General features: G+C 43.9%; 2 protein-coding genes, 2 long non-coding RNA genes and 1 pseudogene across 4 annotated transcripts; 3 read left to right on the plus strand and 2 right to left on the minus strand.

The window, feature by feature from the left end:
* Positions 1 to 841: 841 nt before the first annotated feature.
* On the minus strand, positions 842 to 163836 carry Vwf (von Willebrand factor). The gene is made up of 52 exons (XM_027951103.3): positions 163664 to 163836; positions 162690 to 162744; positions 161150 to 161314; positions 153908 to 154010; positions 153408 to 153616; positions 146866 to 146990; positions 131619 to 131835; positions 129913 to 130035; positions 128938 to 129049; positions 127976 to 128022; positions 118173 to 118309; positions 117365 to 117503; positions 116060 to 116160; positions 111572 to 111767; positions 110671 to 110886; positions 106717 to 106957; positions 100502 to 100596; positions 97848 to 98008; positions 90643 to 90746; positions 89420 to 89558; positions 86817 to 86951; positions 84652 to 84798; positions 81716 to 81856; positions 81411 to 81524; positions 79724 to 79880; positions 77917 to 78075; positions 76874 to 77009; positions 72988 to 74366; positions 72048 to 72164; positions 71825 to 71965; positions 71430 to 71573; positions 68975 to 69139; positions 68004 to 68047; positions 67532 to 67709; positions 48898 to 49118; positions 47528 to 47720; positions 46786 to 47127; positions 44760 to 44959; positions 38728 to 38830; positions 38232 to 38306; positions 36627 to 36731; positions 36193 to 36398; positions 33674 to 33823; positions 29409 to 29519; positions 26986 to 27166; positions 26135 to 26175; positions 25519 to 25635; positions 13606 to 13704; positions 4245 to 4373; positions 3689 to 3728; positions 1649 to 1746; positions 842 to 1153 (listed from the first exon to the last, which is right to left on the minus strand). The coding sequence occupies exons 2-52, from the start codon at positions 162742 to 162744 to the stop codon at positions 965 to 967; spliced, it is 8442 nt and encodes a 2813-aa protein (XP_027806904.2). The 5' UTR covers positions 163664 to 163836; the 3' UTR covers positions 842 to 964.
* Positions 118645 to 120354, plus strand: LOC139704994 (BRCA2 and CDKN1A-interacting protein pseudogene; annotated as a pseudogene).
* Positions 163837 to 182716: 18880 nt separating the features above from the next.
* LOC139705041 (uncharacterized) lies at positions 182717 to 196227 on the minus strand. Its single transcript, XR_011706935.1, has 3 exons — positions 196146 to 196227; positions 189657 to 189957; positions 182717 to 183398 (listed from the first exon to the last, which is right to left on the minus strand). It is a non-coding gene; the product is annotated as an uncharacterized lncRNA (long non-coding RNA).
* Positions 196228 to 203294: 7067 nt separating this feature from the next.
* Positions 203295 to 212158, plus strand: LOC114104905 (uncharacterized). The gene is made up of 4 exons (XR_003584908.2): positions 203295 to 203578; positions 204820 to 204924; positions 210627 to 210757; positions 211058 to 212158. It is a non-coding gene; the product is annotated as an uncharacterized lncRNA (long non-coding RNA).
* Positions 212159 to 216278: 4120 nt separating this feature from the next.
* Positions 216279 to 247680, plus strand: Cd9 (CD9 molecule). The gene is made up of 8 exons (XM_027951262.2): positions 216279 to 216481; positions 236022 to 236124; positions 242098 to 242195; positions 242947 to 243021; positions 244467 to 244565; positions 244715 to 244804; positions 245869 to 245952; positions 247199 to 247680. Exons 1-8 carry the CDS (start codon positions 216416 to 216418, stop codon positions 247262 to 247264), a joined length of 681 nt encoding a protein of 226 aa, XP_027807063.1. The 5' UTR covers positions 216279 to 216415; the 3' UTR covers positions 247265 to 247680.
* The last annotated feature ends 40678 nt before the right edge of the window (positions 247681 to 288358 follow it).

Consider the following 288358-nt stretch of genomic DNA (forward strand, 5'->3'; position numbering starts at 1 on the left):
GCACATGGGGTGTTGACACCTAGTATAAAGCATTTTCAGCCCTTAGAATGAAGGAAATCCCTAATGTTCTGTTATTAATCTTAGAGTCACTTATTCCCACTTTGGGACTTGATTTCGCTACTTTTATTCTTGTCCCTTCTTACATTAGAACAATGCACAATTATCTAAGGACTTCCAGGCTTTATTTTAGGCAGTTTATTTATCCCCACAAGTCCATGAGTGAGACCACCACTTCAGTTTTCCAAATGAGGAAACCATTAATGAGCACCATTAATGGACCACATAGATGAGCAAGGGCCATTGTGGAGCCCAGATGTGTCCCCAAGTCTGGGACTCATTTGCCATGGCTGAGCATGGTAGGACCATGCTCCCATACCTGTCAGCACCCAGATTTCACGTGGCCTCGGTCCTCAGCAGCTCTCTTCCACAGATCACTAAGGACATGCAGGAATTTTTGTCACACTTGGTCAAACACCTCCACAATGCCAGCCACACTGACAATAGCCCATATCTATCTTGGCAGAATCCTGGTCCCACCCCTCTGCTATACCCAGAAGTCCCTCAACTCATAGAGTTGAGAACTCAATGTTTCTAAGCAAATCCGTTCCACTTCAGGCCACTGGGTTAAGTTTCAAAAGTGGCCTGCCCCACAGTGTGCCCTCCCCAGCCCATGGAGGTAGAGACACCACTCATTCCCAGAGGTTGGCAGTCCCTCCCATGGACACTGGGTCTGCAGTGTTTGAACTTGGGGCCTCTGCTTTCTCCCTCAGAACGAGTCTCAGAACTCAGTCCTAACCTACAGTTGCTATCTCGGGATTGCAAACAGTGCACCACCAGCCTGTGCAAGATGAGAGCTTGACTTTTATTGTGGGAACCAGAGCAGTAGTACAGACGACCGGGCAGCACTTTGGCTGGTCGGGCCAAGGAGGGCAGCAGCAGGCATCCATGGCAGTTGTAGCAAGCCTCACTTGCTGCACTTCCGGGGGGAACACCTGCACTGCCTGGCATTTAGGATGTCATGGTACACAACAGAGCCATTGGTGCAGAGCAGGGGCACATGCATGGGCTCCGTCTGTGTGGGTGAGCAGCAAGAACACTGGTCCTGTACATCCTCTGTGTCGATGGAGTACACAGCCTTGCTGGCACATTTGCCCTGAAATGGAACAGAGAGGCAGGACATTAGGAGGCTGGAGAAGTCTGGGATAGGGACAGCCTATGTCCTCCCCTTATTCCTCCAGGCAAGGCAGGTCATGCCTCACCCAGGCACACCCAGGACAGCTAGGCAATTTTTAAAAGCAGATCTCAGGGAAGTCTGATGTTTCCTCTATCCTATGTGCACACCCAAATCCCTCTAGCTTCAATGTTTATGCACCTTTGAATGTTCTTTAGGAAATGTAGCCCAAATCTTCCATTTAAAATAGCTCTTCATTCTCTTTAAAGAATTTATTGGGCCTTTCTTCTGTGGTCAAAAGTTCCTAGTTATTTAATAAAACATTTACTTAAAAAACACTTAAAGTTCCTTTCCCCTCTCCTTGAGATTCTTCCAGATCCTTCTAGTATGTAACTGAAGAGACATGTCCTGGTCCTGGTTCAAACAAGGAGACTCAGCCCTCACCACCCAGGCCTCTCTAAAGTCAGAGAGCCTTACCTGGCAGTAATGAATGTCCACTTCCTCTTGGGACTTACAGTCTCCCACTTTGACATACTGTACCCTGGCAGTGATCTCTTTGCAATCAGGCTCCTCACCTGTAAAACAGGTGAGAGATAGAGCTTGGGGGCTGGTTGGGGTTTTGAACATTCTTCAGCCCCAGTACCCTCAATGAGCTGGAAATAGGCCCATTTCACAGTCAACAGATAACCAAATCCAGCTGCAGGGAGAAGAATTAAGTTATCCTGATATACTTCTGCTGTTCCTGACCCTTTAAATTCAGAAATACAGTTATTGCTGGATTTAATTCATTTAATTGTAAAATTTAATTGCAGAAGGAGCCTAGATATACTGTAATTTGGTGGTATAGATGGATGAGACTCACTTTAATATAATTGTAGACTTTAAAAAACATAATGGCTGGAGCAGTACTCTCAGGCTATAATTACATTCACATGCTAATGGACAATTAAGTAGCCAATAAATAAAATGATATTAATTAATGGTTTGACATTAAATCCATCCCTGCCTTTGGGTCAGAGGAAAGGCAAATGTCAGGCCACTTAAGGGACTCACTGACTCTGTGGCAGCTAAGAAAATCCCAAGGAGCCTTCATAGAGTCCTCTTTTGGGGTACTGCTATCTTCAGGTTGCCCCCGTGGGTTCTCTTACATGCAAGGTTTAGTGGTATTCAAACTGAAACTCTGCTTGGCCCACTAAGGATTCTAAGAGTTAATGCCAGCTCATTATTACCATTGGGACAATGGGAGGTTTCCATTCCGGGACGGCTCCAAATCTAAGTCAACCCTAACTACATGTTAGCCTACTTCCCAACTTCCCAATAATTTCATTCTAAAGGCTAAGGCTGCCAATAACATGAAGAGGATGAATAAGGAAAACATATCTGGGTAAACATGTAAAATTTTTATGGATATAAATCCCTGAACATGGTTTGTTCAGCCTCCTGATCACATCAACCAACAAGAGCCCCTTGTTACTGGTTTTGTAGATAACCAAATTCCATGTGCAATATAGAGAATTCCTCCTAACCAAATTCCATGTGCAGTATAGAGAATTCATCTCCTCTGATGATTTCCTGACTTCACTTCTTAAACCATTCAGAAGGGAATTGTAGAAAGAAATGCTTTCAGAGTGTCTTATACTCTGAAAATTGGTTACAGCAATTACAGGGGTTATCAGAGTAAGCCATCAAGAAAGGAAGGAATGATTGAATACTGAAGGTATTCACGTTTTTCACTCTGCTTATCTCTGCCTGAAAGTAAGCAGGGTCTATGAATTCAAAACAAAACTAAAAATAAAAATAAAAGAAATTAGTCCAGACAAGTAATTCTAAGCTACTTGTTTTCATGAACACAAGAATGTGTGGGAATTAAACTGTCTGATGTGTATCTCCAAAACTGCTGCTATGCTCTATGAGTGATTAGAGTCAAAGATTGTGACATGACAGGGCCCCTAAATTCAGTTTGCTCCTACTTTACTGCAAGGTCAACAGGAAGCATGAGTGAAGAAAAGGGGGTAATAGACCTAGACCAGCCTCATAAATCTTTGAGAGCAGATGCTATGTTGTCTACAGCCCCTGCAACATGCAGTGGACTATCATTAGTCATCCAGTGGCTTCCCTTTCTCTCCAAGATAGCATCACATGCAATGAATAAGGTGTGTATAAACTATCTTCTCTGTCAAGATCATGGATTAAGAGTGCCTGTCTTCAGGGAGCTTGTTGGAGAGAGAAGATATTCTCTCGTGGTTAGGTCCAGTAGCAAAGGCACCTAAGTGGCTAGAGACAGAAAGGAGTTTGGAGGAAAGGTGAGAAGAGATTACTCCAGGGTATTTTAAAAGAGACTTGAACAAGGGGCAGTCCACTAACACTCAGGGAGATGAGGTTGTTCCCTGCAGAGTTGTACACAATGATTGGCTGGTAACCAAGAAATATCTTTCTGGAATAAAGCTTGCTGCAAAGAACAGTGACTGGACTTGGTATAATGGGTTCCAAAGGACAAACTTCCAGTAATGTACTCACATGTGTCACAGCAGGTGCCTGGAATTTTTATAATTTTCCCCTAAGAAAACAGCAAAGTCATAGATTAGACACAAATAGTTCATAGTGGACAATTTTCCAGTCACTCCAGATCAGTTCCTAGCTCTGAACTCATATCCCTGAGCTTATGTCCCCAGATGTAAACTGTGCTTTCCCATCACAATGTGAGCCCATAGCCACCCTACCTGACCAAAAAGGAACTATTTTGATTATTTTGAATTTTCTTCCAACTGAGTTTTCAGGAAGATCATTCCCAAGGAAACAAAATTGGTTTGATCTCTCACCTTCCTATTCAAGGATCACAGATTCAGCTTTCCTCAAGTGACAGACTTAAAAAAAATAATCTATACTGCAGAGAACTTTTCCTCTCCATCAAGCTTTAATCCTATAATTTCATCAATTCTTAAACTAGGTCAGAGGTCTGCCTTGGATGATGGGAATAAGAACTGGGCTGCATGCTGTTCAAGAGAACACTATTCTTAGAGTCAAAGATTGAGATAGTCAAGACAAAAGCAGGGTCTGAGCTGCAATTACTCACTCCCTCAGCCAGACACTTGTGTTCATCAAAGGGTGGGCAGCCCGTGACCCTCTTCTCCCAGATGTACTCTCCTCTCTCGTTGACCTTGCAGAAGTGACTATCACAGCCATCCTGGAGTGTCTCGTCACGCTGAAAGAAAAGCAGAGGAGAGGGCAAAACAAATTCAAAGTCAGTGTTTTGGGTTAAAAAGTCACTCCAAACCATGGTCTTCACTTGGGGTTGCTGAAGCAATTTGGAGAACTATGGAAGAAGGATAGGACAATGGACATAAAATTCCCACAGTCTGGATACAGAATAGAAATAGAGTTTGGTTTTACAACTTGTTTTCTGTAAACAGGGATGCATAAAGTGGAGGATTCTATTCTGACCATGCAAGTGGTTCAAGAATGGAGACAGAGCAAGAGTAAGCTGGCTAACTGATAAAGGAACAAGAGATGAGCCATGGGCATCAACCCCTCAGCCCCACCAGCTAATTCTAGCTTTCATAGATCAGGGTTGATTAACCTGATTGACTGCCTGATCTCACAGACTCTCCAGGCTATAGAAAATCTTACAGATCCACCAACTCAGACAGAAGGGAGCAGGGGCTGCGGAGAGGGAAAGCAATGGAGAGGTACTGGAGTTTGAATTAGAATAAGATGTATTCCATGCTTATATAATTATGTCAAAATGGATTCTATTGTCATGTATAACTAAAAAGAAGAACCAATAAAAAATCCTAAAAAAATGAAAATCTTAAAGATCCATCAATTTCAAATCATGAGGCTATACACCAACTGTACTCTTGCCAAGCAGAGCAGCAAGATAGTTAAATAAAAGAGAAAATTCTGTGCCTCCTACAGGTCATCTATCTTTTTTTTTTTTTTTGTATAGAATAAGAAATAAGGGCCTGCGACCCACCGGCAGTAGAGGAGCAGCGGCCTGCTGAGAGGCAGAGCCGCCCCCTCCCCCTGCGCCGGCAAGGTAGAGGGAACTGTGACCACCCACAGAGCAGGCCCAGCGGCCTGCTGAGGGGCAGAGCCGCCCCCCACCCCCCGCGCCTGCCAGGTAGGCGGAACCATGACCACCGACAGAAAAGGCCCAGTGGCCCGCGGCGGGACAGAGCTTCCAATCACTCCTGCAAGGTAGGCGGGCCTGCAACCCACCGGAAGAAGAGGAGCACCGGCCTGCTGAGAGGCAGAGCCGCCCCCCACCCCCCGCGCCTGCCAGGTAGGCGGAACTGTTACCACCAACAGAAAAGGCCCAGTGGCCCGCAGCGGGACAGAGCATCCAATCACTCCTGCAAGGTAGGCGGGCCTGCGACCCACCAGCAGAAGAGGAGCAGCGGCCTGCTGAGAGGCAGAGCCGCCTCCTCCCCCTGCACCGGCAAGGTAGACGGAACTGTGACCACCCACAGAGCAGGCCCAGCGGCCTGCTGAGGGGCAGTGCCGCCCCCCACCCCCCGCGCCTGCCAGGTAGGCGGAACTGTGACCACTGACAGAAAAGGCCCAGTGGCCCGCGGCGGGACAGAGCTTCCAATCACTCCTGCAAGGTAGGCGGGCCTGCGACCCACCGGCAGAAGAGGAGCAGCGGCCTGCTGAGAGGCAGTGTCGTCCCCTCCCCCCGCGCCTGCAAGGTAGATGGAACTGTGACCACCATCAGAACAGGCCAGACCTGCAACCGACAGACAGAACAGGCCCAGTGGCCTGAGGAAGGGTAGAGCCGCCCCGCCCCCCGTGCCTGCAAGGTAGGCGGACCTGCGACCCACTGGCAGAACAGCCCCAGAGGCCTGCAGAGGGGCAGTGCCGCTGCCTGCGCCTGCAAAGTAGGCAGAACTGCGACCACCGACAGAACAAGCCTAGCGCCCCGCAGAGGGACAGAGCCGCCGCCCACGCCTGCAAGGTAGGCGGACCTGCTACCGACCGGCAGAGCAGGCCCAGTGGCCTTCCGGCGTGGTAGGCACATTGCCCCAATTGGAGGAGGGGCAGAGCTGCCGCCCGCACCTGCGAGGGAGACTTTGCAACTATACAAGACCAATATAAATATATAGGGGGAAAATTCAATAGCACAACAGTTTCACCAAGTAGAAAGGAACGCGAACAGTATGAAGAGACAAGGAAAGAAAGGACCACAAGCAATGCAGGTCAACTCAACATTAGAAGAGGTAATAGCTGCAGCAGATGGAATGTCAGATAAAGAATTCAGGATATACATGCTTCAGATGATCTGGAGTCTCAAGGAAGACATCAGACAGCAAAATCAGACAATGAAAGATCACTTCAACAATGAGTTACATAAACAAATCCAAGAAGCAAAAGATCAACTATACAGGGAGATAGAGGTTATAAAAAACAAACAAACAGAAATCCTAGAAATGCAGGAAGCAATAAACCAACTTAAAAACTCAATGGAGAATACTACCAGCAGAGTAGAACACTTAGAAGATAGAACATCAGACAATGAAGACAAAGTATTTCAACTTGAAAAGAACATAGACAGCTCAGCAAGACTGTTAAGAAACCATGAGCAGAACATCCAAGAAATATGGGATAACATCAAGAGACCAAATTTAAGAGTCATTGGGATACAGGAAGGGACAGAGTTTCAAACCAAAGGAATGAGCAATCTATTCAATGAAATAATTCGAGAAAACTTCCCAGACTTGAAGAATGAGACAGAATCTCAAATCCTAGAAGCCTACAGGACGCCGAATGTGCAAAATCATAAGAGACCCACACCTAGACACATTATAATGAAGATGCCCAACATACAGAATAAGGAGAGAATTTTAAAAGCTACAAGAGAAAGGAAGCAGCTCACATTTAGGGGTAAGCCAATCAGGATAACAGCTGATCTTTCAACACAGACTCTGAAAGCTAGAAGATCCTGGAATAACATATTTCAAACACTGAAAGAAAATGGGTTCCAACCAAGAATTGTGTTTCCAGCGAAATTAAGCTTCAGGATGGAAGATGAAATTAAAACCTTCGACGATAAACAAAAGTTAAAAGAATTTGCAGCTAGAAAACCATCTCTTCTAAACATCCTTGGCAAAACATTACAGGAAGAGGAAATGGAAAATAACAATGAAAACCAACAGTGGGAGGTAGGACAGTAAAGGGGGGGGGAAATAATCAAAGAGGAAAACAAACCATGTTTAGTAACATAAATAAACAAATATGGCTGGAAGAACAACCCATATCTCAATAATAACCCTAAATGTTAATGGCTTAAACTCACCAATCAAGAGACACAGGCTAGTAGAATGGATCACAAAACAAGACCCAACAATATGCTGCCTACAGGAGACGGATTTGATAGGAAAAGACATACATAGGCTGAAGGTGAAAGGTTGGGAAAAATCATATCACTCATATGGACTTCGGAAACAAGCAGGAGTGTCCATACTCATATCAAATAAAATAGATTTCAAGCCAAAGTTAATCAAAAGGGATAAAGAGGGACACTACATACTGCTTAAGGGAAACATACACCAACAAGACATAACAATCATAAATATATATGCCCCAAACAATGGTGCAGCTATGTTCATCAAACGAACTCTTCTCAAGTTCAAGAGTCTAATAGACCACCATACAATAATCATGGGACCAATTTGCAGTCCCACCAGCAATGTACAAGTGTACCCTTTTCCCCACATCCTCGCCAGCACTTGTTGTTGTTTGACTTCATAATGGCTGCCAATCTAACTGGAGTGAGATGGTATCTTAGGGTGGTTTTGATTTGCATTTCTCTGACTGCTAGAGATGGTGAGCATTTTTTCATGTACTTGTTGATTGATTGTATGTCCTCCTCTGAGAAGTGTCTGTTCAGGTCCTTGGCCCATTTGTTGATTGGGTTGTTTGTTCTCTTATTGTCTAATTTTTTGAGTTCTTTGTATACTCTGGATATTAGGGCTCTATCTGAAGTGTGAGGAGTAAAGATTTGTTCCCAGGATGTAGGCTCTCTATTTACCTCTCTTATTGTTTCTTTTGCCGAGAAAAAACTTTTTAGTTTGAGTAAGTCCCATTTGTTGATTCTAGTTATTAACTTTTGTGCTATGGGTGTCCTATTGAGGAATTTGGAGCCCGACCCCACAGTATGTAGATCGTAGCCAACTTTTTCTTCTATCAGACGGCGTGTCTCTGATTTGATATCAAGCTCCTTGATCCATTTTGAATTAACTTTTGTGCATGGCGAGAGAAAGGGATTCAGTTTCATTTTGTTGCATATGGATTTCCAGTTGGGAATGGAGCCACCATTTGACCCAGCTATTCCCCTTCTCGGTCTATTCCCTAAAGACCTAAAAAGAGCATGCTACAGGGACACTGCTACATCGATGTTCATAGCAGCTCAATTCACAATAGCTAGACTGTGGAAGCAACCTAGATGCCCTTCAATGGATGAATGGATAAAAAAAATGTGGCATTTATACACAATGGAGTATTACTCTGCATTAAAAAAATGACAAAATCATAGAATTTACAGGGAAATGGATGGCATTAGAGCAGATTATGCTAAGTGAAGCTAGCCAATCCCTAAAAAACAAATGCCAAATGTCTTCTTTGATATAAGGAGAGTAACTAAGAACAGAGTAGGGTCGAAGAGCATGAGAAGAAGATTAACATTAAACAGGGATGAGAGGTGGGAGGGAAAGGGAGAGAGAAGGGAAAATGCATGGAAATGGAAGGAGACCCTCAGAGTTATACAAAAGTACATACAAGAGGAAGTGAGGGGAAGGGGAAAAATAATACAAGGGGGACAAACGAATGTCAGTAGAGGGGGCAGAGTGAGAAGAGGGGAGGGGAGGGGAGGGGAGGGGGGATAGTAGAGGATAGGAAAGGCAGCAGAATACAACAGACACTAGTATGGCAATATGTAAATTAATGGATGTGCAACTGATGTGATTCTGCAATCTGTATATGGGGTAAAAATGGGAGCTCATAACCCACTTGAATCAAATTGTGAAATATGATACATCAAGAACTATGTAATGTTTTGAACAGCCAACAATAAAAAATTTAAAAAAAAAAAAAAAAAAGAAGGGAGTGAGAGAGGGGAGGGGCTGTGGGGATGGGAATGACAGTAGAATAAGAAAGACATTATTACCCTATATACATGTGTGATTACACTACTGGAGTGACTCAGCACCATGTACAGCCAGAGGAATGAGAATTTGTGCTTCATTTGTATACAATGTGTCAAAATGCATTCTACTGTCATGTATACCTAATTAGAACAAATTTTAAAAATAAAATCAAAAAGATAATTTAAAAAAAATAAATAAATAAATATTAATAATTTATTTAACTCAATGTATCAATAACATTTGAACATATAATCAATATAAAACTGTTAATGAGAAGAAAAAAAAAACAATAATCATGGGAGACTTCAACACACCTCTCTTGCCACTGGACAGATCTTCCAAACAAAAGTTGAATAAGGAAACTATAGAACTCAATAACACAATTAATAACCTAGACTTAATTGACATATATAGAATATACCACCCAACATCAAGCAGTTACACTTTTTTCTCAGCAGCACATAGATCCTTCTCAAAAATAGATCATATATTATGTCACAGGGAAACTCTTAGACAATACAAAGGAGTAGAGATAATACCATGCATCCTATCTGATCATAATGGAATGGAACTGAAAATCAATGATAAAAGAAGGAAGGAAAAAGAATACATCACTTGGAGAATGAACAATAGGTTACTGAATGATCAATGGGTTATAGAAGACATCAAGGAGGAAATTAAAAAATTCTTAGAGATTAATGAAAACACTGACACAACATATCGGAATCTATGGGACACATTGAAAGCAGTTCTAAGAGGAAAATTCATTGCTTGGAATTCATTCCTTAAAAAAAGAAAAAACCAACAAATAAATGATCTCATACTTCATCTCAAAATCCTAGAAAAAGAAGAGCAAAACAACAGCAAAAGAAGTAGAAGGCAAGAAATAATTAAAATCAGAGCTGAAATTAATGAAATCGAAACAATTGAAAAAATTGACAAAACTAAAAGTTGGTTCTTTGAAAAAATAAACAAAATCGACAGACCCTTAGCCATGCTAGCGAAGAGAAGAAGAGAGAGAACTCAAATTACTAGCATACGGGAAGAAAAAGGCAATATCACAACAGACACCTCAGATATACAGAAGATAATCAAAAATTATTTTGAATCCTTATACTCCAATAAATTTGAAGATAGTGAAGGCATCGATAAATTTCTTAAGTCATATGATCTGCCCAGATTGAGTCAGGAGGATATAGACAACCTAAACAGACCAATATCAATTGAGGAAATAGAAGAAACCATCAAAAGCCTACCAACTAAGAAAAGCCCAGGACTGGATGGGTATACAGCAGAGTTTTACAAAACCTTTAAAGAGGAACTAATACCAATACTTTTCAAGCTACTTCAGGAAATAGAAAAAGAGGGAGAACTTCCAAATTCATTCTACGAGGCCAACATCACCCTGATACCTAAACCAGACAAAGACACTTCAAAGAAAGAAAACTACAGACCAATATCTCTAATGAACCTAGATGCAAAAATCCTCAATAAAATTCTGGCCACTCGGATACAAAAACATATCAAAAAAATTGTGCACCATGATCAAGTAGGATTCATCCCTGGGATGCAAGGCTGGTTCAATATACGGAAATCAATAAATGTTATTCACCACATCAATAGACTTAAAAATAAGAACCATATGATCATCTCGATAGATGCGGAAAAAGCATTCGACAAAGTACAGCATCCCTTTATGTTCAAAACTCTAGAAAAACTAGGGATAACAGGAACATACCTCAATATTGTAAAAGCAATCTATGCTAAGCCTCAGGCTAGCATCATTCTGAATGGAGAAAAACTGAAGGCATTCCCTCTAAAATCTGGAACAAGACAGGGATGCCCTCTCTCTCCACTTCTGTTCAACATAGTTCTCGAAACACTGGCCAGAGCAATTAGACAGACAAAAGAAATTAAAGGCATCAAAATAGGAAAAGAAGAACTTAAATTATCACTATTTGCAGATGACATGATTCTATACCTAGCAGACCCAAAAGGGTCTACAAAGAAACTATTAGAGCTAATAAATGAATTCAGCAAAGTGGCAGGATATAAAATCAACACGCATAAATCAAAGGCATTCCTGTATATCAGCGACAAATCCTCTGAAATGGAAATGAGGACAACCACTCCATTCACAATATCTTCAAAAAAAATAAAATACTTGGGAATCAACCTAACAAAAGAGGTGAAAGACTTATACAATGAAAACTACAGAACCCTAAAGAGAGAAATAGAAGAAGATCTTAGAAGATGGAAAAATATACCCTGTTCATGGATAGGCAGAACTAACATCATCAAAATGGTGATATTACCAAAAGTTCTCTATAGGTTTAATGCAGTGCCAATCAAAATCCCAACGGCATTTCTTGTAGAAATAGAGAAAGCAATCATGAAATTCATATGGAAAAATAAAAGACCCAGAATAGCAAAAACAATGCTAAGCAGGAAGTGTGAATCAGGCGGTATAGCGATACCAGACTTCAAACTATACTACAGAGCAATAGTAACAAAAACAGCATGGTACTGGTACCAAAACAGGCGGGTGGACCAATGGTACAGAATAGAGGACACAGAAACCAATCCACAAAACTACAACTACCTTATATTTGATAAAGGCGCTAAAAGCATGCAATGGAGGAAGGATAGCATCTTCAACAAATGGTGCTGGGAAAACTGGAAATCCATATGCAACAAAATGAAACTGAATCCCTTTCTCTCGCCATGCACAAAAGTTAATTCAAAATGGATCAAGGAGCTTGATATCAAATCAGAGACACGCCGTCTGATAGAAGAAAAAGTTGGCTACGATCTACATACTGTGGGGTCGGGCTCCAAATTCCTCAATAGGACACCCATAGCACAAAAGTTAATAACTAGAATCAACAAATGGGACTTACTCAAACTAAAAAGTTTTTTCTCGGCAAAAGAAACAATAAGAGAGGTAAATAGAGAGCCTACATCCTGGGAACAAATCTTTACTCCTCACACTTCAGATAGAGCCCTAATATCCAGAGTATACAAAGAACTCAAAAAATTAGACAATAAGAGAACAAACAACCCAATCAACAAATGGGCCAAGGACCTGAACAGACACTTCTCAGAGGAGGACATACAATCAATCAACAAGTACATGAAAAAATGCTCACCATCTCTAGCAGTCAGAGAAATGCAAATCAAAACCACCCTAAGATACCATCTCACTCCAGTTAGATTGGCAGCCATTATGAAGTCAAACAACAACAAGTGCTGGCGAGGATGTGGGGAAAAGGGTACACTTGTACATTGCTGGTGGGACTGCAAATTGGTGCAGCCAATTTGGAAAGCAGTATGGAGATTTCTTGGAAAGCTGGGAATGGAGCCACCATTTGACCCAGCTATTCCCCTTCTCGGTCTATTCCCTAAAGACCTAAAAAGAGCATGCTACAGGGACACTGCTACATCGATGTTCATAGCAGCTCAATTCACAATAGCTAGACTGTGGAACCAACCTAGATGCCCTTCAATGCATGAATGGATAAAAAAATGTGGCATTTATACACAATGGAGTATTACTCTGCATTAAAAAATGACAAAATCATAGAATTTACAGGGAAATGGATGGCATTAGAGCAGATTATGCTAAGTGAAGCTAGCCAATCCCTAAGAAACAAATGCCAAATGTCTTCTTTGATATAAGGAGAGTAACTAAGAACAGAGTAGGGTCGAAGAGCATGAGAAGAAGATTAACATTAAACAGGGATGAGAGGTGGGAGGGAAAGGGAGAGAGAAGGGAAATTGCATGGAAATGGAAGGAGACCCTCAGAGTTATACAAAAGTACATACAAGAGGAAGTGAGGGGAAAGGGAAAAATAATACAAGGGGGACAAATGAATGCCAGTAGAGGGGGCAGAGAGAGAAGAGGAGAGGGGAGGGGAGGGGAGGGGAGGGGGGATAGTAGAGGATAGGAAAGGCAGCAGAACACAACAGACACTAGTATGGCAATATGTAAATCAATGGATGTGTAACTGATGTAATTCTGCAATCTGTATATGGGGTAAAAATGGGAGCTCATAACCCACTTGAATCAAAGTGTGAAATATGATATATCAAGAACTATGTAATGTTTTGAACAGCCAACAATAAAAAATTAAAAAAAAAAAAAGAAATAAGTAGAAAAAGAAGCCAATATTAAACCCCAATGAGTCCCTCTTTCTTAAAGAAAAGAGCCCCAAATAGAAAAGAGCCCCAGATGGTGATGAGAGGGGACCAGATGGTGACATGACAGGGCCTCTGAATCCAGTTTGCTCCTACCTTCAGCGTCATGATCTGTCCTCCTCTTAGCTGAATGGTGCAAGCTGTAGGCAAACACCTTCCACAGCATTCTCCTTGAGTCTTCTCTTCCCTGTAACCCTATATCCAGGAAAGAAAGCAGACACAGTTGATCTCCCCAGAACATCCCAATTACAATTAGACTTGCATGGCTGACCCTTCATTTCCTATTCAGCAATTCCACCCGGAGTTCTAAAAGTCAACATCCAACTCTAACTAGCTTTTATCAGTTCTCAGTCCCCCAGACAGCATTTCTTCCCTTTTTTTAAGTATATTTTGCTCAAATTATAGCAGTCTGACCTATTAAATTAGACCTCTCCCCTGAACTTCAGACTTACACATTCAGTTGTTTACTGGATGGTTGTTTATCTTATTATCATCCCAAGACTTATTTCCAAAGTTAAACTTAATTTTCGCTCCATATATCATCCCTTTCCAGCCTTCCTTATCTTGGAAGATAATGTCATGACATAGTTGCTCAAACTGGAAACACAGAAGTCATCCTTCACTCCTCTGTTTTTCTCACCCCTCCCCACTCAGTCATCACCAATTCTTGCCAAAAATTGCATCTTAAACTTATCCACTGCTTGTCATTACCAGTATTTGCTATCGTCTAGTCTAAGCAATCATCATCTTCCCACTGGACTCTGGTAGTAGTCTTATTTTGTCTTCGTACCTCCATTCTTGTCCCCTATTGTAGGTCACTTACACTTGCTAGAATGACATTCTTAAGATAGGTCCGGTCATGTCACTCTCCTGCTTAAAACCCTTTGGATAGAGTTCCGATTCTAGTAGGGACACAGTAGCTTGTATTAGACTTACTCTCCTTCAGATAACAATTATAAACTATTAACAAAATATTTAAAACAATTATTTAAAGGCATTGGAAGATGACCAAAATCAGGAACAAATGGTAGGCTATTTGATCCTTGAAAGAGGGAATCATAATGCACAAGATTCATATTTAAATGGCTTTTCCCTTCAGAGAAGTCTGTATGGCTCTGGGCGGCTGGAACTTAAGAAGGAAACTATACTTGCATTTGTCTGAGGACTCAGAGGAAAGAGTTTGCAGCTGCTAGAAAAGCTGGAAACTGAAGGAGAAAAAATTAAATTAAAAGGTGGGGGAGACTGAAAGCGGGAGGCCCCAAATCTGCATGTAAACTTCCCTCCAATCTCTGCTTGACTTCTTAGTTATATATACAGGGAAGCCTGAAATAATCCAGGGACAAAACAACACCTGGACAACTAACAGACCTGAGTAGAAATGTCAGCTGCCACACACCACAGGGGAGAGACAGTATCTGGAGTCCAAATTCTACCAAGTTGGAGGGGCTAGGTCAACACCTTAGGTTTCTATTGAAATTTCATCAATACCAGGCCTTAAGAGTGAAGACCATTCCTCAGGACCAAGATATTTGCCCTGGGACTAAGAGAATTGCTGAAATAGATCTCCCTACTGTAGTTTTGAAAAAAAAAATTTAGTTGTAAATGGACACAATACCTTTATTTTATTTATTTTTATGTGGTGCTAAGGCTCAAACCCAGTGCCTCACCCATGCTAGGCAAGTGCTCTATCACTGAGCCACAACCCCAGCTCCCCTAACGTAGTTTTTGTTCCAAGTGAACCATCAAAACCTAACCACTTGCTAGTAACAAACTTCACATTCATTGTGGGAGAATTGTAGAATTAAGAGTCTCTTCAATGTATCTTGTACCAAGGTCTAATACATAGTAAAACATTTCATGCAAAGAGGGGTCAAAGATGGCCGATTAGAGGAAGGCTATACCTTGCAGCTTCTCCGTGACTCAGGATTCAAACAGTGGTAGTACTGCTTCTCAGCAAGGTGGGTGACAAGAAGGAATTAACAGAAATGCAAAATTGGACCGTCAGAGACTCAGAGACCCAGAAATTCAGGTGCTTTGAATTGAAGACAAGAAAGAATACACTGGAGTCAACCCAGAAGCACCAGTTTCCCGCAGAGGGGAGAGGAAACAAATAGAAAGAAACATAGTGGACAAATTTGGCCCAGGAAAACCTGTAGAACAGAAAATAAATCTGAGCTATACCAGAGGCTACACAACGAGCTGATGCTTGAAAAGTTCTCCATGTTTCTCAGCAGGCCAGCAGAGAGCTGAGGCAGGAGCCACCTAGAAGATGCCATGCTGCAGATTGCTGCTGTGGTATCCCAGGAGATCACAGTAAATACTACCATACTGTTCCAGCTAGCACCTACCATATGGCTGAGGTACACCTGGTAGAATGTGATCGAAATAGGCATAAAGACTGTATCCTGGGGGATTCAAGTCAGAAACACAAAGGAAAGTGCAGCTTGCTTTCTTTGAGTCTGTGGCTCCTGTGACCAGCTGAAGAGGGTCAGGGAAACTAAATGGGCATGCCTAATTTCACTTGGGAATGAGCCTGGGAAGGCCATATTTGTGGGTGGTAGAGTATGTGGGACTTGTGGAGGGTGGGTCAACCAGCCCTATGAGTAGAATTATTGGGAGGCCCCTGAGACTCAAAACACCCAACAGAGAACAACATCTGCTTAGCCCTAGGGGTACGCTGATCTCATCTCTCCAAAGCAGATACCATCTGACAAAATTCTAAAGAATTTTAGAATTTTAGATTCTAAATGTTAGAAGTCTAGCCACCAGAATTTCCCATTTAGAATTCTGCTTCAGCCCCACCCTGGGAGTAAGTACATCAATACAGTCTGCCAGACAAAATTCCACCTGCATTATATCCCATTCCATCTCTCCTTATGCAGGTGAGATGGAAAGCTGAGAGCTATTTAGCCCATTGCAGTTCCAGACTACTCCAGCTGGTAGCTCAATGAGCAACACAGAAAGAGGAAGGGTTTGACCATCGCCAGCCCTTGGGGTGTGCAGCCCAAGAAGAAATGGAAAGAAGGCAGTCTAGCATAGGAAGTAAATATCCATCCTTACAGACAGTTTTGACCACCTCAGCAGAAATAATTTTTTCCACATTATTTTCATGTTTCATTGAGAGAGAAAGAGAGAGAAAAAAAATTCTTGCTTTATTTGCTGCTTGGATACACACACACACACACACACACACACATTTGTTTCTTCTTTTCATTTTTTCTTTTTAATTATTTATTTGCTATTTTGCTTTGTTTGGCCTTTTGAGGGTTAGGGGGTTTTGTTTTTTGTTTTTATTTCTTTTGTTACTCTTTCTCTTCTTTCTTCTCCCTCTCTTTTAATATATTTTGCTTCTTTTATCTATGTTTTCTCCTCCTTCTTTGTATTTGTTGACCATTTGAATTTCTTCTTTTGAGAAATGTCCCATTTATTGATTCAGTTGTTTTCTGGGATTTCAGATTGCTAAATATTTTTTGAACTAAAAAAAAATTCTTGATATAATCCCCTCTAACAAGAGTAACTGGAAATGAATTTCAAATTTATGTAGGACTATTAAAAAATAGACAGGTTGAAAATAAAAGGGGAAAGATGCAGCATGTAAATTACTAAGAATAAGAAAACTGAGAAAATTACAACTGCAATGTGATATCTTATCTCACACCAGTTAGAATGACTATCATCACAATGATAATAATAGTAATAAAAATGCTAACAATGATGTAGAAAAAAAGGGACTCTTATACACTGTTGGGGAATGTAAATTAGCAAAGCTGTTAGAACACTATGGAGGTTTCTCAAAAAACTAAAAATAGATCTAACAGATATCCCACTTCTGGGTATACAGCCAAAGGAAATGAAATCAGAATACCAAAGAGACTTCCACGTTTTTTGCAGCACAATTCATAGCAGCAAAGATATGGAATCAACCTAGGTGCCCATCAATGGATGAATGGATGAAGAAAATTTGGTAAATATACACAACATTCAGCCATAAATAAGAATGAAATCCTGTCATTTTCCGTAAAATGGATGAAACTGGAGGACATGCTAAGTGAAATAAACCACACAGAAAGATAAATACCACATGCTCTCTCACACATGTTAAAAAAAAAAGTCTATCTGAATGTGAAATAGTGATGACTGTAAGTTGAGAAGGGTGGAGGGAGAAGGTAGATAAAGGAAGGTTGGATAATAAGCACCAAAATACAAGTAGAGAGAAGAAATAGTTCTGTGTTACCCATCAGTATAATGACTACAGTTCATAAGAACCTAGGGAGCATTTTATAAAGATCTGGAAGAAAGGAGCTCAAAGTCTCCAAACATAATATGTTAAGGAGTTGGGGAGTTGGAAATGCTAATAACCCTAATTAGTTGATCAGTGACTGTCTTATGCATGTGTTGAAATATCATGCTGAACCCTACTGATATTATATGAATGATTTTTTTAGATTTTAAAAAGAAGGTTGATACAGATTTATTAATACCAAAAACAGTAGACTTTAAAATGAAGAATGTTACCAAAATTACCATATCATAGTGATAAAAGAGTACATTTATCATAAGGCATAAGAACCCTAAATGTTTATACTTCTAAGAGCAGAGCTTCATAATTTATACAGCAAAAATTAACAGAATTACGGAAAGGAATAGGCTAACTCTTAGTCTTTCATTGGTGATTTTAATGATCTCTCAGTAATTGATAGGACAAGAAGGAAAAAACATCAGTAATGGTTTAGAAGATTTGGAGAACTATGCCAATCATAATGACCTAATAAAAATAATAGACTTCTATACCTCAAACTGAAGAGCACATATTCTCAAAATTCACATTAGAGTTTTTCCCAAGATATATTAAATTCTGGGCCAAATACATGTCAAAAATATGAAATTATATTCTACAACCACATTAAATCAAACTGATATTAGTATCAATAAAGTATTTAGAAATACTCCCTCCCGAATATTTGGAAATCAAATGAATTTTTTTTTTTTGGCACCAAGGATTGAGCCCAGGAGTGCTTAACCACTGAACAACATCCTCAGCCCCTTTATTTTTTACTTTGAGACAGGGTCTCACTAAGTTGCTAAGGCTGGCTTTGAACTCAGAATCCTCCTGCCTCAGCCGCCTGAGTCGTTGGGATTACAGGCATGTGCCACTAAGCTCGGTGAAATAAAATAGTTTTAAATAACCCATTAATTAAAAATAAAGTAAAATAGAAAATATTTTAAACTAGAGATAATTTTAAAAACATAAAAATCTGAGAAGTGCAGTAAAAACATTCCTTGAGAGAAATTTATATTTTTAATTCTTACATTAAAAAATCATGATTTAAGCTTCCATCTTAAGAAACTAGCAAAAGAAGAGCAAATTAACCAAAAGTTATTATAAAATAGGATGTAATAAATATTTAGATCAATAAAATGAAAATAAATATATAAAAGGAAAATAAAAAGGGAAAAGTTAGAACTTCAAAAAGATTGATAAACATGATAAATATTTAGCTACACTATTCAAGAAAATAAAACACAAATTGTCAATATCAGGAACAGTGGAGAAGGCACAACTATAGATCTCACATATATTTAAAGTTCAAAAATGAAATGTTATAAACTTTTTATACCAATAAATTTGAAAACTTATATGATATAGATAAATTCCATGAAAATTTACCAAAGCTTACTCAAGAAGAAACAAAAAACCTGCTTAAATCCTTTTCTGTTTAAAAAGTTGAATTTTTTATATAAACATTCCCACATGAAAAGTCTTCAGGACTGGAAAGCTTCATTGGTGAAATCTATCAAAAATTTTAAGAAGACATGATACCAATCTTATACAAACTCTTTCAAAAATAGAAAAAAAGGAAACACTGCCTACCATATTTTATTGGATTCAGCAAAATCCTGATCAAAAAACCCAACACAAGTATTACAAGAAAATAAAGTTTAAAACTATCACTCTTTGATCATAGACATAAAAAATCTTTAACAAAATATTAGCAAATGAATCTAATAGATGTAGGAAAGGGTAACATATCATAACCAAATGGGATTTATTAAAAGAATGAATGGTTGGCTGATCATTTTAAATCAATCGATTCAATCTCTCATGTTAACGAAAGTTTAAGGGGAAAACCATTTGATCATCCTAATACATACAGTAAAACTATTTGACAAAATTCAAAATAACATTCATGATAAAAACTCTAAGCATGATAGGAATAGAGGGGATTTCTTTAATCTGATAGTGAATTAATTCCCCTTAAGGTCAGAAACAAAATATTCTCACCATTCCTCCTGGATAACATACTAGAGGTATTAGCCAAAATGACACAAGAAAAATAAACAAAAGTCATAAAGACTGCAAAGGAAGAAGTAAAAACTGTCTTTATTTGAAGGTGTCATAACTGTTTATATACAAAATCCTTAGGAATCTGCCCTTATGAAAAAGGAAGGAAGAGAGGGAGGGAAGAAGAAAAGAAGGAAGGAAGAAAGGAAGGCAGACAGGCAGGCAGACAGCCAGCCAACCAGCCAGCCAGCCAGTCAGTTGCCCAGCCAGTCAGATATTAGTTCAATTAATTAGTGAATTTAGCAAAGCTGCATAATACAAGATGAATATGCCAAAAAATATATAAAAGCATTAAACAATAAGAGCACGAATTTTTTTTAATTTTTCATTCATTTATAATATTATCTAAAAACTTAAAATTCTAGGGAATAATTTAATAAAATAAGTGCAAGACATTTATACTAAAAAATCACACACCACTACAGAGAAAAGTTAAAGAAATCTTTTGGGTCCCTACAAAATTCATATGTTAGAACTTAAACTCCAAGGTGATGGAATTAAAAGATAGGGTTTTTTTTTTAAATGATTGAAGGTTCTGTTCTCATGAATAAATAATTGTTCTTCTAAAGAGACTGAGTGGAAGGTGCTAGAACCTTTTGCCCTTCTGCCTTCTGCTATGTGAGAACATCACAAGAAATTTTCACCTATGGGTAACAAGCTATGTACTATACCTGCTAACATCTTAATTTTAGACTTTCCAGACTCCAGAATTGTGAAAGAATAAGTTTCTTTAAGAATTACTTAGTCTCAGGTATTTTATTATAGGTGCACAAACGTACTGAGACAAAAGCCTAAATAAATGGACATAAACTTATGTTTAAGGATTGAAAAACTCAATGTCTTTAAAAGGTCCATTCTGTCTAGATTAGCCTATATATTCAATACAATCCAGCATATTTTTGAATCTTAAAAAAATTGACAAATTGACTAAATTTACTTGAAAACAGAAATGGCATGAGATACCAAAACCATCTTGGAAAAGAACAGTTGAAAGATGTGTATGATCTTACTTCAAGACTTACAATAAAACAACAGTAATCAAGACAGGTGTGATGATAGGAAAGACAAATTAATCAGAGGATCAGAAAAGAGAACAGCAATAGATCCATATGGATAGATACACTTCATTTTTGGCAAAGGTGCCAACATCATTCAGTGAGGGAAAGGATCATCTTTTAAGAAATGGTGCTGTAACGACTGGATATCCATGTGAGGAGGAAAAACAATGCATCTTTATTCCTACTTTACAACATCTACAAAAGCTAATTCCTGATGGATCCTAGACCTAAACATAAAATCTAAGATAATAAAGCATCTAAAAAGAAAACACAAGAGAATATCTTCACAGCCTTGAAACAAAGATTTCCTAAACAGGATATGAAAAACACTCACCATAAAAGGAAACATCGATAAACCAGACTTTATCAAAATTTAAACTTCTGATCTTCAAAAGTTACAATTAAGAAAAATAAAAACTGAACCATTGAGGGAAAAAATATTGTAATAAAGAACTAGTATCTAAAATAATGAAAAAACTCATATAACTCTGTAATAAAAAGTCAAACACCCCAACTTTAAAATGATTTTTTAAAAAAGATTAAACCATCACTTCACAAAATGGAAATAAATACATAAAATGCTTTTACATCATTAGTCAACATAGAAATGCAAATTTAAAACACTCCAAGATATCACTCCACAATGGCTAAAATTTAAAAGCTTGGCAATAGGAGGCTTCTCCCGGAGAAGGATGTTAAGTTTCCACTTATATCTACACTACTCTCTGTTGTCTCCCCAGCAGCTGTTACTAAGTGGGCACCCCTGAGTTCAGCTAGGAACTTATGGATGGTGGCTTATGGGGAAAGCCTTTCATCTGTATCTGCAAGGGAAGAAGTATCAACTTCCAGACACAGCATTTCACTATTTTTGCAAAAATGCTCCCAAAGTGGGAAGACACCATAAGGTTGCCAACTTTTTATTCTGCAGACTAAGAGTATTTTAAACAATTTTAAAAAGGTTAAAAACTGTAAAACTACCATCAGCTGTCTCATTATTTGGTAAAAATTAAAGTTCTTAATTCTTCTTACTCTTCCCCTAAAAAAATGTAATCTCAAAATAAAATTTAAATAATGAATTTAGTTCTGTGAAAAACTAGCTCTATTGTCATTCTTGTTCTCATTTTGCCACACAGAAGAATTGCCACTCGGAGAGCCACACACTGGGGTCTCGAGGTCTTTCCAGTAAGCATCTCTTAACAGGTCAGTTTCAGCACCCAGACAGAAAGATGCATCACGAGATCAAGGACAGGCGTCAGGAAGCTTGCTCGGAAGTGAATTTAAACAATTTGCTCCTCATAAATCAAGCTATGAACTTGATGTGTCTTCAGGGAGTTGGCAGTGGAGGAGACCAGTGAGGCTTGAGCTCAGCACAAAAGCAGGGAGACTGGACCCCAGCCAAAAACACCACTTTGAAAGAATACTGCTGGAGTTTGAAAGCCATGAGGTAGTGTTTCAGTTGTGAGCTTGAAAGTGTTGTGTTTTAAAATGCACAATTCCTGGAAGGTGCATGACTGAGGTAAATGAGAGAAGAAGAAAAGAGATGGAATAAGCATTGAGTGAATGTGAGTGGTTACGAGTCAAATTGAAGAAATAAAATACGGCTTCAATGAGACCAAATTTCATGGGAGCTTGGATTTGGGCAATTTTTAGTGAGTGTTAGAAGAGACTCGGGAATACCCACCCCTCTGTGGGGCCTGAATAAAATAATGGACCAAATCTTTACAAACGAAATGAGGGGCGGCAGAGGCGAAAGGAGGAAGGGGCTACCATGGGAAGGGGCAGGGCAGTGGAGGAAAATCCACACACCCAGGAGGCAGAGGTCAAGTCGAGTCAGTAAGAAAGGGAGAGTGGAGTGATGGGAGAAGAAGGAGAGGGGAAGGGGGTGCAAAATAGGAAGAGGGACAGTGGTTTTTCCAGGTGTGGCAGGGACTTGGGGAAGGGAGGAGAAGGGAAGGGAGATGCAGCAGCACAGAGTGAATGCAGGAAACAGACTCTCCCACCCCTTCTCTGTAGGGCAGAACATGGTGCAGACCGAGGGCTTGTTGGAGCACTGCTGGACTTTCCAGCTGCTGCCAGCAGTGGATATGTGGGGCACATGCCGCCATATGCAGAAAGGGGTGTTTCCACATAGACTTTGACCAGAACATTCAATCATTACAGGAAAGAGCAGCTTCTTCTCCTACTGAGCCAAGCTCCCAGCCAGCCACAAAGTTCTCTTGTTTAGCCTAATTAGCAACTCACTTAATCCTGCTTCTCCTGCCCCATCATGCCCCTTTTCATGTGTTCCTCTGGCTGCTCATGGCCCTTCGGTCTTATCTCCCCCTGCTTCCCTTTTCTGATCTTTGCTTCTGTCTGCCAGTTGTTCACTATTCCCCATCCTGGAAGGTCCTCCTTTCAACATTCAACCTATCACTCAAGGTCAGCTCAGGGTCATTCTCCTCCTTCTGAGTGCTTCATGACAGGGCAGCCTCTCTTCCTCATTTTCTTGAATGTTATCTGCCAAACTTCATCTTTATCACTCAGCACCACAAACCACCTTTGCCTGGTCTCCTTATAGATATAAGCATTTTCTCCCCTGCAAAGCAATAGAGGCCTCACAACTTAGATGATGCTAAGACTTTAATCTGACAAAGGCTGTTCAAGCAGACCTACCTTGACTTAATTCACAACAGCTCCCAAACCCCTTGTGGTCTCACTGAGGCCCTTCATAGCAGAGAAGCATGCTAAGTCCTATTAAGGATGCTGAGCTACAATGGGGTCAACTGAGTCAGGTTTCAGCAAAGTTTGAGAGACACATAGAAGGAAGGTTAATCTAGGGGTTCTCAAGAGGCACAGGGAAAAATCCTACCTGGAAAGATATTGTTGGAGGAAAATAGGAAAAACGTATAAATCCAAAAAAGGCCGCAGGTTTAGATTTAGAAACCTACACCTAGGCTAGATTGTAAAGGTGGATCTCTCCAAAGGCCCAGGAAGGTACTGTGCCACCTTTTGAATACCAGAGGGCACTGTGAGGAAATTAGCAGGCTCCATCTCCAGGTAGAGGGCCACAGACCCCTCTCCTTCAGGATGGCTTTGGTGTGGACAGTATCTTGTTGCTGCCTTGATCCTAGTTCAGTGGACAACCAAGGTGAAAGGAAGGCCATGTAATTCCAGACAGCATTATTTCATTCCATATCAAAGCCCAGATATATTCTAGGGAGTTGTTTTAAACACAAGTGCTAAGTGCTATGGAGAACACAGATGTAGAACCGTTGTCCTTTGTCTTCATAAGAACCACTATCAAAAGATTAAAAAGGGTTAGGGGTATGACTCTGTGGTAAACTGTAAAGCTGTTCTCTAGCATTCGGGAAGCCCTGAGTTCAATCCCTAGCATGGCATGTGGGGAGGGGTTGGGGAGAAGGAGGAAGAGGAAAGAGAAAGAAAGGGACTAAAAGTCACCAAAGTGCATCTCTGAGAAATAATTATAATTTAGTCTAAAAAGGAAGCACCCTCATGACCTCCTGGTTCCTACTCTGCTTCTTGTCCTGTACCCATCCCCTCCAGACATCCCTCTGTGCTGTTCTGCTTATGAAGGCCTTCTCGCGGCCCCTCATACAGCCCCACCTACTGCTTTACACAGCTGAGGGGGAGAAGCTCCACCTCACACTGTCTGAGTTATGACTGTATTCCAGGTATCTAGCTCACAGGAAACGCCTCTCACCACTGTATTTCCTAAAACAGCAGAAACCCCAAACAGAGAGGGGAGCTTGAGGCAGAAGCTAAGGACTCCTCATGAGTTTAGATCCTGCCTACCTACATGGAGCTCATGACATCCCAGCCAGGTGGGACTGAACATCATGATTAAAATGGTTGACATTGATGGTACCCCCACACACAAATATGTACAATCTTATATGTCAATTAGAATTATTTGAAATAAAAATAAATAAAACTAAGATACAATTAATATCATCAATTTTCATCTACCAAACCATTAACCATGATACACTAGAAATCACGTTATGCAAGTATTTAGATTAAGCCTAGTCATGACTTGGGAAACAGGCTGAAATATTTTAAACCATTTAAACACCCTGTAATAAAAGGTTAATTGCACGCTTTGAGAGACATCCATTCAAGGAAATGTTCTGAGGAGGCTTATACAAGTGTCTGATAAGTATTTGTTGACTAATTTTGAATGTTTTCAAGGAAGAGTAATGATGTTTCTTCAATGTGTTTTAAAAGATACAGAACTATAAATACATGTCATAACTCTCACAAATGCTGTTTATTTTAAAAACACAGAAACAAAATGTTTAAAACGTATAAGGCTAAATTATAATTATTTCCCAGAGATGCTATTTAGGTGGGTAACTTTTAGTCTCTCTCCCCCTCGCCTGTTTTTTTCTCTTGGTGGTAGTGCTGAGGACTGAACCCAGGGCCTTGTGCATGCTAGACGAGCACTCTAACACTGAGCCACATCCCCAGTCCTTTTTAGTTTCTTCTTGATAGTTGTCAAAGATTGTCCATAATCAGAAAACAAGGCAAGATTTATTTAAAGACCCCAGTTAGGTCCCATTTCTCAGGTCCCACCGTGTCCATCACTAGGTCCCCCGGATCCTTCCTTACCACGGGGCAGGGCTCACAGGTGGTCTTCCTGCACTCCAGCTTGAATCCAGAGATGGCCCCCACCTGCATGGTGCAGTGGCAGGTTGTGCACACGTCCACCATCACACTTTTCCCAGGCTGGAAGCAGAGACAGCAGGGTCAGCTTCCTCAGTGTCCCAAAGCCCCCTCTGTCCACCTCATCCCCTTAAGCCAGGGTCTGCCCATGTGTCCATGGCTTCCATGAGCCATCACGGCATTGCTCCTCCTGTCCTGGTGGCCCACTCCCTTCCTGACCCTGGAGAAGGTAACTGTGAGGACTTTTATGCCAAAGAGGAAGCCAGAGCAGTGGGTGACGGGACACAGAAATGTGCACAGTGACCTCAGGGTGCTTCTTTGTGGGCACAAGAAATGCCCACCTGCCTGGGGAAAGTGAAAGCAAGACAGCAGTACTGGGCCCCAGAAAGTGGGGAGGACAGTCCAGCTCCAGGTGCCTAGAAATGCACAGGCAGTACAAAATGCAGTGTGGGGTAGTTCTCACAGGTTTCTTTCATTTCCACTTCAGAGTGACTGGGTTGCCCGCCCTGAACTCCCTTCCCTGTCCTCACCAGTTGCTCCAGAGAAGAGGACAGCAGCTTACCCCAATGATGGTGCCATTGAGCATGCAGGCCTCCACAGGCTCTGCAGGAGAGAGAAGCACAGAATGTGAGTGCAAACACACCCTCCCAAAACCAGGCACAGGCCTGTTCCCCTCAGGGACTTCCCTTCCACGGGCCAGCCTCCCTCTGTGATCTGCTGGTCCTTCTCCCTGGTCAACTCCCATGCACTGTGGGTCCCACAGTGGCCTCCTTTCCCACTTCCTGGAAAGGAAGCAAAGGGCTCCCTGGTTCCTCACCACCCGGCCTGCAGTGAGAAGAGCCTCATACATTCTCAAAGGATGGTGCTTGTCTATGTGAATTTATATTTAAGGTATAGATGGGAAGGTGTTTGAGTTTATTAAAGAATAAAATTCTACTCTTGGAATTTTTAGTCCCAAGAGAAACTCTCATAGAGAATTCAGAGCAAAGTGATGGCAAGCATTGGGTTTTGTTGCTGATTCCATTAGTTCGTCTGCTAGCTCGGTTAGGGGTGCCCAGTTGAAATACTTTTCCCTCAGTGAAGCAATGCAGCATGATTGAAAAGATGATCTCCAGAATCAGAGGAGCCGGGGTTCAAATCCCAGTTCTACCACTCAATAACACCATGACAACTGTATGCAGTAATGACAAGGAGCCATCATTGGAGCACAGAGCTGAGCACACAGTGACCTCCAGGAAACTGTTGTTTCTCTCCTTTAATTTACTGTCACAAGTGCATTAGGAACAGATGGGAAGATTTTGGTCCTGCCCATTTCCCTGAGTTGCTAACAAGACAAAGAATTCAGGAGCCAAAAGAGGAAAGAGTTTGAAGGAGGGTCCAGGCCCAGCCCAGGCTCTGGCCAGCATGCCTTACCGCAGCGACAGTTGGGGCAACACTCTGTGGTCTTACAGCTCAGTTGGAAGCCCATGGGACAGGTGGGAACTTCCAGCTGGGGACAGGAAACGTTCCTCTGTTGCACAAAGACCTCCTCCTTCACTCGGACACACTCGTTGATGAGGCAGGGGTTCTCAGGCACAGCCCAGTGAGAGCCAACCTGCAGAGTACCAGAGGTAGTCAAAATGAGCCAGGCAAGTCTTGGGCCCAAGGTCCCAAAGGCAGTGTACTGTTCACAGGGAGCTGGTTGGGCCCAAAAGGTGAGCTCCAGTTCAGGATCCAAGTCGCACTCACAGGGTAAGCCACAGAGGGAATCCACGGGGTTCATCTCAGTGAGTCAAAGTCACCTTAAACAAGATCCTAGAGTCAAGTTTCCCCTACAGCCACCATCATCAACCCCATGAGTTAAGCCAAGGGACGCTCTCTGCCATCCTCATTATTGGCTCTGAGCTAAGATCAGAGACTTAATGGCAAGAAGCAGCAGTGTGGGCTGACAGAGAAGAGAGGCAGAGAGGAAGTCCAACCATTTCCCAGCCTAGTGCTACTTTCCTATTCATGTGGGGAGATGGGGAGATGGCAGGAGGCTGGAGATGCTGGCCCCAGGTCCCTACAGCACTGCAATCTGTTCCTGAAGCTCCTGGGCCTGCAGATGGGGAGCCTGCATCAGAGATTGGCTCCATAGCAAAGAGAACTGAAAAGGCCCCAGACCATGGTCCAGAAAAGTCTCCAGGAGATTCTGCCTACAAAAAGCCTTAGAAGGAGCGTTGTCTGAGTGGGCGGCATCCAGACACATTGCCTCGCTCTGTCCACCTCAGGTCTTGGCCTACTTCCCCCAACCCTTGATCACTTTCTTCTTGTTCCAGATGAGGAGCAGAAGATGCCAGATACTTACAGCATTCTCTCCACTTCCTATTCTGACTCACCATGATTAAACCTTCTTACTTCAGGCCTCTGTTGAGCCTTGGCCATGGGCCCCACTAAGAGAACCCTTTCCTGCTCAACCCACCGGTCCCTGACATGCTCCCAGCAGCAAAACTACTGCCACACCCAAGTCTTATAGGTAAGATGGAGACTCAAGTTGGAGAGAGACACTCAGGTTACCTTGTGTCTTGCAAACACTGATGTGGGACAGGGCTGTGTGAGCCTTGGGATGGGACATTAAAGACAGGGAAGGGGCAGAATACTGAGCTCCAAAGGGATCAGCATACAGCCACCACTAAAATGGACCAGCCTCTGATCTGAGCTGGCCTTGCCTCTGGGTAAGAGGGACAAAGCCTGCCTCAGTCCAGGATGGATGGGAGACAGAAAAACTAATAGGGTGGCAAAGGGGGACACACAGAAGGGAAATCCAAACATAAATTGGATTCTAAGGGGTTAGTAGACACTCAACTGAAAAACTCAATGAGTCATTTGGGTCTCTCTGAGGAGGAGAATGGTGATGGGCTTGGGTTGGAGATGGACCTATCTGGGGCAAGACAATTAACCTTTTGCCTTCCTTTCTACTGAACAAAAAATATTAGTCTTACCAGAAGGAGCCAGAGGGGAAGGCCCATGTGGATCCCTTACATTACCTGTCCCTGAGGCTGCCAGGGCTTAACACTCCCGAGATATTCCTTCTAATCAGAAGAAAAGATTTGTTGTGTCCTGGCATCAAGACTGAAATTCCCCAAGAGCAAATCCTCTGTGATTAGGAAAATGGCTCGATAAGCACCCAAGTCAAAGTGAGCACGGTGGGGCCCAAGGGAGACAGCTAAACTGCTGTACATTAGAGGAAGGAATCTGGCTGAGTTGGGGGCTGGACAAGGGAATAAAAGAGTGGGGAACTGGAGGGTCAACAGCATGGCAAGATACCATACCCATACCTCCAGAAATAGCAGAGGGACTTTGGAAACCGAGATATTGTTTGCTCCCCTGAGTTACAAATTTCTCCACCTCCTTAAAACCATCAGGGAGGTTTCAATGGAAATTAGTGAAAAGGCCTGAGGCCTGGGTTGCTGTGGCATCAAACAGTACTTGTAGCCTGTGGAGTTTTGGGAGGGGTGATGGGCCAACAACACATGCAGGATGGTGGAGCCATCCCTAAACCAACCACCCAGGGGATGCACGGCCTTAGATTCACAGGTGACAGGAGAGTACAAGTCCCCTGGGAGTTCATGGAACTCTCACAGAGGGCATTGGGTTCTTCGAAAAATCCATAAAATGGGAAGCCTGACCTAGCTTTTAAATAATAAGGTAAACCCCGCTGGTACCCAAATAATACCAACAGCTGGGTTAAACAGCCCATGGGGAAAGTGAAAGGCAGGGAGTGAGACGAAACCCAGGTTGACACTGGACCACAGAAAGGACTCCTAGGCTGGTCAGTTGCTGCCCTCCTTCCCACTCTCCCTAGGCTCTAGACCTACATTCTTCCAGTAAGACTGGGAGTCCCCCCGTGGTGATCCGGTCACCACCTCACAGGCAGATGGCAGGCACCTTCCACAGCATTCGCCTTCATGGAGGACATAGGTAGAGCCCTGGAAAAACAGAAAGAGCAGTCACAACAGGCCAGCAGCTAAGACACAGGTGTTCTTACCCCTGTTCATATGTACTGAGCCCTGGGGTTTGCAGAAACATTTGGACTAGAAATGCTCATCTTTGTTGCGCACTAGCCTAAGGACCATGTCAAGAAGTAGTTAGAAGCATCAACCATTGAACCACTAAGCTGGGTCTTACACCAGCTGAAGAGATTGAGCCTGCCCTTGTTAAGGTTTGCTTTTGAGACAAAGACCTAGTCCAACAGCTAACATAGTCTTTGCTGGGACCAAATCTAGGGCCCACATTGACTAGGGAGAATACGCAGGGCTGATCACTTCTACCAGGTGAATGCCCTGATCCCACCATTTCTTACCACTTGTATGGTTTGAACTTAAATGTTGAAGGCTTGATCATCAGCCTGTGACACTACTAGGAGGTGGTAAGACCTTTAGAAGATGTGACCCAGTGGAAGGAAGTTAGCTCATTGGAGGTGTGTCCTTGAAGGGGATATCCGGACCCCTGCCCTTCTGTGTCTCTCTCTCTCCCACTCCTTCCCAGCTGCCATGAGGTGAGCAGCTTTGTTCCACTATGAACTCCTTGACATATGTTCTGCCTCACATTAGGCCTCAAAACAATGAGCTAACTGTTCACGGACTGAATCTCTGAAACTGTGAACCAAAATAAACCTTTCTTCCTTTTAAGTTGTTTTCTCAAGTGTTTTGCCACAGCAACAGAAAGCTAATGTACCACTGTGAGGAGATGGGCTTTCCCTGAAAGTTACTTGACAATTACCTATAGTTAAGGGGTACAGTAAAGAAACAAAGAAAAAGAGTTCAACTTTCTCCAGAAAACCTAACAGGGAACCCAGTATCCTGGCAGTATGTTGGCTCATCTTGCCTCAAGTTCCTCCAAAGCATTAGGAATTTGGATCAAAACCTTCCTCTGAACATCTATGTAACAAACAATAGGCAAGACAATGAACGTGAGGAGCCATGGGCAAAGACCCAGGACAAGGCTTCAATTTGAAGCAATGTCCTTTAAGAGAGAAGCAATAACCTTGGCTGTCCAGGAGGGGTGGGGACGTGAAGCCTGCCTGGCTTCCCAAATGCACGCACAAGCAGAGCCAAATCAGAAGAGGCACACAACGTGGCCTCCCTCAGGACAGCGCAAGCACTCTAGAGACTTGGCTCAAGCCCACACCACGTCCGTGGGACCTGTTGACATCCCTACCCACGTCAGAGCAGTGCGCAGGAAGCTGTCCCCAGTCTTTTTTATCAGCTGAGATTTTAGTCATTTATTGTGCATTGAAGAGGTACTAAGTACCTCAAATTAGGATGATACACCACACATCCTACCATAAGGCTGAACATATGAAATGCCATAAAAGAAACAGACTCCAGGGAACCCTGAAGAGAGTAAGCAATACTCGGAGGGATCTGATGTCATTCCTATGAGCCTCGCTGTAGGAGTGATCTGAGGTGTGCACCCTGTTTGTCTTCTGCTGCATCCCACCGGGGGCAAGCACACTGTCAATGTCACAAATGATTCCCAGACCAAATACCTTGAACCCAAAGACCTTATCCATGTCTCACACTAAGATGCAGCTGACCATGCCACCAAAATTCCCATCTTTCCAAGATTCCCCTCCACACCACCAGCAACACCATTTACTTGCTGCACAACCACAGCTCGTCCTATATTTTCACCATTTTCTTTTCCCTTACTCCTCCAATGAGTATATCATGAGTATATTATCAATGTCCTATCAGACTACACATCTCAGACCCTTCCCCTTACTCTCTTCTCCACCCTGTTCTCTCTGTCAAATTACGCTAGGTGAATGTATGAATATACCACAATGCATTCCAATTTTATATGTTATAATTATAATGCATTGATTAAAAATAAATAAATAGGAGAAATACCAATATAAGAGAGAAAGGGAATTAGGAAGGAGAAAGGAAGAAATGAAAGGGGATAGTACTCAGGATTGAAATGCAGAAAACTATGTTATATGCACTAAAATTTTTAAGCCATTTTTTTAAATAATGGAGCTAAGTTGATCTAATATCCACCCAACCTGAAGATATACATCACCAGAAGATACATTCCTAATTAATGAGGCAGCATGATCCTTGAAGCATGGTTGCCATAACTGATATGGAAGTTGGAAACATGGAGCTTGGGTCCCTTGTCCCTGCTGAGGCCATCTGAGGAGCAGAGTCTGAAGACCTCTTCCCTCTCCCTGGACCACACTGGCCCTTGCAACACTGGAGTTGCCAGTGGCACTAGCCTAACAGAACAAGCCCCAGGCTCCAGTTCCTACTGGCATCAGATGAGCTAAGGAGCAGTAGCCAACTCCATTCCCTATGCTATTTCTTTGTTTCTTCTCTCTGATAAATGGGAAAAATAGCCTTCCCTCTTTTTCCTCCTGAGATACATCATGAGGATGAATAAAATATAATCATGTGCCAGAAAATGACATTTCAGTCAACAACAGCCTGGGTAATGACTGTGATCCCATAAAATTATAATGGACTCTCATCGCCTAGAGCTATCTGAGGCCAAGAGTTCCAGACTCTTTCCTCTTCCACTCATTTCCCTGACCTCTGTACCCATCTTCTTTTTGAGTTGCCTCCAGCACCACAGCGGACCACAGTGGACACCCAGGTTCATACCACATATAACCCTTGACTGGACCAGAGTGGGAACTGGACAGAGCTACCCATCCATGGGCTGAACGGAGCCCATTGAATCTCTTTCTAAAAAGTTAATCCATGGAACCCGGACTGACTAAGTCCGGTTGGACAGGAATGAGCCCGGGGTCTAAAAAGCCATGTGGAGTTGGAACCAGATTCCATAAACCTATACACAAATGAAATTTATAAGAAAGTACAATTTCTTCATAGAGGAAGCTGGTCTGCAGTGAGGAGCAGAAGCAGATGGATGGAGAGGAAAGACAGGGATTCATGGGACCCATGGACAGAAATGTCATGACCATTTGTCTCACCTTTTATTTCTAGGAGATTCCTCTATGTCTCTTCCACAAACTGTCTTTTTATTTTGGTTAGCTCAAGTGGGTTCTAGACTTTGCAATCAAAATTCCCTACTAAAACTAAGTGTATTGGGTGCCAACTTAATAAAAATGACCTCTAAACAGCACTCTCTTTGTTTGACAGCAAGATATTGCCATCACTTCCCATGACCTATGGAAGGGGATGGAGACCAAGGAGTTTCCATAATTTAGTGTTCCCAAAAGTCACACCTGGATTCCACAGTACCATCATCTCTCAAAGATGCCTCACAGTTCCACTCATCCTCGGTATCAGCAATGCAGGGAGAATGGCAGGTGACCTGACTGGCTCTCCCATTTCTGAATTCACTCCTAGACCCTCCCTTCTATCACCAAGCAGCATCAAGAGCAAGGCCTTCACTGCTGTTAGCATTTACAAAAGCATCCACAAGATGTATGTGCTTGCCTGCCCTGGAACTTCTTCCTTTAACATGACTATGATAAAAAGAAAGCAACAATAGCAATATGCCAACAAGCAGAGTTTGACCCACGATTCTCCATGAAGACTGTTGCTCCCTTCCTCTAAGGTCTGATCAGTCTTCAAGGTGCAAAACTAGGGGATCTTAGAGGTAGGCCACCACAAATTGAATTTGGGGAACACTGATCATGTTTCCTGTACCTCAAATTAAAAACACAGTCCCAAAGCCCACCATCCTATGTAGAAATGCTGTGGTGCCTTGAAACTTGAACAATCATAGAAAATTCAGAACATATGTCTACTCTGGGGATAAGCTAAGGTGGCGACTAAAAGTGGAAGAGAGAGAGAAAAATCAGGTCCTCTTCTCTGGGCATTTAATCTCTTCTACATCTGCTCAAACCAATTCTGCCAGTCCTCTGCGCCTAAGACCACACAGCAGGCATGGCCGTTAGCCAAGGATCAAATCATGGAAGGATGACACAGCAATTTTTCTCTCATGCTTCCTTCTTCTAACTCAGACCTATTCTCCTCCTCCTTCTTGCACTTTCTGGCTTTGAACCAGAGGTTACCACAGGGCCTTTCTTGCCCCCTTCTGGGATCCTCTCCCCTACTTTCCTCATCCAGTGGCCCCATGCAGTACGCAGCCTTTGTGTCCCACTCACCGGCAGACAACTGTCTTCACAGGGCTTCTGAGAGCACTGGGCCACGCGCAGCCCCATCACAGCATCTTCCATGTCCGTGCAGGTGCACACGTCACAGCCCTCCTCCCAGAACCGGCCCACAGGATAGATGGTGCCTCGGTGGACGCACACCTGCAGACACGAGGTTTCTGTGAATGAACTCATTGGATGCATTTAAGCAAGCGGTCAGTAACCATCTACTGTGTGGAAGCTGATCTAGGTGCTGAGGAAACAGCAAGAAATAAAGCTAGTCTGGTCTCTGCCTATGTGGAGGGGTGCTTCGGAGGTAGATTTTGTGTTCTTCCCTTCCCCGCCCACCAGCCTTAGAAAAGCCATCCCCAGCCCATCCTTGAGGGTGGTCCCTTGTAAGTCCTTCATGGTCCTCAGGATTGGATATAACAACTGGCTGCCTTGGCCCATTTTCATTACGGAACATTGAACTTCTTGTTAGGTCACACAAAAGCTATACCCAAGTTCTCAGACCCAGGAATGTCCTTGGACTTGAAACCCACCCACATCTGTCCCCTTAGGAGCAGACTGAAGTAAAAGAAGGTGGGGAGGTGCTATGAGTGTGTGAACCTCCCGCTCCCCGCACAGTGACAAGGAACATAAGAAGGAAAGATTCTGGAACACAGTACGGGCTATGTTTGAGAGAATGGATCTTATCTGGAAGAATCATAGGTTGTAGAAGAGACGAGAGATGAAATTACAAAGACTGGATGAAATTGGGACATTTAAAGCCAGGAATGTATGCTCAGGTGTAGTTTGTTGGAATGAGGTGTTAAAGAAGCTGTTTGATCCAGAGACAAGTTTTGAAATTTTGATATTAATCACAAGTATACCCTCAAAAACTATGCAGAACAGGTCTCCACCCTCATTTACTGATCCTACACCTACTCAGTCTTCTAGCTTCTGTGTAATGCACCTGTTCACCGAAATACCTTGTTCTTCTATTAAAATGTCTCCTAGAAAATGATCACCATTTAACCCAGAATCTTACCTCTCAGCTATCTCCAAGATACCTTAGCTCAAGCATTTACCCCCACCCCCTTACCTAAAGTAATTCTATTTCAGGGTAACCAAAAGTAGATGGGGAAATGTTCTATTGGAAGAATTCAAGCCAATAAATACATAATAATGAGTCAAGTAGATAAAAGTCACAAGTTTTCAAGTCCTCATGATATACTGATTCTTGAGCAACACCAATGACTATTAAAACTATCAGAAGGAATGGAGGTGGGATAAACTTCTTGATGTAGAAATAGACTGATATTACCTGAACTCAGTCTTATCATTAACGGTGGGCCAACTGGACATTATGTACTTCACGGTATGATGCCATAGGAGGTACACAGCACCATCTATGAGGAATTTTTGCCCCACCAAAATCAAATGTGCATGAAAATAATACCCTGAGTCTAATTTTTAGTTTAGTAGAAATAAAGTGTTTGGAAGAACATAGTAAACAACACCATGAGGAAGCTGTCAGCCAAATTGAGAGTGCATGACATCTTCTAGGACAAATGACCTGGCTTCTCCAATGAATTGAAGGCATTAAAAATGGGACTGGGGTTGCTATAGGTTAGAAAGACACAAGAAAGAAGGGCAAGGAGGAGGGGGCGAGAAGAGGAGCACCAGAAAGACCCATGAGGAGCAGCAACTGCTGCCTCCTAAACTTGCACCTGCGTCTCTAGAAGATGTGTGCTGGGAGACCTTGAGCTTGAAGAATCCAAAGAGGAACAGAGATCTAGAGCATTCCAGGCAACTGAGTTTTTGGTGTAGCCCTAAGGAGCTCCAGGGAGCTACTCTTTGTCACTCACCCTCAATCCAGCAGCTGTGACTGTGCTCCGGTCTTCCCGCTGAAGGCTCATTTCAAGTCCCACTCCCCAACACTCACTTTCCCTTCCCACTCTCCATCCTCATCCCCACCCCATCAATTCAGTCTTTCCCAACAGCTAATCTTAGTTGATATTTCAAGACTGCTATTTATATTTAGTATCTGTAGCAGCCACTGACACTTTATTTTTCAGTTGAGAGACTATTATCATATATACTAGTGAGATCATAAGTTGGGGACCATATCTTATATTTCTCACACAGCACCTGACACAGTACCAGTTCTGTCAGAACATAGTAGTTGCTCAGTAAACATTGGCTGGTCAATGGACAGAGGGAGGGATAGATGAATTGACAGCGATTAGCACATAAATAAACTACTAACTGATCTCTAAATGATACATGCAATCATATTTTTCCTTAGCTAACCTACAAACAAGCTTTTTAAAGGTAAAAACCATGATTGATTGTAACCATCTAGCCAAATACACAATAGATTCACTGTAAATAGAGTTAACTAAATTTAGGCGAGATGGAATTCTGATTCCACCCACCAACCTATGTAGTATTTGGTTTGAGCAGGAAGGGAGGGTTGAGTAGGTGCAAATCACCACTGAGGAGCAAGCGTTTGGTCATTATCCCTGCCAAAGGTGAGCTGTCCCTACCTTGTCAGGAAGGCAGGTGGTTGTGGTGCAGCCACAGTCGTTGGTGGCAGCTGAGGCCAGGTACCCAAGTGGGCAGCTCACAGTGGAGTTGACACAATTGCAGACACACTCATATTCATCACAGCACTGGGTCTTCCGAAGGGCAGGTGTCCGGTGTGGGGGGCAGGCAGGTGGGGACTCTCTTCTGCACTCCTCCTTTCTGCAGACTGAAGGGCATACAGGGCGACACCCTCAGTCCTGCCACACTGAGGACTGCACTCCGCCACAGTTCATACATATTCAGCTCTAACATGGTGTCCTGGGCAACTCCACACCCAGGTCAGACATTCACTTGCACCCAGCTCAGGGCTGCAGGATATTCAGTTATACCAAAAAGCAGTTAGTCTACAGAGAAATAGCAACACAAATACAAAGGAGAAAAGTGGAGGCCTCACCACAGGTAAAGTTGGGTCTGCACTCGCCAGGGTTGGTCAGTGTTGGCTGGAGCCCTCCTTCACAGGGAGGCACCGGGGGCAGGTCACAGCTCACCAGGTCACACACTGAGGGCCAGGAAAAGAGAGTTTCACACAGAGTTCTGAAGGGTGGTCCTTTTGTTACTGTGATGGGGAGTCTATGTTCCTATTCATGCAGACTCCTACAGTTTTAAGCAGATGATAATAATCAATAAAGATAGATAAGATAGAAATGGTGATAGAGAGCTGGGCACCGTGGCACATGCCTGTAATACTCAGGAGGCTGAGACAGGAGGATTGGGAGTTCAAAACCAGCCTCAGCTAAAACAAGGCACTAAGCAACTGTCTCTAAATAAAATAAAAAATAGGACTGGGGATGTGGCTCAGTATCCCCACCCCCAAAAAAAGAAAACAAATAATGATAAAGAGAGAAAAAGATGGGAGTGATGGATTAGATAGAGAGATGAGAGAGAGAGATTTACATAGGTACATAATCAGGTACAGAGATAGCCCTATGGTAAGCTCTTACTGACTGTTCTTTTCATCTGCTAGTACTTACAGATCTTAGCCCAGTCTGAATTCTCTAGACTCAGTTTCCCCCTCTGTAATATGGGAACTTTATTGGATTAGTCTGAGGATGTCATAAAATAATGAAAGTCAAGTGCCTGCATATTTTGGGCATTTAATAATGTCAATAAAATGAGGAACTCGAGCTAAATAGCCCTTCCAGTTTTCTCTACTCCTAACATCCTAAGATCATATTTTTTAAAAAAATTATTCTCAAGTCAGAGCTCCCTCTTGTATAAGAAGTCTCATTATTTCTGATAAATTTCACCAAAATAAATTTCTCAGATTACTGAAATTCTTTTCTAGACATTCTTTCTCCTTGGTCTATTTGCTCTCCCTTAAAGATTCACACCACTGCAAATTTTATAAGCCTGTGTGTTATGTCCTCCTCCATATAGTTCATAAGCACATTGTGAGGCACAAGAAGACGAGAGCTTTCCTGTCATGTGAACCTTCATTCCATCCACTCTGAGTTCATTGAGTTACACCTTCATTCGTTCCACCATGGACTTCATAGTTTGCAAGCCTATCATGTAACCCTCCATCATCTTGCTGAAGTCAAGGTGCCTGGGGATCTGGCCTTCTCTATATCTAGTGTCCTTAAAATCTTATTGAAAAGGACAATGGGATACTGCAGTATGCCTTTTTCTTCAGGAAATCTCTCTTGCCCCACCCTGCAGTAACCACCCCACCCTTTGATTAATGCTCTTAAATCTTGCATATAATACTGTACTTATGGGGGCTGGGAATGTAGCTCAGTTCTACAGTAGTTGTCCAACATGAGCAAGGCCCTGGGCTCAATCCCCAGTGGTAGTCCCCATGTACACATACTGTACTATAGAATTTTTCTAGGATGAAAATCTGGTTTTTCAAAGGTGTTAATTTTTGAAAATCCAGCCAGGCCTTACCCATGTACCTTCTCACACCCTGTGCCTGACAGCATATTCATGCTTTAGGCACTCAGGACATCATTCACCTGGGGTTTGGGGCCAAGAGGGACATGCAAGGTGGGACACATACCACACTCATACTCTGGGCAGCACTGGTCTGCATTCTGATGGAGACGGGCCACTTCACAAGAACCGCATGTGGGAGCTGGAGGATGAGAACAGTCACAAAAGTCAGAGAAATAAATAATGGCCCAGTCTAGAAAAGGGTTTCAAATGTTCCCATTCACAGAAAACCAGCACAGGCCCTGCACGGGAGTCCCACACAGATTCAGGACATGGCACCAGGACAAAATGAGTCTCCGCAGTATGTCCTGTTGACACCCTCAAAGTTATGCTCCAGGGTCTGATGCCAAGGTGGGGAATAGGACAGTGGGATTAGATCTTGGAGCATCTACTCCAGGTAAAAAACAGGACTCCAAGACCAACAGTGGGGAATGCAGGTTGGTCAAGAAAACCAGCCCTATTTATATATGGTCTGCCATGTCCATGTCTGAGATGGGATGGATGGAGGTGCCCCAAAGACCACTTCTTCCCCCAGGAGCACCTCGCAGAGAGAACTCACTTACCTTTGGTAGTGGGGCAGGGCTGCAACATGCACTTGATCTTGCGCTCACTGAGGCAGGTGCAGATCTGACAGGGCTGATTGTCTGGAACCCAGCTCTCTAGGAACTAAGGAGAAAATGAGATTTAGAAAAAGCACAGAACACGTCAGAGTGCAAAGCCCTGGAGTTTATGGACGTCAGTTCCCTCACCTCTGGCCCACTTTCCTGTCACAAGGGACCATTCCTGACCTATCCCTCTGTCAGAGCCACACAATGAACAAGTGAAAGGAGGCTGTGAGGTTCCGAGAGGCAAGATGCTAGAGAAACTTAGGGGTCGTGAGAAAGGCCCTTACCACACAGCTTTGCAAAGTCAGGGAGAAAGAACAAACTATAGATTTTAGAAAACTCCAGAACTTTCCCTAAAGCTTTCTCTGATAGTAGTACTGAAACCAAGCAAAGTAAGAAAATGAAAGCCCTGTGTCACACTGCTAGGCATTTCCCAAGCTGAAGGAGAAGTTGGGATGTAGCCTGGGAAGGAAATCCATTTACGTCTGGAATCAACTTGAGACAAGTGGGTAGAAAGAGTTGAGGAGAGGAAAAGACTCTTCAAACTGTTGATACTGTTGATGCCAGAACTGATCAGATCTGGGCACAGATCTCTGAGTCTTCAGATGAGGGTCTGCCCAGAGCATGAAGCGAGTTCCTCACAGTTGCACACAGCCCTACCACATAAGGAACCCTGAACTCCAGCATGGGCTTCCTTCCTCCATGGAAGACGAGGGTGCTCAGCCTGCCCCCAGGACTGCTGTGAGGAGTGGACGCTGTGATTAGTTCAGGGCATGCTGCAGAGCGATGAGCTCCACAAATAGGGATGCAGAGTTAGGACTTGGTCTATCTCTGTATTCAGATATCAGATTAAATTTAAACTTAAAATCAAATTCAAGCTAAATTGCCCCTGAAAAAAAACACATTCTTATCCAGCAGCTCAAAAGCCTCTAAAACATCACCAGGTTGAGAAAGTCCCACTTACTCTTTCTGCTTCCACAGTTAGCTAGAAAGAAGGAAGATCAGAGATCTCCAGGTGAATCACCCTCCCCAAGGAGTTCCCTCCTCCTTCAGGGTGAGACCCTCAGAGCTGCTCTGGTCACTTGTCACTCAAACTGCAACAGCTAACATTTCAACGCCATCTTCTGTGTGCCACTGTTTCAAGGGCTTTATCTAAATCACTCACGTCATCCCTACATTTTTTTAATTTGTTCTAATTAGATACACAGGACGCATAATGCATTTTGACACAAATGGAGCACAACTTCTCATTCCTCTGGCTGCACACAATGCAGAGTCACACCAGTCATGCAATCACATATGTATATAGGGTAATAATGTCTGTCTCATTCCACTGTCCTTCTCATCCCCACACCTCCACTTTTTGAATGATAAAGCTAAGGCACTCGCTCAGGATTACGTAGTACAAGCAACAAAGCTACAATTCAGACCCAGAATTCATATTTTTAACCACTGTGTTCTGTACCTCAAATAGTGACTAACATTAAATATATTCAAGATATTTCTCTAAGGGTTTTACATCCATTACTTTATCTTCCTTATAATAACTCTATGGGATAAGTACTATCATTATCTTGTATAAAATGATGGAATTGAGATACTGAGAAATTAAGTAACTTAACCAGGTCGCATATTGAGGATTTGAACCCAGCATTCAGTTTCCAGATGCAACAGATTTAGCTGCTGTACCATAACTACCTCTCATCCAGAGCCACAGCATCTACCCTGGGCAGGTTTGGACACACTTGTCTGGGATCAGTCCCAAAAACTAATAAAAGAGTTGAGGAAATAAAGCTCATCCATGAAAAGTTGAATGAGAGAAATAATTTATGATATGCGCATGCTGTGGAACACTATTTAGCAATGAAAAATAACCATCTAATTAGACACACAACCTGTATGAATCTCAAAAGCATTATGCCAAATGAAAAAAAGCCAGGCACACTGCCTGATTCTACATATATAAAATTCCAAAAACTATAAATGAATCTATAGTGACAGAAAGCAGACCATCAACAAAAAAATTAATAAAAATTAAAAAGAAAGCAGACAGACTAGTGGTTGTCTAGAGTTAGGGGATGGATTTAGAAGAAGACAAAAGGAAACTTTGAGGCTAATGGAAATCCATCACCTTGATTATGATGATGGTTTTATGGATGAACACATGGGTCAAAATCCTTCAAATTGTACATTTTAAATATGCACATTATATCTCAATAAAGCCATTTTCAAAAATGAAAAACACATAAGCATAAAGAAAATTTTCATGAGGGATGGGTGATTAGAGATGTGTCACAAAGACAATGCTTATGAAGCCTGGGAAGGACCTCGCAAAGAGGAAGAGGAAAGAAATTGCAGGTGGGAACTGAATGAAGAAGGGTAAAGAGGAAGGAATGTCCTTGTGGGCAAGCAGGGCTGGGCCTGGTGGTGGCCTGGGCACAGCATGGGGAGGCAGGTGGGATGAGGACCTGATTGCAGCTCTGTGATTATGATCCTACAGAGCTTTACGGAGAATCAAATTAAATGATCCTTTTCCTGGATTACAATGCCAGGCGCAGAATAAGGAGTTTGCACTTAACTCCATAAGCAAGGAGCTGCCCTGAAGGTCTGCAGCAGGACCCTGCCTCAGACGGAAGCATGTTAAAGACAAAGTTGGAGATGGCGAGCAGGCTGCAGAAGAGAAGACTTCAGGGCCCTAAAGACATCCGACAGTGGCCACAGCGCTGGTGTTCCAGGGCTTCTCCAAGGGCTGGGAAGATCCAGGACAGAAATACAGGGTTCTCTATCCTGAAAGTGTGCAATTCTAAAATAGATGTCTAAAAGCAGGTGTTCATCATCCTTCTCCAGGGTTTTTGGTCTTCCCAGGAGGTTTAAAGAAAACCCACCAAAGACAGGGCACAGAATCAATGGCCCCCAACAAAGCTAAGGATGAGTAAGCTTGCTGGAGGCCGCTCTACTAGCCTGGCCAGGCTACACAGCAAACCTGCCAGCAGAGGGCACTCCTGCACAGGCCCATGCCAAAGGTTGCCTGTCCTCTGCCAGGTTGCAGGCAGACGCATGACTACCATCTGAACAGACCAGGTGGAGGAGCCAGCTGCAGGTCATAGTAAATAGAGATGCCACAAGATGCCTACCTGGAGTATGGTTGGGAAAAACCAAAATCTTCAAAGCTCAAAGCCAGAGAAGGGACACACAAGTCATACACCACCCACCACTGTGGAGCCTGAGAATTTGAATGAATGCAAATGAATGAGCCCTATCGCAGCACAGCAGAGACTGAGGGAGAGGTAAGGAGGTTCCTAGCTATGGGCTTCCCGGTGAAGGATGCAGTTCTCCCTGAGTTGACATAGGGCCTGCCAGCATGGTGTCCCACCACCAGCTCCACAGAGAGGGACAACCTGTGGTGGCTTCTAGTCCCTTCTGTGCCCGCTATAAAGGCTTGTATCTTTGGAGCACATTTTGTAAAACAAACAAGAGCTATGGAAACTGATAAATATTTTACCCTTCCAAAGTAACTATAATAGATTTATACCATGGTTTATTTCCCCAAAGGAAGATTTTTCTGAGCTTTTCATTTTTTTCAGTTAAAAAATTCCCTTAATGGAAATGTTCTTCATATTAGAATTTTAGTCTTTCTCTGCTTTGAAAGTAGAAGCTGAAAACACAGGTGGTTGGACAAGATATGTGTTTTCACCCATTTAAGCTATATTTTCTGAACAACTAAAACTGGCTGTGTTCTCTGCAAAGCTTTTGATTAATTTTATGTTACTTGATTTTTAAAATATATTTATAAGGTTGTTTCTATGTCCAAAAGATTGCGCTATTTGGATGGATTCCTTACACAATCCAATGCCTATTCTAATGTTTTGTACTGAAGGTGAGGAGAGGAGAAATAGAGTGAGAGGAGTGGAGAAGGGGGGGGCTGGAGATGCAAGACAGGAGGATAAAATTCACAAGCTCCCTACTTTCAGGGCCCTAAAGACACCTGACATTCATGGAGCCAGAAACACTTAGCAAATGAGTTTACTTCTCATCACAGAATACCAAAGACAAGGGTAGAGACCAGTTCTGCCTCCTTCTGAGAGGAAGCACTAGGCCCCTACCAGAAAAACCAATCAGGAATTACCACTAAGCGCTAGCACCATATGTAAATGCTACACATCATTTGAGCCCTGTGGGAGTCTAAGAGCTGTGCAAATCAAGGAGAGAGATGTAAGGTTTTTGTCAACTCACTTGGGGAATATTATGTACAGCCAATTGCTTAGTTTGGCAAATTAAAAGATGGCGGTAAAATCTGACTGGGCTTCTCTCCTGGCTCTTCTGTTCCACATTGAGAACAAATGGGGTCCACTGTGATGAAGTCCAACAACTAAACTATAACAGATGAGATCCATTCAAGTAGTACCCTAATAAGTAGACCCATTCAAGTAGTACCCTAACTGATCTCAGTGCAACTGATGCCCATGCTTATACAACTGTACTGAGATCAGTGGCTGGGCTGGAACACTACGGGATGACCTTCTGCTATAAGTGGGAGTCCCAGCCTTATAACTTCATGCCATGCGAGCCTCAGCTTTTCCATCTTTCAATAGGACATGTGATAAGGATCCTACAGAGCTTTGGGAAGAATCAAATAAAATGATCCATTTCCTGGCTCACAATGTCAGGGACAGAATAGTGTAGTTATTGTAGTTACTGTTTTCAACATTTCCTATGGTTGGTTGACTAACTTTACCACAAAAGTTCTCCTAGTTGTGACTAAACACAGAGATAAGTCACCAAACCTGGTCCTCTCAGTAATGTTAAAAGTTCTTCTTAGTGATTTTGGAAGTGTTAGATCATGAATGCAGACAGGATCATAGAACACATTCACCTTTCCTAAAAGCCAAATGGGTTCTACCTCTATCTTGCTTGGTAGTATCTCTGTCAAGGGTGAGGGCCAGACCACTGCCCACATTCACATAGGCACAGACACACATAAGCCCCAGATCCTTTAAATACACATGGTATCAGCTTGGAAGAGATATGCTGTCATTTCAGACCAAGAAGGGGGAGTCTGCTAAACTCTGCCAACTGTTCTTTCCAAGTGTTCTAATTAACTCCTGCAGAGCTAAATAAATAAATAAAAACTTATGACTCAATAGCTCCAAGCTAATCAGTCCAAAAAAGATGTACTAAAATGGCAATTCCATATGATAGAAAGAACAAGATCTTTGAGGTCAGATGGAACTTCAAAATCTGAGTCCAACTCCCATTTCTGTCACTTACAAACTGTGCATATGGGCAAGCTACTAAGCTCTTTAAGACTTCTTCATAGGGTTTCATAATTCTTCATAGGGCTTCTGTGAGTATTTATAAGTAATAGAGGATATCCTGATATATTCTATGGAATTCTAGTCTACAGGAATGTTACACACACACACACTCACACACAAACTGCATGATTAAATAAGTTGAAGAAACAAAAATCCTCTTAAATATTTGCAATATACATTAGCACCCCAAAAGTGCTGAAGTATCCTGCAATAAAGAAATGTGATAACTATGTTTAGCTAAGTATTTTTTCAACTCATTTGGCCACAGTAACTGTTAATATCTTGCAAAAAAAAAAAAACCACCTTTGAAAAACAGTGAGAAAATTTATACATGGTGGGTTAGCATAATCAAGGTATATAATATAATCTGAATAACGTCAGGCATCACCATATAAAATATTCATTTTCTTTTCCCTCCTGAATTCCTATATCATTCTATGTACATGAATATGATCATAAAATAATAGTAATAATGTGAGAATAACACTTTGTGTTTGATTGCCCAGCTAATACATGACAGGCCCAGAATTTCAACCAAAATCTATCTGAATCCAAAGCCATTATGTAATACTGCCTCCCTATCCCTCCATGATCCCCTTAGGAGTTGACCTCCTGCAGAAGTTGGCAGGAGCCTGGGAAGCCATCCCACAGCAGGTGAAAGGCCAAGGCTACTACCTGGTGCTGGACTCCATCCTCCCCAACACACTGAGTGCAGGCCTCCTCAGGGACACAGCTGCCTTCCAGCATGACTTGGTGTGGGGGACAGAAGCAGCCTTCCGAGGGATGGTCCCCACAGGAGCTCGTATTGCCATCACAGTGCCGGAGGCAGCCATGCTCACAGTGGTTGTACACGAAGGACTGTGGGCATGACATGGCTGCAGACAGAGAAGGAAGTCACTCTCAATGGCACACACCAGAGGAAAACACAGACGCAGCTGATTCAAGGTGTTCAATCATCTGACAAACTTGCTACAGCAGAGATGACAACTTTTCACCAATGTTCGTTCTCTCCATCTTCCATAGAAATGGAACTTTCAGCTGTATACACAACCACCCAGAATAAAGAGCTCATTTCCCAACATCCTTTGCAGCTAAGTGTGGTAATACGATTAAATTCTGGCCAATGAGCTATAAGAGGAATGTAGTATCCTGTGGCAGCCTCCAAAAATCATTTTTAAAAGACAGCTGTGTGTGCATGCCGTTTGTTCCTTTTCTCTCCTTCCCCATGGAACACACAAATGATAACTAGAGCTGCATCTTAAACCAGGCAGAAAAAGATCACCCTCAGGTGAACCCCAGAATCACTTGATATCACCTTCCTCTGATCATCCATATGACAGAGAATTTTATTTCTCAGCTACTTGCAGCCAAATTGAATCCTAACTAACTAAGTGAACCCATGCATCCTTAGCAAGCTTTGTGGCTTTTTCTTTGGAATGCAGATGTATGTGACGCTTTAAAATTCTCTTAAAATTAAAAAAAAGAATCCATAGCAATGAAGAGTGGCCTTGGGAGAGAGGCTACAAGGTGATTCACTGTCGTTCTCACCCTGTTGGCAACTACCTCACACACCCAGATAGAGAGGATTTCCAAAGATTTTCAAAGAGTTGGAGCACAATGAATAGCCAGGATATGCACAGAGAAATTAGCAAACAAAAAAGGTTCTTCCATGGTGTGACTCTTCATTGTGTATAACCAGAGATATGAGAAACCATGCTATATATATGTAATATGAATTGAAATGCATTCTGCTCTCATATATAACAAATTAGAATATTTTTTTTAAAAAAAAAAAGGTGCTTACAGTAACTTAGATACAAGAACATGCTCCTTGACTTCAGGAGATTAAGAGGAGGAAGTGTCATCCACATGGACTCAAAAAAATCAGAACTCAAAGGAACCTGGGGGCAGTCTTGCCCAACTCTCTCATTCCACTGTGCAGAAACTGAAGCCCAGAAAGACTAAGAAAACAGCCAATCACCAGTGAACTAAGACTAGGATGCCCAAGTCCTCCAGCCCCAGTTACAACTGCTGACAGCTTTATAATAATGAACTCCAGCTTGCTTAATTCCAATTAAAAAAAAAGAAAGAAAGAAAGTCAGCCATTATATTTGATACAGATTGAGGGTGTTTAAATTCAGTGTTCTTTTCACTCCCGCACCTCTTGAGGGTAGGATTCATATCTAATTCATTTGGTATCCCCCACATTTTAAATGACAAATAAATGCCACATTCAAGTAGGAAAGCTGACCTTGAGGGGAAGACAGCTACACTAGCAATCCTGTGGTGTTTGTAATTGAGCATCTTCTTAGTAACCGAATGGCAAAATTCCATTCACACTTCAAAATCCAGCTCAGGCAAAGCCTCCTCTGTGAGCTTTGGCTATGGCTTGGTGAAACTTCAAATTCATTGTGACTGGTTATATAGTACTGCTGATGTGTAGTGTCTAATACGTTGAATTCACATTTGTTTGAATTATAGAATACTAATAGAAAGGATCATCTTTGATTTATATAGAACCCTACATTCAAAGTACTTATATATCTATCATCTTACCTGATTCTTTTTTGAATCCTAAGGAATAAGAAATATAGGGATTTTGATCTTCATTAGGCAGAAAAGAATCTGAGGCCCAGAAAGGTTGAGAGAGACCACAGTTAGTTGCCCTCCAGGACTTGTAAGAGCACATAAGGGAACTCACCACAGAACTCAGGTGTCCTCCAATCCACACAGACCCCATTGGTCCGACAGAGGTGGGCATAAGAGGCAATCACCTCACACACTCGCTCCCGGTGGCAACCGTCCTGCTGGCAGATGGCATAGAACGTGGCTGGGGCAAGGACCTTGTGGCACTCAGCAAACAGGGCTGAGAGGAGGACCTGGCAGTGGGAGCTGTCAGAGACAGGACACTGCTCCTCAGGAACCGACTGGCACATCTGCCCTGGCTGCTGCACTGTCCATTCCTGGACGAGCGTTTTCCAGTCTGTGGTGACTGTGCCATCCCTCAGCATGAAGTCGTTGGCCCCATTCTCATCACAGATCCCTAGAGAAAAAGGAACGAGTTAGCAGTCATACAGGCCACCACGCTGACGCTGGAGACCTGGCCATTCTCCACCCCACCAGCATCTGAACATTGTGATGGGGTACTGGCCACTAGACCCAGAAACCCTCCATCCAAGAACCCTGAAAGTACAATGCATAAGATTTATAAATGTAGGGGGGAACCGAGGTACAGTGGCTTGTGCCCGTAATCCCAGCTGCTCAGGAGGCAGAGTCAGGATGGCAAATTCAAGGCCAACCTGGCAAATTAGCAAGATCCTGTCTCAAGGAATAAAGGGGGCTGGAATTCAACCCCTAGTACCAAAAAAAAAAAAAAAAAACACTTTTTAATTAAAAAAAATAAACGACAGAGAGAGAGAGAAATGTGGAGAAAATTTCCTTACCACAGAGGCCATACATCTTTGAAGCAAACACCTTGGGGCTCAGCTGCAGTTGAAACTCATTGTTTTGTGGAGTGAATGTGATAATGTGGCCAAGACGGTGGAATCTGACCTCATACATGATGGCACCATAGATGCTCACCTCCATGTTCCCACCCATGTAAGGGGCAGGGACCAGTCTCCCATTCACTGCCACCTGCCCAAAGAAGGAAAAGGTCATCAGTAGTCCCAGCAACAAGGAATCCTAGAACTTGAGTCTCGGCTTCCTACTGAAGTCACTGAGATGTCCTACACATTCATCACTCAACAGCAGTGTTGACCACGAGCCCTGATATTTGTCAACAGCTTTTCTAAAATGCAGGCACTTTGCAGAGCTTGCTGAGGAACAGACAGCTATAGTACTGTACAGACAGCCACGCACCTGGAGCTTGAAAGACCAGGGTTAAAGGGAACCTTGAGTCTGTGACTCAACAGGGAAGGGTGACCCCTTCAGGACAGGTTAGAAAAGTTGCTATTTTTCCAGCTCATCAGGGCCCTGTCTCCAGGATTATCTAACAGAAGTACTTCAGGTCCTCTTTGCTTGCACGTGTGTCCCTAGAAGCTCTTTTCTTTGGAGGCACCACCATATCAAACATATTAAAATGTACTCACACCCTGTGATGAATATAATTTTTGCTGTAAAAAAAAATTGGAAGGGTTTTTACCACTTTGATTTTAAAATTATTTGGCTATGAGTTCTCATTTAATATATGATGAGCTATGATTTTTTCAGAAATTATTGTTCATGTTCAGAAATTCTTGCAAAGTGAGAAAAATCTAGCCTACGAGTTATTTTCATGCAATGAAATATTTATGATTTTCAAGTGAACAAGTAAAGAAGTTGGCATAATGTAACCTTTTGTAAACATTTAATCAAACATTTATTTATACCAGTTTGACAGTTTTCAAATTTTGGAGCATTATAGTTTGTTTAGGCCCTAAATATTTCCAAAGGCCCTGATTTAGGCCCTAAATATTTCCCTTTGGAAAGCTCACAAGCCTTAGACACTGGGCTCATGATGCCTAGTGGGTAAACAGTCCTTGTGCCAACCCCAATGCTCTATCAGTGCCAGAAACTGGCACTAAATTCATAATTTAATGCTATCTAAAATTGATTTGCTCTTCCAATTCTGGGCTCAGAAAAATATGAAATCAGGCCAAGAAAAGGGAAGTGGCAAGGAGGCCCTCAGAAGAAGGTGGTGCTCTGCTAGTCTGGCAGAAGGTTGAGTCCCAACCAGCAGCACCAGCTAAAGCCAGCTGCCACCAGCTCCATGTGGCTCCCCTGAAGTTCTGTTGCAGCCTTGCCATGGGGCCCCACAGAAAGCACCTCTCACCTCCATGTCACTGTGGAGCTCAACCGAGAGGCCATCATGCTTCACCTCGATGGATTTCATGCAGGTCTGCCTCTCACCAGGGCTGCAGGCACCATTGTGGAGAATCACCTCCAGGTCTTGCTCCTTGTTTTGAAACAGGACATAGGAACAGCTGCCAGTCAACTTGAAATTCTGCCCATCAAAGGTTACAATGTGCCGAGTGGAACTGCCCATGCACACACCTGGATGCGGGGAGCAGAGGATGGATGAGACACTATTCAAATCCCCATACCTGCAATACACTCTCTGTGTCACCAGGCTGCACACAAATACAGTTTCACAGGCCATTTGAGGTCCTATCGACTGATTTCCTTCTTTTTACAGATTAGGAACCTGACTGAGGTAGAAAGGATTAGGTAACACTTGCCATTAAATATTTTCCTGGAGAAGGATTAGAAGGATAAATATTGCATAAAAACATGATAAATTGTAGAACCCTGCTTCCAAAATATGTAAATGTACAATGTGAATGATCTACTCTAAAGGGATGCCTTGGCCTAGGAAACAAAGCTAAGTTCCAGGGCTGTTATGACTTGTTGAAATCACAAGGAGCTAAGCAAGTTATGAACTCATGATCTCATTGTAAAGAAAATTCACCTAAAGACACATGTGTCCTTTCTGCTGCCAAGTGACTAATGGTATAAGTCTCCATGTTGACTTATTGCACAAGAGAAGTATTTCCAGGGCCAAAAACATGGTTGGGTCTCAGAGCTCCATCATTTGACCCTCATTCATTCACGTAATTAGCAAATTTTCAAGGTTCCTATTAAAACACCAATTTGTGAATACTAATCATTTTATATCTACATGTTTCAGTGAAAATTCCCACTTTAAAGGTACCACTGCCATTAATGATTTGAAAGCTAATCTTAGACCTAAATGAGGTTGAAGATGAGTTTTCCTGACAAATAATGACCACTTCTATTATGGTGGGTAAATAAAAGCTCAAGAACTGAGGGGCAGACTCAATGGAACAGTGAGACCACACTAATGCCCTTCCCTCATAGCCAGTCCTGGGGCACCTCCACCTGCCTGGGTGACTGATAGGGAAACAGAGTCACTGACAAATGACAGGTCTGGATGGACCATTTCTTGGAGCTTAACAGCCTCCATAAAAATTCTTACATTCAAAATCTCCTCATTTTTTCAGCATTTAATCACTTCTAACTACAAGACTGAATGCTACTAGCCTTCTGGGTCCATGCTAAAAGTATCCCTTTTATGATTTGAAGAAGTGTCCCCAAAGATCCTTGTGTTGGAGGCTTGGTTCCCAGGTCACAGTGCTAATAGAAGGTGGTAGAACCTTTAAGAGGTGGGGCCTAGTGGAAGGAAGTCAGGTCACTGGAAGTGTGCCCTCCAATAGGATATTAGAACCCTGGTCCCTTCCTCTCTCTTTTTGCTTCCCAGCTTCCACAAGGTGAGTAGCCTCTTCTGCCAGATGTTCCTGCCATGTTGTGCTGACTTACCGTAGGCCAAAAAGCAACAGGGCCAACTGACCATGGACTTAAATCTCTAAAATTGGAGTCTAAATGAACCTTTCCTCTTTTTAAATTGAGTATTTCAGGTATTTTGTCACAGTAATGGAAATCTGACTAACACAATTCCCAATACTTAAGCTGTTAATATCATCAAGTCAAAGAGTCAGCCCAAACTGCCATAGAATAGAATATATTTCAAAGCAAAGAAATTATTTTAGTTTACACTTGGAAAGCTAATAATAAAGACTCATTCCATGTGACTATGGAATGGATATTTTAGAGCCAAAGCTCAGAATTGAATTCTGTTTTACCCTTTGTTTGCACTATGACCTTAGATTACTTAACTTCTGTGACTTTCTCCTTTCTCTTCTGCATACTGAGGTTATAATAGCTATCTTTTCGAATTATTATGAGTTAGTTGCAATATAGATTAAATGTCTGATTGATAGAGCTTGACATGCATGTATGCAGGAAGCCATCCTTGAAATTCATGAGGATCTTCTCTGGGCATGAAGCCAAGGAGATTTAGGTTTGGCCTTAGGAACTATCTGTGGCTTTCCCACGGCAATAGATTGCCCAATGCACGTGACCTTTATCTCCGTTCTGCTAGGAAGATCCCCCATAGTAGCTCCGGAGATGGGCGTAACCCATTAGGAACTGAACAGTCTACCTTTAACCTTTTTGGTGAAGAACATTCTATAGAAGGCCTTTGATGTTTCCCAACATAAATAAAGCAGACACGGGCTGCATTTTGTTGTAATCTAGAAGCTCTATGTGTCTGATCGGCTTGCCCGTCCTGCCCCCGCTTTTGAAACTACTTTCTGTGTTCTGTGGTTTTTTTGCCACTCTATTTTTCTTAGCTTTTATTTCTCAGCCACCCATTCCACAGAGGGGAACCCCATTTCCACCATCTGTGCAGGGCACAGGTGAGACATACATATTTCATAAGTAAATCTATGAATCTTATGAATAAGCCAATGTTGTAGGTATATTAGAAGTTGAGTTGCCTCCATGTCTGGAATACCAAATTACTTCCCAATAAACCAACACATCATACACCAGTTTATCTGTCAGTTTTAAAGAGCTACATATATTTACACATTCCCATGTTAAATAGCGGGAAAAAGTAAAACTAAACCATTTTTTAAATTAATATATGAGAGGCATATAATAAAATATTATCACAAAGTATACTACTTATAAATATCTCCTGAAATCATTTTATCTCATTTCTCTCCTTTTTTTCAATATCTTTCCTACTCATTCTCTAAGTGACAATAAAAATACCTGTAACAGAATATTATATTAGAACTTTTGTCTGAATATCAAAATGTGATGAATACAGGTATTGAAGTGAATTGATAAACCAACTAAAATGTAAAGATTCAAAAAGACATTCAGGAACTGGAGGTAGAGCATTTGTCCAGCAAGCACAAGGCCCTGGGTTCAATCTCTAGCACCAAAAAATAAATATACCCAGAGTAACCAAAGGCTAGAGCAACAACTTTCTAGGTCCCTAGGTCCACACAGCTCATACACCCTACAAACACAGCACAGAATAATAAGGAGAAAAGTTCAACTATGACATTAAAAAAAATGCCTTCAGCATAACTAAAAAACAGAGAATACCCAACCTTTAAAGTAACTGTTAATAAAATAAGAAGAGAAAGCGGGGAATGGTGGCACACATCTGTAATCCCAGATTACAGATTAGCCTTGAGTTGAGGCAGGAGGATCACAAGTTCAAAGCCAGCCTCAGCAACTTAGCAAAGCCCTAAGAAACTTAGCTGTGTCTATATAAAAAATTAAAAGGGCTGGGAATGTGGCTCAGTGGTTAAGCACCTCTGAGTTCAGTCCCTGATACCAAAACAAAGAAAGAAAGAAAAAAATAAATGGTAAGATGCAATTGAAAAAGAATTTTTTAAAATATACATTATTTATTAATAACTATTTTGAAAACTCTGTGCAATAAATTTGGAAGTCCCTGGGTGAACTGGATAAATTTCCAGGAAAATAGAGATTATCAAAATTAACATCACTAAATGAAAAGGCAAAGAAACATAAGCATTACAATACCCATGAAAAAATTTAGATAAATTTAGCAAGAATTAGAAAAAATTACCCCCACAAAACAAAAATAAGAAAAAAACACCAACCCCAAATGGTTTTACAGGGAAATTTCATTAAACTTTCCAAGACCTGATAGTCCAGTGTTCCATAAACTGTTCCAGATATTGAAAATGGGAGAAATGTTCTCAAAGTTTTTTATGAAATAAGGTTTAGCATTAATTGACATCTAAATTAGATTTTAAAAATAGCACCAGGAAAACACACACACACACACATACACCATACACGTGAGACTCAGAGGGAAGATGGTAGAGTAAGAAGCACCAGGAGTCTGTCCCCCCACCTAGACAATAATGGCACTGGAATCTGTCTGCTATAGTAAATCAACAGAAATTCTCCCTGAGAAAGAACACATAATAGACTTATTAAACAAAGACTTTTAAGTAATGTCTTAAAGATATCAAAAAGTTAAAAGAGAATATGGATAAATTCAAGAAAATAATGTATGAACAAAATAGAAATATCAACAGATAGAAAATATAAAAAAGAACCAGAAAGAAATTTTGGAGCTGATTGGAACTTCAGCTCTAAAACTTTTAACTTCACTTTTTGTCTTCTAATGATTAAAGAGGCAAATACATTTTAAAAACAAAAAATAGCCTCTTTTATTGGACACATGGTACATAGAGATGTAATTTTGTGACATCAATAACTAGAAGAGTGTGGGTACAGAGACAAAGAGCAAGTTTTTGTTACTACAGTTAAACTGGAATCAATGTAAAAGAGAGCGTTAAAATTTAGGATGTAAAATATAATCCTCACAGTAGCCACACCAAAACAATAGACAAATACATACAGAAAATTAAAAGGGAATTAAAATGTTTCACTACAAAAAAATCAACTAAACACAAAAGAAGAAAGATGGATGCACCCTGAATTTATTCCAAATGTTTAAATTTGTTTGTTACTATTATGAATGTTTTCTTCTCTTCGTTATAATTTTGATTACTTTTTGTGTTTATGAATGGTATTGATGTCTATACCTGTTTTATATCTTATGATCTTATTTATTATTTTCTTATTGAATTAATTTTATCATACAAATTAGGGTTATCCAGATATTTAAATGATGTCATATCATTTACAAATAGTATTGTTTTGTTTTTCTTTTATCAACTTTTGTGCCTCCAGCCACAATGGGAAAAAAAAACTGTGTGACTGCTTCCATAAGTACTTAGAGTAGTCAAATTCAAGGAGACAGAAAGTAGAATAATAGTTTCTAGGGGCTGCAAGGAGGGAAAATAGAGAGTGAGTGTTTAATAAATACAGAGTTTCAGTCTACAAGATGATAAAACACTTGGGAGGTGGTTGATGGTAATAGTTGCACAACAATATGAATTTACTTAATGTCACTGGACTGTTCACTTAAAATAGTAAATTTTATGTTATTAATATTTTGCCCTAAGTTTAAAGAAATTAAAGTCTGCAGACCAATATCACTTATGAATATCAAAGTCAATGTACTAAATAAAATATTATCAAAAAGAATCCAACACCATATAAAGAAAATAATGGAACATAGTCAAATGGTATCAATATCAGGAAATCAAAATAATATATAATATTAATGTATCTAAGGAGGGAAAATCTAGTGATTATCTCCATGGATGTCAAAAAAAGCCTTCACCAATACCAAAATTCCACATTCTTGATGAAAACACTCAAAAAATGATAATTGAAAGATACTTTTTAATAGAATAAAACTCACTGCAATATATTTATGTTTCTGTATGCATATGTGTGTGTATGTGTGCGTAAGCATTTAGCCCTGAAATCAGTCTCTTACTTAATGACAAAATATTAGAGGCATTAAAGAACAAGGTAAGGATATCCACAATCTCCTTTACTATTCAAAATTGTACTAAATAATTTTGTGAATGCCATTATGAAAGAGAAATTAATGGAGGCACAAAAGTTGATAAGGGAATAGTAAAACAATACTATTTGTAAATAATATGACATCAAAACTGGATAACCCTAATTTCTATGATAAAACTAATTCAATAAGAAAATAAGAAATAAGATATGCAACAGGTATAGACATCAATACCATTCATAAACACAAAAAGTAATCAGTTAAAAATATAATGAAGAGAAAAAGACATTCATAATAGCAACAAAGAAATTTAAACACTTGGAATAAATTTAGCAAGAAATGTGCAAAACTCCTATAAGGAAACTTTAAAACACTCTTAGAAGACAGAAAGTTCAGCTTGAATAAGTGGACAGAAATCCTTGTCCTTGGATAGGATGTGACCACATCATAATGATGCCAGGTCTTCCAAAGTTGATGTATAAATATAATAAAATCTCAATGAAAATACCACCTAACTTTTTATGCAGCTAAACAAACTCACCCTAAAGTTAAGGGGGAAAAACATAAACAAGAATGAATAGCAGGAAAAACACTGTGGAAGAAAATTATGTGGAGGTTCTACTGGTCCCACTAGATATTAAAACATATTATAAAGTCTCTATAATTAAGATTATAGTACTGATACATGAATAGCTAAAAATAAGTGCAATGAAATAAAAATTCCAGAAATAAACTTATGCACATTTGAAAAGTTAAAATATAATGAAAGTTGTTCTCACATCATTAGGGTAAATTTTGATAAATCAATAAATGATACTGATTAGTTATTTTTAAAAGATAAATTAGATCTATACTTTATACCAGACAAAATAATCATCTCTGAATAGAACAGGTATCTAAATGTAAAGATGAAATTATATATGTAATAGAGGAAAAATACAGTTGAATCCTCTTTAACCTTGCAGTAGAGATAGGTTTTCTATGAATTATTTAAAATCCAGAATCAAAGAAAAAACTGATTAAAGATAAACTACATAAAAATAAAGAAGCCAAAAATTATCAAAACAAAGGCAAAAGGAAAAAAATGAGAGAAAATATTTGGAATTTATATCAGATAATGAGCTAACTACCCCAATATTTTAAAATAGAATATAAAGATTAAAATGCAATGGAAAGAAGAAATAGTGAACAAATCTGGGACAAAAAAAATAGATATTCAGCCTCAACAAGCCTAAAGGGCCCCAACTAATATGAATAAAAGGAGTCCATACCAAGATGCATAATAATCAAATTACCAAAAGTCAAAGATAAAGACATAATTTCTAAAGCAGGAAGATAAGAACAACTTGCTATATACAATGGAGTCACCATAAGACTGTTAGCAGACTCAGAAGTCAGTAGGAAGATATATTTTCAAGTGATGAAAGAACACAACTGCCAACCAAGAATACCATATCTGGAAATACTGCCCTTTGAAAATGAAGGAAAAATTAAAATTTTCTCAGATAAACTCTGATGTTATTTATCAGCACTGGATCTAACTTATGAAATATGCTAAAATGAGTCTTTCAGATTGGCCTGAAAGGATACTAAGCAGCAATACAAAAGTGAATGAAAGTAGAAGGCTCCTGATCAAGTAAGTATATAAATAAATAAATACTGTACTACTATAAGTATGGTGCATAAATTACTTGGATTACTGGTATAAAACTTCAAAGACAAAGCATAAAATTAATTATAATTATAAAATATTTTAATACACAATAAGCAAAATCTAAGACAACAATAACATAAATTGGAGGAAGAAAAAAGAGTAGAATTTTGTATGTAAATGATGTTACATTGTTATCAACATAGAATATATTGTTATAACTACAGTATGTTTTATGCAAGCCTCATACCTACTACAAAGAAAATACTATAGAAGATATAAAAAAAATGAGAACAGAATCAAAACATGTCACTACAGGAAAAAAAATGCGATCAATGAAATAAAAAGAAAGTCAGCAAGAGAGGAAAATACAGTACAGAAAAAGCTACAAGGCAGAAAGCAAATAATTAACAAAATGGCAATAGTAAGTCCTTCCCTGTCAATAACTGATGTAGATGTATATGTAAACTCTTCAATCAAAAGATAGTGACTATCCATTCATCTATTGAAGGGCATCTAAGTTGGTTCCACAGTTTAGCTGTTGTGAATTGTGCTGTTATAAACATTGATGTGGCTGTGTCCCTATAATATGCTGTTTTTAAGTCCTTTGGGTATAGACTGAGGAGAGAGATAGCTGGATCAAATGGTGGTTCCACTTCCAATTTTCCAAGAAATCTCCATACTGCTTTCCATATTGGCTGCACCAATTTGCAGTTCCACCAGCAGTGTATGAGTGTACCTTTTTCCCCGCATCCTTGCCAACACTTATTGTTGTTTGTATGCATAATAGCTGCCATTCTCACTGGAGTGAGATGAAATCTTAGAGTGCTTTTGAGTTGCATTTCTCTAATTGCTAGTGATGATGAACATTTTTTCATGTATTTGTTGATTGATTGTACATCATCTTCTGAGAAGTGTCTCTTCAGTTCCTTGGCCCATTTATCGATGGGATTATTTGTTTTTTGGTGTTTAGCTGTTTGAGTTCTTTATATACCCTAGTGATTAGTGCTCTATCATGTGTGAGGGTTAGATGAACTCTAGATAGGGCAGAGGGGTTGGAGGGAAAGGGATGGGGTAATTAATGATGGTGGAATGTGATGATCATTACTATCCAAAGTACATGTATGAGGACACAAATTGGTGTGAATATACTATGTATATAACCAGAGATATGAAAAATTGTGCTCTATATATGTAATAAGAATTGTAATGCATTCTGCTGTCACTTTTAAATTTAAAAAAAGAAAAAAAACTTAAGAATTATACTGAGTAACTAAATAATAAACCTATTTTTTTAAAAAAAATATGGAAGATAGAATTGAGATAGAGTATTTTTAATCACCCACAATCCACATGGAAAAAATTGCCTATTAACATTTTATTTTGAGGGTGCATGTTTTCCATTTACAAGGATCCTCTATATGTGTGTTTAAATTTACGTACACAGACACTGAACCCATTGTGAAATATTCTACATACAGCTCATCTCCCAATTTATCTGACAACATTAAATCTCTTTTCATTTCATTAAAATTATTAAAAGTAAGGTTTATAAGACTAAATGACATTCTAGTCTGTTCTATGGAAATAGTGTAATTTACTCATTCATTATTTGAAAAATATGGAAACAATAATTGCCCTTTGAAGGTTGTGTGAAGTCAACAATAAAACCTTCTGACTAAAAAAAAAAGAGTAACTAAATACTTTTTTAATAAAATAAAATCAGGCTAGGATGTGGATCTATGTGGCTCTAGCATGCACAAGGCCCTGAGTTCAATCCCCAGCACAACTAAATTTTTTAAATAACTCATTCATAATTAACCAGTGAAATGAACATATTTGAAAAATATGGAAACAATAATTGCCCTTTGAAGGCTGTGTGTTTGTGTCAACAAACATACTTATTTAACTGGGCAAGGTAGCACATGCCTGTAATCCCAGCAGCCCCAGAGGCTGAAACAGGAGGATCACAAGTTCAAAGCCAGTTTCAGCAACTTAGCAAGACCTTGTCTCTATATAAAAAATAAAAAGGATAGCCATGTGGCTCAGTGGTCAAGCTCCCCTGGGTTCAATTCCCAGTACAATAAATAAATAAATAGCAAGGTCCAACTATATGCTGCTCCTAGAGGTTCACTTTATATTTAAGGACACACATAAGCTTAAAGTAAAAGGATGGGGGAAATATTTCATGCCAACAATAAGCGAAACTCCATACTTAAACAGACAAATAGAATTTAATTCAAAATTGATCACAAGAGTACATGTACGAATATGTAACAATAAATTGCACCATTATGTACAACTATAATGCACCAATAAAAAAGTGCCAAAAAATGATCCCAAGAAACAAAGAATATAAAATTGACAATTCATTGGTAAAATGTAATAACTAGAAATATATATGCACCCAATATCAAAGCACCCAAACATGAAACAACCATTGACAGAACTGAAGATAGGATCAGCAGCATAATATGAGTAGAAAATTTCTGTACTTCATGTTCAATAATAGGACATCTAGACAAAAGATCAGTAAGGAAACAGAGGACTCAAGCAACACTGTAGACCAAATGGATGTAACAGATGCATACCTTCTAAACATTCCACCTGACTGCAGCAGGATGCACATTCTTCTCAAGCACACACAGAACAGTCCCCAGAAGAAGTCACATGCTAGTCCATAAAACAAGTCTTAACAAGTTTAAGACAAAATCATTCCAAGCATCTTTTCTGATCATGATAGAACAAAATTGGAAATCAATAATAGAATGATTTTAGAACATTCACAAATATATAGAAATTAAGCTCAGTTGAATTAAAATGGGTCAAAGGAGAAACTAGAAAATGTTTTAAGATAAATGAATATGAAATAGCATAATGAGACTGAGGGGATTCAGAAAAAGCAGTAGCAAGAAAAGGTTTATAGCAGTAAATGCCTACATTAAAAAAGAACAAGGACTCAACCAATTGACCCACACTGACAATCTTGAGGACAAACTGAGGCCAAAGATAGGTGAAGGAAGAAGATAATCAAAGATTGAGGATAAATAAATGAAATATAGAATAGAAAAGCAATAAAAAAATCAATAGAACTAAGAGTTGGGTTTTTTAAAAGATTGACAAAATTGACAAACCTTTGACCAGACTAAGAAAAAAGAGAAGACTCAAAATCACAAAGGAAAGAGGTAATAAAACAAACTATGGCATAAAAATAAAAAGGATTATAGGAGACTACTTGAATAATAATATATCAACAAATTGGAAAACCTCAAGAAATGAGTAAATGAAACATACAACCTACCAACACTGAATGATAAAGAAGAAACAGAAAATCTGAACAGATCTACAACTAGTAAGAAAATTAAGTCAGCAATCAAAATCTCCCAACAAAGAAAATCCCCGAAGGCTTCTCTGGAGAATTCTACCAAATTTTAAAGAAGAAATAATGCCAATTGTTCTCATATTTTTCTCCAAAATAGAAAACAAAAAGAAAGAAAGAAGGCAATATTTCCAAACCTATTTTAAGAGAATGAAATTTCTCTGATACCAAAGCCAGACAGACACTCCATGAAGAAAATAAAACTGCAGGGAATATTCTTGAGTATAAATGCAAATATCCTCAACAAAATACTAGCAAAATTAATTCAACAGCACAAGAAAAGGCTCATACACCATGACCAATGGAGATCTATCCCTGGGAAGCAAGATGGTTCCACATACAAAACCAATCAATATGTTACACCATACTAACAGAATAAAGGATAATCATCTCATAGATGAAGAAAATATTCTTGTCAAAATCTAACACCATTTCATGTTCTATGTGTGTAATATGAATTGTAATGCATTCTGCTGACATATATAAAAAATATCAATTAAAAAAATTTAACACCATTTCAAGATTAAGACATTCAACAGACTAAAATTAGGAGATTACCTAAACAAATAAAGACCATTTATGAGAAGCCCACAACTAACATGATGCTCAATGGTGAAAAACTAAAAACTCCTTCTTTTCCTCAAAGATCAGGAACCAGGCAGAGAAGTCCACTCTCGCTATTTCTATTCAACACAGCACTGGAAGTCCTAGCTAGAGCAATGAGGCAAGAAGAGAGAAAAGTTATCCAAATAAAGAAAAAAAGTAGTAAAATTATATATCACAGATGATATAACCTTACATGTAAAAACCCTAAAGATAACACACACACACACACGCACATGCATTTAAAAGGAAAAAAAAGAGAAAACCCTGATGGATCTAATGAACAAATTCAGTAAATTTGCAGGATATAAAATCAACATACAGTTGTATTTCTATACACTAACCACATGTCAAGAATGAAATGGGACCCTTATAACATACACAAAAATCCACTTCACAATTAAAGACTTAAACATAAGACTTGAAATTAAAACTCCTAAAAGAAAACATAGGTCATAAAATTGGTCTTGGTGATGACTTCTTGGATCTGACACCAAGCATAAAACTAGACAAGTGGGACTACATGAAACTAAGAGGCTTCTACACAGCAAAAGAAACAATTGATGGAATGAAAAGACAACCAGTGGAGTGGAAGAAAATATTTGCAAATCATTTATTTGATAAGGATTAAAGTCCAAAATATACAATGAACTCCTACAACTCAATACCAAGACACACACACACACACACACACACACACACACACAGAGAGAGAGAGAGAGAGAGAGAGAGAGAGAGAGAGCCCAATTTAGAATTTAAAAGTGGGCAAAAAATATCTTGAACAAATATTTTTCCAAAGAAGATATACATTGATGTGGCTGTGTCCCTGTAGTACGCTGTTTTTAAGTCCTTTGGGTATAGTCCAAGGAGAGGGATAGCTGGGTCAAATGTTGGTTCCATTCCTAGATTTCCAAGGAATGTCCTATACGGCTTTCCATATTGGCTGCACCAATTTGCAATCCAACCAGCAACCCAACACTTATTGTTGTTTGTCTTCATAATGGCTGCCATTCTGACTGGAGTGAAATGAAATCTTAGGGTTGTTTTGATTTGCATTTCTCTGATTGCTAGAGATGATGAGCATTTTTTCATATATTTGTTGATTGATTATATATCCTCTTCTGAGAAGTGTCTGTTCAGGTCCTTTGCACATTTGTTGATTGGGTTGTTTTTTTTGGTCTTAGCTTTTTGAGTTCTTTATATACCCTAGAGATTAGTGCTCTATCTGATATATGAGGGATAAAAATTTGCTCCCAAGATGAAGGCTCTCTATTCACCTCACAGATTTTTTTTTTTTTTTTTTTGCTGAGAAAAAACTTTTTAGTTTGAGTCCATCCTGTTTATTGATTCTTGATTTTAATTCTTGCGCTATAGGAGTCTTATTAAGAAAGCTGGAGCCTAATCCCACATGATGGAGATTAGCCTATTTTTTCTTCTATTAGACACAGGGTCTCTGGTTTTAATCCTAGGTCCTTGATCCACTTTGAGTTGAGTTTTGTGCATGGTGAGAGATAGGGGTTTAATTTCATTTTGTTGCATATGGATTTCTAGTTTTCCCAGCACTACGTGCTACATACAGGGACACAGCCAAATCAATGTTTATAGCAGCACAATTCACAATAGCTAAACTGTGGAACCAACCTAGATGCCCTTCAGTAGATGAATAAATAAAAGAAATGTGGCATATATACACAATGGAATATTACTCAGCAATAAAAGAGAATAAAATTATGGCATTTGCAGATAAATGGATGGAGTTAGAAAAGATAATGCTAAGTGAAGTTAGCCAATCCCAAAAACCAAATGTTTTCTCTGATATAAGGAGGCTGATTCATAGTGGGATAGGGAGGGGGAGTACAGGAAGAATAGACAAACTCTAGATAAGGCAGAGGTGTGGGAGGGGAAGGAAGGGGGCAGGGGATTAGAAATGATGGTGGAATGTGATGGACACCATTATCCAAAGTACAGGTATGAAGCCAAGAATTAGTATGAATATACTTTGTATACAACCAGAGATATGAAAAATTTGTGCTCCATATGTGTAATATGAATCATAATGCATTCTGTTGTCATATATAAACAAAAAATTAATTTAAAAAATGACAAATAAATAAAAAAGAAGATATACAAAAAGTCAACTGGCATATGAAAAAATATCCAATATCACTTATCATCAAGGAAATGCAAATAAAAACCACAATGAGATATCACCTCACACATGTTAGGGTGGCCATTATGAAAATAAAAAGGAAGCCAGGCATAGGGGTGCACACGTGTGTTCCCAGCAACTCAGGAGGTTGAAGCAGGAGAATCACAAGTTAAAGGTGAGCCTAGGCAACTTAACAAGACCATGTCTCAAAATAAAAAATATAAAAGGCTGGGGGTGGGGCTGGGATTGTAGCTCAGTGGTAGAGCACTTGCCTAGTGTGTGGGGGGTGGGGGGGCAGGAGGGTACTAGGTTCGATTCTCAGCACCACATACAAATAAATAAAAAAATAAAGGTCCACTGACAACTAAATATTAAAAATAAATAAATAAATGGCTGGGGATGTAGCTCACTTATAGAGCACCCCTCCATTCAACCCCAGGATAAAAGAGAGAGAGAGAGAAGGAATGTGAAAAAAACTAGAATCTTGTGCAATGCTGGTGGGAAAAAAAAATAGTGCAGCCACTATGGGAAATAGGAGGTTCCTCAAAATAGAACAACCATATAATCCAGCAGCCTCACTACATATCCAAAAGCACTGAATTCAGGATCTCAGGTATCTGCACTTCCATGATCATTGCATCATTAATTCACAAGAGCCAAGACGTAGGAACAACCTGACTGTGCATCAGTGGACTCACATAAAGAAAGTGTGACACATACATACAGTGATGTAAAAAGGAGGAAATCCTTTCCTTCTCTACACAAAGATGAATTTTGAGAGCATTATGCAAAGTAAAATAAGTCAGTCACAGAAGGACAAAAGCTATGTGAATCCACCGACATGAGGTATTTGAAATAGTCAAACTGATAGAAGCAAAAAGTAGAATGGTGGTCAGCAGGGCTGGGGAGGGAAATTGGGTGGTTGTGTTTCAATGGGTGTAGAGTTTCAGTCATGAAAGATAAAAATGTTCTGGAGATTTGCTGTACCACAATATGCAAATAACTAACAACACTGTACTGTACACTTGAAAATTTAGTAAGAGGGGAGATGTCATGCTATGCATTTTACTATGATTTTTAAAAATGGAAAATGGAGGGGATGAGCAGATAATTCACAAAAGTAGATTTAAAAAAGTGGTATTAAACATATTAAAAAGTCTAACCTCATTATCATTAGAAAAATATTCCTTACCTGAAAAGTAAAAAATTGGCAATAAATTAAAATATATAAGAACACATTGTACTAGCTAGGCTGAGAGGAAACATAAACTCTTATAGATTGCTAATGAAAATTTCAGTTTTACACAACCAAATCTTAGGAGAATCTGAAATTATCTCACAAAACTGCATATGCACTTCTTTTTTGAACCAAAAATCCCATGCCTAGAAACCTACCCTGCAAGCACCCCCAACTATAGGAAAACCCATATTTTAAGGTTACTTATTACAGCATTATTTGTAATTGCAAAATATTGGAAATAATCTACATGGGCATTTATAAAAGAGTAAACTATGGTACACAATAAAGTAATAAGAAGCTCTCTTTGAACTCCTACGGAGTGGTTTTCAGGATATACTTTATACACACACACACACACACACACCAGGGGCACTTGACCACTGAGCTACATCCCTTTTTATATTTTATTTAGAGACAAGTCCTTGCTAAGTTGCTTAGGGCCTTGCTAAGTTGCTGAGGCTGGCTTTGAACTCAAAATCCTCCTGCCTTAGCTTCCCACACATGGGAATTACAGGCATGTGCCACCGTACCTGGCTCAGGATATACTGTTAAGAAGGGGGAAAAAAAGCAAAGTAAAAACCTGTACGAAATCTTTCTTTGTACAGAAAGAATCACAGGAAGGATGAATAAGAAATGAAGGAGATTCCTTACCCCAGGGAGTGAGTGGAAATAGACAGAGGGGATAGGAAATGTTGGGGTGACACCTCTGACTATACCTTTCTATAGTGTTCTGACATTTAAAACCATGCTAATGTATCATAACTAAATAAAATAAACATATAAAAGAACCAGTAACAAAAACAACAACAAATCAAAACAAATAAATAAAATTTAAAAGGATAGGGATAAAGGGTGACCAAAATGCAATATGCACAAAAATATTAAACTAACAGTAATAAATAACTCCATTGAGGAGCTCCTGATGTGGGGGGAGGTGCACTGGCCTACATGACTTTGGAAAACAAAATTTTACTCCAAGACTGAGACAGGAAGGATTGTACACAAATATTGCATTCTAGTTAGTAGATTTGTTTTTCATAAAGGTCAAGGGTCAGCAGTTCTGAAACTACTTTACGTGTATTCTAGAATCAAGAAAATATATTGTGGGTAATGAGAGCTAAGTTTGCTATTTGAGAAGGGAAAATGTCAAAAGAATACAAGAGCCAAATTAGAAGGACTCCCAATAGTCAAAACTGGGGCCATTGAAGGAAGAACACAATGGGTGCTGGTAATTGATCATACTGCATGGGAAAAAATAAGAATGCACCAGTTCATATTGATACAAATAATTACTTTGATTAAATAATTAATTAGAAGGAAGGGAAAGCTCTTCATTCTAACTAATACAATGTAGATGATGGAAATACAAACTCTATTTGGCAATCTCAATAATAAAATTTTTTTCAGCAGAAAATCAGCAATGGAAGTCAAATTTGGTAGGTAAAGGTTTCCTTATATAGTTTCAGAGTAACTTTATACATGATAATTATTAAATAAAAAGAAGAAAATCATAACTTCCAGTGGAGAAACCTGGAACACCATTCTAAATCAAGTGCCTGTACTTATCAACACCACTAATGGGGCAAGTTAGGATCCTGAACTTCTTCACCCCATACACTGAAGGGGACACAGCAAGTCTTCTGGGGTATCCTTGGCAAAATGTACATACAACCTGAATTCATCCCAAGTTGAAAGACATTCTGCAGAAACTACCAGCTAGTATTCTTCAAAAACCATCATGGTCATAAAAATCAGAGAAAGGTTCCAAATTTAAGGAAATTGAGGAAACATGACAACTAAAGATAATATGTGATCGACTGAATCGACTCAGTGACCCAAAAGCAAAGGGCATTTGTAGGACGATTGGCAAATTTTGAATAAGAAAATGGTATTTTATATATGTTAATTTCCAATTTGGGTCATTATATTGTGATTACGTAAGATATAACAATCTGGGTAAAAGTATAAAGAATTCTTGGTACTATTTATGCACTTTTACAAGTCAGAAATTATTCAAAGTAAAAATATTTCTAAATGTTTTTCATTTCAAACTTTTTTTTTTCAGTGCTGAGGATCAAACCAAACCTGGAGCAGGTGATCTAACACCAAGTTACATTCTTTGCCCCTAAAAATGTTTTTTAAAAATCTAAATTTTTTTTTTTTTTGCAGTGCTAAGGATCAAACCAAGAGTAGTGTCTCACACATACCAAGCAAACACTTTGCCACTGAAGCACATCCCCAGACTCCCAAAATCTAATTTTGTCACTCCTAAAGGCCTTTACTCACTTTAAGGTTATAAAAGAGTCAAGAGGAGCACTGATGTTTGATCTTTAAGAAGAAATTTATTTGAACAGAGCAGCTCTTGTGTTGTGTGTCTCCTAAGAGGGACAAATAAGAGGCCTAAGTCTACTGAGCAGGATTTTTAAGAGGCCACTCCAAGAGATGGATTTACGTTCCTTGAAGTTATGGAGGATGCAGTGCTGACACCTGCCTGAGGACTCTAAAAGACAGAAGCTGTGACTGTGGCCACAGGTGGTCAGGCAGTAGGCAGTAAGAGAGGCACTTGCTGCTGTACTGGGGACAAAACAAAGCAGTTGCCTGCTTTGTTCCAAATCCTGGAGGCCAGATATAGGACCTACAGAAGGAATGGCACCTGAGATTTTATTAAAAGCGACCGTGTCTATAACTTTTGCAAAAGGGTGAGGACTTTGAAAGAGAGCGAGCCTATGAAGGGCCAAGTACAGAAGAACCAGATGCTTTGTGGAGAGAAGCAGCAGCAGCAAAGGGATATAGAAGACTTCTTGTACCCAAAGGAACACAGTGAGGGAGTCCTTGAGAGATCTTCAAGAGAGCTGACAAGAGAAAGAGGTGGCTGACAACACCTGTCGGGCCAGAGAGGGCAGCAAGCTGAGCCGCAAAGAACCTTCTGACCTGCCTCCCCTCTCCATGATCCGGCTGTGAGAGAAGCTGGGCACTCCCCTTCCCAGACTGCAAAGGTGCTTTAACTCTGATCAAGTTTAGAGTTTTAATTATTATATAGTTACATTATATTATATATTATATATTATATGTGTTATATTGTATATTACATTATACATTATATTATATTATATTATAATTATTATATTATATATATTAGTAAGCACCTAGTTACCAAGACCTTATTTGATGACTTAAAGTGACCACAGAATTCTTTATGAATAAGCAGAAGTAACATGATGTCGGCTCGAGTTTTCATCTATGCTAGCAGGGAAATGGATCCCACTAAATCAAAAAAAAAAAAATGGCTGCCCATTAATTATGATAATAGCAAAAACAGTAACCAGGCAAACTTTTCACCTGCAGCCTGGGGATGTCTGGACTAATAGAATCATTAGCCCCTTTCAAACATAGCTCACTGCCAGCAATGGGGCAGGGGTGGGTAGAAGGATAAAGCAATATCAGAAAAACTTGAAAGGGATCTACCTGAAGATTGCTACAGGAAAGGGCAATCACATCCTAAGTGGGGAGTGAGATATAAAATACAGTTTTGATGGCCTCCCACAGTGATATCTGTTCCACATTCTGGTGATGAGCCATCCTCTGCTGAACAGGGAACATCATAAGCAGCCATTTTTACCAACCATGAGGCAGAGGGCTCACCCAACCCCCATGGGTAAACACGCCCACAGCTTTACATGAGAGGGACTTGAATATGTCCTCCTCTTACAACAGGCCACCCTGATGATGAATGCTGCACAGAAACTCCATATAGCTATGAGGGTGATTGGAGTCTTCTCTGGAGGCATCTCCTTGCTATACTTCCACTGACACATCCCAAAGGCAGATTCCTGAGGTTGGCTTGCCAACAGCAAGCTGAACACTAACTGCACAGAAGCAGTTTTTCCTTGGTTCTGCATTATCTCAGAAAGCACCTCCTAAAGACAGAGAACTTTATACCATCACAGAAGAGACTAGACAAAAACACACCCAGAGAACAAAACACCCAGAGAACACGGGAGGGAAGGAACACAGGTAAAGGAAGCACGGTTCCCACAGAGGGGAGCAGAAGGGCACTCGCAGGCTGTCAGCTTTGGCTGTACCTTTCTGCACCCAAGTTAAAAGCACAGCTCCTTTGACACTGTCCATGCTGGGGAAGCAAAGACTCACAGGGGCAGGTCCAGCGGCAGCCACAGGTCTCTTCCACCCGAATAGGGGACTGGCCACTGGGGCATGAAGGCCTGGGTCCCCGATCACAGTTGACCCGATGACTCTTCAACAAGGTCTGACCATCTGGCAGGCAAGTGACTGTGTGGCACTGATCTGGCAAAGTCCAGACATCCCCAGGCTGCATGAGATTAAAAATGGAGTCAGGTAAAGAATGGGCTAAGGCACCACAACTCGAAGTCCATCTGTCATACAACTGACCACATCTGAGGACTCAAGAGATCGGCCTTCATGCCAAGGAGGCTATACATGAGATCAGAAGCAGGATTCAAGGTCTACAGATCCCCAACCCCTTCCCACCAAAAATAACAGGAGAGTAGAAGCAGAATTGGACTTAGACCAAGAAGAATGAATTAACCAAGAAGAGCCCAAAAATACATTTGTGATCTTTCAAAGTCAGAAGAAAAGGACTTACCCTCTTCTCATTCCCATCTTCATCCATGCAAATTCTAACAAACCCTGAAACAGATACAAATAAAGCTTTAGTTCCCACATATCACCCAGAAATTCTAAGCCATTCATGATGTCTGCTTGAGCTACCTGGTCTAGCCTTAAAGACAACTCAACTCTGAAAAGAATCTGAATTGGTTTCATAGTGGGGTCAGAGGACACAAAGTTAAGAAGTGAACATCTGTCGTTCATCAGACATGCTTTGTGGTAATTATTAATTATGATAATAGTAAATAGTAACCAAGGGTGACCTTTACACCATCACAGAATCATTAGCCCCTTTCAAACATAGCTCATTGCCAGGAATGGGGGGCGGGGGAAGGTAAAGCAAGATCCTAAAAACTTGAAAGGGATCTACCTAAAGATTACTCCAAGGAAAGGGCAATAACTCTGTGAGGTTATGGCTTACAGTTAATTACAATAGTAAAATACAAAAAAAAAAGTTCCCCCCCAAAATTATATGTTTGTGTGAGTTTTTCTTCTTTTGAGTTTCTAACCTAAAATCAACTTGATCTATGGTCCTTTGAATTTAGATTCTATGTTTTTGGACTTCTAACGCCCTTTATACTCATGTGAAGAGTGAGTATAGAACTGTGGTCTGCAAGATGTTGGGGTTTCTTGCTTATGTCTTCCAATTTTTTTGTTCAAGATCCCTCTGCACAAATAAGCATGGTTTTCTCAGCTGAAGTTTAGATGGATGGTTCCAGTGGAAAGAGAAGGATGAACAGAATACTTTCTGGTGGGTACTGGAGGTTTGTAGTGTTTGCCTGCCATAAGCAGAAACTTAAAAGGTCCTGGTCTATAACCATCTTCAGTCAAGGGCAGATCTTATGCTCTTTTTCAGAGGCACCTTGGGTCTCTAACAGTAGTTTTGGTTTTGTGGGGGATTTTGTCATTGATTTTGTTTTTGAGATAGATATGAAAGAAAAGACTCACCAGAGCACAGCTTGTGGAGGAAGGAACTGTCCAGGGTGACCATAGTAGGGAGGTCTTCAACTCGCTGGAGCCTTACCACATTGGACCTGGCCTCTGGGCCTGCCAAGATCCTCAGCTGGGGTTCGTCATACCGATCCCCAATGCCAATGGGGAACACTGACACTCCTAGAGTTAGCAAAGGGACAAGAAAGGTTCTGTGGTCAGATGGGCTCAAAACAGACTGGCTTGATGCTATTCCCAACACCAGCATGTAACTGTTTAGTCTGGTCACATACATCAACCCTGTGAAGAAGGCATTCATTCATTCTGAGCTCCTACTCTGTGTCAGGTACTATCCTAAGTAGTGGGGACATAGCAATGAGCCAAGCAGTAACATCCATGTTCCCTGTCTTCATGAAGCTTATGTCAGGAAGGGATAGACAGCAAACACCTACAAAAAACAAACAAACAAACAAAAATCCCTCAATATATAGTATTTTAGATGTGTACACATGCTTGTGGGGAAATGAAATGGGATAAGGAGGATGGGAATGCCCAGGAGGAGGGATGGGGGTTATCATTTTATATATGGTGGTTAGAGAAGTGTTCAGTGAAAAGATGGAAATAAGGATAGAAGGAGGCAAGAGGGCATCTGAGGGGGGAATAACCCAAGCAGAGAGATCAGTGAGTGTGAAGGCCCAGAGCAGAAGTGCATGCTCTGAGTGGCACTGCTCTTGCAAAGCTTCTTAGGTCCTGGTCAGGACGTAATGTGTTCTCTTAAGGAAACAGAAACCAGCCAGGACGATGGGGCAGAGGAGTAACAGGAACTGACTTGGATTGCACAGGATCACCACAGCTGCTGCTCTGAGAATGAACCATGGGAGATAAGAGTGAAAGCCAAGGTTGCAGTTAGAAAGCTACGGGGGTGATCCAAGTGTGAGACACTGGGGGCTGGGGTATGGGTGATGGTGTGATCCTCAACATATTTTGAAGACTTGGCTGTGGTTTGCAGCTGAATTGTATGGGGGCATGAGAGAAAAAGAGGAATCGAGGATGCTGGGATCTATAACCTGAACAATTTGAAAGGACCGAAAAAAATACTACAAGAGGAAATTTGGTTGTGATGTCAGGAAGCTGGTTTACAGGGAATTGTCTGTTAGAACATCAATGCTCAGTTGAGGGGAGAAGTCTGGGCCAAGGACAGGAATATCAAAGTCTGTGGTATATAAACATGTTTAGACTCATGGCACTGTATGAGACCACTGAGCGCTGGATGGAAGAGAACATTTCACAGGGCTAAGCCAAGAGCACTTCCTGCCCAACTCTCGATAAGAAATTGAGACTTTAAATAGTTCAGTGACTTGCCCTGAGTCACCTCTAAACAGTATTTGCTTTTTTTCCTAATAATACTCTTTCTCTAGATTCTTGATACTAAAGGAGAAAAATCTCCAACCTAAAATTCCTTAATTCAGCTTTCCAGAAAGTTCTAGGTATTTGTAATCTGAAATAGAGTGGAGTTGCTAGCAACTTTTTAGCTCCTGTGAGTTCATTTTATCATCCAAATATATACCCTTTACCTTTTAGTATCCTTTTTCCTAAAATTATAGATTTCAACAATATATCATTCATTCAACAAAAATATTAAGTGGTCAGCATTTTGTGAATCGCGCACAGGTGATCCAAAAATATAGCAAGATTTTGCCCTTTACAGAACTCCCAGTTTGTTCCAGAAAGAGCTATGTACCAAACTAATACAATACAATTGGCACATTTTGAGTATTTCAAGTATGGTACAGAGAATCCGGTAAATACCTCTCTCAGGAAGAACATCTGGAAAATGTTAAGAGAAAAGACAAGGCTATGCAGCATTTGAAAAAGGAATAGTTAGTTCTCCAGGTGGTCATGAGATGACTTGGCATCACCCTACTCACTCAGACCTCCCTTGGGCACATGATGCCTCCATCCTGGCTCACTTCTGTTGCTATTTACAGCAAGGGTTCTATGGGGCACCAAGGCCAGGTCATATCTATGCCCTTCCCCACCCAAATGCACCATCGTTTGTGTCTTGTCCCTCCAGCTCATTAGCCTGGTAACAGCAAAGGGTTCTGAAGACCCTAACAATTCTCCAGGACCCACAATGAGTCACTCTGGCCTTGGGGTGTGGCATTCCAGAGAAAGACCAAGGACACCACATTAAAAAGTAAAGGTGTAGAAGTACAGTCATCCCTCGACACAGGAGGAGAATGTGAAGAATTTAAGGCTGTCATCACAGCACACAGACAAGCCCAGTATAAATGCACCCTTACTATTGCTTTGTTTCCTAATAATGCAATGACTGAACTATTTCCTGATGTTTGGTATGCAAGTGGGTATCAAGCAAATTCAAAATCAGCCAGAACATCCAAAAGCAACCTCCATCCACTTTCACTCCTCTGGCTTCTTAGAAGAGTCTCAGGATTGTACACTAGACACTCACGGCTGGATCTGGCCACTTCAGCTGCTGCATCTACTGAATCAGTGGAGATGTCCATGACCAGGACGACCACTGCCTTTGAGGATCCAGGCCTGGCACCATGTACTTCTGAAGTGACATATCGCACAGCAAAAGCCAAAGCATCCCCTGAGAAAGAAGAACAGACCAAGTCAGTACCAACTGCAAGAGCAAGTGTTTCTGAAGCAGGTGCACATCCAGTCTCATGGAGGATCCTTAAATGGTTAGAAGACTGAACAATTTACAGTGGGATCTAGAAGAGACCTTGAAGAGCATCCAAACAAGGCATAAAGTGACAGACCAAGGTCACTCCAGTCACTTATGCCAAGAATTAGGACCAGAATGCATATTTTGCATCCAGGCCAAGGCACCAACATTACCAATTTGGCTGGGGCCTCCCTCCTGCTGCATAAGATCCACTAGATTCAGTAAATGGGCTTTGTCCTGGGCCACATTCCAGGGCACATCGATGGTGGTGATGCTTCCATATTGGAGCACGGATACCTGAGTGAGGTGAGGCCCTAGTGGAAAAGAAAAAATGAGAGTCATTTTGAATCAGAGCCAAAGCCTCTTCTCACCTGCGGCCTCAGGTGTATCACTCACCTATGTTGGCCTTGGAAATGAAAGCCTTGGCAAAACTCTTCATTTCATCAAAGTAAGAAGCTGGAAAACCAGAGGAGCCATCCAGGAGAAGGACGACATCCAGGGGCTGGCTACAGTCTGCAAAGAGGACAGGAAGGTGAGCACACAAGGACTGCCAGGAGACTCCAAGTCAGGAGCCTCTCAGGGGAGTGTCTCGAAGTCCTGGATGAAGATGGGGGCATAGGGCCAGCCGATGCTCTCCAGCTCCTGCACATCAGCCAGACACCACATTCAGTGGGCTATGCACGGCTCTCAGGACCACATGGCTAGGTATTCTGGGATAGTCCTAAACATACGGAAGAGACTGGCTTACAAAAAAGGTTAAGTATTTGCCAAAAATTATCCAGCTAGCAAGTGGCAGAGGTGAGATTCAAACAATGTAAAGTGATCTATTTCCCCAATCTGAGTAGTGATATCACCTGTCACCTGGCTTCCTGGCCTTGACTGGAGGACTGTAAGCTACCTGGAATAATTCCATCCCATACAGTGTGGTCTAAAGGAAGCTGACTGTCACCAAAATTGACAGAAGTTACCTTCAAGGCAGAAAGTGGGATTGAGTGGGGTTGCAGCTGGGTGATAAAGTAAGACTTGCATTTTTCACTCCATGTCCTTGGTATTATTTAAATATTAATAATAGGCTTGTATTATCTTTGAATTTATAGTCACCAACAAAATAAGATTCCCCAACACACACACCCTCACCTTGCAAAAAACAAATAAATAAATCACAATGTAGTTCTCTCCTACCCAGAGGAGGATACACAGGCACTCTAAGGCACAGGTTTGACCAAGTGCACAGAGCAGGGATGATGGGATTAGAACCCAAGGGTCACATGACAACAGCTGCATACAGCACCAAGGCTCCTCAATGCTCCCACTTGCACATGAGGCGTCAACATACCTGGGGCAGTGGGTAGAGTGGGCAACTGCAGCCCCTCTTCAGAGCAGCACCTCTGCAGCACCAAGTCAGGAGCCTCTCGGGGGAGTGTCTCAAAGTCCTGGATGAAGATGGGGGCATAGGGCCAGCCGATTCTCTCCAGCTCCTGCACATCAGCATGCGGGCCCACGCCAATGGGCACCACCTGGATGTCTCCAGGCAACCTCTTGATCTCATCAGAAGCAGGATTTCCGGTGACCATGTAGACCAGGTTAGGTGCCTGGTCCCGGTCTCCCTGGCCAGCAGAGAAGCTGTTCTCAGAGACATACTGCAGGGCCAGTCCCGTGTTGGTCCTGTTTCCACCCCGGTAGCGGATCTCCCGCACCTGCTGCAGCACATCTCCCTTGGACTGTGCCTCGCTGAAGGTATGCTCCACAGTCACCGTGTAAGAGTACTGCAGCACAGAGACGTGGATGCTATCCTGGCCCACATTCATGCGCTGAATCACCTCTTCCATGAACTCCTTGCTCCTGTTGAAGTTGGCCTCCCCAACTTGGTCTGAGCCCTCCAGGACAAACACCACATCCAGAACCATGGAGTTCCTCTTGGGTCCCGATGGTGAAATCGCCAAGAGCCCAGGACCCACAGTGACTTGTGCCACTTGGGGATGCTGCGTGGGTGCAGGGGCCTCGGGGGCAAGGTCACAGGTATAGCTGATAATCTCATCCCTTCGCTGCTCCAGCTCATCCACGCTGCTCAGCACAAAGGCCTTGTTTTCAGGGGCCTGCTTCTCAATGAGGCGGATCTGCTTGAGGTTGGCATGTGGCCCAATGCCCACCGGTATCACAATGACCTTCTTCTTCTTCAGTCCCTGGACATAGCGGACCAAGTTCCGGGTCATCCGTGGGGGCTCCTGGCTGGCAGTCAGGAGCAGCACAATGCGGGAGGCTTCAGGGCGGGTGATTTTGCCAAAGATTTGGAACAGAGTGTACTTCAGGACCTCGCTGGTGGAGGCCACCTGGCTGCCCACGTACTTCACCTGGCTGGTGATGCGCCGCAGCTCTGAGGGCCGCTTCCGAGCCTTGAGCTCAATGTAGGCATGGGAGCCATCGTGGTACTCCACCACAGCCACGCGGATCCGCTTCTGGGAGATTTGTAGTCTCTCCATCATACCCACAACAAAGGCCTTCAGCACTTCAAACTCAGCCTCGGAGAGCTTGGAGGAACCGTCCAGCAGGAAGACCAGATCCAGCAGCTTGCTGCAGTAGAAGTCATGCAGGGGTGGCTCTGGGGTGTCCTCCACATACGGGGTGGTGGCCCCAAGTGGGGCATCTGTAGGGGGCAACACCAGGCCTCCAGGTTCCTGGCAGGCTTCACAGGTAAGGTTGGCACCATCACAGTGACTGTAGCAGAGGGGAAGAAACAAATGATTCACAAAGAGCCAGCCGACACTTGTCAACCCTACAAAGTAGGACACTGCCCATACTCCCAGAGAACTGTCTTCCTGCTCCTTGGGAACATTCCCACCTAAGTGAGCCATCATTGTTAACCTCTGTTTCAAGATACCTGAAAAAGAATCTCTGTTGTTCTCGGCCAGATATTCAGTGATGACTTCTTTCCAACCGACATCTCTAACCACATTAATATTTAATTATAATTTAAACTTTCTTGCAAGTATCCCCAAGGATAAATATTGCTCTAAAATATTGACGCTGACCAGGACTTATAAATGTTCTATGGAAGATAAATTGCTTATAGTGCTGATTATAACAGAATTAAAGCAGTGTGGATTTTGAGTCATGTTTAATATGTTGGATTTTAAGGAAGAAAAGAAACTCTGGAGTAAAAAAAAAAATTGCAAAGATGAATAGACATTTGAAGTCCCAGTTTTATCTAGCAGAGTAGTAGATGGGGGGTCTTCCAGACCTAGGAAAATCAGTAGCAACTTCGTTCATTCCTACTCCTGTTATCTGCCAGGTGCTGACTGGCTAGACCCAGTGCCCAGGCCCAAGCCACCCACAAGTCTGTGTTGGAGCCATTGCCCACCCACAAATTCCTACAATACCAGCAAATGTCAGGCTCTCCTGATCACTTCACTCTTTTGCAAAGTGACAGGGTACACCAGATCATAGGCGAAATCAAGTTGCCCTGTTTGGAACCCATACAGGCTAGGCCTTCTCCTTTTTTGTGCCCTCTGCCTTTGAGCAACCTGCCTTTGGCACTCTGGGTAAAGCTGAGAAAGCAGCAATGCCCTGAGCCCTGGGAAGTGTTCCCTGTGGCGTGGCTGTCAGGCCTGCCATTCACACTGTTCACTTGATGCCTCAGGCTGTCGGCGTGTATGGCATGTACCACGGTAGCTTCCCCTCCCATGAGCTACCAGCAGAGCAGGCAGGGAGAGGCCTCTGAGCAATCCTGCCCTTTCAGCCCAGAGCTCCAAGCCAGCATTGGAATCGGAGTCTCCATTTCGGCTTAGAGAGGGTGGGAGGCAGGGTCTGACTGGAAAGTTACTTGTACTTCCTCATGATCCACACAATTTATTGCTTCAATCCTTAGTTAACGGTGCGTGAGTGACATACTTTCTAGTTTCCTGTGTTTGCTAGAAAACCCACCCCAGGCAGTGTTCACTCTTGTTTGCACAGATGGTGGCGGCAGGATTTGGCTCCCGCAGCTGTGACCACAACCCCTTCCCTAGTGAGTTGAGTTTCTCAAGTTTAAGTTCCCATTAGGTTTGATTGGTGTCAGGGAATCGTGTTGGATACATCAGCATTTTAATAAATGTTCCCTACTTATGGGCAGGACTACAGAAAGTTCAACACTTGCCCCAAGGACTCCCTCTCACCTCCCCAAAGGCCATTTTCCCAGAGGCAGTTCCGGTGAGAGCCCAGGGTGACAGCAATGAATGTCTTCTCTCCAGTTATGAAAGTGCTGTCCTGTGACTTTGACAGCAGCCCCAAGATGTCTATGTTGTACAAAGGGGTCAGGGGTTCATCTCACTTTCCTTGCCTGCATCCCCACCTTTTTTGAAAAATCTAGCTGGACATAGTGGCACACACCTGTAATTCCAGCAACTTGGGAGGCTGAGGCAGGAGGATCAAGAATTCAAAGCTAGCCTCAGGAACAGCGAGGCATTAAGCAACTCAGTGAGACCCTGTCTCTAAATAAAATACAAAATAGGGCAGGGGATGTGGCTCAGTGGTTGAGTGCCCCTGAGTTCAATCCCTGGTACCAAAGAAAGAAAAAAGAAATCTGATTTTCATATATTTGTCCTTGAACTGTCTCTCTTACTACAAGAACAGTAAGAGCCACAAAGAAATGAAAATGTTAATTACTCTGATTTGATCAGTACACACAGTATACATGTATTGAAATATACTGTACCCCACTAAAATATATAAGTATTACATGTTTTAAAGAGAGAGAAAGGAAAAAAAAAAGAAATAGAGAAACCATACCCTGTCTTCCAAAAAAACAAAAAACAAAAAAACAGGCAAAAACCTTTTAGGAAGTAAAAAACTTCAGAAATATTTTTTGGGGTGAAACAGTCTAGACTGCTCTTAAAAAAGAGAGAGAGAGAGATACACAAATTCTAGAAACAAACTAAACAATGAACTAAACTAAGTCATCAATGAATTAGCAATTTTACTAAATAAACTCAATGTCTCAGTTCACATAGCTAGGAAGTTTTATCCAAAGCCCAGCCTCTGAGCAAGCCCCACAGAGGACAGTAAGATTGGCCACTTCATCAGCAACTTAGCAAGGCCCTAAGCAACTTAGTGAGACCCTATCTCAAAATAAAACATAAAAAGAGCTGAGGTGCTGCTCAGTGGTAACGCATCCCTGGGTTCAATCCCTTCCCCTCCCCACCCCTCAAAAGACTGGCCACTTCAGACAACCAGGGAATCCATTTTACCAAGTCTGGCAGTGTGCAGGGTCATCGGGGTTCAAGGTGACTTTCCTTCCAGGGGCTAAGCGCCGGCCAGCCACCTCACACACTGGGCAGTCTTGGGGGTCGATGCAGGTCTGGAGAAGTTCATCCAGGATTTTCCCTGAACAGCACATCTCTCATTAGTAGCTGACCACTCCCCTTTCACATAAGGAAGGCTCTGCTTTCACTAAGGGGCCTGTCCCAGGAGCCATTCTGCCTGCCTCTCCAGAGGCCACCTCACCCCACAGGGAGGAGCATCCTGCCTCCTTCATACTTTCATTCTTCTTCTGCAAACTTGGAAGGAGGCTTCCCTCCCCCTGCCTCACCTCCTCCGAGCCTGGAATCTTATCTCCAAGGCCCTTTTCACTCTTTTGAAGAATGTATTCAATCATTTTAGAACTGCGCTATTCAATATGTCAGCTATTAACCATCTGTGGTTATTTATATTTAAATCAACCAAAATTCAATAGAATGAGAAAGTCAACTCCTCAGACACACTACTCAATAAGGCATCCACCACTGCATTCAATGAGGCATTCCCACCACTTGCCGAAGTTCTATCAGAAAGTGCTACTCTACGTATGACAAACCCCTAAACTGGCACAACAAAGCACTTTGTAGAAAGGACTCACAGTGTAGCTCAGGGGCAGAGCATTGCCAGCAAGGAGCAGGGTGTACCCTCCCTTACACACAGGCCATGCAGCACAAGGGCCCATGTTCAATCTCAAGCAACAAAGAGGGGGAAAAAGCATTTGATAGGACTAGGTGACTGTGTTTTGTGGTGTTGGGAATGGAACTTAAGTCCATGGGCATGATAAGCAAGCACTTGACCACTGAGTCACCTTCCCAGCCCTGGCAGGAGCTCCTCCTAGCAAAAGCCAGAGCTTGCCTGGCTTTGATGAAGGACCCACAGACACACCTGTTGTAGGGTTATGGGGTTGGAGATAAGGCACCACTGGCAGAGCTAAAATGAAGCAGAATGGGGAGGCTCCCATCCTCCTGCCCGGCCCACCCAGGGAGAGTCTCACCTGAAGGGCAGTGTGCGTGGCAGCCCTCCACACACTGCACAGGGCAGGCCAGAGGCTCAGGGTGCTGGCAGGTGACGGGACAGGCAGGCGCGCAGCTGTTATAGCGCCACTCACACTCATATCCATTCTCCCGGAGATTCTTCTCCTCACAGCTCTGGGCTGTGTAGACAGGAAAAACAGAGGCCATGAAATCACCCTACAACACCAGAAGCCAGGACTGCAGCAAAGGTCCCAGACAGACCCAGGGAGACAGACCCATGAGGTAACGACTGTAAGACAGGGAGGTGGGAAGATACCATCTCACTCCAGTTAGATTGGCAGCCATTAGGAAGTCAAACAACAACAAGTGCTGGCGAGGATGTGGGGAAAAGGGTACACTTGTACATTGCTGGTGGGACTGCAAATTGGTGCAGCCAATTTGGAAAGCAGTATGGAGATTTCTTGGAAAGCTGGGAATGGAGCCACCATTTGATCCAGCTATTCCCCTTCTCGGTCTATTCCCTAAAGACCTAAAAAGAGCATGCTACAGGGACACTGCTACATCGATGTTCATAGCAGCACAATTCACAATAGCAAGACTGTGGAATCAACCAAGATGCCCTTCAATAGATGAATGGATAAAAAAAATGTGGCATTTATACACAATGGAGTATTACTCTGCATTAAAAAATGACAAAATCATAGAATTTACAGGGAAATGGATGGCATTAGAGCAGATTATGCTAAGTGAAGCTAGCCAATCCCTAAAAAACAAATGCCAAATGTCTTCTTTGATATAAGGAGAGTAACTAAGAACAGAGTAGGGTCGAAGAGCATGAGAAGAAGATTAACATTAAACAGGGATGAGAGGTGGGAGGGAAAGGGAGAGAGAAGGGAAATTGCATGGATATGGAAGGAGACCCTCAGAGTTATACAAAAGTACATACAAGAGGAAGTGAGGGAAAGGGGAAAAATAATACAAGGGGGACAAATGAATGTCAGTAGAGGGGGCAGAGAGAGAAGAGGGGAGGGGAGGGGAGGGGAGGGGGGATAGTAGAGGATAGGAAAGGCAGCAGAACACAACAGACACTAGTATGGCAATATGTAAATCAATGGATGTGTAACTGATGTGATTCTGCAATCTGTATATGGGGTAAAAATGGGAGCTCATAACCCACTTGAATCAAAGTGTGAAATATGATATATCAAGAACTATGTAATGTTTTGAACAGCCAACAATAAAAAATTAAAAAAAAAAAAAAAGACAGGGAGGTGGGGAAGGCGGTGATCAAACCTGGGAACAACTACCAGAGTTGCCAATTGTGGAGACTCCTGGGATTTTTTTCAAGGACCATATTTATATTTATATTTGTTTTATATTTAAATCAACTTTCACAGCCCTGGCAGAACCGATGGTATGACTTGGTTTCCTACAGAAAAACATTTAGTTGTGTATGCCCAAGGAGGGAAGGCTCCTTATAAATAGGTGAGTTGATTACTAATAGTGGCAAATATGATCAGCTCTAAGTAAATACATATTTTGACTTTCTTCTCTTCACCAGTGTTCCCTCTCGTTCTTCTTTAATTTCTCCAGAAGAAAAGTCTCCATGCATTGACGTCCTGAATCCACCATGATTCTCCCTCATTATGTCAATGGTTTACTCACATGGCTGTCTTAACTCTCCTCAGCCCTGGACCATCTCTTTGCACACTATAGCTCTCCTTCTCTCCCACAAAGTGTCCTCTTGCACCCCACAAGGCCTTCAGATCTAGATACTCATTGGGTGAAGGGAGGGTATCTGAGACCACAAGGGTCATCAGGACTCACGGCACAATGTGGCCGTCCTCCAGGTCACCACCTTGCCATGCTGGGCACACACGTGGGCGTAGGCAGCGATGGTGTCACAGAAGCAGGAACAGTCCCCAATGGACTCACAGGAGCAGGTGTCGTAAATGCAGATGTCCAGGTATGGCTCAGGGTCCACCTGCAAAAGGAGTTCTCGGGTGGCCTGGGCCTAGGGCCAAGATCAAGGACTCTGGCTCTTGGTCTGGGTGAGAATCTTCTGGTGGCAAGTCATAGCATAAGTGTTCTCCAGGGTAGAAAGAGAAATGTAGGCCAATGGTCCCAAAGAGGGAACAGGCAAAAAAGCAAAATTCCTAGTTTCTCATCTTGATCCCAGCAAGAAATGTTAAATGAAACCTTTTGCAGAATACCATGTGCCTAAGAATATTTCAAAAGAACATCCCCTCTGTCCATCTTCCACCTGCCTCTTGCCACCTATCCATCCCATAATCCATGGATGTTTAGTTGTTTTTACATAAAACACACACACAGGGTTGTCACTCTTTCCTTGCCTCAGTGCATCAAAGAGAATGAAGAGATGCATCCGGACCCACTCAAGTTACCTCACTGAAGAGCTAAGTACGCTGGACAGTAGGACCTAACTGACCCCAAGGACACAGGAAGGAGGGGAGGCCCACCCACCACTTACTTTCAATTACACTAACCACCTTTCCTATCCCCCAAAACATGCCAGTACATACACCTGAGTTTTTCAGAATAGTTGTGATAGAAATGAATTCTCGCATGAAGCCGACCATTGTTTCTAAGACATTCCAACAGTCCTGAATTCCCTGGCTCCTCTCCCTGTCTACACTCTTCCAACTCAGATGCCCAGTGTCTCCACCAAAACAGGAATCCGAAGTATCCTTTGGATCTCCATGGACTGAGAGTTTTTGGATGGATAGAAAGAGAACTGAGATACACATATTCAAACAGCCTCGCCTGCATTGGGGGTACCACACAGCAGCAGGCCCGTGGGTGCAGCTCCGCATGGACATATGGACACACATTGCACACACACCCACATGCACGTGTACACTCACACATACAAAGAAAGATGGCGAAGTGCATTTAACTTTGGGGAATTCCTAATTGTCATTCGAGATAAAGACACAAAAAGAGGTAAAAAATGAAGACTCTGTAGGTAAGGCCAGAAAAGAGTCTCTGTGAGAAGAGAACTGGACACTAAATGGGTCGTTTGTTCACAGAGGGATCCTTGGAGGGCTCTGAGGCCTGGAGACAGAACAGTAACAGGAAAAGGAAATCCTTGGTTCTGTTGTTGGAGATAAAATAATGCCAAGGAAATAAACCCTAAGACCAGGCCAAAAAAGAAGCACTGGCATGTGCCAAGTTTCTTCTTGTGTGGAAGGAAGGCGTTGTACCAATCATCACTCCTCAGAAGCCATCAGCTTTCCCTCTGCTTCCAGCCTGTAACAGTGTCTTTTTTTAATTTTATTTTTATTTTTTAGTGCTGTGGGCGATCAAACCCAAGATGTCATGCCAAGAGCTCTACTACTAAGTGACACCCACAGCCCTGCAATGGGGCCTTAATGCAGATCCCTTCAAGACTCCAGGCTACTTAGTGTCCACTAGAAATCCGTGCTCTAGGCGCCCAAGCTACTGGGCCCACCCTTTCAATGACTCGGCCTCCCTCCACCTTTCAAGTACTTACCAGCTTGTGGCAGTCCTGGAAGATGTCACTGGTGAGGATTCTGCAAGAGGAATCCACCATCATCTGCTTCATGATGTTGTTATAGCAGGTGGCAGGGGACACGTCCAGTGGCACCTGGGTACAGAGAGGAGTGCACCGAAAGGCCCACAGTCAGGCAGTCAAACTGGCTCAACTCAACCCAGAAGGAGGCATGAGACCTGCTTTCCACCCCTGCCACCCACTGCCCACCTTCCATCACCAGGGAAAGGGGGACAATTCAGACAGCAGGCCTCTTGGGATCTGCCCACACAGAATCCGGGACGTACTTTTCTGGTGTCGGCACACTGTGAGCTCACTTTCCAGGAGTTCCCAAAGTCCACGGGGTCTTCCTCCACTTTGAGGTTGCTGCTGGTGAAGTCGTTGTTCTGAATGCCATCAAAATTCCCACATAGGCCACAGACTTGCTCCTGGATAGACAAATTGAGAAGATGAGCACTGTAGACCTCAGGGGCATACTCTAAGTCAGGGGAGGAAGAAGGTTCCAGTAACAAAGGATCAGGAGTCATCCGAGGAGGAGGAACAGAAGGAAGAGGAGAGGAAAGTGGGACAGAGACCCAGAGAACCGGAGTGGTCAGCAAAGCCTTGCTTTTGGCAAAGCCTTTTCCGTGGCTTCCTCGCTGATTCCATTTTGAAGTTAAGAAAACAGAGGCAACTTGTACACATCCCATTGTCAAGGGCAGAGGCCTGGAATCCCTGTTTGAACCATCACCTTCCCCAATAAGCCTCTGAGCAGAGAAAGGACCTGGTCAGTTATGACATCAGTGAAGCACAGAGGACCAGGAAGGGAACATTATAGTCCTGCTATACCTAGAGAGCCGCAGCCTGTTCAGGGCAGGCTGGCCAGAATTCTGCCATATGACAGAAATTGCCAGGGAAGACACAACCGATTCATCTATCACATGTGGAATGTGCAACAAGTCCTGAAGGAGTGGAAAGCATCAAGTAAAAACTAGGGAAAGAAATGGCAATATTTGGTCTAGGCAAGAAGAGCTGTCGTACTTTTGCAACATGGTTAGAACCCTGTCCTGGGGCAGAGAAAAGAGTTGCTTATTCTGTTTTGCTTCCGTAAGCAAGATTTGGCATGGTACCCTGGGTGCCATACAAGAATGTTCTCACAGTTGGACAAAAGGCCAAAGGGCTTTCTGAGGCCTAAGAGCTCTCCTGGGTAGCTGCTGCCCTCTCCCTATCCTCGCTAACTGTCATCCATCCCAAGGCCCTCCTTCACAGCCCACTCGCCTCCTGGTTCCAACACTCCAGACAGCTGCCACCTCAGGGTCTTTTCACATGCTCTTCCATCTGCCTAAGTCCTCTTCCCAGATAGTTACAGTACTCACTCCCTGTCTCCCCTGAGGACAATGATCACATGTCACCTCTTCAGACAGTCTCATCAGACCAAGTTATCTAAAGAAATGTCCCACAAAAATTTAATCTCCACCAGGATTTTAGAAGGTCAGATAGTGGCCTCCATCAAAAATGTGGGTATCCTAAACCCTAGAACCATGACTATGTCACCTTACATGGTGCTATAATTTTATGTGGTTTGGGTGTGCCCCCAAATCTTCATGTCCTGGAAGTCTGGTCCCAGTGTGATGATGTAGTAGGAGGTAGGGCTCAGTGGGAGTTAAGTAGGTCATTGGTGGCATCACCCTTGGACAAAATTAATGTAGTTCTCACAACACCCCAGCAGCTAATTCCCACAAGAACAAGTTTTTTGGGTTTTTTTGTTTGTTTGTTTTTTAAAGCCTGGCCTGATTCCCTCTGGCTTCCTTTGTCACCATATGATCCTTTCTGCACGTAGCCATTTCCCCTTCTGCTTTATTACCATGTTGTGATGCAGCCAGGGGATCCTCCCAAAGGCTGATAGGTGGGACCACCCAATCTTGAACTTTCCACTCCCAAACTATGAGCTAAATAAACCTCTTTTATATATAAAGCCTTTGGTATTTTGTTATAGCAACAGAAAATTGACAGCTATACAAGGGAAAGGGACCTGGATGACATGATTAGGTTAAGATCTTGAGATGGGAGATTATCCTAGATTATCTAGGGAGCCCAAGGTAACCACTGAATATGATAAGAGGGATGCAGGAGGGGTCATAGTATGAAAGGTGATGTGCCATAAAGAGACAGAGAGACAAAGAACTTGGAAGATGCTACACTGCTGTCTTTAAACTCAGAAGATGGAGCTACAAGTCAAGAAATGAAGGCAGCCTCCAGAATTTAGAAAAGATGAGGAAATGGATTCTTGCTCATGGAAGAATGGATTCCAGGAGGAATGCAGCCCTGCTGGCTGATTGTAGGTTTTTGATCTTCAGAATCACAACATAATAAATTTGTGTGGTTGTTTTAAGACACTAAGTTTGTGGTAATTTGTTATAGCAACAATAGAAAACAAATAGAAGGGTTAAATACACACAGACACACACATATATCTGATTTTTCCCTGCTATAACCACAGAGCCTTGGACAGTGTTTGACACAAACTAGACATTTAGTATTTGCTGAGTTTAATGGAATGAGTGATTTTCTTTCCAGCAATGGGATGGGTTGCCACGGAGAAGGAAGGACCATGGAGCCTCAATGGTATATATACAAGCTATAAATATATATGGCATTATCAGAGATGCTGCAAAGATCATTCCTGCCGAGACCAAATCAGCCACCATAGTAAACACAGTCACTTGTCACGTACATACCACTTAGAGAAATCAATAAAGTCCTAACAAACTGTTAGACTCTATACAAATATGGTCACCTTTCCCAAAAGTAAGTTATCAGAAAGTTTGCAAACAGCTCTCACAAAGTTTTGGCCTGTGTCTCAATGGTAAGGCAACACCCCAGAATGTTTTGTAGTGCTATAATGATATTTTGCATGATTTGTTTGCCTTTTTTGGGTTAAGAAATCTAAAGAAAAGTTAATATACCTAATCTTTTACTTTGCTCCTTTGTGCAAATAAACTTGCCTAGCAAGGCCAATTAAGACAGTTTGTGTCAGGGACCACCCTAATTTTTGCCATGTTCAACAAGCCTCAGTAAGAGGCAAAGCTAACTGCAACCTTGACTCCATAGCTTTATTTGTATGGGAGGCTGGACTGGAGGACCACCTTCCCCCAAGGTGATGGGAGGTGCCATTTGCTACTCAGAGAGCTGAAGAAGGTCCAAACAAGTCACAGACAAGAAAAAAGCATGAAAGGTTACTGACCTGGTATGTCTGCTTCAGGACCACGGAGATGGCCAGGTGGTGGTCCCAGACCACAGAGAGAGCTTTGCCCAGAAGCAGAATGATGTACCGGCCAGACTCCACCACCTCAAAGTGAGTCTCATCCTTCATGGGCCTCTTCACATTCACCTGAAGGAAGGCAAAACAGGAAAAATGAGAAGTAAAGGAAGGCACAAAAGTCCACATCTCTCTCTTCACATCTACCTCTCTGTCCCCACAGCTGATGAGTGCAGGAGCGGCACCCCTCCAGAACACACAAATGTCCCATTTGGTCAGAGCTCACCCCTGTGGCCAGCACACCTGTGTTCGTCTCACCCACCACCCTGCAAGAATCTGTGACTAAGGGGTGACGATAGAGGTGGCAGAGAATTCATAATTATGAGATTAAAAACACAACAAAACCAACTAACATAAGATCATCATCATTTTACAAAATGTGAATTTCTTTTTTATTCTTGGTCATTAACTACAAGGGTCCTCTAGATATGGTTTTAACCTGTCATAGCAAACACTGAAGCACTTCTGGTTGGTGATTTAAAAATCTATCCCTTTATAACAATAAATACTAGACTCTCCCACCACTTCCCACTCCCCCAGAGTAGCTATTATCAAGAGGCAGGGTCTGTGGAGATCAATGCTAGAGCCAGGTTTAAGTCTTTAGAAGGACTCTAGCCTGAACCCTTGACCTAGCCAAAATCATCAACAGTGCCAAACCCTCAAAGCCACTGTGCACACTGGGCTGCTTCTCAGACTTAGGAAATTAAGGCTGATACTAAGACCTGTCAACACTTTGCACAGGTCTCCTGAATGACATACCATGTGGATTTATCCCTCACGGGTCTGTATACCTCCTCTTCAATGTTACCAATGTCATCTGTCCTAAATAGAGTTCTTCTTTGAAATGGAGTTGACACGGCCCACCCACAGTCAATCACATTTGCTTGGGAGTTTTCTTCCATAATGATGAAGAGTTCACTTTCTATCCCCTGATGTCAATGGAGGCTTTTTATAAGAAAGTAGTGATGCAGGCTGAGACCATGGAAGAAAATGGGGATATCCGAACAGATGGAAGCCCAGATCTTGGATTGCCCTACTACCTATGTGAACCAAAATTGTGGCCTGTGGTGACCTGCCAACCTAAATGTATGTTTCTGGGCCCCACCCAGACCTTCTGCATTAGAATCTCAGGACAGAGTCGTGGTATCAGCATTTTAAACAAGATTTCCAGGGAGATTCCTGGGTAATCTTCCGAGAACCACTTCTTAAGCTTTCAGTATACAGGGGCTCAGTCTGTTTACCTCACTTTTGAGCTCTTTCAAAATATTTATCTTAAGGCTGGGGGCGTGGCTCAGTGGAAGAGCACTTGCCTAGCATATGTGAGGCCCTGAGTTTGATCCCCAGCATCTCACACATACACATCAAATGTATCTGAAGAGATCTTAAAAGTGTAAAAGAAAGTAAAAATCTCTAATAACATTGTGTGTGTGTATGTGTACACATACAGTAGCCCCTGTTTATTCAGTTTTGTTTTCTGCAGTTGCAATTAACTGTAGTCACCTGAGTTCCTAAAATATTAAATGGAAAATTCCAGAAATAATAAGTTTTAAATAATATTTATTATAATATATTGTTATAGTGGTTCTATTTATTATTGTTGTTGTTAATATGTTACTATGCCTAATTTGTAAATTAAACTATTATAATATGTATATATAGGAGAAAACCTCATATACACTAGGTTTAGTGCTGTTTTCAGTTTCAGGCATCAGCTGGGGATCTTGAAATGTGTCCCCACAGAAGAGGGATCATTGCATAGAGAAGGGAAAGTTCTCTTTCCCTCCGTGTTTCATGCCCTCTCCAGCAATAAGCACTGCTTGTTTCTACAGTTATGCAGACACCATTCTGCATCCTTCTCCACACACAAATGCAGACTTCAACCAAATTGAAACCTTGTTATCCATATTGATCTGTAACTTGTGCTGCTCATAGACTATGTCCAGGCCAGATGTGTAGCTGGACCTCGGTCTCTGTAATGGCTGTGTTACTCCATTCCCACAGTTCTGAGTGGATGCTTGATAAATGCTTCAAGCAAGCTGATAGGGGAACAAGGAGGAGCATGAGGTGGAGGAATTGAGGCTGGCTCTTACCTCGTTGTCAAATAGTTCAATCTCTCCTCCTTCCACCAGGATGGTGACTCGCTTCTTGCATTTCACTGAGGGGTAACTGCATCCCTCATTCCCCACAAGGATCCTAAATGTCCCCTGGTTACTGCCACAGTAATCCTAGGGAAAGAGGGGAGACAGAGAAATTTTAACCCTGCTATTTCTCCCAGAACAGAAGATGGACATCTTGTTCTTGTGGGTTTTTACATACGTGTTACAGGATGTTACCACATCCACAGGTGTGTGTTTGTGCCTGTGCATAAGCATGGGGTGGGGGGTAAACTCCCTCAGGTGTGTCATCCTCATTCATACAGGTGAACCTGGTTCCTATGTCAGTGAGGTACAGGTGTAATGATCACCAGGAGGAGAAGGAGGGGGAGAAGGGGAGGAAAAGTGGTACGTTGCATGCTTTGACAGAAGCTCCAGGCTAAAATCCCCTGCCTAGATCCCATTAATTCTTGGCCACATGCAGGTAATTAGGACAGTCTGACCACATGGCATCTTGAGATTCTCTTGTCTGGCTGAACCCTGTAGACTGCTGACCCAGAGGGTGTAATCAAAGAGGGCTCAACATCGCCCACAGCTCCCAAGCTACGTCTCTAGCTGGGTTTAGAGCAAAAGGGAGCACTAAGAGATCATTGATGGTCAATTGCTTAGAAAGTTAAGAAAAAGGAGACACACTCCTGGCAAATAGTTCCCCCATGGTGGCTACTACTGTGGTGGGATGGAATAAAGATAAAATATTCAATTTGGAGAAACAGTCTTGGCCTGTCACATGAGTAAATTTCATACCTCTCTTACACACATATACACACACTCTTATACATAAACATATGTGCACACATACACATGTACATACATACATATACTCATATATCCATATACACATACACATAAGTATGCACAAATATACATGTGCATACACTCACATATATCCATACACACAAATGCACATATATACATAACATATACACATATTTACACATACTCATACACACACACAACATCTGATCTTCCTCTATAAGACTATGAATCAGTCAACTTCCTAGGCTTGTTCAGCTAACTGGGTGTTGAATGAATGAATGGGGAAGTTAAAAGAGGGAACAAGGGTGTCAGTGATTTATTTGTGGTCACCAGCTAAGTCTTTTCTGAAGAAGAAAGGGTTAAGTCTGATAATAGTACCCAAAGGAAGCTACCGCAAGGGCAGGGTGCCCAGGACTAGCATCAAAAGAGGACAACAGGATTAGCTGTGGGAAAGGAAAATAAGTGACATACAACGGGCACAATTTGAAAGGGGATTCCTGAAAATGGGGCCACTTGGGAAAGTTTGCGTGGGCAGGGGAAGAGCTGGGGAGCAGGAGACGCTGACCAGCTGCTTCTTTTTGCACAGAATTTATTGTTTGTTTTTTCTGGATGCTCGGGTTTGAAACTGGCTTGGTAGCTAAATAGCAAAACTGATGTCACCCTGACTTCTGCCACCAAGGTGGGAGGTAGCCCAGTAATCAAAAGACAGGCTTTCATTTCTAACCCATGGAAAAGCTCCAGGGGGCACTCAGCCCAGGTCCATAGGTGTTCCTAAAGTACGCTCCTCCCTGGGCCAGCTGGGGTGTGTGAGGTGGAGGCAGGCTGGCTGCTGGAGCCCCAGTTAGCTCAGTCCCCTCCCAGCATTCTCTGCACATGCGGCCTTTGTCCTGATGCTCCCTGACTCCTAGGGACCTGCAGCTCCATCTCTGGGGCTGAGGCTCCTCCAGGTTTGTGGTCCTCCCTTCAGACCACACCAAACCCCCCAACCCTCCTCCCCTAGAGAATGGAGACAGAGAGACCACATTTGTTTAAAGCATCACAGGGCACAATGTCTCCTCCCTCTGGAGAAAAGCACTCAACCCCCTTGCTTACTCGTTTGGTGTCAACCAGCAAGAGAAATTTACAGGAATTTATGACGTGGAGAAGGGGAGGTAAAGGGGCTAGTGCCCTCAGTAGCTAAGGTTTCCTGACTTCTTTCTCATTCTGCCTTGCAGAGTGACTTTTTTGTGAACCTGTACCCCTCCCCCTCCTCCTCTTCCTCCTCCTTCCCCTCCCAATTTGAAATTGTACATGGTCAGAAATGAAAACAGTGGAGAATGCAATAGAATCAGAGGACAGGCATGTCATGTCAACCATCCCCCTGTCCAAGGCTGCTGCTCACCACGCAAGGGGGCTAGCAAGGCCCGGGTGGAGGGGTTTTGAGGTCCAGTTGGGCTTCACTTCCCAAACTGTGCATCCTGGTGGAGACTGACAGCTTTTTCTAACTCACATTAATGCTAATTTGGACTGAGTGTGACCTTATGCCCACACCAGTCCTACTCAACAAGTGAGCTTTCTAGGCTGTTCTTAGATACCTCCAGATGAACAGAAGGAAAACAAACACCACATTGAGTTTTAAACCGCCTACCTCTTCAGGCACCTCTTTCAAGGACTGGGAAATTACTCCAGTAAAACCAGACCCCAGAGTTTTTTCTACAGACAGGAGGGCAAAATCTGACCTGGAAAAGCCCTACTTGCACCTCCCACCCAGAGACAGCACCTCCCCTCCTCACTCCCATTCTTACCTGTGCCAGAACGTACTGGCATTCCCCAGGGAACATATATTTGAGCCCATCAAAGGTGAGGTAGTGAGCCATGCCAATCGCAGAGCAAGTAGCATCACACACGTAGTCTGTGCAATTCCACTTCCGGTCCCGACAGACACTAGGAACAGTAATGTAACATGACTGGGTGGGCACTTTGAGTGCATCTGGGTCTTAGGGAACCAGGAGGCACTGGAGGTACAATACTCCAAGTGCCACCCAACCCTCCAGGAAGCCTCAAGAAGTTAAGGGTTTGCAGCTAGTGGAACATGAGATTCACAGGCCCAGCACAGGGCCCAGAAGGACAAAGGGAAAAGATGCTGCTTTCTGGTTACAAGGGAGAAACTGAGGCAAAGAAGGGCAGGGGTTGTCCACGGTGGTCCAGGCAGCTGGGGAGGAGGCCCGGATCCTCTCTAGGCCACCCGCATGGATTTGTTCAGCCTTATCCTAGAAGCCACAAGTCGGCCTGATATTGGCCTCAGGGTCTCTGTGAAGCAGACACACTGAGGTTGAAATCCCTCTGAGGCTAATGGGAAGAATAAGACAGAACAGCAGGAAAGTTCTGAGTCTGGAAACTAGTAATGAACCACGAACTCCTGCCAGGAGAGGTTTTGTGTGCATGTAGCTATATGTTTAAATCTATAGTGATTTGCCAATGGCCACATGGCCCATCCCCCGCCATCCGTAACCAGAGCTGACCTTGGGAAGCCCACTCGTGCGTCAGAGGTGGTAAGCTCAGACCTCAGACAGCCCTGCCCGTCTGTCCACAGGGCCCCTTTCTAAGGCGGTGCAAAGGCAGGGTGAGTGAGAAGGGTGAGGGGTTATGTGAAGGATGGCCAGGGAGCAGAAGGAAACCAGCCACCCTTGCCAAGACCCCCCTCAAACTGCACCATTACAGGCACACTCATGGTCCTTGTGAGCAGTTTAAGACCTGTAAGAAAAGGACCCTCCTAACCCCACACTCGTTGGCAACTTGGCTATATGTAGGGCAAGGTGCTTATCTTCCCCCAGGGCCCATCTCCCTGAACTGAAAAGCTAATCAGCAACACAGTGCCTATCTGGGATGAGCACAAGTGATGGTGAATATTCTTCCATTTCACAGATGGAGAAACAGGCACAGAGAAAAGGAACAATGCACGCAGGTCACCATAGGGTGCCAAAGTAGCTGAGTCCCCAGGGAACAACTCCCCCACCCCCAGCCTCACCAAGTGTTGCAGTCAATCTTCACGGTTTCTCCTGGGGCGTACTCTTTGCCCTGGTGGAAGCAGGGACACCTTTCCAGGGCCACACATTTGTTTTCATGCCGGACCTAAAGAAAAAGGATCCAAAAGTCTCAAGTCCACAGGGACGGATCGGACATGTCACCAGAAGCTTGAACCTGCCAGGAGTCCAGCATAGGGATAGGGACTGAGCCATGGACAGCCTCAGCCACAGGCCATGACAGGAAGCCCACACCCAGCTGGGGCTTGGCAAGTGTGGGCACTGCCTACACTGTCACTCCTACCAACTGAGGATACTGACCACTTTCTACCCTGTGGTGTCCTGCTGGGGAAATGTAACCTGGGACACCCACGGCAGAAGCCCTAGAAATGTGCATACCCAGAGATCCAGTCATTCCACACAAAAGGAGTCTCCAAAGGAAACAGAGTTATGGGCAAAGATTAATGGAGAATTATTTATCACTGCAAAAAAAAAAAAAAATGGAAACCATCATGTGTTCAACGGTAGGAAAATGATTACATCCATTAAGGAATCCCAGGTGCTGGTGTCCTGTTGCACTGTTAGAATGACCCCTTGGAAGAATCTTCAATGATGCGGGAAATAGCTATGCTGTTAGTTTTTAAAACAAGGAAGAGAGCTGTACACACATATGGTCCTAATATTATATATTTATATATACATATTTCCAAAAAGAACTAGCAGAAAATAGAGACGTTGCCTCCAGTGGTGGGCTGGGAAGTACAGAGATTTTCTTTTCTGTTTTGTTTCTTTATTTTTTTCCCCAAATGTTCTTCAGTGAATGTGTATTATAATTAAAGAAAATAGATACATTTAATAAAATTAATCTGCATTCAGCACCTTGAAAATGAGAGCTGATTACTTCACATAAGCAGAGATTTACCAAAACCAGCCTCTGGGGCCTGCCCAAGCCACACATGCCCTTCATCTCCAGGCCCCTGACACTCTGACACATTCTCCACAGTGGTGTGCTCTGCCTCCCAGCCCTCCACCCTGGACAAGTTACTCATGTAATCTTATATTCCTCAGGTCCACTGGGACCAGAACCAGGGAAGAACTGAGAACCCCCAACCCCAGCAGACCTGGGGTTCTTAGCTGTTCACCTGGCCCCTGGCCCCAGTGGACTCAGGAAGAGCTAGCCAAACCCACCGGACCCCAGTGTGGAGATCTGCTTCGATCTCAACTCCAGGAACAGCTCTGGACATCTGTTCTGGCATGGCCTGACCTTCAATGCTTAGGTCACCCTGAGGTGAAGGGACCATGCACCCTGGTTCCAGAGCTACCTGAGGGGGTGAGAAGCTCCCTTACAAGATGGTTCAGGCTTGGTGCAAATCCATCACTCCCTGGCAAAATCAGAGTTCCAAGGGCTTGGAACTGGACAAAGCCCTGGGAACAGGGTGGTCTTGGGCTGAACAAAGGGCTTTCATGTGAAGGACCACAGCTCAAAAGTGTATGGGGGGCAGAGTTGAATGGAAAGACTAATATCCTCCACTTAACACCACCTCTATCCACCACAGGAGGTGTTTCTGAGTCCCTCAAAGGATAAGCAATGGGGCAGGACAAGTGGAGAGAGAGAGGAAGATGTAAGTCAGCCACATCCTTGGTGATGTGAATGAGCTCAGGAGCCTGGAAGGGAAGATGGCAGCTTGGCAGGAACACGGAGAGCCTGAAAAATCTCTCTGTTCCTGAACCTTCCAAGGCTCTGTCACACTCAGGGTTTATTCCCACATGCCCCCAAGGTTTGTCAGCTTGAACATAAGTCTGAGGCCTGCCACCTAATGGCCACTATAAGAATGACTGATGCATTCTAAGGCTCCTAGTGAACAGAACCAGATAATAAGCCTCACAATCGGAAACATCACCTGAGACAAAAGTGATGCAGGATGGAGTCCAGGAGGCAGAGCCCTGCTGACCTGCCTCACCTCAGCAGGACATGTGCTACTCGGTCCCCTGCAAGCAGGCTGGGGTGAGGGCTCCTAGGCGTCTTGGTGTGCATACTGGATGCCTTTGTCTCGCTCCAGGATATTCAACTCCCTGTCACGAAGTTCCATGTATCCAAGGCCTAGCTAGGGAATCCCTCCCTTCACCCAGGTGCAGCTTCAACAGACATAAAACCAAAAATCCCAGCCTGGCCATGAGCTAATGCTGCCTCCACTGCACTGATGCTTCCTCTTCCTTCTCAGTCCTCCCTGGCAAACCGCATAGCTCCTCTCTGCCCTAATTTATGATGGGAAAAGGAGATTATTAGCTGATAGATTACAATGCTAAGACAAGACCTCAGTATTAAGTGAGGAATGCCATCAAGGCCACGGTGCTGTGGGGTTAGATCCATAAGTTAAAGCAGGGGTGGAGACAAACATAACCTCAAAGGAGAGGACAGGGTCTCCAGGTCACTATACGAGACTTCCTGACTTTGGAGAGATAATCAAATAACACAACCCAGCTAAAAACACCCCAAGAACTCCAAAATGCTAAAGAAATTCATGGAGATTCAAAGTCGCAGGGATGAAAGCAAACTGCAGGGGTGTTCAGGGTCAGGTGAGAACTGGCCAGGTAAGCAGGCAGGCCAGCAGAGCAGTCCCTATGATGTGAGTGAGCTCAGGAGCCCGGTAGAGAAGATGGCAGATTTCTGCCAGAATTCAGTGACTTCTGTAGCAAGTCACTAAAACCTCAGGTGTACAATAAAGACAAGCATCTCTGGCTAGGGTTTGTTCCTTTGGGATACCAAAGGATACTAAGATAATATTTGTAGATATCCTTGGAAGAATTAAAGAGAAACATGGCAGAAATACTCATCCCATTGTCCACCAATTCATGACATCTAGGGCAAGAGTGGCTCAAGCTAAGAACACAGTACTTGGTCTTGGTCAGTTCCAAGGGGAATTACAAAGTAAAACAAAAGATGATTTTATTACCCTTATCTGGAAAAATCCCCATTATTTCCCACCAAACAGGAACATCATACAAACTCATTCTTCAAAAACAGTTTTTGCCTTCCAACTATCTCTGGCGATTCTCCTACCCTATTGATACTTCCAGCTCAATGCAGCTGTTTTCTACTAGCTTTTTACAATATTTTTGCTAGAAGGAAAGCAATATAATTAAGTAAGTCACACTAAAGTGTAAATGACTCTTCCTATAAGGATTTATGAAGTTGTAAGCTTTTTTAAAAAAGCTGATGCTTGTTAACAAAAATGCATGCATGCCCATTATGTTTTGGAAGCCTGATTTGGTGGCAAACTGTGGTTTAAATATAGAAAATATTTGTAGATAGGAAAGCTTTCTTGGGTCTCCTAGGATTCACAATGTCCACATGTGAGGTCCACTCTGGATGAGCCCCTGAGCCCAAGCTGTGTATTTTTAAAAATCTTTTCAGTCTTCATACTGAGTATCCAGGGACCACGGACAGGAACATATTTCACATCTGCCAGGAATTTCCCTAAATACCAGCAGAACTGGGTGCCAGTTTGGAAAATGTAACCATTAGATTTCAAAAGTAAGTTAGCGTCTCCCAGACAGCAGTCCTACATTTTCCCCAGAGACCTAACTATTTGAGCACCCAGACGCCTAGCCTCCCAAAGGGAGACCAATAAGGCTGAAGGTTGGTCTGGTTGCCAGGAGTTCAAAATTTCCACTATATAATTATACAGCCTTGAACTGCTTCTGTTTCCTTTCTTTCCCAGTCCCCCTACCCCCGTGTGCAGAAAGGATGGATGTGACAGGTCTTCAGGGTTCCACCTAGCTCTGCCACCCTGCACCGGTCCCAGTAAGAGCTACAGCCCAGATGAAGGAAGGAACAGGGTGGTGAGTTGTGCTTTTCTGCCACCTAGTGGTGGAGATAGGTAATATCCTAACTTAAAGGAGTGAATGATTCAGGCAAAATGTTCACTAAGAAATTTTGCAACTAAATACATGACAATTGGGGACATCTTCAAGGGCAACCTCCTCATTTTATCAACCCAGTGAGTCTCATCATGTGAGCCCAGATGTCTGAAAAGTTTCTCCCAATTTGTGATGACTAAGTTCCTGGTTTTCCTCCATAAATTTTTAGATAGTGGCAATTCAGCCACCACTGCCAAAACACCTCCCATGTGCCTGCCACTGCCAGCCTCAGTCTTCCCAAAGCTCTCCTAATCCAGTTTTACTGATGAGAAAATTAATACACAAAGATTTTAAATGGCATGCCACTCAGTCAGGTAAATGTCAGAAACCACAGTTTGAAGATGGAAGTATGGGATTCCAACACAATGCCCTTTCCACGAGGCTTCTCCACCAAGCCTTTCTCATGGTGCTGGCGCCTATCAAAAGCATCCTGCCTCCTTTTCCCCATGCAAGGAGACCTTTGCAGCAGTGGCAGGAGCAGAGAGAACTGCAGCTGGAGAAGCGGGCCAGAAAACCCTCTTCTCCAAGCAGGCGCTTCTGGGCTGACAGTGAACACTGAGACATGCCTGGGAGGAGGAAAGGCACTCTTCAGCCAAGGGCAAGGCTACTCAAAGAGAAGTCCCTGGGCCAGGCCAACCTATGCTGATGCAAGTACAGAAAATGCGTATTTGGAAACTCTTGTGGCCATTTGACAGAGGAATATCGTGTCTTCTGTATCTGATAAAAATTGGAAGGGGCTCATATCTTGTCTGTCATTGCTTTTGGTTTCACTTTTCTGATTATTCGTTTTTGTTGCATGTACAAAAGCACTGGTCCACGACAGACGAGAAACTGAAGAAAACAGACATGGATCCTTCCTGTGGACAGGAGAAGTTGATCCAGACAGCCTCTGAGAGGGAACCTCGGTTATTTATAAAAACAAAGATAATGCTATTCCTATGATTCTATAGTAATTTGGGGTTTACATGTGCTTTCACATGTAGCCCCTTTGGGCCCAGAGCTAAGGCATGATGAATTCAAAATAGGAATTCTGTGCCTGTGTTACAGAGGAGGTAAGTGAGCCTCAGGTAGAAAAATTAAGAAACACCAAGCCAGACAGGAGCGATGCCCAGGGGAGCTCAGCCTATTGCTGCTCAGTGCTCCTCCAGCTCTCAGTAGATCTGCCCCCAAGAAAAAGCAACTGCCCTCCTCCTTCCAAGTCTTCAGAATGCAGATTGTGGCTTGTTACCAAACCGTTGGGAACATACCACAACCCTACCACCTCTCACAAGGGACAGAGAAGGTCCCCCAGGTATAAGGTCTGCACCATCAAATGAGCCCAGACACAATGTTTCCAGCTCCATTTTCTTTGTGTTGTGGCCAGGAACACATGTCCTGTGCTGCAGCCAGCACGCTGTGCTCACTTCATAAATTACACAGACTTTTCTGCTCTGCTAGGTAATGAATGAGTAAGTTGTAAAAATGACCCAATCCTTGTGATACAAGCCTTCAAGTTTGTAATCCCCTGTGGTGGAGGTGAGAGAGCCCCCTTGTTAGGTGACAGATCTGTCCTCAGAACGTATGCCAGAGGCTTCCGGATGCCAAAGGGGCACCTGACATGCTATAGCCAAGGTATCACTCTCCGTGTGGGAATTTGGGGCCTAATGCAATGATTGTGTTTATTAATATTCAAGACTATTTGGATTGTATCCTCCATGAACAAGAAAATTTTCATTTAAAAGAATCCCTGAACCAGACTGGTACAGTGGCACAGGGATGTAGCCCCTGCTACTCAGGAGGCTGAGACCAGAGGATCGCTTGAGTCCAGAGATTGGAGACCAGCCTGGGCAACATAGTGAGAACCTGTCTCAAACACACACACACACACACACACACACACATCTGTGGAGAAGCCCCTTTTTTCTTGCAAGAGCCTTCTTCAATATCAGCAGAACAATGATCTCTGTCCCCCCAAAATTCTGAGACTCAAAATAAGAACCCAAGGATAAAGAGCAACATGGAAGCTGCCTCTGTCCACTCCTATTTCTCACCCCTGCCTGGGTCTGAGTGTCCTTCTCCTTACAGATCATTCATAGATATCCATCTTTTCCTAAGGTACTGAACACACTTTTCACTAGCCAACCTCTCTAGCTCCTCTGTCAGAAAAAAACATTCTAGAACCTTCTAAGGCTAAGACAGAAGGACACCCAGGAAAGAAGAAATAGGAGCTGGCTTCTCTGGGAGAAGAAATGGTTGAAGAAGTAGAAAAGAGCATCTGCCCTGCACATGCTTCAGACATCAACCCTCCTGAGGGCCACTGGTCACAAGTCCAAGTTCCCTCTAGATAACACTGGCCATCCCCATGGTGCAGGACACTGCCCCTCAAGTGAGTCCTGGGTGTCATTAATTCTCCCACCCTCAACACCCCACTGCAGTCATCCCCTCCTCCTGCATTCTGGATTCTAGATCCCCCGTCCCAACTCCTCACCACTCTGGGTGTGGGAAATTGGGGAAGGAAAGAAGATGGAATGCATTTGAAAAAGAAAAATCCTGAAGTAGCATTCTTTAGGGTAACAAAAATAATATATGTATCATGTATTTAATACAAAACTGACCTAAGATCAGTCTTGGAAAGCAGATAAGTAGGCTTAGACATGCTATAACCATTGCCAGCAGCACCAGTTCCCAGAGATGCACATAGGAGCCAGGTACTGCAGACCAGCATGGGCTTGGATCATGCATGGCCTCCAGACACATTTGCAGCCACAGCCCCAGAATCATGAACGTACAGAGCTGGCCAAGACATCACAACTCACTTGACAGACGAGGAAAACAAGCCTCAATGTGGGGAAGACCCATAATTTGCTAGTGGCATAGCAGGGACCTCAATGTCTTCTTTTAAAATAGAAAGTCGTACGCATATATGCTAATCACATGCAAATATGTGTGTCCTTCCATCTTCATACCATGGAATGCAGCCCTTGGAAGAATTCTAGTAGAAATGCCTGTTTTTACTTGTATTTTCTGGAAATGCTTTCTTTGCTTCCTAGGGTGCCCCTGTGAGCCAAGATCTTATATTTTTGTCAGATCCCATCAGGATCAACCCAGACATTTTCCTCCCAACTCCCTCCCTGATTTGGCAGCTGAATGGGCCACCAAGGACTCTGCCTACCACCCCCACCCATCACCACTACTCCCATGGCCATCCTTGTCTGGCTGTTGTTCTTCCTCTCTCTGACTCCATAGCCCATCACTCATTCCCACCTGCAGGAAAACGGAAGGGAAGGTACCCACCCACAGGGAAGCTCACCATGCCTGGGGGGCAGAGGCAGCCAGAGACGCAGCCCATGCTCATGCACTCCAGGTCATAGTTCTGGCACGTCTTAGCACACTCCAGCCCCTCAGCTCGCGGATTGTCAGCAGGACACACCAACTTGACCATGGGTGGCCGACAGGATAGGCTCCTTTTGCCTTAAAGGTAGAGAAATCAGATGTGATTAGTGAAGGAGTAAATAGATCTGCCTTCGGCACTGTCCTTTGATGCCCTAGGTGCTGTCACTCATTTGAGAGACTCAGAGCTGCCTAGTCCCTGGGACAAGATGATGCTCAGTGGGGCTGAACCCTGAGCCAGGTCCCCACATGGGACCAAGGTGACACCTCACCTACTCATTGGAGCTTTAGAGCTTTGGCCTATACTGGTGACAACTCTTATGACCCCAGCATTCATCCGATGGCCCGGCCCCCACTTCTTATCCCCCCTGCCGATCCCACTGTAGCAGGTTGCATTGAATCAGCACATATTGCAGCAATTTCCAGACCCAGGCTTTCAAAGACTTGGGTTTAGAAGTTAAATTGGAGCCTTAGTGGGACCCACAAAACTATTCCTAAGATGGTTACAACTTGTGAAGGAAGAACCCATTCAACCACAAAGACTTCCAAAAGCTGATTGCTCAAATGCCAGCCTCTGCTGGGCCACCCCATTAACATTTACAGTACTCAGACCCCAGGCACTCCAGTCTCCCCACCCTGCTTTGTTTTCCTCCATCTGATCATGTTTTTCTCACCATCTGATCAACTACATATCTCTCTTATTTGTTGATTGTCCACACTACTCCACTCCACTCAGCCCCATAAGATGTGTGCTTCATGAAGGCAGAAATCTTTTATCTATTTTGTTCATTGAGAGATCATATTTCCTGGCAAATCATAGATACCCGTGGCTGATTGGATAATAATAAGAGTAGATGTTTGATACCATGCCTTTCTTTAAAACAAACAAACAAAAAAACTGGTGTACTTAATAGCACTTAGAGCACTTACCATCTCCTGTATGCAACAAAAGCAGAATTCCCGGCCTTATTTTTATATGAAAAATGTGTTGGGAAGCTGAAACTCTGAACAGTTATGTGGCTTTTCCCAATCTGCACAAAATTCTTGGAGTTTCCTGACTGAAAAAGATTCAATGCCTTCCGGTGTCTAGACCAGAAGACTCTGAGCAAGAGGAACCTTCAGGGCAGGTCTAAGAGGCAAGATGCAGGGAAGGTTGGGATCCTGGGGAGCGCCGCCAGAGGGAGGGGAAGAGACAGGTAGAAGGACTCGTGGCCTCGAGTCACACATTCTGATTTCAACCTGTGAGCCATCCCCATATTTGTTACCTTGCCCCAAATCTGGGCCGAGAGAGAGAGGCTCCCACAGTCAATCACACAGGGAGCCAGATGCCTCACCAAGGGAAAGCTGGAAAGCCAAGGATGTGGCACAGATCTGGGTTACCTGGGGGGAAAGAGTCTCATGGAAAGGGAGAGGCAGAGACAGAAGTGGTCAAGCTGGAGGTTGAAATGGTCCATTTATGTCCCTTGCACTGGGAGACTCCTTTCTAAGAAAGAATGAGCCTTCTGGAAGCAAGGAGAGTTCCTGTGATCCAGAAACATGAATGGTCCCACCAGCACACGGTCAGCCCGCTCTGTGTCTTGTCCTTAAACAGGACAGCAACCATCAGGACCTTCAAGCTGAGAGCAACTGTCCCAAACCTGCAGGAATCCACCCATGAAATGTGTGTGGACCAGATTGGCATTGAAGCCACTGAGTGGGAAGATCAGGTATCTGGGAACTCACAGCAGCACTCCGGCTGGTGAGATGGCCCAATACATGTGAACTCCCACCCAGCTCTGCCAAAAGGTCCCACACAACACCGGAGATGGGCCTGAACCACGAAAGGCCAAACAGCCTGCCTACCCCCACCTATATCTGTTTTTCCGTGAAGAAGCAAGCACCCTGAAACCTTCTACCTACCAATCCCCTTTGATCTATAACGCTATAAATAAAGCATGCCCAGGTTCCATCTTTATTAGAAGCTGCACCCTTCTGGTCAGCTTGGCCCGTCGCTGCCCAAGCTCTGAAACTATATTTCTGTCCTGTGGTTATTTTGTAGTACTATTTGCTTTTATTTCTCAGCCAGCCCATCCCTCTGGAGGGGAACCCTTTCCCTCATCCACCCTGGAGGTGTGCAAGACAAACCCCACTCTTTCAAATTCATTTGAGAAGTTTTCAAAGAGGGGACCTGCTCGGCATGTCCATAGGAAGCAAGAGGCCATCAAAGAAGGGTGACTGCCATCACAATCAAAGCAACAGACCCACCCCACTGTTCACCAGGCTAAGGTCAACGCAGGCAAAACGGAGGTCACACAAATCCATCTTGCAGATATTTGGCCTTTCCCTTCCACAGAATAAAATAGTTCTTGACTTGGTAATTTGGATTTACACATGCAAAAAGACAGGCGTAGGCCTGAAAGTCACTCACACAAACCCAGAAATTGTAGCAAAGCTGGACAAAACCAGACATGCACCTGAATACACACACACACACACACACACACATCAGACAGTGCACCGGCTCTCTCCAGACTCCATGCTTCAAGAGTCAGGGCAGAGGAGAAGCGAATAGTGTTCTGGGAGTACAGTACTCACTGCGATGGGACAGGGGATTGCTGAGGACAGTGTCTGGCCACAGGCTTCCCGGGGCTCCACTGGTGGTGCAGTGCATGAAGCCATCCTCACAGTAGCTGCAGAGGGGAAGACACAACCCGACTTTGCAAGAGTCCTCAGCACTTGCTGTCCCGTTTCCTATCTGTCCCTCGCTCTCTGCCCCTTACAGCTGGTCTCCCAGCCCCATCACTCTGTAAAGCCTGCCTTACTAAGGTCACCCATGACTTCCACATCATCATATCCCATAGAACGATTTTCAGTTCTTTTTCTGATTTTATCCCCTTCAACTTTACTTATTGTTAAATAAGTAAGTAAAACAACTGACACTGTTCTTTTAGAGAATTTTTTTTTAAATCTCCCCTAGTTCCTCCTACGTCCCTGGTTGCTCCTTCTCAACCTGGACTGTGGCTCACCTGTGCCTTGGCCTGGTCTTTGAATGTCAGCATTCCCCAGGCTCCATCCTGCACCCTCTCTGCTTCTCACACTCTAGTGCCATCCATGCCACAGCCCCAATTCCAGAGATGACTCGCAACTTTCCAGCAGCCTCTTGAACCTCTCCTTTGAAACCTGGACCCATATCTGCACATGCCTGCAGGATGGCTTTCTCTGGTGTCTCAAGGCCAGGCTGATCCGTTGACCGTTACCACTAGCCATCTGATCTGATCTCACAGCCAGAAAGCCAAGGTCCATCCTGACACTGCCCTCTCCCTCTCCCATCACCAAGCCCTCACATTCTTAACTGTAGCCACTCCACTGGGCTATAAAACACTAGAATGGCTGAGATTCGTAGCCACTTCTCTTATCTTCACTACCAGGAGACGAGGTGTCACCGCCTCCTGCCTGCACGACGCAGAAGTCTCCTAGCCAACATCCCTGTGCCTGTGCTTGCCTCTCCAAAAACACCCCTCTTCACAGCCAAGAATCTTTTCAAAACCTTAATCTGATTATGTCACGTCACTGCTTGACTCCATCAACAGCTTCCCCTCCACAGGCCTTTGGATAAAGACCAAATCCCTGTGTGATGTGACCCCTGCCTTCCTCTCCCGCTCCGGCCGGCTGGCCTTCTGTGAAGCTCGAACCCTTTACACACAGGGTTTTTGCACAGTTTCCTCTGAGCTGATGTCACTTCTGCCCAACACTCACACTCATGTACCACCTTCTTTGCCCCAGACTCATCTCCAGTTCTCATAGATCAGGTATTTCTCTTCCCAGAACACTACACTTGTAACTTTATAAGTACTTGGGCTTTTTTTTTTTTTTTAAATCTGGTTAACATCTGTCTCTCACTAGACTATAAAATCCATGAGGGTCAAAGCTATAACTGGTCTTGCTCACCATTATATCACTAAAATCCAGCATAAGGCTTTACATAAAGTACCCAATGTGTTTTTGTGGTTTTGTTTTGTTTTATTTGGGGGAGTTTTTTATTTGTTTGTTTTTGGTACCAGGGATTGAACCCAAGGGCACTTCACCACTGAGCTACATCCCGAGCCCTTTTTTTTTTTTTTTTTTTTTTTTTTTTTTGAGACAGGGTCTCACTAAGTCCTTAGGGCCTCTCTAAGTTGCTGAGGTTGGCTTTGAACATATAATCCTCCTGCCTCAGCCTCCTGAATCTCTGGGATTATAGGTGTGCACCACCACACCTGGGTGTTTTTATTTTTAATTAACAGGTAATTGTACATTCATGGGGTATGATGTGATATTTTTTCACACATACACAATATGCAATCAGGATAATTGACAGACCCACCACCTTAAAGTTCTATCAGTGCTTGGTGTTGAGGCAAACTTCTTTCTTCCAACTATTTTGAAAAAAAACAATAAATCATTGTTAACTGTCGCTGCTCCACTGGGCTGTAAAACACTAGAATTTCGGTCCATTCCTGGCTGGAGCCTGGCCTGCAGCAGAGGAAGCCCTGCTGGGCTGCCCGTCAGTGTGACCAATGGAAGGATGTGAAGAAGCCCAGGGCAAATGGGTGTGCACCTTCCTTCCACCTGTCCACGGGCATCGCCAGCATTTCCTCCTGCTGTCACCCTCTAGTTTGATGCTTAATGAATAAAAATAAATAGCCAATAAAAATCACAAGCCCTGAGTTCCTTCGGGCGCACATTCTCCATGAAACCCAATTTTCTACATGAAATGGAGAAAGAGAACCATCAATAGCATTGAGCCCTAGAACAGGAAGAAGATACAGTCATGGGATGTCACTGATGTCAAACCCTGAAGAGAGACCGAAGCCAGGGCTATTTCCCAGCCATGTTCACCGGGGGCCGCTGCATGCCACCTCCCACCTTCCCTGCTATGGGAAAATAACTGATGACAGCTGCTGCCCCCAAGTCACCCCAGTTTCTGTAGATTGACTTCTTTCCTCACCACAGTACTGTAGCAGGGGGCCACCCTGACCTTCTGGTCACCAAAATTCAACAGTCTGTTCTCAGTGTAATTTGAAGAATTCAAGAGTCCTTGGGCTCTAATCACTTTCTGGATGATTTGGGAAAGTGAGATGCTCTCTAAGCCTCAAATTCTTTACTAAAAAAGCAAGCATTTTTTAAGTTCCTAGAGGAAAACACCTTGGAAAATATAGCTGGACAACTGTAGGAAAGTGACCACTGAGCTAAAGCCAAAAGATCACACCGGCAGAGGATGACATGACAGTGGCCCTCCATATCTATGGGTGCTGCCTCTGCAGATTCAACAGCTGCAGATCAAAAGTATTCAGGAAAAAAAATTATACCTGCACTAAACATGTACAGACTTTGTTTCTTGTCATTATTCCCAAAACTATACAGTGTGACATCTATTTACCTAGCAGTTATATTGAGTTTGGCATCATAGGTAATCTAGAGATGACTTTCAAGAACATGGCAGGATGTGCATCGGTTATATACAAATACAGGACCTTTCTAGATAAGGGACATAAGCATGGCTGTTCCATGGAGTAAGGTTGTTCATATTACCTTCTTCCCTTATTCCTCGTGCCCTGGCACCATCTTGGTCTGCCCTTCCAGCTAGCCTAGTACCTCTGCCCTCTCTCACAGGATCCCTGGTCCTCCTCTTACCCTCTGACTGAGCTTGGACTCAGTCGTCTTTCCTGCTCTTTGTCCCACTCCTCTTTGTGCCACTCTCACAGCTGCAACTGTTACCTCCAGCTCAATCGCCCCTCAAATGCCAACCCTCTAATTCAAGCTGTTGGTTCCATTTACTCACCAAGATATCCTCTTAGTAACTCAAAGTCATGAAGGCCAAAAGCAAACTCACCATCTGCCCTCTACTCTTGAGAGCCCTCCCACAGCTCCTGCCATCTCCATCCTCTCAGGCATTCAGGTTCAAAGCCCTGGGGCCATCATCAACCCCTGGTGCTCTCAAATACCCCACAGTCTATTCACACCTCCAATGGCTCCAGATTCTGCCCCCAACTCCCCATTCCCACTGCCATTACCTGGTCCAGGGCCTTCCTACCTTTGTTTCATTCTATATTGACACTTGGGTACAACTGGTCTCCTCACCTTCACTCCCATGTGGCCTCCAGAACCCCCTCCCTGATACTCCACTTCATCCTACCTGCTCCCTGTTCAAAACCTTCCAAGGGCCATTTTGCCTACTGCAAAGTGAGCCCCCCACTTCTTTCAAAGACCCCTGATCCTGTTCCCAGCCTGACTCCTGTCTTACAGGCCTACCGTAGTTTGGATCTGGAATGCCCAGCCATGGGTCCATGAGTTAAAGGTTCAGTCCCCAGTTTGGGGCTATTGGGAGAGGTGGTAGAACCGTTAGGAGATGAGGTTTGGGGTCATTGTTGGTGAGCCCCCCCAAGGAAACTGTGGGATCCTGATCTCTTTCTTTCTCCTTTGCACTCAGCCACCATGAAGTGAATGGGCCTCCACCATGGACATGCTCCCACCATGATGTACTGTGATGCATAGGCCCAGAGCAACAGGGCCAATCTGTCATGGACTGAAAGCTTTAAAAATGTGAGCAAAAGACACCTTTCCTCTTTTAAGTTGACTCGTCTCTGGTATTCATTACAGTAATGGAAAGCTGGCTAATACTCCCCTTCATGCAACCCATGTTCCCACTAGAGGAGTTACCTTGGTGATTGTGAACACTCCTTGTGTGCTGTGTCCCTCGTCCTCTGCTTCCTCTAAAGCCACCCTCCACCCATCATCCCACCCCACCCCCACCATGGCAATCCTCCTCCAGGTCAAAAGCTACCTCCTTCCTGGAGTCTTGCCCAATTCCCCCCAAATGGAATTAATATTCCCCTTTCTGAATGAGTAGGGCTTTTTATATCTCTTAGATGACAAGTCTACCAAAAGTTAAGATTACTGCAACTCCAACCAGAACTGTGTTAGGTACTGGGGGATTAGAGCTGAAGGTATGGCCTCTACTCTTGGGGCAGTCATGGTCCAGGGGTGAGGCCCAACACATTTTCCTGAAATACAGGAAATTAGTTCAATACTAATCACTGTTTCAATAGAAGTATAAACAAAAAGCTTTGGGTACATGAAGCTGGGAAGGACTGCAAATTAATATCACTGAACTGATGAGAAAAAGATTCATATGCAATGCAAAGCGCAGGCTTTGAATCTAGATTTGAAAGAACCAGTCATACAAAGTTTGAGATAATTAGGAGAAAGTGAATATGGACTGATTATTAGATGTTGTTAAGAAACTATTGTTAATGTTTGGATTAGTAATGGTACTATGGTTATCTTTATGTTTATAATAAAGTGTTTTTCTGTTAGAAATACCTATTAAATTATTTACAAATAAAATGATATGATATCTGAGGTTTTATTTAAACTATTCTAGCTGTAAGGGAGAGGAGGCAATAAATAAGATAATCATTGAAACTAAGGATGCATATGTTAAAGTTTCTTATATTGTTTTATCTGCTTTAGTGTCTTTCTGAAATTTTCCATAATCGGGGCATTTTAACTGGTCTTCCCTAGTAGACAGTCAGCTTCTTTGGAGACCACACTGAGTCTGGCTCACGTTTAGATCACCAATTCTTAGCCAGAACCTGGGACAAAACAGGTAACAGGTAAATGTTTGCCCTATAAATGTTCTGTGGCAAAATTCTTCTGTGATCTCATCAGCCTTGTTGACACTGACTGTCAGGGCAGACTGGGCAAAGAACTGTGAGAAGCAAGCATGATGACCTCCTCTGCATGTGCATGAAGGATGTACATGATTTCAACCAGGATAGCTATGATATGGCTTGGATGTAGTTTCCCCCTAGCTCTCCCCACCCCCCAAAAAAATGCTTATGCTGGAAGCTTTGTCTCCAGTGTCACAGTGTTGAGGGCTGGTGGGAACGATAAGAAATAAAATCTAGAGGTTGGGAAGAACTGCATGGAGGCACTACCCTCAAAGGGATTAATGCCCATCTTGCAGGAGTTAGTTATATCAAGAGGGACTGGATTAGTTATCAAGAGAATGGCTGGTTAAAAATCAAGCCACACGGGAACTGGGGTTGTGGCTCAGTGATAGAGTGCTTGCCTAGCATGTGTGAGGCACTGGGTTTGATTCTCAGCACCACATATAAATAGATGAACAAAATAAAGGCCCATTAACATCTAAAAAAATTAAGCCACTCCATGTTTGCTGTCTTCTGCGCCCTCTGCTCACCACTCACACACTCTCCTGCCATGTGGTAAATCTGCCATGTTATAATGTAGCATGGGATCTTCATCAGAGGCAGCTGCACAACTTTGGATCTCTTTTTCTTATAAAGTACCCAGTCTCGAGTATTTTGTTATAGCAACGTAAAAATGGATTAAGACAGTGATGCACCATGAGGCAATACTGCTATGGCAGATTTTCTTCTGCATCAAATGCTTCATTCAGCCTGAGAACACTGAAAGGAGGCTGAAGGGGAGAGAAAGAGAAATCTCCCATTTCCTGTTTCAGAAGAGGGAAACAGAGGCCTAGAGCATGGAAATGGGACATGTTATAGTTGGCCATAAAGTTCAAAAATGCTTACTGATATGGTCTGAGTTTCTAGTTTTCTGCATAATAAGAAAATCAGAAGACCTTGGTAAAATCCCAGCTCTGCCTCTGACTTGCTATGTGAGTCTGGACGAGTCACTTCCTTCCTGGGCTTCAGTTACTCAGCCACAAAATACAAGACTTGGAGGTCCATTTTCCTGTCTGGCGCTGTGCAGCACAATCCCCTAGCCCAGCTGCCTGCACTTACCACATGGTGTGGTGGTCTGAGAAGATGTCCGCAGGCTGGAAGATCTCACCATCATAGTAACAGGGGCACTGTGACTTGGGCACACAGTCCCCCCTTTCATCCTGGTAGAGCCCTGGGGGGCAGAAGCAGCCCTCCAGACAGACCTCATCACATTCTTCATCCGGGTAAGAGAGGGAGCGGCAGGTCAGGTTGCAGGGTGTCCCACACTGCAGGAACACCTGGCCCTCGGGGCAGTGCAGCGCTGGAAGGGAAGGGAGAGGGAGGAAGGATGACAAGGACATGAGTACCACCCCTTGCAGCCAGGACCCCCAATGATATCTGCGTAATCACTACCTTCCTTTCCCACGATGAACAAAAGCATACCTTCAGGCACACAAGAAAATCAGAAGGGAAGGGAGATGAAGGAAGGTATTATAGTTATGAATGCACACGTTTCTCCCCATCTTAACCAGAGGGAGCATTGTTTGAGTCACATCTGAGATCTCCAAGCCCAGGACATGGTAGAAATTCTGGTGGATTTGAATATTTAAAAGAACTGGGAGTAACAGGCATGAGCATCACCATGATGGTGATGACATTAATGACTACCATCTGTTGAGCACCTACTGTGTGCCCTGCTCTTCACAGAGGTTTCAGCTAACTCGGTGAGTTAGCTCTTGTCACCCTCTTTCCAGAAGTGAGAAAACTAAGATTTGAGCTAAGGGACTGTTGATGTCATGCCTCCCAGGAAGAAGCAGCAGCAAGATTTGAGGTCTCTACAGCCCTGAAGGTCATGCTCTGAATCATTCTACTCTAAAAAGGAAACAGTCCCTCTGAGAAACATGTAAGTCATAAAGAACAGAGACACTCTTATACCTACTCCAGAAAAGTGGGCATCCCCCACCTTCCCACAGCCCCCCACCGCCTCGGCCAAATACAGAAATGACACAAGAGACAAAAACCAGAAAGAAATAGAGCAGAGTGCTGAAGCAGCTGAGAGCAAGGGCTCTACACCCCCAAATACCCAGGTTCAAGCCCCAGTTCCACCACTAATTAGCTACATGACCTTGAGCATTATCCTCACTGGAATACAATAACAATATCTGCCTGGGTCTTTGTGAAAATTAAATAAACCAACACCTTTAGAGGCATGGTTGGCATACAGTAAGTGTTCAGTGTTATTATTACTAATAACATTGCTGGGGAAACACAGGCCCAGCTCATCAGGCTTGGGATGGGAGGAATATTCCAGAGAAAGATCCAAACCAAAGGCCTGGCACTCCTGCATTGTGGTCAGTGTGTCCTGGTAGTCTAACAAATACTCTGAGGATGCAATTCTTTTCTGGGAGGGTAAGACAGACATGGGAGATGTGGGGTGCCTTTTACCCTTCCAAAATGCCTTCCCTGTGCTCACTAGCTGCTGTACAAGCAATGAAAGCCCCATTCTGGGGACACAATCTTCCTAGGACTGTTAGAATCCTTGCCTCTCATTTCCTCAGCAGAAGCCCACAAGCGGAGCATCTCGCAGAAGCTGTAGAAGTCACCACTGACCACGAACCTCTGGCGAGACCCTGCAGCCTCCCTCCTGCCACCACCTTTGACTTGGTGTTTGAAGGTAGCTGGGAAGACAGGGAGCCCTCTAATCACTGAGACCTTGACTTTTCTCTGACAGAGTGGAGAGTTTGAGCCACTGGATGAATGTGCAGAGGGAGGAGAGGGGAAGATGGGATGTGCTGGCCGACAAAACAGCGATCCCTTTCAAGCCACTGAGTCTGCAGTGACAAGGGTAAGTCTACTCTTCGTCCATCAAAGAGAAGCTGGAGCTGGGAACTCTCCTTTTCTGACAGACCATCTCCAGCCTGGCTTCAAGCCTTATGTAATTTCTTCTTTAGTCTTCTTTCCCAGAATAAGCAATGCATATTTCAGCTTAGAAGACATGTATTGTGCACCCACTGTATGCTGGGGCAGTGTAAGGCTCAGGGATGCAAAGATGGTAAGCCTTGGTCCTTACCTTCAAGGACCCCATCTTCCCAAAGGAAACATGACCATTTTCAAGGGGGAAACTGTGTTGCTCCTGAACCTCTTTACAGCATGGAGTAGCTACATGTTTAAGTGCCTGCTCCATAAATGTTCCCAACTGGTGTGACATCTTCCTTTCTGTGGAGAGACTCAGTGGTTTGGGGAGCTGTGTTCATTTCCCAGGAAGGGAAAATGAGACGTGGGTCCAGGGGACATTAGGTCAACAAAGGATGGAGTCAAGAACCAGGAGTTGAGCCCACCACCTTTGGGCTCAGAGGAACAACCCAAGGTCATTTGTGACATACACCCATCAAGACAGAGACCTCTCGTCCTTGAATGTCTCCAGAGAGAGTTACCTCCTCACAACCCAGCACTTTCTCCAGTATCATAAAGCCTCAAGAGTCAGGAAATTCTATACCCAAGACTGAGTCCCTGCCATGGCTGTGTCAGCCCATTTCCCCTGTTCTCTTCAGTGGAGATAAAGAATAGCGATAGATTTTTAAGATGCTTCCAATGGCCCTTGGCATTCTGGGCGAATATCTTACAACAGGAACGCCATGGGAGGCTGCAGCTAACTGGTGGTGCATAATTTCTAATATTGGTGGGCCCAAGGCATACTCCTTGACTCATTACTTTCCCCGATTTCTAAATTTCTAATCCAGAAACTCGAGTTCAGAGGCTCTAGCAAAGAGTCAAGGTCATGTTGCTGGTAAGTCATAGGTAAGCAGCCAGGAAGGCTTCAGCTGCGCTCTTGCCACTGCCAACCTAAGATTCCCTGTGACATCCCAGGGTTGGAGGGACAGGGCGGGCTCCACTGCATGCATTTGTAGAGTTTTGTTGTTGTTGTTCATCCCTACTTTTGACTCTACTCTTTGTTAGGAGATTCCTTATACTTGAAACATGAGTTGGCTCAGTGGACCCCAAATATTGACACTTCTAGAGAACCCCCACCTAAACATCTCGTCAAATACATGATATTAATCCCTTTATCACTGCTCACAGCTCCTGTTTTCCTGCTTCTGTCAGGACATCCTACATTTTAGACTCCAAACACATCTTCTCCCTAAAAATCAGAATATCCACTCTATCTTACGCTTATGGAAAGCCTGCCTCACTTTCACACCTTAGTACTACTATTCTACCAAATCTTCTCTTTCAAGAGAGCACCTTGTAAAACCATGGTAAAGTACACCTCCTCCTGAAAGCCTTCCTTGGTTGTCTCTGCCCTTTATCTGCTTTGCCTTTTATTCAATGTGATAGGCACCTCCTAGGGAGAACTCAAAAAAGAAGGTTCAAGTTCCTCATCATTGCTATGGCCTGACCACACTGGGCACTTAGCAAATGTCCCCAGAGCAATAACGGCAACAAAAAAGTGTTCCCACTCTAGACGCCCACTAGCATGGAGCAGAGACCAACTTTGGCGCCAGGAATCTACCAGTGCAGAAGGAGATGTAAAAGTCAGCAGGACAATGATGCTATTCAGCTTTGTGTAATTTTATATGGTGCCAAAGATTTTTGCCAGGAGTCCATCAATGGCTTCCAGCAGTTATAAGCAAAGGATTTATGTGAGCGGGCATCGCCTCCATCAGATTCCAGGAATGTTGGGACCCACTGGGACCTGGGACCTATTCACTCCACACCTGATCGTACCAGTAATGAACACTAGGTGGCAGCAGATACAGGCGATCTCTTCCTGGAAGGCTCCAGGTAGGAGCGCCAACTTGCCCTGCTGGAAGAGCTAGCCCCTCCACCACTACATCCTGCCAGGAGGTGGAAGTGAAAAGAACTATCTGCACAGCCCAGGTTTGTCAAAATGCTGCTGGGCCCATTTCCAAGTGAAATGATGCAGAAAAAGTGCTTTGAAAAGACCAATTGGACCAAGACCACAGGTGTCGGTAGAGTTTGGGTTGTGTGCCTGGAGGGGTGCAGCAGGCAGACGGTAGGGTAGAGACCCACCACAGAAGTTGGACTTGCGCCATGCGATGTGCACGCCTCTCCGCGCACAGGCCTCAGCGTAGTTGGCCACAGCATTGCACAGACAATCCCTGCCGTCGGAGCAGGAGCAGACGTCGTAGCGGCAGTTCTGCAGGTAGGGCAGAGGGCTGACTGTGTGGTGGCAGGCCTCGAACGTGGAGGACGTCAGGAGAGAGCAGGCCTCCTCTGCGAACCTGGCTGTGGTGAAGAGAGTGGATCAAGCCCAAGATGAACGGAGCCCTGAGCCACTCCCCTCAGAGTCTCAATCACAGGGACTCTGACACCCCATACCCAAGAGAAGAGCAATGGCTCCAACCCTGAATCCCCCACACCCACTTCTCTGTCAGCAGCAGATTCTGCAAAAACAACTCTTGGCTCTGGAGTTTATTGCAATTTTTCTTCTGCAGCCAATTTACTTTCCTAATTACATTTGGCTCAAATACATATTAAACCGCAGCTCTGGAACACACACCCACTGACAGAAGAAAGTGGTCAGCGATGGCTTGGGTCAGAGGGGGATGTTATTATAGGACTGAACTGCCGCTGCAGACAAATCCGCACGTGGCCACCTTAGTCCATTTATCTTACAATAATTCAAGTCTAATTTCATGTGGCTGTCGCGCCTGTAGACCAGAACATCCAGGGACAGGAAATGTACTATTCTTTTCTTTCTCAGGCTTTGGCTCAAGGAGGGCATTCAATAAAGAAGCTTTGAAGAATAAATGAGCCAGTTGCAGATAATCAAATGCTGATAGTAAAAATAAAGGTGCACCTAACCCTCGCTCCATGCACTGCCGCTCCCCACCCCCCACCCCCACGGTGGGTGCGCTGTCCCATTTAATGCACCCGAATGCCAGAGGGCTGGGCGCTGCAGCTCACGTACTCAGGCGCGGGTTGAGGCTACAGGGATCGCTGTGCTGCTTCCGCAGGTCCTGGCAGTCCCCGTGCAGCTTCCAGGCGTTCCCGAAGTCCACCACCAGGGGCTCCACCAGGCCCGCGGGGGTGAGGAAGTCGTCACCCTTGTTGCCATTGTAATTCCCACACAAGCCACAGGTCTTCCCGGCATAGAGTGGGGACAGCTGTGGGGAGAAGCCAGACTACCTTGAAGCAGCGGCGGCCGACTGAGCAACCGCTTTGTTTCACTTGTAAGATGGTTTTGATCTTCCCCAGATGAAAAATAAATACGAATGGTAACTAAGCCTTAGGCTGTAGGAGAAACAAATAAATAAAACAAACAGCAGTACACATTTACCACTTCCACCCTGGTCCTTCAATCTTAGTCAGAGAAGGACCAAGCCAAAAGGGATTCTAAAGATTATCTAGTCACTTAAAAATGGAGAAAATGAGGCCCAGGGAGGGAAAGGGACTTGCCCAGGGTGACAGGAATAGTGGCAGAGCTGGGATGAGTCAGTAGGTTGAGCCCAGCCCCAGGTGTTTTGTGTCCACACCTGCCAGATGGCCTAGGCCAGTGGCCCCAGCTCCCCTGAGATCAAGTACAAACTCAACATTTGTCCACTGAATGCTTTCATCGGTCACACGTGGGCAAAGCAGGCTGAGTCAGGTGTGGTCTAAGTCCTCTGCAGCTGACACTGTATGACCAGTAGCAACACCTTTCTCAGTGGCATCACTGAGCATCACTAAAAAGAAGAGCCCCCCCCCCGCCTGCCAAAGGGGGCTGTCAGGATGGCAATTGGGGATAGTGAGGTCCAGCAAGGACACTGGGGCAGTGTGCTGTGTGGTGACCAGGAGGGGACCAGGACTCAAACACCCAACCATCGGCACATCACTCATTGTCCAATTAGAGCTGAACAAAGCTCTGAACCCAAAGGGCACATCAAGGGACAATTAGGGAAATGGAACCTGCCTTTTGCCCAGGACAGGTGGGGACACCTGGACCCTGATGTGAAGATAGAGCAGGGGTTGGACCCAAGAGTCCTGACTCCAGCTCTCCCCATAACGAACAAGGCCTGTGACCTCCCTGTGTTCTGAAGCCTCATGAGCTAGGCCTGGGCCCCCCGTGGTCATCTCTTGGAGGCCCTTCCGGCTGCTAGCCCTGACTTGACAAGGTACAAGATGAACAATCCAGTGAAAGATCATACACCCTTATAAAATATGCCCAAGTAAATATCCTTAATAAGAAAGGAAACAGAGGGATGCCCTCCTTGTTTGCTTTAAAAATATCTAGTGTCACATTAGGGCACCAAGGCCTTTCCTGACCTCTCCCCTTAAAATTTAAATCCTCCAACCCTGGCACTTCCTGCTCCCCCTCCTCTGCTTTATTTATCTCCCCAGGATTTATTCTAATAGATGATTTAATTTACTTGTTTGCTTTGTTTATTGTCTGCTTCCCCCAGGAGAATGTGAACTAAAAGAGGGCAGGGTCTGTGCCTGCTCCGTTTCCCCACCGTATGCTCAGCATCCAGAATGCTGTCTGCTGAAACCAAATTGTAAACCAGGTGGCTTAAAACAACACACTTATTTCTGATAGTTTGGATCCTGGGAAGTCCAAGATCAAGGCACCAGCAGATTCGGTGTCTGCTCAGGGCCCCTCTTCCTGGTTCAGAGATGGCCTCTACTGCAGCCTCACATGGTAGAAGCTGGTCTCTGGGGACTCTTTTATCAAGGCATTAATTCCATTCATGAGAGCTCTGCTCGGCAACTTAGAGCCCTCCCACAGCCATGGGTGTTAGAATTTCAGCATATGAATTGGTAGGGGACACAAACATTCAGCGCAGACGTGCTGGTGGACGCTCAATGAATATTTGTTAAATGATTGAATTGGTGAACTAATGAATAACTCAGTGCACAGATGGGTTCTTCTCCCAGCGCCTGCTGAAAGGCAATACCAACAGTCAGTGCTGGCGGGAACTGAGCAGCAAAATGGTGATGAACCGGGAATCCCCTTCCCCTCTTCTCAGCATCTTTCCTCCTGCTTCTTAGACATATAGCTCATGCTCCCCAAAATCCCCTTTGTTCACTTCTGCTGGCCACTGTCACTATTGCCCCGCAACTCTTGAAAATATTCTGCCCCCCATTCTGACTTTGGCTTGTCTCAGAGGTCAGCATGGCCCACAGTTAGAACCATGGATGCATCCAGGGTCTGCAGGCCGTACCTGGCTAAGAGGCCTACAGTGTCCAGGCTAGGACACTTCTGAGAAGACACTTGCTGTTTGAAACAGACTTGTGCTGGTGGCAGTTCTGACGTAGTGAAGACTGTCAGACACCTTTTCCACAGCACTCTGCTGGAGCTGGACTGGACCCTGTAGCCAGGGCCTTGCTGTCTCAACAGAGGATCCAAGGGCCCCTCTCCCCAGGAGGCCTGCCTCCAACTATCTCCTCCACCTAGCAGTCCCTGAACCCAGGTGCTAGCCCTGTGCTCCCACCTCCTGCCCTTCACAAACGCCCCCTTTCCTGCATCATACCAAACCCACAGGACAGTCCACAGGTCATGGGGTCATCTGATCCTGTCCTGAACCTTCACCAATCCTCTTCTTATAAGCTAAACTTATAAGCTCAAACAACACCCCAAAGACCCCATTCCTGTGGAAAGGAATCTAGCTCTCTCGGAGGAAAAACAAAGAACAGAGGAAGCTGAGGAGAAGTGGGTGGACACCCATGACAAGAAGTCCTGGACCAGCTGATGGAGGGAAGAAACTTCGTGGGTGAAGAGCACCCACTGTGACACATGGGAGGGGGCTGGGAAAGTGAACCGGCTCATGTGGAACATCCCCTTGAAGCCCAGGTGCAGGAGGAGTGACTCAACAGTGACCCGGAGACCAAGCTCTGTAGGAAATTGAGCTCTGTAACCAAATGACCTAGAGACTGGGGCAAGTTCCTCTGGCTCCGGAAATGATGAATCTTTATTTCCAGTTGGAAAGTGGGTGTCTGACAAGAGGATCGGCCATCCTTCCTGATCTGTGGTCTGTGGTTGCAAGGTTACTTTTTATAAACAAAAAGAAATAAAAAAGAGTTAAGTATGAAACTCTCTCAAGGGATCTAGGACAAGAGAAAGAACTGATCACCTGAAAAGGGAGAAAACAGGATTCCACCTCCAACGTCCATCACAGAATTATACCAAGGATCCTGGGGAGCAGGGATCCAAGGATACAGGAGGAGTCTCTCCAGAATCCTAGTGTGACAGTTCTCAAAGGGGTGGTCTTGGGACCCACGGGGGGCAGGTCTCTGAGGCCCTTTCAAGGGATCTGCAAGCCTGAAACTACTTTCATGAAAACATGACATCATTATCACCTTTTCCCTTTTCATTCTAAGTGCACAGTGGAATTTTCCAAAGGCTACATGACACACTTTATCACAAAAGATTGATTGCAGAAGTAGATATGAGAATCCAGCTGTCTTCTATTAAACCATTCATTAAAGAGATTTACAGAAATGTATGGCAATGGTATTCTTCTCACTACTTAGCTTTGTATTGGGAAACAGTTATCTCCCCCCTGCAAAAAAAAGGGTATTTATATTAATGTGCAGTAGTTTCAGTATTATATTTTTAAACATGTTAATAAATACATGTTCTAAATGCCTCTAATTTCTAATCTCACCAATAGATACAACCCTCATTGAAGATCTTGGGGTCCTTAAATAATTTTTAAGAGTGAAATAACATTCTGAGACCATAAAGCAAGAACTAGTGGTCTAATGGGAAGACACTGGGCAGAGAGCAAGCCCTTGCTCTGCCATGGAGTGGTGTGGACTGGGGGTAGGCTCTTAATTTCCCTATACCTCATTTGTCCCCCTAATAAAACAGCAGTGGTAATACCAGTGCTGCCCACCTGCCAGGGGCTTTTCAAGAGAAACAACATATCCCCAAACTCCATAAAGTCTGGATAACCGTCCAGGTGATTCCAGGACCCCTAAGAATAAGAGGATGTGGCCCGCAGACTCAGAGGCCCAGTGACTCAGTGAGGAATCTGGCAGACCCCTATGTAGCCTTGCACAGATGGGGTTGGGGGCAGCTTTCTCCCCCCAGGGGTACAGGACATGGGGTCCTGGCTGTGTTCCAACCCAGCTCTTCCCTTGCTGCTACAGTGAGCACCCAGGAAGACACCCCCTCCTCCCAGGCCTCATTGCAGCTAGGAGATTGGTCAGCAAATCCACCACCTCACCAGCCCCACCAGGGCCCAGCACAGGGACATCTGATCCCCAGAAGAGAGAACCTGTCAGGCCAATAGGGGGCGTCCAGAAAACAAACACTAGCTTCTCATAGACAAGAGAGGCCTGTTCCTCACTCTGGGGGTGTAGGGCCTGAGGAGAAAGGAATTCTTCTCCCACCACACAAAGCCATTCTGCCCAGAGCACAAGGGGTACTTTGTTAGGATCAGGCTCCCGGGAGGCAATGGCTCCAGAGGGGACCTACCTTCACCAGCAGCTTCCCACGGCCATCCCACTCCACCTGCAGGTCCTCCCCATAGCTGAGGCGCACAGAGGTCATCACAGTGTGCTGGATGCGGAGGTCACCTGGAGCCCAGCAAGACAGTATTCAGGCTGAGGTGGGGAGGGACAGTGTGGTGGGGTGGCAGGCAGGCAAGTTGGGAGAGATGGGATGTCTCATAAAGACCATAGCAATGACCAGAGAGGAGTTAAAGCAGATGGGATTCCATGAGGCTTAAGGGGGTCTCAGAGGAAGGGTAGACAGAGGCAATTAGGATTCCCCAAAGATCCCCAAGGACCTCCTGTATACCCTGCAATTCCCTGTAATTTCCCTCAATGCCACAAGAGGGCAGAAGAGGCTCCTGCATTCTTAACTATAAGCCGGTTCTTTTGCAGTGGAGATCTGCCACTGAACTCCCACGCTGGGCATGCCTGGGCCTCTCTGCCTGTGCATATGGCTTCCAGACTGGATTACTCAGTCCCTCTGGCTGAGTGATGCTGTGTGCAAAGCTGAACACAGCAGTGATCACTGCTAGGAGAAGGTAGAGACAAGTCAAGAGCTTATACCTTGCCCCAGAGGAACATATATCATCTCATGGAGAGACACACACAGCTGAACACACCTGGACATCAGTGTACTCACTAGCCCAAGTTCATCCACTGCGTGCAATGCTAGGATTGTGGGCAACAGCGTGGCCAGGAGTCATGGAGGACAAAGGGTCTGAGAGCCGCTTTGCGGGTGAAGTTTGGGTGTTAGGCTGTGTGAAAGAAATTTTGCTTTGACAGGCACTGTGCAAACTAGGTGGAGACACTGACCAGCAAGGCTTTTCCCAGGGCAGAGGGTCACATGGCTTTGCCCCCACCTGGCATCTTTGGTCTGACCCCTTCAGCAGCCATCCCCAACCTCTTGGGGTGTGGTCAGCTTCCACTCCTTTCCCACCCCAAAGTACAACCAGAATCACCCTGCCTCAACCGGTTCCTTTGGCTCAAGTCAAGGCAAAAATCCTCTTGGCATCTTTACCCCTCTGTACTCTCTCCCAGGCCTAGATCATCTCCTCCCTTACCAGATGTTCAGCCAGCTTTCTCTTTGAGTCCCTCTCCTCCAGGAAGCCTTCCTTTCTTGCAAGGATGCCTGCCAAGAATATCCACCCTGTCCTCCAAAGATAACTCCCCATCACATTCCCAGAGAAGAGACAGATGGACCCTCACCAGGAAGGAAGGAATGTTGAGGAGCAGGGGTGCTATGGGAGAAGCTGTGCCAGCCTGGGGCTTGGTAGAAGAGTGAGCCCACCTTGAAGGAGGGGGACCTGGGCATCCTGGCCATTCATGGAGACTCCTCCTCCATGCTTCAGCTTCACGAGACTATTGTGCAGAGTGGGCAGCCTCACAGTGGCTGAGCGGGTGCAAACAGCATCAGGGTCATCAGCACACTGTCGAGAGGGGATTCAGGGTGACCTCACTGCAACCCCTGCCAGTCTAGCACCCAGCCCAGGACCAATTTAACCAGAGAAACACCTCAACTTCAGAGAGCCTGGGCACCTCCATCTTCACAAAATATTGTATGTGAATGAGGCCCCCAGAAGCATGCAACAAGGCCCTAACCCCAGCCCCCTACAAACACCCCTTAATATCCTGTCCTGGTCTTATACAAAGAAGCATAGACCTCTGGTTCATCTTCTTGTCCCTGGGCCAATTAATACAAGAAAACCAGGGACTCTGTCCTCAGGGGAATTCGATAGCTCTACCTCTCTTCCCCTCTGCTCTGTTCCCTACAAAAGAGTCTGCATGTAAACCATGGAGCTCAGAAAAGGTGATGGGCCCTCCTTGCCCCCGCCCCACTCAGTCCTCAGCACCCGACAGCAGAGATCCAGCCATGGGGGCCACAGAGCAGACCTAAGGGGATGCTTCTCCTGGGCATAGACTGAGCTGGCCCTGAGTACGTGCTGGCAGGGCAGGTGCCTTCTCCCAACAGCGAGAGAGCAAGGCATAGCTGGGTTTCCGTGAATGAAGCCAGCTGAAGTCTGGAACAGCTGCTCCTCACCCCAGTAGCTCTGCAGCCACCTCACTGCCTCCTGGCAGGTCAGCACAGCCAAACTCACCTGCACAGTCTCTATGACAATAGAGAAGGAGTGATCCTGGCAGTCCTGGGCCAGCAGGTACTGGCAGATCCCACTGAAGGTGAAGTACCTGTTGTCGAAGCTCTTGAAGTGAGATTGGCCTGTGACAAGACACTCCCCTGGAGGGACACAGAAGAAGGGAGAAGCAGGGGTTAGGGAAGCCCCCAGGGTGGCAAAGGTGGCACGCATATACAAACAGGGTGCTCTGCTCCCCAGAACTCCAGAGGTGTCCTTGCCCCACGCCAGTCTAAAACCAGGTTCTAGCAGAGGCTCTAAGTCAGTCCCCACTCCCTAATGGTAGGATGTCAAAGCTGGGTCATTCAGTTCAATTTCTCCTTTTGCAGATGAAGAAACTAAGGGAGATGACAAAGCTGTGCACAGTCAGCAGCCGAGCCAGGACCAGAAGCCAGCGCTCCTGACTCTCAGCTCTTGCCACCTCTATTTCTTTCTGGGCATGCTGCCCCAGGTTCAGAGCATCTCCCAGGTCAGTGTCACAGCACTGCAGAAGGCAGTGCCTGGCCACAGGAGGCTGTCCAACTGCTCTGTGCACTGGCATGTGGAGGGGCTCAGAGACACAGCCCCACCCAGGAGAGTCCTGAAGGCCAGGAGGCAGCGTAGGCAGCCAGAGGCAGGGAGAGGAGGGAGGTGGAGCTGTCTCAGGGCTTAGCAGTAGCCAGCCCTGGTCTCTATCTGCGCCTCAGCAGAGGAGCAGCTCTGGGCGGTTCTGAGGCCACCTCAGAGGCACGGCCATGCTGTGACTTCCACTGGGGCCAATGGGGGAGGGAGGCGGGCAGAAGACCATCTGCTCATGATCTCACCACTGCCCTGTCAGGGCTGACCTCTGCAAGGCCAGCTCCGAAGCCCAGGCTGACACATCTGTAGTGGGGGGGACTAGGACTCCCCTTCATCATCTGAGAACTCAGGGCCCTCGATGTCCCCCCCCCAACCAACTGCCTCTTCAACTCCCTGGGGGGCCACAGCTCAGGCCCCACACATCCTGGAGGATGTTCAAGCATGTCTGCCAAAGTCTCTGCCCTGGCTTGGAGCAACCCCATCTTCAGGACCCACAACAGATAAACCAAAGCTAAATCGGGCATCTGGATGTCTTGCCAACCTCGCTCTGTGCATCTCTCCATCTTCCCTCAACTTTGCCATCTACTCTACAGAAAATAAAGGAGGACTTCCTTCCCACCTCACCACTCCTGATCAGTGCTGGGTTCTCCACTGCCTTTGCCAAGCCTAACACTGAAGTTCCCCCTAAGAGGGACCTACAGCCCACCCCACATGGTCCCATCTCTCAGGGCTGACATGGGGCTCTCTCACACAGCCAGGAGGTTCCCAAAGGGCACAGGGAGACTCCAGCTGCTCACCTATCAAGGATGAGTACCAGAAAGGGTGGGCAGTGGGGAGTGGGCCCCATAGCCTCCAGCACCACAAGGAGAGGAAGATGAAATCCAGGATGAGGATGAAGATGATGGGGACAGTGACAAAGAAGAGAATGAAACTGACAAGACCACTGGCAAGGAAGTAAACACTGAACCTGAAGCTCGTTCCATCTCAGATAACGATTGTGTTGAAATGAAGAAATTACTGTAGCTTTTCCAAAGGCTTTACCCAAAGCCTCCTCTGAACACTGCAGAACTAACAGACCTCTTAATTGGCCAGAACTGCATTGGGAATGTGATTAAGAATGTTTCAGACACAGAAATGACGATGCGGATGAAGATGAGATTTTTTGGTTTCATAAGCCTTTTAAATTTAACTGGAAGAAAGGATGTCCAGTGTGCTGAACAAATTAAAGAGTTGATTTTAAGCTTCTGTGAGAAGAACCGTGAATAGATCATGGTTAAACAGCCGGACAAGCTTTTAAAACTGACACCACCCAGCCTTTGGGCTTTCTACTAAGTGAAAGATTCATCCACCTCTCTCCACAGACTGCCCTCCCAAACACCAGCCGCTTCAGAAAGACGAGGAGAGTCATGCAAACTAACCAGCCGTGTGGGAGGTGTCCCTTCTACCTGCTGACTAGCAAGACATGTGTGGAAGCAGGAAAAAATCAATTCCAAAACAGAGATGGAACAACCAGAATGCAGAGGAAGAATTTTTCTATGAGAAGGCAGTCCTGAGGTTCAGCTTCTCAGTGCAAGAAGAGGGTGACACTTGAAGAGCGACACTTGCCTGGGAGGCAGGGGGTCTTCTATGGTTGTGCCGAACCAATGATGCTCATTCCAGGCAACAAGATAAGTGAAATCATAGCTAAGCTGAAAGGGATGGGCTTATTTTTGTAAAATTACCAGAAAACTATGCGGAGATTTACTGAAAAACTCATAATTATTCAGATTTAAGTCCTCTACAAAAAGTAGGGTTCTGTTCCATGTGTTCCACATCTTGAAAATGTGACACATTTTCAAAATATCTCGTTCTTTGGTCAAATTATGAATGGTTGATTAAAAACTTCCAATAAGAAGAAAAGCATGGAGTAACAATTTAAAGTACTCCATAAAATTCCTATTTTTTATTCTAAAATCATTTTTAAAGAAACAAATAAAGCCAAGTACCAGAGGACCCCACTGCCTGCTACCATGTGCCCATATTTTCACTGATAGGCACAGTCAAGGGACAGGCTAGACTTCACAGCTTTGGATCAATTGTGGTTCTGCCTTGAGTATGTATTGAAGGCAGAGGGCAGGTGAGAAGCCCCAGGTTACTGATAAGTATCCCTAGGCCTAGTCCTCAGGGCCACTGACTCCTTCCAGGATGGCATGGACAGGAGGGCACACCAGGCCAAATGATGGGAGAAGAAAATAAGGAGGTCCCAGATCGTTCACCTAATATCACCTCCCCACTCATTGCCCTCCCAAAAGGGCAAGCATGAGAGGTTCATGGAAATCAGAGAACAGGCAACAAGATAGGGTCAGAGGTCACCCCAGCTCATTGTAAATGTCCTGGAATTTCAAATCCAGCAATGTCACAGGAAAACCTTTTTAAACGACTGGTTTTCAGAAAACACCATTGCTGGACAAACAGAGCCACATAATCATTTATGTCAAATGTCTTGACCCTGCTGCAATGAAATGGGTGGGAACTCTTTCCCCAGCCTTTCTCTGTTTTCTCTAGAGCACTCTTATCTGAGTAAGAAATTGGACTTCCATTATCTTTGACAATGCCCAGGAAAAGAGGGTCAGTGAGAAAATGTGCAAATATTCAAGAGCAAAACTTTCAAGGCTAAAATCTAATCCTCCATCTGATTTCCTGATCTGACCCCACTGATTTGTTTCTGTTCGAGAAGTCTAAAAATCATATTCAGCTTATCTCCTTGGTACAATTGAGGAACAGGACTGCAAACACAGGAAACCCAGGGAAACGGATGGGTGAGTTGCCGGGTAGCAGTTGGCCAAGGAGCTGGAACATCTGCCCAAACAATGGGCCTTACGGCCAGGCCCACCCGTCTTCTACCTGGAAGAGGACACCTAGGATATTAGCAAGCAGGCAGCAAAAAGCAGCCCTGGAACTCAGCTGACCATCATTAGACAGAAAGGTAGGCACTACAAGTTTGGTGAATGAATGAAGGCACAAGATTTTTAGAGAAATACAAATCAAAACTACTCTAAGATTTCATATCATCTTAGTCAGCATGGCAATTTACAAGAATACAAGCAACAATAAATGTTAGTGAGAATGTGGGGAAGAAGGTACCCTCATATGTTGCTGGTGGGACTACAAATTGGTGCAACCACTATGGAACGTGTTATGAAGATTCATCAGAAAACTTGGAATGGAATCACCATTTGACCCAGCTATCCCACTCCTCAGTAAGTACCCAAAGGACTCAAAATCAGCGTATTATAGTGATGTAGCCACATCAATGTTTATAGCAGCTCAACTCACAATAGTTAAACTATGGAACCAACCTAGGTGCCCTTCAACAGATGAATGGATAAAGAAAATGTGGAGTATTACTCAGCCATAAGGAAGAATGAAATTATGTCATTTGCTGGTAAATGGATGGAGCTGGAGAATAGCGTGCTAAGCGAAATAAGCCAATCACAAAAAATCAAAAGCCAAATGTTTTCTCTGATATGTGGAGCTAATTCACAATAAGTGGGGGCATGGGAGTAGATAGTTACTTTGGATTAGGTAGAGGGGAGTGAAGGGTGGGGAGGGGGTATGGTATAGGAAGGATGGTAGAATGAATTGGACATTATTATCCTAGGTACATATATAACTATATGACCAGTGGGATTCTACATCATGTACAACCAGAAGAATGAGAAATTATACTCCCATCTTTGCATGATGAATCAAAGTGCACTCTACTGTCATGTATAACTAATTAGAACAAATAAAAATAAATAAATAAATAAAATTTAAAAATAGCATACAAAAGTAGAGCATCCTGAAGTTAATGCAGATTGATTCCCACCTGAATAAAGGTCCTCTCTCATTTAAAAAAAAAAAAAAAAAAAAAAGGGCGGGGGGGAAGGAAACCTCTTTTCTGATGGAAGAACATCACCTCTTTCAGACAAACCTCTTGTCTGCATCAAGCAAGCCCTGCACAGGCTGCTCTGCTTGGGTGGCTTTTGCTCCCTGCCTGCAGCCTTCCCTGCAGAAATGTCAGCCACAGGCCTTTAGCAAAGCAACTCAGACTTCCTCCAGATATCAGAGTTCACAGAAGCCTGCCCATAAAACACCATAACATCTCCACCAAATGTGAAAATGCATCTCTAAGTGCTCTGTGGGAACCATCTGTTGGTTGCTCCTTTGAAGTGGTCATTATTACCTCCAGTTCACAAATAAGGAAACTAAAGAACACAGAAGTTAAATTAATCCAAGGTTGCAAAGTGGTCAAAGAGTGATTTGAACATGGACAGTGTAATAGTTTGTATCTGGAATATTCCCCAAACGCTCACATATTGAAGACTTGGTTCCCATCGCAGCGGAGTTCAGAGGTGAGGCTTTGGGAAGTGGTTGGATCATGAAGGTGCTAACCACATGGATGGGTTATCCCATTGAAGAGTTTATAATTCAAGGAGGTAAGACCCAGCTGGAGGAAGCAGGTCACTGCGGGCATGCCCTTGAGGACTATATCTCATCCCTGGACTATATCTCGTTCCTGCCCCCCTCCCCACTTCCTGGGTGTCACCAGCTGAACAGCTTTCCTCCACCACGTGCTTCCACCACGATACAGAACCAGCCACCCATAGAATGAAACTTCAAAAACTATGAGCCAAAATAAATCTTTCCTCTTTTTTTTTTTTTTTTTTTTTTGTCTCGGGTGTTTCATCACAGTGATGGAAAGCTAGCTAACATGGGCTGTCTACCTGGATCCAGAGCCCTAAGCACTTGACACCACTCAACAGTGCTTGGTGCACTGGCTCCTGTACTTTCTGCACACTTGATTTCTTTAGGCCAAGCCTGATGTCATTCTGATTCTGGGCATATGTAGAAATTTGTCAAAAAGCATAGGGGCAACATAGAGGTTATATGGAAGAAAATCTTAGCTATGAAAAAAGATGCACTACCTGGCTTGAAGGAACTCTGATATAACTCCAGAGACCCCCAACAAGGGCTGGGAGAGACCCTGGAAGCTTTCTAGAATCTCAGAGACTCCGAATCCCCAGAGGAGCCCAGGCACCCAGGAATATACCCTCCTAAGGGAGCTCATCCAGCCTAGTTTATTCATGGCTGTCTCTGTTGTCCAGGAATGAGGTGCTTATTTTCCTTCTTAGAAACTTAGGAACAGACTGACCTTGAATCCCAAGATTGAACTTCAGGGCTGGGATAGAATCCATCAAATTACCTTGAACCCGAGTAATAGAGTACGCTAATTCCTCCCCTCAAAAGAGGTCTCTCCACCTTCCTGTACCACCTGCCCAGCTACACTCCCACCTCACCCCCACCCTTCTATGGCACCTTCTTTGTACCTTCATCTATGTCTCTGCCCTTCTCACCCCTGCTTAAAGAAACTGCTGCCTCTGTGCTCTGGGAAAATGCTAATGGCTCATTAGCATTGATGGGGTACTTGTTGGATGTGAAGTAATAATAGCCTCACAACGGCCATGGGGTAAAGTTGCTCTTATCATCCCCATTTGACAGACAGGGAAACTGAGTCTGTGAATCATTAAGTAGCTGACCAAAAATCACCCAGCTAGTAAGAGGTAGAACTGGAATTCCAACCAAACCACCTACATCCCAAGTCTGTGCTCTCAGTTCCCATTCTAGGCCACTTTTAGATGGTCATGGGACTTTGGATACAAATGAAAAGCCCTCTACTGGCCCCTTCCTTCTTCTAGAAAAGTGCCTTCCACACTCTTCTAATAGGAGCTTGAGATTCTATAACAAGGGCTTGATTCATTTGAGGAACAGTCCCTATTTACAGGCATGCTCTACCTCCATTATCTGCAACCAAACTTTTATAGTTCAATGGGAACACAATGAACAGGCACTGTTTGCAGAGGAAGATAAAAGTACTCAGGGTTACAGAAAGGAAAGTCTGCAGACTTGGGGAAACCACATGCTACGGTTTGTATGTTAAGTGTCCCTTAAAGGCCCATGTGTTAAATGTTTGATCCCCAGAGTGGCATTTGGGGGAGTTGGTGGAACCTAAGGAGGTGGGCTCTAGTGAGAGGAAGTTACATCACTGGGAGCGTGGTCTTGAAGGGGATAGCAGAACCCCATCCTCTCAGTCTCTCTCCGTCCACTTCCTGGATCCAGAGGTAACAGCTATGAGAGACTGTCATCACCAGAGGCCCAAATAAATGGAGCTACCCCAATCTTGGACTTGAACCACCAGAATCATGAGCCAAAATAAACCTCTCTACTTCACAAGTTACCTGGGTCCCTATTTAGTCATCTGTAATGCCAGGCTGACTAATGCACCATAGTTTTACCTGTGGTTGGCTCAACCTCTCACCCACAAGCAGAGGAATGCAGGGAGCGGTACAAGTCTGCCTGGCTTGAAGGAATTCAGGAGACCAGAGCTGGATGGGGCTACCTGCACATCTAGGCATCAAGAGAATGAGTCACAGGAAGCCCCAGCCCTGCCCCAGCACAGACTTCTGCCCTCCTGAGACCTTCTTCTCCCTCTCACTACCCACGCTCTCTGTGCTTAGTAGCCTCAAAAGGAGTTCTTCATGGTGCATGACTTCTCTCCGCCTATACATAGACTGGACATGTTGACTTATTTCTAGTGAATATAATACAGCAGATGTGATATATGCCAGTTCAAAATTTTGTTTTTTAAAGACTATGGTGCCTGTTCTGGTTTCTCCCCACCCACCCCCTCTCTCTGAAGTCACTCTCCCCAGGGGAAGCCAGCTGTCATGTTGTGAGGCAGTCACAGGGAGAGGGCCACACGGTGAGGCTGCAAGCCCACTGCTGTGTTTCCCAAAGTTCACGTTTTGGATACTTAGTCCTCAATGCAACAGTGTTGGGAGGTAAGACCTGTGAGAGCTGATTAGGCCAGGAGGGCTGTGCCCTCATGAATGAACTAATGTCACTACAATAGGAGTGGATTATGTATCAGCAGTGGGTTGTTATAGAAGCAAGTTGGGCCTCTGGTGTTCTCTCACTCACACCCTCTCGGCCCTTCTGCCTTCCACATAGAATGAAGCACCACAAGGACCTATAACAGATGCCAACACTATGTTTTTAGACTTCCAGCCTCCAAAATCATGAACCAAATAAAGTTCTGTTTCTTGTAAATTACACAGTCTGTGGTATTCTGTTATAGCAGAATAAAATGAATGCACATAAATAAGCTTCAAAGCAATCCCCCTCACTCCCCTGCCAAGCCTTCAGATAAGACCACAGCCCCAGTCAATAGCTATTTGGCTGCAATTTCATGAGAGATCACGGGTCAGAGACATCCAGAGTCAGACTTGGATTCCTGGTATTCAGAAACTGTGAGGAAAAGTTGCACAGCAATTGATAGCCAACATACTCTCATCTTATTTCAGAGAATCAAAACCCAGTTCTCTATTTCTAAGATTTACAATATTGACTCCTCCGAGTTCTTCAGAGAAGCCTTGGCATGTTCTTTGCTTTACTAGGAGAGCTGAGCATATGCCCTTCCAGAACCTCCCAGTCCACTCTTCTTATGAGAAACTCTTCCTGCAATCATCACCCGGGGAGCATAAGACAGCCCCACTGCCAGCAGAATCATGGGAAAGCGTCCTTACAAGCCTGGAAACCTGGGCAGAAAAGAACTGGGAGGCGACAACCAACTAAACTTCAGAACCAGAGAAGGAGGGTCAGAGTGGGAAAATGAGAATAAGAAAAGAGCTCAGTAGCTTTGTTGGCAAAATATCAAACCACTCAGTAGACCAGAGCTGGATGGGGCTACCTGCCCATCTAGGCATCAAGAGATTGTCTTGCATCCTCAGCAAAGCTATTCTCTAGATTTTGAATTGACTATCAGAGCATCGTATTGTCTACCCAGACCAGACCATCATGCACAGAGTGGGTGATTGGAAAACGGATGGATGGAAGGCCTTCCTGAAGAAACTAGTCCTAAGACTTTGAAAATTCGTATTCCACCTGAAAAAAAAATGACAAGCTGAATTTCCAAAATTCCACCAACTGTGGCTCACAGATCTTATATAATGAATGTGTATTATGTAGATATTAGAGGTTTTTCACAGGTTGGTTGCAGCGACTTTATATGTCTGTCAAAGGTTCCTTGGGTCTTTCATGGTGTACTATTATGTTAAATGGAGCACAGGTATCAACATCAATCTCTTGTACTTACTGCTTTCTTCAAGGATTACACAAAGGATAACCTGGTTAACCTAGCTAGACTAGTGGACCTAACCCTAGTGCCCACCTCCCGTCTAATTCCACAATTTTCTCAGTGTGAAGGGCACTAAAGAAGGAACTGAGTGATTCTAAAGACCTCAAAAATCCAAAGACCTCAAATATGATCCCTAGTATCCAAGATCACCCTGGTCCAAAATCTAGGATCAGGAAGAAGAGAAAATGGAAGGGTAAAGGTAGAATCCAGGCAGTTGTGAGTTTGAGTCCTGACTCTCCCTCTAGGTAGCTATGTAACTTTGGGCAAGTTACTTAACCTCCCTTTTGCAAGATAAGAACAAACTGTACCAATCCCACAGGTAGCAATAAAGTAATACCTGTAAAGTGCTTAGTACGCTGTCCAGCACCTCAAAAACATCATGTGAATAAGTTCAAGGGGGAAGACCTAGGGTCACTGGAGTGAGGCAGGTCGGGAGCTTTGAATGGACAAAGTTTGCAGTAAACAGAACAGAGCAGATGCCAAACAGAGGAGAATGCAAAAGGCAGAGATTATAAAACAATTTTTCCTAAGCAGATTTTCCAGGGCAGGGACAGGTTTGGAGGAATCATTAGGTCACCTGGTTCTCCTAGCTCGTGCACCATGCTATGGTTTGCATATCAAGCATTCCAGAGAATTCCAGTAAGACTCTCACTTCAAGCCTAAAGGGTTATCAGCACCTTCTTCCTCTTAGTTTTCCAAAGAACTCAGCAGTCAAGACTTCACAGGTCTTAATCCTTTGAGTAAACAGGTGACAGGAAAGAACAAAGCACCTTAGCCCCTGGGTATGGCCTCCCTTTTCAGCTGGAGAAGAGCTCCCCTCCTCTCCCACACTCAGCATAGCTGGTATCTGAAACCTGAGCTGTGATCAGGGGGCTGTCGCCATTTTATGCTGAAGAGTCAACTTCTCCACACCTTGAGGTGGCCCTTCCTGTAGGAGAGGACACACCTCTCCATCAAAAGAAGAGAGGGAACAAGCAGTAAGCAGGTCACCTACCTGGGCATTCTTCATTGCTGCAGATCCACAGGCTATTTCGGCAAATGCTGTCAGGGAAAGAAACACAGGTCATTGGTAGTTCAGCCAAGCTAAGGTCAATTTGAGCTCACCACAGATATCACAGCCCTCCAGAGAAGCTCTGGGAGAAGGGAGCAGCGCTAGAGGTGTCTTTGGGAAAGTTGTAGAGGATGGAGCTTTGGTCACAGAGGAACCTTGGAGATGTTGACAAGGGAAGAAACCCTGACAGAAAAAAAAAAAAGAAAGAAAATCTAGAGTATCTAATGTCCCTGAAAATCTGCTCAGGTACTAGGAGTCCAATTCCTGCCCCCACACACAGCAGGTGGAAGAGCTGTTGAGAGGTAAGCCCAGCACCAGGGTTGGCCTTCAGGAAGTCTCAGTCAGTACCAGAGGCTGCCACTCAAGAAAGACAGCAGAGGACAGAGGCCTGGAGATGGAATAAGGAGATATTTTCCTTGGTGTATTGGGGACAGATAGAGCTGCCCAGAGAGGACCAGAGATGTTCTTAAGGAGAGGACTTGAGCTAAGCAGAGAGAGGCACCCCAATTGGGCCAGCAGACAGCAGAAGCCATGGCAGACCTACATGAATCTCCATTTGACTCTGTTGCCTTCTACCACCCAGAAGATCAAAGATTTCAAGGAGAGAAGGAGCTGCCTTCTGCCTGGGGATTGCTATGTAGCCCATCTTCTGGGAGGGAGGATGGAGGGGGAGATGGTGACTGTGTGTAAAGGACCCTTTCCTGTGACCTCCCCACCATCTATGCATAGAGGTACTATAATCCCGCATCCCAGCACTGCCTGCCACACCTGTTCCCAACCCCACCATCACTCTCCATGCCAGCCCAGGCCAGCTCCTGGTCTCCCCACCACTGACCCTCCTCCCCCAGCTTCCTCTCCCAAAGCCCCTGGGCAGCTCTCCAGACCACATTGTGCTGCACAGTTACCAGGTGTTGCAGTCTCGAGCGAGGGAGGCGCCTGGAGGGTACCGCTTCCCGGAATGCACGCAGGAACACTGGGCGCTCTCCACACAGCGGCCTTCATCAAGGAGCTGTCCCTCTGGGTTCAAGGGCATCAAGGTAGAAGTCTCAACATTTCATCATTAGTACTCATCTCACAACTATAGAATCCCAGGAGTGATCACCAGCTTTGGGCTTCTCCCAGGAAACTCAAAGAACCTGATATTTATCCCTCATATTGATGCAATGTGAGGGAGAGAGATTATTCATCTCCATTGTACAGATGAAGGAATGGGAGAAAAGGGTTTGCTCAAGGTCAACCAGAAGGGAAGTCAGGAATCTAGGCTTAGGGCTTTTTCAAGAAAGCTCCAAGGACTTGTGTGATGAGGGATGACAGAGGAGAACATTATTCATCACCACTGCCCAGATGGAGAAATGGAGTCAAGAGTTTTGTTCAAGGTCTTCCAGTGGAGAAGTCATGAGTTGAAACACACAGGACTCTCTTTCTGTAATTAAACAGGGCTTGTGACCAAAGCTCACAAAGTGTCCCCTGGACGGACTTTCTAGAGGAAAGCCCTTTTTCAGCTGAGCTCACACGGCAAACCCAGCAAACAGTTTACAAACCTTTCTCCCAGACTGGTTCCCTGGCCCCAAACAGAGAAAACAAAATCATAGTTCAGATGGGGCACGAGCTCCCCAAACAACAGTCACTGTTGGGGCCCAGACCATCCTCCCATTTCCCTAGACACAGTGCCTTCATGGATATAGTACAACAGGAAAACATAAATTAAAAATAAAGCCCAGCTCAATCCTGATCACTCTCTACAGAGACTTTGAAAGACTAAATAAAAGGCCTCTGATTTCAGCAATGAGGAACAAACACAAATGGCCTTCATCTCCCTTTCCAAAGCCAAGGGCACTGGCAAGGTCCTGGATTTGTAAATAAAGTGGGAAGTTTATTACCAGGGCAGCTGCAGCCATCCACACATTTCTCCTGACACACTTCATTGATGTGCAGGCTCTGGCAGGTTCTGGGGCAAGGGGACACACAGTCCTTATATTCCATGCCAGCAGGGCATGCTGGGCCTGAAAAGAAAATCAAAGGAGTCTCCCCAGAGCAGCTCTCCAGCAGTGCTGCATCTCCAAGCCATGTCCCCAGCCCAGCCTCCTTCAAACCTCTGACAGCTTGCTCTGTCGTCAGGGCTCCAAGGATCATCTTGGCCCCACCAGTCCATGTGTCCCTCTGAGGTCACCTCTCCCACCTTGGGAGACCCCAACTAAGACTCACTGGGGGCACCTGGGACCACAATCCCTTCCCCTTGGTCATCTATCCTTGAGAAACAACTTGGCATTCTTTTGCTCCTCTATGTTGTGTCCCCTTTACCTAAAACATTATTAGGGTGACACAAACTTCTCTGGGCTAAAAAGGAGTGGCCTCTGGGAACCAGTAGGGAGCTAATGGTGTCCCCCATCATGTCTTCCTCCAAAAGACCCTCTTCCCCCATGAAATTGGCCCCATTCAGATCCACACACACATACACACACACACACACACACACACACACACTCACATGCACAGGGCACATGCCGCTCACATCCACTTGGTCCATGGTGACTCGTTCTATATTTATTTCCCTTGCTGGAAGGCTGCCTACAGAAGCCTATCACCTAAGTATGTCTCTGTCCTTACCCCTGAATTCAGTTCCTTATGTACAAAACTGGTTCTTCATCTCCCAAATAATTGCCTCAAGCCCCTTCTCCAAGATCCACTAGGTATCATCTCCACCCAACCTTCAAAGACCTAAGAAAATAGCCCACTCCACAATCCAGAGGAGAAACCAAGGGCTTGTCTCCACCTTCTCATACCCCACAGCAAAGATGAAAAACTAATTTCAAAGCCATATGCCACACACTGTAACACATGTGTGCAGAGTAATGTTGGTTAGATCCTTTGTGTAATTATCACAGAACAGTTGTAAATCTGCACAAAATTTGGTCAGTCTGAGTAGAGGAGCCTTCTTGTAAGGTGGCCAGAGAAGCCCCCAGTTAATCATAATAATTCGGGGATGGTGACGAGTGGGGACCTGATGAGTTTAGAAGAGGACAAACACAGTTGTCGGAGGTGGAGGTAGAAGGAATGGCGCACATCGTGCCCAGAGACAGAGAAGCTGAGTTCACACAAGGGAAGGACTTCAACAGAACACTCTGGTCTCTCAGAGATGGACAGCTTGGCCAACTCCCTGCTCCTCCTCAGTTCAGACAGGCAGATATGCAGACAAACCCTGAAACTGAAACTGCTGGGATTTGGGTCTGAAGTGCAGAATATTTTATGAGTCCAGGGGATGGATTTCCTGAGGGGAGTCAAGGGGTACGGAGGGAGGCATGGTGTGGAACAGAGCTGACAAGACACCAGACCTAGGGGGCCCTGTCCAGCCTCAGTTCAGCCTGTGAGGGAGGGGACTCCCCTTTGGGCCAGCACTCACAAGACCAGGTGGCAGACAGCAGGAGCCATTCAGAATATGGGTTCAGCCACCTGTGGCTTTGGGGGCACTGGCTGACTGTGCTGGGGGGAAGGTACACATCATGACACAAAGCTTCCTGAGGGCCATTACCCCAGGACAGACACAGCACATGCCCATCAAGAAGGGAGGTGAGGGGTGGCAACTCACGGCATGCACTGTGGTCAGTCCAGCCATACAGCACCATGCCCTCCTGGGCACAGGTCCGGGCATACTCCAGGAAGGCAGGGCATGGGCACTCCGTTCCCTGAGTACATGTGCACAAAGTCTTCTCACACAGGGCCACGAAAGGCTCAGGGTCCACCAGAGGGTGGCAGCGGGCAAACACGGAGGCACTCTTCAGTAGCTGGCACTGTTCCCACAGGACCTTCAGGGAAAGAAGCACCTCAGCACAGCACAAAAGTGGCCCTGGCCACTGCCCTGCACTCACTGTCTCTGAGGGAGGCACCAAGGAGACTCAGCCCCACTGGGCAAACCAAGGACACCCCCTCAGGACCTGGGAGAGTGCCTGGCACCCAGCAGGTACTTATGGACAGGTGGAAGTCAGTCAGTACATCCATCAAAGGAAAGACATAGGACACATGCTATATGAAGTAACTGTATAGCCTAGACTGAACCTTGAAATGGAGTCTGAGGTACTTGAATTGCTGTAACAGGTCATGTCCTATTTGAAGGGATAGGGAAGAGAGAGGGAAAGCACTGAGCCTGGAGGTGGACCACATAGCCTTCAGAGGGCAATAATGCTGGTCAGCATCTGCTCTGAACTGACCTGGCTACTTTTCCCCTTCCCTGACCTTAACCTTCTTCACTATAAATGATGAGGTGGCCCAAGGAGTCTTATAAAGTAGAGATTTCTGGGCCTCACCCTTCAGACAGAGATTTGAAGTCAGTAGTTCAGGGGTGAAATTCAGGAATACGTTTTCTTGGACATTCTCTGGCTGATTGCTGGGATCAGACAGGACCCGTTCCCAACAGCCATAACATGATAGAATTCTATAAAATGTCCCAGACATACCATGCCATATCCTTTGTGGATACCCTCAACCTAATAGTGCAAGGCAGGTTTGGGTTCACCATTTGCTTCTTCTGTACATTCATTGGTATTAACACTCCCACATTAAAACATCTCTACAGTCTGATTTAATGATCCTAAATGGCCACCTTTTCCCCAGTTTCTGAAGTTGAGATGCATCTTACAATGGATATCATGCTTCAAATGCTTTTTCTTTCTCAATGATACATGGAACAATGATGTGCATTAGAACCAATGTTGTCTTAGATTTGACACTATACAATATGGACAATATAAATGATCCCCACAATTTTATTCATGCATAATTTCTTTCATATATATGTATAATCTCCTACTGCAAGCCAGCATTAGTAAAAGGACTTACAATCTCCAGCAAATAGGAAAAAGTACAAGAGCATCTACATGAAAGGGCTGAATTCTGAAGGGTAAACTGGGACCAATCAGGGTTCATAAAGGGAATGGTTGAAAAAAAAAAAAAAGGAAGGAAGGAAGATATTACCAGTTTGAAAAAGAGGGAAATCCAATCTTCCCAAACTGTACAAAGAAGTGTCAGAGCAAGCTTACATGAATCAAGAGCCAAAAGCCAAGAATCTGTTCATGGGCCTCCTCTTTTGTGATACCATGAAAAGCCCAGAGGAATAGAAATTTGATCTGGCCTGCTCACCATCCTCAGGATCCACCTTGTTTTTACTAGGGATGTTCTATGTTCCTAGAGAAATCAATGTCCTTCCCACAACAGCCCTGTGCTGGGACCCTGTCTGCCTCCTGGCCTGCACAGTCTACCATCTGAACGAGGCAAGCAGGACAGAATGTCACAGCTGCAGCCTCACACCCAGCAGAGAGATCCAAGGCCCAGCTGGGAATGGCTGGTTCCCTGTGGGCCTTAGAGGCAGCTGGTACCAGCACAGGCTGCTGGCTACACTCACAGCAGATGTCTCAAGGGTCAAAGCAAGCAACTGCTCTGGGTGGTGCTGCAGCACCCAGACCCAGTCCTACCTTCCTGAGGTCCTACTAGGGCCATACCCCCCAAGTGGCTATGAAAAGCATTAACTAAAAGCCCAGCTCTATCACTCACTGGAAGTGGGGACTTAGGCTAATAATTCACCTCATGGAGAAGGGTGTCCTTGAGTAGAAAGGGAATGATAGCAATATTCACACTACCTCACAGGCAGGTGTTGAAGGCACTGAGTGAGCAAAGACTACTCTCATGGGCCCTGGGGCCACTTAGGTCTCAGGAGGCAAAGAGAGAGAGCAGCAAACAGGCTGTCTTGGCCTCAGTATGACTTCTACATCTGAGCCCTGATTTAGGCTCAGCCTCTTCTACATGCTGGCTGTGTGAGCTTGGACTCACTATTCAACCTCTCTTCTCTGTAAAATGGGGAGAATGAGAATAGTTCCTATCTAGTAAGAGTGGAGTGCAGACTGAATGAAATCATGCATGGAAATTGTTTATCCCAATAAATGATGACCCCATATCATCATCATCATCATCATCATCATCATCATCATCATCATCACTCATCTCTGGCCCAGAGAGTTCCCTTATATGTCTCTCCTTCCATTAGGTTTATCATCCAGAATGGTGAACATGTCCCCAGAAAAACAGGACACCTTTGTTCCTTTTCCCCCATCTCCATCTCCCTGGACTATACCAGGAGAAAGGTCACCATGACAACTAAATTATCACTTCCTGAGTGTCTTGGTTGGTCCATGGTGAGCAGAGGAGCAGCTTTTCTGGGACTTGTTGTTTGGCTTTTAAGGGTGCTGGGGATTGAACAGAGGGTTTCATGCATATTAGTAAGGCACTCTATCACTGACCGACATCCCTTTATATTTATTTTAATTGAGACAGGGTCTCACTAAGTTGCTGTTTCTGAGGCTGACCTCAAATTTGCAATCCTCCAGCTTCCATCTCCAGAGCAACTGGGGTTACAGATGTGGACCATCATGCCCAGCTTATACATGTTTGTTTGGGAGGTTCACACTCCTCCAAGACAAAGAAGTGGGGAGGAAACCTGTCTTCTTTGTAATAGGAAGATGTAAGAAGCTCCATCCTTACTGTCAAGTTAAGGTTCAGGGAGGGAGGATGTGGCCTGGGTCTATTTCTTCCCATTTCACTACACAATCTGTCCCCATCAAAATGCCACTCAAAGAATGAGGTCACAGACCTCTCAGAGGGGAGGTGAAGGTGTTCCAGAAAAGGTCAGCTGCTACCTCTTTCCCCACCCACAATTTAGAACTGAAGGGAAAATATCAAAAGGGCAAACCACCAGGATTTTTCTAAGATGGTGAGCAGGGGAGCAGCTATGGTCCTATAGACCATCTCTGGGTCTATAGGACAATGGCTCACAGCAGTCCCTGCACTGCACCGTCAGCTCTTAAAGGTACAGGGTCACAAAATCAAAGGTCCTCACTGGAAAGGACACAGTATCAGTCAATCAGAAGAGCCCTGAAGTCCAGGCATCCACCCTCCCCAGAGCCCTGGCCAGGCAGAGACCAGCTTGGCCCACCTCCAGCTGGCCCAGGTCCGCCTTTTTCCAGCTCCAAGGGAAAATGGGAACAGTACTCCAGCATATTTCCTGGGATCTCCCTGGAGGTATTAAATGGTTTATAGAAAGTCTTAGCATGAAAGGTGACTTCTGAATATTTGCTTGAAGAACAGGAGTGATTTCTGCAAAAGCAGCCACCTCCCTTCTTAAAACAATTTCTTTGGCTTCCACTCTACATACTTGAAATTCAGCTAGAGCTTCTCTCTCAACAGAAACAAAAGGAAAAAATCTGTCCTCTCACCTTGCCCTCCAGTATTCATCAGCCCTGGCCTCAACTTGGTCTACCAGAGTGACCACAGTCTGAGAGAAGGCAGGACATCCTTATATCTGCCCAGCACTTGCAACCCAATCTGCCCTCCCTCCATGGCTGGACTACAGTGATTGTGCAGCTTGCTACCTCTGCCACTCCCAGGCTTCCCTGTTCCATTACAGGTAGCTCTGCCATGTCAGGTCAGGTCCTGAGAGAGGTCCCATAAATAAACCCGAGATGGAGTTGATATTTGTACTCTCAGAATCATGGCAGAGACATTGGCAAGTAAGTGGTGACCAAAACATTCACTCCACAAACATTGTTGGTGTGGCCTCCAGGTCCCCAGCAGTTTATCAAGTGGATATAAAATACAAATCCAGGCTGGGGATGTGGCTCAAGCAGTAGCGCACTCGCCTGGCATGTGCAGGGCGCTGAGTTCGATCCTCAACACGACATAAAAAATAAAATAAAGATATTGTGTCCACCTAAAACTAAAAAATAAATATTTAAAAAATAAAAATAAAATACAAATCCAACTATGTCGCACTCCAGCTGAAAGGGCAAATTTCTGACTCATTAGGAAAGCAGCAAGGCCAGGCCCTCCATGACTTGAGCCCAACCTCCATGCATCACTCATGGTTTCCTGAACATATCCTGATGTTCTGTTCCATTGGTCACACTGTTCCAGGCACAAGGAATGAAATAGAAAGCACACAGACTCAGTTCCAGCCCTCATAAAGCCTAACGAGGGAGCCCCATGAAGTCAGACTTGGTCCCTCTCCACTCTGGGTACCTCCGTTCTTATACTGGAATTATCCATTTCACTGGCTCTCTCCTCCATTTCCCTGCAGGCTTTTCAAAGAGAAGAGTTATAGCCCCAGCATGCACAAAACAGGCAGTTAGGAAGTGGATCGAGCTTAACAGCAGTGAATCCATCCCTAAGTCTCACTCTCAGGTCCTTCAGGGGCTTTCAATCTATCTGAACCAGGTGTTTCCATGGGACTATTTACACATAGTCTGAAGACTTGGTCCCAGTTTAGAAACATCCTCCCAATGGTTCAGCCATTCGCAGCTAGAATAAACCTGCAGCTGGAGAGGCTTCCTAAAAGGAGGCAAAGTCTGAGCAGACCTGGACAACATCTGGGTATATGGCAGGAGAGAGGGCATCCCAGGTAAAGCATCTGCTATGGCAGGGGGAGAAACAGTAATTATAGTGAAACCCTGAGACTGCAGCCCAGGGTTGCCAGACTGCCTGAGGTTAGTGCCCCCATCAGATTCCAAACCTAATGGAGCTCTCCTTGAAGGAGTTGATATCCTCTGCCAGGGCCCAGCATTCGGACCTTTCCGTGTGTTATTCCCCGAGTAAAGGATTTGTAGGCACCTTTGTCATTTGTCCAGGTTTCTCTGTCCACTTTAGGATGTGGTGAGCAGCTTGTGTTCACTTTGCCCAGGTCATCCCCAACTTACAGTTGTGGTTTGGCCTATGAGTCGAAGGCCTGGTCTACAGCCTGGGGTGCTACAGGGGGGGCCTAGTAGGAGGAAGTCAGGTTGTAGTGGATTTGGGCCCTTCCTCTCTCTCTCTTTGCTTCCTAGCTGACATGAGGTGAACAGGTCTCCTCTGCCACCTGCTCCTCTGAAACCATGAGCCAAAATAAAGCTTTTCTCTTACTAAGTTATCTTGGGTAATTTTTTACAGTACTGGGAAGCTGATTAAAACACCTAGGAATGTCTCCATGTTCCTTCCTTTCCTGTAGGGATTTGGGCTCAAGCACATCAGTGGCATTGAGGGAGCAGACCCACAGGAGGCAAGCTGGAGGCCTGGACCAGTCATTTCTGGCTTCTCAGGACCCACCCAGCCACAGGAGTTGGCTGACTGAGAAAATTCCCAGCCTGAAGACCGTCTGCAGCTTCTCTTCCCATCTCTCTGCATTAAGAGAAGGCTGACACAAATAAATCTGGTCTCCCCTCCATAGCTGGAAACTCTCGTAGCCCATTTAAAGAAAGTTGTTTCAGAGACTCCCTCATAAACTGCATTCAGAGACATGCAGACACCTTGAAAGAACATAAATCTCCTCAGACAAAGACTAGGTGGCCAGGCATGAGGGTGCACACATGTAATCCCAGCTAGTCAGAAGGCTGAGGCAGGAAGATCGCAAGTTTGAGGACAGCCTTTGCAATTTAGCCAGGACCTGTCTCAAAATATAAATTTTTTTTTAAAGGATTGGGGATATCTCAGTGTGAAAGCACCCCTGTGTTCAATCCTCAGTATTGGGGTGAGGGGAAAAATCCCACAAAGACTAGGTTGATCCAATATTCCAAATATAGAAACTGAAGCAAGGAAAAAGTAAAGAATATAATAGGTCAATTCTTCTCCAAATGTACACCCTAGGAGGTCCTCCAGGAGTCTACAAGGTACATATTATTCTCCTAAGGATGCTATTTGCTGTTTGTGCTCTCTTTCTTTCATGGGGGTTCAGTGGAGTTTTTCAGGCTATGTGATGTATGATATCATAACAGGTTAAATGCAGAAGCAGATATGAGAATCTGGCTAATTTCTCTTCAATAAGATTTTAAAGAGACTTGCAAATCTATAAAACACTCCCTAAAATGTTTTGTTCTGGAATTTATTTTTATTAAATATTTATGCTAAATATAATGGGTTTATTATTTTTAAATGACTTAATAAATGTGTTTTAAATTTCCCAATTTTAATATCTAATATGGTAAGTAGCAAGAGATTTAACCCAAATAAACAAAATCTCTTTGGAATCCTCAATAATATTTAAGAGTATAAAGAGGTCCTGAGACTAAACAGCTTGAGAACCATTGCACTTTTGAAGGCAAGGCTCAAACCCTGGCTTCACACCACAGCCTAGTCACTTGTTACCAAACCCCAAATTACAGTCAGCCTGTCATTATCTGAGGGTTTCATTCATAGATTCAACCTACTGAGAGTTGAAAATACCAGGGGTAGAGGGGTTGCATTTGCACTGAACATGTACAGATTTTTTTCCTTGTCATTATTTCCTAAACAATACAATGTAACAACTATTTATATACCACTTACATTGTATTAAGTATTATAAGTAATCTAGAGTTGATTTGAAGTATGTGGGAGAATGTCCATAGGTTATAATCAAATAGTATGCCGTTTTATACAAGAGATCTCAGTATCTGAGGTATCTTTACTATCTGAGTATCTTGGGTAGCCACCGAGGTCCTGGAACCAATCTCCTGCAGAAACCAGGGGATGACCATACATGGTTTTCCACGATATATATATATATATATATATATATATATATATATATATATATATAAAAGAGAGCTGAAGAAAAGCCACTATAGACAGGAGGCAAATGGTAATAGTTGTTATAAGTACTTTTTTTAAAAAAAGTATTTTTGTAGTTGTATACAATAACTTTATTTTAGTTATTTACTTATTTTTATGTGGTGCTGAGGATCAAACCCAGGGCCTCGCATGTATGATGTGAGTGTTCTACCACTGAGCCATAACCCCAGCCCCTTGTTACAAGTACTTGATTGCCTTCCTGGTGTAATCTCATTTAATTTTATTTTAAGCACCATCTAACGTAGGTATTGCTATCTTTGTGTGTTAGGAGCAGGTTCAGCTATAAATAACCAGAAATCTAAAAATAACAATGGCTTGCATAGTGTATGTACATATATATATATATATATATATATATATATATATATATCTTGTTTCCCAACAATCGAATTAGAAGGCAGTGCAGCACAGTGAGTATAACTGTCCTAGAAAAACAATTGGATTGGAGTCCCAACTCCATCGTTCCAAAGTGCATGACTTTAAGAAAATCATCTCACCCCTCCACACCTCCATCTCCTCACCTATACAAGACAGCTAAGGTGGAAGAGATTGAAAGTTGCCCAGTAGCTCTTCTTCCCTTCTTTCTTAGCCATAGGAACCTCAATTTTTAGCTTTTACTTGGGCACATAAACACTGAGAATAAAGATTCCATTTCTCATCCCACATTCAGCTGGGAATAGCCATAGAACTAAGCTTTACCCAATCAGATATAAGCAGAAGGACCCTGAGCAACTTCCAAGATTGTCCTCATAAGAAGGAACTGCTTATTTCTTGGCCCTTCCTGTCTCACTGCTTGGATGTGACTGTGATGCCTCAAGCTTCAGCTGGCATCTTGGACCATGCAGCAGATGTCCCATGCTGATTGAGGACAACAGAAAAATGATGAAAGAACGTTGTATCCCAACACCATAGGATCCAGGACTGGCCCTGAACATCTCCCCTAGATTTCTTTACATGAAAGAAAAATAAACTTCTAGACAATGCAAGCTGTTGTTACTTTTAGGTGTCTTGTCACTCATAGCTGAACCTGCTCCTAACACACAAAGATAGCAATGCCTACCTTAGATGGTGCTTCAAAATAAAATTAAATGAGATTACACCAGGAAAGCAATCAAGGACTTATAACAACTATTACCATTTGCCTGCTGTCTATAGTGGCTTCTCTTTAGCTCTCTGCTAAACCATTCTGGCAGGGACATAAAATAAGGGTCGGCTAATTTGCACTTCCAGCATCTCCCTGGCTCCAGTGCCCGGCACCAGCCACTTCTGTCTTGTTTCATCTCCTGTCGGTGGTGCCAGAAACTGGGAGAGAGCTGTAGCCCCAGCTCCATCAATCCATGACCTCACCCTGCCTGGGTGGGTGTGCAGACCCAATTGTGGCCCATCATAATCACATTTTCAGTTCATCAAAAAGACCAGACCTCTTCCCTGGAGATGCTGGGCTGGTTCAAGGGATGGGGAGAAAAAAAAAAACAAGCACAGCTCCCCAGTGGCAGGCAGGCAGGGGAGGAGAAAAAGCAAAAGCCAGAGATCTGAAGCTTAGCTATTTTGTTTGTTCCCAAACAGCTGACGAAGGAGAAAGGAGGGAGGGCATTCCTAGGACTGAAGTGAACAAAGAAAGGGGAGTCTAATATATAAAGTGCAAGATTGTTCAGTGGGCCATGATCTTTCCAGCTCTGGCGGGGGTGCCCTGTGGCTGCCCCTGGGGGAGGTGTGGAGGCGCCTGGAGCCTGCATTGGTCCAAAGTAGTGGGTTCAAGAATTCACTCTGGGCAGAGGCAAGTTTCTCACTGGCTGGCCTGCAAGGGTGGTCGGGAGAGGGTTGCCAGTTCTATTTATAACTTTTGGCAGGCCTAAGATTCCCACCCACATTCCAAGATTCTGACTCACAGTCAAGATTCTGACCATGAAATTGTAAGATAGATTTCCAACAGATGGATGGATTTTGTGGAGTTGGTGGTTCTTCTCTCTAAAACAGTTGGGGTATTATGCTCACGAAAGGTGGAGTGACTAGATATGTCACAGCAGAGATAGCCATGAAACCCTCAGAAGGTCCCTCCTCACCCTCTGTCTGGCCTCCGAGGAGGCGTCAGAGTGGTTCTTAGGGATCAGGATGGGGCTCAGCAGGCTGGACAGAGAATGACCAGGCATTATTCTCCACTTCCCAGTTTGGGGTCTTCCCAAGCTCTGGGGATGGAAAACAGACCAATGAGAACCAGACTACCATCCTACTCCCAGCAAGGAAAAATAATCAACTCTATGATAGGAGCTGATTCCCCTGAAATGCCATATCACTTATCATTTGTTTGGCAAATTTACTGACCTACCATGGCATTTGTGTCATTTTCTTTCATGCTTAATTTCTTTTATGTGTTTTTTTCTTTGATCTGCCTTGCACATTTTTAGAATTACCTAAACCATTCAAAACACCTCAATAAGTTGTGTATGGTACTAATGGGCACCTTCCCATTTTTTTGCCCATTCTGGTCTTCACTAGGGGGACGGAGAAGGCAAAGGAAGCCACCAAAGAAATATAGTCAACACCCAATATCTATAGGATTGATCCTACAACCTTCTCAGATACCAAAATGCATGCATGCTCAAGTCTCTTGTATAAAATGGCATAATGGGGGCGGCACAGTGGCGCACGCCTGTAATCCCAGGAGCTCAGGAAGCTGAGGCAGGAGGATTGGGAGTTCAAAGCCAGCCTCATCGAAAGTGAGGTGCTAAGGAACTCAGTGAGACTCTGTCTCGAAATAAAATACAAAATAGAGCTGGGGATGTGGCTCAGTGGTTGAGTGCCTCTGAGTTCAATCCCTGGTACTCTCCCTCCAAAATGGCATAGGGTTTTCATATAGTGTATTTAACCTATACATATTTCCCATATATTTCAAATCATATCTAAAAGATTTATAATATCTAATACAATGTAAATGCTATGTAAATGGTAGTTATACTATATTGTTTAGGGGCTAATAAGAAGAAAAAGTGTGCATGTTCAGTACAGATGCAATTTTTTCTACAGTTGGTTGAATCTAAGGATGTGGAACCCACAGATATGGAAAGCCAATGGAATTCTATCACAGGATTTTGAGATTGTTAAGGGAGGCATTTTAACTGAAAGCTTGCATACTGGGACTTTATCCAACCCTTCTTGAAAGTTAAAAGGCTAAGTTCTGGCTGAATCAAGGGAAATCTGTGAGATTCCATGGTGGTCACTGATCTCCACTATAAGGCTGAGGCCACCACTGTTCTACCACAGCCACTCAGCTCACTGACCCTTCTCCCACACTGCACTCAGGTAAGTGGATTTATTCTAAAGAAGAAGTGTACTTCCTCATTTGGATGGTCAGTAGAGCCATGTTTCCCTTAGAGAGGGAAGACTGAGATGCAGAGCAGGAAAGTAACTTACACAAGGACACACAGAGTATTAGACGAACCCAGGGAATGCACCCTGGATTCTTGGACCTTGGAAAAATACATGAAATAAGTCCTAATTTCTTAGCCTGACAATGACTCAAGAAAGACTTGAGAGAACAGTTGTCACTCTGCAAAAGATATATGAGTGTTTGTGATTAAACCTCAATAGTGGGTTGATTATCACTGGGGCATAGTGGGTGGGCACCTATTATAAAACCAGGTCAAGGTGTTGTCATCTGACAGATACCTCCTTTGGGATCCTGGGTTCCAAAGGCTTTCCTGGAGATTGGCTGAATTCCAAGGGCCAGACTCTCTCCCCTCACAATTGTCTGAATACCAACTATTCTACTGAGAATAAAAATGTAACAAAATTTTTCCCAATAACCAAGAGGAGTCTATTCCAGATGTAAACCATCCAGTGAAGTGAATGCAAGAGGCAGAGATGCCAGGAGTGGATCAGGACAGACAGTCCCCAGCTCTGCCTGTGCATTTAGCACCCCAGCCAAGTTCCCTGTGCTGAAATTCCTTCCTTCTGCCTGCAAATTCCCCTTCCAGCTCTACTCTGAGCAGAAATGGTAGAAAATGTTGGGTCCAGGCTCGGGATATAGCTCTGTAATAGAATGCTTACCTAACATATGCAAAGCCCTGGGTTTGATCCCCCCCCCTACCAGAAAAAGAAAAAGAAAAAAGATCTGGTATACCCTTTGCAAATAAATATTACTTAATAAGGACATGAAGAGTGAATTGCTTTGTTTCCAACACAGTGGATATTTTCTGTTCCTCTTTGGGCTATGTTATGATTATCCAAAGTCAACACCAGTGTTACAAATGTTAGCTCACTGGACAGGTGATTTCCTGGAGACAAGAGGAATAACAGGTAAGCAGCATGCTGTCTCAGAGCAGGCAAGAGTTCTGTAGAATAAGAGATGTTACAACTGTAAAGACAAATAGAAGAAGATAATAAGGATGGTGTTTAGTTAATACACACCAAACTCAGAGATCAGAGGGAACTAGGAAATATGGGGCTGCTAGGTAATTGATGGGAGTACATTTGGATTCAAGTTCCCACATCAGACCTAGAGAAACCAATCTAGAAAAACAACGTTGTTCCTCCAGTATTTGGGGACACACAGATAAGCTACAAATGGTCATAAAATGAAAGGAAGGATTTATCAGAGAGCCAAGGAGGACTACCTTGGGCTGAGCTCTGCAAGATGACTGCAAAGATCCCAGCAAGGGTGTTTCAAGGACTTGACTCTTAAAATCAAGGTCACAGCATACCTTGTCTATCTGGGCACAGCTTACCAAAAGCATTGATACAGTAGTCAAGAATTAGGTGTCTTCTAGAATTTCATCCAACTATGAGTTTTTATGAACCCAAAATTCCTAACATTGATGAAAAGAAATTTCTTCCACTCCAGATACTCGTCTGAGTTTGGTGTGTTTGATGGATGATTCTCCCAGAAAGTGCATGGAGAAAACTCCTGGAGCCAAAGGCAAGAAATTGCTTTTACATTCTGATGGCAACTGCAAAGGCAGGAGACAGTCTTGCCACTCTGAAGGAGGTGATCTAAGGCCAGTACTGATCTAAGGCCACACAGTGCACCCTGGCAACACACCAAGGGACTACCATTTACATGGTAGACACCATACATTATCTATACATGATATGTACAATTGTAATGTTCACTAAGGCAGTTTCCCACCAAATGGTGATAAAGTGTCTTGAGGGAGGAGTCTCCTTTTCTAAATATCAGGAGCACTATACAGGTTCACTGCAGCCCAAGCCCAGCCCCTGACACCTTGGGCTTCATGTTGCACACAGGACTGTGAAACAAAGCCATCATTTCTTTATGAGGTACAGCTCTTTTTGAATTTAAAAAAAAAGAAAGAAAAGAAATCTACCTAAGTTTCTTTCTTTCTACAATATGCCTTGCACAGTAGAGTTATCTGCAAATTAACAACAATTATTTGAGCATTTATGGCTTGAGGCTCCAGACTTCAGCAGTCCTGCCCTTAGTTTAAAGAAAAAAAAAAAACTGCAAATTTGCATGCAATCAAACAACCCATTATCAGTCCCAGTAGAGAGAAGCATTGGGTTTTGTTGGCATAACAAGGAAACATTCATCCCCTAGGTGTAAGCAATATGACCTGGCTCTCAGAATGAGCTGATTACTGCTAGGACTTGGAAAGAAGGAAAGCACCAGAAAAGTGGGGGAATAGATTTGGGTGGCTATCAAAGAAGTTCTGAGGTCAGTGTTGCTTCCCTCACAGAACACTCCGTCACTCCAAATGACCTGTGGAACCACAGTGGCAAACACTGGTAAAGGTGGCCCCATTTTCCAGACCTGACTTCTGAACCTGGGGACCCAGTGGGAGTAAGCAGACTGTGAATCATTCAAAAGACCACATTAATCACCTCCCAGGAGATAAATCATTGTGCTTCCCAGCCAATGAGGGAGCCCCAGCTGTGGGCAAACACAGTCTGATTGGCCGAGGACAAAGCAGGCCTCTCAGATAAACAACTCGAAACCCCTGAGTTCTGAGCTTGAAGGAGTTTATTTGTGCCTCTGGGAGGTTAGGTGTGTTTAGAGCCTCAGCCCAACGCTGAGAACCAGGTACCCGATTTCTTAAGCTGCTCCCAGGACGCTGGTTAGTAAGGATTTTAATGCGCCCAGGAGACAAAGCGAGTAGCAAGACACAGCTGCAGCTCAGAAAGATGCCCCTAGTAGCAATTTTTAAAAAAAGAAAGAAAGATGCCCCTAGAGGCAAATAGGCTTCTCTTAGATTTTTCCCTCCCCTTTGTTTCCCTCCTCCACCTGACCTACTGGGTATCAGGTTCTCTACTTGAGAATCCTGTCTTCTTCACCTCCTAGTTCATGTGGATAAATGAGATTATCCCTTTGTATTCAGGAGGGTGGGGAACATTTGTCAAGCACTTACCCTGAGCTGGCCTGTGTTTGCAAAATCTAATAAGCTCTCAAAGGCCTGCTAACCTCACCTTTACCTAGAGAATAGGGCAGGAAAGAAAGACCCACCAGCCAACAACAGAACTGTAAATTTAGAAATAAAGAGAGAAAGAAATTATTAAAAAGGCCTTGTCCTCCTTGCTGCACGTGACATCTGGAGTACACTCAGTCTGAATTCATCTGGATAAATAAGCAATTCTAGAGGAAAGGTGGGTTTCTGTCACCTGCCCACCTGCATGTGCAGATGTTAGACACCTTGTGTTCCTTCTGACCTCGAGCTGGGCTCAGCTACCTAAAAGGAAACTGGTTGTAATTGGAAGGAGGAGAGGAAAAAAAGAATGAATTGTGCAGCTTATACCTAAAGTACAATGTGTGCTATCTGCTCTCCCCATTCCCACTCTGAAAGGTTGGGCACCCCAGTATGACACATGGGACTACTGGAGGACACTAGGAATCACCTAATAATAACAATAATAATAGCAGCCCAAACAGTGAGCCCCGCTGAACAACCTGAAACCATTCAACACAAATGACTTTTCTCTTACTCCTCTCAATGACCCTGGCAGGAACAATTCCTAGCCTGTTTTACATAGGTGGAAACAGGTGTGCAGAAGTCATGTGTCTCGCCTAGAGTTACAAAGTCAGTAAATGGCCTGATCCAAACCCAACCCTTAGCACAATGCCAAGCCCAGGGGTGAGAGAAACTCAAGGATCTGTCAAGGGCAAGCTTCAGACTTTTCGAACTGGAAAAAGAGGAAACTCCCTGCTTGCACAGGACAGCACCCTCGTCTCAGTTTGCCTTGTTCTGGGCTATGTTCCAAGGGATATAGACTTTCAGAGACTAGCTGGAGGACTAGCACTGAATCACCCAAGAAAAAAAGTCTTCAGGAATGTGTTTGTTTACAAGTTGGGAATTGTCTGTATTAACAATTTAGGTAGCTGGATTTAGCATCAACCCAGGATATTTTCCTGGACCTGATAAATATAACTCCTTGGTTCAGAAGTTCAAAATGTTTCAGGAAAATAAAGAAGATCCATTGGATGAGTAACCAACTAATAATGAGGCTTTCTCATGCTAAGGCGGGAGGGGGGGGGCAGAATTACTTTGTTTCTGGAATAGGAGAGGGTTGACCTTCTCTACTTATGTGTACATGTGGGTGAATCAGATTTCTACAAGTGAAGGATTCTGTATTATTACTGGGGAGGTCATTACAATCCTTCAATAACACCCCCCTAATTTGTATTCATCCAACTCATTGAATATTTCTTGATTATATACTGTCTTCCCAATCCACAGAAACACAGTAAAGAGTTTTAGAACTTAAGCAAACTTAAGAACCTGTGGAGCCCAACTCCTGAAGAGAAACACAAGGACCCACCAGTGGAATAACTTGAGCAGCACCTTTTTGCTCCTCTTTTACAGAGAGGCAGAGCAGGACTGCCCTCACCAGACACTGAATACCAGCACCTTGATCTGGGACTCTCTGTCATCCAGAACTATAATAAATAAATTTCAGTTACCTAGTTTCAGACATTTTGTGATAGCAGCATATTTTAAGTATACTGAGATACTCATTATAACCTAATCATTAGCCCAGAACCATTTGTAGAGTTCCCGGCCAGGAAAGTACTAGAATTAGATTTGACTAAACTCTAGCCATAGTTAGTTTTCAGTGTAGGAGTCCCACACTGAACAGCCAAACCAGCAGCACTTATAGGTAAGTCCTTTCCCCCCCAGAGGGAGGGCATGAACCCAAGTCCTGCTGCCTCTTAATTCCAGGAGTCTTACATCATCCAGGCCACATCCAGGCCAAGCTGTACCCACCTTCTGCATTTCCCCAGAGGAGCTGTTGCAGGGACTGCTGGGAGGAGATGCTCGTTCGCATCGCTGTTCCCCACTGCTCAGAGCCCAGGAGTTGGCAAAAAGGTAGGGGTCAGAGGTCAAGGTCCCTGCAAAGCAAAGTTTCAGAAAAAAATTATGCTTCAGTTATGCCTGTCCCAGGACTTCTGAGTGAAAGCTCTAGGTCTGTTTTATCTTGACCTAACTTCTGCTAGATTAGACCATAGGTATTTGGGGTGGAGAGTACCTTTTGTACAGTGCTCAGTATGGCTCCCCAGGGCATGGACATCAGACTCACTGAGTGCCTAGGGACTGCCTGGCACATGGTGGCACTCCACAAATTTCAGTTCTTTTCCATTTGACTTCTCCCATATCTTATGTATTGTTTGGTACTCAGATACTCCATACCACACAGGTTTGGATACTTTCTAATAAACCATCTTAAAGAAAGAGGTAGATAAGGAGCTTACTTGGATGATGAAGCTCCTTCCACCACTCTGTGATCTGGGCTGATCCCATCATCCCGTGGAGCCTAGTTCCCATATGTAAATGAGGAGTTGAGGTGGGTGATCTAAGATCCCTATTAGCCCTGACCACCTATGAAGTTTCATTTCATGAACTAAATCTGGACAGCATAAGGCTGTCCAACATATGGAATTACAAATACTTTTGTTTAGAGAAAACTCTCTGAAAGACAGAGTTAAAGCCAAGCTTGGCAGACTCCCAGAAATCAGGGAGCAAGGTTAACTGTTTGGGGGACAAATATTGTTGAGTTTTACTGACCAAAAAGAATTAAACTAAATCATCCTCTAAGGATGATTCCCAAAACATTACCATAGCCTTGATTTTTTTTTGCCAAAAAATACTACCTTCTTTCTCATAGCCTAGGACCCACTGTTAATTTTTTCAACCTTAAAAGCCTAGAATAAGAAAAAAAAAAAGATATTCTATGATTGGAACTTCCATTTCCAGCAATATAGCAGATGAGAAAAAATCTGAAAACTATGCTAGTAGAATGGACAAATATCATACTGAATTGATGGAGAAGCTTACAAAAAAATAGAAGGAATTAAAGAGATGGAAAGGAGGAGGAGAGAAGAAAGGAGAAGAGAGAAAAATTAAAAAATAGAACTGGCAAGTGTTCTGACTGCAGAGTACTAGAGTAAAAGTGGCAACCTTTCCAACCAAGAGGCTGGGGTTTCAACAGCTCCACTGAAGTGGAAGTGAGTCCAGGACTTGCATGAGGCGGGGAGATGGACCCAAGATGCCATTGTAAAGCTGAGACCTTAAAATATGCAAAAGTTGACAAGAAAGTCTGGGGTTGTAGCTCAGTGGCAGAGTGCTTGCCTAGCATGTGTGAGGCACTAGGTTTGATCCTCAGCACCACATAAAAATAAACAAATAAAAAAAAGGCACCCTTTCCATCTATAACTACAAAAACATTTAAAAAAAAAAAAAAAAACTTGACAAGAAAAAAAAAAAAACCCACTCTGAGAAGCAGAGTGGATGCCTGTTTTCTTGATCTGGTCTCTGAATGGGAGGGGAGAAAAGACTCCCCTGAAAATTGACAGTGGTAGGAAATCTTTCATATAGTTGTAAGATTCCAACTTAAACTTCTTGTAAGATTCAGTAACTCAGACAAATTAACATCTTCAAAAGATGAGCTCACAATCCAAAATTATGAAGCATAGTGAAACAGACTGAATGTCAACACATTCCTCCTGCTAAGAAAGGAAGCTGAAAGGCTTCTACCCCTTACCCTCACAGGTGCCAAAGAAGATAGGCACAGAGAGTACCCATTCAAGCCCATTTAACATAAGCTAAAGAGCTCTACAGTATGCATTTCACCTAGCTTTTGTTTCTATAAATTGTAATTGTCTCTGTGAGATGGCCAGAGAGAAGCAATCTAGCTGCTTCTCCCTGGTTTGATAAAACTGAAGTATAAAGCATAAAGTTCATTATTCATTTTTACATCTTTTGTCTATCTCTTATGTGGACCTCCTGTTGAATCCAACCAGTAGGGATCCAGGCAGGCTCCCTGGACTGAGCCATCTGTAACAACAGGAAACAATCCACTATAAACAAGAGTCAGCAGATCCAAAATTTGCATGACTGAGCTCCAAAAAGTTCAGATAATGAAATTTTTATATAGAACTTTTAAAACAAATATATTTTAGATTATGGTTATAAAAAAATTGAAACTTAATAAAAGAACATGACAAGAAAAAATAATTGAAAAGAAAAATAGTCAGATTTACCTTATAAGATTAAAAGCATAGTCAATAAAATAAAGTGAAACTTCAATTGACAGAATAAACATCATCTGTAAATTAGGCAGAGTGAAGAGAGAATTAGTGAACTAGAAGACAGATCTACTTAGATCTACTTACTACTTAGTAAAGTGGTGACAAACCAACTCTCCAGGGAAAGCAAAACCCCAGTTTATAGCACTTGCTAATTTCCATGGTGTTACCAACATGATGTTACTGAATGTGGAGTTGGGAAGAGATGCACACAATTGGTTCTCACCAACCACCATGAGTACAGCGTATGACCTAAGTAAACCACCCAAAAAGCAATACAGAGGGATTAAGAGAGATGGAAAAACACAATCCCAGTACTAGATATTTACCCAGAGAAATTAAAGCATATGTCTATAGACAAACCCTACTCATGAATGCCACTTCCCATCGATAAGGATAGGAACAAAAAATAAACATTAGAAAGGATGCAGAGAAATCAGAACACTCTTCACTCTTGGTGGGAGTGTAAAATGGCACAGCCATTAGGAAAACAGTATGATGGCTTCCTAAAATTTTAAAGACTAGTTAAATGTAGTGGTGCACACCTGGAATTCCAGAGACTTGGAAGACTGAGGCAGGTGGATCACAAGTTCAAGGCCAGCCAGGGCAATTTAGTGAGACCCTGTCTCAAATTTAAAAAATACAAAGGGCCAGAGATATGGCTCAAAGGTAGAGCATCCCTGGATTCAATCCCCAGTACTGGGAGGAAAATTAAAAACAGAATTACCATATGGATATGATTTATATACAATAAAATCATACTTCTGGGTAGAACCCCACAAAAATTGAAAGCTGGGTCTGCAGGGATACATGTATACCCATGTTCATAGCAGCATTATTCACCATAGCTAAAATGTGGAAGCACTCCATCTCCACTGATGAGTGAAAGGATAAGCAAAGCGTGGTATAAACCTACAATGGAATGTTAGACAGCCATAAAAAGAAATAAAATTCTGACACATGCTACAACATAAATGAACCTTAAGGACATTGTGAAAAGTGAAATAAATTAGTTACAAAAAGACAAATACTGCATGATTACACTTAATAAGGTACTTAGAGTAGTCAAAGTCATAGGGACCAAAGTAAAGTGGTAATTTCCAGGGCTGGGAGGGAAGAATGGGGACCTACGGTTTGATGGATAGATTTCAGTTTTGCAAAATGAAAAGTTCTGGAGATGGATAGTAGAGATGGTTGCACAACAATATGAATGTACTTATTGTCACTGAACTATATACATTAAAATGGTTAAGGGCTGGGGCTGTGTAGCTTAGCAGCAGAGTGCTTGCCTAGTATGCGGAAGGCATGGGGTTCTATCCTCAGCACCACATTAAAAAAAATAAATAAACAAATAAAGACATTTTTAAAAAATGAGATTGCTTCACACCATTAGGATGGCTACCATTAAAATAAGAGTTGTCAAAGATATGCACTGTTGATGGGAATGTAGAATAGTGCAGCTGTTGTGAAAAGCAATGGAGTGAGTGCTTCTGCAAAATATTAGAATTGCTATATGATCCAGTTATTCCATTTGTGGGTACACATCCAAAGGAATTGAAAGATGAGTCTTCAAAACACATTTTTACACCCATTTTTTAGCAGCATTAGACACAATAGCCAAAAGGTGGAAGCAACTCAAATGTCCATCAATAGATTAATGAATAAATATGATGGAATATTATACAGCCATAAAAGGAAGGAAATTCTGACACATAGTTCAACATGAATGAACCTTGAGGACATTAAGCTAAGTGAAATAGCCCATCCACAAAAATCCAAATGCTGCATATGAGTATCTAAACTTGTATGAGTCATATGAACACACAGTAGAATGGACTGGGGGAAGGTGAGTACAGGGAGTTGTTAAATGAGCGTGGAGTTTCAAATTCATAAGATGAAAAGGTTTTGGAGATTGGTTGTGCAACAATGTGAATATTAAAATTACTGAGCTGTTCATTTAACATTGGTTAAGATTGGTAAATTTTATGTGTACTTTATCATAATTATTAAAACTATGAGCTTTAAAAAAGCATAAAAATAAACAAGTAAAATAAAGGCATTGTGCCCATCTACAACTACAAAAAAAATTTAAATGGTTAAGATAGTCTGTTATGTGTATTGTACTATAATTAAATTTGAGGGACATCTGTACCTTCATTCATAATTCCCCAACAAATAAACAAAGTATTCTTTGGTGAATAGATAACCAAATTTAGGTACTACTCTTCAGCAATAAATAGGAACAAGCTATTGATACGCTCAACATGATGAATCTCTAATGGATTATGTTAATGAGAAGAAGCCAGACTTAGAAGGCTTAATATCATATTATTGTGTTTATAAAAAATTTGGAAAAAATCAAAACTATAGGAACACGGGAGAAAAAAAAGGTCAGTGATTACCAGGGGCTAAGAATTGTGGGTAAGTTTGACTACAAAAGGACATGAGGCATTTGAGTAGTACATACTGAAAGGGTGAATTTCACTGCCTGCAAATTATACCTTAATAGCCATTTTTAAAACATATAATAAATCCAGCTTCCTACAACTTTTATGAGACACATCTAAAACAAAATCACACAAAACAATTGAAAGTACAAAAATAAAAGAGATATCAAACAACCACTAGCCACATAAAAAAGTAGAGTATCAATATTAATATCAGGTTTCAAGGCAAAAGGCATTGTTAAAAATGAAAGGAAGTCTAGTAGAGTACAGGAAGGAGAATACAGGAGGAGATGGAAGGAAGGAGGGAAAGGGGGGAGATCATGATCTGAAATCAATTTCCATGCATGGATGAGTTGTCAAAATGAGCCCAACTCCTATGTATAACTATAAAGGGCTAATTAAAATATATAAATAATGGGTTCATTATGTAAAGGAGCAATTCACTAGAAAGACGTAATATTTCTAAAAGTTAATAGCAAACTCAAAACGTATAAAGCAAAATTTGACAGAATTACAAGAAATTGACATAACTTACCAACATTGTAAAAAATATATATACATCTCTCTTAGTAACTGGTAGATGAAGCAAACAAAAAGTAGTAAACATATAGAAGATTTTAACATCACAATTAACAAACCTAATTCAACAAACAAATATGGACTCCTTCACCAATCAGAAAATGCATTATTTTTGAGCATAGATAGAACAATTTTAAGAAAAGATCAAGTACTAGCTACAAATAAGCCTCCACAAGTTGCTAATTTAATTTAGAAATCAATTTTGTTACCAAAAATTTACCTTAAAAATTCTAAACATTTGGAAATTTAAAACACACTATAGGTTAAAAAGAGCTTAAAATGGAAAGTAGGAAAATGTATTTTACTAAACAAAAATGAAACTGTGTTATATATTAAAATAATTGGTGTGGTGCAGCTAAAGTGATATTTAAAGGAAAACTGATAGCCTAAAGTTTACATATTGGATAATAAAAAGGTTGAGAAATCAGTGCTAGAGAAGATAAAAACAAACGACCTTATTATTTTTCACTCAACTGTTTTCTCTGCATGTTTTCCCCTTAATCAGAAGGTAGATACATGATAATGAAGAGATTAATTTATATACAAAGGTTGTTTTTACAAGGGAATATCACTAACTGAATGTTTATGGAATTAAAATTATTAAAAAGATTAGTAGTGATTTCACATCTATATTATCTTCTGTTGCTCACAAGCATACATAAGCTAGGCTTTTGGTGTTTTTGTAGGGATTGAACCCAGGAGAGCTTTACCACTGAACTATAGCCCCTGTCTTTTTTTTAAGACAGAGTCTTGCTGAAGCTGGCCTAAAACTTGTGATCCTCCTGCCTCAGCCTCCAGAGTCGCTTGGATTACAGGTATGTACCACCGTGTCTAGATAACTAGCCTTTCTGGACAGTGTGGAGGCTCACTCTATAGATTTCATCTATTTAATCGTAGTGGGTTCAGAAGGGTCTACTCAAACCTTCCAGTATTTTCCAACCATCTACCACATGTGATTCCCCCATTTCTATGGGGAATTCAAAGTTGAACAAAGACGGGTTTAGAGGCTCCAAGTTGTAGGTTGACCAGCGTGTCTAGGCACTGAGGTGAAATATTAACAGAGCAGATTGGCAAAATAAATTGAGGTGAGGTCATGACGAGGCGTGAATGCCAGGGGAGGAGTATCAGTGAGAGTTTGTAAGTAGGGAGGTAAAAAGCATAACCACACTTTAGGGAAATGGAGCCCAGAAAACCTTACCTTCTTGGGTCCTAAAGTCATCTTCAGCAAAGATGTTAAAGTCACCACACAGCCCACAGGTCTTGTTGAAGTGTCTGTCTGACAGCAGGACTTGAAAGTTGCCGCTGCCGTCGATCCTGGCCACAAAACCATAGTCCTCACTGGTCAGCTTGTAGTACCCAGCCTCAGTCTCCAGATACAGCCCTTTAGAGGCATAGGGCATGGAGATTCTGGAAAGTAGAGGACATGTTCAGTATTGGGCTTCTCGTGCATTTTCAGGACATCTCTCTACCCTTCCAAGCCCACGCTACGAGGTTCAGAGGATGGCACAAAGGGAATGAGGTTCTAGCTCTTTCACTTTTTGAGGCTGAGGCTGAGGCTCTCGCCCAGCCCTGCTACTCACTTCTGAGTACGTTTTCTTCCTCTCCCTGGGCCCCAGCTTCTTCATCTGAAACACGAGGGCTTGTGCCAGGGAATCCCCAGGGTCCTTTCAAATTGGACATTCTGCACTTGTGACTTACCTTTGGTCCCCCTGCATCACAGTACCATTGACAAACAAATGGATGTCAAAAAATTCCCCAAGATACACAGAGAGTCTCACTCTCTTGCCATTTTGGAAGTCCCCTAAAAGAGAAAAGAGGAGTAGTAGTGATTATAACCCCCCACAAAAAATAATAAATGTATTAATAATATTACCTCTATAATCTTATCTCAGTGGAAAATTCCCCCAAAAAAAGACCTTTAAAATGGGCAACAGAAATCTCCTTTTAAATCTCATTTATTCACTCATCTTTCCATTCATCTAAAAATTCTTATGGAGTGCCTTCTGGATACATAGATCTCAATGGACTCTTACACTTCACAAAAGAAAAATATAAAAGCATGATCACTTCACAGTGACCTCAATGATGACTACTAGAGACCTTTTCACAATCTAGATATAAAGATTAGAAAAGCATGCAGCAATTGATCACACTGTCAAGTAGCAAACAGAAGCAACAGTCCAGGTTATTGGTAATAGGTATTCTAAAATAATGTCATTTAAAATGTTATCTTGGGGGCTGGGGGTATATCTCAGTGGCAGAGCACTTACCTAGCATGCACAAAGCCCTGTGTTCCATCCCCAGAATTTAATTAATTAATTAAGTATCCATCTTAGGCGAGCCCAAATCAGAATCTCTGAGCTGTTTGTTTAAAATGGAGATTCATGAGCCCCACCTCAATTTACCACATTTGATTCTCTAGAAATTCAGAGAGAGTGTAGATAAATTGCACCCACAGTGCAGAGAATCTTAGTAAGGATTCAATAAACGATGGGTATTGCCATTAGAGATGTTTGAATGGTCAAACACATCATAAAATAGTCTCTGTCAATGGTCTTATTGTGAGGGACAAACACAGGGACAAGGGTAAGGGCAGTTGGCATGAAAGACAGAAAACTGGTGAGACATTTTCCATAGCGTTATCAAGGCTTAAACTTCCACAGCTGGTCTCTGAGAACTGCTTCTTGGGCTGGGCCCTTGTTATCCAAAGACAATGGATTGGCCATAGGGATGAAGAAGCCCAGAGGGTCAGTTTAGAGTCTGAGTCTCAAGCCTTGGAGACTTAGAACTGGTGGAGGGAAGAGGGGAGATGGAGGGCAGTCAGTGAAGACAGAGGTCCAACATGGGGGCACAGTGTCTTAGAGGTCCTGAAGGTATGGAACACAGGACCCATAATTTCCAGACTAGCCTTGGAAATGATGAAGAAATCGATCTTCTTCTAGGAGGAGCTGGGAGTGTGGGCTCCAGTTCCTCAGCAAAAGAAGAGGCCTGTGGAACCAAGCTCAGAAAACGGGAAGGTGTTGATTTGAGGTGTTGTTGGCATGACCGGGACCACTGGTAAGTCCAGTTAGGGAAGGTCTCCTCACTCCCAGGCAGAGAAGGTCCACAGACCACAGTCTGCAGAACTCCACACCACTGCTTGCCAGGAGAAAACCGAGGTGTCATATAGGTTAAAGGAATTTTGTCCTGTATTGAACAAAACATAAAGGAGACTATTGGTTTGGACTGAGACCAAACCAAAATGGAGTCACTCATGCTAAAGTTCTATGTCCACCAAACCAAAACTAAGGTGTTTCTCTGGCATTCTGGGAAAGCAGAATGTGGGGGGAGGCCGGCGGGGAGAAGCCAAATCCCCGAATGGGCCAGTTGTAGCTGCTTTAATCTCCACAAGCTAAGTAACTTTGAAAGAACCAATCCACTTTTATTCTCTATTTCTGCTTTCCCTAACCCTTCTGTCTATAAAATCAATTTCTTCTGCTCAGTTCTTAGGAACACTCATTGTAGTCTATGAAATGAAGTGTTACCTGATTCTAGAATTATAAATAGAGCCAATTAAGATCTTTAAACTAAATTTGTTGCAATTTAGTCCTTTCATACCTGTCTAAACTGGGGAGTCTGGCCCACTCTGCATTTTCTCTTAGAACAGTTTTTAGAGCAAGCAGATCTTCAGAAGTCAAACAAACTTTCTGACAGCAGGAAATTAACCAATGAAAACCACCAGAACTGAAGTGGTAAATGGTAGGTGAATAGAGGAAATCAGTAACGATGGAATCCGAGTGGTGGGTATAACAATGTTGTATTCCTTCAACTTTTCTGTATGTTTAAAAATTTCCATAATACAATGGTAAAATTATTTATTTTAAATACTTTTATTTGTTAATAAACAAACAAATAAACAGGACAGCCTGGTAACAAACTCCGGTTTGCAATGCCTCCCAGGAGTCTTCTAGGTCCCTAGGCTTACATACAAGGTATACACATGCATACATGCACACACATGCATACACGCACACACACGCACATGCACACACACAGACCAAAGTCTGCAGAACTTTCACACATCTGCCCTTAGCACGTGCCATGAACTCTGAAATGTTATGATGTTTCTATTCTTTTCTGTTTAGTTTTTGCAGTGCTGGTTAGGACCATGGCTTGTGACTCAGTTTGAAAAACACTGACCTAAGCTGACCCCATCTTACAGAAGGAGAAACTGAGGTTCAGACAGGATTCCACCCTCTCACTATTGACGTTTAGGGCTGGATACTTCTTTGTTGTGGGGGCCATCTGTGCATCCTGACCCCTACCATTGGATGCCAACAGCATGTCACCTAGTTATAATCACCCAAAATGTCTCCAGACACTGCCAAATGTCCTCCGAGGAAAAAAAAAATCACCCCAACTGAGTGATTTTACACCTGAAGCAGAACCCACACCCAGATTTTCTGACTCCAAATCCAATCTCCTATTGCAACAAAGCTACCTAATGGGACATCTGACGGCTGTGGATTCAGTAAGTCACTAATGCACGGGAGAACTCCATATCAACCTCTGTTTTATTTACTTCTTTCCCTTACTGCAAATTATCTGTAGCCATTAGGAAAATGAACCATTAGAAATGGGCAGCAACTCCCACATTCCACAGACCTCCCTGTTTGGTCTTCCTATCACTGCTAGGTAAGGAAGAGTCTGTGTGTCCATCCAGGAGGAAAAACAACCAGCCAGGTCTCCCCAGGCTCCTGGCCCCTTGAACTCAGTGATGAGGGTGCTGAGGGAGCTAGTTGGCCCCCAACATGTGGGAGCAAGAGGCACCCTGTACTTTCTAAAGCAGGCCAGAAGCTGGAACTAGGGTCATACCTGGGGGTATCCTGGGTTGTAGTACAGAACTCATTAATCTGCATCTCTAACAAACATTCCCCACCCCATGCCCATGATTCTGATGCAGGTCATCCTCTGTCCACACTTGGAGAACAATGATCTACTGAGACCATGCCATTCTGCTAACTCGGAAACTGAGGTTCCCCCTACAGAAATGACTCAGCCAGCGAGTAGTTGTTTTTGGCTCTCCCTGGGTTGATTTGGGAGGCAATCAAACCCTGCAGCCTTGGCTTAGGAAGAAGAGTCTCTATAAGGCAGGAGGAACCAGGACTCTGTGAACTCTCTGGATCCTGGGCCCATTGACTAGAAAATGTGAGCTCTGGCCTGGAAGCCCAGAGCTGCTTGACCAGGAAGAGGAATCAAGGAAAGGCCCTCCCCTTCGCACCAGGTGGGCCTTCATGAAGAGACATAAACACTCTACCCAGGATGTGAACAAGATCCACAGGCACCCAGAGAGGAATGGGAATTATTTTCAATTTAGAGTTGAGGAAACAGGATGTCGTTGGGGAACAATGGAGCAGAAGATGATCGTGGGCCTGTGAACTGAAACTGTACAGTCCAAGGTCTGGGTTCCTTCCCCTGACCCCAGGATGCTGCCTGCTCCAAGCTCCAGCACAGGCCCAGGCTCCACAGATTAGTCCCCTTCTTACACCCCCTCCTCCTACATTCACTCCAACATCAGAAAAAGTAGCCACCGAATTATTCTCAGGTTATCAGCACAATTTTGAGCATAAATGAAACCAACATACATTAAATAGCCTGGTTTAGGCCAACAACCTCCCAGAAAATTGACATTCAATAAGAGCAAATTGCTATAAGAAAACAATGACCCTGGATGGGGGGTGGGAGGGTGTCTTGCAATGAGCTTTTCGGAAATAGGTGGCCCTCTCCATCCCTTCAAATTGCCCCAGCCCCTGACTGGAGGCCAGGCCTCTGGTACAAACCTGCATGGACCGTGTTGTGGAAGATTCCCATAGCTGTCAACCTGCCATCCAGAGAAACGCCCTGAGAGCCTGGCGGCCTTGTGTTTCCGCACATGTACACAACAAGCTTCTGTGCATCTGGCTGCTTTCAATAACTCAGGTTCAGATAACACTTCACACTTGCAAATACTTTAATCTCACTTGAGCCTCACAGGCTCTGCATTTTAGAGAAGAGGAAATGAAGGCTGAGAGACACTCTGCCACTTCCCCAAGGGCACTCAGGGCAGAGAGGGAATGGAGTCGGCTCCAACTATAGCTCTTTCCATGCTTCCATTTCCTGCTGGAGGCAGAGCCTCCAAGGGATGGGGGTTATAAACCAGTCAGTAGGCATAAGTTGACATGCCGAGTGTTGGACAGGGCCAGTGTGGTCAAGGGGGCTAACAGGAGGAGGTACCTGAGTTTTCCTGCCTCTGAGGGCTCCTTAAGAGGAGAGGGCTCTTGAGGTGGGCTTACACAAGGGAAAAGGACTTTTCCAACATGCTGGCTGGGCTCCCTGAGCCCAGAATGTGGACTCTATGCCTGGTCCTAAGCTTTCATTATATACTATTTACTAACCCGCCTCTGGGCTAGGGAGACCACAGCAGGACTGAGCTAAAGCTGATCATGGAGTCAAGACAGCAAGCCCCTCCAGGGTACCAGGTGTCACCCTCCCTGCAAACTTCACTCAGGGTGGAGACGTGTCATTATCTCTTCTTTCAAAACCTTCCTAACCCTCCATTCCCAACACACACCCCCAGAGTCATCTCAGTAAAGGGTCTGTACCATCTCCATAATGATCGTCAAAGTGCAGAAATCCACTCAAAGTAAACACTGGAGCCACAGGAGGCTGGTGCATCCGAGCACCTTCCGCTTCCTGGTGGAGGAGGGGGCCCTTTTTCTTTTCAGCTGCTTTTCCGAGCCAGTCCCCAGGTGCTGCCTCTGAAGCAAACTTGGGTTCCAAAACCCAGTGTTCCATGTGGTGTCATGTCCCAGGGGATGTCTCTGGTCCTTTTTACCTCCTGCTTGGTTACCCTGCCTCCCACTTCCCTTCCTGGAAGGCACCAGTCCCTTTGATCCTTCCCCACTGCAGAGGCTCTACCTAACTCCTCCCAGCCGCTGAGTGCAGCCAACTCACCCTCCATCAGACTTCAGGACCCTGCCCTGCAGCCTCACGGTGTCCCAGACTTACTTCATTCCTGGACTTCTCAAAGTTTGGTCTCTAGTCCAGCAGCAGCAATTAAGAAATTGTTAGCAAATAAAAATTTCATGCCCCATTCCAAATGTACTGAGTCAGAACTCTGGAGGTGGAGCCCAGCAACCTTGTAGTAGAGCCATCTAGGCGGTCACGATGCCGGCTGCAGTGGAAACCACTCCACCACGGGTTCCGCCTAATGAGCACACATTCTTCCAGCCTCTCCTCTTTGGCTCATGCTGTCTCCACTGTGTGAAGCACCCTCCCCTGTGCTCTTCACCCAACCAAAGCCCCATTACCCAAGGATCCTCAAATGCCACCCACTCTTGTAAACATCTTTCTTTGATACAACAGAGCACCTTGCTTCTTAGGTCCCCAACACCAGTAAATATTGACAGAAACCCCACGGAGCTAAGTGCCAGGAAACAAAGATGAGCAAGGCATAGCTTTTGCCTTTGAGGGACTCACAAAGAAATGGGAAGAATGGCAGGACGCTGAAGCCATGTTGTGATAGGGTATCTAGCAGATGCAGGGCAGGTGGCAGAGATAGCCTGAGGGAGCAGCTAAGAAGCAGGGGACACTTACAGACATGACCATGGTCAGCTCACTGAGCTCCCAAACACAGCCTACTGCATGCTGGGCACAGAGGACACTGCATGGATCCACTCCATGGCTGATGGAGTAATAACCCCAAGAGCCCTTCAACTTATACATCATGGAAGGGCCTAAGTGTAGCAAAAAGAATCTCTTCCTTGACCAAACTTGAGTCAGGTCCCACTGAACCATCTTCTAGACTAGTCCTGACCTTAGGGTCTGTCCTTGACTCACTTAGTCCTGACTGCCACTGGGTCAGTTTAGCCAAAATCTCTTACCTTCTATATATGATCAAATTCCTTATCCCCTAACCTCAGTATCTGATCACCCTGGCCTGCCTTCAGTAAGATTCCTGTCAAGTTGGTTTAGCAAAAAAAACCCTTACCCTGATATTTCCTCTGTCACTGACCCCCCACCCAACCTTCCTTGGATCTAAATTCCACTTTTCCTTGTATTTGGAGGTGGATTTGCAGTAGTGCCCCTTGAATGTAAGGTCTTTCTTACTGGCTTTAAGAAGTTTCATGAATTTTTCTTTAACGGCCTGGATCTGTGTCAGCTGCCACCTCAGCTCCCCAGAGAGGACCCTCTTTTGCTTGGCTTTGTAGCATCCCTTCCTCACACCTCACAGCTGATTGAGTCTTAGTATGGAAGTCACCAAATCATAATTCTTCATCAATGCCCCCAGCCCCACTCCCAGCCTTGGAAACTTCCCTCTCTCTTTAGTAGAGAGGAAACACCCTTCAAGGAGAAGCCCAAGATTAAATCCAGCTCCTCCTTTTATTTTCTGTCAGGCTTTGGGGAGAATTATACAGCATCCTTGGGCCTTGGTTCTTCATTTGTAAAACAGGGGTGACATTATTGACATTCTAGAGCTGTTGTGGGGACCCAGAGAGAACATGGGGGCAGAACCGGGGCATTTCTAGGAACAAGAGATGTGCAACATAAGCTAGAAATTCTGAATTCCACAAGCCACCGAGAAAATTATTATTTCCTGTTTCAAGGAATTTTATGTATTCCAAAGTTCCTTCTAGATCTTCATTTTTCTTGATGCTTTGTAGCTCCTGAGGCACTGCCTGGACCTGTTGGCTGCAACCACTAAAGAAGCCCAAAGCTTCTCTCTATTCCACCAGGCTCCCTAGGAGAGAGACTGGAGAAGCCAAGGGAAGCCAGGTGTCATAGAAAGGGCACTCCCCACCATACTCTCAGCAGTGATGTTTGAGTTCAGGCATGTCTGAGAATTGGAACCCTCCCTGCATGCCAGGGCTGAGCACAGCTGGCCCCTTCTCTGAATTCCTGCCCTCAGTGCCCGGTACTTACCAAGAATCGAGAAAGAGTGTTCCTGGCAGTCCCCAGCCAGGAGGTAACTGCACACTCCTGCAAAGCTATACATGTTCTCATCAAAGGTGTTGATGAAGTCACTTCCAAAGAGGCTGCACCGAGCCATGGATGGCTGGCCACTAGCCCTTTCTCTGCAGAGGGTGTCTAGATGGAAAGGACAGGGTGAGCAAAATTGGAACCATCATCCCAAATCTCTCCAATCTCTTGAGGCTACATCTGAGGGAAACTGGGCTGTGGGGAGGTATTTTCCATCCCAAATAAGAATAAAGCTATTGCTTTCAGTCCTGGAATATGGCCCAGAACTCGTGGCAGTAATGGAGGAACATTTTTTCAGGAAATCTACTCATTTTAATGACTTAACTCTACTCATTTTAATGACTTAATTACTTACTGATTTCAAATATAATAATACCCATTATAGAATATTTGGAGAATACAGAAGAAAACACAAAGAAGTTAAAAATTATCTGTGATCTTACATTCAGCAATAACTAGAGTAAGCGTTTGCCTTTTTGTTCTACTTTATAGCATATATACAGTTGTGATTTATTACAAATTTGTGATCATCCTGTGCAAAACCATTTACAAACCATGTTTATTTCTCAATATATTGTAAAGAATTTGTTGTGCCATTGTATATACTTCTAAAATGTGATTTTTAGTGGCTATTCACATTCTACATCTAAATGTATATAGGGTAACCTCTTATTATTTGGTTCTTAGCATTTTCTCAAATATTTTACTCATAAAGAGATTGCAATGAACATCTTTCTACATATCTACTATTATATTTTGAGCAGATTAAACTTTAGACAGATCAGATTGTGTGCCTGTCAGAGTTGTGAAATGGTAAAAGTTCTCTGAAGAGCTGACCCCCTCACTAACACACCACCTACCTGGCAGAAACATGCAGAGAGCATGATAAATGTACATTTCATTCCAAACTAACCTGTGGGGAGCAGACTGGATGCTACTAACCTGAGCTGTCTAAATGGAGACACTGCAGGTCAAAAGTCCTTCCCTGCCATTCACAATCTCAAAATTTCAGCAAGGGAAGAAAAATAGTATAATAGGAAGAAAGCAGACCAGGAACCCAAGAAAAATGATCTCTGGTTTTGGCTCTGCATGACTTTAAAGCAATAATTTCTCCTCTCTGACCCTTGGTCTCTTCATCTATACCATAAAATGTTCACTCTATAATTCCTTCTGAAACTAACCCTCTATCTAAGGATTTAATTTCTTCTTCCCCATCCTGTGCTTCCATCATATAGGATGGTTCTGTGCATGCTTATCCTTTCTACAAGAGGAAGGCATTTGCAGGCATCTGGTCTCTAAAGAATACAAGTCAGAGGCAGGGGGTTCTGCAGAACCTTCATAGGAGGCAACCAGTGACTCTGAAAGGCCCACTATGCGTCTAACATGGGACTCACACAAAGGTGACCTGCAGACACACCTGCTGATTCCTAGAAGGGGATTACTCCAAATGACCCTGGGGCAGGAGTGAGGACTTAGTACCTACCTGAAAATGTAAAGACCAGAGCAAGCAGCACCCTTACAAGTCTGGCAGGAATCATCTGCAGAGAAGCAAGAGAAATAAACTGTTCTTACTTCCCATAAGATGGCTGCTGGTATAAGCTACTAACAATGCATAAAGTAGGAAAAATAATTTCTTAAAGCAAGGAAAGAACTGATCACCATTGGTCCCATTTCTCATTTGAACATGGGTTATTAGTCCCAAAACTTCCCCCGGGCCAGTGCCAGGCCCAAGAGTAACAATTCCTTGGACCCACACCTCTGAGCACCCTTCCCCAGACAACAGTCTCAGGGCCAAAACAGAAGCGGGAAGCACTGTCAACTCATCTTGGTTCCTGCAGGGCATCCTGACCTCTCATGTCCCTGTACCTTGCTCCAGTAGCCAGGAGTAGAGGCACACCCAAGTCCTTCCACTCTTGGCAGAAATGGGGAAACTGGAACTGTCTTACACTTCCATTGCTACCACAGGCATCCAGAGAAGGTGCAGGAACTGCCAATCAATTGCTTACTGATCACTGGTCCTGGGCCATGAGAGCCTCCAGAGCAGAGGCACACTCACCTCCATCCCCAGAGCCTGGCAAGGTGCCAGCACCCTGAACATGCTCATTAATGTTTGCTGAATTCAACTGATAAATGGACCCTATCAGCCCTGGGTCCCTGAAAATTGGTCCTTCCCAATGCACAGGTGTATTGTACCTCAGAGGTGAGGGCAAAGATTGGTCCAGGCTTGTCTGAGTGAAAACTACAAAGTAAAACCCAATTGCATGAAGAAAAGCAGCCACAGGATACCCAGAGGCAAGAAGACAAAGAGGCATTAGGATAGTCCAGTCTTTGAATTGCCTTCCAAACAAAAACCTTTCTAGTCCAGAGATGGAGAAACCCAGCCAGGGTCCCAGGGCAGGGATCAGCCCTGCATCTTTCTCCCACAACTGCATCAGCTCTCCTTCCAAAAGATCATACCTTTGCCTGCAAATAGGAGCTGCAGGTGTCTCCAAGATCCCTTAGGAAACTCAGCCGCTGCTCAGTGGTGCCACCACCCCTAGGCCATTCTCCCAGCAGCTGCTGAGGCTGGATGGATCTGCTGCAGCTCTGGCCTGTGTTGCTGTTAAGTATTCCAGGGGCTACAGAGTCCCCTGCAGCCAGGGGAGATAAAGCCCAAGCTGTGACGTTCACCAACCACCCCCTCTTCCCCACCACAATAGCTGTGAGCTGCCACATCAGGGCCCTGGCCTCCTTTTAATTACCAAAGGGAAACAATGACAGGAAATAGTATTAGAAATACCTCCAGGATGATAAGGCTTTGAACAGCTCAGAGGGAGACCTCCTGGAAGCTGCCTTCATGAGCTTCCTTGCCCTCCCCGAACACCCCCCACTCCCCAGCCCCATGCTTGGTCCCTAGGACTCCCAAGTGCCCACGCAGACAGACCTAACCAGGAGTACTGGTGTCCCCAGGACAGACTGATCCAGCCAGGGAGAAAATCAGGCTAGATCAACAGGGCTTCTGGACCTGGCTTCCAGGGCCGAGATTCCAGAGAATTTTGAAAAACACCTCAACCTGAGCCAACTTAGCTGCTGAGCGGGAGGAAGGAACGCGTTAACACTTCCTGTCCACCCAGGTATGAACCATCCAGCTGGGTCGCTCAACAAAAACAGTCCCTCTGGGTCCTGGCCAGCGTTTAATGGACAGGTTAAAGATGAAGGTCCTGGTCACAAGACCAGGCCTTTGTAAAATAATGGGTGTGGAAGTGATGGTTTGATTCTAATATTCCTCCCCCGCCAAAAAAAAAAAAAAAATGTGGTGCTGGGGATGGAAACCAGAGACTTGCACATGCTAGGCAAGCGCTCCACCACTCAGCTGCACCCCCAGCCCTCCAAAGACTCTTCTACCTCACTTCTGATACGCTGATTCTTCCTCTAATGTTGCACACATACCCACGTATCACACACATACATATATGCAAATACACATGTGCATGCAACCACTCATACACACATGCACAAACACGGTCGATCCCTCTTCCCAACTCCTATTCCTAAAAGCCTTATTCTCAACATTGTCTGCCAACTAATTCTTGCTAAAAAAGCTAATAACATGGGCAGAGAGAGGCAAGGCAGGAAGTGACGCCCTCACAGTGGGATTTCCAGCCTTAAGACCAGCAGCCTAAGACTTAAGAGTGTTTAGAAATGAAACCCCACATCGGGCTTGGTGGTGCATGCCTGTAATCCCAGGGCTCAGGAGTCTGCAGCAGGAGGATCTCGAGTTCATAAGCCAGCCTCAGCAAAAGCAAAGTGCTAAGCAACTCAGTTAGACCCTGTCTCTAAATAAAATACAAAATAGGGCTGGGGATGTGGCTCAATGGTCGAGGGCCCCTGAGTTCAATCCCTGCAACCCCCCAAAACTGGAAGCCTACCTCACTGCTTCTCACATGATAACACCTGCGCTAAAACTTTCATGAGAAACACTGTGAGGAAAAAAACCATTGTTGCAGAATTCTGCACACAGTCCCTTATTTTGAATGCCCCTAGCAGCAGACCCTGAGTGTTTTAGTGCAGATAATTATGTGGAAAGGCAGGAAACAGCAGCAGGGAAGTGGAAATGTGATAGGGAGAAGGGAAAGCCACCAGTAAAAGTAAATGATGTTTATTAAGCCCTCCACCCAGGGGCAACTGCAGCTGAATCCTGGGGGGAGAATCTGGGAAGTAAAGACATGGACACTAATTGTCCCATTCTTAGGTCAAGAGAGTGAGGGTATTTCTACACCTAGTCCTGTTGAGAGCTTCTGGGAACATTAGCCCTTCAACACTTGTAGCCAGTAGCAAAGAGATATAGACACTGTAGACTAGAAGAAACACAGAATTAAGGTCAGAGGGTAGTGGGAGTGAGGGCTGTGCCATCTAGTCAACATAGCTTAATCATCATTCAGAGAGAATTTAGAGTCTTTCTCCCCCGCCATAAAACAATGGGTTTAATATTATAGTCCTTTCTGAAAGAACTACTAAAGCAAGTACTTCAGAAAGAAGAAAATGAAACACAGCAAGAAGATGTCAGAAGAAAAGACAAACAATGCATAAAACAATAAATAACTATAATTGAATTATAAATCAAAGCAGAAAAACCTTTGGGGGTCAGGGGAAGAAAAAGAAAAGGCTTTGGGTAAAAGGCAACACCTATTCATAGAAAACAAGCAAACAAAAACATTTTAGTAACTTACAAAAAGAAAGGAATATCCTTGACCTGAAGAAACAGAGCAAATCTCACAGAGTAAAATGTAAGCCACCCTGCTTTTAAAAACCAGAACAAGACTAGGATGCTCAGTGTCATCACTGGATGACATTGGATCAGATGCCCAGGTAAGCACAGTAAGGAAAGAGGAGGAAATACAAGAACATGGCTTAGGAAGGAAAAGGCAAAGTAGTTATTATTTGAATATATGAATGTATCACTCTGGAAGAAAATGTGGAACTGTCTATTAAATTTAAAGATGTTCTTCCTCATAACCCAGCAGTGGCTTTCCCCCAGATGCACAAACCAACATGCCCAGGAAATTCACTGCATCCCTGACTGTACTCACAAAGAAGTGCCAACGACAACCGAAATATACTTCAATAGAAGAACAAACATTGTCATGCAGCTAAACAATGAAAAACCAAATGACAGTAAAAAAAAAAAAAATCTAGGCTGCATGACCAACTTGGATAAATCCTCAGAGTAATGGTGATCAAAAAATAAAAGCAAATATCAAAGTATATGTGATAGCATTATGTAAAGACCATGTAAAATAAAACTATGTGTTATTGTTTATGTGTTTAATCACAGTAAAAGTAAAATATGCCTATATTTAGGTTATTGGTTATCTCTGGAGAAGAAGAGAATATAATCCAGAGAGTGGCACATAGGGTCTGTACCTCTCTGTATGTTTTATCTGTTTAATCATTTCAAAAATATGAAGTAATAGCCAGATACAGGGATACGTGCCTGTAGTTCCAGCTACTCGGGAAGTTGAGACAGGGTGATCAAGAATTCAATGTTAGCCTGGGAAACATAGCAACTCCCCACCTAAAAAAAAAAAAAGCAAATGTGGCAAAATGTTAAGATGGGACCAGGCTGGCTGGAACCCGGGTATTTTTATATTATCCTCTCTTAAGTTTCTATAAGGCTGCAATTTTTATTAGAAACTAAAGCCCTGAAGCCAAGTAACCCAGCGGAGTTGACTTTGCCTTGCAAAGTGAACAGCATCCCATGCATAAATATTTACCCACACAACCTATCTCCTTCAAATTCCTAGAAGCAAAAGAAATAGCTGGGTCAATGGACCAAAAATTGTTAAGACTTTTATATCCTTCCAAGAATTATACCAATTTATCCTTTCATTGTTTTTTCTTATTTGGTCACATAATGAAGAAAACCTGATATAAGATTATTGTTTTAATATTGATTTCTTGGGGATTAGGGGAATAGTGTCCATTTATATTCTTTTGTTAATTTCTGCTTCATGTCTTTAGCTCATTTTCTGCTTAGATGCTTGTCTCTTCCTGTTGACTTGTCAAAGCTCTTGAAAGATTAGGTTTTCTTTTCTCTTATATTAACATGTGGTTATTTCTCTCAGTTTTTCACTTCCCTTTAGTATTTATTTACAATGGTTTTTGTTTCTGCTTTTGTTTAGGGGAGGTGTCTTTGTTTTGCTGTCTGGGAGTTTGAGGACTTGTTTTCTTTTGTTTGTTTTATTTTATTTTTGGTTCTGAGGATTGAACCCAGAGGTGCTTTATCACTGAGCTACATCCCCAGCCATTTTTGTTTGTATGTTTATGTGATTTATTTGTTTGTTTCTTTGTTTGTTTTGAGACAGGGCTCACTAGGTTGCCCAGGTTGGCCTCAAACTTGTGACTCTCCCACCTCAGCCTCCAGAATCCTGTGATTTTAGGAATGGGCCACCATGTCAAGCTTGGGAACTTTTTTAATGTTATTTTTTCGGGGCTGGGTAGCAGGTGAAAGATAGGACAAAGCACACGGAGAGACATTCAGAGACACACACACTCCCTTAGATGTCCAACTTTCCTAGTTTGCCCAGGAAGTTTCGTGACAGTTCTCAGCAATCTGGGACCATGGTCACCCTATAGCTCCCTAATTCCCTTCTCAGGAAAATCCTAATTTGGACCACATTCCAAAACTATTACAAAAGTTTTAAACATTTTATCTATTGTGGAGAATATGAATCATAGTCCACAAACTTCCATTTGCAAGATATTTGAATTACTTTATTTTCCTTACATCAAATTAAAACCAACTTCCTTCAGTCAAGAGGATTGCAGGGTGCTCAGTAAACAAGGTTAAGAACCTCAAGTCTTCACTCCATCCTCCTGGCTGCTTCCTCTTTGCCAAGCCCACACAACGTGTAAGACCAGCATTCCAGCAACTTCCAGGCCTTTTCAGCAGGACCTCTGAGTCCAGCAGCTTCTGGGTCCCCAGGCTGCTGCTTCAGCACTATCATGAGCACCCAGAAAGTAGGAACCAGGCAGAAGCAGACTGAGGAAGGCCCAGGGCCAGGCCAGAGCCCTCCACTCTGCCTCCCTCCATGGCTGCAGGGACCTCCTTCATCTCCAGCTCCTGCCTGAGTCAGCACACTTACCTCCCCCTGGGTCCCCATGTCATATGCCCACCCTGACCACACGGGTGCACCCCAAAGTGTCTGCTCCATCCCCATTGGTGTCTCTCCAAGACCCCTCCTATGCTCAGCTTGTGCCACCCCCCCCCATACAAAATGTCCTGTCTCTCACCCCTGTACCCCCCCTTCCTTTTCATCCTTTTGTGTTCCTCCCTACAAAAGAAAGGATTTGTCATTTGATGAACACTTTAAAAGTACCAGGAACTCTACTCGGGATGTTATATACATTTTATTTAATCCTCCAGACTAACTTTTTTAGAGCTGCTGGAACAATCGCCCATAACCCAGTGGCTTACAACAACACAAATTTATTCTGTCAAGGGAAAAAGTCTGATGTCTGGGGTCAGCAGGGTCACACTCCCTCTGAAGGCTTTGGGGAAAGGCCTTCCTTGCTTCTCCCAGCTGCTGCGGCTCCAGGCAGCCCCTGGCCTGTGGCTCATCCCTCCATCCTCTGCCTCCACTTCCACGAGGCTTCCTCTCCTCCCCATCTCTCCTCTGTGGGTCTCTCATAAGAACAGTCGTCGTGGAACCTAAGTAATCTAAGGATGACCAAGGAATGCAGTATCTAAGGTGATCTCCTCTCGAGATCCTTAACACCATCTACAAAGACTTGTTTCCCAATAAGTTCACGTTCACAGGTTCTGGGGATTAGGACGGGGACACATCCTTGGGGGTTCGCCATGCAACCCACTGTACCTTCTAACAATCCTGTGAAGTAAACATGTGATTACTCTCTGCTGTGGCTTAAACGTGTCCCCCAGCATTCATGTGGTGGAAACTTAACGAAAATGCAGCAGTGTTGAGAGGAGGGACCCTTATAAGGTGAGCATGTCATGAGAGCTTTGCCTTTATGAATGGGTTGATGCCATTGTTGCAGGAGTGGGTTAATTCCCATGGGAGGAGAGGGTTCCTGATGAAAGAATGAGTTGGTGCTCGCATTTGCTCTCTCCTCTCTCTCTCTCTCTCTCTCTCTCTCTCTCTCTCTCTCTCTCTCTCCTTCTAACTTCAGCTATAGCATGATGCAGCAAGAAGGTCTATCAGATGCAGCCTCTTGACCTTGGACTTCCCAGCTTCTAGAACTGTAAGAAATAAATTTCTCTTCTTTATAAATTTCCTAGTCTGAGGTATTCTGTTAAAACAATACAAAACCAAAACGAAGATAGTCTCATTTTACACATGAGGAGAGGATATGCTATGGTTCAGACAGGCACAGTACCTTGCACAGGATCACACTTTTTTTTTTTTTTTTTAAGAAAGGCAGCAGGCATCTGAATCCACTTACCTGCAGTTGCAAAGTTTGAGGGTTTTCTCTCGATACCTATGAGTATCAGCCTTTCATCCTTTTTACACTCTCTCATCCCTCACTGTTTAGTCTTTGGGCCACCTCCAGCCATCTCTACTGAAACTCTCATCTTTTCATGCAATTTTTTCCTGATTGGGTCTTATTTCTTCTGATCTGAGATTTCCTAAAACAAGGTCCGTGTCTTACTCTTCTCTACATCTTCCCACGCGTTTAGCGTGGAGCTGGGCACATAAGCCCCATGTGTGCTTGCTGAACTTCCTGCTAATAGAAAAGTAGTGTTGGATAATTTGCATATGTTATAGAAATGCAGCCGCAGGGCTGAAACTGTAAAGAAGTAATTGCTCAACAACAGAGGAAGTTGTCATTTGCCCCCCAGTTTATTAGCACAAATGTAAAGAGCACCCCATTGCCTTGGTTGGGAAATCACACAGGGAAAATCACAGGATCGCTCTGCTCCTGGGCAGGGATGTCAAACTGTGTTCATATTTTCATGTGGCATTCTAAGATTATGACAGATATACACTGTTTATGTCTAAATGACACTCAAATTTCTCTTTTATTGAACTGTTACACCCTCAGATAAAATAGATTATTTGGGGGTCGGGTATGGTTCCATGGTAGCACACTTGCCTAGCATGCACAAGGTTCTGGATTCCAACCCCAGCATACACACTCAAAAAAAATTATTTTCTCTAAATGTAGGTAAGCAAAAACAAATACAGCTGGGATTCTGCCCTCTGGTGACTCCTGACCTGCTGGGAAGAGAGCTGCATAAACCAACTGTGGCAGTGAGTGGACACCAGGTAGATTCAATTGCAGGTTGCTGCATGATCAGCTCTCCAACTCTCATGCCATTGAGCACGCCCAGACTGGTGCTGCCATCCCAGGTACCATTGTCTTAGGGAAACCTGCAATCAGGGTCCAAACCATCAAGCATTACATTTGACAGCTTAATTCAGGTGCCTTAATAGATGTTTTATACAGAATGTAATCGATCCATTAGGAAATAAAAATCATCCAGGAAGCATTTTCTAAGAATGTTTCCATGGAAGTTTTTGGTTTCCCAAAATTACAGAGTTTTTCACTCATAAAAGCATGCGGTTTGAAATAAAAGATAGAGCAACGAAGCCAACAGCCCTGAGCTACATGCAAGGATCTGAGCTACATTTATGAAGAGTCTGGGGGTTGGTAGCATAGCCTGCTGCTCCAAGGCCCTGAACATGTCAACTCTTCTATCACCCATGGTGCCCTCTTGCCTCCTGTGAGCTCATACCATGATTTGGCAAGAACTCATAAGATATCTTTTTGTAATTTTGTATATTTTATAAACATGCCATGTGCTGATGCCTTATCTCCCTAATCAGACCACCAGTTCAGGAATGGAATTTTGAAAGTGTGCTGCCTTCTCAGACCACATCCCACCTCCAGACCCAGAGGCAGGATTCTTGGCAAAAGGGACCCTCCAAATTGGCACATCTCAGCTCCAGGCTTGAAGCCTTTATGAATGGGTTGATGCCGTTGTTCAGGAGTGGGTTAATAACCACTGGAGGAGAGGCAATAAACTAGAACTCTGCATCCAGATAGAGAATCCACATTATTCTCAGCCTGGCAGGTCCTCATTCAGCCCTCCAGCTGACCTGCCTTGCAGGCTGGGTACATGGGATGGGGCACTCCCCTCTCAAGTGAGCACTTTCGGGGACAGAGGAGAGCCTGTATCCCCCACACCATGGACATGGAGCTCCAATACCTCAAATTATATACTGTAGGATTTCACTTAGTATATGCTCATATAATTATTTTATATTACATATAAATTCCACTTATTTTATCCACTTATTGACAAAATTATAGAAGCAGAGGACAAATTAATAGTCGCAGAACAAAGAAGAGGATGAGGGGGTGAGAGGAAGGAGGGGGTGAGAGGAAGGTGGTGGTAAGCTATAAATGGGCAATAAGAGGGGCTTTTTGTGATGGATAATGAATACACAAACAATTACAGGTGATAACGTTATGAAAAACTAAACACACAAAAATGAGTACAGATAAAACTGGTAAAACCTCAGTGTCCTGGTTCTGATATTCTACCATAATTTTGCAAGGTGTTAGCATTGGATCTAAAGCTAACAAACAATGGATCTCCTAGTATTATTTTGTGCGGGGGGGGGGCGGGGGGGGGGGGTACTGGGGAGTTAACCCAGGGCTCTCTATCACTGATCCAAACCCTCAGCCATTTTTAAATTTTTTTATTTACTTATTTGTCTGTCTGTTTGGGGCCCCAGGGATTTAACCCAGGGGCGCTTAACCACAGAAACACATCCCCATCCCTTTTTTAAATTTTTTGTTTTGGAACAGGATCTCCCTAAGTTGCCAAGGCTGGCCTCAAACTTGCAATCTTCCTGCCTCAGCTTCCTGAGTTGCTGGAATTACAGGTGTATGGCATCGTGCCTGGCTCCCATATTATTTCTTACTTCATTTTCTCTCAGTAAAAAAATTTAATTTAAGTTGTTTTTTAAAAGGCAATAAACTAGAACTCTGCATCCAGATAGAGAATCCACATTATTCTCAGATACATATGAGGTATTTGTCCCAATTAGCCAGAACTTTCCTGAGTTTAGTACTAAAAGTCCTTCATCAAACTCATCTCTCTCATACAAATTGGGATGATCGGTCACATTAACATTTACAAAAATTGATTATGCCCAGTTCTCAAAACAAAACAATTCTCCACACATTTCAAAGGATAGGTAACATAAACACCATATTCTCTGACCACAATACAATTAAACTGAAAAGTCAGTTCAAAATATTTTTAAATCCTCTAACATTTGAACACTTTAAAACACATTTCTAAATAACTTAAAAGTCAAAAAAATAAGAGAAAGTTATGAATTCTTAAAGCTGAACAATATGAAGTTACTCCACTTAAGCAATATTCTGAGTATTTAAAGATACAATGGATGTGTTCTCTCATGATCTCAAACCTTAAAGCTGGAAGGAGGACAAAAATGTCACCATGAGCTTCAGGTGCAGCACAGTGGTACGGCACTTTCCTAGCGTGCCTGAGACCCTGAGTCCTATCCCCAGTACCACAAAATTTCTTTTAAAAATATTGCACCTGGGGCTGGGGTTGTGGCTCAGCGATAGAGCGCTTGCCTAGCCTGTGTGAGGCCCTGGGTTCAATCCTCAGCACCACATGAAAATAAATAAATAGAATAAAGGTATTGTGTCCAACTACAACTAAAAAATAAATATTAAAAAAATATATATGGCACCTTTTTATAAAGCAACCTGGCAACATGGAAAGTACCAGACTGCTTTAAAGTGTCCATACTCTTGACTCAGTAAATTCCACTTCTAGGAATCTATCTTAAGGCTATAATTTACAGTCAGGGCTAAGATCTACATTCCAGATAGCCACTGCAGCATTGTTTCTGATTGTCAAAATAAGTGTAAGTGTTCTAAAGTCCCAGTAGGAGAGATTAGTCAAATAACACTTGGCATACAAATAAGATAGCTTATCACGTAGCCATGAAAAACAATGTTGAAGAACAATTCTTAATGACCTGGGGAAAAAATTATGATATAATCTTAAGTGAAAGAAGATATGACTATGTCAAAAATATATAGTAGAAAACCCAGAAAGAAATATGCTAACAGGTTTGCACTATTATCTCTAGATGGCAGAAGATTGTCATTTTTTATTTAAAATGTCTTCATATTTTCCAAGTATTTCACAATGTGCTTGTAATAGGACTTAATATATTTAAATTGCTTACTTTTATTAATGTATAGACAAAGGGGGAGGGGGAGAATTAAACCCAGAAGGTTATCTTGAATTTAGCAGATGAGGAAAGAAAGACAGAGAACCTCTTTTCTTTCTTTTTTTTTTTTTTTCATTGGTGGGGCTGGAACCTAGGGTTAGACCTCTTTCTGGACTTAATCAGGTTATCAGGTTCTAGCTTCCTTAGGGGGGAAAAATTTTGTTTTAAAAAAAAGTTGGATTTACTTTTTAGTACCTCCTTAAGATAAGCCAACCTAGTGGTGCCTCTATTTGTAAGAGCCAAAAGCTGGAAACTATCCAAATATCCTTCAAAAGTAGAATGAATAAATAAATTGTGGTACAGTCATTCCCCCAATTATCCACAGTTTCACTTTCTAAAGTTTCAGTTACCCCTGGTCAACTGCAGTTCAGAAATTCCAGAAGTATTGGAATTTATAAATGAAAAATTCCAGAAGTAATCAATTCACACATTTTAAATAATTTTTACTACAGTATATTGTTTTAACCACCCTATTTTATCACTCTGTATTGTTGTTAGTCTCTTATTGTGCTTACCTGATAAAGTTCATCATAGGTTTACAGGAAAAAGCATCACATTTATAGGGCTCCGTAGTCTCTGTGGTTTCAGGCATTCACTGGGGAGTCTTATAAACTATTCACTGTAACATTCACACACAGGGTTGTTATATAGCAAAAAGAATGACCTGCACATACAAAAGTATGGATGAATCTCACAAATATAATATTGAGTGGAAGAAGCCAGTTTCAAGAAAGTATCATCCCACCTATTTATTATATACAGATGGGCAGAACTTATGTAGGCTGGTAAAACTCAAGAAAGTGGTTTCCCTTAGAAAGGGTGGCTAGGAGGGAGCATGAGAGGGCTGCTGGGGTGCTGTAATTTCTTAACCCAGATGCTGGACACCAGAGGCAATTTTAGCTTGTGGAAACATATGGACCTGCAGGCTCTGATCTGAACACTTTCTCTATGAGTTATTGTTCATCAATATAAAGTTTTCAAAATGGAAAAAAAACCATAATGGTGCTTAAAAGCACACTTGGAATTTATTTTTTCTTAATTGGAGAGTTTCCTGAAAAAAACACTAGGCTTCCTAGAATTTTTATTAATAATTCAAGTCTTCCAAGCTGAGTTCCAGACAGAACAGCATCTACTAACACATCTTATGCACCTTGTTCTGAAGCCCTCTTTCCACTCTAGCTACTTTCTCTGGATCCAGAGCTGTCTGCATCCCCTGCCTACCACCAGTAATTAGCTGCTCTAATTTGATGTATATGAAATATGAAGCCATCAACAGGATATAACATGGTGCCACACAGCTTGGCTTAAAGGGAAGAGAAGAGATGCAAATGCTGGGCTTATTCTTATCCTACTGAGTTTCCTCATTCTGAGCACCCTAACCCCAGCACCTAGACCCAGATTCCTGGACCCAGATTCCTGGACCTATTCTGCAATCACTCATATTTATTTGGCATCTGGGCCAAGTTCAGGGGATACAAATGTGAGTAGGTGCCATGCATGGAATAGAGGTTTCCAATCTCAACTGATAAGGCTAAGGGTGGGCTGTGCCTTCCCCAGAGAGGTGACAAGTGTACTAAGTTCTACATGATGAACAGGAGTAAAGTCAACAAAGGAAGGGGAAGCACTGCAGGCCACAGAATAGCATGTATAAAGGCCCAGAGGCAGGAAAGACCTACCTACAAGAAATGCAAAGATGGTCTGTGTGCCTGGGACTAGAACACAAGGAGAAGCATGGAAAGCGGTAAGACTGGCAAGATAGGCAGGTGCAGATGAAATGGGAATCCTCTCTGCTGTGCTTTTCCATTTCCAGGGCACTGAGGCATAACCTCATCAGCCCCTGCACCACCACCACCAGGAGTTACCAACAGCAGGTGAGTTTGTTCCAGGTTTGCAGATGAAGCGAATGCTCATCTGTGACTTGCCAGAAGCCACACTGCTCAGGAGTGGAAAGCCCTGGTGCTCTGACTTTGTCCTGTACTACTGCTGCCTTCCCTGCTGTGCAGTTCAAGCTGAGTCTTCCTTCTGGCTCAGCCTCAAATCCCATACTGAAGGCATCAGCTCTCAGAGCTGGAAGGAACTGGAGGAAGGGCACCTCTAGTATGCTCCCAAAGTGCGTTTTGGGAGAATGGAAGAGTCCCATAATCTCTGGTGGGGTTTTTCCTGGTTTACTCTGAAACACAGGCTAGAATCCTTTTAGCTCAGACTTCACCAGTAGGGAAAGGCTTTGGCGTGGTGTGGGTTTGACCAAGCAATCCTTGCTTTTGATTCAGGTGATCCACAGCTCCGGGCAGCTGCTCTGGAAATGCTTCTATGGACCAGAACACACTCATAGGAGCCTCTTACCCACATTCCAGGTAAGAGGCTCCACAGAAACTTTCTCCTTTTCTTATGCCTTCCTAAAACAAGAAGATCATTATTCATTTTAAATGGCCTCTCCTAACCTACAAATTGTTAATTGATTTAGGGGAAAAAAAAAAACACTTACCCCTTCTTCTTCAAATATTCCAGGACAAATTCTGCTGACTTAAATTTTTGGCCTCTCTCTGTAAAATTCAATTATTTGCTAACCTTTGCACACACAAAAAAACTACACACATCCTTAACAGTGGGCCTTGAGTAAGAGGCCACCCTCAAGCCACTCACCATGCCATGAGGGAGGCTGGGAAATACAATCTTCAGCTTTGTATGTGACTAAAAATGGGGCTCTGTGGTTAAGTTTAAAAACCAGAATAATCCTTAGAAAGCCATCAGTAGACTCCACCAGAAAGGAAATTATTCCTAATTCAGACACTGATCCCCAATATGACCTTGGCATCAAAGCCAGATGTGAACAGTATAAAAAAAGAAAATCCCTGGCCAGACTAGCTCATGGACATAGATGCAAAAGTCCCATACTAAATATTAGCAACTGAATCCAACAGAGTATAAAAAAGAGAATATCATTGTGGCCAAGTTTTATTTATTCCAGAAATTCAAGGGTGGTTTCATGTTAGAAAACTTATCATTATCATATAACAAATTAAAGGATAAAAGTATGAGTACTCAGAAAAAACATTTGACAAATTTACTCACTCATCAGACAAACTCTGAGTGAACTGGAAATACAAGAAAATACTTTAACCTAACTAAGATTAATTAACAAAAACCTATGGGATACATTCCTTTTTCTTTCTTTCTTTCTTTTTTTTCTTTTGTAGTCTTTTTTTTTTTTTTTTTTAAGAATAGAAGATCAGTCCCACTTTTAACACTTCTGCTCAAACTACATTGGCAGTCCTGGCCAAAGCAACACAATAAGAAAGACAAAGTCATAAAGAGCAGGAACAAAGAAGTAGAACTATATTCATCATATACGATATAATTGTTCCATAAGAATCTACAGAACAAATATTGGAAATCAGTAGAAATTCTGGCTGGGTAGCCAAATATAAACCAATGTTTGGAAATCTACTCAATTTATACACACCAGCAAGAGTTAGAAAATATAATTATAAAAAACCAAACTCATTTAACATGACTCAACACTGCAAGGTAATCTGGGCATGGTGACACACACCTATAATCCCAGCTACTCAGGAGGCTGAGGCAGAAAGATTTGAAGTTCAAGGCCAGCCTGAACAATTTAACAAGCCCCTGCCTCAAAATTAAAAAATAAAAAAATCTGAAGTTGTAGCTCAATGGTAGAGTGCTTGCCTAAGAAGGCATGAGACCCTGGATTCCATATTCAGTACTACTATTAATAATAATAATAATAATAAAATTAATAATATGTAATAATATAATATTAATATAATAATAACAAAATATTGAAGACATATAAGGAAAAAATAATAAACTATTGTTATAAAGAATTAATCAGGACCTAAGTAATTTGAGACTCATTTCTTGGATTTTGGATATTTATTTATTTATTTTTTTTTTTAAATTTTTTATTGTTGGCTGTTCAAAACATTACATAGTTCTTGATATATCATATTTCACAATTTGATTCAAGTGGGTTATGAGCTCCCATTTTTACCCCATATACAGATTGCAGAATCACATCAGTTACACATCCATTGATTTACATATTGCCATACTAGTGTCTGTTGTATTCTGCTGCCTTTCCTATCCTCTACTATCCCCCCTCCCCTCCCCTCCCCTCCCCTCTTCTCTCTCTGCCCCCTCTACTGACATTCGTTTGTCCCCCTTGTATTATTTTTCCCCTTCCCCTCACTTCCTCTTGTATGTACTTTTGTATAACTCTGAGGGTCTCCTTCCATTTCCATGCATTTTCCCTTCTCTCTCCCTTTCCCTCCCACCTCTCATCCCTGTTTAATATTAATCTTCTTCTCATGCTCTTCGACCCTACTCTGTTCTTAGTTACTCTCCTTTTATCAAAGAAGACATTTGGCATTTGTTTCTTAGGGATTGGCTAGCTTCACTTAGCATAATCTGCTCTAATGCCATCCATTTCCCTGTAAATTCTATGATTTTGTCATTTTTTAATGCAGAGTAATACTCCATTGTGTATAAATGCCACATTTTTTTTATCCATTCATCCATTGAAGGGCATCTAGGTTGGTTCCACAGTCTAGCTATTGTGAATTGTGCTGCTATGAACATCGATGTAGCAGTGTCCCTGTAGCATGCTCTATTTAGGTCTTTAGGGAATAGACCGAGAAGGGGAATAGCTGGGTCAAATGATGGCTCCATTCCCAGCTTTCCAAGAAATCTCCATACTGCTTTCCAAATTGGCTGCACCAATTTGCAGTCCCACCAGCAATGTACAAGTGTACCCTTTTCCCCACATCCTCGCCAGCACTTGTTGTTGTTTGACTTCATAATGGCTGCCAATCTAACTGGAGTGAGATGGTATCTTAGGGTGGTTTTGATTTGCATTTCTCTGACTGCTAGAGATGGTGAGCATTTTTTCATGTACTTGTTGATTGATTGTATGTCCTCCTCTGAGAAGTGTCTGTTCAGGTCCTTGGCCCATTTGTTGATTGGGTTGTTTGTTCTCTTATTGTCTAATTTTTTGAGTTCTTTGTATACTCTGGATATTAGGGCTCTATCTGAAGTGTGAGGAGTAAAGATTTGTTCCCAGGATGTAGGCTCTCTATTTACCTCTCTTATTGTATCTTTTGCTGAGAAAAAACTTTTTAGTTTGAGTAAGTCCCATTTGTTGATTCTAGTTATTAACTTTTGTGCTATGGGTGTCCTATTGAGGAATTTGGAGCCCGACCCCACAGTATGTAGATCGTAGCCAACTTTTTCTTCTATCAGACGGCGTGTCTCTGATTTGATATCAAGCTCCTTGATCCATTTTGAATTAACTTTTGTGCATGGCGAGAGAAAGGGATTCAGTTTCATTTTGTTGCATATGGATTTCCAGTTTTCCCAGCACCATTTGTTGAAGATGCTATCCTTCCTCCATTGCATGCTTTTAGACCCTTTATCAAATATAAGATAGTTGTAGTTTTGTGGATTGGTTTCTGTGTCCTCTATTCTGTACCATTGGTCCACCTGCCTGTTTTGGTACCAGTACCATGCTGTTCTTGTTACTATTGCTCTGTAATATAGTTTGAAGTCTGGTATCGCTATACCGCCTGATTCACACTTCCTGCTTAGCATTGTTTTTGCTATTCTGGGTCTTTTATTTTTCCATATGAATTTCATGATTGCTTTCTCTATTTCTACAAGAAATGCCGTTGGGATTTTGATTGGCATTGCATTAAACCTATAGAGAACTTTTGGTAATATCGCCATTTTGATGATGTTAGTTCTGCCTATCCATGAACAGGGTATATTTTTCCATCTTCTAAGATCTTCTTCTATTTCTCTCTTTAGGGTTCTGTAGTTTTCATTGTATAAGTCTTTCACCTCTTTTGTTAGGTTGATTCCCAAGTATTTTATTTTTTTTGAAGATATTGTGAATGGAGTGGTTGTCCTCATTTCCATTTCAGAGGATTTGTCGCTGATATACAGGAATGCCTTTGATTTATGCGTGTTGATTTTATATCCTGCCACTTTGCTGAATTCATTTATTAGCTCTAATAGTTTCTTTGTAGACCCTTTTGGGTCTGCTAGGTATAGAATCATGTCATCTGCAAATAGTGATAATTTAAGTTCTTCTTTTCCTATTTTGATGCCTTTAATTTCTTTCGTCTGTCTAATTGCTCTGGCCAGTTTCGAGAACTATGTTGAACAGAAGTGGTGAGAGAGGGCATCCCTGTCTTGTTCCAGATTTTAGAGGGAATGCCTTCAATTTTTCTCCATTCAGAATGATGCTAGCCTGAGGCTTAGCATAGATTGCTTTTACAATATTGAGGTATGTTCCTGTTATCCCTAGTTTTTCTAGAGTTTTGAACATAAAGGGATGCTGTACTTTGTCGAATGCTTTTTCCGCATCTATCGAGATGATCATATGGTTCTTATTTTTAAGTCTATTGATGTGGTGAATAACATTTATTGATTTCCGTATATTGAACCAGCCTTGCATCCCAGGGATGAATCCTACTTGATCATGGTGCACAATTTTTTTGATATGTTTTTGTATCCGAGTGGCCAGAATTTTATTGAGGATTTTTGCATCTAGGTTCATTAGAGATATTGGTCTGTAGTTTTCTTTCTTTGAAGTGTCTTTGTCTGGTTTAGGTATCAGGGTGATGTTGGCCTCGTAGAATGAATTTGGAAGTTCTCCCTCTTTTTCTATTTCCCGAAGTAGCTTGCAAAGTATTGGTATTAGTTCCTCTTTAAAGGTTTTATAAAACTCTGCTGTATACCCATCCGGTCCTGGGCTTTTCTTAGTTGGTAGTCTTTTGATGGTTTCTTCTATTTCCTCCATTGATATTGGTCTGTTTAGGTTGTCTATATCCTCCTGACTCAATCTGGGCAGATCATATGACTTAAGAAATTTATCTATGCCTTCACTATCTTCTAATTTATTGGAGTATAAGGATTCAAAATAATTTTTGATTATCTTCTGTATTTCTGAAGTGTCTGTTGTGATATTGCCTCTTTCATCCCGTATGCTAGTAATTTGAGTTCTCTCTCTTCTTCTCTTCGCTAGCATGGCTAAGGGTCTGTCGATTTTGTTTATTTTTTCAAAGAACCAACTTTTAGTTATAATATATAATAATAATATAATATTAATATAATAATAACAAAATATTGAAGACATATAAGGAAAAAATAATAAACTATTGTTATAAAGAATTAATCAGGACCTAAGTAATTTGAGACTCATTTCTTGGATTTTGGATATTTAGACTGAAAAAAATAATAATTCATTTCTTCCCAAATGGAAATATTTGTTCAATATAATTCCAATCAAACTCTCAACAAGCTTTTGAGGACCTCAATAAGTCCTTACAGTGAATCTAAAATAACCAATTTATTCCCCAAGAAAAAGAATGAGATAGAATAAATTAGACATCAGTCAAGACTTATTATAAACCTACGGTACTTTACACTAACGTTACTGCTTCAGGTAAAGACAAATTTATCAATATTGGCTATAAAGACTTGGCTATAAAACCAAGAAGCAGACCCCACAGATAAACAGAAATCTTTTATATGACAGAGGTAACATTTACATCAATTTGGAAGAGTTGGACTACTCAATAAATGATGCTGTAATAATTAATCATGCATATGGTGGAGAAAATTAAATTGGATCCTTATGTTTCACTGCCCAAAAATCAATTCCCAATAGATTGAGAAATAAAATATAAAAGTACAGGGATTGAACCCAGGGGAGTTCTACCACTGAGCTATCCTCCCCCCGCCTTTTTTTTTTTCCATTTTGAGATAGGCTGTCCCTAAATTGCTGAGGCTGGCCTCAAACTTTCCATCCTCCTGCCTCAGCCTGTCGAGTAGTTAAGATTAGGTGTGCACTACCGTGTCCAGAAAAACCTTAAAATTTTTAAAAGAAGATATCTTTATGGACTCAAAGTAGATTTATTAAACAGCTCCATAAGTACTAACCATAAGTTGATGAATATATTTAGCTACATTAAAATTTATACCTCCTATTTATCGAAAACAAGACCCAATTTTCAAGGAAATGGATAAAATTGGAGGTTGTCATGTCTGAGCAAAATAAGCCAGGCTCAGAAAGAAAAATATCTGATGTTTCTCTCATATGTAGAATCTAGAAAAAATGAAACAAAGAAAAAAGAATGACATGGAAGTGGCAGGAGAGAAGGGAGACTATTAGAGAAGGGGAAGGTGACAGGGGCAGGGAAACAATAGGGAGGGGGATGTGATCCAAGTATGTAGTATGCATATAGTAAATCATCACAATGAAACCCATTATTTTATACAATTAATATACACACTAATAATTAATATTTTAACTTTAAAAAACAAGACACAAGGGACTGAGGTTGTGGCTCAGCAGTAGAGAGCTCACCTGGCGCATGCAAGGCCCTGGGTTCCATCCTCAGCACCACATAAAAATAAATAAATAAAAATAAAGGCATGTGTACAACTAAAAGAAATAAATATTTTTTAAAAAGACACAAACTGATAGAAGATATCTGTAAAATATATGACCAATACGGAACTGGTATTCAAAATATATAAACTAGCCTATAAATCATTAGAATAAGATAAACAATCCAACTGCAAAATGGTCAACAAATAAAAATAGGTATTTCAGAAAAAAGAAAACCCAAAAGGAATAAATGTTCCATTGTCCATGAATAAACCTACAGAATGATGCAAAACCCCATTAATCATCAGGGAAATTAACTAGATTCACAGTAACATCTTACATTAACTTGCTTGGCAACAATTTAAAAGTCTGCTGTGACCAAGGGTTTGTTTGAATGTGTGTCAAGGTAAACTCTTAGGTACTGCCTGTGGATTGTAAATTGGTGTAACTTTCAACCCATTTGAAATTACCTTGTGAACTCGAACATTTACATGCCCAACTACCTTTCTTTCCATTCCTTCCTGGAGCAACATGGGCACAAGGAGACTATTCAAGAGCATGCATTGAATACTGTTTATAACAACAACAAAAAGAACTACATACAATGACACCATTTCCATAAAGCTCAAACGCAAGCAAAACTACATGATAAGTTAATGGATATAAGCATATGTGATGAAGCTATTTTTTTGAAGCAAAGATTTGAAATTCAGGATAATGGCTCTTATCAGGGGAGGCAGGCACACGAACAGGGAAGGAGGACATAGGCAGATGCAACCAAATTGATAATGCTTTAATTCTTGGACGGGGTCATGGGCTCACAGATGTTTATTTTGTTGTATGTTTCATAACATATATTTTACATTGAACATTTTATACTTTGGTTTGGGAGTGCCAGGGCCTGTTACATGCTAGACAAGCACTCTACCCCTGAGCTTCACCCCCAGACTAACATAAAAATCTAAAAGGATTACTCTCCCCCACAAAAAAGAACAGGCCCCATTTAGTAATGCTTAAGAAGAGGTAAGTCCTGAAGTTATAAGTGACAGATTTAGCTCCTGAAGCAGTCAATTTCCAGCCACATTTGTCCTGGGATGCTAGAGTCAGCTGGAATCCTGGACTGGTAAGCAGTAAAGGTGAATCAAACCAAAGACAGAAGGTCTTTCTGTCCGCTGGGAAGTAGAAAAAGGCAGTGGCCTGCCCATCAACATACTCCAGTGATGGAGATGCAGAGTTCGTGAACTGACTGGTGGCAAGCAAGAAGTCCAGAAGGAAGACGAGCTGGGTGATGTGTCACAGCAAGGCAGCCAGCCAGGAGAGGCACAGGGCTGCAGCCAGCCCTGGAACAGGTCCCAGCCTGAACCCCACCAGAGAAGAGGAACAGGGACCAGCCAGTCCTCCCAGATCCGGCTGCAGCCTTGGACAGGTACCAAGTAGACCTTCTGTCATCTTTGGGATGAGGGTTCCAGAAGATAGAAGAGCCAAAGATGAGCTGGAGAGGGGAGGGAATAAAAGACATGGAGGAAAATATCACTTTGGGGTGGTTGTGAAGAAAAGGATATCCACTCCACCAAGTAAAAACACTCCCTGGCCTCTGAGACTCTCTCCTGATCCAACCCCCACCTCTAGCAGCTAAGAACCTGAGGCTGCCATATTGTTTTATCTATCTTAGGGTGCAATGAGGACCGTGGCCCGGTGGGCACTCCCACTAGATGTTAATACCTCTAATGCCACCAGTGGCTCCCCTTTCTAAACGTTTTCTTCCCTCCTGTCTCTGTTGCTTTTACAGCACTAAAGTTGCTCATTATATGATTGATTGATTGAATGATTGTTCACAGAGTGTATTTCCTTGAGCTGCAAGCATTTTAAGGTCAGGCCTAACTCCTTTATATTCCCTATCAGCTTCCTCAGAACTGTAATCCAGCTGACTCTCAATAAATATTGTTAAATTTTAATGAATTTTTTTAAATCTGGGGAAGAAGGAGATCACTGTAAACTATTATTGTCAGCCACAAACCATTTAATAAAAATTAATTTTCAGAATTTTTAAAAATTTTTCAATTTAGATGGACAGAATAATTGATAGATTGATTTTTATGTGGTGCTACTGAGGATTGAACCCAGTGCCTCACACATGCTAGGCAAGTGCTCTGACACTGACCCAGTCCCTAATTTTCAGAATTTTATTAAGGTAGATTTTGATTAAAGAATTGAGAGAAAGTTGGAGGAAATTTCTTGAAGAAGAAGGGGAAAAAACTATGTGACCATTTAGAGAGATGATTTTTTAAAAATCATGACTTACTCATGCCCTAAAGCACTGTGGAGACATTAAAAATAGCTAGACTTCTGTAGACCATCATAGAAAGATATCAGACATATTATTAAGTTAAAACAAAACAAACTCTTGCAAAACATTCACATGTGACCTTATTTTTGTTAAAAAGTGACAGCAAAATACATGTCTCTCCATTGTAGAAGAGACCTGAAAAAGATGCAGACAAAATCATACACAGTGGTCACCTCTAGCACCACTTTTCTCTAACTCTGATGTAACCATGTATGAATTGCCTGAGAGTACCATTAAAAATGTTAAAATTAAATTCTCATTAAGTAGGTCTGAATGGAGTCCAGATTCTGTATTTCTGACAAGGTCTCAAGCAATGATATCCCAAAGCCAGATCATCCTGGCTTGTGAGAGCTGCAGGTTACACAGGAGTTTTGCAATTCCTTTGCAAAATGTAGACATCCTTAAATATTATAGTATATTTACTGAGGCTTGGAATGTAGCTCAGAGGTAGAACATCTGCCTTGCATACACAAGGCCCTAGATTCCTTCCTCAGAACCACAAAAGAATAAATAAATCAAATATATATATATATATATATATATATATGTAAATAAGTTATATTCAAAACTCATTACTTATTATTCTTTACCAATTTACTCTTATATTCTTGAGGTTGTACACATAAACTACTGAATCTGTAAGTGGGGAAAAAAATATCTAATAGTATGCCACTATTCCTAGTTTTGCACTCAGTGACATCACACTGATGGCATGAAATTTGCCATGGTGAGAGCATTTTACAATGGAAACTGGGCCAACACTATAGATCAGGGTTTTTATTTTCTTCTTCTTTTTCTTTTAGAGAGCCACTTGTTAAACACTTACCAGCACACCACCACTATGAACATAGAGCATTGGTCTAAGGCACAGGGCTATTTAGGGAAAAGTTTTAAGAGTAAGAGGAAAGAGTACCGAAGAGGGAGGCTGTGAACTTCGAATTCAGATTTTGCCACACTAGTATTTTCTGTATACCTACCTCAAGGGTGGCATATTGTCCCTAACCAAATGCTTGCCAACTGAGGAAATGAATAAATTCTGTGAAGAACCAAGATCATCTGCAGAAGAGCATTGGATGGCTCACTTCACTTCCCACAGGAGCTGGGAATGAACAAAAGAGCTGGTTTGTGCTCCTGGGGGCCCCAGGCAGGGGTAGCCCAGAGCTGGCAGGCTCCCTCCCTCCCGCCTCAACATTTCCTGTATATGGTTTTGGTTCCTGCATCTGGCAGCCAGTATTGATTCATGTACTCCTCTAGAGTTCAGCAAGAACTATTTAGCAAGAAAAGCCCAAGGCCGAACTACTGGTTGAGTAAACAAACAGCCAGGTCTGGACAAAGCTCCAGCCGGAACCCACACGGCCACTCCTCCTCCCACCCTTCGGCCCCTCTCCTGCTTCTAGAACCTTCTCTCTAGCCCTCTTGCTCCCTCTAACTACTCTTACTCCTCGAACCACCAGAGGCAAAGTTCCACAATTAATGGAAACTTCCATCCCTCCAGCTCCTACCTGCTCGGGTGTCACCAATCCAAACGCACCAAAGCTGAAGTCAGAGCCATGGCCTGGTGGGCCTGGTGGGCCATCTGAGCAGACCTGTGGGTCAGGTCTCAGACCCTTAGGCAGAAACAGCTGTGCTTCTGCACCTGGTTCCAGCGAGTCACCCACACTCCCCGTCATCATCCTACCAATGTCCTCTGCACCCCAACTGCAGGCACCCTGGCACTGTTGTAGGCAATGGAAATCCGGGCTGCCCAACCACCGACTCTGAGAGCTCACACTGAGCAGAGGGAGCAAGTCAAACAGATGGTGGTGATCCCTAGGAAGAGACTGAGGTAGGGCAAAGGGGACACGAGTCATGGGGCAGGTGGCATGGGACTGATATGGGGAAAGGTTAATACTACAGAGTGGTGAAGGAGGGCCTCTCTGACAAGGTGGCACTGGAGAAGAGACCTGATAGGGGCCAGACATGGAACTATCCAGGGAGGAACATTTGGAACCAAGACAAACAGAAGCAGGAACCTTCCTGCTATGCTCAGAGCACCCCCAAGTGAAGTGAGCAGGAGCGGAGACCAGAGAGGCCGGCGTGGGGGTGATCACGAGGGGCTGGGGCCAGTGAAGGAATCTGGAATTTGGAACTTACTCTGGGAGAAATGGGGAGCGACTAGAAAGTTTTGAGCAGAGATGTGACATGATCTAATTTATTATTTTAAAATCTCATTCCAAGTGCTCTGCTAAAAGACAGGTTCAGGGGCTGAGGTTGTAGCTCAGTGGTAGAGCACTTCCTAATGCCACACTAGGCGTTTCTGTATACCTATGTCAAGGGTGGCATATTGTGTGAGGCCCTGGGTTTGATCCTCAGCACCACATAAAAATAAATAAATAAAGGTATTGTGTCCAACTATAACTAAAAAATAAATATTAAAAAATTTATAAAAAATAAATGTTAAAAAAAAAAAAAGACAGGCTCAGGGGGAAGAGGCATTAGAAGCATGGAGACCAGTGAGGTGGCTGAAGCAAAAGTCTAGGCAAAAAAAAGAGATGATGACACCTGAAACCAAGAGAGAGGCAATAGAGTAGGGCCCTGCTTATATTTTGAAACAGATCTGACAAGATGTGCTAATGAAATTTTTTTCCAGTACTGTGGATTGAACCCAGGGCCTTGTGCATGCTGGGTACATGTTTTACCACGGAGCTACAACCCCAGCACAGAAGTAATTGGGGCGGGGCGGGGGGGGCGGTATACAGGGTCTCATTATGTTGTCAGGGTGCTGTCAAACTCCAGGCCTCTTGTGATCCTCCTGCCTTGGCCTCCAGTGTAGCTGGGACTACAGGTGCATGCCACCATGCCCAGCTGTCTGATGAATCTTCATGCCGAATGAAAGAAAGAGAAGTGTCAAGGAGGACTCGGGGTATCATGAGTCTGTCTTATAACAAGCTTTCATGCAGGAGCTGAACCGTGTTCTTTCTCACTGTATTTCCAGGAACAAAGAGTAGTTATTAGGCCTGGCCCACGTTCACCAAGAGAAGATAGGAGAGAGGAAAGAAGGGTGTGTGGAATAAGAATATTTATGCCATTGATATTTCTAAGTCTGGCCTTTCCCAGGAAATCTTGGGGACTGATCCAACAAGTTCTGATGACTTACCTACCTGCCCTCCACACCTTCCAGCTCCCTTTTCTCTTCTTGCACAAAAGCAAAACATTAGCAACTAGCCAGTTGAGAAGCAGTTTACCACTTTTTTTTTCAGCGCTGAGTTAGTGTATTAATCAGTTTTCTACTGCTATGCAAAATACCTGAGGTTGGATACTTTATTTAAAAAAAAAAAAAGAGGTTTTTTGAGTTCTCAGTTTTTTGGAAGCTAAAAGTCTAAGATCAGATGGCCTTATTTTATTTTTTATTGTTTGATTCTTCTTAGTTATACATGATAGTAGAATCCATTGTGATAGAATTATACAAGCATGGAATATATCTTATTCTAATTAGGGCCCCCTTCTGAGGATGGGCATGATGGTGGGATTAACTTAGTATTTTCATATGTGTGAAAATTATGTTAGATTTATTCTTCCTATTCCTGTCTCCCCTCTCTTTCTTTAAGTAATCTAATGAACTTCTCTTCTATCCCTTCCCCTTTATTGTGATTTAGCTTCCACGTTCAACCTTTGGTTTTCTGGGATTGGCTTATTTAACTTAGTGTGATAGTCTGCAGATCCATCCATTTACTGGCAAGTGTCATAAAATCATTCTTATTTATGGCTGAGTAATACTCCATTGTGTGTGTAATATATATATATATATATATATATATATATATATATATATATGAATCACATATCACATATTATGATATGTGATTCATATATATTCATATATATATGATTTATTATCTGTTCATCTTTTGAAGGGCACCGAGTTTGGTTCCATAGCTTAGCTATTGTGAATTGTGCTGCTATAAACATTGCTGTGTCGCTGTAGTATCATGATTTTAAATCCTTTGGATATATGCCAAGGAGTGGGATTACTGGGTCAAATGGTGGTTCCATGCCTAGATTTTGAGGAATCTCCATACTGCCTTCCAGAGTGGTTGCTCCAATTTGCAGTCCCACCAGCAATGTCTGAGTGTTCCTTTCCCCCTCATCCTCACCAACATTTATTGTTACTTGTATTCTTGACAGTTGCCACTCTGACTGGAGTGAGATGGAATCTCAGTGTAGTTTATTGTTTCAGCCTCTGGTGAGAGCCTCCTTGGCTGCATCCCATCATGATGGACCACATCACAGTACAAACATGTGCAGGAGGGAGAGCTAACATAGAGACACAGAAGCCAGAGGGGCTAGGCTTGTTATTTCATAATTCCTCTCTCAGAAACTAACTGGGGACCCACAAGAACTACATATCTCTTCTGAGAGCAGCACCCTCAATGACCTAACCTCCATCCACAATGCCCCATCTCTTAAAGGTCCCACTACTTCTTTATATGTCCACACTGAGGACCACACTTCTGATACATGAACTTTGGAGATCAAACCATCTCCAAACCCAGTTGTTAAGCTACACATTTAACTGATGTAACAGGAGCCCCCAAGAATTCCTTCATGAAGTTCTCTGCACATAAGTGGGTCGGAGCTGCTACCACAGCTGCACATGCGTGGCAGAGACCCAGCAACATCTAATTTTGCTCTGGCATTCCGGGGGGGGGGGGCTGCTGTATTGCACGGTCTCAGATCATTACATATGTGCTCTTGGTGGCCTGAAGGAAGAAGAAAGGAGGAGAAAGTCACTGGGTTGAGTCAGGGAAGAGAAGGAAGGTGCCTCTGCCCTTTAAGGACATGCCAAGGAGTTGCACCCACCACTTCTGCTCACATCCCATTGGCTAAAACTTGGCCATTTGGCCACCTGACTGTAAAGGAGGCTGGGAAATAAAATCATGCCCCCAACTAAAATTCCATGAAAATGGAAGAAGGGCAAGAGAATGTCGGGGGGCATCTGGCAGCTCTGCCACAAAGCAGATCCATCTGCCCTAAATGCCACTTTCCTTCTCTATATGTGATCCCCTCAGGATAAGGCCCAGCCTAATGCCTTTCATTTTATATGAAGAATTTTTAAGCACATGAAGCACAATCACCCACATAATTATGCTTAATGTTCCCAATACCCCATGGGCTAGGTAGTTTGGTCAGATTTTACCTAAGAAAACCAGGGTTTAGAATGGTGGGAAGATCTGTACAGGGTCACAGACTGATGAACAGCTGGGATTTGAACTCAGACCTTCTCTCCAGATCCCTTGCTCTCACCCCTCACCAGCAGGGCACTAAGTGGATAATTACTGTGCTGTGAAGGAGGGGTTATCCCTACCACTCACAACACCACCACTAGAGAATATCAGGAAAGATGGCAGCTAAAGATGGGTATACCTTTACAGAACGCAGACAATCCCATCGTTCTCGCTGAAGGAGAAAATCCACTCCAGCCCTGCACATCTGTGTGTGACACAGAGGCAGAGGAGGCAAGACTGAAAAGCCAGGACAAATCCTGGGACCGGCCTGATGTGCACACCATCCCCAGCGCAGGTGGCCTCCTTGTTTACAGAAGCTTCTGTGGTGACTGGCTTGTGTCTGCTCCATACAGCTGTGAAATATTCTTAATATCAGTCCTTGCGAGATCTGTCCTTTGTGAGCCCCAAAGTGTCATACCATCCAAACTTCAGTTCCACATCTGCAAAAAAGATCAAGACAATTTTATTCCCTGCAGCCAGCCCACAGCTGGTGAGGAGACAGTGCTAAACATGTTGGTTTAACCAAGAGAAATGACAGCCACATTGTGCCTCAGACTTCCACTGGACACCATCTAGGCCCTAAGCATCTCTCACCCCAGCAGCACCCCCTGCCCCTATTTCCCCAGCTCATCTCTTCCAATTTCCCCTCTTCCCAGCCTGAAGACCAGGGCCCTCCAACAGTGCAAAGCAGGCTTGGAAGAGCTGGTGAGATCACAGGTCCTTCGACCATCAAAGAGGAAGAGACTTCGAGACTGCCCAATACTGTGGCCACAGGCCCTGCATGGCAGAGCCTTGCTCAATGTACAAGATTGCTGCTCTAATGCTTTCTTGCTTTAGCTAATTCAAAAACAATGTGGCAGCTAAGGGAGCCTTCTGAGGCCCCACTGCCTGGCTCTGATTCCAGCTCTGTCACCTATGACTGTGTGACCTGAGAAAACCTTAGCAATCGTTCTGTGCCTACTTTCCTCATCAGTAAAATTAAATGATAATGACAGCAAGGCACTTATCTAGCATGGTTGTTGTGATGATAACATGAGTTAATACAGTTGATTCTCATTCCCAATGATTATGTTCTATAAAGTTGCTGTAAACAATGAATTAGTGAATTCTGATCCAGTTCCTAATGGGATACACAGTTTAGGTTCCTATGATTCTCGAGTTACAACACTTTCATCAACAGTGATGAATATCTTTGTTTTAATGTGTGTTTCTGTTTAAAGACACCATATTTAATATATATCATTGATTCATTAACTTTAAATTCACAGTCAACAGTACTATCATTCATATCTAAACAATGCTTATCTCATGCAAATTTTCTTCACAAGACACATCACAGCTTTCTTACACTTTCTTGCACACACTACACTCCCCCTTCTCACTTTGTGCCCTAGACAACACATCATCACAACACTTGGGACTGTTTTAAACAGTAAAATTACCCAAAAAGAAGCCAGATGTGGTGGCTCATGCCTCTAATCCCAGCTACATGGGTGACTGAGACAGGAGGATCACAAATTCAAGGCAGCCTGGACAACTTAGTGAGACCTTGTCTCAAAATAAAATAAAAAGGGCTGGAAATGTAGCTCAGTGGTAGAATGCTTGCCTAGCATGCATGAGGCTCTGGTTCAATCCCCAGGATTCATACACACACACACATACACACACACACACACACACACACACACAACATGGTACCAAACAGACCTTGCAATGAACACTTGTTTACAATCTGAACTGAGACAAGAAGACAGAGGGTCACCTGACTGGACCTTAGCTGGAATGTGTACATCCTGAAACACGAATTCCCTCTGCTCTACACATGTTTGAGAATGATCTTGGAAGCACCATGAGTATTGAAGTTGATAGTACACTGATTTTATCAAAAAGGTAAGTTTGCAGATACAGAATCCATGAGCAATAAGGATCAATCAACTGTATACAGAGAGCCCTCAGAATAGCACCTGATGTATAGTAAGCACTGGGTAAAGGCCAACAGCCTGCTGAGACAGATATTGCTGCTTCCATTTCATAGATGAGGAAACTGTCCCAGAGGTTCAGGACCTGGTCAGTGATGGTGTCAGAACTCAGACTTGTTTTCAGCCTGGTTTTACTACTTTTTATATTGCTGAGGATGGGTCCCCAGCTCTCTCCACACTGCCTCCACAGGTGCAATGGTACTGGCCATAAGTGACAGGCACACATTGCACTCCCCCTTCCTGCTTCACGCACACACAGAGCCCCTATATTTACACAAGGCTTCCTTTCCCAGACTTCCTTAATTCTGAGGTGCCCTAAGAACAAAGAGGTTTCCTAGCTTTCTGCCAGAGACGGGGTTCCTTCCTCTGGCTGTGGGCAGAGCTCCCAGCCCTTCTCATTCTGTCTCAGCACCTTCTACTCCACACTGGCCACCAAGGCAGCCTGACACAAAGGACCCGGTACAAGAAGCTTAGGGTGGACTCTCTCAGCTTCCTCTGCTGCTTAGCCAGGGGCCCCAGCTGGGACTAGCTCACTCCATTGAGAAGAGAAGTCCTAGGAGAAAGGAAAGAGACTGCAATGGTGAGAGGGTGGAGAAGCCAGGACCCCAGGGACGCCCCACAGAGGGAAGGCTGGCCAATGGAGGGGCAGGTGTGAGAAGAAGGACTGCCCATCAGAACAGTGTGACAGAGGGTCATGGTATCCACATTGCATGAAGTCCTTGGTAAAGCCAGCATCTGCCTGGACCAGGCAGCTAACCCTGCCATCCTTCCAGCCCTGGGTTTTTTAAATAGATTGCAGATCCATCTGAAGTCTGAGAAGATGCAACGTCCTAGAGTAATTTGCATTTTTCATTTGCCTACTATCAAGGGTCAGTAAACCATGGCCTGCTACTTGCTGGTACATCTCACTAGCTAAAAATGTTGTTTTTTTTTTTTTTTAACATCTTTAAAGGATGGAAGGAAAAGAAAAGAAGGAAGAAAGACCATATGTGACCCATTAAGACTAAAATAATAACCTTTGCAGGGAAAGTTGTCTAATCCAGATTGATCTATCGAAGCCCTGCTAAGCAAGCAGGAAGCAGAACAGGCAGGACACAGGTCTAACACCCACTCATCCCTGGCCCAGGACATGCAGGGTGTCATTTAACCTCTGTGAGGCTCAATTTTCCCATCTACAAAGTGAAGACAGTAACACCCCTGGGGCTGTGGGAATTAAATTAGATATAATCCACATCAAGCCTTTGGCCCAAAGCATCCTAGACAGCCACGTGTGGGCAGCGCTGGTGGCTGGTGGCTGCTGGCAGCAGTGGTTGTGGTGGAAGGGAACAGTGCAGATGGTAGAGGGATAAGCAAAAGGGCCCCATTCTGACTGTCTGTCTACATGTCACAGAGAACTGGGGAAACTGACTCATGGGGGTGACTCATCTGAGGTCACACCACTATAACAGCTATAATGTCACCAGAACAGCTTTCTGCAAACTCATGAAGGCTCGCAAGCAGGTCCTAGGCACCCGCCCTTCCATTGCCCCTTTCAGGGCCAACACACCAACACAGACACACTTCTGACTCCAGACTTCATTCCCATAGAACTTTGCTCTTTTCAACAGACTGATGGATGGACCTGCTGTGTTGCTCATATCCTAGGGGTATTTTCATCCTTTCACAGACAGGAGGTCTGAGCTTCACTGAAAATCAAAGGAGCCACCTCAAACCAAAGCATTTCTTTATTTTCCCAACATGGGGACCAAAGTCTGGCCATAGCCAGGGCCTCTCCTCTTGGATCAATTATCCAAATTCTGAAGCTCACATGTTAGCTCACACTCTGGAACAGAGAAGGGTAGGCATGTAACAACCATAAAAACCGGGTTAGCTCTGGTCCCATCAAATCTCTCAGGCCCTCAGTCATCCTTACCTGCCTCTTGGTGCTTGAGAGAGGAAGGTGTCTCAGAGATCACATGAGGGGTTCCAAGCCACTTCTGGTTTTTGAGATTACCAGGACATACATTTTATAAAATGTGGTCCACTTTAAATAGTTACATTGCAAAATTAACCCTTTTAACCCCAAAGTATAATTCCATCTAATGGTGCTAATCCACAAAATAATTTTTGGATTTATCACATGTATGAATTTATCTTGAACAAGTAGGCAAAGTGGTCCAGTAGTGACATAGACATAGGAGTTTCAAGTTGAAAAGCATGTGTCTCCTTCTACTCTAGCTGGGTCAGATTATAGCACCACTTTATTGGAAGATGAAGTTCTCAGAAATGACATGCAAGTCTAGAGTGGAGGGTCCTCTTGCATGTCTCTCCAGCAAATTCCTAGACGGATCTCCTGTCTCTGGCTGTTCTCACCACAATCCTAGAAGAAGATTCTTCTCCTGCATCAAGTGCCACAAAGGCCACCAGCTTTTCCTCATCGCTAAATGTAAATTTGTTTCGGGGGGCCAGGACACCACCCTGTTCCACCCTGTCCCCTCTCTTCCTGCTTCTAGGAAAACTGACAATTTCTTCTCCTCTTATTTCTCAAAAAATGATTCTTGAGTACATCAAAGAATGAGGGGTTAACTTGATAGTAAAGAGACCAACAAGCCCTGCCTCAGCCAGGTGGCCAAGGTCAACATCAGCAAGTATAACCCTCCACACAATGTGATGAGAGTGGCACTTTGGTTCTGTGTCCATCCCCCAAAGCCACATCAACCCAGTCTACTCATTACAAAAACAGGAAACACAAAATTCCTAGTCAGTATCCTCAAAGCTGTCAAAGTCTCCACATACAAGGAAGTCTGAGAAATTGTCACAGCCAAAAGGAGACTAAGAAGAAATTATAACTACGTAATAATGGACTACCCTGGATGGGATCCTGGAACAAAAAGAGACATTCTGTAAAGCAAACAAGTAAGTTTAAAAATCCAAATAAATTATGGAATTCAGTTAATAATGATGTATCAATATTGATTCAGTAACACTGACATATGTGCCACATGAATGTAAGATGTTAATAACAGGGGAACATGGGCATGGAGTATACAGCAATCCTGTACCATAATTCCACAAACCACAAATTGTTCTAAAATAAAAAAGTATTTTTTAAAAGACTCAAATGTTCCATTCTTACCACCTTCAAAGCACAAAACACAAAACACGCAGTTTACATAAGGCAGTGTGGCAGAGGGATCAGGAATACAGACTCTCCCTTCCCCAGCACTGAGGCAGGAAGATCACAGGTCTGTGGCCAGCCTCAGTGACTTAGCAAGATTCTGTTTCAAAATGAAAACTAAAAAGGATTGGTAGTATAACTCAGTGCTAGAGGGCCCCCAGGTTCCATCCCCAGTACCTAAAATTAAATTAAATTAAATACAAAGACTCTTGAGGTGTGAGACCCAGCTCTGCCACTTCCTGTGGAAGAGCCCTTGGGTGAGTCATTGAACCCTCTAAGCTTCGTTTCCTTGATATTAATGGGGAGGGAGTAATGACGATAGCTTCTAAGTCATGGAACTATTGAGAAAAAAATATATGAAGCTTGTAGTGCAATGCCTAAATCAGAAAATATCAGCTGTGACTGACCAAGAGAGAAGAACGTCTGGGAGGAGGGCTGCTCTTCATGGGATAGGACTGTGGCCAAGGCCCTCCAAAGCCCACACGTCACATATGAAGGGTGACCTCCTCCTAAAGAGGATAGAGCCCAGGAGGAAGGGGAGGGAGGGGGCATCTGGGAAACTCCTGGAAGAGGCCATACACAGGAGCCTCCCGGAATGCTGGAGGAAGTACAGGGTGTTGCTGTGATTACTACAAAGCATCCTGGTCTCTGTGTTCATGACCCGGGCACACTGGGAGCACAATGCCCGGAAGGGCTACTCAACAGCCCAGCAAAAGACAGTATGTCTGCCACCTCCCCTCACTGCACAAGAGGTCACCAAATTTTGCTAAAGCACCCCACCTCCACCAGGAACACCAGAAGCACCACCCCCCAACAAAGTTCTGGGAAACCTGGGCCTCCAGCGCCTCCAGCAGCCAGGCCATAGCAAGGACATTTTGGGTGAACAGGCCAGCAACTAGCCCAGGACAGCCTGGCTCCTCTGAAGCCAGCTCCTGTGCCATCTCTGAGGGGTGCTGGCTCTCCTGACAGGTGGCGCTGGGGCCTGTGAGAGGCCTGAACCAGAAGTCATAAAACTTGGGTGTGAAATCGGCCCAGGTCTCTAATTAGCTGGATGACCTTAAGCAAGTCACTCAACTTCTCAAGGCCTCAGCTTCCTCCTCTGTCACCAGGAGAAAGAGCTTCTGTCTGAAATATTGTGCATCCTGAGAACATCAAAGTAAACTACATGGATGCCCCAGCACCACAGTTTCATTATTCACCAGCACCTCCAAACGGGACTTGCAAGGTAACCTTGCAACTTTGAATCTACCTGAACTTTGCAGCAAATGCTCCTATAAGGAATTTTGTACACTTCATATTACTTACAGATGGAACCCACTGACACTCATAAGTGAGGATCGGATCTGTGTGAATGACAAGGAGACTGAGGCCTAAGGCCCAGAAGGCTGACATGATTTGCCCAAAGTCATCCATCAGGGTAGTGACAAACCCAGTCCTTGGACCAGCTTCCCACTCCAATGTCTTTTCATCATCTCAGAGGGATGGAGCTTGCCTGTTGGAGTCATTGTGAGGCTGGGGACAGGATGCCTGGGCCTGCTTTGGCCTGTGGTTTGATCTTTCTTCTCTGTGACTCCACTTTCTTCACTGTGGAATGGAAAGAATGAGCGTGAAAAGCATTCAGTTTAGTTCAGATTAGCTCACTACACAAGCACCTGCTTTGGGTGAGGCCGTTTAATAGCCTGTGTGGTACATACAAACAGAAAACAAAACCTCACAGTCCCTGCCCTCAAGAGTGGGTAATGTTATTACAGGAAGTAAACTGTGAAGAGGACTTTCCCTCTCCTGCTTTTGCTTTGTGACAGGCAGTGTGATTGACACTATTTTACACACCAGGCCTCCAAGATGGAAGGAACCAGCCTAAATAGGCGCACTGTGATACTCTCACTAAATCCCATTTCCCTCTCCACCTGAGGTACTGTCTAAAAAAACAAAAAAATATAAGGAAAATGATGACTAATGTTTTATTTGTACTCTCTCAACTGTAAGCAGAAGGAAAAAAAAAAAACCAGAAACCAAATAAATCATCACATAACCAAGAAGTTCAAGAGTAGGACTGGGCTGCCTTCCGGTGCAACCTGACTAGGGTTCATGCATCAAAAAGACATGGCTCAGCTTTGACGCCCTCCCCTGAGTAAGTGACTTCTCTGGTTACATGTGATGACAAAATGGAGACAGTGGTTCCAGCTATGATACCTCCAGGTTCAAGTCCACTGAGAAAGAGTCCTGCTTCCAGATCTTCTGAGCTCTAGTTAAAGCACAAGCCCTTCCCTGAACTCACCACTGTTGCCTTAAAACAGACAATGGCTCTGACCAATTGGGGACAATTCAGAGAGCTGGACCCAAACTATATGGGCTAGAGTACGGCCAACTAGGTTCTTAAAGGAAATTTGGGGCACTGTTTAAACCAAGGGTGAACAGATGCTGGATGGCCTCACTGGCACACATAGAGATGTCCACTGCAGCCATGCACGGTAGTATAATAGCTTAAATCATGTTTTTTCAGGGGCTGGGAGTGTCACTCAGTGGTCGAGCAATAGGAGAGCATGCACAAGGCCCTGGTTTGATCTCCAGCCCTGCAAATAAATAATTTTTTTTTCATTCACAGCTTTATTTACCAGGAAAAAAAAAAAGAATAAAAACTAATTAGGCTACCTGAAATAAATCATAATAAGATATGTTAAAATGAATTAAAATATGGTGTTATGGTTTGGATATGAGGAGTCCCCTAAACTTTCTATATTAATGCAGGAAGGCTCAGAGGTAAAATGATTGGTTTGTGAGAGCTATAACCCAATCAGTCCATCCTAATTTATATGGACTGACTGGGTGGTAACTACAGGCAGGGGGTGTGGCTGGAGGAGGTGGGTCCCTGGGGCATGCCCAGAATGGGTGCATCTTCCCTGCCCCCTTCCCCTTCTCTCAGCTTCCCTGCCACCATGAGGTGGGCAGCCCCCCTCTGCCGCACTCTTCAGCCATGGTGTTCTGCCTCGCCTCTGCCCCAAAGCAACAGAGTCAGCTAATGTGGACTATACCTCTGAACCGTGAGCCCAAATAAACTTTCCATCCTCTAAGTTGTTTTGGTCTGGTATTTTAGTCACAGGGTCACAAAGCTGACTAACACACACTGTAATCTGCCTCACTGGGAGTCAGTAGTCTTGTTGATGATTCCCTGAACTTACCCTAATTGGATAACAATTTCACTCCATTAGTATCTAAAGCACAACCTCAGAGCCCAATACTTGGAGAGCCATTTGAGAAATAAAATAAAATTGGATCCATTCCTCACACCATACATCAGAATAAATTCCAAGTGGATGATTAATCTAAATACCTAAAGATGAAGAGATCAAGTAAGGACTTGAGAAAAACCTGGGTAAATTCCTTTGTAACCTAGGAGTAAGAAAATGTTGTTAGATTTAACTGCAATATACATAATGCTTAGTGAAAGACACCACACAGAACTTAGAAAGGCAAAAGAGATAATGGGGAAAATATCTGTGAATGTTCCAATACTGTAGAGAACGGTCATTCTACCTAATATTGAGGAACTTCCATAAATAAAGGAAAGAACCAACAACCCTATAAAGGGAGGGTGGCTGGCAAAATAGGCAATTTACAGAAAAACAAATGAAAATTATTCTTATGAAAAAAATGCTCAATTTTGCTTACATTAAGAGAAATACAAATTAAAACTACACTAAGATACCCTTTAGATTGTCAAAAATCCAAAAGTTTGACAGTGTACTCATTCAGCTACAGAGAAATAGGCCGTCTCATACAGTGCTGAAGGAAATACAAAATTGTACAACCTTACAGAAATTTGGCAATGTTTAGCAAAACTCCATATGCATTTAACCTTTGATCCAGAACTTATCTAGGAATTTATCCCCACAGATTAAAAGAGACAGAAAAACATATGTACAAGAAAAGATTATTTGTTTGTAGGCAATAATGCAATATCCATGGTGAGGGACTGGTTGAATAAACTAAGCAATAGAAAACTATATATCTAGTGAAGAAATGAAGAATGGGGTCATCTTTATAAACTACTGTGGAGTTATCTCCAGGGAATATTAAGTGGAAAAGGCAAGATAGAGAGAAATATGAGCAGAATGCTTTCATTTATCAAAGAAACAGGAGATAAAAAATAATACAAATATTTTACATTAAGTATAAATATAATAAACTTAATATAAATAATAAATAAATATAATAAACTTAAAGGAGATAGTAAAGCAGAGGGGACACCAAGATAGAACCTAATTGAACCTAACTCTTTGGCAAATTTATTAATACTTTATTTTGTAGATTTGACTTTGGAACAATAACTATCTCATATAAATAAAGACATGTGTATATTTTTGGGGTGCTTGGCCGCAGCCTCAGTCATGCTAGAGGAGTGCTCTGCCTCTGAACTAAACCCTTGGCTTTATAAAAATCTTATTTTACAGAGCAAGTTATGAAAATTCAAAATAAAACAAGTAAGCCTACATTGGTATGGCATGACCACCTGGAGAAGAACTATTCCAAGAGGCCCTAATGTACGAAATTGACTATACATTCTAAGGACCAAAGGAAATGCAGTTAAATTTGTAAGTATTGTGAGTAATCATATCATAAGATAATGCTGGTATTATCATTCTGAGACAGCTGTGTATGTAACGTGGGAGAAAGCAAATAAGGACATGGATGTTCCCCTGCTTACAACAGCATCACCTTCAGATAAACCTATCATGTCTTGAAAATATCATAAGTGGAAAAGGCATTTTATAACCCCAACCTGCAGCAACACAGTGCACTGTAGAGTCCCTAGTGTTCCCCCTCACAATCGCTACAGCTGCACAGCATCTGGAGAAAGCATTGCACCATGTATCCCTGGCTTGGGGAAAAAAACAAAATTCAAAATCTGAAGTGTGGTTTCTTCTGAATGCATATCACTCTCATATCACTATGCAGTCCAAAAATCCTATGTAGACCTAAACTAAGTCAGGGACAGTGTATTAATGCTATTATTCCTGATATACTTTAGAACTGAAATTCTTGGCATGCGAGAAAGGGGCAACAAACGTATTAGGATAGGAGAGAGCAAGTAAAACCTCATAGTCCTGAATTTGAATTAGAAATATCAAATTCTATGGTCCATCATACAGCAATTGAGAATGATGCTCTCTGTCTTCTAAGTGGAAACTGAGGGCTCCCTCCTTCCCTGCCCACCTCCCCATCTACCCAATAAGTCCCCAAAGCTGAACCACTCTAACTCAGAAGTGCCTCTCAGCTCTGGCCCCTTCTCTCCATCCCAATTGCTACTCTTCCATTGTTCACCTGGACTTTTCACAGGTCTTAACTAGCATCCCTGCCTGCCAAGTCTCCCCCACTCATCTGCTCATCCCCAAGATCATTTCCCCCACCAAATGCTGCCTAAGCCACACCCCTACTGCACCAAGCAGGGTTCCACAGAGAAACAGAGGCGACACCCAAAGGGGTTTGCTAAAGGGAGTCTGACACAGGGGATTTGCAGGAAGTGGGCATGGGTAAGTGAACCACTAAGGGGTGGTGAAGCACCAGGAATGAGCCACAGCTGGAAGACTTTGCCACCAATGCCTGTACAGTTTGACCAGAGGCAGAGTTGGAGCCAGGGTGCTCCGCCACCCTGGAGGGGTACCTGGCAGGAGCCATGACCACAGAGGAATACAGCTACTGCCAGAAAAGTGACAAGGCAATCAGGAGATCAACATCCCAGACTTTCTCTCCTCCAACCAGTGAGCAAGGCAGCCCATTAAAGCAGTCTACAGAGAAGTTCAGAGAAGGGTAGAGAATGGATGGTTTGAGGGTGAGGGGAGCACACAGAATAGCCAGCACACCCTTGCTCTCAGAAGCAAGCTCAAGTTCTAGAGCAGCGTATACCAGGGGCTTCACTAACTAGCCATACCGTCTCTGGGACTTTATCCACATTAGTCACCTCCTGTCTCACCCCCAGCTACCCCAGACCTACATCAACCTTTCCCATCTTCCCTTCTTGCCTGGTGCTATTTGGTTTCTGTTATACTTTCCCCATTCCCCACCCCTCCCCTGCTTCTGTCAAACTCCTGTTCATCCTTCAAGGCCTCCCTCATTCAGCCCTCACCAAGTCCCATTCTCAAAGTATCTCCCCTGCTCCCACAGCTGGCCTCGCCAGAGCAGCACCGGCCTTGTTCTGGGATCATTTACTGGTCTGCCTCCATGTCACACTGTGAGGTCCCCAAGATCTGGGATTGGCTCTACTGCATGCCCTGGTATATGCTGCTCTAGAACTTGAGCTTGCTTCTGAGAGCAAGGGTGTTCTTTTCTTCCATCTAATTCCAGGTTCTGTCTAACATAATATGGAAGCCTTTCTCCTTGGCCTTTCTATTGCTGAACAAGTGCCAGGTGTGAGTTCAGCAAACCTGGGGGAAAGGCTTAACCCCAGGCCTCCGGCCCTGACTCCACAGCACTAGGGTTGCCTGAGGCAGCCCAGCCAGATTGTCTGCAGCAGCAGCATCCTTGCCCTGGAGAGGCCACACTGCTCTGCCTTAGCAGCTGACGTGGTCACCCAGGGAGGGGGATACTGCCTCTGCCTAGTTTAAATACAGATATTTTGTCAAAACATCCTTGATGAGGCCCAGGGAAAAGAGACCCTTTCCTTGCCCCCTTGATTCATGGATTTGTTCATTTATACATTTGTATCCAATGTTCCAATACACTTATGCAGGCCTGAGGAGACAGCAGCCAATGAGCACAGGAGGCCCTGGCTTCCCGGATTTATAAGTCAAGAGGGAGATACAGACATGGAACTAGTAACCAGGGAACAGAGGAGACAAGGGAGGCGAGAGCAGCAAAGAACAAATGGAGGGAGGGGCGTAAGCCAAAAATAGAAAGACAGTCGTCACAACCAGCTCCCCTGTTACTGATCCAGCCTCAATGCCTGGAGTCAGGGGACCTCCACAGGAAGCACTAGAGCCACAGAGAGCCATTGTGTTCGTTGTCTGGGGCAGCAGTAACAAAACTCCATAGACTGGGTAGTTTAAACAGCAATCTATTGTCTCACAGTTCTAGAGAGCAGAAGGCAGAGATCAAGGTGTGGGCAGGGCTCCCTCCTGATGCTGAGAAGAGAGTCTGCTCCGGGCCTCTCTGTCCTGCTGGTCTTTGCAGGCCAGGCCATCTTTGGCGTTCTTTGGCCTGTAGATGCTCTCCTCAGCCACAGGCTCTCTCTTTGTATTCTTTCTCCTCCCGTGAGTTTTTGTGTTACAACTGTGGTATACACACACAGTGAAATATTACTCAACATTAAAAGAATAAAATTATGGCATTTGCAGGTAAACGGATGGAGTTGGAGAATATTATACTAAGCAAAGTAAGCCAATCCCCAAAAAACAAAGGCCAAATGTTCTCTCCGATAAGTGAATATTAAACCACAATGGGGGTGGAGGATGGAAAAAAATGGAGGAACTTGGAGCAAAGGGGAAGGTGGAGAGGAAAGTGGGTATGGGGGAGGAAAGATGGTGGAATGAGATGGACATCATTACCCTAGGTACATGTATGCCTGCACGTATGGTGTGACACTACATTGTGTACAACCAGAGAAATGAAAAGTTGTGCTGCAATTGTGTACAATGAATCAAAATGCATTCTGCTGTCATTTATACCTAATAAAACCAAATTAATTAATTAGTTAAAAATATGTAACAAAGAACATTATCATTTTAACCAATTTTAATTATACAATTCAGTGGCATTAAGTATATTCATGATCTCCAGAATCTTTTCATCATCCCAAACTGAAACTCTGTATCCACTAAAAATAATTCCTCAACACCCTCCCATACCACAGCCCCTGGTCACCACTCTTATACTCTATCTCTATGAATTTGACTATTCTAGGTGCCTAATAAGTGGATTAACATGATATTTGTCCTTTTGGTCTTTGGTTTATTTCACTCAGCATGATGCTTTCAACTTTGATCCATGTTCACTTGGTTTCTTTGTATAAGGACACCAATCATGGCATTAGAGACCCACCCAATTCCAGTATAACCTCATTTTAACTTAACCAATTACATCTGCAACAACCCTAGTTCCAATTGAATTCATAGTCTGAGGCACAGGAGTTAGGACCTCAATGCATGATTTAAGGGGACACATTTCACCCTGTAGCAGGCATTCTGGTGGGCAGCTTGGGAGGAGTGCACAAGCAAGTTCTTGTTTTGTTGACCTTAGCCCTCCTGCACTTCTGGCAGGGGCCATTTCCCTGGCACATTTCCCCAGGGGTGTGGCTGACTCACCACACAGGAAGGGAAAGGCAGGAACCACTGGCAGATGAGCCAGGGACCCATCACCCCTGGCCAGACCTAACACAGCCTCCTGGAGAGCCCCCATGCCAGCCCTCCCTGCAGGCTCTGTGTGTCCTTCCTGGCTGATACACAGAGGGACACCTGCAGAAGGACACCTCCACCCTCTCCTGAACATGCCCACTGACCCAGGAGCCCCACTGCCTGGGCTGGGAGGCTTCCTCTGCAAGTCATGTTTCCATCTGCTCACACTGAGCACTCACTTCCTGTGTTCCACAAATAAGAATTAATATACACTATGGCATAGACCTTGGAGATAAAATAGCAAACAAAAAGAAGAGCCCCTGATCCATGAAGTTTACATCCAAGTGCAAGGAAATACATAGAGAAAAAACTGAAATGTATACTGCATCCAGCAATAATAGGGGAGATTAGAGGGATCAGAGCAAAAGAGGTAGGAAATGCCTGGGGTGTGCTGGGATGGGTCACGTGGAAAAGGAGAAGCCATCCCTGACAAGGGTACATTGGAGCAGAAGTCTGGAAGAAACAAAGGAAATGGCCTTGTGGATCCTGGGAAAGAAGAATTCAAGCAGAGGGAAGAGCAAATGCCTGTGCTGGATGGGTATGTAGAGTTCAGAGTAGGCATTTTGGGAAGCAGGGTGGGGTGGGGGGTGAACCATAGAATTGTAGCCCCTAAGGAGTCTGAGTTTTACCCTAAGAAATTGTAAATAAAAAGAGGAATCAGGAGCTGGGAGTTAGCTCAGTGCAGAATACTTGCCCAGCACACATGAGGCCCTGGGTTAGATCAAGAGAAGAGAGAGAGAGAGAGAGGAATGAGAACAAAATGTCCATGCCTCAAGAAACTTCCAGTTCAGGATTAGAAGTAGAGTAATCCCCAGAAAGAACTCTATTGACACTGGATTTCATGCTAAGACACTTGGAACCGAGCTGGCCTCAAGACCCAGCTAGCCTCAAGAGAAATGAATGCACCCCGTCTGGGGAAACACACAGATCTCTACTTAGAAACCCAAGTTTACTCTCTCAGGGTTGGTTTAAGATGCTTTGTCCCAAAGTGGGTTGCTTATTTGCTTGTTTCTCTTTGAGTTTACATTGAGAGGGCAAGTGTGGTCATCTCTGGGTTGACTGCTTTTGCCTCAGAAAGCAGACAGGGAGCTGACCCTGCCATGGAAGGCAGTTCATGTGTGTATAGAGGGACTGGGGGGACAGCACACCTTCCCCAGCTGGCCTCACAGCCAAGAAGTAAATAACAGCTCCTTTCCGCTATCTTCCCTTGTTCCCTTCAGCCTGATTTTTCCAGGGAAAGCTCCTCAGCTGGAGGGAGGGACAGGGAGTGGGTACAATAAATGAGGCCATACTTTCTAGAGTGTTTGTGGTGGAAACACATGTATACAAGCTGGTCATGCAAGTTACAGAGGCAACAGGGGTAACTGGTGGGGAGAGCGATGTGGGTAGAGCCTATGTAAATGTTGTGGACAGAGAGGTTCCTGTGGCTCTAAGGATTTGAGAAAACAACTTGCAGAGCTCGCCAAGTTCATATAGGGAAGGCGCCATGAGATGGACCAGGGCCAAAGCTAAAAATAAGGTGGTATTTCTATATTCAGCAAGAGCATTAGAGTCTATGGGGTTTTGTGTGGTGGGAATAGAAAGGCCTGAGCTGCTGCCAGGCCAGAGAAGAGAGGGGAAAGCTTGATATTGGGCAGGGAAGAGAAGAACTGACAGCAAAGCTGGTCAGAAGCAGAAGTAAGATTCCAGGCAGATGAAGCCAGCCCACTGGAGAGCCTGGGCTGGGTCTGTGTACTGCACCCCTGGAGTTTCAGAGATGGCTCCAATAATCCTCCCCAGGAGCTGTTGAGGAATCCAAGGGTGTGGCCTGGAGCAGGAGGGGAGGGATGCAGCCCAAATAGACAGCCACTACACAGGAAATGCCTTCCAGAGCCATCCTGAAAGGTAAGTGTTTTCCTTTCTTTTTAATAGATTATTAAAACAGAGTTCAAAAAAGACTCACATGGGCTGGGGTTGTAGCTCAGTGGTAGAGCATTTGCCTAGCATGTGTGGGGCACTGGGTTCCATCCTCAGCACCACGTAAAAATAAATAAAATAAAGGTATTGTATCCATCTACAACTAAAAAAAGAATCAAAAAAAAAACCTCACATAACCAGGAGCCACCCAGAAAGGAATTGGCAGAGCTGGGACAGACTCCCACATCTCTTTCTCCAGGCAACACTGGTTCCATGTGTACCCAGAGGGCAGGATGTGGACAGGGGTTCTGGTGAAGAAGGACAACTTTTCTGATAACCAGAACTCCCCACTAGCAGAAAGGCCTGCCTCAGGGTTATGGGGGCGAGGTTGACCTGGTGCAAAAGTTGCCTAATGGGGACATCAGGAGGGACCCTTAAGATATCCCAGAGTCTATGCCACAGGGAGCAGCGTGGGAACCTGCCAGGGTCCAGCTGTACCCGTGACATGACCCTGGTGTGGAAAGAAAGAAACCTCAACTTCAGAAAAAGTGACAACAGTCACAGCCAGCGCCTATTCATAGAGCAATCACTCAGGCGACATGTCATCCTAAATACCATCCCCAAGACAACTGAAACAGAGTCCCACTGGCCACTGCCTAGGGAAACAGGGTCCTGCAGGCAAAGGGAATCCAGCATTCAAGATAAGAGAGGGGTCTGGTGCAGAAACCAAGGGCTGATTTATGGGCTGTCTCCTGAGTCTATAAGGAGTCCAAAAAGAGGTCAATAAGACTTGGGGAACTCAGAGGAAGTTTCTAAATATAATAATTACAATCTAATTCGTAATAGTGTTTACAATCACCCTTTCTTGAGCTTTTACTATGTGCCAGGCACTGTGCTAAATGTTTAGTATGCATGATGTGACTTAATCCTCAGAGCAACCCTGTGAAGCAAGTCTTTTATTAGTCCCTTTTGCAGATGAGGAGGCAGGCTCAGACGGGTAACAAATTGTCCAGAATTGCTCAACTAGTGTGTGGCTGGGCCTGGATTCAAGCCCAGATCTGTCAGTCTCCATATCCTGTGTATAACCATGAGGAACTAACACTGCTACAATATCTGTAGTAATAAGGAAATATCTCCAAGATATAGTATAATTTTTTATTGTTGCTGTAACAGATTATTGCAAATTTAACAAATATTTGTTGTGTATGTTATACTTTGGCAAGTCAAAAGTCTGACACATGGGTCTCACCCTAAGATCAGGTGTGGATAGGGTTTGCCTTCCTTCTGAAAGCTCTAGGGGAAAATCCATTTTCTCCTTTTCCAGTTTCTATGGGCTTCCAAATATCTTGGCTGGTGGCCCCTTCCTCCATTTACAAAGACAGCACTTTGTCTGGGTCATGTCTCTCTGATCCTTTGTCACATCTCCTTCCAACCACAACCAGGAAAGATTCTCCAATTTTAAGGCTCCAAGGGGTTAGATTGGGTTCATATAGATAATTCAGGACAATCTCTCCATATCAAGTTCTTATTTGGACAAGCAACCTCTAAAACTGTGAGGTAAGTAAACCTCTTTATAAAGTTACTTTGCTCAGGTATTTTACTATGGAGACAAAAATCTTACAAATACAGTATTTGCTCATATTTGCAAAAAGTAAAGTATATAAAAACCAAATGAGATCTTGGATATGGAAATGGGAGTAGTTAATAGGGTTGACAGTCAGAACCTCAAATTCTAATCCTTCCAAGTTCCCAACATTGTCCCTTATCCAAGAGAGGAGTTGCTGAAGGAAGAATGGGAGTTGGCTAAAAACAGGAAAGTTACTGCAGATAAAGAGAATGACAGGGTCAAAGTCAGAGAACAGGAAATGAGCCCAGTGTCTTCAGAGAACAAAATGCAATGCAAACTACTAAAGGCAATGTGGGAACTTGAATTCTAGAGCAGAACAAGAAAATTAGTGGAAAAACTTGTGCAATATGAATGAAATATGAAGTCTAGCTAAGAGGATGGTACCAATGTCAATTTCTTAGTTTTTTTCCCTATGTTTGAAAGTATTTATTATTTGGTTACAGAATTACATACACATATTACAAATCTTATAAAAATGCCATGTAAATAAAACTTATAAAATTATATGAAAAATAAAATAAAACTTGTTCATTGTTCAAAACTTTTCATTTCTTAGTTTTGGCCAATATGCCACATTAACATTGGGGGTGGGGGGGGTGCTATACTATCTTTGTAGATTTTATGTAAACCTAAAAGGGTTCCAAAATTAAAACTTTAGTTGGGGGGCAAGGGCACAGAGCAGAACAGCTGGATCAAATAAGGGGCCAGAAGTAGGGAACTCAGGTGACAGATGTTTAGCAGAAGCTAAACAAGGGACTCCTGTGTCATGAGCAGGAGTTCTGGTTTCATTGTCTCCAAGCAATGATTCATGGCAATAATTCACTAACTCTGTGATAAAAGTTTCTTACCTTCAAGTTCATCCTAACTATAACTATATGTCAATTATGTATATCCTTCTGAACCCACACCCAAGTCCCAGCTTTTACACACACACCTACTGACCCACTAGGAGAAGCCTGAATCCAACCCACCCCAGACAGCATTGGGGAAGACATGGCCTTAAGGAGATTACAGTCTCTGGAGGATCAGTCAAATATCCCATGAGACACAAAGAAATTGTCAGCAAAATAGATTTAGTGACTTCACTTGCCCTTGGGTGGAATATTCTCAGGGCTAGCTCAAACTGAGTGGTATGGAAATTGGGAGGCAGACAAAGGGCTTACTAATCCCAAAGGCCCCCTCTGGCCTGTGGCTACAGCTGCTCCAAGATCAGTCCAAACTCATGCCCTCAGATCTCTGGACATCTGCTGCCCTTCACTCCCCTAATTGTTCCCTTACTATTTACAGTCCACTGATTGGTGTCTACCACATCATGCATCCCCAGTTAGGAGAAGAGCATCTCACGAGCAGGACCAGAGTCCAGTCTACCCCAGCACTTAGAACTTGTGCAGTAAATGTGTGGTAAACATAGCATGTTGGGCAGAGATGCCCAGAAGCCAGAGAGCTTGCTCTACAAAGAGCAAAAAGCGCTCCTCGGGCCAAAACTTCAGGACTCTGAGGCTTGGGCCCATTTAACATTTTATATTAACCAAGTTCACTACACCTATTCTGTGAGATTCAGATTAAAAATTAGGTTTATAAGCACCTTTCACTTTACAGAGCACTTCCATATTCAGGGACAAAGTTTTGATTCTCTTGCGAAAATGACATAGAAATTCTATTAAACCTGTTTTTAATTTTTTATTGGTGCATAATGATTATACATAATAGTGGGATTTGTTGTGACACATTCATACATGCACGTGACATATATTGATCAGTTTCATTCTTCCTCCCTTCCCTTGGCCTTCTTCCTTTGCCATATTAATCTTCCTTCTACTTTCAAGACAATCCTTTTTTCTTTTTCCTCTCTAGTTTCTACATATGAGAAAAAAAATACAACCCTTAGCTTTCTTAGTCTGGCTTATTTTGCCTAACATGATGCTTTCCAGTCCCATCCATTTTCCTGCAAATGACATAATTGCATTCTTCTTCATAGCTGAAGAAAACTCCATTGTGTATATATGACACATTTTCTTTAAGCCTATTTTATATGAGGAAATGGAGCTTGGACCTATGACTGACTTCTAATTTCAAATCCATAATATTTTCCTATAACTTCTCTGTTCTCCTATGAGGAAACACTACACACACACACACACACACACACACACACCTTCTTTTCCTCCTCCTGAATCCAGAAGCTCATCCAGAACAGAAGTCACCTACCTCCCCATGGGCTGCCAATACCTACCACTGAGCACAAGGCAGGCCTGTCAGGGCACACACACCCATCCCCATCCTAATGGTGCAGAGAGAGCACTGATCTCCCTCTCTTTGTAGCTGTGGAAAGGAAGGTTCAGAAGGGACAAACAGATGCTAGCAGAGACCAAACCAAATTCACAACCTACTATCAGCCCCCTAAGACTTAGAGTGTCAGTTTGCTGGGAAGAACTTTAAGGATGGCAAGACCCCTGGGAGGGCACCTGCAGCCCCTTCAAACCACATTTACAACCAAAGGGCAAAAATGGCAAAAGGAGCAGGTGCAGTGTTACATTCCTGTAGTCTTAGCTATTTGGGAAGCTGAGACAAGAGGATTGCTAGAGCCCACAAGATCAGGGCCAGGCTGGACAACATAACAGTACCCAGTCTTGTGGGGGTGGGGAGCAAGTACTGTCAATAGTAATACATCCACTCAACCCATGAAGAGGGAGTTTAGCACCCAGGCTCTGAGGCCAGACCACCTGGGTTCAAACCTGGCTCTGCTGCTTCCTAGTCAGTTCATTAACTTCCTTATGACTTATTTTCTCCATTCATTAGATAGAAATGACAAGCCGAAAACCTCATAGGGGTCTGCATATTAAATGAGTTTTTATATGCACAGTTAGAATCTCAACTGGCACATAAAGTGTGCCCATCTAAGTGTTGGTCCTTGGGTTATATTTTTTTCATCAAGCATTTGGAAAGTACCTGCTATAGGTACAAGAGGGGCTGAACTAGGGAAATTTTTTTTAAAATACATATGAAACTACCACCCAGGACAAAACTTGTAATGGGAGTCTAAAGATTGGTTCAGAAACAAATTGCTATAGAAGCACACTGAGAAAGGGGATTAGAGCAGACTGGCTGAGGATGTTGGGGAAGGCAGGTGCTGAGCTGGCCTCAGAAATGGGTAGGATAAGATGAGGAAGGGCCAGGAGGAGTTGGGCCTTAGGAAAGGAGGCAGGCAACAGAGGTGTAGATGTGGGAATTCGTGTAGTATCTCCAAAGAGTGGACAGAATTATAAATAGATGTTAAGAGGAGAGAGCAAAGGGTCTTTATGCTGTCCTTAGAACATTAGATTCTCATACATTGGCTATTTATTGTGCACCTGCTGTGTCAGACACTGTTTCAAGCACACAGGGTACATCAGAGAACAAAACAGTCAAATCTTCTCATGCTCATGGCCTTTACATTCTAGCTAGAAGAGGCAGATAAATAACAATACATATTGGAAGAAAACTCCACTTTGTGAGAAGGTGCTAAGTGCTATGGAAAATCGTTTAGAAGCAGACCTGAGTAAGGGAAGTTGGGAAGTCTTTAAGAAGGAAAAATGAGCAGAAAAGAGTCAAGCAAAGTTTCAGAAGCATGATGAAAATGTGATGTTAACTATCTTTACATTTAACATCAGGAGAAGGGGCAAGGGTAGCTGCCACAGACTGAAGTTTGAGGAAAGATGTATCTAAAAAGTATTTTTAGAATGGTATTGCTGTCATATGAGATGTAATCCCTCATCTACCCATCCATGAAACCTTGATCAAATTCACACTATACATAGGTAGGTTCCTTGTTGAGTACATGTGTGCTTAATGCAATAAAAAGAAGTTATAGGTGAAAACAGAGCAACTGAGTCTCCAATGAGGTATGCAAACTGGAAGGTAAAAGGCAGGGAGAAAGGTTGGAAGGTAAGGCAGTTGCCTGGGTCAAGGGTGAATTCTGAGGTTGTGGCCCCTGGGAAGTGGCAAAAAGGGAAGATGAGAACCAATGCCAGGTGGAAGATCTGAGGTCTGACCTTGGACACTAAATCACTATTTTCTGTTTTAGGTCTGGTTCCTTATCTTTTAATAGGACAGCAACTGTAGCACTTCCTTGCAACACCATGAGAAGTACTAGGAAAGAAGAATCACATTTGCTCAGCAGTGCAAGGCTAGGGGAAGGAGGAGGAAGAGGCCCAGGTGATGTGGGGTTTGGATGCTGACTGACGGGAGGACAGGAGGCCAAAGAGGGAGGAAAGTCAGTTTTAGGTTTAGGAAGCCCTCGGGGATTAGGACCTCTGGTCCTGATGTTTATTTTAACTGTGTTCATTTCCTACTGCTTCTGTAACAAATTATCAAAAAAATTTAGTGGCTTAAAATAATACATATTTAATTATTTTACAGTTCCAGTCAGAAACCTAAAATAAGTTAGCAGAGCTGCATTTGCTCCTCCTGGCAGCTCTAGAGAGAACTCATTTCTTCATCTGTTCCTGCTTCCAGAGGCTGTCCATGGTCCTTGGCATGTGGCCATGCATCATTCCAACCTCTGCTTCTGTCCTCATACCTCATTCTCAAGTTCAGATCTTCCTACCTTTCTCCTATGGAACCTTTTTAATTATCCTGGACTCACCAAGAAAGTCCAAGATAAACTCCCCATTTTAAAATCCTTTCACTTAATCACATCTGCAAAGTCCCTTATACCATGTAAATAAAGTGGCGCATTCCTGGGTGTCAGACACTAGGATGGGGCATATTTGAAGAGCTATTGAATGAGTATCGTGACTTGAATTTATGCAGAGGTGAGCCAAACAAAGGAAATGATACGAGAAGATGGGTGCTCAATGGAGGAGCTAAGAGAAAAGCAGAGGTCCAAGGACAAAAGCCTGAGGAACATGTTCTCCCTTGCAGTCATTCCACAAATGTATACAGAGGGCTCACTGGGCCAGCAAAGGACCAGGAGCTTGAGAGAACACAAATTCATCAAAGCAAGTATACTTTGGAGGAGCTCACCACCAAAATGTGCACACATACTAGAAGATGAAGACAGCCAATGAGTCACACAGGAGAGAGTCAAACAAGGTAATTCATGGAGGAAAAGACAGGAGTGATGGTGGAGGGCTTTGTGAGGTGATAGAGAAACAAGAAGGCTCACTGGGAGAGAGAAAAAGAGATACTTGCTGGATGGAGACCGGGATCTATGAGCATGACCAGCCATGCTTGTCTCTTTAGCTAGATGAACAAAACCAGATCAGATACTTGTACTAGATCCACTAGAACAGAAACATAATAAATTTAAATGTCACCAAATTCAAAGACTTCCACATTGTGCCCACAACTGGTATATAACTAGACTGTTCAACCAGGAAGAAGCATTCTGAACCCCGAATATCAAATGATTAACATAGAATTTGATTTTCACAAAAGCTTGCCTGGGAAGCTGTATTATTCTTCCCAGCAAAATTATATACAAAGTCAGAGAGCTCAACTCTTGGTGTGTCATTCCTCTTCTCTGAGAGATGTGGGGTGTGTACACCCCGCCTTTTGGGTGTACATTTGCTTTGCTGTGCTTTAGTAAATCTTTTGCTTGTGTCTTGCTTTCTACATGTCCTGAAATTCTTTTCAGGGTCATAAGTCAAGAATCCTCCCAGGTAAGGCTTGGGATGTGGCTCAAGCGGTAGCGCGCTCGCCTGGCATGCGTGCGGCCTGGGTTCGATCCTCAGCACCACATACAAATAAACATGTTGTGTCTGCTGAAAACTAAAAAAATAAATAAATAAATATTAAAAAAGAATCCTCCCAGGCCTAGTTGAAGTCCCCACTGCCCTTTTGGAGGGATTCCGCAGACTGCCCCTCCCTCCAGTGACAGTGGCATTGGAGCTTACTAAGAAGAGCAGCAAAGAAGCTTCTAGAAGTGAAGATGAACCAAAACAGCCACTGGTATGGTTTCTGGGAGGGTCTTGGTAGTCCCTAAGACTAGGCATCCTGCCTGTTGCCTTATAAAGCTACTGACCTTAGGTAGAGGGATAAGTAGTCCCCTTCTGTGGGTGTCACTGATCACTAGACTGCCTGTTTCCTGCATCTTCAAATCTTACCACCAGGAGGAGCACAAGAGCCAAAGTGGACCCCAAAGGGCGGGGTGGTGGGGGTGTTCCATAAACAGGATGCCCCTGGGAAGGAAGTTTTCCCACTCCAGCTCTACAAAGCCTGAAAAGCCTGGCTGCCTCCTGATCTCTGACTCAAGGGCTTACCCAGATTTTCCTCTTCCACTTAAATCAAACCATATTTTTTTTTTTCCATCTCTCCTTCCCTGGTTGTCTGCAGCACTGCCTGCAGCACTTTGGCCCAGAGACTTAGGCACCATATAATGCCAAAATGAAGGCAGACCTCCACATCTCCCAATCCAAAAGGTTCATTGTATGGATGAGACCACTGAGGCCCTGAGTCAGTCATTGATCAGTCCAAAATAAACCATGGAGTTGGAACCTAGACTAGAACTCAAGCCTCCTCACTCTAGGTCCAATGCCCTTATCACATGACAAGGACACTTGATTACATGTGTCACATGACAAGGACACTTGATTACATGTGTCACATGACAAGGACACTTGATTACACGTAATGCACTGTGGGCTGCCTCTCATTGCTCCTTGAGTGTAAATAATAATAGCAACAATAAGCAACATTTCTTGAGTGTCCAGGCCTAAGTGTGTGAACTATTTTCTTTGGTACTCAGTAACCCTAAGAAATTGTTTCTATTATTAACTGAATATTTACGAAAGCCCCAACAGTGCTTAATACAAAAGGAGGAGGGGGATACAAAAAGATTTTAAAAAAAAATTATTAGACCTGTTCTAAGAAAAGTGGACTCTGGCCAGAGCAGCATAATGGGACATTGTTTTCTTCCCCTACCTGTCCCCCCACCCCGCCCAGTGCTTGATGCACTGTGGTACTGCAGTAGAACCATCCTCAGTGGACACTGGATTCGGCTGAGTAACCCAAGTAAAGCATTACTGATGTTCCTCTGTTGGCTTTTCTCGGCATTAGGCTGAGTTAGGCTCTGCATTTCCTTCCTCATCCTCCTTCTTCCCACCAGCTCACCCACAGTTAGTAGTTTCCCCAGAGGAGCCAGCTGCCTGTGGTTTCATGCTTCTGTGCCTTTGCACATACAGTTCCCAGCGCCTGGAATTCCCTCTCCACCTGTCTAACTTCCCTAAACCTCCCTGCCTTCAAAAGTCAGCTACTGGGGTGTGCCCTGCTCTGGGAAACCTCAGGCTGATTTGAGGATGTGCCCTGCACTCCTGCTGGATCCTAGGTTCCATCTCTCTTTTTCATGGGCTTGAACCTGCCTATCTGTTAAGAAGTCTCTCTATTCTATGCTAACTATCCCTCAATAGTTTCATCTCATTACCCTTAGCATTTGCCACTACACATGACATATGGAAAGCTCTCAAAAAGTGTTGTTAGTGCCAGTGATGTGGTGCACACCTGTAATTCCAGCTACTCAGAAAGCTGAGACAGAAGGATTGCAAGTTTGAGGCCAGGCTCCAGGTTACAAAATAAAAATAAAAAGGACTGAAGTTGTAGCTAGTGGTACAGCAGCCCTGGGTTCAATCCCCAGTACCAAAAAAAAAAAAAAGTAAGAAAGAAAAAGAAAAGAAATGCAGGACAAACAAGTGAATGAAACCCTCCACAATCTGACTTCTGCTGCTCTGATTTCTTCCCTCCTGCTTCCACCCTGTCAGATTTTTCCATCCCATTTCCCCACCTTCCTTCAACTCTCACTCTCTTTCACCTGAACTATTCAACACCCTCCTAACAGATCTCTACCCAATTCTCAGTTCATCAGTTCATCTTTCATCTCCCTGTGCCCCCCTCACATTACCCAACTGCACCTCTGCAAATACAACATCTCAATTTTCTGTCCAACTCTGAACCAAGGACTGGAGATAACAAACAATGGTCCTTATCCTCATATAGCTCACTGCCTAGTCTCCTGTCCTACCCACATCCTGTTTGAATCTTTCAGTGGCCCCTTAACATCCCAAGTGCAAAGACTGGAATCAGGGGGCTCTTCCTCACCTCCCCAACACCTATTCCAACCAACTGTGAGCTCCAGCCCCAGCCTTTACCCTGGATTCTCCCTGATGGCAAATTTCTGTGAGATAGTTGAGTCATCCCAACCAGGTCAGGGTCCCCTCCTCTGGATGCCTTAGATCCCAAGTCTATCTGCACAATCCCAAATATCACACTCATTCCCTTTTCTGTCTATCTGTCTCTCTCCCGCACCAGACAAGCTCCTACAGAACAGAAACAGGATTTAGTCCATTTTTTTTCAGCTCCTCCTCCTAATGAAATACATAAAGTAGATTTGGAAACATGTTTTTGAATGAATCAATCAATCAATGAGACAGGAAGTAGTACCTCAGTGGTAGATCTCTTCATTTGGGAGGCCCTGAGTTCCATCTCCAGCATTAAAAAAAAAAAAAAAAAAAAACAATGAGACATGTCTAATGATAATAAATAGAGCAAAGCAAGAACTATGATATGCTAACTGTGGCTGTTTCTGCTGAGCAACATTTTGAGTTATGGTCTTTTTGCTTCTTGGTATTTTCTGATGTTTCTCTAAAGAGCATGTTTCACTTTTGTAATAATAAAGAACACTAAAGGAAACTTCATTCTGAAAAACAATCAAAGGAATTAAGATGAATCTCCTCACCCAATCATGAGAATCAGGAAAGAAGTAAAGAAAGGGTCATAGGATTTTTACAAGTGAAGTGGGCAGGGCCAGTCAGCCAGCCAGGGGCATACAACACCTGCAGCACTAGCCAGGTGAAGCAGAGTAGGGGTGTGGCACCAGGTGTAGCACAAAGTCTCACGAATATCCTGTACTAGGACATGAATGAGATGGGAATTTTTGACTTAGGTCACTGAAGGTAGGGAGCTACAGAAAGTTTTTGAGCAGAGGAAAAACGCTCAGAGCTCAGAACCTGGGGCATTCCAGAGGCTGCAGTGAGCAGTTAGGAGACAAGATGCTACAGGGAGGGTGGGGTGGAGGAGTAGAGAGCAGAAGTTCGGCCATATTACTATTCGGTGATCGGTATTTGATAATGACTTCTAAAAGCCTCTAATGTCTTCCTACCTGGACTGCGGGCTTCTAATTCCTCCTACTCCACACGACAATGAGGCAAATAAGAATACGTTCAATGAGTAAAGGTCTGCAAGGAGATGCTCAAACGAGAAATCAATCCAGGCAGTTTCCCTTCAGACCAAGGTCAAAGCAGGAACCGCATTCTTGCAGCCCGCCCTAGTAAGGGTCCTTTATCCTAGATGACCCGGGAAGGATCTACCAATGAAGGACTTGGGCCAAAAGCCCAGAATCGACTATGAGAACCGGAAGGGCGAGGCCTCCATATAACTCCATGATAAAAGTGGCGGGGAAGGGGGGAGATAGCGTCCTGGAAAGACCCCAGAACGGTTGTAAGGTATGGGGCAGGAAGGAGGAAGACGGCGGGAAGGAGAGTCTGGACAACTCCGTGGGCAGGGCACCGGGGCGGGTAGGAGAGTTTGCTCCGCACTCCGGGGCGGCTGAGGCCGGCGTCCCTGGAACCTGGGCCCGGCAGCCGCGGGGCGTGGGCGGGGCAGGTGGGGCCGGGAGGCGGGGTCGATGGGGGCGGAATTCCACGGCACATGCGCACCACGGCGGGCCGCGCGCCGTAAGGAGTGGCACTTTTTAAAAGTGCAGCCCGAGGCCAGCCCGCAGCTTCCAGCACCTCTGTCCAGCGCCGGATCCCTCCGGTCCCAACTGCGCGCAAGCCCCGGTCCCAAACCAGTCCTACCCAGGCCAATCCATCCTGCACCATGCCGGTTAAAGGAGGTACCAAGTGCATCAAATACCTGCTCTTCGGATTTAACTTCATCTTCTGGGTGAGTGAGCGCGACTGCCGTGCGCTCCTCTCTGGGGCCACCTGTTCTCCGGCCTCTGACACAGTCCGCGGCCGGAGGTGCCTGGTAGCTGGGAGTTCCAGTAGCTGGCACTGCCCGCGCCGGGCAGACTGGGCGAGAAAAGAAAGGGCACAGCGGCTGCCAGCTGACTCTTCGGCCCGGGCCAGACCCGGGCGGGACTCCTGGGCATGTTCGTGGGGGGCTCGTCGGAACTAATGGGCTGGAGAAGCTGGGGGTCCTGGTTGGCTGGGGTGCGCAGACCAACCTAGACCCCCTCCCTCATCGAGGGTTTGGGGTGGGGTTTGGGTCTGTTACCACCCCGGACCCCTCGGAGTGCAAAAAGGGGAGGCGGCAGAGAAAACGGAGCACTCTCAACTGGGAACTTAACTCCCTGGGAGAGGAAGACTGGCGGGCAGCGTAGTTCGTGACCGATTGGGTTCCACTAGTGTCGGGGGTCTCGAGGAAGGGCGGTTGCGGGCGTTCTAAAGGACTCGGCGGCGCAGGGAGGGCTTAGCAAAGAGCTGTTCTTCTACCCTGGAGAGGGGCGATGTCGTGATCCCCCTCCATCCTCGAGGAGGGACTTCACGGGACCCCAGTTCTCCCAGACTTTGACTCTGAGCTGAGGTTACCTGAAAGACTAGCATGTCTTGATTCTTTTTAAGAGCGATAACTATCTTCACTGGAGAAAACTCTGGGAGAGTTGGGAAAGGAAAGGAGGGGGAGATGCCTATTGGCCCCTCTTGTGGGACGAGCCCTGCGTTTCTGCATTTCCGGGAGAGATCAGGTGCCCTCAACGGCCCGCCCAGAAGGGCTTGGGCCTCGCGCCCCTACCCCCACCAGCCCACCCAAGGGCAAGGCGGAGCCACAGAGAATGGGCGTTTACCTGGAGGGGAGGCTCAGTGCCTGCTCCACTCTGCAAATTATCCTCTCCACAAATGTGAAGCCTGAAAGAGGTGACAGACAAAGAAAGTGTCCACTCCCAATCTTTGCTTGGGGAGTTAAGGGACCAAGGAGGATTGTAATCAGGAATCACCAGGACTCTGTGTCTTGGTTCTGAGGGTCATATCTCCTGAACACATCATGGACAGTGTTTGCCCCTCTGCAAGCAGTAAAGGTTTTGTCAAAGTAACCCCTGTGCCACCCACAAGAGAGATGGCTGTTGGTGTTAACAAGTCTGGTGGAGACTTGTTAACAACAACAACAAAATGTGCTATTCCCCTCAATCGGCCACTGGGGTCCCTAGGATCCTCAGAGCAAATGTAAGATTAATCCTATTCCTGGGGTGAAGTGGGGGCAGTTCTGCATCCTGCAGAAACTCACCTGCTGTTTCTGGCATCCACACACGCTCTAGTGCCCTGTGCCTTGTTCAACCTTTGACCTGCTTCAGGGAGACCCTGCCTATAGTGGGCACCCCCTCCAACCCTAGCGGCCACCCCACTGCCAGGTTTGTTTTCCTCCACTGACCAACTCCAGGCACCACAAAAGAATGTCTGAGAGCCCAGCCCCACCCCACCCTTGCTCTTTGGGGATTTTTCCTCTTTTCCCTAGTACAGTCTCTCCTTTGCTGGTCTGTCCATCATCTCCAGCTGTCTGCTAGACTGCATCAAGGTTTGGGACTGGGGGCACAGACTTCCACAGTGTGCCTGCGTACCCCCATCTGCCCTGTGGCATATGCAGGAGGCTGAGGGGAGGCGCCTGTGGCCACCCCATGTCAACCCAGTCTGTTGCCTGCTGGCCTGCAATCTGTCGATACTGTCTCCAGCCTGCCACCCGACTCGTATTTAGAGCTCCCCTGTCTGGACTAAGTGCTGTTGGTTAGCTGTGCCATTCGAAACAGATATGTCTCGCTCCGGAAGTGTGTGGTTTTAGGGTTGGGGAATGACTTTACAGGTTGTGCACTCAAGTCCGCTTGTTGACAGTGAGGAAGCAGAGACGGGAAAGGGGGTGATTTGCCCAGGATCACAGAGACTAAGCCAGTACTACACACTCCAGGCCCCTTGTTTTCCTTCTGTCCTTTTCTGTTACTATCACAGGTAGGGAGGTGAGCAGTTAGCTATATTTTCCTCAGTTATATTGTTCAGATGTCCTGCGCTGGGGTCCTATAGAGACTAAGCCTTCATCCTCCAGGAGATGATGGAATACAGTCTCCAGAGCCACCCCACCACCACCACCACCACCACCACCACACACACACACACACAAAGTTCCCTGATAGAGCCAGAATAGGAAGCATTATCCCCATTTTAGTGATTAATGATCTGCAGTCTGGTCTCTGTGAAAGGTTAAGTGACTTATCCAAGGTCATGTGGCAGGATAGTTTCAGACGTATGTTACCTTACCCAGATGTGTTACACCAGATTCTAACTGAGAATGGAAGAAGAGTGGGATAAATGTCCCCAAAATATTTTTTAAGACTAGCTATGATCTCTAGGAAATGCTGGGATTATTATGATGTCACCATTTGTTTCTCTCTTCAGACCAGCATTTATCAACTTGGTATTTGGAACCCAAAGTGGGCCTTGAAAATCAGGAGGTGGGATGCTGAGGGCCACCAACACCTCATGTGCTAAGGACACTGAAAGGGGATGAGTGACAGGGATCCAGAGAGAAACCAGCCTCAGTTTCTCTCTGGCAGTAGGGAGGGGCGTGCCTCTTCCTTGCCCCACTGGTATTCTTCTAGATCACTCACTCCACGATAGCTGAGCCTGCACAGCCTGCCCTCCCACAGTTGGGTATCTGATGCCCACAGTCAAACCAGCAATCTGTTTTCCAAAAATCCCCAAAGCCAAATTCTGTAGGTTTGTATCTGCATTTCCTTCAGACCACCCTGCCTACCTTTCTACTCCCCCACCCAAATAAAAAGGTTGGGAGGGAAAACATCTTACTATGTTAGAGTGACAAATAGCACAAGTATTTCAAGCTGTGAAGTGGGTGTCCAGGCTTAAGCCAAGCCAGGAATGCGTCTTTCTCATTATTTTGCCCAAAATCCTAGCCTGCAAATTAAGGGCTTTCTGTCCTCTTCATGGTCAGAGAAGGGGAAAAGCTTGGAGCAGAGGAGGTGATGGGTTGGCTACACTGGAGAGCAGACCCTACCACCACTATTTTCTGTCCATTTGCCCAGTCCTCAGTTTCCTCATCTGTAAAACCAATGCATTGGAGCAAATGGTCCCAAAAGGTCCCTCAAGCCAGCCTATGAAACCAACCTCACCACACCACCTACAGAAATAGGATTTTCCCACATGACCCAAAATAGGAGTCAGGATGTGAAAACACATAGCAGATAGTGAGGCTTCTCAGAATTTGGCTTCTCTTAACCTGTATCTTGGAGGAACCTTGTTCTTGCATCTGTATTCCTGGTACTAGGTCTTTACTCATCCTAGGTGGGGTCTCTCTGTTCTGGGTGTTCTGTTTTCGTTGCCCATATACCTGAGCCATTTGTGGTCATTCTGTCTAATAGTCAAAGTTCCAGCTTTGGATTCAATGTCCCCATCACCGAGGGGATCACAGCGAGGGTTTAAGGCATGTATGTAATGCACTTAGCACAGTCAATGCCAGGTCAGCCCCGGACCCCAGCAGCTATTGTTAGAAAGTGGAAAGAGGTTTGAAGCTGTGGGGAGGGTGGGAGCAATTCCCTGAGAAGTGTGGAAGTTTAAACCACAGATGGAGCCAGGAGCACACTCCCAGTCCACACAGCCTCCCTTCTTTTCCACCTCCTCCTGCATCAGTGCCAACCTCTTTCCCTGCAGGGAAACACTGACTCCATTTCATGTGTTGGTACTTGTCTGACTGCGGTGGGAGAGGGCATTTCTGAAAATAAAACTGCATGGCAGAGAAACCTAAGGCATCGGGAGGTGAGGTTCTGGGCAGGGCATGGATGAGGGGGGTGGCAAAGGCCCCTCTCCCGCTTCCCTCACTTGTCGCCCCCTCCAAAAGCTGTTTGACTTGGTTGTTGGACTGAGCTGGTGGCTGGGCTGTTGCATAAAATGGCTTCCCAGGTCTGGCACCCAGACCGTCTGAGCTGGTGGTGAAGCTCTGTGTTTGTGCTGGAGCTGGCAGGTTTGGGGAGAGGTGAGCTGAGGCCAGGTGTCAGCTGCTGACTTCTCCCCTGCCCACATCTTTACGCTTTCTCCCCAACCATCACTGTTGGCAACCCCAGCGATGGTTGCCAACAACAGAGGTTCAACTCCTGATCTTTGGGTGATGGGAGGAGCATTCCTGTATACACCGCTCACGCTCACTCTCTGCACACACACTCTCACCCACACGATCTACCTCTGGTTTCATAGTAGCTGACAGCACCAACCCAGACCTATGCTCAAAGGAAGCAGTGCTGGTTGAGACCTGAATTTGGAAGGGCATTGATAAGCAGCCCTATCTGTGGGCCCTGCTCTCCAGAGCCCTTACTCCCGTAAATGAGTCTTTTGTGGCTTCTGGTGTCACAAATCGGCATTCTCACACCTTCCTTTGGGAGGAGTGTTGGATGTGAACCTTCCCTCTTGCACACAGAGCTGTGTCCTAGGTTTGTTCTGTTTATTTTCTTGTTCAGTTCAATTTTACAAGGAGGTGTGGCTTCTGCAGTTGGTTGCAGTTTGCAACTTAATAACACCTTGAATTTCCAAAAGCTCCTTTTCTTCTGTAGGACACAAATTTTAACAGGGTTTTGCCTGGACACATCTGATGGCAAGGTATGGGCCTGAGGTCCCCAGGTTTCCACATGTCTATTGCCACCTTATGGGTGGCAATATCCTAGGTGGACCTGTGTGAAGTCAGGGAAAGAAGGGCAGAGACGTTTAAAGAAGCTGGTGTTTACTATGTTCTGTTTACTATGTTCCCTCTCCCAAGTGGGGTCAGTAAAATTTTATTTGAACCTGCTGCAGGTTTTTTCAATCATAAACATTTCAGGAATGAGCTTTACCTGTTATGTACAGGAGAGGAACAGATTCGTTGTTTCAGGATTTGCAAATCTCAGACCCAAGCCCTGGAGAACCAGGAGAAATTCCTTGCAACTGAAGAAATTGAGGAGACAAAAAAGGACAAATCTTACTATACTTTGTAATTTATATTTTGGAGTTCTGACTGCAGATCTCTTGCCTGTTTTATCCCATGGAAAAAGTCAGGCTGGTCCAGGGACATTTTCATTTTCCATCAAATGATGGCATGCAGCTGTGGAAAGCAACATCCTGTCCCCAGATGAGATAATTTTATAATAATTACATCCATCCGGTAATTTTCTCCCCCCTGACACCACCAAAAAAAAAAAAAAAATACTAAGTTGTGGATAGTTTTTAAGTATTTTATGTTGTCATCCTAGACGAGGAGATCTTAATCTTTCTAGGGAATCCCATGAAATCAATGGGATCTGCCTCCAGAAAATGTTCTGCCTGATTCCCCACTCCTCACCCCCGTGGGTCAAGGGGTGTTTGCCGTTTTTGTTGTTGTTGTTTTGTTTTGTTTGTTTTTTCTTTCCCATGGACCTGAGGACCTAAGGATTTTATTTCAAAGTAATATAAATGCTTCATATTAGTTTTTCTCCCTTGATTTCTCCTGTTCTGTTCTGAATTCCATGTTTCTGCCCTAAGAAGCAGCTTGCCTTACCAACTCCCTAGGGGCTCTATGGGAGAAGAATAGGGAGTTTTGCCAAAGACATTCAAAACCCTAAGTTCCCATGATGATCAAGTGCAGCCCAAACTAAAGAGCCAGCCTCCCCACCCATTCTCACTGAATCTAAGCTTAATCATTGCCCAAGGAGTGGCTTTGACTCTCGCTTCATTTAATGAGTGTTCCTTATAGCTGGTCCACAGGAAGAATTCAGCTTTATGAGCTTCCAGCCAAGTTTTGCTTCTTTGGTTAGGTTTTCCCATAGCTTGAGTGATTTGCCTCTGTTCTGGAAGAGCAGAGCTCTCACTTTCTCTTCTCCTCCTTCCCACCAAATGGAGCTTGGAAGGACCATCCTGGCCCATCTTGACTCTGAGGATTTGAGGAAGGAGAAAATGTCTCATGGGGGATCTTTTAGGGAATTGTCAAGGAGTCTGGCTAAGTGACAGGGAAAGCCAAAACAGTCTGACTTGGAGAGGGTCCAAGTTAATTTGATTCCAAAGAAAGTCCCTAGGCAAAGAGGCTTGGGGACTGTTGACTTAGAGAAAAATTAGAAACCCTCAGTAATAAGTCCTCCTTCCTTCATCCTCTTGTTGAACATCATGCAGGGGACAGGAGCAGGAATAGGGCTGGCTCTGACTGTTAGGGAAGTAACTGACCCTTCACAGCTTACCCAGTGCATATCCAGGGTTCCACGGAATGCCTCTCAGACCTCGGCAGTCCAGTGGCCACAACTTCTGTCAAGCTCCTGCTTTACATGGGACATTTCCGCATCAGGACACAGTCCTTGCCTAACTCTCAGTCTGAACTGCATGTAAATGTCCAAGTATAGAAGCAACACAATTCCCATGTGGATCTTAGGATCTTTGACTTGGGAGTTTAAAATACCTTAAAGTAACTTGAATTTATTCATTTCAGAATGAATTTCTGTAACATTCTAGTGTTCCTTTCTTTTCAACCTACTTTGAACCTATAGTATGATAAATGATAATATGAATTTATTAAAACTATAAAATATAAAGTTCAGCAAAATCAGACTTAGGAACTCAGTATTGCTTTTCCAGTCAAGAGAAGTTAGGGGTCTGAATCCAAGTCACCTCGTCCCACACAGCAATGGCAGTGTGCCAATTTGCACACATGCCCCAACTTCAGTAGGTGTTCTCAGGGTGGGGAACCCTGTACACTTCCCTCTGTGGCCCACTCCTAGAGAGGAATGTCCACCCCAGGGACGCACAGGCCCTGCCCACCAAGGCAGCTTCTCCTGCTCTCCTACTGCCAAGTGAATGCCTTCTTCCTTGCGGTGTGGGGTTGTTGATTTAAATCTATTACTCCCATGCTCGATGTTTTAAAGCTTCCTTTCTATAAACCTGGGACAATCCTTCCATACTCTGCTCCCCTCTACTCCAATCAAAGTGCAGCCCTGGCTTCCTAAGACAGCCTGGTTAAATCTCCCTTTAGAGACCCAGAAAACCCATTGCAAATAGAAATTAAGTCCTTGTCCAGTGCTTGGGAGGGACACTTAGTCCCTTTGTAGGACCCCATGATGTGTTTCAAGGGCTGGTGTCCAGAACTGTCACAGAAGCCTATAGAGTGAGGCCCCCTTGTGCCCTTTGCTGGCTGGATGGTGCTGTGCAGGAAGGGCAGAGACTCTGGATTGTACTTTGGGGCTATTCCTATAAGGGATGAAAGGACAATGGGCAGTGGATGGACTGCGGTCCCATCTGTGGACATAGTAGCCAATGGGCAGCTTCAGGCAGCAAGAGCAAAGCCAGGAAGAGAAGAAAATGTGCCAAGTTGCTTCAGAGGATCTGCTTCCCAGAGCACTGCTTGTGTTTAGTGGAGCCAGGGTGTGGACCAAGCACTCAGGCCAGAGGCCAGTGAGAGGAAGCAGCAGCTACTTCTTAGGCTCTGTTCATCCAACAGCTCTTCCCTGAGAGAGGCCAGGCTCGGGCCACCTCTCGAGACACATGCACGTTGCAGGTGTCTTTCTTCCCTTGCACCTGGGCTCTCTTAGGGCCTGTAGAGATAGAAGGTGTCACTTTTGAAAGGGGATCAGATGTGGTTAGGATGGAGGAAGGGAAAAAGGAAAAAATTCTGGCTTAGAAATAAAAGAAAGGGATCAAAAAGACCAACAGTTCCGGGACTGGGGGTGTAGTCAGAGGCCCTGGGTTCCCCAGCACTAGAGAAAAAAAAAAGAAAAGAAAAAAGTTACACAGGTTAACAAAACAATTGAGAATTTGGGCTTTACAGTCAGTTCTGAGTTCAAGTTCAGCTCTATTATTTATTTGTCATGTCATCTCAGGCATGCAACTTGACTTCTGTGCCCCAGTGTTCTAATCTTGAAAAAAAGAACAAGGCCAAGTGCACCTGTCATCCCGCAACTCAGGAGACTGAGGCAGGGGGATTACAAGGCCAGTCTCAGCAATTTAGCAAGGCCCTAAGCAACTTATCAAAAATTAAAAAGAGGATAGTGACTGGGATTGTAGCTCAGTGGTAAAGCATCCCTGGGTTCAATCACTGGTACCAAAGAAAGAAGATGATATTACTTATGAACTGGGCCTATTGTGAAAATTAAATAGTGTAGGTGAGGTGCTTAGGGTGGGGTACTTGCTGCCTAAAAGTTAAAAGACCTAAAATGTAGATGGGAACCATAGCAAAGGGACAGGGCAGGTGATAGGTGAGGTAGGAGTTTGGGAACCTGGGCCCTTGTTCACATTGCTGGCCTGGGGCTCTGATGTCCGTGATCGGGGAGGATAGTGTTCACCTGAGCAGTGCTAGGAGTACCTTTTGCAACACTGCCAGTCCATGTATCACGTGGCAGTGCCTGAAAGCTGTAAAACAGAGAGAGAACGAGAGAGGGACATCTCTGACCTCTGGGGCCGTGCAGGCACCTACTAACGAGTTCTGCAGATGGAACAGGAACTGGCTGGTCCACGTGGTAAAGAGTGTGAGCAAGAGTGTGTATGTATAATCTCTAGGCATCTTAGTGAGGCATACACAATGAAAAACAAATGTGTGGTATTCTGGAATTTAAAGCAAAACATCCCCAAAACAGTCCCCCACATCAGATGATTTTGGTTAAGATCAGAATGCCTGCTTTCAGCAGAAAAGGGATTTATTTATGGGCTGGCCAGTGTGTGCTATGCATCTGGCACGCAGTCAGTGGAAACTTGAAATGAGATTTCTTGTTTGGAAAAAGGCTACCTTGGGCCTCGTGCATGCTAGGCAATATGCTACCACTGAACTACACCCCCTGCCCAAGGGCTCTGGTTTTTAAGCGATGCTGACTTCATCCATGGAAGGGAGGATTTCTCAACCCTTGAACTTGTCCAGACCAGGTAGCTGCTTCATTTCCATAAAGGTATGCTGAGAAAAAGCTTAAGTGGCCCTAAATCTCCTGCCACACCCTACCCTAGAGAGGGGACCAAGCTACCTCCCTTCTACCAAGAATGGGACAGGCATTTGAGTGACTGATCGCCACATGACCCATGCTGTGCATGTGACAGAAGGAGAGATCTGAGTCACTCTGTATTTGCTCTGTGACCATAGGCAAGTCATAACATCTCTGAGCCTATTTTCTCATTTGTAACTAGGATGATCCTGACCACATCTCAGGATCTAGAGCAAACCACTAAGAATCAAAAGGGACAGCAGGACCTCACAGTAAAACTCTAGTCTCCAGATACTCCTTCTCTCCTGGAAAACCTGTCAAGCTTTGCGTTTCTGTTGCAGAGAACATCCCCAGTAAGGAAATGCCTTGCACCAGCCTGAGGCCAGGCTTGGGATATGCAAACAAAATTGTCCAAAAGGGCCCGGAAGAGAGATGGTGGCATCCACTGGTGGTAGCTTGGGCCTCGTGCATGCTAGGCAAGATGCTACCACGAACTACACCCCCTGCCCAAGAGCTCTGGTGTTTAAATGATAGCTATCTTGGGCCCCTTTGCCCCTCCACCCAGGAGCCCCCCAAGGATGCTGGAATCCCCAGAAAGGGAGACCCCAAGGTCAGCATATAGGCCAGGCATTAGCTTAGGGCACCAGCTTCACAGGTAAGCCCAGGGAATCAGGGGAAATAGACTCCTTCTTTAACTTCATTATATTTGTTTTATAATTTGTTTTAATGTTGAATTATATGGGTAATGAGGTAGGTATCATAATCTCAGAATTTGAGATACAAAATATTCCCAAGAGACAAAAGTCTGGCTTCCCCAGGACCTTATGGATGATTGGGGACTTTGTTGTGTCCTCCTTCCATCCCTGATACCTTAAAAGAGCAACATGAAGTGACAAGGGGCCATTTATGACTTGGAGTAATTATTAGGGGCAGGGAGTAGGTGAGATGGCTTATTAGACATAGAGATTCCTATGGAGAGGCTGCAAATTACCAATCCCCTTAAGCATCATTTCCTTATCTGGATCATGAAAGCAATAATATAGCCCACATCTCAGGTTGTTAAGAGGAATGAATAGTGGGATGTTTAATGTAAAGCTATCATCCTGGGCCTAGCGCATAGCATAAGTTCAGGGCTGACTTCTGCCACTGTTGCAGGCATTAGCATTACTCCGGCTCCTCCTTCAGTGGCGTCCATCTTGTCCTAAAGGTTCACACTCACTACAGCTCCCTATTTCAGCTCTGTGGAACCACATCAAAGCCAAGGCCTTATGTCCTGTCATCCTTTCAGAACAGGAAGTGGAGGTTTTAGCTTTCTACCTCAGAGAGCCCATTTTTGTACTTTGCTGGAAATGCCCCATAAGGAAACCCCATTGGCAGAGGCTCACCTAGTGGAACTTAACTTGAAATTTCATTCACAGTAAAAACTGAAAGAAATAAGCTTACTTCACATCCAAACCTCTAAGAAGGGTATCCTTAGCACCACCCCTACAGTTCATTCCTCATGACTTCCAGAAGTGGATTGATTCCTCTTGTCTAGAACTTTCTTGACCACCTAGGACACCCAGGAACCAGGTCATGGAGAAGAACAGAACCAAAGTCACCATTACTACCCTATGGACACTAGTAATAGAAAATGAGCCTAAGGTAGAAGTGGCCCAGAGACAGCCATTTGTTCTCTCAGGGGATCATCTCTTCTAGCCTCAAGAGAGGAGGAGAAAACAATCCCAAGTGGTAAGCCCCTCCCCTCTCACCTAGGCTGAGTTATCAAGCCAGGGCAAGTAGAGGAATCCTTGTCACCAAGTTAAGGTTTAAGTCAGAACATTTTGCCAAAATCAACGTATCCAGGCCCCCTTCTGTCCTGGGGGGTCCCCCTTACCACCTGGGCAATGAGGAAGCACAGTGCGGGAGAAAGTGTAGATGTGAGTCATCTACATGGATCTGGTTGAGTTTGAACCCTGACTATTTTTGTTATGTATGGGGGTTTGTCTTTTTGTTTTGTTTTTTGAGTGAGTTGCTTAACATCTGTGATTCTGAATCAGCTATAAAATAAGGGAGATGAGAGGATGAGGCAGTGAGATATTTACATAACCATCTTTTATAATGTGTGCCACACGTGGGTCCTCACAGACCATAACTATTGCTATTATTATCAAATCACTCTTGTGTCTATTATTTACCAGCCTCTGGAGGAGTTGCTTATGGACAGGAAAACCTGCCTGTGGAGCGGAGACAGCACTAGCTAGATAACCTGCAGCTGGACCACTGGCTTCTGTGTGATTTTTGTATTTTTAAAAATGATCTTTCACCAAGAATGGTGGTGCATGCCTATAATCCAGGAGGCTGAAGCAGGAGGATCCCAAGTTTGAGGCCAGCCTAAAGGGCTGAGGATATAGTTTAAGGGTAAATCTCTAGTTTAAAAAAAAAAAAAACTTTCCAGAGTTTGGAGTTACAAGAGGTCAGAGTCCACTCTCATTCATAATAGAGCCTGGACTAGGAAATAAGGGAAGTTTTTACCAAACTTCAACACTGTCTGATGCAGAAGCTGTGGGAGCCTCTTACACACCCCTGAGTCATCAGGACTTTTGTAGGAGAAGGATTCCAGGACAGACCTGGGTGGAAAATGTGCATTTGGTTCTCAAATGCACGTTCCAACTTGAACTGTTTTCTCTGGCTTCCTGGCTCTGAGATTTCAGTATGGAGCTGCCCAGCCAGCATCTCTCCATTTTAACCTCTCCCTTCCTTCCCACTAGTGCACCCCATAGTCTCTCCCTTCACTGCAACCATAGGGCATCTCAAACGTGACCCCCAGGCAAACTCTGTGGCTTTCCAAGGTCAGGGAGATGGAGTCCTCCTCTCCAGATTTCAACGTGGAGTGGGAGGTCCAGCTCTGCTTCCTTGTCAGGCTGAAGCTGTGACCTCTCCTTACACAGACAAGGAAACCTGAGCTCAGGAAGATCATACCTCTCTTCCAGGACTTCATACTTCTCAACAGGGATACATAGAAAGCTATTCTCTTGGTTCTGAAGCCGCAGAGAGAGCCTTTTCCTGTCTGACCTGCTTGTTCAGTATGTAAATGAAGGCCTGAATTAGTGGTGCCACATCTGAGCATGCGTCAAAGTAGAATAGCATGTCTGACAGGTTCTAGGGGCCACGCTTCTTAAGAATCAATCACTAGCTTAGAAAGGAGTTTCCTGAATTCCCTTTGAAGATAGAGATTCTAAGTGCCACCTTGAGACACCAGCTTGGTAGAAGCTCAGAGTACAGAAGTTTTCTGGAGTGGGCCGGGGATATAGCTCAGTGGTAAAACACTTGCTTAGTATGCATGAGGCCCTGGATTCTATCCTCAGCACTGCAAAAAAAAAAAAAAAGAAGAAGAAGCAGCTTTCTAGAGAAAGGACATGGTCCTCAGGTTGGCCTGCCCACCAGTTCCTGGGATGGTCATGCCCCCAAAGGGGACTTCTGTTCTCTAGGGCTGTGATCTCTGGAGCTTTTCAATTCCCCTCTAATAAAACTGAAGTTGGTCATGTGCCCTGTGGATGGATACCTTTAAATTTTGCCATGAGCTGATAGTTTGCTTGTGTTCCCTAAGGAGAGAGCAAGCCATACCATTTCTTCTACTGACTGAAATGAAATTTGGTTTTGTTGTCACTGTTTTAACGGCATGGTGATGCAGGAGAACTCCAAGACCTGCCCAAGTGTGTCCACCCTTCAGATGCCAGCAACTCTAGCTGCATTTAAAGCTGGGGAGGAGGATAAGGAGAGGATTATAGGAGACTTCAACACTGGGATCCTGTTTGTTCTTGCTGGCTCTGCCGGGCCCAGCCTCCTGACTAGTGACTCTGCCCATCCCAGGCTTGGCATTCCATGGTGAGCCGAAGTTGCTATGGAGATGGGTGAGGCCCAGAGCCTGCAGGTCTGGGTGGCCGGACTAGTTTTTAAATGTTGAATCTTGGTGGGCACAGAAGGCCTTATCTCCACCTCTGTGACTTTCTTAAAGCGTAACTGATATTTTGAAGTCCAGAAAAGGCTGGTGGGGATACCTACAGCCTTAGGTTTGGTCTGTTACTGACTTCCTGGCTGTTGCAGAAAACTATGCCTATGGTCACTCAAGTTCAGGGTGTTCAAAACAAACGCAAAATCCAGGGCTGATAAGCATCTTACTGAAGGAGGGCATTCAAGAGAACAAGCTTTCCTGGGCATGGTGGCACACACCTATTAGCCCCCACACTTCAGGAGACTGAAGCAAGAGGATTGTGTGTTCCAGGCCAGCCTGAGTAACTAAGCAAGACCCTGTCTCAAAATCAAAATGAAAAGGGATTGTGGTGTAACTCAATGCACCCCTGGGTTCAATCCCTGATAATGCAAGATAGATAAGAAGGAGAGAGAACTACGGGGAGGTTTCCTTTCTTGCCTAACCCAGTAAAATCCTGTCCCTCTCTGTTCCCTCTCTGTTCCCTCCCTCTGTGGCAACTCCCTTCTGCAGAGTTCAGTCTGAGGTCCCAGGAAATATGGAAGCCAAGCAGTTTTCTAACCTTCCCTCCGCACTTGGCTTTGGCATTCCCACCTAATCATCTGATCATGGTGGACTTATGGGAGGTGGTTCATGGGTGTGAAGTAGGTAAACTTATCCATCTTCCTTCACCACTCAACACTCACACAGACTCTCATAAAAAACAGAAAACACAACCCCAGTGTCCTAAGTTATCCCGCCTCTGCCCAGCCACTGTCTTAGATCATAGGAGGACACACACCAGGCATCCCTAGAATGCCTGTGAATTGTCTTTCTCAAGGTTTGTTACTATTAACATTGTCATTATCGGGTTTTTTTCCCTACAGAATCTGACTGGCTATAGCACTTCACAGTTTTCAGAGTATGTTACACACCTGGGGACCTGGGATTGAACCCAAGAGCGCTTAACCACTTTTTATTTTTTATTTTGAGACAGGTCTCACCAAGTTGCTTAGAGCCTCACTAAGTTGCTGAGGCTGGCTTTAAACCTGCAATCCTCCTGCCTCCACCTCCATGATTTCTTTTTTAATTCTCTGGAACTGGATACATTTCCTTTAACTCCCAGTGTATGTTTCAGGGTAAGATTTCTGTACTTGTCCCTGAGGCAAGATTTGCAGTGACTCACTGAAATGCTGATCTTAGCTAGGTGCCTTGTCAGCCAGGTGTACTTTTGGTGGTGAGTAAATATGGAAAGAGAAGATGATCAAGAAACTCTATGGTGGGCCTCAGTTTAGGGCAATGCTAGGTTTTCATGTCTCTGAAGCTGCCAATAAACCCCACATGACCGGGTCACCTGTGTGTTCATCTAAAATTGGAGAATCTAACTGGGTTTCTGGGAGAGGTGGAGATGCTGATGGAGTTTCAGATAATAGAGCAAAGACATGGACTTTAAAGGAACATCATTTTTCAAAAGACTTAATAAAGATTTGCCCTTAAATCTCAATTGCAACCTATGTCACATGCAGAGAGAGAAATACTTGTCATTCACCAGACACTTCCTATGTATCCCTTATGGATCTTTCTCAGCATTTTCTCTGGGTAAATAATTATTCCTTGTAGTTTCTGGGTCTTGTTTTAAGATATTAGAAGATGGATCCAATGAAGAACTGGGTGGAAAGAAGGCTTATCCAAAGGACAAGTGAATTTTAGAGGTCCTCTGTCACTGGAGTAATCATACATTTATAGGGATAATTATTTTCTAATGACTATTTGGTCCAAAGTGTAGATGGGGCAGGGTAAACAAAAAGAACTAGGAAGTCACCCTGACCTCCAGAGTTTGGACTCGGCTCTGGTGAGATGGGAGACTAAAGATCTGACAGAGGAGGGGCAGAGCCTGAGGATGTAGGGGTGGGGGTGTTTCCAGGGATTGTCACCTAGGAGGAGACTGGGAGACCTTGGGGGAAGAGCAGGCCTAGGTGGCCAGGGTAGCCTTTCAGGAGGGAAGGACTTGTGTGAGCCGAGGTGGGAATGCCAGAGGCTGATTTAGGAAACTTTGAGCTTGCATTTGAGGAGCAAAGGAGGCAGGTTCAGTGGTATTTGCTGCTGGGGACAGATTGGGAGAGTGGAGCTGTGAGTAGTTAGAGGAATTAGCAAAGACTTGGCAGTTAAGGGATAGTGCAGAGCCATGAGGTTGAGGAAAGAGAGTTTTTGATTCTTGTGTTTGTTCTGTTGATTCTTAGGATCAAGAAAGCTGCCCATGTGCTATTGGCAGAGACAGAATTGCAAAGGCAGGAAAGAAGTGAATTAATGGAGCAGGTTCTTGAAGGAGACAGGAAGTTTTGAGGGAGAGAGAAATGGGAGGGTGCCCAGCTGATGCTGCTTTTTTAGACATTTATCTTTAGAATAGTGTTAGACCTACAGAAAAGTTGCAGATAATGCAAAGAGTTCTCAGGCTCCTTTTAATTTCCCTTGTTGTAACATGGTAACATCTTACATTACCAGGTTACATTTGTCACAACCAAGAGGCCAGCATTGGTTACATGACTGTTAACTAAGCTCCAGACATATTGAAATATCACAGGTATTTCCACTAATGTCCTTTATCTGTTCCAGTGTCCCACCCAAGATACCACATGACTGTCTCCTTAGACTCATCCAGTCTGTGACAGCTTGTCTCTTCTTGTGTTTCATGGCCTTGACATTTTTGTTTGTTCATTTTTTTTTTTCCTCCTTTGTTACTGGTGATTGAACCCAGAGGCACTCTACCTCTGGGCTCTATCCCTAGTCCTTTTATTTTGAGACACAGTCTCCCCATGTTGCTGAGACTGGCCTTGAACTTGTGATTTTCCCACCTCAGCCTCTCAAGTCACTGAAATTACAGGCATGCACTGCTGCACCCGACAGACCTTAACAGTTTTGAGAAATACTGGCCAAAGTATTTTGTAAACTGTCCTCAATTAGTTTTGTCTCGTGGCTCATCTTCTAAGAAACAAAGTTGGCATAAGTGAAGAAACAAAGAAATTTCCAATGAAATAATGGGGGAAAAAACTATCCTTTTTCTCTTTACACTGTCAAATGGAACCATTTGGGGCCAGATGGCAAAGGAGCTTTTCCCAGCAAAACCAGACTGTTTCCATTTGGCTTTTGTTGGAAACAAAAAAAGGTAACCAGGCAGACTGTAGGCAGGGCCTCAGGCTGGGAGTGATGACTGTGGACTCTCTTCCTCCATCCCACCAGCTGGTGATCAGGCACATTGCTGTCCTCTTTCTAGGCCCCACCAGAATCTGCATCAAAACTGCTCAGATCCTGTGATAACCAACAAAAGAGGCAACAGCCGTGGCCAACGTGACTGCCACATGTCAGTTTATTAACCTGAGAACAAACCATCAACTTGCCTCCCAGGCCCCTATACAGGCATCCCTCAGTGTCCACAGGAGATTGGTTCCAGGACCTTTCCCTTTCCCACCCGTACCCCTTCCCCAAAATCTGAGGATGCCCAAGTCCTTTCCATAAAATGGCATAGTAAAGGTCAAAGCTGACTGATTGTTGCTGCTTGTCCCTTCTCATTATTTCTCCTATTATTGAAGTAGCTGGGGGTGAGAACTGGCTTGTAGGGAGGGGAGTCCCCTTCAATGCCCTGCCAAAAATCGAGTTCTCCTTGGCGATGCTTTAGAGCCCCTGAGTGCAGCCTTAACAACCATGGGTCAGGTTTCATGGCCCTGCCACCCCAGTCCATTGTGACCCAACCAACTGAAGCAGTCTCTGGAATAGCATTACAGAAAATGGGGCAGCCAATGGCTTCCACAGTATCACCTCAGGCCTATTAGCTCAGAAATTTAATCAAAAAAGGCAACAGCTCAGTCCTCTGTGATTTTTGTGAACCACATATTCCCAGTCCTGCCCCTGGCCCTCCCTCCTTTCCCCTTGAACCTCCCTCCCCTCTGACGGTGCTTTTAGGTAGAAGAGGTAGAGATCTATTATTGGTTTTTTCCATTTCTCTTGCACCACCTGCTTTTCCTTCCTCATTGTCCCATAGGGTTATAACTTTGACAAGCCAGCAGCGTGACGTTAGGTTTGGGGAAGAGTCCAAATACACGGAACTCCCAGCTTCTGCACCTGGCCTTGTCCTTGGCCAAGGTTAGACCTGAAATGCTTTCTTTTCCTTCTGGTTCCAGTTCTCCAACCCTGTGCCCTTCTTAGTATCTGTACATGTAGAACCAGATAAACAGCTGCACTTTCTTGGCTTCTATAAAGTGAAAGGGGCCTTCCCACCGCAGGTTATACTTGTGCACCCCATTGATATCTAAGCCTGGGGCCACTTCCCAAGAGACCCAGCTGCTGCCCTTGGGAAGCTTCTGTGCGGAGGGCAGCTTTATGCCATCCTCTGCTGCTTAGTCCCTGAGCATGGAATTCTTTTCATTCTTTTCCTATTTTGGAATTTTCCTTACTGATAAGGGTTGGGTGAGTAATTTCACTCAACAATAGGGTAAGATGACTTGGGAATAATTTCTTGGTGTGCACAAGCCTAGAGAAGAAAGGTCAGGAGCACTGCTGGCCCCAGGTCCAGGCATTCTCACAACAGGACTGCTGAGGACAAAGGCCAGAGGAGGACCTGTGCCACCAGAGCCTGCCCATCCACAGAGTCCAGACCCACCATGTGCTCATCTAGTACCCTGTGTATGGGGGTTGGGCCACACACTTTTGCCAGCTCAGGTGCCCCCAGCTGGGCCCCACCTCCTAGTGCTCTGACTGCCTGGAGAAGCCAGATAGAGGAGAATATCCAGACTGAGTCCAGAGAGGTTGAGACTCCTTCTCCATCATGAAGAGATCTTCTGCTGTCTTTGGATTAGATTGGGAGACTTTCATGACTTAAGGTCACCTTCATGACTTAATAATAAAAAGGAAAATCTGACCTGCATCCTTAAACCCAGAACCCTCAGGTTCTTTTAACTCTAGAACTTCTACCCCCTTCAAACCTGGCACCCAGGAGTTTTTCTCTTCCGCAGTGTCCGGCTGCAGGGCACTTGGTTTTGTGTCGTTCTTACTGATGCTTGGCATTGCCTTACTTAAGGTAGGGATTGAGAGGTGTGGGAAGATGCTGACTGGCCACAGATTGAAGGTGCCATGTCGATTGACCTTCATGCTGAGAAGATCGTGTTGTTCACCAAAGCCCATTCCATGTCTCATCCTCCAGAAGGACTTGTTCTAATATAATCTCCTATATTCTTTAGACATACTTAAAAGGCAAGGGAGAGCCACACCTTTCCATTCATGTTTTATTGATGGGAAACCTAAAGCAATAGAACTTAAACTGAGAATTAACAGACCTGCATTGTAGGAACTCGGTGATGAGGCCAAATCAGCTTCTGCCACTGGGGGTGCAGGCAAGGTTGTGACCACTGCAGGCTGAGGTCCTGAGTGGTCCTTCCCATGCCACCATCTCTACTTTCCCCCCCGCATGTCCAAACTCACTGCCATTGCATGGAGAAAAGGAGAGGGGGGAAAGAGGGGCCTGTCTATACCACAGGCTGTCACAGCTGTCAGGACAGATAACCAAGGTCCCTGGAGAGCAGGGCTCTGACTTAAATGTGCCTCCATTTAGGTGGGCTGACTAACCAAACCTGGTCCCACTCCCAAGTTCAGCTGGCCGCACATCACTCCCCGGGGAAGCCCTGGTACGAGCAGTGAGGGAGCTCAGCTGCCACTGGGAGCAGGAGTTTGGCAGGAGGCCACCTCCATAGCATCTGCTTCAACAGTGCCAGGCCAAGATCTGGACTCATGAGTTAAGGACTGATGTGGATAAGCAAGAGCAAACTCTTGATATGTCATTTGCTAAGTAATGTGGTCTCCCTGGGCATTTTTGTGTGCATATCTATGTAACCAACACCCAAGTAAAAAATGAGATTATTACACTTTGCACAGTGAAGCGCACCTCCCAATTTCTCAGGAGTCTGAGGCAGGAGGATCTTTTGAGCCCAGGAGTTAGAGACCAACCTAGGCAACATTGTAGAGTGAATGAAAATATTGCCAGCCTTCTAGACACCCACCTACCCACCCACCATGTGCTCATCCCTGAGCATAAATCCCTCCCTCTACTAGAGAACACCACTTTCTTTATGATCATTGCTTTCTTATTTTTCCTTTATCATTTTTATGTGCAATAATTACAGTATAATTTTAACTATGGAATCATATTGTATGAATCCTTGTGGCTCTTGCTTTTGTTCATTGTGAGATTCACTCATTGAATTGCATGTAGCTGTAGCTATTAGTCTTCAGAGCTATATAGTATTTTATTGCCTATAAAGTACCCAGGCTGTTTTGCTAGTAGGTAATGGCTTATTCTCAGCTTACTGATATTTTTGGCACATGGATTGATCATACACACCCCATGACTTCTACTACCAGGTGCACGTGAGGGGCAGAGACCAAAGGTGGTCCCAAGTCTTTTGCAAGTCCCCATGCTCTCTCCCAATTAAGTCTTATTAGGCTTCATCATTTTCTTAATTCAGAGACCTTTGTCCTTCAGCATTTAGGGACTGTTTTCCCTGGCAGCCAGGATTATCACCATTTTCATTATCTTGCAGCTTGCTGGAATTGCAGTCCTTGCCATTGGACTATGGCTCCGATTCGACTCTCAGACCAAGAGCATCTTCGAGCAAGAAGCTAATCATTCCAGCTTCTACACAGGTGAGGAGGGAAAACTGTGGTGCTTCTTCCAACTTTGGAGACTCCCTATGGACCCAGGGACTTGGACCTGGGAAAGACTCAGGCCAAATGAGCCAGCCATGTCCCTTTCAAGTTGTACCGTGTTTTTGTGTGGAGAGTTGTGCCCATGAATTTGCATCTAACTGATGTGGTTTCTTTTCATGCTGGCTGAGTTTGGCATTTTGACCATTCTCTGATGTGCAGTTGGCTTTGGCAAAGTTGCTACCGCTCTTGAGGGTTTTTGAACCTCCATTCACATCCCTGATAACTCTCTTCTAATTACATGTCTTCTTAAACTTCATCATTTTCTTAACTCAGAAACCTTTGTCCTTTTTATGCAGTACCAGGAGAGGATGGGTGGCTCTTCTCCCCACTATTTGGATAGGGACTCAGACCCAGAGGAAGGTAATATTAGGGGAGGCTTGGGGGTGTATCTTGGTGGAACAACATGTACCTAGCTTGGGTTTGATCCCCATAACCATTTAATAAAAAATAGGAAAGACTCTACTCAGGTCCTTTGGACCCTGGTGCTTGGGTAAATGCCATGGTGTTTGGTTTAATTTTGCTGTCATTTTCTAAATTGCTTTTCCTTTAGGGGAAGGGTGTGTGATCCTTTCTACACACAAGCTCCCTGGCATTTTTTCTTGTATCCTTCTCTCCCCCTTGTTGCGGGTCCTCTAAAGAGAAAGGAGACAAAGCTTGTCGAGTGAAACTTCCCAGTTTCTAAGTAAACTCAGACTCTGTGGTTCTACTTCATGTGGAGTTTGGGGTGGGAACCATCTTATTTTCTAACAAAAGAAGCTTCCTATTTTTAGGATGATGCTGTCATGTCATGTCATCAGGCTCAAAGTGTAAGTTTGGTCACTTCCTTCCCACCCACCAAAGTTATTTTTGCAAAAGCCGGAGAAAGCAGACCGATGAGGGTTATCTCCAGGCTCTAGGAACAAGATGGCCATGGCTGGCCAGTCACACTGACCTTCCCTTGCCCATCTCCCCGAGACCTGGCTGAAACCAGTTAGGCAGGGAAGGGGTCTTTAGAAACAGCGCATTTGCTTGCCTAGCCCCAGCTCTGTGGATAGTTTTCCTGCTTTTCATTGTTGTTAGCTGGGGGTTTTTTGGGTGTGGTTCCCATTGTCAGAAAGAACTAAGGCAAAGAAAAGCCCAATGTATTTTTTTTTTTTAACTATACACACAGTTTTTAGGGAGCAGGTTTCCATAGTGCCCTGACTTGTTTTAGCAACAGAGCATTTTTGTGACTCTGAGGCAGGCTTGGAATGCCACCCTGTAGAGCAGGAGGGGGTGGAAACCAGAGGGGGCACTTGCACAGAGGAGCAGGGAGTGGGGTACTAAGGGGACATCCTTCACACTCCTTGCCATGGCACACGAGGGAGCCCTGAGCAGGAACATACAGTACCTCAGGCCGTTTTCCTAAGCAAAAGCCCCACAGGTTTCCCATGTGTGTCCCAGAAAAGGTCCCCCATTGTCCCAACCCCCCCGGATTTCCTTTTGATTATTCAGAACTCTTAGGCTAATTCCACATGTTTTTAGATGTGGAAGGAGGGTATTGGCATTTTTGAGCCCCTTCCTAGTGTGTCATTCACAATCCTACACCTACTATTAAATTGTGACCCAGATGCATCCCCATAACTCTGCGAGGAGCAGGGAATGAGTCCCACCTCACAGATGAAGAAAACAAGGTCTGGAGAGGCTCGAATAGCTATCTAAGCTCATGGTCTTCAAAAGGCAGGAGTGAAACTCAAACCTGGGTTGCTTCTTGAATTCTCTGTATAGGTTGTGGGGGAACTCCTCATGCAGTAATTGAAAAAAAAAAAAAAAATCTGCACTGACTGAATGCTTCCCTTTGATGGGGACAGAATGAGGTGCTCTTAGTTCTTTGACATCACACAAATTGTGATCAGGGGAGAAGCACCCACATTCCAGTGGCCCTAGCCAGTGGGACACAGGTGGGAAAGTCACACAAGATGTGATGACCACACTCTCCTGACAGCTTGCTTGACAGGAGCCAGGCTGGCCTCCAAAAGCTCCAAAGGTTCAGATCCTACGGGTCACTACAGGAGTCCTTGGTGGCCAGTGGGCCTACCTGAAGTAACCAGGAAGGTTATTTAAAGACATAATTCCAGAGGCACAGCACTCCCTACCTGAGGTCTAGGAGCTGCTGTTCCGTTAACTCTGCTTACCTTCAAAACAGGTCTATGAATCTTGAAGAAGATTCTGCTTCTAGACTCCCAAGAACCAGGGCAAGTGACACTAGAATATCATCAAGCTGAGTAGCCTCTGGCTGGGTCCTGCCTTTGTGTCTGTCACTGAATACTTGGGGAAGCTGAATAATTGTTATCCATGGGCAAAGGGCCAAGGAGGCTGCTTCTCTGTGTCCCCTTCCCCACTGGGCTGAGACCAGCCTTGTGTGTGAACTCATAGCCTCCCTCCCAGCAGATGAGCTAAGAGTGCCAGCTACACCCTGGCTGCTGTCCTGACATCATGGGGTGACTGGCCCTTGCACTGTGGCATAACTGTCTGCAGGGCCACCCACAGTTTCACCATGTAGCTGACTCTTAAGAAAACCCTAATGACCCAGGGTATCTTTCCTTTCAGAGGGGCACAGTTTACAATGTAGAGAAAGAGTGCGTAACCAGGCAAAGAAGCAAGGGGCTGGGGGAGGATACTTTGCAACGATCAGAACAGGTCATAGTAAGTCCAGAACAGCTGACAACCTTATATGGGCCTTCTCTCCAATTCAGGCCCTGGGAGATTCAGCCCGTCAGCAGTATCCATAATCCCAGGCTGCAAACATGTTGGGGAACTTCATTTTTTTGGTCTCAGGCCAGCGGCTCTTCTTAACTCCTTGGTGTCCTTCCAGAACCATGGCCACTGAATGAGGGAATCCAGGGGGGCTCCATATAGAGGCCATGAAGGTCCACCCCTCCCTGGGACCATCCCCTGCTTATGGGTAGGTGCCTGATGGTTTGGGGAACATGCAGCACTTCATTTGGTTGCTCTGTGCCTCGTTTTCCCTACCTGAAACTGGCACAGCTTGCACACAGGTGCCTCACTAACAGAGTTACTGTACTCAACAAATTGAATTCCACTGTGCTGCGTGTTCATGAAAACAGCCATTCATAAGAGGGAGAGGAATCAAGAGCATTGAAGGACACAGTTAGGGTGTCTATGAACCCCCAATTGAGTTATTTAGAGATAATAACTGTTTTAAGCCAGTGGAGTCCAAAGGCTCTGGTGGAGTTTATTCTCTCCACAAACAGAAGTGAGAAACGCTGTTTGCCAGGTAGATTAAGGCCATGTAGGAGACTGATGTGTGCTCTTCTAGCCTGAGCTGAACTGAGAGCCCTGAGACAGGGGAAAAGAATGCCCTGTTTCTTATGTAAAGGACACCTTGGCACTCATGCCATTGCCACACCAGTCTCTTTTTTTTTTTTTTTTTTTTTTTTTTTTTTTTTGTCTAGGCCTATAATGTCAGCCTGAAAAAAAGCAAAACAAACAACCCTTAAGCAATTTAACATGGTAATGCTCAAGAAAGCCCTGTGACGAACAACTTTTTCCATGAGTCAGACAGAAAGCAAACATTCACTGCTTTATAAAGGGGAACACTTTGTCATTTCACATTACCAGCCTCTGCTAACAAGCTTGGGTTCAGACTGTGAGTAGCTTTCTGATGGGGACATCAGAAAGCACTGGACAGACAGTCCCTTTAAGAAGCAAGCCAAGCCCTGCCGTGGTTCCATGACTGCTTGGGAGGGGGAACTTCCCTGCTTACACATGGGCTACCCTGTAGCCTGATGACCGCTCCTCAAACCCTCAGGGACAGCTGCTGAGGGCCACTGGTTTTCACCCCCACCCAAAAGGGGCTAATGCAAGGACCTCTGAAATCTTCAGCTGTCCAAGAAAGATTTAAAGCCAACCAAGATCCTTTATTTTCAAATCTCCCTCTGCAGAGCTGTAGAATGAATATTTAATATTAACCCAGAGACCCATTAAGAGAATGTTCTCTCTGCATGGGAAATGTTCTTCCCTTTCATAATTTACTTCCTGTTGACCCAACTATCCCAGCTTCTGCCAGGGTCACCAGACTTCTGCGCTGGGATACGGACTTAGAGAAAACACGGCTGTGTATTCTTTCCTACTCGGCTGTGTTTTATATGCTTGTAAATCCTTTTGATCTCTTAATACCCCCCCACCTTTATTCATCCCCTGCTCTGGAGCTCAAAGGAATGACCTCATCCTTTGCTATCTTGCCCCAGTGAGATGAGAAGAAACTGGGGCCATCCTACTGCCTTACTCCCGATGTCCCCATATTAGGACCAAGAGCAGAGGGAGGCCACCCTCCTCCCCAGTGCCCTGTGTTTGAGCTGCACGGCCTTCCCAAGTCCAGTCTGTGGCCCCACTACATTTGACTGCCTAGGAGGATGACTGGAAGACAAGCTGCATTTGTCCCTTTGCCCAGTCTGGGCCAGGCGTGCACTGGAACAATACCTATATTCATACAACATGGGGTTTGCCAGTAACCCCACGTGACTTGACATCACGACAGATGTGGGGAAGAAGGGAAAGGCACAAACGCTCCCTGTGTGCATTCTGCTCGGTGCTGCCCGTAAGCCTCAGCTGCAGGCAGATTGCATGCTCTGTTGCCTGCAAAGCCTCTGCCCTGCGCAGGCTGCAGATGTGGGACAGTGAAGTCACTGTGTCACCTGCCGAGAGTTCTCATCGCATATCCTGCTGTGTATTGTGGGAAAACATTACATCTCTCTACTTCTCAGCACCTACTTGAAGGAAGTCTCTCTGGTCTCAGTTAAAGAATAACAGGGAAAGAGCAGCGAGTATAAAGAGTCCATCACTGTGGTTATTAATAATTGTTACCCAACTCTTGTATTATTGAGATTAATAGCAGCTAGTATTTATTGTGCCCCTGCATATCCTCACAATAGTCCTTGAAGTACAATGCTGAGGATTGAACCCACAGCCTTGCCCATGCCAAGCGCCCATTCTACCTCTGAGCTACACCCCCAACCATCCCATGTTGCAGAAAGACAGCTTATACACAGATTAAGTGACTTCCCCAGGATCACAGAGCCAGCCTTCAAACCCAGGCATTCTAGATTTCAGTAAACAGGTGCTCCCAACATTGCCAGAAGTCCTCCCAAGCTGGGAGAGAATAGGTTCTGTGACTTCTCTGACTTCTTTACTGGTTTTTCTGTGGGGCTTCTGGGGGAGGAGGGTGGGAGTTTGTGCACAGGGGTAGTCCCTCCAGGACAACTGTGGCTTCTCAAGAATATTACTGTAGGACGGGCCCAATGGGCATCATTGCACACTGTGGAATGAATGCGGCCAGGGCTGCTCCACTGTATTCCCCTATCCCAGGAATTTGCATTATTCAGGGCATAGGCAAGAGTAGAAACCTCTGCACTGTCTCGGCTCTTCTCCATTAGCACTGAAATTGAAAACTTAGTAATGGTGTCACTCACCTCCCCCTTAACAGGAAGAGTCCTCTTCACTCTTAACCTAGAGCAACTGCACTGCAACTATAAGATCTCTTCAGTATGCTAAATCTTTTGAAATTTCTAGCAACCAACCTGTTTAATTAGGGAAGGAAATTAAGGTCTGGGGGGGGGGGGAATGTCTTAACTGCTACAGTTAACAGCAGCAGTGTTGGAACTAAAACAAGGGTCTTCTAACACCCACATATGTATCCTTTGCATCAGAGCAAGGCATTTTTATGGTTGACAGCATCTGCCCTTGAGTGTCTCTAACTACACATGCCCAATGGCCATCTACCAGCAGGGCAGGGAGGTGTCAAGGAAGGGGAACTTCTCTCCCTGATGTGGGAGCAGAAAGGTTGAGAGGAGGCATGGAGTCACAAAGTGTAGAAAAGGAATTGTGGGAGCTATCTGGACCTCCCAGCTAACATCTGTGTCCTCCCCTCAGGAGTTTACATTCTGATTGGAGCTGGGGCCCTCATGATGCTGGTGGGCTTCCTGGGCTGCTGTGGGGCTGTGCAAGAGTCCCAGTGCATGTTGGGATTGGTAAGTCTCCTTTCTGTGCTCCCTAGGGCCACCCTCACTCCTCGCCCTTTTCCCTCCCCAAAAGCTCAGCAGGCTACAATCCACTGAACAGGTGGAGTGGGGTGGGGTGAAAAGGATACCCAAACAGCATGAGCTATCCTGGGCCTCCCCATGTTCCTCCCCTGGGCCCTCCCCAGCCACCTGGCCATGCTGCCATCTTGTCTGTGGCCCCCGGGCCCTCCCTGCTGGTAGGCATTGCTCGCCTGCCCTTCTGGATCCCATTTTATCACTTCTCGTAGGCAGCTAAATGCCAGGACTTTGTATTTCCCTTTCTTGAGGACCACGTTTGCTTTTTTTCCCTAAATCCACAGGTACTTTTGCTTTTTCTTGTTGTTCCTAAATCTGATACTCTTCCCCAAAATCCACAGAGTATATTTACTGCCTCTGTTTCCCCAAAGCTTTGTGGGTTTTATGAGTGAGCAGTAGTATTTTATTGCTCACTAACTCCTAACTAACACCCTATAAATACCAATTTGGGGGCGGGCTATGCCCACGCTTTCCTCTGGGAAGGGTGCCTTTTCCTGCCAGAGGTCTCACAGCTCTTCCAGTCTGGAAAATCCTTCCCTGCCCCTTCTAAGCCATTCATTTTTGCCGCTAGATGCCTGTACCCCAGACAGTTGTCATTCTAACTCATTCTAAAACACCCTTAGATTTTTCTGGCTTGTTGTTGTCTGGGATTGTTTTTACCTGGTTGTCCCCCTTTGCCTTCTAGTTCTTTGGCTTCCTCTTGGTGATATTTGCCATTGAAATAGCTGCAGCCATCTGGGGCTATTCACACAAGGATGAGGTAGGTGTTTCCCGTAAGATCTCTTGGGACTGACAATGGTGTGGATTTGAGAATTGGTAGCTGGGGGAGATGAGAAGGGAAGGAGGTTCAGCCTGGGAAACTTAAAAAGATCCTGTCTCAAAATAAAATTAAAAAGTCTGGGGATTTAGGTTGGGATTGGTAAGTCTCCTTTGTAGAGCACCACTGGGATCAATCCCCAGTACTACAAGGAAAAAAAAATATGGCTTTCTATGGGCTGGATACCTTGCTCCTTTCTCTAATCTATAAACATGTTCAGGTGCCACCATGAGCCAAGTGCCATACCAAACACTGTGCAAGGTCCACAGATGCCCAAACTGTGGTCCCCACTTGCAGGAACTTTGCCATCTATTGTGGGAGAAAGATATGTTTGGCAAGCTTTGCAGAGTGATTTATATCCAGAAGTCCCTTGGGATTTTGGAAAGGTGGAGTGAGAAAGAGGAATCTCTACTGGCTTCAAGAAGAAGGGTGCACTGACCTAAATTTTGAATGAGAGAGAGGATTTCAGGAGAAAAGTGGATAGAGACGGGACTTCAGGCAAAAAAGGGGTTTAGGCGAAGCTGAACTTGGGCTTCCCGAGGGAGCACTGAAGAGTTTGGGGTCAGGCTAGGTAGGCCACATCAACACAGTTTTTAGGAAGGGCCAACTTGTCTTGTTCAGCAGGGAAGGGAAAGGAAGAGACATTGGAGGCAGGAACCTATTTTATTGTTTTTGTTTTTAAAAAGAACTACCCAAGCAATAAAAGGTGCAGTCCTAGAAATAGAAAAGGATAATTATGAAAGATGCTGGAAGTTAGTCTGTCAGTTGGGTGCAGGTGAGGGTCAAGGGGACAGAAGTGCATTAAGTAGGGATGCACCCAGGTGCAACAGCATGATGCTAACACACCTTCATGTTCGCTCCCACGCTAACAGCTTAACATGACTCTCCCATTTAATCCTCACAATAACCTATGAGATGTAAAGATTGTTATCAACTTCTGCACTACATGTGCAGAAATGGGCGTACAGAAAGGTAGTCATTTTCCAAAAGTCACAACTATGTGAAAAGAAATGAAAGCCTGAGGAAGCAGCCAAGTTGGGAGTTGGATTTTTTTTTTTTTTTCCTTTTTTAAAATTTGTTAGCGGGAGGAGATTTCATTTAGTTAAGAGGTAGAATGGAAGGAACCAAGTGGAGCTAAAGGGACTGAAAATCTGTGCAAAAGAAAAGGAAAATGACAGGAGTGAGTTCCTAGAAGAGGTAGAGGAGGTAAACGGTGCCACAGAAGCCCTGAGAGAGGCGGTGCTGGTGGCTTCTGTCTACTTGGTGACATTTTTCCAAGCATGGGAGTTTGTTGGCTAAAGATTGAAGAGGGTGAACAAGTAACATGTGCTTGAGAAGAAGTTCGTGAAAAAGCCACCTCCACCACTTTAGGTGTCTGTCCATTTCAGGTGATTAAGGAACTCCAGGACTTTTACAAGGACACCTACAACAAGCTCAAGACCAAGGACGAGCCCCAGCGGGAAACGCTGAAAGCCATCCATTACGCGGTAGGTAGAGTGCAGACCTGCCGCCTTCTCCTGCCCGTCTTCAGAGGGTGCCTGCCTACAGCGTGCTTGGTGTGCCAGCCAGCACACCTCTCCCTCTTATCACCTTTTTGATCATGTCCTTCATCACCGTTCCCGCTTTCTCTCTGCAGTTGAACTGCTGTGGTGTCGTTGGAGGTGTGGAGCAATTTATCTTGGACATCTGCCCCAAAAAGGACATTATCGAAACTATCCAAATTAAGGTAAAGTTAGAAGCAAGCCTCAGGTATCCCTGCCCTGTCACTCTGGGCAAGTCCTTCAAGGGTAGAAGTGGCCATCTTCTTTAGGAAGATGGGCATCCAAGTGCCTCATAAGAGGAGGGACTATAAAGGAAAGGGATAGGGAAGGAAGAGGCAAAGGCGGGGGGGGAGGGGCACATGAAATACACATATATGGAAATATGTCACAGTGAAATCCATCCATTTGTATAATTAACAGGTGTCTACAATTATAATAAAAAGAAAAGCAAACATGAATAAAATAAAAATCAAATAAATAAATATTTCTTCCACTTAAAAGGGTCCCAGAGTGACCGTCTTATTTCTCCCATGCCCTGGGCCCTTTCCTCAAGGGGAGCAATACAAAGACCAGACCAGAGAACTCACAAAGTGCTCAAGCCCCCTGTAGACACTGAGCACCTAAAACTGCCCCCTGATGCCCCAGCCCTTCAGCTATTGAGGACTGGCATGACTTTGAGTCTTGAATGCCTGCTTTAAGAGACCCCAGGGGCCTGGGGCTGTAGCTCAGTGACAGAGCACTTGCCTAGCCTGTGTGAAGCCCTGGTTCATCCCTAGCACTGAGAAAAAAATAACAATAATGGAAACCTCAAGCCGGGCATGATGGCACATGCCTATAATCCCAGCAACTCAAGTGGCTGATGCAGAAAGATCATAAGTTCAAGACCAGCCTCAGCAATTTAATAAAACCCTAAGCAACTTATCAAGATCCTGTCTCAAAACAAAAAATAAAAAGGGCTAGAGATGTAGTACATGGTAAAGTGCCCCTAGATTCAGTATTGAAAGGAAGAAAGAAACCCAAAACCTCTTCCTTCCCTGATGTCTTGCCCAGATTGTGGGCACCACTTCCCATATCTCTCTCAGGTCACCTTTCCATCCAGCAGCCAGGGCATCTCTTAACCCTGAATGTACCTATCCCCACCTGTTCTCTGACCACTAGGGCTCCCAGTGTGAGACAGGTGCTGCTGGAGGGGGGGAGTTGCCCCAGTGTGGGGATTGTGTGTGACCCAGGTCTTGTTTGCCTCCCCAAGTCCTGCCCTGAGGCCATCAAAGAGGTCTTCGACAGCAAGTTCCACATCATTGGTGCAGTGGGCATCGGCATCGCAGTGGTGATGGTGAGTGGCAGAGTCCTCCAGGGCGGGGCTGGCTTTCGGAGTAGATGACACTTATGGAGCACCTGCTCTGACTGGGCACTGTTTGACTAATTACACTTACTAATGTAACCCTACAAGGGGGTGCTATTAATATTTGCATTTTATTGCTAAGTATTAGAGGGCTGGGGGTGTAGTTCAGTGGTGCAAGGCCCTGGGTTCAATTGCATCACTGCCAAAGAAAAGGAAGTGGACAGGTTGACTAAATTGATCAAGGCCTCTTAGCTCATGAATGAAGGATCCACAGTCTGAACTCTGGGTATTTCCGGAATTCATTCTTCTTGCCCTTAAGGCAGTGGTAGTGCCACTGCTCTCGGGACATGTGTCATCGTGTACCTGTTTGTCTTTTTCTTAAAAAAATCTGGTCACTAGAAAAGCCACGGGAGTGAAGTGTTTCATTTTCCATGGTCTGAGGGGCATCCAAAGGTGCGCAGCCAGCAGGAAGACTGAAAGCTTCAAGTATTCCACTTCCCTGCCGATCAGCCCCTAGAAACCATTGAGGGCTGACCTCAAGGTCAGCCGTCTGCCTTCTCTCCCTCATGGAGGAGTGATGAAAACCCTAGGCCTCCCTGGGACAGCCAGGCTCACTCAAAGTCCCAGAATCTTTTGCTTCACCCTTCTTTCTGCCCCTTTGCAAACAGGGCCCCAGAAAAAAATGGCTTCCTTTCTGGGTGGTGATTTGCTTCCTCGTCTGCAGCCAAGAAAGCTTGAAGCACTTCAGTAAAAAGACATAATAACACCTTTAAAAATAGAATTTTAAACACAGATACACAAAGATGAAAGCAAAAGTAGTGGTCTCAGGCTGAGGGTGTGTTTCAGTGGGAGAGCACTTGCCTAGCATTCACAAGGACCTAGATTTTATCCCCAGCCCCACAAAGAAAATTCCTAACCTGTGTGGTCTAGTATTGAAATATCTGGAATCTGAACATTGAATTTTGTTCTGGGCTTATTGGTCTTATCCTGAAAGCTCTCCAGGGAAAATACTTGTGCTGCTTATATTGGCCAACTCTCAGAATTCCTTGAGTCCAGGGGTCCTTCAGCAGTCCTTCCCTTTATCTAGTCTTCATCTCTCTTGCTTCAGCACCCTTTAACTCATTTAACTTCTTGGAATCCATTCCCCTTGTCATTTGTCTTGAACTGAATGGCTCACGTCTTGCCCTTCCCCTCTGCCTTCCCTCAAACAAAACCACCCTGTTCTTCTGTCTTCCAGATATTTGGCATGATCTTCAGTATGATCTTGTGCTGTGCTATCCGCAGGAGCCGCGAGATGGTCTAGAGTCAGCTCACATCCCTGAGCAGGAAAATCCACCCCCAAAGATTGTGGGGGTTTTTTGATTTTTTTTTTTTTTTTTTTTTTTTGCCACTAACATTAGTATCCATTCTGCATTTCTAAACAAAAGTTATTCTGTGTTTGTCATTTTAATGCTTTATTCAGTATTGACATTTGTAGTTCAGAGATTTGGGGGTTTGGTTTGCTTTGGTTTATATTTTTGTTGTTATTGTTTATTTTTGCTTGTATGTTAAGCAGAAATCCTGCAATGAAAGGTACTATATTTGCTAGACTCTAGACAAAAGATATTGTACATAAAGAGAATTTTTTTGTCTTAAATAGATAAAAATATCTATCAAATTTAATCAGGTTGTAACTTATATTACAGACAATTTGATACATAATAAAAGATTATGACAATATCCTGGACTGGTTTTTGGTTTTTGCTTCATTTAATTTTCAAACATTTTTCAACTACTGTTTAACTGCATTTATATGAGAAGTCATTGGAAGATGTGTCTCCCTACTTACTAGTGAAGAAATCGAGGCATGGATTGATTAAGAGGTAGTCGGTGGGGTGGGGGGGCCCAGGGATTGAGCCCAGGACCTTGTGCTTGCTAGGCATGTGCTCTACCACTCAGCTTTTCTTCAATCCTTTTCTTCATTTATTTTATTTTGAGGCAAGGTCTTGCTAAGTTGCCCAGGCTGGCTTCAAATTTGCGATCATCCTGCCCCAGCCTCCTTGAGTAGCTGAGATTTACAGGCATGTGCCACTGCACGGGGCACTCATTGGTTTTATGTAAGTTGTAGAAACAGCCTGAAAAACAGGGAAGGTCCAAAGGCAGAGATAGTCAGCTGCATATTCGTGGGTCCCAGCCAGGGATCTAAGAGTCTAAGGACTTTATTCAACTATGATTTAAACCCACCCAGGGATAAGTGACCTGAGGGTATTTCCCACCCCACCATCCTCTGCCGTCAAGCTGGCTCTGTAGGCCTGAGTATCTAATGTAATTGTCCCCACTCAAGTCTTCACCATCAGACCCCTGGAGAGCTAATTGGATTTCTTTCCTTTTAAATTGGATTTCCCCAAACCATCTGCTTCCCCTGTGGAAATGCAGGCAGGATCCAATCTTATCCCAGGGCAGAATCTGCACTACTTGCAAGGATCCAGATCCAGACAGACCTGACCTGGCCAGGCAAATTTGAGAGGACCAACCCAGTGGGGTTGTTCCAACATCCCTGCAGGGACAGTCTCTAGCACCTATAGAGCTCAGCACAATTCAAGCTGTCCAGCTGCCCCTCATGTCACCCCTGGGGTTGGAGAGACACGTAGATTATTCTCCATTCTTCACACATGAAGAAACAGCCAAAGAGCAGTCTCTGAATTGCCCAGGACTGCAACACTCAAGCAAGCCTAGAGAAGCATGGCTATGGCAGAAAGAACAGACAATAGAAATAGATCCACATTCAGTTTGTGTCTCTGACACTCAACTAGCATGGTTGTTGGGCTTCCGTTCCTTTGTAAGTTGGAGCTAGTAAAACACACAAGGTAGTTTTTAAATGATACATGTTTATTTTTTAAAATAATTTGCACTGGGCATGGTGGTGCACACCTATAATCCCAGCTACTTAGGAGTCCAAGGTAAGAGGATCACAAGCTCGAGGCCAGCCTTGGCAATTTAATGAGACTCTGTCTCAAAAAAAGGTGGGGGGGGTGGGGATAGTGGCTCAGTGTTAGAGCACCCCTGGGTGCAATCTCAAGTACAACAACAAAAAATCCCCTAGATGTAATATTCTATAGAGTGGGGTTCCAGGATTCGTCTGAAAACTAGTCACACAACTCTTGAGGCTTCTTACCATGACAATGCCAGTGGCAGCAACTTCCACAAGCTTCATGAGGAGTTGGGTGTCGGCCAGAGTCACAGTTCTGACATGTGGAATAAGACGGCTTCAATTAAGTTTTCTGGTAGAGTTGTAGCTTATTTCAGTCATGGACAATGGTGAAACTTCTGACCAAAAATGTGAAACACATAAAAGGAAGTCTATTAAGAAGCATTAGAGAGGAGTAGCAGAAGGAGGAAGAGGAAGAGCCATCCACACTGAAACATCAGAGGCAACAATAGACTTAGAGTTCTGTCATTTGGATAGAAGGCAGTGCAGCAGCATTGATCTGGCTACCATTGTTTAAATAAAATGGAGCAAACTGTGTGATCCACTTTGCATAATCTTTGACAGTTGTCAGCAATGAAGAAAGTGAACTGCAGAAGGAAGGGGAAACGCAAAAAAAAAAAAAAATGGTATTCAGCAAATTAAAGTTAATAAGCCTTTGAATCTCTTGGAAACAAACACAATGCCAGTTTGTCAAAACAGACTCAGGGGAACTTATGTGTCATCCACTATGCTCCTGCCGCAGCCAGACCTAAAAAAATAGACCCAAAGTCAGTGGCCACCACTCTTTGGATCAGCCTGCCCTCTGGTTTCCTTCTGAACCGCGTGGAGTTCCGCATCGCCTCCCTCCCTCTCAGATCCTCTACACAATACCCACGCGTCAGCAGACACAACAGTACTTTTGCCCATGGGTGACGTACTGGCCACCTTCTGGGTTTAAAGCAATGGCAGAAAAGGAAGATAACAAATGGCACTTCAGTTAAGTGCAAATCTCCCTCCTCAGGGAGAACCGCACTCCATAGGCCCTAGCTAACACCAGCAACTCTTTCATCATTTTCTCCATGAACTATTAACTATTAACTATTGTTCATGTTGTAATTTATATCTCCTTTCGATTGTAATAGATTGGAAATTGTTAAATAACCTGTATAATCAAGGTCCTGGCAGGAAAACAATACCAAATAGGTAATTTGTCACAGAGAATTTAATGTAGGAAATTAGCTAAATGAGTGTTGAAGGACTGAAAAAGATCACTGAGAGAACAAGGGGGTAATGCCAAAATAACAGCCAGAAGAAACAACCTGACTTCCCTCAACCAGAGGGAAGAGGTGTATTATCAGATCCTAGAAATCTGGAGGAGGGACACATGTCCCAGCTGCTGCTGGTTCTTCTGAGGGCTGATTCTGAGATTACTGAATTCCACCCTCTGAATCCTGAGCCTGGAATTTTTAAAACCTTCCCAGCCTGAGGCTCAGAAATGCTAGCCAACAAATAATGTTAAAAAGAAAAAAAAATGCTCAATATCATTAGCCATCAAAGAAATGCAAATCAAAACCATAATGGGATACCATCTCTCCCCCAGTTAGGCAATTATGGGGAGAAGAGAGGGGGGGGGGAAGAAAAAAAGAAAGAAGGAAGAAAAAAGAAAAGAAAGGAAGGAAGAAAGAGAAAAGAAGAGATGCTGGCAAGGATGTAGAAAAAAAGGAACTCATACACGTTAGTTGAGAATGTAAATCAGTACAAACACTATAGAAAACAGTATGAAGTTTCCTTGAAAAACTAAAAATAGGTCTCCTATAAATCTAGCTATCCTACTCCTGGGTATATACACAAAGGAAAGAAGTCAGCACCCAGGGACACCTGCATGCCCATGTTTACTGAGGCACTATCCACAATAGCTAAGAGATGGAATCAGCCTAGGTGTCCATCAACAAATGAATGGATAAAGAAAATGTGGTGTATATGTACAATGGTGTATTCTTCAGTTAAAAAGAGTGAATCCTGTCATCTGCATCAAAATGCTTAAAACTGGAGGATATTAGTGAAATAAAGACAAGTACCATATGTTTTCTCTCACATGTGGAGATTTTTTTTAAAAGTCAACATGAGCCAGGCATAGTGATACATGCCTGTAATCCCAATTTGGTAGCCTTGAAGACTATAGGCTAGAGATTTCAAAGAAGTGAGTCCAGTCACACCTGGAAACCTGTGTTGATAATGCGCTGCTTTGCCTCCGGGACTGGTCAGGGTTCTGTCACATACCTTCAGGTTCCAATGAAGTCACTGGTTATGAGCTGTCTATTTCATTGTTAACTCTGCAGTGGGGGAGGGGGCTTAACCCTGTCAGCCTAACACATTTCTATCTCCTGCTCTCAATGGGAGACTGTGAGATTCATCCTGAACCACCCCACTCCCACCACCACCCCCACCCCCGTTCCTGCAGGTGGTGATAGACCTGCAGAGAGAGCCTAGCATGCACAACAGTTCCAAATTAACTCTGGGGAGGCTGGGTGCAGTGACACGTGAGACTGAGGTAGGAGGATTGCAAGTTTGAGGCCCACCTATTCAATTTAGTGAGATCTTGTCTCAAAATTAAAAAAAAAAAAAGAAATGATTGGGGATGTAGCTCAGTGGTAAAGCACCCTGAGTCAATCAACAGTACAAAAAATAAACAAATTAATTCTGGAGAACACAAAATAGAGTCACACACATTCAAGGTCCTCTGTACTCTTGTCCTTTTACACCCAAATTTAGATACCTCTCCACCCCAAATGCAGGCTCCAACCCAATGGGTTTTCCTTTGCATCAGCATTTAAACTTAACACACACTGTGCCCACCACCATCTACTAAAAGTCCCTTCCTCTCTTCCCCTCAAGATATTTTGTTCCTTTCGAGGCACAGCTCAGATCCTCATCACCCATCACAGCTATGGCAGAGATCCCTGCTGCCCGCTACTTGGTGGGTGCAGTTGGTGCTAGCAGTGTCTGCCCAGCCAGTCTCCTTGCTTGGGTGAGGGACTAGGTGATCACTTCTTGCCAGTAAAATAAAAGAAGTAGCAATAGGCTGAACTTGCAGTGCAGAAGGTTCAGTGGAGGGAATCCGAGGCCCTGAAGGAAGGAAGAAATGATCTTGGGTCCTGGAAATGACCACACAAAGCCAGGTTGGCAGGACTGATGGTCAAGTGCATGGGTGGGGATGCAGCTGAAAATATTTTGCATTATTTTAAGCTCTGAATGTTCTGGGCTTATCTGTGATAGCAGTTAACCTGATACCTCTAGCTGCTGCCTACCACTGCTTCCCTTCACTTTCTTTTACTTACCAGCAAGGCCAGCTGATGCTACACCTTACCTTAATTGGTTAGGATGCTATAGGCCATAATTATTAGAAGCCTAAAGTCAAAGATTTTTAAACAATAAGGAACTTGTGTCACATACAGAAGTTAAGAGGTAGGGGAGTTCCATGGTTGACTATCATCACCACATTGGCTTTTTGTTCCCTTGTGGTCACATGGTGACTGCAGCAACTCAAGAGTTCATCTCATCTCACAATGTCTATGTCTAAAGACTAGAAGGAAAATGTTCCTTCCTGGTGTCTCTTTTTTTAAGAATATAAAGATCATTACAGGAATTCCTCAGGAGACTTCCCTTCTCATCTCATTGGCCAGAATTGATCATTCTCCCAATCCCAGGGCTGGGTAGGGTCCAACCTCACCTAAGGCACGTGGCCTAGGGATCAGTAGGACAAACTGACAGAACAAGCCCTAACCTGTAGGCCAGATTCTTATGTCCCATACTTTCCTCATCTCAGCCTGAGTAAGGTGTAAATTGCTGGGCAGGATATCTGTATTCTGAAGCCACCAAGATTTTATAGAAGTCATGTTAGAGAGATACATGAGGATATTATGTTAGTTAAATAAAGAAAACTTCAAGTGGGAGTAGGGGAGCAGCTCTGTGGTGGAGTGCTTGCCTAGCGCATAGAGGATCTGGATTCAATCCCCACCACCACAAATTTTAAAGAAAAAAACAGAAAAACTTCTAGAAATGACAGGAGTCTAGAGGAGTGGTACACACCTGTAATCCCAGCAATTTGGGGCCTGAGGAAGTTTGAATCCAACCTGAACAATTTAGGGAGACTGTCACAAAATAAAAAGTGCTGGGATGTAGATGCAGTTCAGGGATAGAGTACTTGCCTCACATGCAGGAGGTCCTGAGTTCCATCCTTAATATCACCAAAAAAAAAAAAAGAGGAAAGAAGGAAGAAAGAATGTGGAGTGACCTAGAAGCCTAAATGATTACAGTTAGGAAATCACTAGTCTCAGTTTCGTCACTTGTCACATACAGATAACCATCTAATCTCTAAAGTCTCACATTCTATGGTTGTAATCTTCTGAAGCCAGGAGCCAGGTCTTCATTTTTCCCCTATAATCCCAGGGGTGCAGGGTTGACATTCATACTCTAATTCTTCAACTCTGTAAATGATACATAGCAATGTGCAGCAGTACTACCCATGAGTTCTGAATGTCACACTGTGAGGGTAGTCTGGAAGAGTAAATCAAGGAACTGGTGAGGGAGGCTGAGGGTGCAGAGACAGAATCAAGTTCAAATCCTGCCTCAGTCACTCCCTGAGTGTCCTTGGGCAAGTCACATAACCTCTAAACTCCTGGCACTCCTCTAGACCATAGGGGCAATTTCCAGGCTACAGGGTAGCAACCTAATAGGGCACACAGTTGGGCTGAGTCCATGATGACCCACCTGGTTATTATGTCACTAATAAGCAGCCTTGAAAAGAGCAGGAGGCATAATTGAAGAAACTGGCACCAGGGCTGGACCCTGTGGGCTGGAGGCAGGTTGCTAGGGCTACTAACTCAGGCTGGGATGGGCTGGTGAGCAGAAAGCCAGCTGCAGGTTGAGGTGCAGGGAAGGGCAGGAAAGAGTTTGAAATTGAAGTCTCAAAACAAGGAGTAAGGGCCACCTTGAAACAATCACCTGCAGACTCCTGCAACATTTCCTGAAGATTTGGGGCCCTGGTAAAAGAATTTTCTCTCTGGCACCATCCCTTCACAGTTTTGGGGAATTCGAGAGTACAATAAAATCCTTTCATTTGGGGCTGGGGGTACAGCTCAGTGGTAGAGTACATGCTAAACATGCACAAGACCCTGGTTTCAATCCCCGGCAAAAAAAAAGAAAAGAAAAAAATACTTCTAATGGTCTGGCCTTTCAGTTGTTTGACCATAGCCAGTGGCATTCAAACTTGTTTGTCTATGACACAACCATACATGTGGCCCAGTGCACGCGCGCACACAAACACACACCATATGTAAATACCTACATCTACATATTCATAAATGAGATGAAACTTATGATGATACTTATCCTTGCTACAGGCAGTGCTCTCTGTTATTTTCTATTCTATTTTATGTTTATAAATGCTGGTTGCAACCCACTAACTTAATTGTGTGACCACTAATGGGCTGTGTCTCTTGGTTTGCAAAATACTGCCTTAGACTTTTTCATTACACGGCTCCAATTTTAGAGATCAAAAAGTTGAAAAGGAACCAGTAACAGAAACTGAGAAGAAGTAGCCAATGAGATAGAAAGAGACAAGAAAACTTTCATTAGCTCAATCCAAACATCACACCCTTTTTTCCTTTCTTTCTGTACTGGGGATTTAACTCAAGAGTGCTTTACCACCAAGCTACATCCCAGGTCTTTATTATTTTGAGACAGTCTCCCTAAAGTCTCCCAGGCTGGCCTCGAACTTGTGATCTTCCCACCTCAGCCTCCCAAGTTACTGGGATTAGAGGCATAAGCCACCACACCCAGCAAGCATCAGACTCTCTAATCTCTTTCCTGTAGAAAGTTTGAAGTATTCGTTCAGGATCATCTTCTTCTCAATAAGGAAACAGAATCTCTCTTTCTCAGGTTCTAAAGTCATTCAAGAGGGCCATCCCAGGGTTGGGACTGTAGCTCAGTTAGCCTAGCATGCCCATGGTCCTAGGTTCTATCCCCAGTACCACAAAAAGAAAAAAAAAAAAAAAAAGATAGGGAGATCATCCCAGTAGAATTTAGGGCTTTCCTACTATTGCTTTGTGTACTCTTTCAATTACAAAATAACTCAGAATAGCTTTAGCCCAATTTAACTAGAAAAGACCACCATACCATAATGTACAAATACAATCTCAGCCAGCAGCATCTACCCAGGGTACCAATGGACCATTGTGGGAGAGACAATATTGTGTCCTTTCCCTGAATGTGAGAAAACAAAATACAACACTGGCTGGGGAGGGAAGCTCAGTGGTTGAGCTTGTGATTCATATGCCCAAGGCCCTGGGTCCAATCCCAAACACCAAAAATAAATAAATAATACAAAATTTTTAAAAATGCATAAAACTGGAGGAAAAGGAACATGTGATATTTAACTCATCGACTTGGCTCAGAAACCTATGGGGAATAAATATAAAAACATCCTGGAATCAGTTTCTTAAGATATCTATCACTTTGCTGGGCACAGTGGCACAGTCATATAACCCCAGCTACTCAGAGGCTGAGGTAGGAGGATCCCAAGTTCAAGTCTACTCTGGGCAACTTAGATTCTATCTCAAAAAATAAAATTTAATAGAGGGTCTTGAAGCTCGAGGTAGCTCAGTGGTAGAATGCTTGCCTAATATGTTTGAGGCCCTGGGTTCAATCTCCAGCATCATAAAAAGGAAAAAACCTCTCTCTCTAGTTTTATAAACTCTCAACTCAAAACTCTTTAGAGTCCATACATTGCCATTTTCAGTATATCTAAAATTCTATTACCATCAGGTCTCATGCATTGAATTCTCCTGAACTTACTTCTAGAGTCTACTTTATACAGTTTTATCCACTTTACTTCAAATTACCCAAGAAGCAACTCTTTTTCCTGAACTCACAGGCTCTCTACCACTGAGCTACATCCCCAGCCCTTTTTATTTTTTATTTTGAGACAGGGTCTCCCTAACTTGCTGAGGCTATTCTCAAACTTGAAACCCTCCTGCCTCAGCCTCCTGCAACACTGGGATTACAGGCATGTACCACCATGCCTAGTAAAAGCAAGTTTCAGTCACCATGATAATAAAGTTCCCTCTGATTTAACCCAAAAAAAGGCAATCTGAAGCAATTTCAGTGTTAGTCAATCAGTTGTTTTTCTATTGACCTATCTCCCTGTCTCAACCTTACAAACTCTGAAATGACCAACCCACTTTTTGTCCTAGTTCTGCTTTTTTCAAGCCCTTCTCCAAAACCAACCTCCTTTGCTGACCGTCAGAAATTTGTTATAGAACAAACTATTGCCTTGACTCAAAAATAGAAAACAAAGCCAATCAAGATCGTGAAATTAAATTCTTACAATCTTGTCCTGTGATGGTGTTATGGTTTAGATATGAGGTGTTAGCCAAAAGTTCACATGTGAAACAATGAAGAAAATTTATAGAGGTGAAATGATTAGGTTATGAGAGCCTTAACCTAATCAATTCATTAATCCCTTAATAGGGATTAACTGGGTGGTTAATTAACTGCAGGCAGGTAGGTTATGGCTGGAGGAGTTGGGTCATTGGGGGTATACCTTGGGCATATATATTTTGTCTTTGTTGAGCACAGCCCTCTGCTTCTTGATGCCATGTCCTGAGGTGCTTTCCTCCTCCATAATTCCCTTCTGCCTTGATTTTCTGCCCTCTTTCTGCACAGAGCAGTGGAGTTAGCCATCTATGGACTGAGACCTCTGAAACTATGAGCACCAAATAAGTTTTCCTTCTCTAAAATTGTTCTTGTCAGTCTTTTCATCACAGTAGAAGAGAAAGCTGACTCAAACAGTAGCTCATAACAATAATCCATGCATTGGTTCATTCAATAGTTACTGAGGGCCCACTGTCACTCAGTGCCAACTACTATTCAAGGTACTGGAGACGCAGCAGGAAGCAAAGTGCAGCCTTGCTGGGAAGTGCATCTGAGGGGGAAGGTAAGTGGGGGTGGGGGTGAGCAGCAATACGAAAATAAGCAGGAGGAACAAGATGCAGGGTACACACCTGTAGTACTTGGGAGGCTAAGGCAGGAGGATCACTTGAGCCCAGGAGTTTGAGGCCAATCTGGGCAACATGGTGAGACCACATTTCAAAAAGAAACAAGAGGGTTAGGGGTGTTACTCGGTATAAAGATTTGGGTAGCATGTGTGAGTCCCTGGTTCCAACCCCAGCACACAAAAGCTGGAAAGAAAAAAAGAAGGAAGGAAGGAAGGAAAGGAAGAGAGAGAAATAGAGAGATGGATAAATGGAAGGAAGGAAAATTTAAAAAGCTAGGAGAACTGCCTAACACATAGAATATCTAATTAAAAATTATGGCCAAGCAGGGTGGCAAAGGCCTACAAATCCCAGCGGCTCTAAAGGCTAAAGCAGAAGGGTTGAAAGTTCAAGGTCAGTCTTCACAATTTAGCAAGGCCCTAAGCAATTTAGTAAGACCCTATCTCTAAATTTAAAAAAAAAAAAAAGTTGAAGAACTAGGGATGTGGCCCAGTGGTTAAATACCCCTGGGTTTAATATCCAGTACCAAAAAAATTATGGAATAAACCAGATGCTGTGGCGAATCCAAATAATCCCAGTGACTCGGGAAGCTAAGGCAAGAGGATTACAAGTTCAAGGTCAGTCTCCATTTAGTGAGACCTTGTCCCAAAATAAAAAGTAAAAATGGCTGGGGATGTGGCTCGGTGGTAGAGCATTTGTGGACTCAATCCTTAGTACTGCTGAAAAAATTTTAATAAATAAATATGGAATGAATACACTAAATGAATTAATACTCCTTGTCCAAGGACAAAATTACAGTAAAGTTAGCTTAATATCTCAGATTGATCTTATTTGTGATTCTAGAATCAGGCAACACTCTATTCCATGAAAGAATGAGCACTCAGATGGGCCCCCTGCAGGCATTTGGTATTATAAACAGACAAGGGCCAAGGAAAGAAGAAACAGAACAAGACTAATTGGTCATTCAAAGTTACTTTCTTTGCAGCCAGGGACCTGGAAACAGAACAGGAGGAAAATAACTGATTACTTCAGCTTACCTTTTTTGTGTTAAGGCAGAGGAAACTTCATTATCATGGTGATTGGAACTGTCCTATTTGGGAACTTTGGCTATTCTCTAAGGTCAGATAACAACTTTGTTTCTGTAGGGTAAGTGGAACTTGAATAACCCCAATTTTATTTTTATCCTGGTCCATTGGGGCCTAGGACGGGAGCTTAGTCCAAAACACAGCCTCCTGTGACTTTTATTTAACAATAGTGAGTGTTGGAGTCAGGAATTAAGCCACGCCTACTTGCCTCTTTAGTACACAGCACTGACCTCCTGCCCCTGCACCTCTCAAGAAACCAAAAGCTTTCAGAGCCTGGGAGTCTGAACTCCAGGGTGCTCAATGTATAGCCTGCAATATCCCTAACAAGGAGCAGATGCCTCGGAGGCATGGAAGGCAATCAGTACTAGGGCCCAGATTATCCCCAGCAGAAGGGGATGGACTTCACATGACTGTCCAAGTACACCCGAGCCTAAAGATGTACCAGGATGTCAAGTGCAATTTTCAGAACAGGCCCTCCTGCCTTCCGGCCAGGGTGTTCACTTCCTGTGAACAAGTCACAGGAAGATAAATGGCAAAGTCATTTAGAATCAAAGCCTGGAAGTCTGCAGCTGAAGTGATTTGGGATCTTCCCTCACAGGAGAAAGTCCGGGGTAGACAAGTAGAGGTGGCTCTCTGATCTGGTAAGCACTGGGAAAGGCAGTGCCTGACTTCAGTCATTGCCTCATTCTAGCTTCTGCTGGAGAAAAAACTGCACCCCACCCTCACAAGGGCACCTCTCATATAGCACCTGCCTACTCCCAGGACACCCAGAGCCAGGCCAGAATCAACATGAAGACTCAGGGAGAGGGAAGTAGAAGTTCATTGCAAAAGAAAATGGGAGAGCTGGGCGTGGTAGCGCACACCTGTAATCCCAGTCACTTGGGAGGCTGAGGAAGGAAGATTGCAAGTTCGAGGCCAGCCTCAGCAACTTAGTGAGGCACTATTCGACTTAGCAATACCATGTCTCAAAATAGAAAATAAAAAGAGGAAGGCAGTTAAGCATCAGGGAATAACTCAGTCATTAAGTATCACTGGGTTTAAACCCTGGTACAAAATAAAGAAAAGGAAAGAAGGAAGGAAAGGGGAAGGAAGGAGGGAGGGAGGGAGGAAGAAATAAAGAAAGAAAAAAGGAAGAAAAGAAAGAAGGAAGAAAGGGGAAAAGAAAAGAAAATGGGAGGAATTTGATTTTTATTCTGAGCACGCAGAAGAAAAAGAAAGACAAGGAAGAACGAAGGCAGGACATCAAATTAAGAGGGAGCTGGAGCCAGAGCTGCCAGGAGACATCTGTTTTGTAAGAACACCTGGTCTAACATCCAATTTGAAATTGTCATTGCTGCTCTGTAAATTCCCTCTGTCTCACCAGATCATCAGGAAAGCTTTCAATAAACACAGACACCCCATGGTTGGCCAGGAGGAGGTGGATTGTGAAATAAGGGAAGAAGGTAACTGGGTGGACAGACAGAAATGACAAAGGTGGGTGGATAAAATTGTTGCCTAGTCAAGTACAGTGGCCCTCGACATCCTAGAGACTCAGGAGGCTGAGGCAGGAGGATCGCAAGTTGGAGACCAGCCCCAGCAATGTAGCAGGACCCGATCCCAAAATAAAAAGCACTGGGAATGTAGCTCAATGGCAAAGCTCCCCAGGATTCAATCCTCAGTACCAAAAGAAAAAAGATAAGATTGCTGCCCAGACAGAACCAGGAATGCAGGACCAGATGGACCAAAAGAATGCAGTCCAACCACTGCTCCCAGAAGCTTTTGAAACCTTGGGGAAGACACTGGACTTCCCACAATGACAGTATGAAGATCTGAGCCAATCTTACCCAGATCCTAAGCAGTGGGGGTGGAGGGCAGAGGCCCATCAGCTGCTTTCTGTGTGAATTGTGTTAGCACCTTCCACCTTCCACCTGGTGTTGGTGGGTGACACCACATCATCATCCTCTGCTCTGGTCACAGGGATATTGATTTTCAAGTGTAATGCCCAAGGAGCATCTTCAGGTTCTCCTTCATGACCGCCTGCCACCGTAGCTCTGTGGCCCTGAGGCGACCCTTGCACTTGTCTGAGCCTCAGTTTGCTGGCTGTAAATGGAGACCCCAACAACTTCCTCACAGGTTTTAGAGATTAAAACCCCCATCATTGTTAATTTTATGTGTTACTTCTGCTGGCCACAATACACAGATATATTTGGTCAAACACTATTCTGGAAATTTCTGTGAGGGTATTTTAGGATGAGATTTACATTTAAATGGGTGAACTTTGAGTAAAGCTGATGGCCCGCTATAATGTTGATGGGCCTTGTCCAATCAGTTGAACATCTGAATACTGACCCTGCCCAAATAAACATGAACTGCAGCATCAACTCTTCCCTGAGTCTCTGGCCTATCAGTCTACCCTGCAAATTTTTGACTCACCAAGACTCCAAAACTCCATGATCACAAGAGCCAAGAGCCAACTCCTTAATCTCTCTCTCTCTCTCTCTCTCTCTCTCTCTCTCTCACACACACACACACACACACACACACACACACACATACACACACACCTCCTATTGGTTCTGTGTTCTGGAAAATCCTAATAAAACTTCTATATCCAGTATGGGGTAGGTATTTAGTTAAGGTCAACGCCCCCAGGGGTACTCTGAATCTGAAAGGACTCAAGCTTTACCTAGAACTGACACTCTCATCACTTCCAGCCTCTGTCTGATTCCCAAGTGGCTCTTTTGGGTTGTTTTTACTTTTCATTTTGAACCTGGGGCCTCCTGCCAGCCCCCAAGCTCTGTGGCCCTGAGGCCACAGAGGGGCGATGGCAAGATCCATGGTGGGGCCTCTTCTGTCTGCACACACGGCTTCTCTAATTGCTCTTCCACTGGTCGGGCATGCTTTCCCGTGGCTGCAGCGTGACTGGGTGAAGAAGCACCATCTTTTTCCTCGAGAAGATTTGTTTGCCACTGTATCCAAATGCTCCAGAGTGTAAAATCTGAGAAGTGTCTATGGAGCTAAAGTGGCTTCAACATGGAAGTGCCCCGAGAAATGCGCTGGCCAAGGCTCTCACTTTGCAGCTGAGGAGCAGAGAGGAAGCCACCTGCACAGCAAGTTAGTGACAGAAGCAGGAGCAGAGCTCTGGCCCACTGGTGTCATGTCAAGCTGTTTCGGGGAACTGCCATGCAAAACAAACGGGCAGAGGAACTTTCTCTCGATGACACCCTAGGGAGTGGTGGAGGTAGGATCTGAACTAGGTCCTCCACGCCTGGAAACCTGTGCCCCCTGCTCCACCCCTTAGGGGGAGGTGAGAGACACACAGCCACTCTGCTATTTCCGATCCTGTGGGCTTTGTTTTTTTTTTTTTTTAATCAGGCTAAGACTGTACTTGTATAATCACAGGATTTCAGTGCTTTCTCTTTATAAAGGTTGACTTGTACATGGGTATTAACTATTTATTCATCATCCTAGTCAAAATTTGGGGGATTGCTGCTCAACTAAGAAGAAATCCCACTGAATTTGCAATATTGGTGAATTTTTTTATTTTAAACATTAGAAATTTATTGGTTGCTCAAAACATTACATTTTAAACAAATGTATGATATATGATATGTCAAGATCAATGTAATGTTTTGAGTAACTGTTCCTGTGTTTTTATCTCCATGATTCTTCCTTTGATTTCCTCAAAACAAAACCACCACCTTGTAATTCTTTCCCTCCTACAGCTCCAGCCAGATCTGCGTCATTAAAATGTCCATCAGCACACATTTACAGCTTCTGTGCACAAGCACAGCCCTAGGCATATCAGATCTAAAGAAAAACAAACTCACCCAAACCCGCCAATAGTCACATGAGGGTTGGAGGGAACCAAGCCCAGACCAGCAGATAAGAAGCAATCCAGGAGATGTGGAAGAAAGCACCAAGAGCACACAGCAACTGTCAGAGGAGTCCTAGGAAATTCTGTCATCCTTAGGGTCCTGGAGGGAACGGTTTCAGGACTCACCTTGCATGCCAAAATTCACAGATGCTCAAGTCTCTTATTTAAAATGATGTAATATTTGCATATAACCTCCACTCTTCCTCCATATACTTTAACTCATCTCTAGATTACTTACATTACCTAATACAGTGTAAATGTCATGTAAATAGTCATTATATTGTATTGTTTAAGAACAATGTCAAGAAAAAAAGCCTGTACATGTTCAGTACAGATGTCGCCAGCCTAGACCTATTACGAATAATATGCGTCAGCAACAACGTAACATTTTTTGATCCCCTTTCAGTGCAGAACCCACAGATATGTAAGGTTGAGTGTACTTCCTCCAGAAAGTGTCATTTAATCTGAAACCCAAAGTATTACAAAGGAGTTAACTAAGGAAGGAAGAGCAGATGTGGGAGGCAGGGCTCAGCACACAGGCTGGGAGGTAGGTAATCTGGTTTAGAAACCAGCAATACCACTTACTGCTTGTGTGTGATTGTACTTGGTGTGATTGAACTGCACCTCTCCAGCCTCAGTTTTCTCACCAGCAAAATGGCTAGTAATACTACCTACTTTTTGGGTTGTTGTGAGAATTAAATGAGTTAATTCATGCAAATGCTTAGAACAGCACCTGACACATCAAGTTCTATGAATGTTCAGTTAAAAAAAATATGATAGATGGAAGAATGAATGGAACTGGAAGAAAACAATGTGCTGAGCATAAGCTAATCTCCCAAGAAGCCTGACTGATTTTCGAGAAAACCAGTATCTAAAGGTGATAAGGAGACCAGAAAGAATTCACTTTTTTTTTTTTCCTTTGGTTAGAGGATCTTGCTAAGTTTCTGAAGTTGGCTTCAAACTTGCAATCCTCCTGCCTCAGGCTCCCAAATACTGGGATTACAAGCTTGTGCCACCACATTCAGCTAAGATTTACTTTGTAAAAAAAAATAAATAAATAAAAATAGTACTTATATATTGATAGAAAGGAGCTAGTAAAGAAAGAGGTTGAAGATTGCGGGGAGGGAAAGAAGTACCAAGAGCAGAGGCCCTGACCTGAGGGGTGTTAGGTGCAGGGCAGGCCGAACTAAGCTGTCTTCAGGGCAGGCTGAACGAATGAATGTTAGCTGCAGGATAACCCACGCACTCAAACCCCCCTCTGTCTGGTCCTTTATCACCTGTTTGCATCAAGTCTGAACACTCGACCCCCACCCATCTGGTGCAATGGAAACCCACATCTAGCCCCTGCCCTGTCTGCCTGAAGGCAGGAGATGATGCTACTGTATGATCCAATCACTGTACGCCAACAAGGCCGCTTGCAGACCCTCAGACCCCATTAGATTTGGGCTATAAAAAGACTCCCTCCTGCCGGGCCCTTCTCTCTTGCTCTCTCTGTCTCTCTCTTGCTCTTGCTTTTGCTCTCTCTTCTCTCGCTTCCCCCCCTCATTTTTTTCCTCCTCTTTTGCACTGCTGCAATAAAGATCTCTTGGTCGCTCTGAGTGTTTTGGTCACTTTCCTTTCAAGGGGCAGAAGGCAGTTTCAGGTACCCAAGATAGTAGCAGAAGACAGATGAGGTGGAGCAGATATGCAGCAAGTGGATGAGAACTGGGGGAAGTGCCTTCTGTTTGCTCCCTGAGGTAGAGATATCACTATCAATTGAGAAAGAGCAGGTAGGTGGAGGTGAGCAGAGAGGGTCAGACACAGCCTTAAAGGGTGTGGACAAGCATGCTTCTGATAATAATCCCTCACTGCCTAGAACTTGACAATTCACAGGATAGTTTCTAAACACATTCTCATTCTATTACAGAGCAAAGCTATCTGTGGAGTGCAGCTACTGTGAAGATGTCGGACACAAGTTCTTTGCAATAGTGCCAGAGGATTTCAAATAAGTCAGTCAGAGTAGCAGGTAGGAGTTTATTAAAAGGAATAAAAAAAAGAAAAAAGGGAACATTCTCAAAGGAGAAAGGAAGAGAGCAGATCCTCTCAGAGGACAGGGACAGTGTTCCCTCTGTTCATGTCTGTACTTCTTCTATCCTCCTGTTTTGTTGGGGGTCCCAGGGAAGTTTCCAGAGAGACCCACCCAGGTCCATGTCGAATTTTGATTGACAGAAGGATTACATATTATTTTTAAGTATCCACTGCACATGGTCTTACACCATGAAGGGGAGATGTTACTATCACTATATTTTACCATATAATCATTGCAGATTTTATGCCAAATTTTTGCAAAAAAAAAGTGAGATACAACCATTATGTAAAGCTTTTTTTAAAAATTGTGCCAGCATTAATCAAAAATCATTTATTACTTAACTGTATTTTGTGCAAGATTAGGATGCATGGATTACTCATGAATATACATTAATGCAGTGGTGACAGTTATGCAGTGAAATATGGGATAATGAGATGCTAAAGATTGCTCCGAGGCAACTCTGGGTCACCTTGGCCTGTGCTAACCAGTTCTAATTGGAACTATTTTTACAGATTTTGTGGTTGGGAGCTTTGCTTCTAAGATAGGTCTCCTTATGTCCTGGAATATGGTCTTTGTAAAGGTTACAAACCTCACCACTCCCCACCCAGAGTAACTTGTGTTCTTCTTATCAAGAGGGAGGACTCTTTGGGTCTGCATTTCTCCTGCAGTTAGCAGGTTGTTTGCTGAGGAAGGTAGCATATCCTATTGACTCAAACCAGGCAGGGCCATAGTGGTCTCAGGAAGATTGCCCTTCGAAAGAAAGCATGTTGCAGAGGAGGGATCAGCATGGTAGGCCCAGTCCACAGAACCATCTCCCCAACCTCAGGTTCCCTCTGTTCATGTCTGTCTGACACCTATCAATTTCATCCTCTGGAAAACCCAAGTATTTTTGTCAGATCTCTTTTTTTGGGGGGAAGCTGAACTGAGGAGATGGTGAGGCCTGAGGCTGACTGGTGGGACCTCAAACCTAGAACCAGGTTTTCCAAATGGAGTCTTGCTATACTTCAGATCTTGAATGTCCCCAGTATTCTATTTGTGAAGGCTTCGTTCCCCCCACCAATGGAACTATTGGGAGATGGTGGAACATTGAAAAAGTGGGAACTACTGGAAGGAAGCTAGGTCAATGGAGATATGCCCTTGAAGAGGATATCAGGACCCTGGCCCCTTCTGTGTGTGTGTGTGTGTGTGTGTGTGTGTGTGTGTGTGTTTGTATGCGCGCACGCGTGCTTCCCAGATGTTATGAGGTGAACAGCTTCCTACACTACATGTTCCCACTATGATGTATTATGCTGCCATAGGCCCAAAGCAATAGAGCCAAGCGACCATGGACTGGAACTGTGAGCCAAAGTAAACCCTTCCTCCTTTTAAGTTGTTTACCTCAATTACTTTGGCACAGTAATGGAGAGCTAACTGACACAAGACTTCTCTCATAGGTCTTTCTAAAAGCACATGTGAGCACACACATGACCACAGGATTCTGGGCTCTGTTGTCCATTCCTTTCTCCCTCACAGCAAATGAGTGAGGCTGCCCTTATTATCAGGATGATCTCAAGTCTGTTCTCACTGAGGGGGAAAATTTAGTTAATTATTCACAACTGAAAAAAATGCGGCATGACAATGGGAATAGTATGCTACCATTTGTGTACTGAAAGGAAAGAAGAAAAGCAGAATGCGTGTGTGATTGTGTTTGCTTAGATATGCATAAAACATTTCTGAAGGGATGCCAAAAAAACTGGTAACGACGCTTGCCTCAGGGAAAGGAGCCAGCCAGATGGGAATGAAGTAGTATATTCCCTTCTGGGCCTTCTCAATTCAAGATAAAGAAGTAAATATGGCTGGGATATAGCTCAGTAGTGGAGGACTTGTCTAGCAGATGCTGAGGCCCTGAATTTTATCCCCATTACCTGAAAAAAAAGAAAAAAGTAATTATAAAATACACACAAGTATCCTGACTATTATAAGAAACAAACTACTTTTAGCATACTGACCACGGAGGCTTGCTGAGATGTTCTGACTAAAGCCCCCAGTTCCATCCAATCCCCTGGCCTTCCCTTCTCTTCCCCTTGGTTTCTAACCCAAATTCTTATCCTTATATCAGGCTCATGCCTGAGGTATCAACTAGCAGCCCCAGACCACAGCCTCACCCCCTGGCCAAGGCAGCACAGCCACATCAGGCTCCACCATCTGGCCTATAGTTCTTTGCCTCTTTTGGTTGCCATAATTGCACTTAAGTTAGTCTAATAGGGTTATTTTATTTTGATTTATTTTTGCATTGTATATGCCAGGCAAGTGTTCTGCCATCCAGTGGGCCTCATATTCAGGAACCCACAGCACACCAAATATGCCAACTTTATCTCCTTTGTTCCCCTTTTCTATATTTCTTCCTACTCCTGCCCTTTTGCCAGAACACTGCCATGTTCCTATCAGGTCTTGACCCAGACACCAAAGTCACATGATGGTCCCACCAGCTTATAGTGGGGCTGCCCTTGGGCTGGTGCCCTTTTCTGGATCAGTAATCCTGGACTACAGTTAGCTGTGGCTAACTGGGCAGCCCATGTGGGTCAGGACAGGAAAACATGGGTTTCAGAGAGAGTTGGCAGAGGCCTTACAAAAAGCCCTGTTTCTTTCAGAAGGAACTATAGGCAGAGCAGTCACGTGGTACACAAAAATTCCTGGACAACTTGGTCCAGCAGCCTGAGTTCACCTCTCCAGGCCATGCTGCTCTGCCTGACCTCCAACTTGGCCTGTCCTGGTGTTCCCATGGTCAGAGGCGAGGTGCTTTGCCACATCTGAGGGCCTGAAGAAATATCTCTAATATTTGTTACAAGGAAAGAGGTCTAGATTCATAAACAACCAACTGCAAAGGGGCCATGAAGGCCCCTCTCCGGCTCCTTTCCTCTGTGCCCCAACTTCTGGCGGCCATCCCACTTGCTGCCTTTGCCAGGACTCTAGTGATGGTGAAAATACTTGAAAGTTTTGGACAGTCATGGACACAAAAATAGAATGAATTAATAAATAAATAAATAAATCACAAAGAAAAAACATTTTAAATCAAAAAGACCTGGATTTCTGGGCTTGCTGGCACACACCTGTAATCCCAGCAACTCAGGAGGATGAGGCAGGACAATCTCAAGTTCAAGACCACCCTGGTCAGTGAGGTGAGTCCCATGGTAGGGGAGGGGGCAGCACTGGAGAGAGACATTGGCCAAATTATATTGTTATATTGTGTGCATGTACTAATATGTAATAACAACAAGTCCTACCATTATGTACAACTATAATGCACCAATAAATTTTTTTGGAAATAAAATAAAAAGAGCTGAGGATGTAGTTCAGTGGTAGAGCACTTGCCTGGCATATGCGGGACCTAGGGTTCAGTACTAGTACCGGGCACACACACACACACACACACAAAAAAAAAAAAAAAAGACTTGAGTTTTATTTCTACCTCTGCCACTCATTAGCCATATGATCTTAGGCAAGACATTTAACCTATGGAAACTCAGTCTCTTCAAGTGGGAGCAATTCACAAAATGGTCATGAGAATTAAAAGAAATTATGTCCCTATTAGTTGGCACACAGTAGCTGCTCCACAAATGATTGCCCCCATCCTTTCCCTCTTCTCTCTCCTTGCATTTTCCTCTTCTGTCTTCCTTCAGCATCACAGTCATAACATGTTTCTTATTAGATCCTTGTATTGCTCAGGATTATTTGGTTGCAAGTGACAATAAGCCTATTCACTGATTCATGCACAGGAAATGAACTGGTTTCACAAGGAAATGAACTGGTTTCCTGTAATCAAACTGTCCAGGTGCAATTGGTTCCAAGGCACAGAGGGTACCACCAGGGCTTTGGGAATTTATCAGTACTGTTGCCCTCAGTGTCAGCTCCATTTTCAAATGCATTCTTCATTCATTCATTCATCAAATATTTCATGAGCACCTACTGTGTGTCAGGTTCCACATTAGGCCCTTGGGAAACAAAACAAAACAAGCTTCTTGTCCTCATGCACCTTACAGTCTGGCAGTGAGATAGAGATGATAAGCCTAGTTAACAGTAATACTAACAATAATAATAATAATAATAATACAGGCAGTAGGTCTAAGACAGTGAGAGAGCCCTTGCCTAGCATGTACAAGGCCCTGGGTTCTATGACACTGCAAAAAACTTATAATAACAATAATCATAAGCATAATGCATAGTACATGAAAAGGTAATAAGTGCTAAGAAAAAATAGAGTCAGGTGAGGTGGCACACGCCTGTAGTCCCAGCTACTTGGAAGGCTGAGGCAGGAGAATTGCAAATTCAAAGTCAGTCTGGACAACTTAGTGAGAAATACCTTGTCTCAATTTTTTTAAAAATAAAATTAAAATGACTGGGGATACAGCTCAGTGGTAGTGTGCCCCTGTACTGCAGGAAAAAGATAAAATAAAGTAGAACCAGGTAAAGAGGTCAAAAGTGACTACAGTGGTAGAGTACGTTCTTCCAAATAGGACGTTCAAAGTCGGTCTCATGAGAAGGCCTTGAAGGAGGAAAGGGATTCACCTTGCAGATACCTAGGAGAGAAGTGTTCTATGGAGAGGGAGGAGTGGACACAAAGGCTCTAATTTGGGAAGTGTCACTGTGCCTAAGCAACAAGACAGCTGGCCTGGCTGGAACAGAGTAAATAAAGAGAGAAAAGGAGAAAGTGAGGTCAGAAAGTTATCAGGGTGCAGATTCACATACAGATGGAGAAGTTTCCTAGAGGCTTTTTATCTATTGCTGCATTAAAAAATATCCGAAAATGAGCATGTTATGCATAGGAAGCTGAGGCAGGAGTTTCTCAAGTTTGAGGCCAGCCTGAGCAATTTAAAGAGATCCTGTCTCGGGCTGGGGCTGTGGCTCAGTGGTAGAGCACTTATCTAGCATGTGTGAGGCACTGGGTTCGATCCTCAGCACCACATAAAAATAAAGATATTGAGGCCACGTATAACTAAAAAAATATATATATATATATTAAAAAAATAGATCCTGTCTCAAAAATAAAATTTAAAAAAGCTCTGGGGATGTAGCTCAATGGTAGAGCATTTGTCTAGCATGCACAAGGCCCTGGGTTCAATCCCCACCAATAATGAAAAAAAAGTACCCCCAAAACTTTGCAGCTTAAGACAAGAGCACTCGTTAATTCACAGTTCCTATGCATCAGGAATCTGGGCACAGCTTAGTGGAGCCCTCTGTTTTAGAGTCTGTCATGGGCTGTAGTCCAGATGCTGCCGACTTACCTGGAGAAGGAAGTATCCACTTCCACTCTCCCACACATGATCACTGACGGGATTCAGTTCCTCACCAGACGCCCGACAGAGGGTATCAGTTCTTTGCCACATGGGTGTCTCCAACATAGCAGCTTGATTCACCAAAGTAAGCAAGCCAAAAAGAAAGAGAGAGAGCCTTTAAGATATTGGTCACAGTCTTTACTAAACTAACCTCAGAAGTGACATCCCATCACTTTTGCCATCTTCTGTTTGTTAGAAATAGGTCACGTTGGCATGGTGGCACACACCTATAATCCCAATGACCTGGGAGGTTGAGGCAGGATGATTACAAGTTTGAGGCAAGCCTGGGCAATTTAGTGAGACCCTATCTCAAAATAAACCATAAAAAGGGCTGGGGGTATAACTCAGTGGGAGAGAGAACTTTAGCATGTGTAAAATTCCCATCCCCAGTACCAAAAGAAAGGAAGTAGGTCAGTAGGTCTAATCCACCCTCAAGGATCCCCGTCTCACCCCAACCCTTCAATGAATCTATAAGACCCCAGTATTGCTGTAATAAATTCCTTCTGCCCTAGTTAGCCAGAATCTGTAATTTTTTAGGGTTATAAGCCAGAATACTGACTGATGGGCCTGTATATCTTCTCTATTGCCTCCACCCTTCCATTCCCAGGCCCAGTTAGCTTTACAGTGATGAATATTTGGCAGATTTTCTGGTTGACCAACACCTTTTTTTGTTTTGTTTTTGTTTTGTTTTGTTTCTTTTTTGAGGTACCAGGAATTGAACTCAGGAGACGCTACTACTCACCTACATTCCTCAGCCCCATTTTTATTTTTGTTTTTGTTTTTTTTTTTTTGGGGGGGGTACTAGGGATTGAACTCAGGGGCACTTGACCACAGAGCCACATCCCCAACCCTATTTTTTGTTTTATTTAGAGACAGGGTCTCATTGAGTTGCTTAAGCACTTTGCTTTTGCTGAGGCTGGCTTTGAACTTGTGATCCTCCTCCCAAGTTGCTGGGATTAGAGGCGTGCACCACCGAACCCAGCTTAGTTTTTTTTTTTTTACTTTGAGACAGGTATCACTAAGTTGCTGAGGCTGGCCTCAAACACGTACGTGATCCTCCTGCATCAACCTCCTGAACCATTGGGATAACAGGTATGCTCCACTACACACAGCTTGAATACCCTTTCTATGTCTGGGAAAGTTCATGTCATTCTTTTCCAAGGTAGAAGACAGAAATTCCCCAACCTCTTCTTGTAGTTAGATGAAATACTCCACCAGTCAGAGGCAACCAAAATCTTATTTCACATTGTGAACAAAGAAGAAGTATGAGGAGACAGGTAACATATGGGATGCATCTCTGGGTTGATGGGTAAGAGAGGCATTGGCAGTTGAGGGCTGCTGGAGAGAAGGTTCCAGTGTCTGGGGACAAGGGTTTGAGGTACAAGATGTACTGCCTACAGAAGGTGTTGGCCTTCACTTATATCATCAGAGAGATACTGCATAGCCCTCAGGTTAGGCTCTCTGGTCCTCCTCAGGCAGTTCCCTGAAAATTCAATATCCTAAAATAAATTCCTTTTCTGACCCAACTAGCAAGGATGAGTTCTATATTTCACAACTAAGAACACTGACACACAGTATGTAGGGAAAAACCCAAACAAATTCAAACTGTTTCTCCCACGATATACTCACAAATGTCAACAAAATGCATCAGCCAAATACGAGTGGTGATGGCCCAGGACCACAGGTTCAAGTTACCCTGAAAGATATGTTCTAACCTGGAAGGGTTACATGAACTTTTTATCATCACAGAACAAAAGGAAGAACAAAATCAATACATTTTGGTGGAACTGTTAGGTGGGCAGCTACAGCAAAGCAGAGAAATCTTATACAGAGAAAACGAGGCCAGTACAAAAATTAAGGCAAATAGCTACAAAAGTGCCTAGATAGCCCAAGGTAATTTGGGGTTTTGACCTTCAACATTCCCTCCCTGCACATCACAATGTTCTAGTGAGCCAAGGTCAAGCAGCCAGTAGGATCTAAAGATGTAGATGCAGCTGACCAAGGATATTTAATATAGATGCTGCAGTTCACACAATACACATCATTTCTCCCAACCAGCAAGCAAGCAATTCTGTAGCAGGTAAGAGCTGGGTTGTCCTCTAATCCAATTCAGTTCTATCTTCCTGGAGGTCAGGTCAGATCCCATAGGTGAGGGCTCAGTCCCCAGAACTGCTCCCCCCTACCACTGCAGACACCAATCACAAGCCCCAGGTGTTTTGCCCGTGCTTCTGGCCTACTGGCTATAAATCAGGGTTCCCACAAACCCGTCCTTGAATTCAATTAATTTGCTTCAATAGCTCACAAAACTCAGGGAAACACATTTACTGGGTTATAATAAAGGATATTATAAAGAATACAGGTGATACGCAGGGTGAGGAATAGGGGATGGGGACAGAGCTTCCATGTGACCCCCTCTCCAGGAACCTCCACCTGTTCTGCCATGCAGAGCTTCTGTGAACCTTGTCCTTTTGGGTTTGGCCTTCGCTGACATCATCAGAGAGACACTGCATCTCCAGTTTCACTTGAGGGAGGCTTCACTACATAAACACAGTTGGTTAAATCCTAGGCCCCCGATAAACAACTGAACCATTCACCCTTCACCTTCCTAGAGGTTGGGTTAGAGCTGAAAATCCCAGCACACATCATATTTGAATTTTTTTAAGTTTTAAAAAGGGCATAGGGTGTAAGTAGCTCAGTGGTAGAGCACCCTCTAATCCTGCCTTGGTCTTTCTGGCAACCAGCCCCCATCCTGAAGTTACCTAGAGTCTGCCAGACACCAGTCAATTCATTAATACACAAAGAGATACTATGGAGGGGCTGAGGATATAGCTCAGTTGGTAGGGTGCTTGCCTCACATGCACAGGCCCTGGATTCAATCTCCAGCACCAAAAAAAAAAAAAAAAAAAAGACACTATGGATTCAGAGTCCAAGGATTTTAGGAGTCATATGCCAGGAAACTAGGATGAAGACCAAATACATATTTCACAATATCACACACGCAATTTTACACAGCACTTGGGATTTTTTTTTTTAAATATGTTACATTGTGTTAAACTTCACAAATTATGGGTTAGTTATAAAATACCCAGTGTCTGGGGACAAGGGTTTGAGGTACAAGAACTCCAAGGAGGGTGCAGTGATGTATGCCTGTAATCCCAACAACTCAGGAGACTGAGTCAAGAGCATCCAAGTTCAAGGCCAGTCTGGGCAACTTAGCAAGACCCTTTCTCAAAATAACAAAAAGGGCTCTGAAGTGCAGCACAAGAAAACTCCAAGGAGCTGGGCACAGTGGCACACTCTGCTGTAATCCAAGCTACTCAGCAAGTAGCTTGCTGAGGCAAGAAGGTCACAAGTTTGAGGCTAGTGATTTAGCAAGACCCTGCCTCAATAATAAAATTTTAAAAAGGGCAGAGGGTGTAGGTAGCTCAGTGGTAGAGCACCACTGGGTTCAATCCCCAGCACACACACAAAAAAAAGTCAAGAGGCCACTGTGTTTGGAGTTGAGTGAGCCAGGAGGAAGTGGTTCCATCCCCAGTATGGCAAACAAAAAAAAGAGGGATGGGCTAAGGAAAGTTTAATGGAGGGGGCTACTCATTTGAGAGAAAGCAATAGGGACAGTGAGGACACCCTAGGACTACCAACAACAAGAAGCCATTGCCACTCTGAGGCAAGAAGCAGTAAGGGGACTGGCAGGGCTGCCCAACAGGAGGAGTGGCCTCAGGAGAGAAAGGAAGCCACAAACAGCCAACAGCCCAAGTGCCAGCCCAATCTCCTCTAACCCTCCATTCCTGCTGGGGCTCCCATTGGCTGATGGGAGAGAGCAAGGAATCCAGTAAAAGCACTTACACAAGTCAGCCTGCTGGGGTCAGGGCAGGTAGAGAAGGTTGGAGAGTGGGTCTGGAGGGCAAAGGGAAGAGCTAGCACACTTGGTTTGTTTGTTTGGTTGGTTGGTTGGTTTGGTTTGGTTTTGAGATAGAATCCTGCTAAGTTGCTGAGGCTGTCCTTGAACTTGTGATCCTCTTGTCTCAGTCTCCCAAGTCGCTGGGATTACAGGCATGTGCCAGTGCACCTGGCTAGCACACTTGCTTCATCCCAATTGACCCCACCTGCTTTCTCTGATCATTGGGAAACTGAGGCAGAAAGGATAAGCCTGAAGAGGCTATACTGAGGGGATTAGACAGGGAAGACAGAAAGGACAACCATTAATCAATGGGAGGTTGGTGGGGAGGCAATGTGCTTTTCTGGTTATCACCATGGCAACCACTCTGAGCTGCCAGCCAAGTCCAAGCCAAGGGATGACTGGAAGTCACTTTTTCCATCACCCCACCCATTCCATTTCCATCCCTCTTCCTCCTTGGCCCCAAACAGAGTGATTTCCCTTGTTGCATCCATTTCCAAATAGAATTTTTGTAAGAACAATGGATGGCTTCTCTGGGTGGGGGAACTTGGGAAGCCATGGCTGAAGTCATACCAGGGAGGAAGGGAGTGGGGTAAAGTAAAAATGGGGTAAAGTAATTGAGCGAGGTGGACCAAGAGATGCTGGAGAATCCAGAGTGAAGGAGAGAGGATTATGAAAGAGGGGAGGTACCTTCAGGAGGTGACCTAACACAGTTAGGAGTTACGGAATTACAGAGTTATGGAGAGGTGACCCAACAGTTCAACTGCTGTTGACAAGCAGTTTTATTGGTGTTGGCCAAAAATGGTTACCAGAGACCTGCTGATAAGAGAGAAAGGGGATCTCCCTTCATCGGGGACCACTGGGAGAAGGAGGCCCCTTTTTGCTTGGGAAAGCAAAGACAGGCCATGGCTTCACACAGGTGAGTGCATTGGGACACCATATTTTGATGCTGGTACCTAAGAGGCCCCCGTGCCTGGCTCAGTCCTGCTGAGCTGGGTTACTATAGGAATGGGGGTGAGGAGTAGGCGGCCAGCCAACCACTTCTCCCTCAGGGCTCCTCCTCAGCCTGTTCTGCATCCCTTCCGAAGTCACTTATGCCTTTGTCCTCTGCTCTCCCCACCCAAATTCAACCTGTCTTTCTGAGCTTGTCTGGTTCAGGTTCCTCCTCTCATAAAGTATTTCTTCCCTGGCCATTTATATCGTGCTCTCCCTCTGAAATTGGAAAGCTTTCACTGCTGATAGCAGTCCACTTTCACCACATGACTCATTTTTCTGAGAGGATCCCAACAAACAGCCTGGGATACTCTCACACCTGACTCTAGGTTGGCTAAACACAGTATAAATAAGGAACAGAGACAAGGCTCTAGGATCTACCATTGACAAGGACTTTAATGTCAGCTTCTGATCCCTTGAGAGTTTTCTAAGAAAGGGCAAATTACCCCTCAATCTGCCAAATAGGCAAGAGAACACTCCATTTATCCAACTCAATAAATATAGATTACCATCAATGTTATGATTCGCAGTCACCAAAGCACATTTTGGGGTAGGGGGATACCAGGGTTTGAACTCAAGGGCACTCAACCACTGAGCCACATCCCCAGCCCTATTTTGTATATTTAGAGACAGGGTCTCACTGAGTTGCTTAGCAACTCACTTTTGCTGAGGCTGGCTTCAAACTCGTGATTCTCCTGTCTCAGCCTCCTGAGCCGCTGGGATTATAGGCGTATGGCCACCACGCCCAGCTCAAAGCACATTTTTGCAGATTTTTTTATTTGAACCACATAGCAATTTTATGAGGTACCCATGAAATAGATGAGGAAATTAATTATCAAAGAGGTTAAGTAACACCAGGTGTGGGTGACACACACCTGTAATCCCAGCTACACAGTAGGCTGAGGCAGAAGGATCACAAATTTGAAGGCAGCCTGTGTAGTTTAGCAAGACCCTGTCTCAAAAAATGAAAAAAAAAATAATAAAAATAAAAGGGCTAGGGATATAGCCGAGTCATAAAATGCCCCTGAGTTCCATCCCCAGTACCAAAAAAAAAAAAAAAAAAGGAAAGGAAAGGAAAGAAAAACTGGTTGAGTGACATGAGCACACAGTACAGAACACAGATTCCTAGACTCCTAGCTTAACACGTAGTATCCACAAATATGCCCAGTATCCAAAGAAAGATGGAAAAGCAGGGATATGCCAGATACAACTTTACTCCAGGATGGACTGCAGTACTGAAACAGAGGAATAACCAGTTGCCCAGCAGAGAGCACAGTCATGATACCATCTCCTGGGGAACCGTGGAAAGCAACAGATAATAGAGCTCACATAGACCTATGGGCCGCAAACATGTCTGCTCTGAGTCCTCAGAGTTCAAAGCTCCAGCCCCAGATGGAGACCTCATAGCAGTACCAGAACCTGTGAGAAAAGAACCCCACCAGGTGAGGGAGAATATTGGTGAGAAGAGAAAATAAGGTAAGGAGAGAAATCCAGTAATTGAGGCAGGGGCTAGGAGAGAGTGAGGACGCTTTCAGAAGCAGCTTTCACATGTGACCCTGGCTCTCCCAAGGAAAAGTTCTACATTCTTCACTCCAAATAAGAAATAGGGAGCTCTATATCTGAAGTCTGCAAATGAGACCAGCTGCGCATGAAAAAAATCACTAGATCAGATTCTTCAAAGTATGTGTTCCTAGCACCACCAAAACCTACCAACTCCATTTTCTCAGTTCCAGCAGCTCACTGGAGTTACCTGGAAGTGTGTCACAATGCTGACACCCAGGCTGAGCCCCAGATCTACTCAGTCAGAATCTCTAAGGTAGAGCCCTGGTGTCAGCATTTTCTTCAAGCCCATCGTATCAATGCACAAAGTTGAGAATCACAGCTCTCAAGTGGGCCAGGGAATTTGTATTTTACATGTCCTCAAGATATTCTAATGAACCCCACTCTGTTAGCAGGTATTTAGGAAATCTTGCTAAAAGCAACTATATCTCTCAAACAGCAAGTTTGGTATAAAAAAAAAAAAAAAAAAAAAACAGCAAGGGGAATGATGGGAGCCAGAGACCAGGTCCCCAGGGCAACAGGGATAGCTAACAAGGAGACAACAGAAGTATTCAGGGAGCCTCTTCTGACCCTATTAGCACCTTGGGGACAGCTACAGAGCTTGATCTAAGGGGGTTAGGAGCAGGGCTAAGAAGGGCAACAGTGTAAAGAAAATGGCTCCTCCTCTTCCCAGGGCTGGGTTTAACTGTGCTCTCAAATGCCCTGAAGGTGCAAACTATTTACAATACATCCCTAGACTCCACAGATATCCAAAGTCTCAGTGAACATAGCTTCTAAACAGGGGGTCTGAAGTAGGGACCTACACTAGCTACATGACTTTGTGAAAGTGCCTTCCTTTCCTGTAAACTTCTATTCCTCCTGCCCGCCACTTTGGGAATACTAAGAGTAGTGTAGTTGTGGAAATCACACGAGATAATTAGTACTTGAAGAGCCCTTGGGACAATACCTGGCATACAATAGGTGCCCTATAACGACATGTATGCATATACATTTATGTTTTGCATATTAATATATAATTATATGTCCAAAATTATACATATATAATAATATATAATGTTTATTAAGTGCTGACCACCTGCTAGGCACTATTTTATGCACTTTCCAACACCCTGTGAGTGGGAAGCCCAGCCAGACCCAGGAGCTTCTGAGCCTCATGATAAGTCACTTTCTTGCCCGACGAGATCTCCACGTAAGGCGATCCCCAGGTTTTGCAAGATCTCTTGGCCGGGTACCTTCTTCAGCCTGCAGCTAGGACCCACCAAGGATTCCTATTTCTTCAGACTGTGAGAAGAGGCCAAAACCCCCGGACACGCCCAGGGAACAGAGCCGACTCCCCACACCCAACATCACCCATGGGTTTGGCAGGGGGGATGTTTCCCTCGGCAGCCGCCGCCCACAGCCCAGCAGTGGCACAAAGACGTCCAGGGGAACCCGGCCCAGGCAGGGCGGGGTCCTGACACTGCTCTGGAGGGAAGCAATTCCCGCCTGGGGAAAGGCGAGACGCGAGGGCCCGCGGAAAAGCACCCCGGCCCAGCCCTGGGAGCTGCGGCCTCAGCTTCACAGCGGGCTCGCACACTCTGCCCTTGGGTCTCTTCCAAAAGGCGCCAGCCTCGGGTGGCAAGGGAAGCCCCGGGGAGCGCGGAGAGGGTAGGGCAGAACCCTGGAGTTTCCGGGGGAGGGACGGGCCTCTGCCGAGGTCCTGACCGCAGAAAGGGAACAGGCGGAGGAACCCCGAGGGCGCCCCGGATGGGGCCGCAGGCATCCTGGCGCAAGGCGGTCTGGAGGCCCGGCCCGGCTTTGGGAAGGGCCCGGGCCTCCAGTACTGGGCCTGAAACGGGCCCGCGAGGGCAGCCTCGGGAACTGGCCACGTCAGGGCGGCGCGCCCCAGCCCCAACCCTGTCCCAAGGGTCAGATTTGAGCAGGCGGCCTGGGCGCGGCCGCGCGGTGAGAAGCGAGGGAGGGAGCGGGCGCAGGAAGCCCAGGGAGGGCTGACTCATCCTCCAGCCGCCGCGGTGAGTCACCCGCAGACACTGAGGTCCCACAGAGCGGGCTCTGTCCCTCTGGGGTTCTTCCGGGAGCGCCCCCTCGCGGCCATACCTGGACGCGCAGCCCGGGTCCCCGGGGCAGCTAGCCGAGCCTTATCCCGGTGGCGCGGCCTCTGCAGAACTTCTCTGAGCCCTCTCCACCCTCTGAGTTCTGGCAAGATGTGACCATTAGGGAATTTAAACGAATAATTTATGGGGTTCATTGTATTTTTTCCTGTTTTCTTGTAGATATGAACATTTTTTAAGTGAAAAGTTAGAGATCTCAGTCTCAGTTTGAATGAGAGGATGGATGAGGAACTTTGGGGAGAGGGAAGGAGGAACAAAGATTTCCTTACTAGTGGGTTTCCTCCTCCTCCTTCACTTCCAAGAAGCTATGCCATTAAGTGTGGGCACCCAGCCTGCTCACAGGTTCGGCCCAGGCTCATTTCAAGCCTGACCCCACCCAGGCCCTGGAGTCCCAGCCCTTTCTCCTTCCCGGTGGAGCGTGATCCTGAGACAGCAGAGAATTCACTGGATGAACAGGAGATACAACTAATGATGATAACTGACATTTACCCAGTGTCATGTGCCAGACACTAAGCCTTTTATGCATATTGTTTTTATTTAATGCCCACAACCACCCTGAGGGAGGTACATGCTATTACTGTGTCCATACTCAGGAAATGAAATGGAGACTTCAGTAATGGCATAATGAGCATTTGTATTGCACTTAATTATTTAGGCAACACTTTCATTTAATTCCAGGACTGTTTGGGGAATGGGGGATTATGGTCCTGCTTGACAGATCAGCTACAAGGAAAAGCAAATATTTTCTCAACTTCTCAAAGTCCCTGGTCTCAGATACCTCGTCTTGACTTCTGTCCATCTCTCTCCACTGCCACTCCACGTCTCCCCTCTCTCCAGCAACTAAAGTGACTCACTTTTAACTCACCGAACATCCAGATTCTAGCATCTATGAGTAATTAACTTCTTTCTGATAATTGTTGATCAAGAACAAATCTAAACAGATCTCCCTGCTAAGAAGCTACCATGGAGGCAGAGATTTCTTCTCCATTTTGTTCATTCTGTGTCTCCAGTGCCTAGAAGAGTTAGTCTTGGAGCTCAGGAGATTTGTGCTAGATGAATGAAATCTCTAGCCCAAAGAGGCCAGACAGTTTCTATCAGCCCTCAAAGAGATTGGAAGATGGAAGAAGAAGATTTAGGGGTGGGTTCTGGTCCCAACTGCGCCCCCCCCCAACAACAACAACAAAAGAAACTTCCTAGGGCAGCTTTAGTTGATAGTCTTCATGCCTCATACTTGTCAGGGTTAGAGAATTCCTCTTCAAATCTAGCCTTCATCTTTCTCTCACATCTCTCACATATCTAGGGGCAGGAAGTGAGGTTAATATCTTCCTGGGTCCCCACAGCTACTTCAGGAAGTTATATTGTACCCACTAATCCCTGCCGTTCCCCTACAAACATTTGAGAATCAGGACATCCAGCTCTGGCACTCTCTTCTCACTCTTGCCCACATCTTTGGGCCTCTGGTTTCCTGAAGACTCTGCTCCTTGCTATTACTGTTATGGATATTTTGGTACAGGGGATTGAACCCTAGGGGTACTGTTCCACTGAGGTACATCCCCAGTCCTTTTTGTTTATTTATTTATTTTTAGTTTTGTGACAGGGTCTCTCTAAGTCACTGAGGTTGGCCTCAAACTTGGGATCCTCCTGCCTCAGTCTCCAGAGTCACTGGGATTACAGGCATGCACTACCACACCTGGCTACTCCTCTCATTATTCTAGGGAACTTCAACAGCCATGCGAGAGACCCTTCCATCACCCTGGCCCCTGTGTTCCTTGTCCTGTTCTCTAGGATGACCACTTCTTCCGCCTCCCAGGCCTCCCACTGCCAGGACCACACCCTAAATCTTATCATTTTCCTGAAACTGCCTTATCTTCTCCAGCATAGGTGCCATCCTTTCACTCTGTGGCCACATGCTCAGGACAACCTATGAACCAGTGCTTTGGGAACATCCAATTCTGGTAACCAGTCACCTTTCTCTGACTTCTCTCTTTATCCAGCAGAGTCTATGGATCCTCATTAGAGCCACTTCCCTACAAAAGTCCCCAGTTCCCTTCCCTGCCTCTATCATACACTCCTAACAGAACCTCAGCCCCCAGATGAACAACTCCAGGCTGCACCAATAAAAATAAGCACAGCTGGAAGAAACATAACCAGCCAGATAAAGGCGCTATAATCTGTTTACCACCTGTGAGTCGGATTCCTGTGACTACAACAAAAGACCAAAGATCTTTAACTTATAAAAACAAAATGATGGTTTGGGCTTCATTTTGAAGGTTCTAGTCCACGATGTATTGGCCCTGTTGTTCTGACCCTCTGGTCAAGCAGCACATTTCAGTAGGGGTATGAGACAGAGTACAACCACTCACCTCATTTTCAGGAAGGAAAAGAAGACTACTCCAGGGTCCCACAGTCCCCTTTGGGTGCATGCCCTCAATGACCTAAGGGCCTCCCACAGGCCCTGCCTCTCAAAGGTTTCCACCACCACCATCACTTTGGGGACCAATCCTTACACACAGGCCTTGGGACATTTGACATGCTCCAGTGGGCTCCTAATGGCGTCCAACTATCCTAACGTTTTTTTGGTTTGTTGGTGCCTGGAGAGACACCTAAGATGTTTTCAAGGTACATTCTCTCTCCCACTCTCCTCAGTGGCTACCACATGCATTCTTCTCTATCCTGGAACTGCTCCTGGTCTCCTGCCCACTCCCAAGTTTTGCCTGATAGGTTTTTATCTCCCTTCACTGGGAATGTAGATCCATCAGACAAGAGCTTTCTCAACTTTCTAGGACCAAATTCACCCGGCTACAGCAAGCCTGCTCCTTTTTTTTAACCAGATGCCACAGGAAGGATCCATCTTTCTGAGGTCAATGGCTCAAGGTGCTCAGAGTATCTTGTCCTCCCATTGTTCCCCAGCTGTCCCCACTCTCCTAACTGTATGTTCATTCTCTTTCCACCAGATCATTCCCTTCAGCATCAGAACCATCTGATACCACACGCATTTTTTTTTCCATGCTGGAGAAGGAACCCAGGCCCTCAAGCATGCTAAACTCATGTTCTACAACTGAGCCACATCTCCAGCCCTTTTAAAATTTTATCTTGAGACAGGCTTTTGCCGAGTTGCCCAGGCTGGCCTTGAACTTGCGATCCTCCTACCTCAGGCTCCCAAGTTGCTGAAATTACAGGTGTGTGCCACCATGATTAGCTCCCACATGCATTATAAAATTTAGCCAAAACAACCACCAAAAGCCCCTGCCCTTCCCCTTATCCACTTGCTCAGACTGCCTATTTCCTACTGTTCATCAGAATCCAACCTCTTTTTAAAATAATAATAATAATGTATATACTGAAGGTGTACTACATGATGAGATAGGACACATATAAGTACTAAAAATGTTACTATAGTGAAGCAAATTCACACAGCCATCATCTTATATGGTTACCTTTTCCCTCATTTTTGTGGCAAGAGCAGCTAAAATCTACTCACTTTCCGTGAGCCTGTGCACAGCACAGTTTTATTACCTATAGTTGTGACCGTGCACATGAGATCTCTAGACTTGTTCATCCTATGTGTCTGTCACTTTGTATCCTCTGACCTACATCTCCTAGTTTCCTCCTCCCCACTCCCTGCCCTGCCCCCCTGGTAACCTCTGTTTTTTCTGTTTATCTGATTTTTTTGTTTGTAGATTCCACATATAAGTGGGATGATCCAATATTCTTCTTTTTTTTTTTTTTAAGAGAGAGGAGAGAGAGAGAGATGGGGAGAGAGAGAGAGAATTTTTTAATATTTATTTCTTTTAGTTATTGGCGGACACAACATCTTTGTTTGTATGTGGTGCTGAGGATCGAACCCGGGCCACACGCATGCCAGGCGAGCGCGCTACCGCTTGAGCCACATCCCCAGCCCCCAATATTCTTCTTTATGTGTCCGCTTCATCTCACTTCACAAACTGTCCTCCAGGCTCGTCCGTGTTATGGCAATGACAGATCGCATTCTTTTCTAGGGCTGAATGATATTCCACTGCTTGTATGAACCACGGTTTCTTTATCTATTCGCCTATCAGTGGACACTTTGGTGACTTCCATATCTTGGCTATTGTGATAATGCTGCAATGAACATAGGAGTGCAGGTGTCTTTAGGCGGTGCTGGCTTTATTTCCTTTTAATATAAGGGATTTGGGGTCACATGGCAGTTCTGTTTTTAATTTCTTTATAAAATTCCACAGTTTTTCATAGAGTATATCAATTTTTGTTTCTACCAACAGTGTGTGAGTTCCCTTTTCTCTACACCCTTGTTTTTTTAACCTTTTTCCCCCCAGTGCTGGGAATGGAACCCAGGGCCTTATACATGCTAGGCAAGTGCTCTACCACTGAAATACACCTCAGTGTGTTTTTTTTTTTTTTTTTTTGTAATAGCCATCATAAAGACTATCAGGTGGTATCTTAAAACTTTTTTTTTTTTTTAGTACTAGGTTTTGAACCCATGACCTCATGCATGCCAGGCAAGCACTCTTCCACTCAGCTCCCTCCCCAGACCTTTTTGTTTTTTACTTTGAAGTGGAGTCTCACTAGGTGGCCTCAAATTTGCAATCCTCCTACTTCTGCCTCCTGAGTAACTGTGTGATATGTATGTGCCACTGTCCCTGGTTAATAGTGATTTATTTTTCCCTGATGATCAATAACGTTGAAAGCCTTTTCAAATGGCTATTTTCATGTCTTTATTGAATAAATGTGTTAAGACACCAGGTTCAAGAGTAGTTGAGATGCCATGGTTCAGGAAGCTGCCAGGAGGATTGTGAGTTCAAAGCCAGCCTCAGCAACTTAGTGAAGCCCTAAGCAACTTAGCAAGATCCTGTCTCTAAATAAAATACAAAAAAGGGCTGAGAATGTGGCTCAGTTGTTAAGTGCCCCTGAGTTCAATCCCAAGTACAAAAAAAAAAGAATAGTTGAGATGGTAAATTTTGTTGTTTTTATTGTCACGGTTAAAAAAGAAAAATGTAAATATGTTTATTGCATCTTTTTTCCTTGCTTTACATCCACGATGACTTTCCATTTCACTTAGAATAAATCTGAATTCCTTACTAGTTAGAAAGCCCTGTTGACCTTTGCTCCTCTTCTCCACCACATGAGTGGCCTCCCAGATTCACAGGCAGGAAGCTCCTCCTCTCCCAGAAGGCTCCATCTGCAGCTCTTCCATGGCAGACTCCTCATCCTTATTCTGAGTTCACATGTGATTTCCTCAGACAGGCCTCCCCTGGCCAGCCTGTTGGTAGTTTCTCCATTTGTTTATGCTGCTGCCTGTTTATCTCCTCAAAGCTTTTTTCTCAATTTATACTTAGGCACTTACTTGTTTATTGTTCATCTCCTACTAGAGCAGGAAGAAAAGCTGTTTTGCTCACCACTCAATCCCTACCACCCAAGACAAGGCTTGGACACACCCTCAGTACCCCACATATCTTTGTTGATGAGCAAATAAGTCTCTCTCCCTTTTTTCTCGGTATAGCAATACCACAGTGCAAGTCAGACATCTCTGGAATGGAATCCTACTTCCAAGCTTGTGGCCCAGAGCTCTTCCTCAGTGAAATGGGATATCTTGCAAGGGAGGGTGAGTATTACATTAAATTACATGTATAAAGTGCTTGCCACTTGATAGTGTATTGGTATCTAACATTATTGTATTCTACACTTGCAAAGGACTGTCACTGCTTAGGCAATAATTCTTGACACTTGGGAGGAGGAGTGTTACATATCCTTCTGAGAATTTGATTTAAACCTCACTCTGGACCAAAAATAAAATGCACCTAATTAACATATTTTATATATAAATTCCTGATGTTGACTAAACATCAGAAGTTATGGTTACTAGGTTAAGAACCCTGAATATGAAGAGAGAAACACAAGTGATATGGTTAAAAAGCTGAGAGGATGCCAGGCGCAGTGGCCCATGCCTGTAATTTTGTTTTCCAGGGAGGCAGAGGTAAGAGGATCACAAGTTTGAGGTCAACCTGGGCAACTGAGTAAGAGCCTATCTCAAAATAAAACATCAAAAGGGTGATAGAATGCTTGCCTAGCACGCATGAGGCCCAGGGTTCAATTCCCAATACAGGAAAAAAAAAAAGTTGTTAAAAGGAAATAGCTGAAAGATGGTTAGCAGTGAAGAATGACTTAGGAGTAAGTCTCTAGATCCACGAGAACCAAGACTGGCATCCCTAGTTCCACAGTGCCCTCTGGTGGTGAGCTGTAGCTACTGCACAGAACTCTTCTGCCAGAGGTGGAAATGTAGACCTCGGAAAATAGCTCTGAGTTCATTCTGAATACTCCTCAATACTTCAGATGGCTTCTTTCCACCCATATTTCCTTCCACCCACCTGCGCAACAGCCCATCTCTTAGGAATTTAATATCCCTTGGAGCATTTAAATGTTTATTTAGTGGGGCCCAAGAATAGTTTAATCAATGGTCCTTAAGTAGACTAGTAGTTTCAGGGGAAACAATGAAAAAATAATTGTTTCCCTACTTTCCACACATTTAAATATGACACTGATTATGGTGACCACTAAAATATTTTTGTGTCCTTAATAATTATTACACTCTTAGTAAATATTGCAACCTTAAAGAGTGCACACGGGTTCCCAGGGCCTTGGCTAATCTTATTTTCACCTTATATGAACGTTATTGATCATGTTTTAAAATGTGTTTTATGCATTCATACTGTTGTGCTATAATTACAAAAGTCATTAATGGCTCAAAAGTGCTTCATTGACTCATAAAAGTAGCAGTGACAATAATAATAATATAGGTGTGACAGCTCAGATGCTGTCATCCATTTAAACAGTAAGCAGGTTCTGTGGGAATATTAAATGTTTGCATGTGCTGGGACAAAGGAAAGTGAAAGCATGATATTTTGCACAAGCAGCAAAGAGAGTCTGTAGATAGAAACTACTTCAAAGATTCTGGAAACTGGGTGTTGTTGCTTTTTCACCTCCTATCCCAATACATTGTGTGCTGTGAAATGTCAAATCATGGCTCACATTCACCAAAGTTTTTGTCTTCTCATGCTCAGGAGCCCGATTTTTTTTTTCTAGAATAAGCACAAAATAACATTGTCCCAGAATACAATCTTAATATTGTGGGAAACATAACCATATCAAGAATGTAGCAAATTCCTCAAAGTTGCCCTCAGTCCTACAAGTAAACCACTGGATGACAAAGAAGCTGGACAAACCAGCTGCAATGTAATGACATAAATACTCAGAAACAGTTTCACCAAATGCCACTGTTGGATGCCACATAACAACAGAAAACAATGTGCAACAGCAGTCACCATCAAATGTGTGTGCTGGCTCTCCTAGTGGGTGGCTAAAATTCTGATGTAGTGACTGTGAAATAGGTGTCAAAATAGGAAGAGTAAAAAAAAAAAAAGAAATAAAGAACTTAAATTATATCTTTAAAAAAAAAGAATGAAATGAGCATATACAAGGATAAAGAACTCAATGAATATGCGTTGTCTTTATCTCTAAAATGCCATATTAGGCCAGGCACAGTGGTGCACAACTGTAATACCAGTGACTACGGAGGCTGAGGCAGGAGGATTGCAAGTTGAAGGCCAGCCTCAGCAACTTAGCAAGACTATCTTAAAACTTAAAAAAAAAAAAAAAACCTTTTAAAAAGGACTGGAGATGCAGCTCAATGGTGGAGCACCAATGGATTTAATCCCCAGTATCAAATAAATAAATAAATACCATACTATAAGAGAAATATATTTTGTTTCATGAGGTTATTTTGTGAGTGAAAAAAGGCACAGTAGAATTAGAATAGATGATTCACTGACTTTGAGAACAATAAAATAGCTGAAATTGTGATAAAAGAAAAAATTATGCTTCAATTTTTCCCTCTGAAAACCTGAGAGTGATTATAATAGTAAAAATAATACCTGTTTCATACAGCTGTGGTAAAGATCAGGGAAGACGTACATGTGAATTGCTTAGGACAATGTGTCATATAAAAGTATTCAATAAAATCTGGCCATTATTATTACCATGATCATTGGAATGCCAGTTTGAATACTATTTAATTCACAGAGAACCACCAACAGTCAACAACATGCCTCTTGAACTCAACTTAGTGTTGAAGGAAATTAAAAAAAATTTTTTTCACCATAATTCAAATTGCAGTCACTAAGGAAACATTCTTTTCAATGTATTCAGGTAGAAACAGGCAGCCAGCAAAAATAACTGCTGCTTCTCTCCTGTGGTGAAATACCCTGACCCTACAGGGCAAAGGTGCTCTGGGGAATGTTGTTGTGTTCTGTTCGGCATTTTTATTGAGGTATAATTCACATAGTATAAAATGCACATTTTAAAGTGCATTGAGTAGCTTTTGGCACAGTTGCTGGGCTGTGCAACCAACAGGACTATCTCCTTCCTGAATGTTTCTATCACCCCAAAAGGAAACCCCATACTTAAAGTGGCAGTCTGTCCTTCTTCCCTCCTTTCCCCCAGCCCCTGGAAACTGCGCATCATTTTCTCTCTCTATGGGTTTGCCTATTTGGGACATTTTATATAAATGGAGTCCTATAATATGTGGCCTTTTGTGTATGGCTTTTTCACTTCTGATGTTTTCAAGGTTCATCCATGATATAAGATGTGCCAGAACTTCATCCCTTTTTATGGCTGAACAAACTTCATTGTACAGATATGTCATGTTTGTTTATCTTTTCATCATTTGATGCACATGTGCATCGCTTCCACTTTGGGGTATTATGAATAATGCTGCTATGAACATCCATGCGCAAGTTTTTCTATGCACGTTTTCAGTTCTCTCGTATAGCAACAAGTAGAATTGCTGGGTCATGTGGTGAGTCTATTTTTAACTGTTTGAGAAACTGCCAAATTATTTTTCATAGTAGCTGAACCATTTTGTCTTCCCACCACCAGTGCATGAGAATTCCAATTTCCCTACATTCTCACCAACACTTGTTTTCCTTTCATTATTATACATTATTATATATTACATAGCTATCCTGGTTGTGTGAAGTAATAGCTCATTGTGGTTTTGATTTGTATTTCTTAATAGCTGATAATCTTAATAATCTTGTTCATATATTTATTTATTAGCATTTCTATATCTTCTTCGGAGAAATGTCTTTTCAGATATTTTCCCCATTTTTACAATTGAGTTAATGAGTTGTGAGAGTTATTTATACATTCTAGATACCAAACCTTTGTCAGATGAATAATTTGCAAGTATTTTTCCCTCTACTGGATTATTTTTCACTTTCTTATGGTTTTTAACCAACAAATTTTAATTTTGATGATGTCCAATTTATGTAGTTTTTCCTTGATTGCTTGTGCTTTGGTGTCGCATCTAAGAGATGCTTAACTAAATGAGAGACACATCAATCTTCACATATATGTTCTAAGGGTTTTATAGTTTTGCTCTTATATTTAGATGTGTGATCTAATTTTAAGTTAAATTTTCATTTGATTTTATATAAGATAGGATTCCAATTCATTCTTTTGCATATAAATATCCAATCCCAGCATCATTTGCTGAAAGGTTTTATTTCCCTCATTGAATGTTCTGGCAAGATTGTCAAAAGTCAATGACCAGGATGTATGGGTTGATTTCTGGACTCTGGATTCTATTCCATAGTCTAGGTGTTTATTCTTATGCCAGTAGAATGAGTCTTGATTTGGGTCACTTTGTAGGAAGTTTTGAGCTTCAGGAAGTGTGACTCCTCTGACTCTGTTCTTTTTCAAAATGATTTCTGTTATTCCGGGTCCCTTACAATTCTATATGAATTGGGGGGTTAACTTATCCAATTATGGGAGAGAAAAGCAGTCTTGATAGGGGTTTCATTGAAGCTGTAGACCTATCTTAACAATACGAAGTTCTCCAGACAATAAACAGAGAATGTCCTTTGATTTATTTAGACTTTCTTTAATTTCTTTCAACAAAAGTTTCCAGTGTGCAAGTCCTGCACTGCTTTGGTTAAATTTCTTCCTAAGTATTTTATTCTCGTGTGTGTGTGTGTACAGGCCTCGGGATGGAATCCAGGACTTTGTGCATGCTAGGCCAGTGCAATATCACTCAGCTGAATCCCCAGCCCCCTAGGTATTTTTTATTTTTGATATAATCCTAAACAGAATTATGTTCTTAATTCTATTTTATATTGTTCGTTGTTAATGTACAGAAATGCAACATATTTTGTGTATTGATTTTGTATTCTGTACCTTTAATGAACTTGTTTCTTAACTTGAATCATTTTTTAAAGATTGGGGTTTATAACATAAGATCATGTCATCTGCAATCAGAATTAGTTTTACTTCTTCCTTTCCATCCCATCATTTTTTTGAAATATGGGGTGACCCTTCATGATATGAATAATACTAATTTAAAAGCATTTGATTGCCAATGCTTTGCTCAAGTAATATATCTTAGTGATGTATCAGAACCTATCACTCAGGACTAAAAATTTCACTTTTTTTTTTTTGTGTGTGTGTGTGTGTGGACTGGATT

The sequence above is a fragment of the Marmota flaviventris genome, chromosome 3 (genome assembly GCF_047511675.1).
Source record: "Marmota flaviventris isolate mMarFla1 chromosome 3, mMarFla1.hap1, whole genome shotgun sequence".
Classification (NCBI taxonomy): Eukaryota; Metazoa; Chordata; class Mammalia; order Rodentia; family Sciuridae; genus Marmota; species Marmota flaviventris.

Bases quoted from the DNA above. Each gene is read 5' to 3' on its own strand.
- Vwf (XM_027951103.3), bottom strand. From the start codon at position 162,744: ATGATTCCTGCCAGACTTGTAAGGGTGCTGCTTGCTCTGGTCTTTACA. The intron at 38,307-38,727 runs GTAAGTGAGTTC...CTCATCCTCCAG, and splicing joins GCCCTGCCCCACTACCAAAG to CTCCCACATGCGGTTCTTGT. The intron at 4,374-13,605 runs GTAGGAGCAAAC...CTTTTCTTTCAG, and splicing joins GACAGATCATGACGCTGAAG to CGTGACGAGACACTCCAGGA.
- Cd9 (XM_027951262.2), top strand. From the start codon at position 216,416: ATGCCGGTTAAAGGAGGTACCAAGTGCATCAAATACCTGCTCTTCGGA. The intron at 236,125-242,097 runs GTGAGGAGGGAA...TCCTCCCCTCAG, and splicing joins TCATTCCAGCTTCTACACAG to GAGTTTACATTCTGATTGGA. The intron at 242,196-242,946 runs GTAAGTCTCCTT...TTTGCCTTCTAG, and splicing joins CCCAGTGCATGTTGGGATTG to TTCTTTGGCTTCCTCTTGGT.